This window comes from Stegodyphus dumicola, chromosome 9 (assembly GCF_044657685.1).
Source record: "Stegodyphus dumicola isolate Sdum_Otavi_A_Nest chromosome 9, ASM4465768v1".
NCBI lineage: Eukaryota > Metazoa > Arthropoda > Arachnida > Araneae > Eresidae > Stegodyphus > Stegodyphus dumicola.
In genome coordinates this window covers 129,664,720-129,908,512 of record NC_140776.1, presented here as the reverse complement: position 1 = coordinate 129,908,512, position 243,793 = coordinate 129,664,720, and the positions used below count along the sequence as shown (strand labels likewise).

Here is a 243,793-nt window from a genome sequence, read left to right as displayed (position 1 = left end):
CACTTGTCACTGACTATAAAACCTCTCTTAAGATTGATTCCCTAGATGCAGTGCAGACAATTAAATATGATTTAATGGCTTCTAAAGAAACCTCATGTGAAAAATATGGCTAAAAAAATCCAATGACTGATCCAATTCACAAAGATCTCTTACTGAATATGAACAGACGTTGGAAAACACATCAAGAGGACTTAAAAACATGTATTTCAGATGAGTCATCTATAAAAGTCTCTGAAAAACCTTCTACATTAGCAGAAAAGCAAACTGCTTCTACCTCTGCATGTGCAGTTCTCGAGGAAATTTCTTCAACTGTAAATGAGGAAAATAAAAGTCAACCTTCCTGCAATTATGAAGTTCACCACAAAAGAAAGACAAGCCCACAAACATCAGAAAATAAAAAGCAGCAGAAATTAGATAATTTTTTTTTAAAGAATTAATCCAGGTAATTAAAAATATTTACATAAAATGTAGTAGTTTATATGTTTGAAAATTTATGGTTATTAATTTTGCAAAAAAAGTAATTCATTGAACTTTTATAATTAGGTCATTCAATACTTCATAATTGTAATTTTTCATTTCTCTCCCCCCTTCTCGAAACTCCAAAATGTCGGCAGTAAGTCCGTAAAAGTTTCAGGGGATTTTTTGGGGTCCCACAAACACCCCTGTGTATATAAATTTAAAAATCTTAACCTGAAATAAATGATACTTTATATATATGTCATATTTTTAACGTAGAAGAAAAGACTGATATTAAATAAATTGAATGTTAATAAACTAATCCATTAGCCCCAAGCTTTTGCACAGCTACAAATCAATTAGCAATCAAAGTATTTTTACATTTAAACAAATAATAAATATACAAGCATTCAAATGATTTATTTAATGTTTTATCAAATGATTAAATGCACAAATTAATAATTATTACACACTGATTTCTTTTACATGTAATTACACAATGATGATAGTATCATAAAAGACACTTAAAAATCGAATCCTCAGAGGTGTAGCAGAAGTCTAAAAACTAATCATCTGCATCTTCGATTTTTGGAGCCAAATAGTACCTTATGTAGCCAATTTCTTCAATTTTATATTCCACAACTGAAATTTAAAAAAATGCTTCAATAAATACAATTGCTTATCTTGTTAAGGGTCAGTAATAAACGTTAGAAAACAGTGCAACATAAAAATGTATGAATTATATGTAAATGAAATATTTACACCAACTAATAACAGAATTATTTATGCATTATGCATATGGTTAAATACAACGTGTCTTCATTATGCTTAGCTTTTTTCTATGTGGCAATGGTATAAAAATATTTTCTAATATTTAATTTTTCAGTAGAAAATTATTATTATTATTTAGTTTGATGATTAAAAAATACCGTAGCTTATTACTATTATATTTTCATGTATATAAACTGTGATTTTTTTTAAGATTGTAAGCTTAGCTTTCTGTTTGCAAATGCAAATAACTCATAAAAGTACATTCAATTTAAAAGAACTCCAAAGGAGAGGGAAAAAAATTCTCACACTAAATGGCTGTTTCAAAATAAAATTTCAGAATATTTGCACAGCATTTTGATAAGGGAAAAACAAAACCTAGAATGGATTAATTAATACTGAATTATAATCATGCCTAAATACTAGCACTAATTACCAACAATACTTTACAAAGTATGCAAATTTAAGACACAGTCCAGTCATAAAACCTATTACTTTCAGACACTAGGCATATAAAAATTTAAGATTTATCAAAAGGGGGAAGTCAAAAATAGTGATTTTTAAAATTTAAATTGGCTTACTAAGCTTAAATAATTTTATCACACAAATTTGTAACTTAAGTCAGTACTAACTAATGCAGCAGCTTTGGTTACATTAATATTTTATCACACCATAAATTAACAACAATCTGAACACACACTTAGCTTCCCTGATGCATAAAAATAAAATAATAATCTGTAAAGAAATATAGATCAAAAATCCAATTCACAACCTATGTAAACATTTAAATTATCAAATGCTTATCTAATTACCTGAATGAATGCAGTATCTCCATCTCTGACACACAAAGTTTTAAATCTTAACTTTCCCCCAATATTTGCTATACATTAAATTTTGAAAACATCTCCAATATCAGTATGTTTGTTACCTTAGTAGTGAAGCAATATGTGTCGACAGAAGTATATATTAAGAAGTGTACCCGTTGAAGCTTAATGGTCAGATTATGCTGTAAAGATATATAAAATATATTTTAACATACAAAATTTTGATGATCACCTATTTTTAGTCAGATAATTGAAATTATTGACCCTGTTATAGATATTCATTTAGAGCAGTAATTTTCAAGCCATGCTCTACAGAATCTTGGGGTCCCAAACAACTCCCTTGGAGGCTTCAGAAGTCAGAATTGAAATGCAAAAGAATTTTTGCACACCACATTGAGCCACAAAATTAATCATCTAAAATATACTTTTTATTCCTATTGTCAGTGTTACCTAAATAATATGAAGTAAATCTGCTTTTATATGTGAACTCACACAGAAATTTTAAAATTTCTCTCCATTCATATAAAGTGCAGAACACTGATATATTTTCAGTGCTTTTTTAACACTTAATTTTTCAAAGATGACAGTGGTTCCAAAAAAAGACTAATTTCAGGAATTCTCCAAGTTGACAAATTTTGAAGATCAGTGTTTTAATACAATGCAAATGGAAGGAGTGCTATTATTTTTTGTCATTATATTCGATTTCAACAAAGATTACACATGGGAAAACAAACTATTCTCAAGTATTGGGGGGGGGGGAGAGGAAGAAGATTGAAAAGAGAACAATAAACATCAAACTGTCAATAAAAATAATTGATGATTTACCTATTGTGAGATAATTCACTTAAGGAGTGAAAGGGATCCGATATAAAAACTTCTTAAGGGAAAAGGTATTTCACATAATACCATTGCATCATTTTATTTTATTTCATTAAAGAAAAGAAGCTCTTTTTTTGGTTAAGCAGTGCTACAAAGAGTTAAGTAAAAAATATTAGGCCTCATACACTATGTATACAACATGTATATGTTTTTCCAATAATGATTACAGACATCATATTTGCCAACTCTGTAAACAAAAATGCTGATGCCATAAACATTTGTTTAAATTAATTTAATATTATCTAAAAAAATATGTATAATACCATTTTACCGTTTAATGACATTTATCAGGTTGTTCAATAAGTTCGCGGAACGGAAATGAAGAAACCAATTTTTATTTGTAAAAATGACTTTATTTTTCAACGTAGTTTCCCTTAACTTCAATACACTTATTCCATCGGTCTTCTAATTTATGGATCCCTTGACTGTAGTGGTTTTTCGGCAGCTCTGCAAAATATCGCTCCATGGCAGCTATTACCTCTTCGTTTGAAGAAAATAGTTTTCCACGGAGATATTGTTTGAGGTGTGGGAAGAACCAGAAGTCGGATGGAGTTAAATCTGGCGAATAGGCTAGATGTTCCAACAATTCGTACTTCAATTCAGTTATTTCAGCAATGGTTTTTTGAGCTGTGTGCGCAGGTGCGTTATCATGGTGGAAGATGATTTTCTTCTTCTGTAATCCGGGTCTTCTTTCACGATTTTTTTCGTCTAATTGATTCAAAAGGTTACAATAAAAATTCAAATTAATTGTTTTGCCAGTTTGAAGGTAATTATATATAAAAAAAAAAAAAAAAAATTCCTTTCACATCCCAAAAAAACTGATGCTAACACCTTGGCTGATTTTTGCACACGAACTCGCTTCGGCGCCAAAGAGCCGGGTTCACACCCCTCCTTAGCCTCCTGTTTTGATTCATGATCATGATGGTAGACCCAAGTCTCATCCATTGTGATAAATTGACGGATAAAGTCACTTTTATTCTTCTTAAAACGCTCCAAATCTTGCTGGCAAAGTCGCATCCAAATGTGTTTTTGCTCCATTGTTAGAGAATGCGGCACCCATTTTGCACAGAGTTTTTTGAAACCCAAATTAACATTCAAAATATTGCTCACTGTGGTCAATGAAATGCCTAAAGCCTCTGTTAAATCTCTTTCAGTCAATTGACGGTCTTCCAATACCATATCTTGTATTTTTTCGATGATTTCCAGTATTGATGCAGTTTTTGGACGTCCCTCTCGCGGATCGTCTTCAAGGCTGGTATGACCACTTTTGAATAAACTAGCCCACTTGCAAACCATTGTTTTTGAAGGAGCAGATTCACCCAACACATTCACCACTTCGGTATGAATTTCCATTGCCTTTAAACCTTTCTTTACAAAGAATTTGATAACTGTACGTTGCTCAATTTTATCCATACTTGAAAAAAGGCACCACATGTTACATATAAAGGGCGGTTAAACAATGAATAAATTAACAGATCGAAATGAAACTTTTGACGTGTTCCTAAGAAAGGACAAATATGAAAATGGCGTTGAAGTTTTAGGTATAATATTGACGAATAGATGGCGCTCCGTGAACTTATTGAACAACTTGAAATGAAATTTTTATAAATACGATCGATGAATGAAAAATTTATAAATACAATTTTATTTGGTATATAAAGAGTAACAAGTAATTACAATAACTGGAGTATTACTGTACAAAAAACTACGATGTTTGCATCCTAAACCATGCCATTTACTCTTAACTTTTACATATATAAATGTCAATGCATTTTCAACACTTGTGCTCATACTGCAAGTCTTCCCAATATAAAAATTAATGCCAATATTCTTACCAAGGGGAACATCTGGTGACAAAGAAAGCTGAACTTGTGCAGCAAGTGGCGTAGCCTTTGTGAAAGAATTTAAATAACGGAGAGCAAAATTCAATGAAACTGGTTCCTGCATCTCAATGATGACAGCTTCTTCCTCTTTATCAATATTAGCAGTTTGAGAAAGCTTGATATTTCCTATAAAAATAACATAAAATTATAAATATTTAAATCACAGACTAAACTTAAAGCTTGTAAATATTAAAATCAACTTGTGTTAAAATTTTGCACATTACTTTTAAGTATTTTCTATACAAGATATTAAATGTAAATGTTTTCTAAGTTTGGTTTTCAACAGATAACTTTTATGAATAAATGATTGACCAAAATTATCTGAGAATGCCTCAGACGTACTGACTTAGTTAAATGGATTAGCTTACAAAAATCACACAAGGAACTTCTGAGGAAACTAGGATGCAACTACCAATGTTACATAATTTTATCTGTAGAGCCTCTATGTGGTAACGTTTTAAATATTATCTCTATCACCTTATAATTTTGTCATATTATTATGCAAGATGAATATTTTAACTAAATTTCATTTGCAGGAACTTTTTAATTTTGATGATATAATGGTATATTACTTCATTGTTATACAGGGTGAATCTGAACAAGTGGGCAAAACTTAAAGGGGTGACAAAAGGCAATACGAGCAATATCCACCATAGAATATACTGTCGGAACGCAAGCAGTGAGAAATTAATGCGAAGTGTTCCACTGTCACATTAAAAAAAAAAAAAAAAACCCACACAAGAATGAGAGGAGATTGCCAAAATTTTGATAAGTCACCAAATTTAGAATGGTTTAATTAAGGAATTCACATCCCCAAAAGCAAAAAGTTGTTTAAGAGCTCTTTATTAGAAAATATGAAATAATTTCAAAATGCTTATGTTTCACTTCCTGCTTAGAAACTCGAGTATCCCACCATTTATATTAGAAATAGAAGCAAATTATAATACATTCAAAAGATAACCATATTTGTCAGCAAATCGCCAAAAATATTACTCCAAAATGCTAATTCACACTCAAAATGACCTTCTGTTGATTTTGGCCAGAATTAAGGACTTTTAAGGACCAAAAATCAATTCCAAAAAATCTAAGGACTTTACTGAGATAACCTCGAGAAGGGCTGTGTTCTGTCAAACAGACCATCTTTATGCAAGTCAATATGCCAGGAATCCTGAACATATATTTAAATGACAAATGCAGCTGTTAAGTACAATTATTTTTATTATATCATATTCAAATTATATGATTAAATTAGTGAAAAATATAAATGTAATTGTTTACTTATATAAAATGAATATTTTTTTTGAAAAATCAATTAAATTTAAAAATGAGAATAAAATTAACTAAAAAAAGTAAATAAAATAAGGGTTAGGAAGACCAATTATCAGTACTTATATAAAGTTTACCTGTTCCTAAGTCTCCACTAGCAGAGAAACGAACGCCATCTTTGGTACATGCAATACTGACAGAATCTCCAATTTGACTTAAATCTCGACAAATTCTTTGAAATTCGGAGGCTGGCATTTTAACAACTACACTATAGTCAGTTTCCTATAAGAATACAAATTTATTACATATATTATAAAGCTGTTATCTAACATAAAATTAGAATTACATGAAATAAATAACTTACAGGAATGCCTAAGTGTTCAGTATCCAAGTTCATAAGTTTCATTTCATAATCAGCAACCTTCTCTTGGTCTGTTAAAGAAAGGATCATTCCAATGAAGTTTTAAAACATGTAGTACTTTTTTAATTTAGATTTTATAGTATTTAAAAAAAGGGGGAACCAACTTGTTTGAGTTGAAAGAACAAACAGCAGAAATTAACAATAGCTTTCTCTATTGTTAATATACAATAGATAAGCACGGGTTCAAATTCGCATTCTGTCATTTTCTCACATTAACACTTAATAATGAACAGAAATATAACCTTAAGTTTGATGCTGAATTCTAGCAAAAAAATCTTCATACAGTCAAAAGTCGGTAATCCAGACACCCATAATCCGGAATGATCTATAATCCAGACCTCAAAGCTACAAACTTTCTGTGCATGTGTCAAGCAAATACGCGTGTGCGCAAAATACGTTTACGAATTCTCGTTTAATGTATAACGGACGGTATAAGCTAAGCTAAAATTATCTAATTCAGTTAATGTTGCAGATTGTGTTGTTCCTTAATTTTCGAATTGGATTCGGCTTATTATTTTTTGCAGACTGTTAGAGCAATTTATAAAAGTAAGCTTGAACTTTCGATTATGTCAAATAGAATTTCTGATATATATTTACTAATATGTAAAGGATCTACAAAGCGAAAGTATGTTTCGAAGTCCATTAAACAAAAAGTGGAATTGCTGCAAAAAATGGATAAAGGCATATCCTTTGTTTATCTTTGACGCTGCGGCGCGCGATGAATTGGAAGTTGATCTGTCAGCACTATCCTTATCTTCAGGGCAGATGTTTTTATTTTATTTGGCTTATAATTCCTTACTAAATGTAGTATTTCATCTCGATGTACTCCGTCTTTGATATAATTTAAATCAAATTCCTCGTCGTTATAATTCGCTTCCGATAGCGAAGAAAGTGACAGAGATTATTGAAAACGAAAAAACTGATTGACAAATTATTCTCGACACAGCAATTATAGGACTTGAACAGCGGAACTTTGTAACTGAACAAGAAATTATGTCTGTTTATAGAATTAAAGAGAATGTATCATCACATAAAAAACGAAGCAACTTAAACAACTTACATTGAAAGAAATGTTTAATAAAGTAAACAAATAAATATAAAGCCTTTTCTTTTTGTAAATTTTGATACCCTTTAGATCATAATTGTTCTTTATTTCATAAATTACGGTTTCATATTTTTAATTTTATAATTTCTGCATGCCATCTTACCAGATTTAAACTGATGATCTATAATCCGGAATCGGCGAAGTCCTTACGAGTCTGAATTAACGACTTTCGACTGTATATTTTGACAGAATGCCAATCTCTTATTTGGGAACAGGTACCTGTTTTAAAATGAAATCTAAACTTATTTTGATGCAGATTTCAACTGGCACAATTCTATGCATTTCGAGATAACCTGATGCCAGTTTCTTAGCAAATATTTTGCTCTAAAGTTTGATTTTTTTAGAGAGCATTAACTAGCATCAAATTCCAAACAGACAGTACATGAATTACTGCAGTGAGTGAAATGAACTAAAAAAAAAAAAAAAAAAGTTTTAACAATTCTTTTATTTAAATCAGAACTTGAACATAAAATGCACATCTCATGCTCATATAATCAACAACCACTTTTCAAAATTTTAAATGCAAGCTAGAAGTCAAGACTACAATATTTAATTCTAACAGTAAGTTGGCTCAGAACTTCAACCAGCATAACAATTTAAATGATGGCAACTACCCCCCTTTCCTAAAGGGATTACATAGTGAGAGGTGGACTGGGCCTCGTCCTCTCCCAAAATTTAGGAAAGCAGAAAATTTTAGATTTAAAAAAAGAAATTTCAAAAGAAATAATTGAAAAATATTTACGATCTCAGATCTTTTCATGATAGCTAATACTGTAGTTAAAAGAGGACAGAGAGATGTTCAAACTCTGTGATGTCAATGAACTAAAAGATTAAATTTCCTAAAGTAAAAATAATATTCTATCAAAATTCTGCATAAAGGTGAGTTATAATAAAATCGTTCAGAATAAATATTTGTTCCGAAACAAAAGACGTATTAAAAGAAAATGCATCTCGAATATCATCGCAGCTTCTGACAGTTCCAAAAGAAGTAAATTCATCTAGCTTCTTTTTTAACAGAAAATGTACTTTGTGAGTCACTTGCAATTCCAACTCTAAACACTGTTTACAATTAAATTAAATTTATTCCTATGGTCGCAATACTAAAAAATTTGAAAACACTGGTTCAATAATTGTAACTGAATTCAGTTAGTCATCTTTTTTAAGGCAACTGTCAAGTGACTTTGGTTTATTGTGAAGGTGGATATTTTAAAAAATTCATTAAGATGTGAAAATAACAGCTAATATTGTAACAGAATTACAAATAGAATGAAACTATTTCAGACACATCCGAATGCTCTTAGACTCTTGACCCTAGCAAGATCGTCACATAATGAGACAATACTGTTACGAATTTGGTATTTAAAAAGCTAATGTTAGTTTAATTATAAATTAAATGGTTTTATTTCTCGCGCAGTGCAGCGCGTGACGAATATTAAAAGAAAGCTAAGCCGGAAAAATTAAAAATACAAGAGCGCGTGCGTTAAATAAATATCTCTTTTTGATTTCGAGAAAGTACTGGAAAATTCTAGCGCGTGATTTTAAAATCTTATAAAAGGAGGAAAACATCTCAGTTTGTAGTAGTTGCTTAGTTTGTTGTTGTTTAGAAAACTGCCGTTGTTGATTATAGCGAATTCGCGGATTAGCGTTCTTTAGCTGTTTTGAATTACGTTCTATTGTACATTTAAGTAGTTAAAAGATAACTACTGTGAGATATTGTGATACTGCATGATAATTTGAGAAAATTTAAGCATTTCTGTTGTGATAATAATAAATTTTTGTTCATTTTTCATCGGACTTGTGCATTCATTTCGTAACGAACCCGTACGCACGCAACAATTTTTGGTGTCAGGAGTGGGGTTTGAATGCCAATAACAAGAGCGATGGAAGAGCAATTAAGGCATTTAATATCAGCCTTTGCCTCATTTAAAGAAGAAATGAAATTGGGCCAGGAATCCCTCAAGGAAGAAATGAAAGCGGCGCAGGAACAAATGAAGTTGGGCCAGGAATCCGTTAAAGGAGAAATGAAATTGGGCCAGGAATCCGTTAAGGAAGAGATGAAATCTCTTAAAAATGAGATAAAAGCAGGTCAGGACGAAATGAAAAGAGAAATTACCTGCGTAATAGAAAATAAATTTGAGGCTATGGAAGGCAGAATAGACGCGGTTGAAACTAAAGTTGGACAAATAGAAGAAAAGAGTTTCTTCGGTAAAAGAACAAGTAGAAGAAAGAATTTCTTCTGTAAAAGAACATATAGAAGAGAGAGTTTCTGCCGTCGAACAACAAATTGATGATAGGGTTTCTGCTGCCGTCGCCAAAGAAGTTGACAGCCTAAAGAAGTGCATAGCGACGGTAGGAAACAATTCTGAAGGTTTCAAATTTTTATCGATGCCTGCTCGTTCCGTTCTGAAACTATCTACATATGCTGGGAAGACCTCCTGGCAGGTGTATAGGACACAATTTTCTATCGTTGCGGATGCGAATGGATGGGATTCCCAAGCTAAGGCCTGTCATCTCGCCGCTTCTCTGAGAGCAGACGCAGCGGATATCCTCAAGACACTTCCCGAAAACCAGAGACTAGACTTTGAAGCTCTATCCGGCGCATTGGAACTGCGCTTTGGTGAAAAGTGTTTGAAAGACTACAGCAGGCTTCAACTAAAATCCCGTCAGCAGAGGCCCACCGAAACACTTCAGGAGCTCGCCACGGATGTTGAAAGGCTGTCACATCACGCCTTTTCGGAGTGCCCGACAGAAACAAGAGAAATCCTGTCGCTGCAATATTTTATCGACGGCATCCGGGATCCTGAAATACAAAAAGCTCTTCGAATGGCAAATGTAAAGGATATAAAAAGCGCTCTGTTGTACGCCATGAAATTGGAGGCAGCCCAGCAAGCAACTCTTAGAGATTGCTACCCAGTCAGAGCTGTGCGAGTCCACGACCCAGGGGACCAATTGATGGCTCGTTTAGATGATTTATCCAGACAAGTCGAAGCTTTGATACGAAGTAGGAGCGAGAAGAAAGTGGCTCCAAGGTGTTGGAGATGTGGTAGTGAAGGTCACCTAAGACGGAATTGCAGAACGCCCCAGGGTACGGAATATAAAGCAGATGATTTTACCAGACAAGTCAGTGGCTTGAGACGGAACAGAAGAGAAAAGAAACTGGTTCTAAAGTGCTGGAACTGCAGAGTTGAAGGCCACATACGAAGAAACTGCAAAACACCCCGAGGTACGGAAAATAAGACCATTTCTCAGCAACGACGCAGTAAACAAATTAGTGACCATATCAAGGAACGGAGGTTGCCAGATAATGAAAAACCTTGTTTTAAAGCGCTTAAAATTTATACAGTGAGTGGCAACAGTAACGGACTGTCCATTAATGGGAATATCGACGGAGTTCCTTGCAATATGATCATTGACACAGGAGCTAATGTTACCATCATTAGGAAAGATTTAGCTGAACAGTTTAAAGATAAACTTATTTGGACGCCATCCTGTGTTACCCTTCAGACTGCGTCTGGTGATAAGATCGACATAACTGGGAAGTTAAACGTAAACATCACGTTTGGAAGTGCCGCCTACCATCACACGACTTATGTGGCGGATATCACAGATCCATGCATACTCGGATTGGACTTTTTAAGGAAATACAATTTTTCCTTGGACTTTAAAAATAACGAATTGCATTCTACATCTGAGGACATAGCGTTATTTGGAGTCAATGATGAAGTTAAATCTGTCCATAAAATCAGAGCTACTAGACATAGATCCAACAAAGGAGACAAGGTGTGGTTGTGGAACCAGATTCAACGAAAAGGACTGAGTCCTAAATTACAGTCACCTTCGGATGGTCCATATACAGTGCTGAACACGAATGACGTCGTGGTTCGGATCCGTGAGTCTTCGATCTCTTACGACAGGTTAGTTTATTACTATGGCCATAGTACATAATGTAAATAATTGTAAATAGTATAAGACCATAGTCCATTTTGTTTTTAAATGTGTATTTGATTTGATTTGTATTTAGTATTTGATTTGCATTTAGTATTTGATTTGTATTTAGTATTTGTTTTGTATTTAGTATTTGATAGCATTTGATTTGTTTAAGTTAGTTATTGCATTTATTGTTCATGTTGTTTGATATTGTAATGTAATGTTTATGCCTCAGTTGCATTTATGCCACAGTTGTAAGTTTAGCTTCCTATCCAGGGATTGTACTGCCCGGGACGTGCAGTCCTTGGGAAGGGGGCAGTGTTACGAATTTGGTATTTAAAAAGCTAATGTTAGTTTAATTATAAATTAAATGGTTTTATTTCTCGCGCAGTGCAGTGCGTGACGAATATTAAAAGAAAGCTAAGCCGCAAAATTAAAAATACAAGAGCGCGTGCGTTAAATAAATAAATATCTCTTTTTGATTTCGAGAAAGTACTGGAAAATTCTAGCGCGTGATTTTAAAATCTTATAAAAGGAGGAAAACATCTCAGTTTGTAGTAGTTGCTTAGTTTGTTGTTGTTTAGAAAACTGCCGTTGTTGATTATAGCGAATTCGCGGATTAGCGTTCTTTAGCTGTTTTGAATTACGTTCTATTGTACATTTAAGTAGTTAAAAGATAACTACTGTGAGATATTGTGATACTGCATGATAATTTGAGAAAATTTAAGCATTTCTGTTGTGATAATAATAAATTTTTGTTCATTTTTCATCGGACTTGTGCATTCATTTCGTAACGAACCCGTACGCACGCAACAATACTTATCTTACCTATACATTCAATATTAATTAACAATTGTCATTATTGTATTGTTAACAGAGCTTTTCGTAGATGTATAACTAATGCATTTTGGTTCTACATACAGACGGTGATTTGAAACCAACACCAGTTACCATATGCAGTCACCCCAAGTACATGTTTAGTCTTTAAATTTGCAAACATTATACATAGATGACTCCTGTTTTGAGAACATTACATATATAAACACTTAAAAGAGTTTCGTGCACAGAATTTCAGTAGTGCTGCATGCAAAGAAAGAAATGTCACCAGCAGCAGCACATTCAAAATCTTTGTTGAATACTTAATTTCAAAACACAATGAAGCTTAATTCTAAATATTTTTGCTCCATGACTTAAAAATTGCTAATCTGACTGTCTTGTACATTTAAATGGTACTTTTGAGGAATATCTTCCTCAAGGCCAAGGTGATTTAACAAATTCAGGAGAGATGTTCGATGCTGGTATAGTGTGTGAACCACCTAGTTTTCTTAACTTTCTTTCTAAATGCTTATAAGCAGATATTTTATTAAAGCTTTCTGATAATTATGTTAATATTTTTATTAGGTATCTCAGAATATTTACCGTAATTTCTGGAAGAAACACCGTGGCAATTATATGTTTAAAACTTAAATTTTCAGCGGGTGCGGCGTTTAGGTGCACTAAAAATAAAATATTTCCTATGATGGTCAAAACATAGTTTGGATGGCCTTGTCATTGTGCATAGACTGGTGCTGTTCCCACACAAAAGACCACTCAGTTGCTTTTTGCGAATGTTATTTTATTTACATTCTTTTCCTTGAACGGACCTACATGCCTTATTCACCCTAAACGAGATCTCAGAACAATAACATTCTCATCAGTCTCTCTCCTCTGCCATTCGATGAATCTTCCAGGACCCATCCTCTCCCCACCCCTGCCTTTTCTGCAATTTTTTTCAAAGGCGGACACGACTCCACCTGCCTCACAATAAGGAACTCTGACATATTTCCCCTTCAGCATGAACGGATTTTTCTTGGCATTCTGCCAGATACAGATCCCATCAGTTTGGGTACAAGTACTTGTTGGATAGTTTTTAAGTAAGAAGGAAGCGGAAAATTTTTGAAAATGTCCCTAAACGGCACAGAAGTTATACTGCTAGTTTTAAGCTTAATGTAATTTCACGTGCTAAACAAATTGGAAATCGAGCAGCAGCTCGAGAGTTTGAAGTGGACGACAGATGTATTCGACGTTGGAGAACTGAAAAAGAACTTCTTAAAAATATGCCACAACAGAAACGAGCCAAAGAAGTGGTACTGTAAGGTGGCCAAATCTAGAGAACGACCTTGCAAACTGGATAAAGGAGCAACGAGGAAAGGGAATGGCAATTTTGACTGTAAAAATTCGCTTACAAGCAAAATTTATAGCAAAACGAATGAACATAAATGATTTCAAAGGAGGTATAGCAGATTTATGAAAAGAAAAAATATTTCTATGCGTACTAGAACAACAATCGGGCAACAATTACCAATGGACTGGCAGGATAAAAAGTCATCTTTTCTAAAATATGTGACAGTTATTACTGACCAAAAAAAAAAAAAAAAAAAAAAATCTTCGGTCACAGATAATAAATATGGATGAAACGCCATTAGCTTTCGACTCTCCTGCAAACAGAACTGTTGGTGAAACTGGTGCAAAAACTGTATCTGTGTTTATGACGGGGCATGAAAGAACGTCATTTACATGTGTGTTAGCTTGAGCCGCAAACGGTGACAAGCTAACGCCGATGATCATTTTTAAACGAAAGACTGTTCCGAAGGGGGATTTTCCTAATGACGTAATTATTTGTGCAAACGAGAATGGCTAGATGTGCGAAACAATTATGCATGAGTGGCTACAAAAAGTGGCAGTGTCGTATGGGATCTTTTTTCCAACCAAAGGGTTTATTGATAATGGATTCTATGCGTGCTCATTTCTTTGAGTCAGTGAAAACCAGATGTCAAAAATTGTCTACGATCGAAGCAATAATTCCTGGTGGTTTGACAAAATCTTACAACCGTTAGATTTGTCAGGTAATAAATCCTTCAAAGCTGAAGTCCGAAAGCGGTGGGAGTGTTGGATGAGTGAAGGATTGCATACGTAAACCAAAAGCGGTAAAATGCGTAGAGCATCTTATGAAGAAATTGCAAAGTGGCAGGAAGTGCATGGAAATCGGTAGAAACATCGTCAATAAATAGCAGGATTCAAAGAAGCTGAAATTATATCCTTAGATAAAGAGACTGTAAACCAAGAGGATGAATGCGACGATCTGGAAGACTTAGATCAGGATTTACTAAATCTTTTTAATTCAGATAGTGAAGAATCAGATTTTGATGGCTTCATATGATGTATAGTTTGCTGTAATTCGTAAGGAAAATTTAAAATTTCCTTTTGTCATCCAAATTTAATATTTCGTTGTTGCAACCATTTTTTTTATAATATAGTCTGAGTATTACAAATATGGACTTCTTTAGTGGGTAAATATAAATATATACGTGAAGGAAAATATATTTTCCACATTTCTTACCTTTAATTTATTTTTGAGTTATGGTTTCATTTTATGCATTTTTCTTAACTGGTATGTCATAATGTCAGGACTTAGGTTGAGTTTTTGCATCTATACGGCCCACGACGATGTCAAGCGCAATTTAATCTATTGCGGCGTTTCTGTGTAATTTAAATTTTTTTCCCGCCATTTTTCTCAAGTACGGTATTTACGCTGATGCGGACTTTCTTCCGGAAATTACGGTACAAAAGGGATGAAACACACAGAAGTGCTCGCTTTTCTCATTTTTAAATTACACTAAACTGTATTAAAAACAGACCAGTGGACTGCACATGGCATTACACTTTTTTCCTAAGATGTTCAGTCAGACAAAGCAGCTTCTGCTATAATTAGGAGAACGGACATTGCTGTGGGGATGTTAAAGAGTACCTCTATGTAATTTATGCTTAAATTCAAGACACTCTACATATTGAATCAGTAGTTGATAGAAATATTCTGCATGAAAAATTAGGTGTGAAGCTTTGCAGTCATTGAATTTCTCATTATTTAGTTTAATTTAAGCAGGTTCAAGCAAACTTCTGCCTCCTTCTGGTTGAAAAATGATGCAAGATGTTCAAAATGATTTTTAACGTCATACCATTTTTCCTGGTAAAGGTCCTTCCATTAACGTCAACAGAGAGTGAAATGTTAGGAAGAATATGGCATACGCTTTCTTCTCTATACACAGCCATATTAAAATTATGATGTTAAAAGACCAAAGAGCAGTGACTGTCAAGTATATACCACAAAAAGCTTACTTTATATATTAGAAAAAATAAGACTTAGATGACGAGAAATTACACGTAAAGAATCTCCCAGAATGAATAGACATTTTAAGGGATTCAGGTTTTGGCTTCCCATTACATTTAACTCTACATTGATTCTCATTCTGCTGATAAAATATTTATGGAGAAAAATCAATATCATCTGAAAGTGCTGTTTTTGCTGAAAGTTTGTGAACTATATCCCAAAGGAAGAATGGCAAAAAGATTCAACAAGTGATTTAGAAATTTGAGAAACCACATAAGGGAAAGTATTTTAAGAAAACACAAGAGAAATTACTTTGATATAGCTACTAGTCCCAAAATGTAAAAAAACTGGGAGTTTCCGAAAGATTTAGGGGGAAAAAAACAACAACTTTAAAATGACATTCTTTTATGTTATAGTGCAGTAATGACAAACCTATGACATGCCAATCTATTTAGGTAAAATGCATTATGCATTTCCAGATATGTAGATGGACACAAAAAAATATTTATCTCTTGCAATGGTCCTGTCATTGTCAACTTATGCTGTGTTTACCCTTGGTGCGTTGAAGTGCATTCTTGGCAGACAGATGATTCTGTGACATGGCACCAAAATTTAACCAGAACTAGGATTTTTCCAAATTTTGACTATTATGATTTTGACATAGATCACACGTTAAAATTAATTACAGTCAAAAGTCGTTAATCCGGACTCGCCGGGACTTCGGCGATTCCGGATTATCGATTTTTCCGGATTATAGATCATCAGTTTAAATCTCGTAAGATAGCATGCAGAAATTCTAAAATTAAAAATATGAAACCGCAATTTATGAAATAAAGAACAATTATGTCTAAAGGGTATCAAAATTTGCAAAAAGAAAAAGCTTAATATTTATTTGTTTACTTAAATAAACATTTCTTTCAATGTAAGTTGTTTAAGTTTTGCTTCGTTTCATGTGATAATACTTTCTCTTTAATTCTATTAAACAGACATAATTTCTTGTTCAGTTACAAAGTTCCGCTGTTCAAGTCCTATAATTGCTGTGTCAAGAACACCGACTAATTTGTCAATCGAAATTTTTTCGTTTTCAATAACCTCTGTTACTTTTCTTCGCTATCGGAAGCGAATTATAATGACGAGGAACTTGTTTTAAATCATATCAAAGACGGAGCATATCGAGATGAAATACTACATTTGGTAAGGAATTATAAGCCAAATAAAATAAAAACATCTGATCTTCAATTATAAGCCAAATAAAATAAAAACATCTGCCCTGAAGATAAGGATAGTGCTGACAGATAACTTCCAGTTCATTATGCGCCCGCCGCGCGGCGTTCCCCCCGCCGAGCAGCGTGAAATTGATAAACAGACTTCGGATTTCAAAACATACTTTCGCTTTAGATCCTTTACATATTAACAAATATATATCGGAAATTCTATTTGATATAATCGAAAGTTTAAGCTTACTTTTATAAAATTGCTCTTACAGTCTGCAAAAAGTAATAAGCCGGATCCAATTCGAAAATTAAGGAACAACGCAATCATCAACATTAACTGAAATAGATAATTAGGTAATTTTAGCTTATACGTCCATTATACATAAAACGTGCACGCGAAAACGTATTCTGCACTTGCGCACACTCATAAAAGGTCTTACGCGCACACGTAAACGCCTATGCGCATGTGTCAAAGCGGCGCATGCGCAGAAAGTTTTTAGTTTTGAGGTCCTGATTATAGATCATTCCGAATTATGGGTGTCCGAATTAATAACTTTTGACTGTATATATTCTAAATTTTAAATTATTTCACTAATTTAATTTTGCAATTTCCTTATAATTTTATATTGAAAATATCTTGAGTAGGGAAGGAAAGGTTTTATTATCAACACACTTTTAAATATCATAAAAATAAAATTAATAATTACTGTACACACTAGTACATGGGAAAACTAAGTAATGTACCACATATCAAAGTAAACTAAAATTAAATACAGTCAAAAGTCGTTAATCCGGACCTTAAAGCTACAAACTTTATGCGCATGCGTCAATATCAGTTAATGTTGCAGATTTCGTTGTTCTAATCTTCTAATTGGATCCAGTTTTTTATTTTTTGCAGACTGTTAGAGCAATTTTATAAAAGTAAGTTGGAACTTTCGATTATGTCAAATAGAATTTCCGATGCTGGAGCTGCAAAAGGATCTACAAAGGCAAAGCATGTTTCGATGTCCATCAAACAAAAAAGTGGAATTGCTGCAAAAAATGGATAAAGGCTCCTTTGTTTCTCTAACCATTCCGAAATCTGCTTATCAATTTCACGTTGCTCTGCGCGTGCGGGGAGGGGGGGGGACGTCGTGGCGCGCAATGAACTGGAAGTTTATCTGTCAGCACTATCCTTATCTTCAGGGCAGATGTTTTTATTTTATTCGGTTTATAATTCCTTACTAAATGTAGTATTTCATCTCGATGTACTACATCTTTGATATGATTTAAATCAAATTCCTCGACATTATAAATATCACGAATACACATCAAATAGTTTTCTGGTTGCAATTTTCTAATTTCGACTTTGCATAATGTATGCGCGCGTTGAAAAAAATGTTTAATACAGCAAACAAATAAATATTAAGCTTTTTTTTGTAAATTTTGATACCCTTTAGATCATAATTGCTTTTTATTTCCTAAATTACAGTTTCATATTTTTAATTTTATAATTTCTACATGCCATCTTACCAGATCTAAACTGATGATCTATAATCTGGAAAAATCAATAATCCGGAATCGCCGAAGTCCTGACGAGTCCAGATTAAAGACTTTTGAATGGACAGCACTGTTTATCAATATTATGTGCACATCATACATCAACTGAATTTCCATATTAAAGTTCTATAAATGGTTACATTACATAACAGATCAAAACAAATCTAAATTATGCTGAAAATTACTAGGGATGGAAATTCATCCAATTTCGATTTTACTGCTCCATACGACTGGCAGCAATGCTTTGATATTCATCAAATCCTTACCGCTCATGCTACAGGTAGATTTTTGTAGGTAAGCTATAATATTAATTCTTGAAGAATGGCCATTACATACAATAATTGCATATTGCATACACTGCAACAAATTATTAAAACATTTCTGATTTTATGGAAAATATCTATTTCTACTTTATCAGTTTTCAAAATCAGAAAGAAATAATCAGATCATTTAGTTTTACACATTACTAGAAACTTACTGGGTGATTCAAAAACGAGTGTGACAGTATCAGCATCATCTTGGGCCTTGATGGTAATTATATCATCATTAGAAGCACATTTTAAAATCTTCGCCATGCTGTATAAAAGAAAAAGAAAATTACAACCAAATTTCTTATTCTTAATGAAAATTCTTTACAAAATTGAGTAGGAATATAAATCTACAGAAAATTTTACACCTAACTTCACAGGCATAAAGAACCAAATTTAAAATACAGTGGCTCTCAAAAGTGTACTTTTATGATTTCCATTGAAATAGGGCTCTATCCATTAATTAAAAGTGAACTTTCTGAATGAGATTTTAATAATAAGATCTATAACCTATTCGTAACAAAATTACATAAAATATTTTTAAAATATAGCGGAACTTTATTTTAAAGAAATTAATAATAAAAAAATGACAAACATTTTATCTCACAAAAGTCTTTGTACACTTCAAAAAAAAATCTTGACATATTAGTAAATATTTTCATTTTTCATTAAATTAATATTTAGTAGGATATCCTTTAGCATCCACAACAGCTTTTAAACATCTGGGAATAGATTTTACTAGTTTTTTGTAATTTCTGTATCAATGTTCATCCATTTTGGGCTGATAATTTTAAATTGGCTCTTAAAATATTTAAATAAAGAGATCGATTCATTATGCCATCAATAAATACCAAATTACCTAGTCCTGATGCTGCCATGCACCCCCACACTAGAACACCTCCACCACCATGCTTAACTGTTCTAAGTTCTTAAAACAAAGTTCCTCATTTTTCCTTCTTCATACAGTTATTCGACCATCGGAACCAAAAATATTAAAAATTTGCTTTCGTCTGCAAATAGGACATTATTCCAGCACGTTTCGGGTGTATTTATCATTGATTTTGCGAATAAAAGCCTAAGCTTTCTGTTTTTCTCAATAACAAAAAAAAAAAAAAAAAAAAATTACGGGCAGAACGCCCATGTAATCCAGCTTCTCTGAGAACTCGTCGAACAATTTCAAGTGAAATTGAAGTAGTAAACTTTGCATTAAATTCTGCAAAAACTTTTACAGCACTCAAACGTGGGTTTTTCACAAATTTTCTAATAATAAATCTCTCATCACGTTTAGTTAACTTTCTCGGTTGACCTTTTCTTACTTTGTTTTCAATCTGATTTTCTTCTTTAAAGCGTTTTATCATATACTGCACTGTAGAATGGAATAAATTAACTATTTTAGTGATATTTCGAATTGATTTACTACTATGGTGAAAAATTATCAATTTTTGAATCTGTTTGTAATTTCTTTACGACTGCGAGACATTTTTCAATAATAAATACAATATTATGAAGTAAACAATAAGAAATTAAAGCAAACAATTTTTTAAATGGCCCACCACAATGCAAAAATTAAAAAAAGCGGCAAACGATAATTCTAATTTTGATTTTATTCAAAAATATTTCAGTGTATGAAGTCTTTTGTGAGATAAAATGTTTGTCATTTTTTTATTATTAATTTCTTAAAAATAAAATTTCGCTACATTTAAAAAATATTTTATGTAATTTTGTTACAAATAGATTATAGATCTTATTATTAAAATCTCATTCAGAAAGTTTACTTTTAATTAATTGATAGAGCCCTATTTCGATGAAAATCATAAGCGTACAAACACTTTTGGAAGCCACTGTAGAAAGAAAAACTTCTGGATAGATCTTTTAAAGAATTATAATTTTTTCCTATTAGCTAATGATATCAAAAATTATTTTATAAATTTTCTCTTCTTATGCAAATGGTAAAACAAATACTGTGTAATGACAAGATTTTTACAAAATCTTTTTTAAAAAAATAGGAAAAATCATGAAACTATTAATTCTTCCAGCAACTGAGGGTTTGGCTTCAAAAAGCCATGGCTAGACAATATATTTTCTTGATTAGAATTCCAAAATGAAGCTTCCACTTTGTACCTTAAGTTTCCTTTCTTCCAATATATATATTTTAATTGTCTAGACAAATTTCAAGATGCAGCTTTGTATATTTATAAAACAAATATGTTTTAACTATTTTAACTTATACACATTATAGCTTTTGAACATATATCTTTGGCCATTTGGAAGGCTGAAACAATGTGTTTGTTCTAAATTCCAATCCCAACCGGCACACATTTATTTGTTCAAATAAACAAATTAAAGTAATTATTTTAAAAAATGGCATCACACAGTTATTTTGCCCATTTATATATATTTAATATTTATTTAACTGCACAAAGTTTGATAGGTTAACCTCATAAAAAAGTAAAGGTATTTTCAGTAGACATTTTTGCTTCTTTATGAAAATACAGAGTTTAACGATGTAATTACAAAAGTAAACACAAAATTATCAAAAGAGGGAAAAATTAAATCTGAAAGTATCCAGATTTTAATGTTCACCGAAAAGTAATATTGTTTGTTAGCAGATATTATCAACAGAGATCGCCGAAGTAGAATAGCAAAATATTTTATTAGATGTGTTTAACATTGGAATGTTATTAATCTTCTGTATATATACATAAAGAGTGAAAAAATATATAACGTAATTGTATAAAAATATTTAATATTTTTAATTAGATTTATCATTAATTAAATGGATTTTTATTTAAATCAATCAGATTAAGAAGTAAAAAACAAAAATTATCTTAAGAACTGCATCTATTGCTTTTAAAGAGTTTAGATTATTATCAGTAGCAGACAGATTAAATATGAAAGAATTATATCTTATGCTTTTCCAAATAGCAATAAACTCAAATGAAAAGTGAAACTACAGTAGACCTTGCAAAATCGCATTTCAAGACTAAGTCTATTTGAACTAATAATTTTTAAATTAGACAAAAAAAAAAAAACTTTGGATTTTTAAACTGGAACAAAATTATAAAATGTGAAGTATTTGTAAAAAGAGAAAAACACTATTGCTTAAAAGGACAGCACTGTTACTTAACCTTTTAAACAACAGAACCAGAATAGATTTTGATTTAACAAAATTAAGTCAAAAGTAGTCTTTTTTTATTATTATTAATTAGAAAATCACCTTTATTAATGTTCAGATAAGAGGGAAAGGATTGGAAAAATATTTTTCCCCCTTTTCAGTTACCCCTTCCTTACAATACGGAAATATGCATTCGTATTTTGTAACCAAGGTAATTTTTGAATGTTTGAAACACAGTCAAAAGTCGTTAATCCGGACTCGTCGAGACTTTGGTGATTCCGGATTATAGATCATCAGTTTAAATCTCGTAAGATGGCATGCAGAAATTCTAAAATTAAAAATATGAAACCATAATTTATGAAATAAAGAACAATTATGATCTAAAGAGTATCAAAATTAAAAAAAAAAAAAAAGGCTTAATATTTATTTGTTTACTTTATTAAACATTTCTTTCAATGTGAGTTGTTTAAGTTGCTTCGTTGAAATTTTTTCGTTTTCACTAACCTCTCTGTCACCTTCTTCATGTCTTTATCCATTTTTTGCAGCAATTCCACTTTTTGTTTGATGGACATCGAAACATACTTTCGTTTTGTAGATCCTTTGGGAGCTCCAGCATCGGAAATTCTCTATTTGATATAATCGAAAGTTCAAGTTTACTTTTATAAAATTGTTCTTACAGTGTGCAAAAAATAATAAGCCGGATCCAATTCGAAGATTAAGGAACAACGCTATCATCAACATTAACTGAAATAGATTAGATAATTTTAGCTTATACCGTATGTTATACATAAAACGGGCACGTGAAAACGTATTCTGCGCTTGCGCATACGCACAGTCGTAAAGGTCTTACGCGCACGTGTAAACACCTTTGCGCATGTATCAAAGCGGCACATGCACAGGAAGTTTTTAGCTTTGAGGTCCGGATTATAGATCATTCCGGATTATGGGTGTCCGAATTGACGACTTTTGACTGTATTAACTTTTTATAAGATCACTTACAATTTAAAAAGGCCTTCATAGCTAACATTTCCTAGATACAAAAAGAGAATCAAAAGATACTCTGATCAGTTTTGTTTTGTTTTACAAGCTGAATATAGTTAATAATTACACATACTGATTGTCAATTATTACTTATATATGAAAATAATTGTTTGCCATGCATTTCTTGCACAAATAAGAAATTTTCATTCATTTTTATGAAACATGACGAAAACTTTACATACATGCATGAACTAAACTTTCCAGCATTACTGCAATATTATTTTTCCCCTCTTTTTTTCATTTAGGTACTTTTTTAATATTCTCATTAGTTTTCTTTTAAGCTTTTTATTGATTACTTTCCCATTTTATTGTATTAAATTTTGCATTATTCTTTGTCTACTCTTATATTTTTGTGGTATTAGCTTTGTCCCCCCTTTTTTTTCATTTGCATATTCTTTTAGCATTCTCATTTAGTTTTGTTTTTTTTTTTTTTTAACTTTTAATTGATTTTCAGAATTTGCATATAATATTTTTAGATCAATTTGTTTTTGTTTTTTTTTTCCCCCAGATGTCATTTTACAATATGTAACGTTTTGGTTTTTTTTGTAGTCAATTTGAAACAATGTTATGGTTTTTTTATTTTTATTTTTTTTTTAAGTGTTTCGAAGGCGTGGAGGGGAAATAATGGTACATTTGGAGATTCACTTTTTGTTGGGGAGGTTTTATATGAGTTTTTTTGTAATATATATTTGTTTCTATTTTTGGTTTTTGATCTCAAATTTACCGGGAGAACAAAACACATTTTTGAAGCATATTAACACATTGACTGCCAGTCACTAGAGTTAGATTGATAGTTATTGCTACCCATATGGAAGTAAATTGTATCCAGATGCCAACATATTTATTATAAAAAATATGGGCTGATCTTTAGAATATGGTAACTGGTAGTTTGGCGACATTTTGGAGGCGATAAAGGTTACTACCTGGGATTTTGGTAATAATGTGAGCATAATAGATTCAGTTCCGATTACGCATTATTTTGTGTGAGGGAAATGAGAGATCATGGGATATGTCATGTGATATTAATGGACGAATTACGGTTTTTTAATCGGAAAATCGAGAAAAAATCTGGAAATTTTGTATTTGGCTTTATTCTGTGTTGTGTGAAACAGTGTTCGTTAATTTTTGGATCCCATGGCCCTAACTAAAGTGAATTCGAAATGGGTATTTAGTGGGATTGAAAGGGGTAGTAATAAGTGTTTCTTTAAGGTTGTGTGAGATAGAAGTAAAGATGTTTTATTAAGTTATTTATTTTACCTGGTACCTTGCTGTGAACTATAAGTATGATTTTAAAGATCCTGAAACAGAAATAAGAAAAGTTTATCGGACATGTAATCAAGATTCTGAAGAAGATTAGGTAAGTTAGTATTTTTAATTATTTGAGGATATTATTTTTATGCATTGTTCTAAATGCAAGGTGGAAGTAAAGTAATTTGCGTAAACGTGCATGGAAATAATTTAAATATTTGACACTAAGTATTTGTAACCATTTGTAATGTTTGTGGTATGAATTAGTTAGTGACATTTGTAATATAATAGATAATGTAGAGGTAAAAGTTTTTGGGTATTTTATTTTATACGGGGAAATGTTCGTATTTGGAAAGGGTATATACTTTTTCGCGATCAGGTAATTTCATATATGTCCTTTTTACCGGGTTTAAAGATTCAGAAAACTGTTATGCATTTTCGTGAAATTTTTCTAATTTATGAGAAAAAAGCAGTGTACATGGATATAGTGAAGAGTGTGCCCAATGCCATTTTTGTGCAATTCTGGGATGTTTTTTTAAGTAAAAATAAGTCGACGTGTACATGGTTTAGTGATATTTTAATTAAATGATAGTTATTTTGTGAATTTTATGTTTGTAGGAATTTGGTATACGTTTAAGTTGAAGTAAACGTGCATGGAAATAATTTAAATATTTGACACTAAGTATTTGTAATATATTAACTATATTACAAGATTTAATGATGAAATTTCAGTTCAAAATAGAGAAAATAAATAATAATAAGGAATATTTATTGTATTCACTTGGAACCAAATAATAAATACAATTCATTTTTCTACTCGTATTGATATTTAAATAATTTAAATCTAAATTCTGAACATTTCCTAAATTTTCATTGTATATCAGGTTTTCCTTAACAGATATTGCAAGCGAAGTAATTTAAGCAAAAAAGAGGAACATTTCTGAAATCAGAAGACAGAAATTTGCTTCATGCAGTCATCCTTTAACAGTAAAAGCTTAACTAACCCGCATACTTGGAAATTAGCGAATATTCGGACAGTTGAAAAAGAGGAGCAGAAGGGGGTAGACTGTAGCTGCTCTTTAGATTTCTCCGCTAAATAAATGCTTTTGACATTTTGATACATGCATCATATAAAAATAAACCAATGGAACTGAAAAATATTCTGCTTAGCAAGCACAGTAAAACTCTTTTAAGTGTTCATAAACAAATCTCGGACAGAACATCAAAATTAATTATCTCTGCAAGATATCGCAAATGTTATTGCGCAATACGTGCGCCGTAATTCTTCCCTACGTGATATTACACAATCGGAATCAACAGCTGCCAGTATTGGGAGAATAGAACTAAATAACTGGGGTGTTTTTCATTGTAATTTTCAACAGACAGCGTTAAATTTCCGGAATAGAATCATTCTTCGCTTGGGTTGGTAGACTGCAGAACTTTTAGTCCTATTCAATCCAGATTGGAAAGTGATAAAAAAAAAAAAAAAAAAAAAAAAAAAGTCCGTGGCTTGTTTTGCAACGAACTGTAACAGTTTCAATATTCGAGATTTTGTGGAGAAAGGGGAGAACCTCCCAATCTTCGTACTGTATAATGTATTGGCCAAAAAAATGAAATTATTTTGACTATTCGATGACTTTCCCTTTATTTAAGCCATTCCGAATATTATTCCTTAGAAAGCTAATCTGTGTTAAAACACAACCATTTTTGGAAGTTTATTTTGGAAGTTTACTTCAGCAGTTACTGCAACTATGTTATTATAAACATTTATACATATGCTCATAATATAAGCATAATGATCATAATAAACACGAATATGAACTGACCAAGCGGAACGAGAATGCAAATTATTAAGATCTTGATAGAAATTCAAACGTGTGTAGTATTTGGGTGGGAGGAAAAGAATGCCGAATGTACTGAAATTTTCTACTGCATTCGCAATTCTTTGACCAACAGACGGGCACCTGTCTGTACTCTTCGTGCACACTAACGGTTATGTTAATGCAGAGATAGGGGGAAAAGCTATTTCCGGGAGTATGATTCACTATCTGACATTCCATATTAGGAATAAAAGTTGTGGATTTAGTTTCGGCTTTGGTACCGGGACAAATAGCGCGTTCATTAAAAAAAAAAAAAAAAAAATAAAAATAAAAGCAAAAAATAAGCACTAAAAACAAAAAAATAAGGGCTTTAAAGAAAAAGTAAGCACCTATAAGGGCCTTTATATTTTATTTTTAAATATAAGGACTTATAAGCACTTATAAGAACCGCTACAAACCCTGAGACTGATCACACACAGGAGCACGAAGAACAGATGGCTGTTTCAGTAAACTTCGTATCACGGATTGGAATACTTATTATAGATAAAGTGGGAATTGTTCATCCTTATTTGCAAACTATGCACAAATATTTTCTAGGGCAACCTAATTGTTTTTCTCTCACAAGGATAATAAGCAAGCATCTAATCTTACTTATCAATACCGGCCATAAATTTATTATATTGAATTATAGGTAGAGGTTTCAATTTAATTTCACCTCTTTTGTTTGTTATTTCCGCCATATCATTTTTATATTCATTGGAAATGTAAGTGACGTCTCTTATCCTGTCACTTTACAATCATCACACCATTAGCATACTTTGCTACAGTTTGCCCTTTCTTCAGTTTTTTTTTTCGTTTACCTCTTTCGGAAATGTCTTTCTGATTGTCCTAGTGCGACGAGTTTTCCTTATCAGCAAGACATTTTGCCAGCTCATAGTTGTTACAATAATTGTCCATAAATATGCTATGTCCTACATCCAGCATTCCCTCGAGTAAATTCATAACGACTTTTTTTACATGTTCTTTTCCACCAGAATCATCCAACATGCCTGTATATACCATATTTCAGAACCATACCATCAGGGGTTGTGATCACGTACAACTTGACAACATATCTGAGACGCTTATTTGGTATATATTGAATTATTTGGTATATGTCTGAATATAAGCTGTCCATGCCACAATAACCATCGATTCATCTAAACTAATCTCATGCCCTGGGTAATATATGTCAGATACTCGCGTGTTGAATAAATTCACGATCTCTTACTTTATACAGTCGATCCTTTGGAAGCTCTGCATTCTGATCTAGGACTAAGTGCAATGTAACCACAAAAACTGATTCCTGCTCATATTTTCTGAAAATGCACTTACACCAAACAATGAAACTGTTTTCTAGTAATCTTGTCTATGGTTCATTCGTATAGTTCCCATATGTATGATCAATCCCACAAATACCAAGAGTTCCTCTTTTGTGGTGTCCTTTCAAGCACTGATGCAAAATTTTTTTTTTTTTTTTTTTCTCATGGCGAAAAAGTACTTTATGAGTATAATCATTAGTTTCAGCAACTATTTCTTCCAAGACACCATCAGTGAAAAAATGATGAAAGAAATTTATAGGATTGTTACCCGAAACAGGTTGGAGCAAACACTTGAATTATATGAAAGGAAATTTTTTCATTGATGTTGAATCGTTTTCCGCCAGTTGAATCATCCTGCTGACGTGCAGCCTCTTGCACGATTCGTTCTTCATGATCATCAGAATCCGAAATATCATGGGTACCAGACGGAGGAACGAATTCTTCGTCACTGTCATAACTAAAATCGCTCGGGTACTCATCCGATAGCTCAGCCAACAAATTTGCTATTTCATCATCCGTAAGAGCTTTTTTATATTGAACTTTTCTTTTTTTTTTTTTTTGGGCATTAATACTGCTATGATAATTTTTTTTTTAAATGCTTTGATTTTATGTTTAACCCCATTACAAGGATGCAACAATTATTAATATTATTGAGGAATTGCCTTGCTCCGACTCCAATTTACTTTTAACTTTAGATGCTTTAAGTTTGTGTATATAGTATATATATATATATATATATATATATATATATCAGATGTCGTGGTGAAAAGGAATTCAGCTTCACAGTCAATGAAATTAGATTAATTAAATAGGTAGGGTGGTATGACTATGTGAAAATAATCTATAAAAATTTGCCTATATGGATAGATTAAGCATTTTCTATGTGAAACTGGCTCATTTCATTGCATGTGGCAAGAAACACGGAAACTTCACCCACATACAGCTAATTTATTTGACAGTGTGGGAAAAAGCCCGAGGAAGAATCAGTATTTTGCAGCTTTAGCAATCTGCCAGTAAGTAATATTGAATAGATCCAAGATATTAGCAGACTGTTATCGATACAGATACAATTTTTTTATAAAAGTTGGCACTCTTGACAGGAACTAAAGGACTGCATATGCTTTTTATCATATTCCACCATTCAAACATGTGTGGTTATGCTTCATCAATTTGTGAGATCTGGAGTGGTAAATAACGAGCCAAAAACTCTGCTGGACTATGGGGCTGCTATAAAAGAAAAGTTCCAAAGAAATTTGACTTTTTTTCATGGAAGGGGTGGATTTTTCCTCAAATATTTAAATCTTTAATTGAATTACATATTGACCATCTTGATCAATATATAATTGCCACATACCTTTTGTCATCTTTCTCATATTAGAAGGATTCCACACTCGTATAACTTCCGATTTTTGCTTCCAAAAAAAACTGAAGAAAGTGATTTTTGGCATCCTTATTTGATGTAAATGTTTTACTGATTATTAAAAGCAAAATGAGCAATAATCCAAGAGTGCGAGATCTGACAAATATGGTACACGTAATAAAGCTCTCCATTCAAGCTGTAACAGCTTATTACAAATTACCAAACTTGCGTGAGGTTTGGACATTTGGCATTATGGTGAATCACTACACTTTTTCTGTTCTGGCTATTTCTGTTTGATGGTATCATTCAATTTGCCTACTCCATGGCAGTAAGTACTTTCAAATCAATCATGGAACTGCCTGGTAGAAGCATAAAAATAAAATCTTGCCAAAGAGCATACCTCTCTCTCTTTTTTTCTTTGATACATATTACCTTTTGAAGTACTTTGAACTGTCTTATCTCTTATACTACATGATTGCTTGTGTTTGATATTGGGCACTTCCTTATTATTGCGGCCCCTTATATGGCAACCTTATGTTTATGGCAAGATTGCAGCCATGATTTCATCAAGCTTGTGAAGCATGAATATAAAAATAAACAATACAGTCTATAATAATATTTGCATGTTGCTTCCTAAGAATATTTTAAACAATCGGTATGACAAGGCCACATTTTCAAAACTGTTTTCAACATTTCATCAATAACATAATTTTTTTTTTTTTTTTTGTGTACTTTCTCCACATAAATTTTGAAAGATATGATTCAAGGTAATGAGAGCCGTGTTTCATTATTTTTTATTTTGCCACTTGGCTAAACCCCACATTTTGGATATAAACACTCCATGTTATGTCTACAGAATTGTACTTATGGCTCATAGTAAAATGATTATAACCAGCCTCTTTAAGTTGCTGTTTCATATCCTTTTCAGCAGCCTGAATAGATCGTTGATAATCTTGCACAGGTTGAATAATTTTCTGAAGAAATGTACCAATATCTCTAATCAACATTTGACAAAGAGAATGACAAAGCCAAGAATATGCATATTCTTCCAAAAAACCCCTGTTCTACGAATACTCTGCTGCTGTTGTTCTTACGTTGGAGAAACAAACTCTAATCGATTTCAACTAACTTATTAGCCCATTGAAACTTTCAAACATTGAATCTCTGCATCAGGAGCAAAGATATATTTTACTGGTAGAAGAGACTGTGTTACTAATTACCACCACAGATTTCCTCAGGCAGCTTGTCAGCATGTGTTTTCCCACTTGTCTTATGTTTACCTTTTAACATTGTTTGTGGAATGATTTGGTAGTAGGAACAGTATTGTGGAAGAGAGTTCTTCCAACATCCATAAACAATATTTTGTAGACTTTTTTAATGCATCTAAAAAAATCTGGGGTTAGAGTAGACTGAAGGGTACCCCTTGTATTATTGCGAAGTTGTTCGTTTATTGCCAAATAGTTCCGTTTATCTGTTGTTTCATTTATGGTAACCTGAATAGTTGAATGTTCCGTAAATATACTTTTACCTAGAATTGGGCGCTCCTTCAACTTTTTACGTGAAAATATATCGATGGATAATGTCAAGGGGGGTGAAGTGCAGAATCGTCTACTTAGTTGGAGAGTTATGTTTGGCCCTTTTTACAAGAGTAAGAAGAATTGGCTTTTTGTTCCTTTGAAGTTTTAAGTGAAAATACATTGATGTGTAGACGGACAAAGTTAAGGGAATGCGCAATGCCGAATTTGTGCAATTCTTAAAAATGTGCCCAGCAGTGGGTGATTCTGCACTTCCCCTGTCCACGGAATGTGCAATGCTAAGTCTGTGCAATTTTCCGATTTTTGTTAAGTGAAAATAGGTTGACGTGTACATGGATAAAGTCCAGGGAGTGCGCAATGGCCAGTCAAAGAGTTGCACAAACTCGGTATCCATGTACCACCAAGGGATACCCGTAAATATACTTTTACCAAATCCGGGTATAAAATGGTTAAATATATATACATCTATATGCATTTACACATATTAATGTCTTTGTGTGTGCAATTTTGAGTGATAAAAACATATGAATCTTCTTTTAAATTTTAGAATCGCTTTTCTTACCAGTACAGCACAGCCAAGTATTTGTGAAGAATACTAGATATCAAACGAATCATGTGAAACAAAACAAGCAATCATTCTAATAAATGCTGCTGTTGAGGAAAAACAAAAAGAAGTTTACGAACTCCCATGGTTGTGACTAACACTTGCCAGACAAGAATGCTATTGAACAATGTGTCCAACAAAATATCCCCTTAAGGCTGTAGCAGAGTGGGGACAAAATTTCTCTGGTCTATAAATCGATCAAATCACAGTCTTTTCAAGATATTGCTACTCTAAACTCTTTTTTGGCCACTGTCTTTCAGAAGTTAACTTGCTATATACTTTTCACCATACAATATTTAGTGGCTCAAATTTAGATTTCCTAAGCAGCTCAAAGGAATCATCAAGGTGTTGGTTTTCATTCTTTTTCACCATACAATATTTAGTGGCTCAAATTTAGATTTCCTAAGTAGCTCAAAGGAATCATCAAGGTGTTGGTTTTCATTCTGCATATTTCTTATTTTAACAATACTTTAAAAAACTGAATGTTACATGCTTTCCAGTGAAGTAACTATACAGTTCTGGCTTGAATAAATGATTTCATGAACATATGGTATATATCTTTTAGGTACTTTTCTGTTATCAGGACCAGATTCAGAAATGTGTGTATCTACGGGTGGAGCTGTGTTCATGCATGTTCATATATACATGTACATATATTCTCGAATCCAGTCCTGATAACAAAAGAGGATCTTTACTTTACCATCCTCATTAGTTCATCTTAAATGTAAGCATGTAAGTTCTATGTCTTTAACTTCTGAAGCACTGATGCTTAAACAAATAAGCTTGCTTAGCTTAATTGTTTCAGGTGTGTAGCAGCATATTAAAATCAGATGACAATTTTAATTAAAACCTCCCTCCTCTTATTATTTATGACCATCTTCTGACTCTTATTATTTACAACTTTTCTAAAATTTAATGGTAGACTGTAATCTGAAATTTCAGATCACAACATCTTCTACTTTTGGTTTTAAGTTCCATTATGGATTGATACATCTATATTTTATATATCCCCATTCGGAAGCACTTCTGCAAAGGATCATATTTCTATTAATTCCCTTCCATTCTATTAATAACTTATAACTTTTATTTTGCAAACATCATATATTAAAAGCTTGTAAATTTATCAGTATTACATAAAAAATTTCGACAGATCCATAAAAATAATTGTCATACAATTATAACATAAAATAGCAAACATTTTACATAAACAAACACACACAAATAATAATAATAATAAAACCTGACTTTATCCAGATTTTGTTTTCTTTAGTTCAAGTGATTTTAACGTATCTAGCAAATAACAGTAGAAAAAATTACAAATGTTACGAAGATAATTCTAAAAAAAAATTACATTATCTTTGATTACATTAAATAAACTTTAATAAAAATTAAATAATGATTCTTCAAATTCAGGAACTTATTAATGAAAAAATAAATCTCCGTCTCTTACCAAATATGCATACATATCCAATAACTATGAAACTGTAAAAATACAAAAATAAGAAAGGAAAGTAAGAAAAGAATTCAATTACAAACCTGCCAAGATTCATGCCCATTGACAGATTCCGATCGCATCGAAATTTATCAAAGCCATCACTTCTCAAATTTAAGGAAACTAAACTAACATGGGAATTGTCCATTGCTTGCAAACTGATTCCTGTAGCAGAACAGTCCCATGTCGCTTCATTGATTAAATCTTTAATTGCTTCCAAAACTTTCTTCAAAAGAGCTCCTTGTACTAACCGTGCCTCAAACATTTCCAAAATTAAATTAAATATACCTTAATGAAACAAAGAAATCAAATGCCAAAGGCTGACGCAGACAATATCCACCTTCCTCACGACGAAAAGCGCGGAAAAGAGATTCCCGCCGAATAGAGCGGAAAAAACGCCGTTACAGTTGCAGCAGATGATTTCTCTTCATAGCTCCCGGTAGCAAATTGTATTCTTTTATCATAAAGTAATACATTTTACTGTTTTTATGTAAATGACTTTTGAAAATAAGTTACTATCTAGTAATACAATAAAATTCATAATGTGTATACCTATGTTTGTTAAATATTCCTCAGAACATAATTAAATGCTACATTCATATCAGGCATTTACTTTTCTCGTTTGAATAAAAAAGAAGCTAAATAAAAAATTTCTGTTTGATCACTTTAAATTATATCAATTGAAATGAAGCTCCTCTAATTTGCCTAAATTAAATTACATGTTCTTGAATATTAAACCGGCAAAATTGATGTATCATGTTTGAACATCTGGTTTTGCTCATTTCGTATCATCTGGCATAAGTCTCTTTTAATCTTTCTTTCCAAACTGTTCTACGGCTGTTAAACGCCTTCGGTATACGGTAAGTTTTATTGAATTATATTTTTGTATGACTAACATTCGTATATTGCTCTCTTGTTAATTATAGTTAATTTCCGTAGTTTCGTTAATGAATGGTAGCTGTTCTTATATCCTTAATTTGTCGTATGCCGTGTTTGGGAATTTATTTACATCAGACACAGGTGCTTGTTACGCATGTATTTTGATGTGTAAACAGTTAAAAGCATTGTGAGAAATTTATGAACGCTGTGCTTTATTTAATATAAAATTTCCCGTTTTTTCAGTTGCTAGTCGTTTGATGCAGAAGTGTACTTGCACTGTTAAAAATGTTAATCTTTTATCGTAATTGCTTTTGAGTAGATTTATTTAAAGATAAAATGATTACTTTTATGTTTTTATTCAAAGAGAAAACTTAATTTGCGGAAAATAAACAATACATAATTTTTTTTTTTTTGAAATGGCGTTATATTGGTGCTTTGTGTAGTTAAACTATTAATTTTGAATAAATCATTGAAATTCATGATATTTTTAAATGTTAAATTTTTAGGGTCATTTATGTCTAATTTTCAAAAATTGTTTGTGTATTTGTTTTAGTAGAAAATTTTATACTTTTATTTTTATTTATTTATTTATTTATTTATTTTTACAGGCACTCAAAAATATACAATGTTTATCTTTGATTGGTTTGCAGGGGTATTAAGCTTTTTAGGTAAGTAGTGTTATTTATCACACACACAAAAAGGATTAAAATTATATATTTAATAGTCTTTTAAAAGAATTTTCTTGTAACTATTAATGTATTAAATCAGTTTCTTCATACTTATGAGCATTTTTGTGATTCTGTATAAATGTTTCTTACATACATGTTTAAATGCCAAATAATCAACAAAGATAATGCATTTATACTTAAATCTGGTGTGAGATTTAAATTATTGTTAGAGCAGAATAAAAACATTTTCTTGTGATTTCTTAATTCCATTCTGCTTGTAATGTTCTACAGTAATTTGTTTCATAATATTTAAAGCATATTCTACACAGTTGCGTCCTTAAACTTGGATTTTAATGAGCATAGAAATAATGAATTTATTACTGTAATGAATGAAAAAGTCTTAATTTTAGCTAAGAAATATGCATATTAAACTGTTTGTGTATATATTACTCCAGCATTCATACATATGATTAGCGGACTGTGACGTCATTTTCTCTTAGAACTGTTCTAATAAAAAGAAGCTTTAATAATTCCTTGTTTGGGGAAAGTGGAGAATCACCCACTGTTTGGCGCATTTTTAAGAAATGCACATACAGTGCACTCCTGATTATCCGCGGAATCGGGTGGCACGGCCACCGTGGATAACAAAAATCGCTGATAATCTGAAAAAAGCTAAAAACGAGTATAGCAAAAGAGAAAACAGTCATTCCAACTTTGAAAAATCGTTTTATGTACAATAAAACATAAAATAAACAGCAGGAAATGTTTAACTAACGCTTAATATTTTAGTATATCACTCAAAACTAACCTAAAATACATTTTGTTAATGAAAACAAAAAAGTGCTTTGTATACTTACGAGAGGCGTCAAAGATACACAGAAAAATTAATACATATGTGCTGTTTTAATACTGTAATCTTTGAAAGCATTTTCTCTTGACCTGAGATTGCATTTTTTGTAGCATAAGTTTCTCGGCCAACTCCACGTCATCTTGTTCTTCCAAATACCTCAGCAGTCCGTCGACTTGTTGCAAAGCTGCTTCGTGAGTCTTCAGCATCTTCACAGTGGGCTCTTCTTTGCCTTCACTTCGCTGTCCTTTATTCTCGATCTCCCCTTGCTTTCTTCACAGTTTCGTCATCTGTAAAGCGTTCGAAGCCAGGTTCGTTGACGTCACACTCCAACCACTCGTTAATGTTTTCAGCATCGACATTCTCACCACCCGGAATTGTTTTCACTATATCAGCAAGAGTTGCCGTGGGTGTGTCTACATCTTCATTCTCTTCTTCACAATTCAAAGGGGTTTGGTTGTTGTTGGCTTCAACATTAGGCATGAGTTTTCTCCATGATTTTATGAGGGTTGACGGTTTCACAGAGGCCAATGCAGATGCAATATCGTAGATGCTGTCCACGATTATGTAGTGTTTCCAAAACTCTTTCAGATCATAACCTTCTTCAATTTTGGTCATTAGCAGCTTGGTTTGGTATGTTCTCTTCATTGTTGCAATGACTCCTTGGTCCATGGGTTGGATTAGCGCAGTAACGTTTGGGGGGAGAAACTTTGCAAACATTTGTCCATCAGAAGACTTTAGCACGCTTGTTGCTGGGTAAGAAGGTGCGTTATCGATCAATAGCACAGGTTTTTCGATTTAAGATGTTTACTCACTTGAAGAACAAAGATTTTTTTCGAACCTTTCTTGGAAAATGTTTCGGTTTATCCATCCTTTTTTTTTTTTTTTTTTTTTTTTTTCTGGTTAAAGTAATCAACGAGCAAATTTTCTATCCTTGTGCCTTTGAAAGATCTCATTTATTTTTACTTTCTAATGATAACAAGTTTATGTCCACTGGTAGCGCTACTGCAAGACATGATAGTGATCCTTTCCTTGCTGCTTTTATGACCCACCGTTTCACTTTCAAATGCTAAAGTTAGAGTGGGAAGACATTTCCACAAAAGTCCCGATTCGTCAGCATTGTAAATTTGTTCAAAAGATAGCTCGGTTGATCTTTACATTATGGTAACTTGGCGTTTTTTTGGCGAAAATTTGGCGACCAACTCTCCTACAGCAACCCTCTATTTTTTTTTCCCTGCCGCCATTTTGTCTTCACGAAGTAAAGACATGTTTCTTTTCTTTTTATCTACTGAACACTTCTTCCAACAATCTACTAGCCGAATTACACTTATGCTAGAAATTTTATCTAACAAAACTGCTTAATCATGACAAATATTCACTGCAAAATTGGGAAAAAGTGCACAATACCATATTCCTTACGCGTTTTTCAAAATAACACATACACATAAACCATGTACACACCGACTTATTTTTACTTAAAAAAACATCCCAGAATTGCACAAAAATGGCATTGCGCACACTCTTCACTATATCCATGTACACTGCTTTTTTCTCATAAATTAGAAAAATTTCACGAAAATACATGACAATTTTCTCAATCTTTAAACCCGGTAAAAAGAACATATATGAAATTACGTGATCGCGAAAAAGTATTTACCCTTTCCAAATATGAACATTTCCACATATAAAATAAATAAAATATCCAAAAACTTTTACCTCTAAATCATCTATTACATTATACACGTCACCAACGAATTCATACCGCAAGTATTACAAATACTTAGTGTCAGATATTTAAATTATTTCCATGCACGTTTACTTCAACTAAAACGTATACCAAATTCCTACAAACGTAAAATTCACAAAATAATTATCATTTAATTAAAATATAATTAAATTCAAAAACACTACTTAAAATATAAATGAGCACATACATTAAATTAATAAAAATTACCTTACAATCCTAATTACTTTAAACTAAATCATTGCTAATAACAATTTTCCCAATAATACCAAATTCCTTTACTTCCACCTTACATTTAGAACAATGCATAAAAATAATATCCTCAAATAATTAAAAATACTAACTTACCTAATCTTCTTCTGAATCTTGATTACGTGTCCGATAAACTTTTCTTCTTTCTGTTTCAGGATCTTTAAAATCATACTTATATTTCACAGCAAGGTACCAGGTAAAATAAATAACTTAATAAAACATCTTTATTTCTATCTCGCACAACCTTAAAGAAACATTTATTACTACCCTTTTAAATACCACTAAATACCCATTTCGAATTCACTTTAGTTACGGCCATGGGATCCAAAAATTCACGAACACTGTTTCACACAACACAGAATAAAGCCAAATACAAAATTTCCAGATTTTTTCCCGATTTCCCCCCTTTTCCGATTAAAGAACCGTAATTCGTCCATTAATATCACATGACATATCCCGTGATCTCTCATTTCCCTCACACAAAATAATGTGTAATCAGAACTGAGTACTGCTCACATTATTACCAAAGTCCCAGGTAGTAACCTTTATCGCCTCCAAAATGTCGCCAAACTACCAGTTACCATATTGTAAAAATCAACCGATAGCTCTTCTTTTAAAACAAATTCTTCAAATTCATGGTGGAAATCGTCGGCTGCATGTTGGTCACCATTACGTTTCTTCCCATAAAGTCCAATTTCTTGAATTCCATGTCGCTGCTTAAAATGAATTGTAAGTTGATCTGTCAACACTATCCTTATCTTCAGGGCAGATGTTTTTATTTTATTCGGCTTATAATTCCTTACTAAATGTAGTATTTCATCTCGATGTACTCCGTCTTTGATATAATTTAAATCAAATTTCTCGTCATTATAAATATCATGAATATACATCAAATAGTTTTCTGGTTGCAATTTTCTAATTTCGACTATGCGTAATGTATGCTTTACGCATGCACGCATTCAAAGAAATGTTTAATAATGTAAACAAATAAATATTAAGCTCTTTTTTTTTTTTTTTTTTTTTTTTTTTTGTAAATTTCGATACCCTTTAGATCATAATAGCTCTTTGTTTCATATTTTTAATTTTATAATTTCTGCATGCTATCATACCAGATTTAAAGTGATGATCTATAATCCGGAATCGCCGAAGTCCCGACGAGTGTGGATTAAAGACTTTTGACTGTATTATAATGATTTTCTCAGATATTTAAAAATAGCAGTAGGTTAAAAAGCAGTATGCTGCTATTTAAAGTTTTAACAGTCTGAAGAGGCAGTCAGTCAATGATATGTTTGATTTTCACAGAAAAACAAAGCATGGTATATGGTAAGAGTATATACAGTTTGTAAGGTAGAATTTTGTAATAAAAAGTAGAATTAAGATGTCTAAAATTAATTTATATATATATGTGTGTGTGTGTGTTTTTAAATAAGGTCTAGATTTTAATAACTAAAAAAATTCAGTGAAGATCTTAAAAATGGCCAAAAATGCCTTAAAAATGAAAAAGTCCCCCCCCCCAATAAGAAATAGTAACATAGAAAAGGATGCAGTTGACAAATATTCACAAATGGATTAAATCCCAAACAGATGCACGTACCTGTGTCTTAAATTTTATTTTTTTTCTACCAAATTTTCAACCTTGCACAAATGTATTACAATTTTGCTTAATTATTCAAGGGCTTTGTGATATTTTTGAAAGGGAAAGATCTGTTTTCAGTATATAAGTTTTTATATCGTGAGAAGCTTCTTTTTCTTTCAACATCTGTTGCAGTGTTGGAATATACGTGAAAAAAAAAACTGCTTCACTTTTAGTTAATTTTTCTTTCTTCTGCTGTCAAAATGCTCCTTATATTTTCTGTATAGTTTGAGAGCCACAGTTTTTAGTCAAAATAGTGTTGAGTATCGTAAAAAACTGTTCATATGTATGGGTATATAAAGCTTTGTGAGAAACCTTAGGAAGCTTTGTTTTAAAAGTAGGAAATTCTGTTTTAAGTTACCTGCACGAAATTTTGTGGGGTGATTCTTAGTCGCTGGCTTAATTCCTTTGTTTTACAATATTTATGCTGGACATTTTATCTGTCATAATGTAGCTATCCGTAAACTATTGTTAACATTAGCCAGTATAGCTCTTGGATCATGAACCATCTCTGTCTTTGCATTATCAGTCGTATCAAATGCAAGGAAAGATAAAAACCATTTCTGCATAGCCATGCCAAGTTGTAAGTTAAGATGAATATTCATTTCTGCCGTATAGAAGTATTGCATCATGAAAAGGAGATGAAGTTGTTTTGCCCAGATAATTCGAGGTCCACTAATTGGTCTTAAGTCTAGAATCTTATTTGAGGTGCAATTGCCATGAACTGGCTGGATACAAGATTTCTGGTTTTTCTTGTATATAATTTGAATATAATTTTGCTTTAGATGCTCACTGCTGGGGTATTAGTAATGATGTATTATGCAATTTACCACTTTTAGTTAGGTGTTTAACATAGTATCCCACCAACCGTGAAAGTTGGCAGAAATCTCGCCAAAATTGCACCCATTTTATTTGAAAATTTTTGAAGAAATTGGCTTCCTTTTATTTAATAAACAATCGGTATTTGACCTACTTTTTTTTTTTTCTGTTTTGTAAAAAAGGCTTTTGTTGATTTCTGCTATTTTGTTAGGCCCTGCAATTTTACCAGGAGTTCTGTTTAGAACGATTTGAGTAAAAAGTATCTGCAAGTAACTGTTCCAATCTATTATTGTTTTGTTACCCATATTTAGCTCAATGGTAGAATCACATAGTTTGAAAATAATCACATAGTTTTGAAAATAATCACTGCTTCTGTTCATTATGGAATATAGGTGCCAAATTTTAATCATTGCTTTCAGAATATAAGAAAAAATACAATAGTAACAGTTACTTTATATTTATATTTATGTTTGTAAAAACAAAAGGTAGTTTGTTGAGAATTAGCCAAGGTTGCATCAAACAAAAGTGCGGATGTTATAAATGTGCTGTTGTATTACACTTATTCATAATTGGCATTAAATTATGCTGTCTGGTGATGTTTCACAATTGATGGCATAATACACAAATACTGGTAATTAGGTATTTCTTAGGTGATGCAACTAAAATGCTTATGAAAACAAATACAAGTAATTAAAATTAATTAATGTAGTAACCTATTAAATTTTTAATTCCAATGAATAGAAATTCATTCAATTTCTACCACACAAAAGCATTTTTACCAGTGTCTTAACAACAGACATTATGAAATACTAAAATAAATATAAACAATTAAGAATACATAAATGAAAATGATTCCATTAATTAAATTACCCATAACATTTTGGTTTCATTTAATTTCAATATCAGTAGCTTCATAAAGTAAAACATTCAGTAGCTTTCATATTCTAACAAGTAATAAAATGTCAAGGAAAAAAAAAATTAAATTACAAGCAATTTAGTGTTGCCATCTATAAAATAAATGGATAACTCATATTACATCATTACCAGAACAATTCTTTTTAAAGCAGCTAGCTACTTTTACATTCTCTGCCATTGTCAGTTAACCAATAACAAATAGTGAGACATCCATAAGAGTGTGAAAACCCATTTCATGGAGAAAATTGCATCTCATAATATGATTTCTAAAAGTTCTTAAATACGTGCTGGCTAATTATTTACATTTATTAATGCCATTCTTCCCAGATTGTTTGAGCATGATAATGCTACAGGCTGTCATCATATAGGCATAACTGAAAAGCATTTACAGAAATGGCTCGCATAATCTGGGTAATTGGGTTCGCCAATACTCCACATTGTTTGAGATCAAGCTAAATGTGTATAAAAAATTATAATTGGCTTCCAAAATTTCTGTCTTATTTTTCAGTAAATGAAAACCCAATTAATAAATTTGTACATTATTGGAAATAATTTTTTTAATGTTTGTTTTTCATAAATCATTTTTGTTTTATTAAAGTTGCAATATCAATGTCTGCGCATGCTTCTTATGTGACTTTTCTCTTCATATATTTCTTTGTAGCAATGAATTACAGTGTTTGGTCAATTGTAAGGCTACATTCAATATTAGGTTCTATAATATGCTCTTCGAGATTTCAACTATTCCAATAAGTTTTATAGTTTGTCCCTTATTCTTGTGCAGGTTATGTTTCCATACTGTTGTCATTGCTCACAAAGCATGCTTTGTCTGTATTTTCAATTATGTTTTTGATGTTGTAATTCTTGCTTAAATCCATCAAAGTATGTAAATTTTCTCCTTCAGTGATAGCTATCGTAGTTACGAGCGAATGACTCCAGCACGAGTACATACATGCATAGTATGAGGAATCCTAGAAAAAAAAAGTAATTAATTTTAAATTAAATTATTAAGTAATTAATGTAATTATTAATTACATTAGTTTAATTTTAAAATTGAATTAAAATGAATTGCCCCAAAAAGAGGCTTTACTATATAAAGAAGAGAAATCATTTATATATTAAATATGTTTTGTACCAAACTTTTTTAATTTATATTTATTTTGTTTAATTAAAATTTTGTTTGTTTATTTTAAAATTTTCAAGTCGGATTATAGTGAGTCTGGACTAATCTAAACCAGACTGTATGAGCTATTGTTGTACTTGAGCTTCAGATCATTTATTGGCCTGTATGGTTTCCATTCTTAATACAGTCTTAGTATGTTAACTCTGTCTAATTAAAAAGTAAAATCCTTAAATTCAAGAATTCTGAAATTATTTTTAGAAGGCATTGCAGAAAGTTCTTATGCAAGCGTTAATAGTTACTGGTGTCATTATCTCAGTGTGTATATAAGCCCATTAGGGAAAAGTGTATTTCAGGATAATCCTTGGCGAAAATATTTTTGTAGCCATTCCTGTTTACGTGCAATGCCATCCCAAGTAAAATGTCATCTAAAACATAATGCAATACATTATAATCTCAATAAACTGCATTTTAAATCAAAGTAAAACAAGGAAATACAAAAAAAAAAAAAAAAAAAAGGAAATGCATGTTATTTAAGCTGCACAGTACAAAAAGGAAATTTCGACTTACCTTATTTAGAAATTACAGTGTATGGCACACAGAATTCCTTAACAGCTTCCAAAAACTGTTTAAATTCATCTGAACTAGAATCTGTGTGCTACCATCATCATATATATTCACAAAAGTAAGAAAAATATCCTCCATGGTGCCAGACTGTCAGTGGCTTTTCTTTCAAAAATCACTTTTTATTACATTCCACATATTTCTTTAGTGTTGATGTGAGCTTCTGTTTCCAAATCCTTAAATGTCACTGCTTGATTTACTGAGAGTTCAATAAAGCCATTTAAATCTTCATTTACACACCAGTCAATCAATGCTTTCTTTTCCATTCATTCCAAATCTTAGAGAAACTTCAGGTTAATCTTACAACCGAGAGCCATTTTATGTTGTAAAGCACAAAATGAGCAACATACTTCCTACCGACATCCAACACAGAAATAAGCCCTGAGAAATATTCTCCAACAATCAAAATCAGCATGATCATGCACAGCAGCCAATTACGTCCTGATAGGGTTTCCGAAACACACACCGTACTCAGGTTACCATAAATGAAACAACTTGCCGGTAATCCAAGGGGTACCCCAAAATATATACTACTTGCCCATTAAAATAGCTTCAAGTTGACAAATAATCATTAGAGAATTTAGAATGTTTCAGTTAGATATGCGTTAAAATTTAAATCGGTTAGAGTAGATTGAAGGGTGCCCCTTGTATTATTGCGAAGTTTTCATTTATGGTAACCTTAGTAGATGAATGTTCCGTAAATATACTTTTACCTAGAATTGGGTGCTCCGTTGACTTTTAAGTGAAAATATATTAATGTGTACATGGACAAAGTCAAGGGAGTACGCAATGCCAAGTTTGTGCAATTCTCTGTTGTTTTTTTAAGTGAAAATAGGTCGATATGTACATGGATCAAGTCCATTGGAGTGTGCAATGCTTAGTCAAAGAATTGCACAAACTCTGTATCCATGTACTGCTAAAAATTGACAAATTTTGCTAAGAGATACCCATAAATATACTTTTAAAATTGTTATTACACAAAGGCAAGATAACAAGTCAAAGAATTGCGCAAACTTGGTATCCATGTTCTGCCAAAAATCGCAAATTTCCACCAAGGGACAACCGTAAATATATTTTTACCTTTAAATCCAAGATTATTATTAATAAATGTGTTTATATTTTTAAATAAAAAAGGATACAGTTATATAAAAGAAAGGAAAATTTATAAATTTTTTCTTCTAGGGTTGTATCGCAAAAGTGCCAAGTTGATTTTTTTAGGTCTAGATAATGCAGGTAAAACTACATTATTAGGTATGTTAAAAGAAGATCGTATGACTCAGCCAATTCCAACTCTTCACCCCAGTAAGTTGAGAAGAATTCTGTGCATGCAGAAATGTGATCTTTTGGGGGATTTGTTTTGTATCAATCTGTGCATGCATGAACCTCCTTTCCCGAAGCGGTGGCCAAGTTGTTAAGACTGCTGAATGGTAATAGTTCAACTTTGGTTTGAACCCAGGTGAATAGACTGGCTGTATGGTTGGTTTTTCCAGCTGTGTAAGATGAATATGAGCCAGTTTTACCTAGAAATTGTTCCGAAGCCATTCTTTCCCTGAGGCAGATAGCCCTTGTGTGCTTTCCTGTAACCAAATAACCTAACCTAATCTGTGCATGCTTTAACCTTTGGAATCTTCAAGTCTTGGAGCAGTGCGATAAGTGATTGCTAATTAATTTTGCAACATGAAGTGTTCCACTGGGATCCTATTTACATGTTTATGTTCAAGAAGTCATTGATTAATCAGTCAGGTTGAATGATAATCAATATTTAATGAAATGAGCAGTAATTAATAAACTTTAGCTTTGCTGATTGATTAATCAATAGAGCTAAATTTTTAATAATTTTTCAACTGCTTGGTAATAAATTTACTTTATTTGGAAAACATAATTCAAAGAAATGTCACGTGCATCTCTTGAACAATGTTGTTATTAGAAGTAAATGCATCTGCTCTATTAAGGATTATTATTACCTTGAGATGTTTGACAAAACAATTATTCATGTCCAAAATCCAAATGATAAATTTTAAAATTGTACTTTAGAGGATTAAAAAAAATCGTATGTCTTCAAGATCAAAAGGTTCTTTCAATGCTGTTCTCATTTTCATTAAAGACTAAAAAATAAACCTGCTTTGACCATAGCAGTGTTGTGTATCATTCTGGATTTTCTCGATACATTATATTAGAATTTTTCTCCCTGCACATACATACCTAAAATAACTTGACAAATAATGTAATGACTTGTACTGGGAATAGAATTCAGTATTTCTTAATCCCTTTTTCAATTTTTATTTTAAATAGTAATTTACAAAGTCCTACAAGAGATGAATTAAAAATACAAGACACTTAAAAAAAAGTTTAAAAACATGTTTTTTTGCGACAGTTGCCACTTTCTGTTCATTTGTAGGAATGCAGTTGAAAGGTTAATCTTCAGTCAAATTTTTGAATGCACAGAAGATAGCATAGATCATAATTGTCAGCTGTGCCAAGCCTATGGGCCCTGACATCATGAGCATGAAAATAGTGCACTGGAACCGCAAGCAATTTCGTGAAGGTCATTAAGACATCCACCGTGAGAAAAATGGTTGGCTATCCATCATCAGTGACAGTTTAGTGCAGTAGAAGCACATTTTGGAGAATTGTTGCTTCACAATTTACAGAACTCGGGTGCTATTTCCTTTAGATGATTCCTATTCTTTGTTATATGAAAACATGCTTGTTACACAGAGCACCTCATGTTCCAGAAATTTTCGCAAGTGCAATTGTTGAAATGGCTTATACTTAATTATTGAAATCCCATATGGATGCAAAAAGAGCCTGACACTAAATAAAAAGAGACATATGGGATCAGTATTGACCTTTTTGCAACGATACTGTAATGTTAGTAAGGAATTTCTTGACAGAATTATCACAGGCAGTAAAACATTGGTTGCCCTCCCTTTTTTCCTGGAAACCAAACAGAAATCAAAGCATTGATATCACAGTAGATCTTCTTGCATAACAAAATTCAAGCAGACTCTGTCTGGGCGAAAAGTGATGTTCATGGTGTTCTAGGACAAAAGGAGCATTCTGCTTCTTGACCTCCTGGCTAGAGTTGAAACAGTAAAGGTTAATCTTTGGAATATGGTAACAGGTAGTTTGGCGACATTTTGGTAAGGCGATAAAGGTTACTAGCTAGGACTGTAGCAGTGTACATGGATAAAGTCAAGAGTGTGCGCAATGCCATTTTTGTGCAATTCTGGGATGTTTTTTTAAGTGAAAATGGGTCAACGTGTACATGGATGATACTGTGTATATGCAATTCTTAAAAACGCGGCTGATACCGTGTATATGCTTAAAAACGCGGCAAGCAGTTTGCGATTCTGCACTTTCTCCCAATTTCGCATCTAATCTAAGTCATGATTAAGCACTTTTGTTCCATAAAAGTTCTAGCATAAGCGTAATTCGGCTAGCAGATTGTTGGAAAAAAATGTTGAGTAAAAGAAAAAAAAAAAAAAACTTTATTTTGTGAAAATAAAATGGCATCCAAACATAAACTAGCAGGTTGCTGTAGCAGAGTTGGTCGCCAAATTTTTGCAAAAAAATCGCCAAGTTACCATAATCCAAAGATTAACAACAGTAAATACTGATACTGCGCTAAATATTATGTAAATAAGGTAAGATCAGCATCACAGTGTGTAGATTAAAATGTCAAAAAGACTGTGTGCTTTCAAAAAGGGATTTCCCTTGATTTTGTGGTGCAAGATAAATTTTTACTTTGCTTCAATTTCTATGAGTCACATTAATTTAAAAATCGAAATTGCATAAAAATAAACGATAACTACCGAAACATTCCTTCAAGAATTTATGCATTCAATGACTTGGTGTATTATTTTATAATGTATTGTAATAACATACATTAATAAGAAAGTTGAGATATTTTTATGCTAATTTTATATGCTTGTATTACTTAAACTTTTTTATAGAGCATTTTGCCTGTTTGAAATGTAGTGCTATTTATTGCATGACTTTTTGCATGATTGTTAGGATTATGGAAAAAGAGTGGCAAACTGTTATTTTTGGGCTTGGATAATGCAGGAAAAACTACACTTTTACACATGTTAAAAGATGACAGAATGGCACAGCATGTTCCTACTTTACACCCAAGTGAGTATTTTGTTTGGCTATTTGAAATTACCTATTATAAATATTTATATACTAAATTACCTACTATAATTACTACTATAAAGTGTTTTGCTGCATTTGTTTAATTAAAGTTCACAATTTTAAACTCATATCAGGTGTATGAGTGATATGGATGGGAAAAAAGAAAAAAAAAGAAAAGAAAGAAAGAAAAAGGTCTTATGTGCAGTTTCAGAAATTTGTTCAATTAACTAAAGATTTTTAGATTATGACAAAACTTGATATGAGCAGTAACAATACAAAAATGAACTTACGAAAACTAGATAGCAGGTAATTGATTTATCAAGCAAATAAGGTTAAAAATATGAGATACTAGTATGATAGCTATGCCTGAGGATATATTGACTGGCATGGCCTCATAAAGACATGAAATACTTTCCTGGAGAATATTGCAAGGTGTTCTGTATATTCACATGTACTATGAGATGTGTGTAATAAGCATCCTAATATGTTCCATGTGTGTGTGTGTGACTAGGGAGGTGTATAGCAATCTGACATATCAAGAGAATGTTGTCATGCTGTGCAGACATTCCTTTGAGATGTTACTGTGTGCAGGAGACATTGAAAGATGGCTTAAAGCAAATGTGATAACATTGGCAATATAGTAGTTTGCAGGATGATATTGAAGTATTATCAGCTATTAAATTGATAGTAAAAATGATTGAGTAAGCGAGTATCAAAATGGCTAGCTTATCAAGTGTTAACATCTGGGGTGATGGACATACATCACTCTGCAATGACATGGAATGTGTGTTGTTGGTTAGGATTCTCCTTGTATTAAATTTCTGGTCATCTGAGCCAAGTGAAAATTGTTTCATCACTGTTCATGATGATGAGGATTAAGATTATCAAAAATCTAATATATTCTAGGCATTATTATAGTTATTACACTGGGGTAAGAATTCATGTCAATGTGCAAAACGAGTTTGTGGTAAACATTGCAGTGAAAACTAACAATAAAACCCAACCTCTGCATTCAACATTCTTGCAACGATGCTTCACAGGGGCGTAGTTAGAGGGGGGCAAGGGGGGCATCTGTCCTCGGGCGCAGAATCCAAGGGGCGCCAAACTGATGTTACGACATTTTAGAATTAAATGTTTTCCATCCTTGGCAAGCAGTAGGGGGTGCGAATCTTCAGTTGTCCCTGGGCGCTGAAAACCCTAGCTACGACTCTGATGCTTCATGAGACTATTCAACCAGGATGTATGGTAAGTGGCACTGGATGAGTGAATGGGGAGCTTTTAGTCTAGTTATAGCAGCTTCCATTAATGTTCAGCCTCTCTGAGAAGTTTTCATCCCAAATCTGTCTTTGACTTCATGACAGTTATGGATGTTGTGAGATAGGATCATTGATATGCGGTTCTAATGACCATACCAATGAATGCAGAGCAGTTTAACGGTACAATCAGCCCACATTCCTTAGGTAGGGATGTAACTTCTATCAAACTAATTAAGTTTTATTTTTAGTCAGTGGGTCTTTGGGCATTATCATTTGTTAATGCAAGTAGTATTATATGAACAATCTGGTTTGATACAGCAACCTCTCTTATGTTTTAGGGTATGTGTTTTTGTGCTTAAGTACAACATTTTATGCATTCTCATATACTGTGGTATTATTCACATTCAGTAATGCAAAATTGAGAAGTTTCTGTCTGTTAGAGGCTATTGGATTACTTTTCTAGATTTTTTTTTTTTTTTCACAATATAATCATCTCTATAAATTAGGTATGCAAGAAAACTATTCATTTATGAAAATAACTTTTTTAATCTTGTTAATACAAAGCATTCTACATGTTTGTATTTCTCTGAATTTATTTAATTAAAAAATTGTGTGTTCAAAGGCTGATATTAAAAAGTATACTTTATAAATTATCCTAAGAATTTCTTTAACAATTTAACACATATTTTAATAAGAAGAAACTATATTACCTATATTAACATTGAATGGATTGTTTATCGAATCATATAACATTAAGTGAAAAATTAGACTGTTATGTCTATGTTATGAGAAAGATTGCTAATGAGAAATTCACTTATAAAGATAGCAAGGAAATTAGTGGTTTTAAAAAATTGCTAGACAATAAGATCTAAAACTACTTTTTGTTAATTATATATGAACTAAATTTTAATTACGAAAATGTGTACATTTTCTTTATAGTAACTTTTATTTTTTCTTAACAAGCCTCCAAAAATAGTTTAGTGTTTAAAGCTGCTAACAAATGCTAGTTTTGCCAAGAGTTTGATTTTGGTTAAATTAATGTGTTAGGAGTATTTGGGATTTTTTTACTTCCTTGTATGAAGTAAAAAGGAAGTATTGTAATCGCGAAAAGCTTCAGGCAGCATATTTCAACGAAAATATCCATTTTGACCACTTTTGAATGCAATTTAACGATGTTTTTGCGTGATATCTGTACGTAAGGACAGAATAAAAGACCCTTTTCCTCCAAAAAATTAAAAAAACTGCTTTAAAATGAATTCTGATGATAATTTTTCGTAGCGTCTGTACAAACGTATGTACGTACGTATCTCGCATAACTCAAAAACGAGTAGCCTCAGAACGTCGAAATTTTGTATATAGGACTACTATAACATGTAGATGTGCACCTCGTATTTTGGTTTCAATCGGCCACGTCAAACGTATATAAATATATCCACTCTGTTACCCGGCTCACTGATCTCAGTTTCTTTACTCTTATATGTTTGTAAATTGTACATTTTTTGCTTTAAAAATGATTGAATTATGTTGTTTTTATCTTCTGGTTAAGGTTTTTATGCCTTTAGTAAATCTGTATGCAATATTTTTAGAATTATTGTCAGTTTAAAAGTTGTTTAAAAGCCGCTAAGCCTAATAATTTTTTTGATGGCGGCCATTGCTTGTGTACATTTGAAACAGCAGAATAGTGAATTTGTTGCCAATCTAGAGAAGCGTAGCTTCGCAACAACAAAGATAAATGCCTTCATTTATTATTGCAATTTAAATCATGCTTAATCCTTTCTGGAATTTTTTTGAGGAAATAAGTGTTTAAGATTTACTTAATTTTTAATTATTTAATTTTTAATAATTAGTAATTTTTAATAGAGATATTGGTTGATCTTTGGATTATGGTAACTTGGCGATTTTTTGGCGAAAATTTGGCGACCAACTCTGCTACAGCAACCCTCTTTTTTTTTCTTTCCCGCCGCCATTTTGTCTTCACGAAGTAAAGACATGTTTCTTTTCTTTTTATTTACTCAACACTTTTTCCAACAATCTACTAGCCAAATTACACTTATGCTTGAAATTTTATGGAACAAAACTGCTTAATCATGACAAATATTAACTGCAAAATTGGGAAAAAGTGCAGAATCGCAAGCTCCTTGCCGCGTTTTTCAAAATCGCACATACACAGTAAACATGTACACGCCGACTTCTTTTTACTTAAAAAAACATCCCAGAATTGCACAAAAATGGCATTGCGCACACTCTTGACTTTATCCATCTAAACTGCTATTTTCTCATAAATTACAAAAATTTGCACGAAAATGCAGGAAAATTTTGTGAATCTTTAAACTTGGTAAAAAGCACATATATGAAATTACCTGATCGCGAAAAATTATATACCCTATCCAAGGATGAACATTTCCACGTATAATATAAATAAAATATCCAAAAACTTTTACTTCTAAATTATCTATTATAAACGTCACCAACGAATCTATAACAAAACATTAAAAATAGTTGCAAATACTTAGTCTCAAATATTTAAATTATTTCCATGCACGTTTACTTCCACTCAAACGTATATCAAATTGCTACAAACATATAATTCACAAATAACTATCATTTAATTAAAATATAATTAAACCATGTACACATCAAATTATTTTTACTTAAAAAAACATCCCAGAATTGCACAAAAATGGCATTGCACACACTCTTCACTATATCCATGTACACTGCTTTTTTCTCATAAATTAGAAAAATTTCACGAAAATGCATGAAAATTTTGTGAATCTTTGAATTCGGTATAAAGGACATATGAAATTACCTGATCGCGAAAAAGTATATACCCTTTCCAAGGATGAACATTTGCACGTATAAAATAAATAAAATATCCAAAAACTTTTCCCTCTAAATTATCTATTATAAACCTCACCTACCAATTTCTAACGCAAACATTAAAAATGGTTCCAAATACTTAAATTCTTTCCATGCACATTTACTTCTACTCAAACGTATTCCAAAATACTACAAACATATAACTCTCAAAACCACGATCATTAAATTAAAATATAATTAAATTGAAAAACACTACTTAAAATATAAATAAGCACATACATTAAATTAATAAAAATTAGCTTACAATCCTAATTACTTTAAACTAAATCATTGCTAATAACAATTTTCCAATAATACCATATTAATTTATTTACTCCTTACATTTAGAACAATGCATAAAAATAATATCCTCAAATAATTAAAAATACTAACTTACCTAATCTTCTACAGAATCTTGAGTGCATGACAGATCACAAAATGTCCGTTTTCACCAGATTTCTTGCACCGCCATTCAAACTTATCTGTAATATCCTTCCTTTCACACAATCTCATTTCATAACCCACATGTTGGACATTCATACTTATCCGCAATTAAGCAATTCTTTTCAATTACACATAAACGCAATAAAAATTTCGGATTTACTTTATCTAGGGCCATGGGATCCACATATTAAACAACACTGTTTTACAGAACATAGAATGAAACTAATGCTGTACAGCAGATATTTTTACAAATTTACCCCCTTTTCCGATTAAAGAACAGTGATTCGTCCATTAATGTCACATGACATATCTCATGATCTCTCATTTCCCTCACACAAAATAATGCGTAATCGGAACTGAGTACTTCTCACATTATTCCAAAAGTCCTAGGTAGTAACCTTTATCACCTCCAAAATGTCGCCAAACTACCTGTTACCATATTCCAAAGATCAGCCGAGATATTTTGAGTTTTTATGTATTTTTGCCTTGTCGCGAAGTGAGAACTGAATTAATTGAGTGAGAAATACTCAATCGTCTGTGAAAAACTGTTTCTTTTTTGTTTTGTTTGCTTAATTTCTTTTATGCATTGTTCTAGCTTTATTATAGTATTTGAATAGAACATTTGGCAATGATTAGATAATTCTTTAAATGATACATATTTTGTGCATTCTGAGTTATAATATGAACAAAATATAATACTGTTAAGTGAACCTAGCACCAGAGTGTCTCTATGGTAAACAAATAGAGTGAATTTTAAAAAATGCATTTATTCTATTGTGGTTTATGCGCTGTTGGCGAAGTAGATTTAATTAAATCCAATAAGTTTAAACGAAATGCAAGAAAAAATGTGTATAATTTAATATTCCGTACAAGGAAGTCATGTGGTGTACACATCAGATTTTTTAACTATGAGGTATGTTAGTTGGTTTTGCCAAGGCCTGCCAGAATGAGAACTTTTCCAGCTTTAATTTTCCTGTATTTTATGGTAATCAACTGCGTAATCTTTCCAGTTTGATATAAAATAATGGATAGTGTAAAAATCAGTATAAGTCAGAGATTATAATTCTAAAATTGTATCATATGATCGGGAAAACTGCTTTTGTCACTCCATCCTCAGTCATTATTTTATGAAACTCTTTATTACATAATATTGTAGCTATATCTAACTGCACAACTATGTATAAGTATATAATGTAATTATTGTTTATGCTCTCAATTTATGTTTAGTTTAATGATTATGTGTGATTTTAGGTACTTTTCTGTTAAAGCCATAAGAACTTGGCATTTTTTTAAAAAAGAAGTTTTGTGTATGTGTGTATTTTTTCAGTGCCAGACAATAATTGTTTGGTTTGGCTTTTTTCCTGATAATACTTGTCTATGTAACCCATACAACTTCATTTTTCATCTAATCACATTTGCCTCCCCCCTTAATTCACTACTTGGGATTTGCCAAGAAATGAACAAGCATCTATTTTATTTCATAAAGTGTTTTCTTCTTAAAGAAAATTTCATAATTCAGATGACAGCATCATAAAATTAAAATGTGGCATGGAACCAAAATAGCTGTGTGGCCTTTCCTTATATTGGGAAGGAAAAGATGTTCAAATACAAACATGATTTGTTGAATCATCATTCCTTTTGTTGCTGTCATATGTTCATGTATACCTTCTGTTTCATGTTACATAATTTTCTTTTAGTGTAGTTTTTATTAAGTACTCCCATATCAGCAAGTAATTTGTTCCGGAACATATCACGGATGTGTGAAACTGTGGGCAACAGTAAATGCTATGTACACCAGGTTATCCATGTAATATATATGAATTTGGTGAAGCTTAATTGGTAAATTTAGCTTTTGGCACAGTAAGACATTGTTAATATTATCTCTACATATAATAAAACAAAGAGTCTGTGTGTGTCTTTCTTTAGCGCTGCGCATAAGCTAATAGACCCAAGGCTACGAAATTTGGTACATAGGTGCATCTAGACAAGAGCCAGTGTACCTTGAAACGATTTTTTTCGAAATTCGAATTATAACTTTTTTTATTTTATGTTTTGTGACGAAATCGCGTCATTTTGAGACATAATGGGCTATAGGAAAGCGAAATTTTACTCTACGCACTCCATTTTCACATCGTCATGAAACATAGGCATTTAGCTATTTTACGAACTTAAAATAAATTCCGTGTTTCAATAAATCGATTAAATACGAATTTATTTAACTAAGTGAGCTTAGCACCTTTTCAATGGGATTTTTTCTAAAAAAGTATATGTTTAAAAATGTACAGTTTATTTTTCTTTGATTTTTAGACACATTAAACTTTCATCCTTGCAACTGCTTATACAAAAAGAATTTTGGAAAAATGATAATATTTTGCAATTTAAAAAAATTTTTTAAATGAAGCTTCCGAGTACACATCTCACATCTTTACAAATGTGATTTTGGCAACAATTTTCCTTTCTTATTACTGTTGATAGATTTTTGATGAAATTGCATCATTTTGAATAGTTTCATTCTTTTAGAAATATGGGTTTGGCAACAATTTTTCATCGTATGTCACCGTTTTTAAGAGATTGGCATATTTCATTGCCATTTTTTTATATATATATATAATACATTTTTATAGATGTTTTTTATAAAGTTGTTCTGCAGAGTAAAATTCTTCATGGAATTTTTTGTTTTTTGAGTTTCTTTCATGTTATTTTTTGCTTATTTCACTGTTTGTAAGATATTGAAAAGTTTTGCATGATTTTTTTTCTTCAAAGGAAAGTTTTTTTTTTTTATTGGGATAATTAATATTTGTATTAAGGGATATAGCTTATTTCATTGTAATTTTTGGTGCTAGTTTGATAGATGGTTGCACAGATTTTGGTAATTTTTTTTTTCGAGTAATACGACTTATGGTAAACCCATTACTGGATAAGTTATTAATGGTAACCGATACTTTGTTGTCATTTTATTTTTAAAAAAATGCATTTTTTATGCATAAATTCCGTGTTTTAAATATTATTTATGGCTTCTAAATATTAAAAATCAATTTAATTTTGCATTTTTATTTGAAATAAAAATTTTGTTGTTTATAGTATTTTATATAATTTTATGTTGTGGATGATGTAATCAATGACGTCACCTTACTTAAAACGTAGCTGGTTTTATTAATATCTATAAATTTAATCTAATGTTTTAAACATTATTTATGGCTGTTAAATATTAAAATACAATTTAATTTTGCATTTGTTTTAAAAAATTTTATTTTTATTATGAATGATTATTTAAATAATTTTAATTCTATGTGTAGTGTAACCAGCTCCCTTATTGGTTACTGAATATTTGTGCATTACCGCGCCATTTTAAAATTTTATTATTCATCTCTTCGAATTCCTCAGATTTCAAATGGAATGAATATGTCCGTTTCGAAGATGAATGTTGTTATTGGTAATTACCAAGAATTATTGGTATCGGAATAAAAAAATTGCCCTTTGAGACCTTATTTTGGCCAACCTGGCTTTCCTAATCAAAGATTTATTTATAAATTGTTAATAGCGTCAGAGGAAATTTATTTTAAATTTTTGGAGAAAACCTCGCTAATTGCTTCTCCAATGAAGTGCGAGAGATGTGGATCGCAGATGAAGATCGTTTTTTTTTTTTTTTCTGGTACTTATCAATATACGACTAAAATACTTTAAAAAAAATGTAAGTACATAATTTTCTTTTACTTTATAATTGTATACTTCAACTTTCATTAAAAAATTAATAGTACAATATTTTCAAAAATTCCCGAGATATTTATTGTTACATATGTTTTAATGTTAAATAATTAAATCCTATAAAACTTATTTTAAAGTATTTAAGTAATATTTTAATTCTTTTAAACGCTGGTATGATGTTTTTAATTCAATATTCAATTTAAGCAATATTTTAATCCAATTAAATGTTGGCGCAATGTTTTTATAGCGGTGTTTTTATTCTATCATATGAAAGTAATAATTTAATCTTACTTTAGCATTTTATACTCTTAGTAAATATATTTCTTTACTTTTGCCAGCCATCTTAAAAAACAACGTTTTCAACAAAAAATTAATTCATTATTTTTAACGATATTTATTTTTTTAAAGTTTCTAATACTTTACTATATGCGTAAAATACACAAAAACAGCATTTTTCAAGATGGATGATGACTATAAAAACCGCGCCAACAATTGCGTCAATGTAAATCGCCAAAAATCCATGCAACTGTCTACCAAAGTAGAACCTAATTTTTTTCTCTTGAAAATATAAGATAAAATATCATTAATTATACTTTTTTTCAGAATTTTTTTTTTTTTTTTTTTTTTTTTTTTTGTATTCTTTTATGTTATTTATTGCTCATTTCACTGTTTTTAAGATATGGAAAAGTTTTGAGTCATTTTTTTAGGAAACAAAGTTTTTAACCTCCTTTATACCATTTGAGTTCTTAAGATTTTGCAAAGGGAAGTTGGTTAATTTATTTATTATGATAATTAATATTTGTATTAAGGGATATTGCTTATTTCATTGTAATTTTGTTATACGTAATAACTTTTTTTTATGGAGTTGTTCTGCAGAGTAAAATTCTATGCAGTTTTTAAATTTAACGTTTGGTGTTCTCTTCAGCCATTTTTCCGGTATATTTAAAAGCCAGACGGCTGCCAGTATATAATATTAATAAAATATACTGGGCATTATATTGCATCATAATTGTAATAATAACAACAGTGCAAAATTTTTACTTTTCCCTTCATGGCCTCTCAAGTTTAGATGCACTATTCTTATGCTTGAAAGTCATTGTAACATAAATTATAGTTTAAGTGCAAGAGCAGTAATAGAATATCTCAGGTGAAAACAGGCTATTAGTTAAAAGCAGAGCTGAGAGAAATTTAACAGGCAAATTGATATGTAAGGGTGGAAGAAGAAGCAGAACTGTTGTAATCTGCTGAAATTTGTATAGCTGTCATGGTGTGATATATTTATTAAGAAAAGCTCAATTTTGAGGAGCAGCCTGTAACTTAAGAACATACAGGAGATTTTAAAATTTGAGCATTTTATCCCTCATCCCATTTAGTTGCATCCATTAGGAAACTGTATGCATGAGCATATTTTGTTCATTGCTATAGCATAGACTCCAACTACTACGGATTCTCCGTAGTTTCTACAAAAATTCATGAAAAACTACGAGCTACGAAAAGTATGGAAAAAACTACGGATTTTACAGAAACGAGCAGGAGAACCAGTACGCAAAACGGAACCAACTAATTCATCCGATGATTGGCTGAATACTCGTGTTATCATATATCACGTGTTGAGTGCGTTCCTAGTTTTGAAGAATTAGCCAATCGTAGATCAGTAACTCCAACCATTAACGACTTATCAATAGTTCCACCCAATTGTCTGTCTCCCAGGTTCCTCGCTGATGCGTGTTTAGGCTGCATTCGGCTGCATTGTGTAGTTTACGGCGAGAGCTTAGCGTGTGTCTTGTGAACTGTGAATCAGGTGAAAGATTTTTAATCATAATGCTGCCTCGAACGAAGAAGCCAAAATTATCAAAGCAGAAGTTTAAAGATTCATATTCTTCAGAATTTCCATGCATTAAAGCGTCCGAAATTTCTGTGAATCATGCACACTGCAGTGTATGCAACAAAGACTTCTCAGTTGCTCATGGCGGAAAAGATGACTGTAAACGGCATGTGTTTTCTCAAAAGCATATAGAACTTGGCACCGTAAAATCTAAAGAAATAACAAATTTCTTAATAAAAGATGATGAAACAGATCCTATAAAAGCCGAATGCTATTTTGTTCGTTTTTTAATTGAACATAATCTACCGCTTTCTCGTTACAAAGAGCTTTTCAAAGCAATGTTTCCGGATTCTGCCATAGCAAAAAAATTTAGCTGCGGTCATACCAAAACTGCTGCTATTGTGAAAACGCTTGCAGAAAATACTGTTGCTGATATTATAAAATCAGTGTGCAGTACATTATTTTCTCTAAGTACTGATGGAAGTAATGATAACAATGATAACAAACTGTACCCATTGGTTATAACATACTACAGTAAAGAAAAGGGAGTGATAATTACTTCATTGATTTCTATTTTAGAATGCACGGATAATACAGGAGAAGGTATTTTTAATTGTATAAATGAAAACTTTAAAAACAAAGGTTTAGAATGGAAAAATTGCTTATCATTTTCTTCAGATAATGCTAGTAATATGATTGGAAAGTTTAAAGGTGTAGCATCATTTATCAAAATGCATCAACCAAGTATAATCACCCGAGGTTGTCCGTGCCACCTCTTGCATATAGCTGCAAGAAAAGCTACTGAAAAATTAATTGGCTCAGAAATTGAAATGTTGATAATAGATATATATTTTTACTTGGAGAAAAGTTCGAAACGGAAGCATAGCTTCAAAGTTGCTCAACAAATTTTGGGACAGAATGCAAAATCTCATAAAATTTTGAAATATTGCAGTACGAGATGGTTGTCTCTTTTAGAATCTATAACAAGGATTTTGGAACAGTGGGATGCTGTGATAAATTTTTTTGGAGATAAACCAGATAACAGTGAGAATGAAGGAAAGAGATTGCAAAACATTAAAAAAATTTTACAGTCACCGACCACCAAATTGTACTTGTTATTTTTGAAAAATACTTTGCCTTTGTTTATAACAGTAAATATTAATTTGCAACAACAAGCTCCTCATATACATAAATTGAGAAGAGAACTTTTTGAACTTTTAATGAATTTATTTGTTAGATTCGTAAAACCATCAGTAATTTCTAAAGAAAATGAAGATGTTACTCTAACATCTATTCCATTTCAGAAGTATAGTAAACAAAAAGAAAATGAAAATTTAGTGATTGGTGCGGAAACAAGACTATATTTAAAAAATGCCAAGTTGAATGAAAGTGAAGTGAAATCATTTTTCAATTCTGTGCGAGCTTTTTTTTGTAACTGCATGTTCATATATAATTGATAAATTTCCACTGAGTGATCCATTTCTAAAACATGCTGAAGTTGCTGACATCAACTTGAGAACTGAAGTCTCATTTTCATCTGTTCTTTACTTGATGAATACTTTTCCATCCATTATTGATGAAAAATGTCTTAATCAAGTAGAAATTGAATTTTCCATGTATCAAGTAGATGATTTGAAAGAAATTGTAGATTTGCGTATTGATATAGCATGGGGAGAAATTGCCAAATTAAAAAATATGAATGGGTGTATTAAATATAAAGTATTGCCTTCTGTAATGCTTGCTATCTTAATAATACCTCATTCAAATGCAGCTTGCGAAAGAATTTTTTCTATTGTTAAAAAAAATCAGACGGAATTTCGACCAAATTTAGGTCTTAAAACTCTTGAAGCAGTTTTGATTGAAAAAATAAATATGCAGGCAAATGAAGAACTGTGTTATAAAAAAACATTCTCAAAATCAGAACTTAAGCTTGCTAAGCATGCTACATATAAATCTTTGCATTCATAAATTATGCATATTTTGTTTAATACTTATATGTATCATTCTTGGTTATTTAAATTTTATTTCCCTGTAGAAATCATATCCAGAATAAAGATATGATTTATAGCTTCTGATTTTTTCTATGATTAGTAGTGATTTGAAGTACTTTTTATTAGTGAATGCTTGAGGAGTTAAAAGAAAATTTCTAATTAAATGTGCATATAATTTACAAGGTATATTTTTAATTATTCAGTTTTATATGTATATGGATTTTAAATGTAATAAAATTAATTACAATTAATTATTAATTTAAAGTTAATGAATGGTTAATTACAACATACGCTACGTGCACATTTTCAAAGTTGTAAAAATGTCGTTCGCGCGTTGACTACTGACAAGGTTTGCTGAAGGTTGGAGTCTATGCTATAGGAATGTGTTGCTTAGCTTGTTTCAGTGGCAGTGTTTCATATTTGGCAATAGATTGCTTATCACCTAGCATACATTTTAAAAAGTTCAAAGGGGTTTCTTCCTCTGTTGTGAACCACAGGTAACTAAATCCGTAACAGTTACAGTGCATTCTAGTAGCTGCCTGTCTTGTATTTGCTTCTGTTTCATGTTTATCCTCTTTTTGAAAGGAAGGGTCAGATATGAAATCAACAAAAACAAAAGAAAAAAACAATTCATAACAGAAATTTGCTAAAAAGTTAAAATTTTGAAAAATATAATAAAAAGGCGTTAGGGATTCCATTTAGCATCAAGTCAAATGTATGAGGAAACAAATAGATCAATATGCACCAGTTTAGTACCAAAAATGCATGGTATATCTGTAACTGGAAAGAACCACCAACTGTTACTTTTTATGTAGCAACACTCTTTAAACTATGCCTTATTCCAAAATAAAATATAAGGCTGTCTCAAATAAAGTAAATATTTTTGATAATTAATAAATGAAAATAATAATTTTAACATTTTAATATTTATAGCTTCAGAAGAATTAGCTATAGGCAATATGCGATTTACAACATTTGATCTTGGAGGTCATCATCAAGGTAATATTGTTGATCAGTTTTTATGCTAACATTTTTCTATACATTATTGCATATGAAAGCTATGATTGCTAAAATTATTATTAATCCTGATTTTATTTTGCTATATCCTTTAATCATGGTTTTCATAGAATATTAGCTTAATATTTGGAATAAATAAAATCTTTACTTGTAATTCTTTCATATGCTAGTGTGAAAGTGCTCTAAGTGTATTAAACATTTTTAATATAAAACTTATTTTTACATCATTTTAATTTCTCTTTTTTATACTAATTACTCTTACTATTTTCAAGAACATATTTCTAATTTCAATTCACTTAGTGAACATTTTAAGTAATTGCTATTGAGTAATTTAATAGTTAATTATTATTTTTTAAATTTTTGCTGAATTAGTAGTTAATATGTAATAATAAAACTACAATTAAAAAAGAAAATATTGATGGAAACTATAATGGGTTGTAATTCACGTGCATTTCAATAATATCATTCTTAGCATTAGAAATGAAGCACTTATAAGCCTGTAAAAAAAAAAAAAAAAAAAAAAAAAAATGCTCTTGTGAACTTCTGTGTATGCAAAGCGTATTTCTAGCAAATAGTTAAATTCTTTACCACTTTCATTTTTTGAAATAATGCACATAAAATTTTAAGATTATTTAAAATTTAAGGTGTTTAATTCAAGGGTTATTTTCAAGGGATATAATGCTATATTTGAAAAACACGAACAGAATTTTGGGGTAGTTATGTTTCCATTCTTCAATAATTATGCATCAAATTGTTGTATGTTTTAAAATGAAAAATGAGTGCTGAATAGGGAGACCAACAGATGCTTATAATTGATGCTAGGTTTAATGTTCTTAGTGGCCAACTAAGCGGGATGTGTGAGGTTTTTCTAGCTTTGTAATAACTTTTCTCTTTTCTTATTGCATGCTTTAGCAGTGTTACTTTAATATAGGCACTTCAAGGTTATAATGACCCATGCCTCATTTATAATAACATATGCCATCATCACTACACAGGGGGAATTAGAGGATTCGACCTTTTTTTGACAGCAGTTTTTACCATCATTAGAGGAAGGATACCGAGCTTAAAGCAGCTGTTCTAAAGTAAGAGACTAGCAATTAAGTGGTCCAGAGTTTAGTTCCAGTGAAGGCATTGCTGATTTTTGATGTTTTCTTATGAATAAACCTAATGATTCTCTCAAATAGTGTCCAAACTTAAACATTTTGGGCAATAATCCATCACCACTTAGATTTCATGACAGTAGCACCTTCTGTGTATGTGTGTGGAGAATATAAGGAATTTTCTTCTTCTTTACCATGTGCCTTTTTGGTAATAATTGGAAGTACTGGATTTTCATAATTTTTGCTCAGAAATTAACTTGCTTTATGTTTGTATAACATGGATATTAGTCTAAAGCCGTTGTAGTTGGCTTCTAAAGTAACCCATAATAAATTATCCGTTTAATAAAGTAATGAAAATTAGGTTAGGTTACCTTTATGTGAGTTTTTTTAAGTTTTACCGTAAGTTTTTTTCCAAGCAGAAAAAGGGAGTTGCTGCATTTTTGTCAATGAATTTGCCTACAACATAGCTAAACTGCAGATTTGAAATGTGTTTTAAAAATTACTATTTAACTTGAATATATTCACTAGGAACCTTTTTCATATGTGAAAAAAGATAGCACTCTGGTTTTTCTAAATGTTGTATTGGGGGGGGGATCATGATTTATTTTTAATCGCTCTTCAATCGGTGGAAAAGTATATATTGTATATTGATCATGATGAAGCTATTAAATTGGTAGCAATTTCAATTTGTATTGTACTAAATAATGCTAGGATTCACTGTCCCATTTCATGTTGTGGGTTTTTATTGTTTTAGAATTGTGAATTGCAGTGATTAATTTCTTAGTAATTTGCATTTATAATATTTCTATAGCTATCCACAGACAGACAAAAAAAAAAAAAAAAAAAAAAAACTTTCCAAAGCATTAAATTTGTTGTACAGACCATATACATTTTTCAGAGTGTCGTAAATGGGAAACCGTGTAAGTTTTAGCCATTACAGGAATTAAAAATTTTTAATTTACACATGAAAAAAAAATAGTTGTTAATGTGATTAATTATAAAAGAATTTTTATCCAAAGTTGATATCTTTTTACTGATAATTTTTAGGATGTGCATCTCTATTATTAAATAATGAACAATCTGTTATGTACAAGGTCTGTCCAGAAAGTAATGTCATACATTTCATTGTGAAGTAAATGTAAATTGGAGCACACTCTATCCGCCAGGATGAACAGTGGAGTGAGTCAACTATTGAGCGAGTGCTTGTTGAGATGTGTCCAAGCTCTCAGAGATGAAAAACAAGTGATTTCATAAATTTTTGTTTTGTGTCTTGTACTAGTCACACTACAACACTTATTGGATCAAAGGTACATGATAAAGTGTATGAAACTGAGCAAGTCTGCAGTAGAAATTTTTTCAGTGGTTAAAGAAGCGTGTGGGGATGAGTTTATCAGAAGGTATTTTTGGAGGGCCATAAAACCCACACTGGATGCCCGTCAGTTTCCTCAAATGAAGAAAATACGATTCATGTGAAAGAATTTTCAATCCAGACATTTCAGTGAGTGTTTATTTAATAGTTGACATGTTAAATGTTCTATATTAGGTATAGAACACTAAGACATAAGTCATTTACAATAGATACTACTAAACATTATTACTGTGTAATTGGAAAAATTCATGTTTATGCCAATATGTATTTGGGAAATGTGCATAAATGCTCCACATCAGTAACATTTCTCAACAGTGTATAACACATTCAATAAGAATTCGTGTAATCAAGTAACAATTTGTGCATTGTGTTAACAAATATAAACCCAGTAAATAGAGTATATTGGTTCAGTGTCAAAATTTAAATAAAATTAAAAACAATACAAATAAGTTAGAAAAGCAAACTAACGTTTAATTTGGGTGACTTAATAGTATAAAGTTACAATTGGTAAGGTGGTGGCTGGTTATCATCATTAGCTGAAAAACAAATGAGAAAATAAAACATACTTGTAATATTACTAACATAACCATGAGTGGAGGGCTGTGCTCCTTTAATGTTGCAATAAACACAATGTGAAATTTTAAGCACTGTAAATGGCAAAAATAAGAAATAATTAAAATCACATCAAACTTATCTTTGTATACTGAAGGGAGATATTACTGGAGGTAAACAATCAACACCGGTTTACACCGGGAAGGAGAAATTTTTATAACACTTCAAATTATACACTGAACATTTTTAGTGAAAATTAGTCAAACACAACATAAACGTTACTGCTGCCAGTAGAACCTAAACACTGGGGTTTAATCTTAGTATCCGGTGCACACGGGATTTGGCTACTTTTGGCGACTTTATGATGAACAGTAAAAATGAGACATATATGATGAGTAGTAAATGGGTCATTCAAAGAATATATATAGTTATAGTATATACTATGCATATAGTGATAGTATATAGTTTATAGTATATACATAGACGTTTTTTGGGTCATTTTTGGTGTTGGCGATAATTTTCAAAATCTCGCCAAGGCTGCACCGTATACTAGGATTTTACCAACACTAATAAGGTTTCTTTTCTGGCCTAGGGAAAAAAAAAAAAGGTTACATGGGACTTTAGTGGTTTTGAAACACGGCAGTTACCACTGGATGGCTAGACTGTCAAAAACTGCTGAAAGGTGCATATTCTTTCTCTCTCTGTCAGCTGCTCTGTCCTCCACGATGTACAGTAGATGTGACTTCTTTTTTTTTCGCAGCTCTCTGTGTAAACAACGTCTATCCAAATATCCTTTTCCCCATTCCTTGTCCCAACTACGCAGCAACTTTTGTATCTGGCGAGATCTTGAAATAATTGGCGAAGTATGATGATCAGAAGAATGCCAAGCATGGCAACCCCAAACGACGAAACATAGAAATCTTCACAGGAAGGGGTTTCCTGACTACCAGAATTTGATGAACAATGCAGCTCAACAGTGCAGCCTCCAAGGCCACTCTGCTGGGTCAACCTCCTCTCTGCTGATGGAAGGGGGGAAGGCACTAGCCTCGCCTCGCCTCGCCTCGGGTTGTCACTCCACTATGGCGAGCACCCTAACCAACGGAAATTCACCCTACGTAAACAATCTCCCAGTAGAACATTTCTATGCTAGAGACGCAGAGCAAACAGGGTCCCATTTATGAAAAATATCCAGATGGTGAAGTCAACAGCATAATGTGGTAAAAAGCTTGGCAAAAGAATTAGAGGTGCAGCAATCATTACAGAACCAGTGAATAGTTTTTCACTACAATAAACGAATTCAGTACAATAAAAATTAAACTATTATTTAACAACTAAGTTCATTAAAATGTCAGCACAATATAAATTGTTTCTTTAGAAGAAATTAAGTATACACACTCATTATCCAGATTGGGTTTCAATTATAATTGATTGACCTTACCACCAGTCAGAAAATCTGAATTCGATAAACTTTAATAGAAAGAGGGGTAAAAATTTAAGTTACCTCAAATAAAATTAAAATTAACACACCAAAAGTGCAGCAACAAAACTTTCAAATATTAAAGTTAAAAGTTAAACCTTAAGGGTCAAAACAAACAAGTATAGAAATCAAATAAAGCTTAAGTTCCTAAATTCAAATTCAAATTAAATAACTTCAATTTAAGAAAACTTTTAAAGCAACCAAACCTAAATTTAAAGTTTGCAAAAATTACAGTTTAAACTTACAACCAACTTTAAACAAACTAAAATAAAAATTAATAACTTCAGTTACTGTTCAAACTGAATTAAGTAAGCAAATAACTTAATGCTTGAAAATAATAACAATTAATACATAACATAAGTATTCCAAAAACGATCGTCCATTAGATTATGACCAAGGATTTGAACATTGGAAAAGTGTGCGTGAAGCTTGCTCCAAGAATTTTGACCAAAAACCTTGCTGAAGAAATTTGTCAAGATGTTGTAAAAATGTATGAAAATGATTCTCATTTTTTGAACAATGTTATTACAGGGGATGAAACATGGACATTTCAGTTTGACTCCAAAATGAAGAGGAAATGTGCCGAGTGGCACATGCCCACCCAACTTGTAACCAGCTACCTGTCCAAATATAATGTGATAACAGTGTCCCACCCACCCTCAGTCCCAAACAGGCTCCTGCAGACTTCTTTACCCATTTGAAATCCCTTCTGAAAGGGCATTATTATAGAACAATTGACAACATGAAAGTAAATTGTGAAATGGTTCATGAAACACATTTCCTGAACATGCCTTCTAGGATACCTTCACAGTTTAAAAATCTCACTGTCAAAACTGTATTGATGCAGGAGGACAATATGTTGAAGAATTTTAAGGTATTTTTAGTCTTATTATTTACATAAATTTTATCTAATACTTGTAGACTTGGTGACATTGCTTTGTAGAGAGACCTCAGGTGCCTTTAAACTCAGTTATTTAAAAGAAATGTGTTGCATTACCCAAAATAAAATCATTTTTATCTTTTATCCACCAGTGTCTTGCCATTTGTGAAACCACAAAGTATTTTCTTCCAAATTTAATCTGTTTTTGATGAGCAAATTAAGTGATTTAAGAACAATAAATTGGTACATAAAATTTTCAGCTAGAAGAGTATGGAAAGATTACTTTCCTGCTGTTGACGCAATAGTATTTCTGGTGGATGCTTTTGATCGAGAAAGATTTCCTGAGGCGAAAGTGGAGCTTGATGTAAGTAAATTTTTTTCCTTTGTATAATGTATGTTTCATATTTCTTTGGATGAAGTGCAGTTGTGAAAGCTCGTTTATGAGGTGGTGATAGTTTAAACTATCGAATATTCCGAATAAATGGTTTTCTTGTTGTATCAGCTTCAGAAATAAGTAATATTGTATTTATTTTCTTTTGGAGTTCATGTAATATGAGAAAATAATTGTTTTATTATCATCGTTTGAAATTTATAATGATACGAAATGAAACTTCAATTTTCTTGTTGTGTTCAGACTGGAAATAAAAAGATTGCATAGAATTTGAATATTTTTGCAGGGTAGGGTATTTTAAACAAAAATTTCATAGAATCATTGCATTCTCAAGTATGTTTTCTAAAGCAGTGGTTCATAACTCTTTCCCCGATTACTAGAAGATCATCTCCCCCTTTTCAAAACTTAAATACATAAATGCATTTATTTAAATTTAGATTATTTTTATGTGTTTTTAAATTAAACAACAAATAGCAAGGAAATTATTGATTAATACTAGAACTTGAATAAAAGTAGATTTTTATATTCATAAATTAAAACATATTGTTTTAACAACTAACTTGAGTGCTGACTGCGTTTTCCCCCTGATTGAGAATCCTTCTTCTAAAAAATTGAGTTTTGTTTAGTAAAACTCAATCATGCCCAATCTTTTTTGAAGTTCCCATGCTTACTTTTCATTATTTTCAATGTGTAGATAAATTCCTGTAATAAAAATTTTAATAGAGATTATGTCTACTGTGAAATTACAAACATGTAACTAAAGGTACATGATATGAAATGCATGCTATCATCTCTTCTGCCCATAGTCAGAATGGTTTTACCCATGAAAACGAATTAAACTGTGTTAATTGGTATACTGCGGTGTGTCAAAATAAATATTATATTTTCCATGGCAACAAGCCTGCACTTCAATCATCAATGCATAGAGTTTCTCACCAGAAATGCCACTAAGATACTTCCATGTCCCATCTGTTTACGTAACTTATTCCCTGCCTTTTTACCTCTTTCCATCTGTGAAACGAAATCTTGAGAGAGATCCTCATTCCAGTCATCAGATAAGGTGAAAGAAAAGAATCCAGCACTAAAGAAGGTATTGTTTGCTATAAATGACTTACAAATGTGTGCATGAAGCTTGCCCCAAGAATTTTGACCAACAACTGAAAACCTTGCTGAGGAAATTTGTCAAGATGTTTTGGATATGTATAAAAATGATTCTCAATTTTTGAACAATATTATTACAGGGGATGAAACATGGACAGTGTTGAAAGCTTATCAGCACTGGCAAAAGGGTTATTTCAAAGGTAGCTATTCCTTTTTTGAATTTTTAACTATTCATAGTGAGGAATTATATAACTTGTTGACAAATTATTGGATTTTACAGTCATTCAGAAAAAAATATGTTGATTTCTAAAACTATGTATGATATCAAGTTACCAAAAAATTTAGGGACTTCAGCCACTGAAAACTCAGCCTTTTGAATTCTTTATAAAAGGTCCTTGTATTGGATAGAATTTGGTTCAAATCTCTATCATGTGATTGATAACCTTGTTCAAAATGAGTTCCTTACGAGTAAGGATATGTAATTTTTGCATTTAAAAAGAAATTTTGCATTTATTCACAAATAAATAAATAATAAGATTACATGTCATTGTTAATCAAGTAACTGCAGTAATATGGAAAAAAAAAAAAAAAAAAGAATTACATGTTTCATTGTCTGCTACAGCTATTCATTCATATTCTGGTTGTTCTCTTATTGTTTCTTTCTTGGATCTTTACAAAGTGGTACATGCTTATGTCTCAAAGTATCTTCAAAAGGATAATTATCCAGGCAGGTATATTATTAAATCATCATGCATGGCTGGGTGATCTAATTTATGTAGTGTGGAATTGGCATTTAAACACATTTTTACTGTGTTCTCAATTATTTTTCTATTTGGGCATATTTTTGCATTTGAAAACTGACAGTTGTAATCTTATTACCTAATTCCATGTAGGTCTGCAGTGAGTTAACCTTTTTCTCTTTAAATGGTTAGATACGTTTTATTAAAATGTCCTTTTTTTTTTTTTTTCTTTTCCCATTCAACACACACATTACAAGTTTACATCTAGCAGTATGTGTGCCATGTAAGTACAGACTGACTTATGCAAACTCTTTCTTTTTTGTAGTCAACAAAGTGCATGCACTGAGAAGACACTGAAAATTATTCATAATCAGATTATGACAATCTGTGAGCTTATTTAGAACAATCACTGACTAACAAATACCTTACAATTACCTAACTGAAACTGATAAAAAGCAGGTATTCAAAAATAATTCATTTAATTTGCTGACAGCAAGTCTTCAGCTATTAAAAGTTTATGATTGCTAGGTTAAAAGTTTATGATTGCTAGGTTTAACTATGTATTTAGAAAGCAAAGATTTAGAAAGCAAAAGAAACATGCTTATTCTACAATTTGTGACATATTTAGAAGTAATTGAGTGAGATAACTGGTGTAGGATGAGTGAGTAGACATGTATGAAAGTGGAAGATAAGATTTCTGAACAACATACAAACTTACGGTGAATTGCTGAACTCGCAGAATAAGTTCACAGATTGTCATAATCTGATTATGAATAATTTTCAATGTCTTCTCAGTGTTTCTTTGTTGAAAATCTATTCTTTCTTCATGAAAGTGCTGATGCTACTTTTTAGTTATCTTGTGCATTATTCCTCTTTCTGAACAACATTCAGTTTTTCTGCATTCTGACAAATTGTTTATCTTCAGCCAACAAGAACTTTATTACAGGTATCAGTTCCTTTCTAATTTTAAATGTCATTTATCAGGTCTTCATAAAATGCTTCACTTTAATTCTGCAACAACAGTTCTGAATATTCACATTATTAAATGCAATAACTGTGTGATTTTTCATTTTGTTTGAATAACCATTATTCAGAGAATTTTGTCTGATTAATTTTTGAGAGAGTAATTTATTGTTTAGCCCAGTGGCTCTTAATCATAATTTTATGTCACCACATTGCAGTGTATCATTCCCCTCATAAAGCCCACCCCCTCACAAATGCTGCATTCCAAATAACTTATAAATATGTAAAATATAGAACTGGATTTTTATTTAGTAATTATGTATACATTTATGTTAGTAATATTAGTTATATTTAATAAATGTAAATAAATGTTTCTTTTGATTTCATTATGTACACTTTGCAACCCTTTTGTGTTGAGCAATTTCACCCATGCCTTAGTTATGAGCATTTTAAAGTCTAACAATTTGATATCAAATAATTATATTTCCTCTTCCCCTCTCCCACTTAAAAATTCTCCCTTTAAGGGTTAATGAACCACCAAACAATTGAAAAATTGTTGTCTGTTACTATCAAATATAATCATTTTTAAATTTTCATACCTAGTTATAACTGTCAGCTCTACTGATTTTTCATCACATCTATTGGTCGATCACTAAATTTCCTGGTTTTCAATTTCTAGCTTTTACTTACATAAATCTTTCCTAGGAATAAATTTAATTTATTGAATTAAGAAGATTTAAATTGTGTAAACTTCATTCTCTCACCCCCAGTGATTATCAGCATAATTTTTCTTGTTTGACCTAAATTGTATTAATCTACTGTAGGACATTTGTAAAACCTTTTATTAAGATTCGACCAATGTTTAATCAATCAATAGGCATGTATTTAATTTTGTTGTACATCAATATATGGTACAGTCAAAAGTCTTTAATCCGGAATGATCTATAATCCGGACCACAAAACTACAAACTTCTGCGCATGCACTGCATACGTCGCGGCGCGCAATGAACTGGATGTTGATCTGTCAGCTCTATCCTCATCTTCAGGGCAGATGTTTTTATTTTATTCGGCTTATAATTCCTCACTAAATGTAGTGTTTCATCTCGATGTACTCCGATATAATTTAAATCAATTTCCTCGTCATTATAAATATCACGAATACACATCAAATAGTTTTCTGATTGCAATTTTCTAATTTTGACTATGTGTAATGTATGCTTTACGCATGTGCGCTTTGAAAAATGTTTAATAAAGCAAACAAATAAATATTAATATTTTTTTATAAATTTTGATACCCTTTAGATCATAATTGCTCTTTATTTCGTAAATTACGGTTTCATATTTTTAATTTTATAATTTCTGCATGCCATCTTACCAGATTTAAACTGATGGTCTATAATCTGGAAAAACCGATAATCCGGAATCGCCAAAGTCCCGACGAGTCCGGATTAAAGACTTTTGACTGTATATTACTAAATATATGTACATAGTAGTAAATTGAAATCTAATTTTATTTTACATCTTATTTAGAAATATTTTGATAAATTATAAAGCTTTCCTGCTGTTTTTAGAATTTTCTCAATATAAAACTATAAGAAATTTATAAAATGAAAGTAGCCAACAAACATACAATTCAGAATATTTAATTAAATATTAATATATATTACTCCAGAATCATGTAAATACATCAGGAACTGGTTTATCCATTAAGTCATGCGACTGAAATCAATTTGGAATTCTTTTGAAATGGCATTGCTGTGCAGAGGGTAGCAGCTATACCTTATTGAGCAAATAATATTTCAAGTTTGATGAAATAATGTAAAAAATCTACTTACGATTGCTCACGTGAGAGTGTATGTGTGTCAGTGTCATTTATGAAGAATCATTAGTCAAATGTCTTTTTTTTTTTTATGAAGAAATCTTTCATGGAAGGAAGTTATATTTGAGAAAAACACCTTCCAGGGTTCGTAGCGGTCCTTATAAGTCCTTATATTTGAAAATAAAATATAAAGGCCCTTATAGGTGCTTACTTTTTCTTTAAAGCGCTTATTTTTTTGTTTTTAGTGCTTATTTTTTGCGTTTAGTGCTTTTTTTTTTTTTTAATGAAAGCACAATTTTCCCCCGTAGCAAAGCCAAAACTAAATAAACAACTTTTCTTCCTAATATGGAATGTCAGATGGTGAATCATACTCCCGGAAATAGCTTTTCCCCATTTTTCTGCATTAACATAACCTTTGGTGTACACGGAGAGTACAGACAGGTGCCCGTCGTTCTGTTGGTCAAAGAATTGCAAAAGCAGTTGAAAATTCCGGTACATTCGGCATTCTTTTCCTCCCATCCAAATACTACCACACGTTTGAATTTCTATCAAGATCTTAATAATATGCATTCTTGTTCCGCTTGGTCAGTTCATATTCGTGTTTATTATGATCGTTATGCTTATATTATAAGCATATGTATAGATGTTTATAATAACATAGTTGCAGTAACTGTTGAAGTATAGTAAACTTCCAAAAATGGTTGTGTTTTAACACAGATTAGCTTTCTAAGGAATAATATTCGGAATAGCTTAAATAAAGAAAAAATAATTGAATAGTGAAAATAATTTCATTTTTTTGGCCAATACATTATACAGTACGAAGGTTGGGAGGTTCTCCCATTTTTCCGCAAAATCTCGAATATTGAAACTGTTATAGTTCGCTGCAAAACAAGCAACGAACTTTTTTTTTTTTTTTTTTTTTTTTTTTTTTTTGTCACTTTCCAATCTGGATTGAATAGGACTAAAAGTTCTGCGGTCTACCAACCCAAGCGAAGAATGATTCTATTCCAGAAATTTAGCGCAGTCTGTTAAAAATCAGAATGAAAAACACCCCAGATTGGTAAGTCTCTTTCTTTTCCTTTCTTTAGTTCTTTATTCTCCCAATACCAGCAGCTGTTGAATCCGATTGCGTAATATCATGTAGGGAAGAATTACGGGGCACATATTGCGCAATAACGTTTGCCATATTTTTGCAGAGAATTTTGATGTTCGGTCCCAGATTTTCTATCACCCCCTCCGCTCCTCATTTTCAAGTTACGCTCCACTGTTCAAATATTCGCCAACTTTCAAGTATGCTGGTAGTTAAGCTTTTACTGTTAAAGGATGACTGCATGAAGTAAATTTCTGTCTTTTGATTTCAGAAATGTTCCTCTTTTTTACTTAAATTACTTTGCTTGCAATATCTGTTAAGGGAAAACTGATATACGATGAAAATTTAGAAAATGTTCAGAATTTAGATTTAAATTAGTTAAATATCAATATGAGTGGGAAAATAAATTGTATTTATTATTAAGTTCCAAGCGAATAGAATAAATATCCCTTATTGTTATTTATTTCCTCTATTTTGAACTGAAATTTCATTATTAAATCTTGTAATATAGTTTAGTTCTGCATAGTTTTTTTTTTCTCTCTCATTGTAAACTAGTTCTGTAAATTGAACTGTTATTTAAAATTTAAAAAAAAGTAATTATTTTCCATGGTTGAGGTAATGTTTATTCTCTATTAATAAATACTGTATTTCTCATATTTTAAATTACGAGTCTAATTTTTAAGGTTATGCAGTTGCGTATAATGTAATTAAAAAGGTGCTTATTTTTTTTCTTAAAATGTGCTTGAAAAGTGCTTATAGGTGCTTACTTTTTTAACCAAAATGTGGCTATGAACCCTGCCTTCACTGTCCTGTCTGTCTGTTGTGATAATCTTTAATGGTGATTATGTATATGTTGGGTATTTTTTAATATGAAAAGAAAGCTAGATTAAATGTACTTTAATGTTGTTTAAAAGAAAAGGTAAATAGTTTTCCAGCATTTCTAAAATTATATTTCTTGTTTAAATTTAAATATTTTTAAATAAGGTTTTCTTATGTCTGATTAAAAATTTGCAGAGCCTCTTGTCTGATGAGCAACTCTCCAGTTGTCCTGTCTTGATTTTGGGAAATAAAATAGACAGAGCAGGTGCTGCCAGCGAAGATGAACTTCGTGCCTATTTTTGCTTGCATGGGCAAACAACTGGAAAGGCAAGCAACTTAAATTAGTCTTAGCATGCCTTGATTTTTATGTGTTTCTGTGTTTCTTTATTTTGCTGTTCTCATTATTTTTGTTATATGTTGTATTCATTTGATGAAATATGAAACAAAAACTTTGGGTTGTAAATTATGCGAGTACAAGATTTAGTTTATGGAAAATGATTCAAAAAACAAGTTGAAACTTGTTCTGCTCTATACAGTTCTTTAAAAGCTTATGCAGGAATTCAAACCAGTGGCAAATTCCGTTGTCACTTTAACTAATTTTTAAAGATTTTTCATTTGTATGTACTGTTTTGTGAATATTTTTAATACTTACCCAAAATTATGGAATTGCATTTTTTATTGAGGGAATATTGCATCTAATATCTTAAATCAGTCTAATTAGAATTTTTGCATTGGTATTGGTGTCGAAGATCTTAATGCTTTTATACATCTAAACTTTTTTTTATTGTACTGAGTTCATATTGTTTAATATAATGTGAAATAAAATATTTTAAAAGCTTTGGGATAGCTTTTACTTTTGCATATTAATATTGTAATAACTACTTGACTCATTTCAAGGATTCTGTGGTTGATTAGAACTGAAAATATCTATATTTTATAGTTAGTGTAATCATTCTTTGTAAAGATTGCCTCTTAAACTAATCCTAATTATTATTTTCATGTTAATTAAAATTTTAAAAAATACTGCCTACTCTTTCAGTTTTTCATTACATCTTCCAGTAGATTCCTGAATCTCTCTATTTATAATTTTCAATCAGTACTAAAGAAAATTAGCAATAAGTGAAAATTTTCAAATTATTGAAACTTAAATTTACAAATTCCATTTCCTACCCCTAGTAATTTTCAGGATAATTTTTTTTTACTTAAATTTGATTTTATTAATCTATTGTAGACATCTGCAGAACTTTCTATGAAATACAAGCAATTTAAATATTTGCATTTGATTTTGCTTTACATCAGTATATATAGTACATTACTAAGTTTATCCACATATTAGTGTATGCATTAAAATTTTGCTTTTATCATATTTAATATGTTAATGCTTAATCAATTAAATCTTGAGTAGGGATTTTTTTTAGTGTAAAAATGTAAGATATTTACGAAATTAGGCAAGATGTATAAAATGTAGAATATTTAATTATTATTAACATATTTTACATCAGATTCATACGGGAAATAGTTTAATAACTTGAATTATGGATTATGAAGTGAATTTTAAATGCTTTCACCACACAAACCTGTCAAATTCCTGGTTTTTTGTATTTCAAGGTTGGCAGCTGTGGCGTTTTATCTAATGAAATTATTAATTTTTATGCTAATGAAGGCCCCATTATCACTATAAAAGGCTTTGTGCTGACTACTTGCTCTAATGTATGATGGATTATAAAAATTTTAAAGGATTCTAAATGTATTATTTAGAAGTATTAAAGAGCACATTACAAGCAGATTAGCCACCAACGGCCGAGCGGTAAAGTCGCTGAACACTGGTAGTTCGATCCGAGGTTCGAATCCCGCGAACGGGCTGGCTGCATGGGCGTTTTCGTGGTTTTCCCCATGTGTAACGTGTATACGAGCCAGTTTCCTTAGAAAGTCCTCCACGAAGGCATCCCTCCACTTAGGCAGATAGCCCTAGTGTGCTTTGCCATAATTAAATACACCAATAAGCAGATTATATTCCATGTGTTTTTATTATAATTTTCTAGTGGTTTTACTCTCCTGATGCATATGTTCTTTGAAATGTATATTATGGGAAATTTTCAAAAGTTTTAAATCATTAGAAGCTAACACAGATTGTTAGAAAATGAGAATCATTTGAAAAAGCAGGTTTAAAAGTCATGTTCCTTTTGACAGTAGGATTTGTTTTTTAAAAATTGAATTGAAAAATTCATTGCATTGCTAGAAATTCCCCCCCTCCCTTTTTTAAATTAATGAGAAAGGAAAAATTTATGTAGAATCGTTAACGTTCAATATAGCAACTACTGTTGACTTTAGTTGAAACTGTATTGGACTTTGTCAAAGGGAATTCAAATACATTGATGAAAATAGCACTTTGATGAAAAATATGCAGTGAAATTCACTGAATATTTAAATATTTTCAGAAACAAATTACTGATTTTTTTAAAGAAATAAACACATACAGTACACATGGAAATTGAGACTTTTGATTTTTCGTGTTTTTCAGGTATTTGTAAATCTGCTTCCCCACCATTTGGCCAGATAATCAGAAGTACACTGAATTATTTTCGTAAACCTCTTTTTATCAATAACAGTTCCGTCTGAACTCTAAATATCAATTAAATTCTTCCGTGAATTTTTTTATTCACCATTTTTATACATCTTGTACATATTTAATATCTTTAAAGAATTTTGAGTTTATCTGGAAATCATACATTTTAGCCAAATACCATCAATAATTCTGAATGGAAGTAAATAGCTTGGATGAATTCTAATTTAAATCATGAAATTCTGAAAAATGCTGTCAATAAACTTTGCTGTTCCCCCTCCTTCCATCTGTCCAAATTTCCAAAATCTCATTCGTAATGTTTACCAGTACCAAAATTAAATAAGGATTTGTTCTTTAATAAATTACATAATGGATATTTTAATAAAAATACTTATGTCTGTTTACACAAACGTATTTTTTTATCAGTATACGTAAATAAATAGTTTGGATATGCATTTAATGTATTGAAATATTTCATCTTAGTGAACAATAAAGTTTAAATGATTAAGTTATTAATAAAAGGTACGAAAATCTGAAATAATAATTTTTGTTGTATAGTTAAATGTTACATATTACATGCATGACTTTGACTGAGAAATAAACTGTATATTCTTATCATATGAAGAATTAATGTTTTTATTTTTTAGGGTAAGATTCCAAGATCAGAAATTCCTGGACGTCCTATAGAATTGTTTATGTGTAGTGTCTTAAAAAGACAAGGATATGGTGAAGGTTTTCGTTGGCTGGCTCAATATATCTAGGTCAATAATAATTAATAATCATTTCAATTTCCCAATCAACTCCCTCATCTATTCATCCATCAATGGACTTCAAATGAACAAGTTAAAAATTTGTTAAACTTATTGTTAGTTGTTTCTAAACACACACAAACACACAAAAAGGCCATCAGTTTATAAAACTTTTTTATAATATGTTTTATTCTTGTATCACTGCCTTGAAAAGACCTATGAATTGCAATTTGATAAACACCATAGATAATATATGTATTAATATTGGATGCTAGCTACTGAAAGATGTGTGGGGTTGTATTTATGTACTGAAACATATTTAAATGTCTGACAATGAATACATTTTACATGTTATTTTGTCTTTCCTGTGTTTGAAAAGATTATTTTACACATATTTGTAAAGTACATGTTGATCTATGTGTAAGAGTCTTCCTTTTCGTAAACTGATCAAATCCATAGACATATATTCAAAATATGAATATTCATAAATGTCTACAAAGAGTTCATGTTAATTTAATGAAATGATAAATGACCCTTTTTGAAATAAAATATAATGGAGGAAAGTTGATGGGAATTTTATGTTCTAATTCAGTTCATTATTTCAACATGTATTTCTACCACTATTTTATGCAGCTGTATTGTGTATATCTATAATGACTACTTGTTAAATACTGAAGTATTAAATTTATTTATTAGGTTTCTATCAAAAGCATACACTTATATTTTCAATGGAACAGAAATTATCTTATTTTTTTAATTCCATATCATGTGATAGGTAGATAATCAGTGCTTTATTTATTAGTTTAAAAAATTGAAATATATAATTTCATATGTATTTTTTCATTAAGGAAATATTTTTTTCTTGTCCAAACCTTTATTTTTCATATTTATCCTATTCATTGCATTAAATATTGTACTTAAATTACCTGAAACACTAATTATTAAATGTGTAAACATTTTATGAACTAACACTTTAATGTAAATTTGAGAATTAATAATTTGAAATGAAATTATCTGTTTGCAATTTATGTATCAAAATTTCTTCTCTAAAAGAATTTTCTTTCTTTTTTTTACTTAAATCTTTGTGTAAAATTGTAAGGAATTTTGATTTATTTTTTGCTATGGTACTTTTCACAAAATGGTTTGTTCTTCTGATTGTATATATAAGTTTAAAAAGTGAGATTCTGCAATAATAATAATTTTATAATGTTATAAATGTTGTATTGTTATGCATTTTGACTAAGGAGAGTTTGACTTAGTTCTTTCATATAGGAAAATGTTGAAGATTTGACTTTTAATAAGGAATTTAATTTTTGCATCTGCATAATTGTGCGTTTGAATTGCATGTTATAGTATTCTGTAGCATGAAATATTAAATATGCAGTTATTTGAGCTATCTTAAATTAAAAACGAAGAAAATATTTATCTTTTATACATGTTTATATAGCCTTCAAAATATATCTGTTTTTATTTACCCCATTTCAAGAGGCATTTCTTTCATATGAAGCTAATTTAAATGTTAAAAATTATAATGCACATGTTAGCAGCTTTATCTATCTATTTATTCACTTTACTTTAAAACTTTACGTATTTTAAAATTAAAAGTACCCAGAACATTCATACATCAGTTTAGTTAAAGAAATGTGGACATTCTCAAAGCATTGTTTTATTTAATGTTTCACATGCATTGCTATACAATAGAAAAAGATTGTTTTTTAAATAAGCTTATTTATGCTTGTAATTTTATATCTGGTCTTTGACAGTTCAGTGTAAATTAACTCTATGCAAACTTTTTCTGTGAAACTGGAATTTTTTTATTTCTCAGCAAATGTAATTATTGCATTGCAGTACAGAAACTTGCAATAAAAATATTTATACAAAATGATTTGTGCTGTCTTACGCAAGTAATTCAGTGGCGATTTTATGGAAGAATTTTTCTTAAATCAAAATTTAATTTTCTGAAATATTTGTTTTTTTATCCTGCTTGATACCTAATCAATAAAATGACTTTTATTTTCTATTTTCACACTTTTAGTTAAATATACATGTTCTGGACATTACTTATGATAACAGTTGAATTTATCTGTAACTGCCCATGAAAAATTATGAAGATCACCTTAGACATTGTAACTTATCCATATCTTATACATTATGCAAACTGAATTGAAATTCTTTTTCATGAAAATGATGATTTAACATGTAAATGATTGATGAAGAGTTACTTAAAACACTAGGTACAGTATCACAATTTTTCACCGGACAAATCGGTGATGTTGTAATAGGAGTGATCAGGAAATCGCTCTAATTCAATATAAGTATGTTCACTGACAAGAAGCCTGTCCAGGAGAGACACCAGCTCTCCAAATGATGGCCGCTGCTTTGGATCTTTGTCCCAGCAGTAGAACATAATATTGTACATTTCTCTGCGGCAGTGGTCGGGTTTCTCAAGACGGTAACCATCACGCACTTTTCGAATGACCTCATTTGCACTGAGTCCGGGATAAGGAGTTGAGCCTGAAATAAATGATAAATAGCCATATGCAATTTAAATTGAAAGTTACTAAATACTAAGTAAAACATAAGGAAACTTATCCACTATTTCATGAATATGGAGTATATTTCAACTTATAACTGTTTAATAGAAATGAGAATGCTAAACTAAATGCTTCTTAGTGTTCATTATCTGCATAAGAGAAAAATATTGTTTGTAAAAGATCTTGTGTTACCTGGCAGTTCGATCTAATTGTTAAGTAGTATTTCAGATTCTAGGAAATTAAATGATCTGATAAAACTGTTCACAGCTATGCAAGTAAAATTCTGTGTATGTAGCTAATTATGCTGATCCATAGAAGCAGGCAGTAGGTAACAGTTATTATGTACAACTTGAAAATAAAGTATTAAAACTTGAAAACAAGTCAACTGCCTCTAGTAGTAATGTGAAGGATCACATCATATAAGGATTTCATATCATAAAAGTGCCTCAGTATACCACAAAAAGAGAGTTATCGTTTACTCAAAAATGAGTGCTTTTGAATAAATTGATAATAACTTTATTTTTGAAAATATTCAAAAATAAAGTTACAAAAACACTTTTTTATAATAAGTTAAAATAGTTGCCTAGGCATTTTAAATATGCAGTTTTATCAGTACTTCTAATGAACTGAAAAACTTCTACTGAATGGTTTTATCAGAGCTCATTAAAAATTTGAAAGAACGAGTTAAAAAATGTAAAATTAACCACTCTTTGAATATGTGAAACTTGTCTATAGATTTGTACTTCGTACAAGAAAAATCACAAAACTAATTAATTCTGGTTAAAATGAGTTCTTGCAGTTGTTTAGATACTGGATTGAGGTGGAATGCCATTAATTGTCGCAAGGTTAGCCATTCTTAAGCAGAGGTTACGGGATTTCAAATAGTGGTATTCTGATCATGGCATTAAACTGAAAACATCATCCCTAAGGAGCCTGCCCATGACCCATAAAAATTGCATAGGATCGATACAGGGTTACATAAATCACTAAATCTCTCTGTGGTGTTGTTCATTGATGATGGCTACAGAACTGTATTAGAAATGTGCTACTGCTTCTGGAATAACAGTTTCCAGCAAAATGTGTACCTATCATAGCAGGCTCTTTATGCCCAGCATTCTGTGGTATATGTCTCCAACATACCACAGAAGACAGCCTTCATATATGGAGCCAGGCAACCATTCGTAGACATTACAAAATTGGAGCTATGTCCCCTTCAGTGATGAGTTAAGATTCAGAACTTAGAGTGATTCTCGACAAATATTCAGCTGAAGAGAGCTTAGGGCCATTTATTGTTCCTCCAAAGTAAAGGAAATCTATCTCTTTGGTGAAAATGGAATCCTTATTTGAGGAGGCATCATTTTGAATGGTAATTGATATGAGCTTTATTTAAAAAAGTATAGTACAAATCCTATTAATTAATTTATTGGCATTGTGAATTGTTGCTATTAAATTTGTTTCTGCTGAAGTATATGACATATTTAGCTCAAATTATTCACAACAAATGTATCAATTTAACTTTGATGATTTATTGTAGATGTCTAACATCTAACAAAACTTAACTGTTTAGTCATGCAATGGTGGCCTACATTTGTTTACGAGTTGTTTAGATTTCATTTGCTTTTTATAAATAATCACTCTTAGTTTCAAGCAATTTTAAGATGGTTGCCTTAGAGATCATGACTATGATATGCAATACCAGTGCTTACTTACATTGTTTAGAAGTATTAGTCGTTTTGAGAGCAGTCACTGTGAAATATTTCTCTATATTTTATTAAATGACTTTTTCTGATTTTATTTTTGTCTTTGGAATAGTAAGATGGCAAAGAATACAATTCTCACAGTTGCTGTAAATTTTTGTGGTAGAAACCATGAAATGTGTCAGAATGGTTCTTGACATTAATGTAAAATTCTGCTGTTAAAAAAACAAGATCAGGTTTAGGAAGTTCTATTTACCTAGAGTTACAATTTCCCAGAGGAGAACTCCAAAGGACCAGACATCTGTTTTGGTTGTGTAAATATTATCAAAAAGTGATTCTGGAGCCATCCAACGAATTGGTAGTCGTCCCTATAAAAATCAAACAATAAGACTTCTATTTGCTGTGAAAATTTAGTAAACATAATATAAAAAGTAAACTTATTCCAGTAATGACACTGATTATGTATGGGAAGTATACTGAGTGGAGATCTTTATAAGAAGAACTGCATTATTTCTTTGATAGGTAAGAAAAACCACAAAAATCTGTATACAATTGTTTATTTATTTCACAACTTAATTTCACAAATAAATTTAAATAAAAGAAATCTAGATCCCATATATTATGATAGGAACATATTAATTTAATTTTGTGCTTGTTGCATTAGTTTTTTTACAAAGATAAAAAATTATTTCATAATTAAAAAAATGAATAAATGAAGCTTTATTCAAATATAAAAATAATTGCAGAATGCCTTTTGCTGCTGTAAAAAATTCTCAAGATATATTTTGTCTGCATGACAACTGACAGTTTTGATTTTTATTGATTAGAAGCAAGTTCATAATATATTAAAGGAAAAACTTCAAGTTGTTTTCAAAACTATAATGTTCTGTACAAATGCTTTTCTATATTGCAAGAGTGCTGCAGAGAAAAAATGCCTTTTACTGTTATTTAACCCAAAGGGTATTAGCCCAGAAGCACTATTAATTTTGTTTTTGTTGAAAACTTTAAATGTCAGTTTCACTTTTCAAGTTTTTGCCACCAAATATCATCGATCTGTGTTGTATTTAAAGAATTAAATAATGAAGAATCTGCATAAATGTATGTATGTTTCTTGCATTGTGATAAAATATTGGTACCTAGAAGCCATCAAATTTTGAATAACATAATCATCCACCGAATATGGACATTTGAAAGCCCTAATTTGGAATTTGTCTTATTATCGATATTTTCTAATACTTTAATGGATTTTTTATTAATAAACTCGATGACTTCAAAGCGAACAATGGCAACACTGTATGGGGGGGATTATCTCTAGTGTGCAAGACTGACTGTATGTCAAAAATTCTAGAGATATGCTAATTTTAAAACTATTTCGCCTGCTTATTATTATATTCTCCACAAGGCATCCCTTCCCTTAGACAGATAGTCCTCGTGTGTTTTCCAGTGTTCGAATGATGATGTATGTTTCTTGGAGAAAGAGGTAATTCAGTTTTTAGAATATTTTACCCTTAGCGCATTTTCAATCTTGTGTTACGAACTTTGCCGTCAAATGAAAGGAAGTACGTCATTGGTTCGAATATAAGACAACTTTACTGATCCCGCATAATTTTAAAGTGTTTTAACATTTTTTCTCTGGCTCTCAAGGAGAGCCAGAGACCTGTACGGTATATTAAAATTACATGAGAATTACATATTAAAATCACATGAGTAATTTAATTTTAATATACCTGTACGGTATATTAAAATTAAAATTCAGCCTGTACGGTATATTAAAATTACATGAGAACAAAAAAATTCCATTTTGCTTACTTTAAAATAATGACCGTATCTTAAATTTATACAGGTAAACGCAATATCAAATTGCAATTAAAAAATATGCAAGACTTATTAATAGGTCTTGCATAAGGGATTCTTCTTTCACTCATGACGAATTAATCGAACTTGAGAAAAAAGCACGTTCTTTAGGGTTCTAATTTTTAAATTTATATCAAACAGGTCTATTGACATTACATAACATTTAAATTTAGGAGTCTTCATGGAGTTCATTCACCTCATACTACAGGATGGAGACACAGATCCTAGGTAGAAGACATAAAGATCGAATTTTCTCTGGCAGGCAGATGTCGCTAAAAATAGGTGTTCTTGAGTTTTCTTCGGGAAATATATGGTAGCGAAAGTGACAGTTTCAAGGTTGGATTATTTTAAAGATGTTTTAGAAAAGAAAACTCTTCAGTGTGGTCTACGATATGGTTCACTTCTGATGGATGTACAAAAATGAGGCCATTTACACTTTATTAGTCTCAAGGAGCTTTGTCCCCGAGGGGCTATTGTTTTTGTTTTGTGATTTTGCGTCGAATCATTCTGAATGTCCGTTTCACTTTTCAAACTGTTGCCACCAAATATTATTGTTCTGTATTATATTTGAAGAAATTAAATAATGAAGAATCTGCATAAATGTATGTATGCTTCTCGCATTGTGATAAAACAACGGTACCTAGAGACATCAAATTTTGAATGGCATAATACTGTGAATATGGGCATCTGGAAGCCCAAATTTGGAATTTGTTTTATTATTGATTTCATATTTTGGACAACATTGACGAATTTTTGATTAACAAACTGAACGACTTCAAAGCAAGCAACGACAACATTGTAGAGAAAAACATTTTTATCTCCAGCACGTGAGACTGTGTATCGGAAATTCTAAAGATGCTCAATTTAAAATTATTTTGCGATATTGCTGTTGAATTGAATTTTATGGTTTAAGTGCGAAGAACGTGATATTTAATAAATAAAGGTAATGCAAAACGTTAAAAAAAAAAAAAAAAGGCCCCTTTGGGTGTAATGTAAAATCTGAAAGCATTCAGATTTTATTACTATTTAAATCATGTAAATTCAAAAGTAAGAAATGAATTTTCTTAAGAACTGCCTTTGTTGCATTCATATGGCTTAGTTTTTTTCTGTCATCAACCCTTTTGGCCGTACGGGTGGCATTTGCCACCTGCATATGTAGAAGTCTATTTTAGCAGTAGCAGTTTTACTTTTCACTGCTAAAGGTCTCATTTGATGGTTAGTCATCACATGTTTTTTTTTCACTAGACTGTTTTCTTTGACACATGATTGTGCCATTTGCCATAACATCCTAGTTTCTACAACACCTGTAGGAGCTTCTTAATATGTTGCAAGGAAGTTCCAACACTTGTAAACAATGTTTTAGACCTTTTTTCCTGCATCTAATAAAAAAAGGGGATTCTTAAATAGTGAATGATCATATTTAAAAACTGATGGATATACACTGTGTCCACAAAATCACCTACCTTTTTATTTTCACAACCATTTGGTCATAGACATATACTTACAGAAGTGTTTTAAAGATTCATGTTTTGGCATTTTAAAATTTAAATAAATCAATTTTATGAAATTTACATTTTTACATGTCTTGCAGTACCTATACTTATGTTTAGGAAAATGTTTTTGTTAAAACGCAAAAAAAATTTACTCCTGTGCAGCAAATATTGACCAAGATATTCAATATAAAATTAAAGGATCATATTCAGCAACCATACAGAAATTCAACAGCAAAATATTTGCATTTGTATGAAATAAAAAATGTAATATTGTTTAGAAAAGAGTTTGTGTTGCTAAGAGATTAAGGATAAACAGTTTTTTGCAGACCATTGTGAAAAATATTGATCAATGTAACCCCCCAAAAAAGATCTTATTAATGAGATGATAAAATTCATGTTCTAGGAAACACTAGCAGGCTTCAGTATCAGCATGTAGACAACTTGTAATATAAAAATGAAAAGTATTTGTTCTTTTCTGATTTTTTTATGATTACCAAATTATGATCCTAAAGTAATAAAACTTCACAAGAATATAAATAATGTATATTTAGATTTTGGAAACACAAATTTCTGCGAAAATTCTTTTATACCAAATGAGACAAAATTATAAATTAAAGATTCTGGTGAATCACAAAAGAATATCATTGAATGTTATTTAAGGGGGAAAACATCAACCTCAAATTATTCATTATTATAGGAATTGACCAAAAATTAAAGAATCGGCTTAACAATAAATCAAAGAAATATATAGTTTGATTATAGTTATTAGGAATGCTTTCTTAGAGTTGGCAACAAGAATTAAAATTCAAAGCTAGATTTACAATATCAGCAGTTTTCTATTAGTATTTGTATTTTGTGCGTCGTATGTGTATTTGCTGTATGTTCTGTTCCATTAAAATGTCCTTGTAATCAAGAAGCCCCATAGATTTAACTTATGCCACCCACATGGACTCTACATTTGTATAAATAATTTTTAAACATTATTATTATTGCTATTATTATTCCTCTAAATCTTCATTCATCAGGATCTACTAAATTTCACAAACACATTCAACTTAAATATTCTGAAGAATGTATCTCATTCATTAACTACAGTGTTCATGTCCCCCCTCTACCCTTTTTTTATTGATTCAGTATAAGAAATGGATTTATGTTTACTTTTTAAAATTGAAATATGTTTTAGAATATCATTAGATTTATTTTAACCATATTAAATAACTATTTATTTGCATACATGATATGAGATTTTTTAATATAATTTTAAGTATTTATTTACATAAAAGGTTCTTACTTCTGACTTTCTTTCATAAACATGGCTTGCTATGACATCTCTTGCAAAGCCAAAGTCTGCAACTTTGCAAACTTTATTTTCATCCACCAAGATGTTACGTGCTGCTAAATCACGATGGATTATCTGAGGATTAAAAAAAAATCAGATAATCATGTAAACAATATTAACACATAATAGTTACAATTTGCGCTGAAGGAATTAATTTTCTGATTTTTCATCCAATATATAAGTTTTCTTATTAATCTTTCAGAAGTAAATTTCTTGAAGAAAGCAAGCAAAATGCATTTAACATGTACTAAATTCACTGGTTAATAAAATCAGCCACTTATTACATCCAAATTTCCAGGAAACAAGACAAGTATGTACTAATTCATTGAAAAAACACTGTTTACTAAACTTATGTTTGCTGCTTGTATTAAAACTTTGATTGGCAAAAGACTGATTTTTCAGTGCCTAAATCTATATCTAATAACTATCATAGCTGTTTGTAGTTCATCCATTTAACTTATTTTGGATCATGGCTCATTTATCCTTGAGTTATGTAGTACTTCAATAAAAACAGGGTTGACCAAAATAATTTCTACCTTTCTCCTATTTTCTTATCTTACAGAGGTCAGTATTTAAAACCGAGTTAAAAACTGTTTTAGGAAATGTGGCTTTTATGTAGAAGAAGCTTTACAGGAATTGCAAGCTATAGCTAATATTTCAGACATCAGTCAGCAAGGGAATTTATGAAGATTCATTATTAGACTATGCATCAACTGATGACAATACTGAAACAATAAGTGTAAGAACAGACCATGATACTGAAACTGACACTGAAGGTGATACAGAAGAGAGTAAATGATGTATCAATATCATCTAGAGAAACACTAAATTTTAATAAAAACTCTTGAACTGAAATGGGCAGACCAAAAAAGATACCAGCAGTTTTACAAAATTGAGAATACAATTGAAAACCTGCTGACAAATAATACGAAACAGACATGGATTTATTCATCAAATACATAATTATAAAAATATTTGTAACAATTTTTTAAATAAATTGCATAAATACTTTAATTTTAACAAAAAAATTTAATTATTATTTTAGGAATAATTTGTGGATTAGTTAAGAATTATTATTTTACAGATAAGTTTAAAACTGATATCACTAGTAGCTATTTACTCAGTAAACTTGAATATGCCTGGAACTAAAGTGATTTTATAATAAGCGGGAGGTACTGTAATACTGAAGCAATATGTAGCATTAATATCTTTATAAAACAGTGAAAAGTAATATGAAAATTTTCTCATATATGTTTCAATATTCTCTAATGTGCTATGCAACTTTTTCCACCACCTGAATTTAAGAGTATTTTGAAGCCATATTTCAACAGGTTTGTTCTGTAAGTATTAAATATTTGGTTTTATTCCAAAAATTCAGTTTTTCTTGTTCCCCATTTAATTAAAGTGTTAAATTTTATAGCATTCTTACTTTTTCATCAAAGGGTATTATAGTTGCTTTTATTTCATCAGGCATATTCATTAGAGACAGGTACAGTATAGGACTATTAATTTTTGAAATAAAATGGTGAATATTCAGTTTTCATAGAACCCAAGAGATAGTTAAGATTAATGCATAATTTTTTTGGATTTAATCTAGTAATATCTATTTTATCTACATCACTGTTGTTAATATATTAGATCACTGGGTAGCAGTGTAATGCTCATGAGCATCAAGTTGCTCACAAAAAGAAGTGCCCACTATTCAAATTTCTAAATTTTAGATATTTGGACAATAAGTACTCGTAATTGTAATGAATAACTTTAGTAAACATTCTTATGTTGTCTTCGCCATTTTGACAACTGTACGCTTTATATCTGTAACCACTGCTGGTATATAAATTTGTCATTTTGTGAATTTGCATTTCAAATTTTGGGCAAAATATGCATTCGTCTCTTCAGATTAAAAGCTACAGACAAACATTGCTTTTCCAATGGTTGGTACTAAGGACATAATTTCATTTCAGTTGATTGTTGTGTATCACAATTTCTTTCAGTTGCACAATAGTAATGATTTGTAATTTTCTTGCTTGACTACCAACATTTATGAACAGCATGCCACAGCAATATTTTTTCATTAATGTTTTTACAATTATAAAAATTGATTAGAATATTACACTTTTTTAAAACATAAATTAACTTTATTTTGATGTAGTTATATATTTATTATTATTTTATTATATTATCATTATTGTATATTTATTATTGTAGCCACCCCATGGTGCCTGAAGAACTGCATTTCTGAAATATATCCTCATAGTAAAAAAGGAAGGTTGCTGGCACCTGTATCAGATGGTATCTTAGATAATGATGATGATATAAATGAATATATTCTGAGTATAAAAATCACTCACATTTGGAATGCATGAATGAGATGCTGTCCTAGAATCATGATTAATGAAGGTATCATAAATAGAGACATCTTATAATTCTGAAACTGCTAATCTATACCATTTTGAAAAGATAACTTATATGCTAAAATTGCAGTATGTAACATTAGCCTTTCTTCTGACATTATAAAAATTGTTGATACACAGAATGTTTAAAAAAAAAAAAAAAAAAAAAAAAAAGGATATGAGTTTTGTTTTCTAAATATTAAATCTAGTCATGTATACCCAGTTATGGAGTTTCTCAAAATTGTACACAGAACTTTACAACAACAGTTTAAATAGAAGATTTCACACAGCTCAAAGGGCTTGAATAATTCATAATTTTTTTATCTAAAATATTTTTTCCAAACAGTAAAATAATCATTATATATAAGTTAAATACAAAAGCTTCATATCGATAAGTGCAAATTTCTTAGAGCTATTTCAGCACGAATTCACAGACTTAGATCATTTTATTCAGATTTACACACGAGTAAATCGGTGAACACAGTTTTCGATGACTGCAATAACTCTGGCCTAATGTATTGAATGCAATGTTCAGTGTTTATTCTTAATTCTTCAAAGGTTCACAATTTCCTTGTATAGACCATTGATTTCAAAAACCTCACAAAAATAATCTAAAGGAGTTATATCACAATTTCAAGGAGGCTTACTAACAGTTGCATTTTGTGAAACTATCCCTTCAGCTAACTTTTTTTTTGCAATATTGATAGTAGCCTTAGCATTGTGACATGTGGCACTATTTTCTTGGAACCACGAGTTCTCCAAATTTGGCCATAAAAAATTTCTAATCATGAATCGGTATCCTCCACTAGTCACTATAACTGCATCTCCTCCCTCCTTCTGGAAAAAGAATGGTCTGATGATACCTCTGTGCCATAAACCACAGCATAAAGTGACGTTTTGCAAATGCAATGATGTCTCATGCAATTTTTGTGGTTTGTCTAGATACCAAGAATGACAGTTTTAGTTGTGAACAAATCCATTCAAACAGAAATAAGCTTCATCTCGGAAAATGAATTTTTTGTCCAAAATTATAATCCCATTCATCTTATTGTAGAGCCGAAAGTGCAAAATCACTGTACTCACGATGGTCCAGTGGCTTCAGTTGTTGGGTTGGCACAATCTTATGTTCAGTAATTGCTAGGTGTTCAAACTGACCCTCTTTCCAATAGTATGCATCATATAACTCGTCTCCTATAACTATTTCCAATAGTTAGTTATTTAGAGTATTCACAAGAGAATGTTTACTTCCATAAAATTTTTGGATAGTAACCAAATACTTCTCAAACATGTATTTAACCATGAAGAATTGTCTGAGAAAATGTTTTTAAAACTTACTCCTTTGTTAGCTAAATAATCCATTCCTTTTGCAACTTGATAAGAAAATGCTGTGAGGTCTCTGGATGTGAGATGCTTGCTGCTACCATGAAGATTTCCATATAGCCTCTCAGCACGACTCTCACGAAGGTAAGTCTGCAGTTTGCCACGACTGACAAATTCCATAATCACCAGGATTGGGTCTACAACAGAAGAAAACTTAGTTTCGAAACAAAGTGTAGGAATATGATAGAAAGCATTTAATGTGTTAATCAAGATTTTTATTAATACTTTCAGTTGGTCCCTATTTAAAAAATATCCATGAATTATTGCTCAACATTATTTTTAATACTGAAAATTCAGTATCAATAAGCAATAGTACAGAAAACAAAACACAAAGAATGATCTCATTGCTAGGTGATACACAAATGATTATTCTGTTGCTGAATGCATACTGCAATTGAATCTCGATTTATTAAATATAGATTAAGGATTTTTTTAAGAAATTTTGAATATCAAAAAAAAAAAAAAAACCTGATCTCGAAAGTTTAATTTTGAGATTAGGATAAAGTTTTTATTTGTATGTTATATGTTACTGTGCTACATAGAGACTTGTATTAAAAAAGTGAATATTTTTGTATTTAAGATATGTGTTTATTGATAATATATGCTTTCTGTCTCCTACAGTGCAGTTAAAGAATTGTTAACTGTTTTATGTAAAATCAAACCTTGGGTTAATTATTTGTTGTATTTGTATTTGATAGTGTCAAAATGTTCAGATGGAATAAAATAAAAATACTGTATATAAAATTTTTCTAATTTTCTGATAAATTCAGTTCTTATTTTTCCATAACACGACATTCTGAGCCTTGTTTCATGTGCAAATGGGCAAGATCAGAATTAATATGAACAAGCCTGCTATAAAATGTTTGGTTGACTTAAGGGAAGAAACATGTTCATTCTTGCATTCCATATATGTCGAATAGCTCATATTAATTTATAATAGATTATTACATACTAGTTAGAGACATTTCATTCATATTATAGTAATAAAAAGTAACTAGTATATGCACTTGCCCCATTTGTGAACTTACCTCACGCTATTTTATACAATAATTTGTCTAATTTGCGTGATGCTCATCAGTAATTAACTGGATTATTCCCATGTTGTTCAGAGTCTCTGTCCTCCGTCCTTTGTCACATTAAAAATTTATCCGCTTTGATTGGTTCCTATCTATATTTTAAAATTATCTTAAAACAAACCATGGCATTGTCAAATTATTTTAAATATTTATGCTATGACTTATTATTGCTTTATCATGGTAATTGTTCTTTGAACCTTTGCATTTTTATCGTATTTTGCACAAATTTCGTGAATCGAATAACTAAGAACATCTTCTTTTCCGTCATTTTGTTTTGAAGACATTTACTCCAGTGCGTTAACTACATTGTGGAATATCATTTGTTGCCAGCTTACTGTTCTCACCTTGAGACATCGCTCATCATCCAAGACTTTTTCATGTTGAAAATTTGTCTGTGAACCAATTTGTTTGTGATCGAATGTTTATTTTGTTTTTCAGAATGAAGTTTATTAAGAATTAAATTTTTGCCAGGCAGCGTGGATGATTAACTGGGGTATCATATTCAAATTTGACACACACAAAAACAAAAAAAACAAAAAAAAAAAAAAAAAAAAAAGGAAAGCTTAGACTAATGGTTTTTATTTCTTTTTGCTTCATGAAACTTTTTGAAACTTCTTTTGCCCCCTTTTTTGCCTGTCTACCACTTTCACCATTGGTAGACGATCATTCAAAACACACATATATTTCTTGAAATTTAGATTTTTTTTTTAAAAGTATTTTGTAAATTAAACAAGAAAAAGTATAGAAAATGTTGATATACTGAACTTGAATATAGTAGTTTTTTAAATTCATGAATTAAAACTAAATCCCCTACAGTTAAATAAAAGGCTGACTGCTTCCTCCCGCCTGAAACTATGAAACCCCGCAGGGGGGATTCTCCCTTGGTTGAGAACCTCTGACTTAGACTAAAGATATTCCTATCAAAAGGTAACCAGAATTTTAAAAAAATCTAAAAATATTCCTTTGATGAAGGACTGTAGCATCAAGATGTTTGCAAGGAAAAGAAAATGATGCAAACCTTTATCTGAGCAGCATCCCAGAAGAGTAACGACATTGGGATGTGGTTCCAGGAGCTTCATTACTTCAAGTTCCGAGAGCAGATCTTTCTTTTCCTTTTCTGTAGCACTTTCTGCAAATCAAATGTCGCATCATCTGTGAATTCTTATTTCAAATTCAATTAAACACTTAAAATGTAAAAAAATTGACCCACATGATGTATACTACCACATGATACATAAAGATATAACCTTATTTTAATTTTTACTGTACTAAAATTAAATACAGCAATTATATTTTATTTGCGTAAAACAAAGCACATAACCAATTTCCCACTCAAGTAAAATTAAAGTAAAGCATTATTTACATAACTAGTTTGATTTTACTTTTAATATATATATATTTGCATTTATGTTTATATCTTTAAGGTAATATCTGGCAAACATCGTAAGCAATCTAAATATTGTACACATTCATCTATATTTAATAGCTACTTAAAAAATATATTTATTGTACGATATTTCCCTATATTTTTTAAATCAGTGAGCAGAATAAAAATGCACGAATAAGTTTATGATAATCCCCCAGACAAGAAAATGGTTAGTGTCTCTAACTGCCATACCGAAGGGCTCGGGTTCGAATCCCGATGAAGGTATGGATGTAAATTGTCTGTCCTTTTATAGGAGACAAAGGTGTTCCACCTATTAGGTGCCTCCATAATAAAGTGACCACCGTTTCTGGCCTTAGCAGTGGCCACTGCCTATAAAGGCTAGTGCCCACCATTAAAAAACAGTTTATGATAAGCTTGACTCGCAATAGAAAATAAGATTCCAGATAATCGAGTTCCATTTTTGCTTGTTCAATAAAAATTTATTGCGAAATAATTATCATTCTTAATTTTCCGAAAAAACGTATTATCTGATATGGCTGTACTCTCCATCAATTCAGATGAATTTGGATTCTAAGATATTTGTTTCGCACAGTGATAAGTGCGCAAGACATGCTAGGTTGATCCTGCTAGGTTAATCTGCCTTAGCTCACCATTCCCCCCCCCAACTTTGTTTTTCAACAGATAGTGCTGAAAGTTCCGATTAATGCGCCTACGCAAAATAATTATTTTTTCAAAGTGAACCCTCGCTGTCCTCTAAAACATATCGAAAGAAATTTTATCTTATTTAATCAAAATATAAATATGGGATAGAAAGACTGATTTGTATGAGTATTCTGTCTTTTTTTTTTTTTTTTTTTCCTCGAAATCGTTACTCCACAAAACGATTTTAGATTTATCCCAAACTAATGAGGAAAGTTGGTGTTGGTGTATTTAATTATGGCAAAGCACACGAGGGTTATCTGCCTAAGGGGAGGGATGCCTTTCGTGGAGGACTTTCTAAGGGAAACTGGCTCGTATACACGTTACACATGGGGAAAACCACGAAACGCCCATGCAGCCAGCCCGTTCGCGGGATTCGAACCTCGGACCGAACTACCAGTGTTCAGCGACTTTACCGCTCGGCCGCTGGTGGGCCCTAATGAGGAAAGGAATTTTGTTCAGAGGTGGGTGGAAGTGATCTGACTAGCATGGCCGACTTGCACAAAGGTACTAGCACTTTTATGAAAGCTGACCATTCTCCGCCAATGGTCAGCTTGCTCTGATACTAAGACACAGAGGTGCTCGGTGCCCGTATGAACAGCGTATACCATGAAGAATGCAGCCTTCGTCAATATTCCGGGGCGTTCCCGTGCAGACCTAAGTAAATGGTTGCCGACTTGATTAAAACTGCTGGCTCCTTTTTGCAAATTAACTACTGTTCTTCAAGGCATAAGGAGTGTCTCGCAACCCTATGAGGTTCAGTTTATACCATGAAGAATGGAACTTTCATCAAGATGCTGGGACACCCATATGATCATCTAAGTGAATTGTTGAAGACTTCACAACAAAGGTGTCGGTTTATACTAGGCATTTTCAGTTTACACCACGAAAAATGTAGCTTTCATCAAGATTCTAGTACGTTCCTCTGAAGATCTAAGTTAATAGTCGCCGACCTGAATGAATGTACCAGCAATTTTTACGAGTTAACCAATGTTCTTTAAGACGTAAGGGGTGCCAGGCAGCCTTGGGAAGTTTATTTTACACCACGAAGAATGCGACTTTCAAGATGCCGGACGCCCATGTAAAGGTCTTTATTTTAGGGAATAATAAGTGACGTGCATAAAGGAGCCCACATTCTTATGAAGTTCATTTTATAACCTGTAGAATGCAATTTTGATATTTTAGGTAATAGTCACTGACATGCATAAAGGTGACCGCATCATTATGAAATTCAGTTTATAACTTGGAGAACGCAATTTCGATCAAAGTGCCGTCCGTACATTTATGATGGTTTGTTTCTTATCGAAATCTTCATAAAGATGTCCATTAATACAACTGGGCGCTATCTGCCAGCGATGCTCTGGCATAAAATTCCCTCACCCTCTTTACAATCGCTATCATTAATAAGTTCATTTTCTAACTTTAAAGCATTTATCTTTTGCCAAGCTGCTGGTACCTTTATATCAAAGCATCTTTATTATGAATCTTGGCGTCATCCCCTCATAAAGGTACACGCACCATTATGGAGTTCAAATTATTAGTTGAATAAAACACTTTTCGCTGAGGTTCCGGAACATTTATGTTATCCGTCGTCACATTTATGGTAGCTTCTCTCTGGATGACCAATCGCCGAATTATATAAAGGTGCTAGAATCTTCAGTGACAAAACTGACCCGTAGCTAACCAGCGCCTTGGAAAATTTTCCAAATTCCAGATAGCCCTATTCTGCCTGAATTTGTCAATAGTTTTTAGTGAGCAACAAAGAAAATGTATCATTAATTAATCGCGATTTAATATAATGACATCAAAGTTTCTTAAATTATTCGGATTTTATAGAATCTAATTTAGAAAATAAAAAATATGAGTTATTAACTGGGCTTGTCATTTGCAGTCCCGGACAGAAGCTAGAATCAGTACAACATGTGTGACAAAATTAGGAGCAGCAAAATTTCTGAAGGCACTAAACAGCAAAAAATGTAGCAGTGGACTCAGCTGCAGTTAATTTTACTTGCATCATAAATGGGCACTAATAAATACTTATCTAACATTACTTTACAAAAGTTGATTTTCAACAAAGGGTTAGCAGTTACCCTTTGTTGAAAATTTCACCTTAATGAAATATTCTTATTACTTGAATTCCTAAATAACAAACGTTTGAGAGTCTTGACAGCAACCGTAATTGTCTCCTGTCTTGGTCCAATGTCTTGAGCTAGGCATTTCCACACTTGCCCGAAACAGCCCTCGCCCACTATTCCAACAAATTGCAATCGATGTCTTGGAAACTCCCACTTGTCTAATTCTCCACCCACCTACACAGAAAAGAAATAAATCAGATATTTTCAATTTTGCTTGATGTAGTGGCATTCAATTTATATAAAATAATTATGCTTAAAAGATACATCAACATATTGAGGAAAGGAAGCAATTATCTTGCGCTGAATCTTCTACAGGCGTGGTGCCTTAAACGTTTTTCTTGATTATGGCTATTCATATCCATGACACATACAATCGAACCCCGCTATAATGAACTTCAAGGGACCGGAAGTTTGGCTCGCTATATCCGAGTCGAATAGAAATGCAGATTATCTCAAGAAGTATATACAGTGTTTTCATATTTGTATTAGAACGAATAACAAAAGCTATTGACGAATTTACCTTTAACTTTTACTTAAGATATGTATGGTCGCAAAAGAAAAATTCAATAATTTTTATAAAAAAATAGTCTGTCTCTGAAAAGACCTAAAGGATGCAAAACCCTAATTCGGAGGATAAAACTTGCATAGCATTGAGACTTAAACAAACAAAATAAAACAAAAGATTAAAAAAAAAAAAGTTTCAATCCCTAAAAGACGATTCAGCAATATAACCCAATTTCATAAAATTCACTACTTTCAAAATTTCCATTACGGTTTTAGCCTTTTGGATGAAATGTGAGCGGAATAAAAGCAAAGAACTCACTCGCATTCTGTGCTTTAAATGTCTCATACACTATATACAACTTTACTACGTTCTTTGCTATAAGAGTCTCATACACTATATACAAAGAACACCACATGTTGTCTTAATATTTGCTTCTTGTGTTCCTGTTCTTCTAGAATGGATGTTGTACGTGTCGCTTGGTCGTTGTTTAGAATCGGTCATTGCTTAGAACGCAGTGAAAAGTGAGGTTGAACATAAAAGAAGAACAATGTAAAGGTGTTTTCCTTTACAGGTTGGAATATACATCTTGCATATTAAGTGCAGATGAATTTCAGGGTTAGTAATTTTTCTTTAAAACTCGCATTAATTCTGTAAAATACAGAAACGCTTTGAATGAAGATATCCATACAGTTCATTACATCCGATTTTAATACTTTTGGAGATTCGCTATAGCAGTATAAAATAACATTAACAGTATAGAAAACTCGACAGGACCAAAAGGTTCGTTCGTTATATCCTGTAGATCGATATAAGCTGGGTACGTTATAGCGAGGTTCGAATGTATTTCCATATTATTCTTTCATGAGAGCGAAGTTCGTTGCACCAATTGTGTATTAAGTTGCGTTTATACAATTTCCGTTTTCCATATTAAGAGTCACAATACGTACATCACAATAATTTCATGTAAAACTGATTTTCAACTAACCAACACGAATCAAATTGACAAACTTAAAAGTTTTTCGTTTAAAATCTACTTCATCCTTTAGTTTCATACAGGAGTAAATAGAATACCATAAACGGTTATATAGTTAAGCTCTCTCATCATTTCAGGAAAAGCAGAAACATGCAATAGCTGAGAAAATTAAAGGAACAACTATAAGAACTCGTGTAACTTGATAATGATTTTGTAACTAAGAACATGAACTTGGCCAAGATCTTTATTTTTTTGCATGACTAATGTATCTTCCAAATGCAGAAATGCATGTTTCACCAGAACAATTAATTTAAATAATAACTTGTGAAATGTAATATGAAATGGGGTAAGAAAAAGTTGGTGTTAAAAGTTTTTAGAGACTCAAAAATTAATAACATTTGTAATCACCCCTGAGCAAATGCAAGCTTTACTACTAATTCCATGCTGTGCATTAGATTATCCAGCAGTTTCTGCGGTAACAATGTGTATTTATGATGAATTAATTCTCTTGGAGGTTGCTAGGTAGGACCTGCAGTGATGAAAGTCAGCGCTGTGGTGTGTCACACACATGTTCTGCCGAATTTAAATCCGGAAAATATGCGGGCCACTCCATCCTCCAAATTCTTTCACCCTCAGCGGCCGAGCTGTAAATTCGCTGAACACTAGTAGTTCGGTCCGAGGTTCGAATCCCGCGAACGGACTGGCTGCATGGGTGTTCTCGTGGTTTTCCCCATGTGTAACGTGTATACGAGCCAGTTTCCCTTAGAAAGTCCTCCTCCTCTACGAAGGCATCCCTCCCCTTAGGCAGATAGCCCTCGAGGCTTTGCCGTAATTAAATAACCTAACCTAACCTTCACCCTCAAGATAACTGGCCACTAGTGTTGCTCGATGGAAACAAGCATTATCGTCTATTAGGAGGAATACTACCGACTGCACACTTAAATTACCTGGCATGAGGATCAAGAAATTAGTCTCTGTATGTTTTAGCATTCATAGTTGCACTGGTAAAAACGTGCAGTCAGTGAGGCTATTTATTCCGCCACCTTTGTACCGACCCCTTTTACGTATATTTTGAGGCTTATTGTACATATGTTGTTACTCCCTCCGGATTTTAAGACGAATAGAATCACTCTCCAAAGAGACTCATCACTAAAGAGAATTCGACTCAAGTCAGTGGTACTCCAATTATTTTGATTTCTGCACCATCAAACCGGGGCACATTTCGCAACCTGAGTTACTGGGACAAAAAAAATCGTGAGTTTCATTGCATGCAGCCTCTCACTTACGGTATATCTGGATACTCGTGTTCCTGTTGCTGCAGCGGTCTTCCTTGTATTCTGGTCAGTTTCTATTTTATTTAGAAATATTTGCCAAATATCGATTCTGAGAGCCTGATGTGGCACGTTTTCGACCTTGACCTGCCTGTCTGCATGCATCATTAGATTTTTAACATCACGTTTTGGCCACTTTCAGGTATTTACAAACCTGTGTCAGTGTCTATCTTGCATCCATACTCTCAATCACAAGCAATTTCTCACTATCCATCAGATGCCTTCTCATCAACACATTGCATCTTCCACATGCAAAGATTTCATTCAACTACTCAGTTCTTGAAAGCAGAATCTGAAGCACTTTCTAGCTCTCATTTCCAAGAGTTGAAAGAACGGGAACAAAAATGTGCATATTTCTGTGTAGCGAAGGTAAAACTTCTTGACTATGTGATAATGAGCTTGAGCTAGCAGCCGGCTACCTTTTATTAGAAATCAGTCAATACTATTAACAATCAGTCAATACATAAAGCACTGTCGCCCAGACGTTATAGTGGTTAGGGAAGCCTACTACAGTACCGAAGGGCCCGGGTTCGAATCTCGGGTAAGACATGGATATTTGTAAATGTATAGTGTCGGTGCGGTATGGCGGCACTCTAAATATGCGGCGAGCCGAAAGTTCTCTTGTGTGGATTGGTGGGTGAGGAGAGCGGTGGGAGACCCCTAGGATCCCCTCCCCGAGGTGCTCTCCGTCAAAAGTGGGGCGGAAAATAGAAGTCCAACCTCTCTTCGGAGGTTGTAATATGGACAAGACGACAACAACAACAACATAAAGCACATTTTATGGTTGTTCCTTTACTTTTTCTTGCTAGTGTATTTAGCTTTTAACATCGGAGTATTGGTCATATTGCAGCACTTTTTAACACATTCCGGATTAATGTTAAATAATATAAGAGAAGCTGTAATAAATCAGAATATTAATATAAATTCTAACATTAGAGGGTACTGCTGGAGCCGCAGTGGATGGGATCGCACCACATGTAAGAATTTGGGAGAGGCAAAATGTTAAAAATTTAGAAGACGCCACACAGCAGTGCAATGGGATTTAAAAAAAAAAAAAAAAAAAAAAAAATCAGCAATCTTGTGTAAACATTTATTTTGAGCATCTGAATTTATTTGAAAGGCAATGTTAATATTCGAATATAATACATAATATATCATTCTGAAGACTATTTCTTAAAGAATGTAAAACATTACATATTTAAAATAACGGCGTTACTTTAACTATTATTATGAAAAAAAAAAAAAGACACATCTACAAATGTTTCAGAACTATTATTAAATAGCATGTAGATTTCGATAAAAATCGAAAACGTAGCGATGAAATTAAATAAACAGCGGTTATAAAAATAATTTTTTAAACAATCTATTATAATTTTTCTAGGGATAACAAAGTGGAATAAAAATTTCTTTATTCTGATTTTAGAGTTGTTCTAGATACGTTTTCTTGAATAAAGTTGATTTTATTTAACTTCATTCAAGAAATAGAATTAAAGATATTTCTGTATTTTGTCTAGAAATGAAACTGAGAAAATATCGAAGTTCAAAATTCTGGCTTCCCAGGTGCACATATTCAGATGGAGAACTATGTGTATTCAACTAGGTGGTCGCTAATTTTTTTCATAATGAGAGGAACCTTCAGAATCTTAGTTATTTAATAACAGATGTGTTAATTACTTTTAATGTTCTGAACAATATCTGATAAATAATGTAATGCTTTTGCTATGTCTTCCTTCCGGGAATGAAGTCTACACTCAGAAACTTCAGATTTGCATGCGATGAAATCGCAAGTCTGAATTCTTACTGACATCCGGCTTTGTTAGAAAGACTGAATGAAATGAATGAAGAAATATTAGAATCCTATGGCTAGAAAAACAAACAGCTATGTCGCATCAGATAATGATTGATTTTTGGCTGAATATAAGGTCGTCTTGTATTGGCTTTGCAATCAGTGAAGAGATACTAGATGTGTACATGTTTAAGCCATGATAGTGTTCTATGCAAAACATCGTACATTTTTATCTTCCGTTAAATTTTGTTTTACTGCAGTTGAATACAAAAGATAATTCGCTCTTTGTGGAAACGATTTTCTTTTAAAATTTTCTCGCTAGCATTTTGAGATAAACACTTTGTACTCTCATCTGTTACTCTTTGTGTGGAAAGGAATGCAGAATAAGAGGTTTATTTTGGGAATGGCTCCTAAAACTGAGAGATGGTTCGAAGGTTATGTAAAAGCACTTTCCAAAGAAAAGTTTTTCTGAGTAATCAAATGTAAATAATTTATTAATCCTAATAATCTTCATTAAGATTAATCCTACAATTTCATTTTATTGTGACAATATGATAAATATAAAACTTGTACATGAAACACATTATTTGGGCACTTTTCCACTTTTCGCATGAACTTTTATTATTCGCCCTGTATATATCTCTCTCTTTATGTATATATATATATGAGAAATATATTATTTCCAAAGAAGAGAAAGAAAAGTGTAATCTTAAATGTTAGCGAAGTAAAATTTTTTTAATATTTGCTAAACTCATTAATAAAGAGAAAAAACATGTGAAAATATATATAAAACTAAAGACAAAAAGAGTAAGAAATTTCGAACCGATCCATTTAAAGACTTGAAAGAAAATACATTTAAAATTAGTCCCCTTTTGAAATTTATAATTTAAACAATTTTTATAATTAAATAAGTCTTAGAATGGGTTCAAAATTATTTATTTTATTTTATTTAATTAATTGATTTTTCTGCAGCATTTTGTGCAGAAATAATTTAAAGAGTTTCTTGTATTAAAAAATTTACTTCTACAATATTGTACACACACACATATATATATATATATATATATATATATATGCGTATAATGATTTCTTACTTTATGAAAAAACAGCGGCACACGGAGCCACTAAATTTCTAACACACATTATCCTCACCCGAATATTTCACACCTCGAAGCCCAAATTTTCAATTTCGAATTTGTTTTTTAATAATTTCATAATAATTTTAGAATTTTTTTTTAATGTGAACTTGGTGAAAACAGTAATCTCAATTATTTTAAAGAAATGTGTGACCATTTAGAAAAACGTAGGATATTTGTCTTTCAGATTTATCAAATACCTCAGAGATTAAAAGGAAAAGTTTTTCCAATGCTAGAAAAACATATTTTCATCTTCTACCGTTCAGTATGTTGCCATTCTGCAAAGCATAGGATATTCAATTTCTCTTTCAAATTTAATCTTCCTGTTATTGATTTAATAAACTCAGTGACTTAAATGCAATAAACGCATATTTTTACCAAGATTATTAATATTAATTAACAGCTATACCTGTAAAATTAAATTAAATACATTCATTATTAATATCACCGCATGTATAACATATACCTTATAGGCAAAATATAACAGCTGTTTTAGGCGGCTGACTATGCAAGCGGCTAATATTTTTTTAAAAAGTAAGTGGGTATTTTGTGATTTAATGATGCATAAATTTTGAATTGGGAGGACCTGGGAAAACTCTATACTTTTCAGTATATTTAAAGGTCATAATTATTATTATTATTATTATTATTAGGGCATTAGGTTTCTTCATCGATAGCTTAATTTATATTATTTAAATTTCGAACTAATTATTTGTAACATCAGTTATACATTTAAGAAATGGAGATGAGACATTGTAAACACGGAGACTTTCTTCCAAAGATCGGAGCGAAAATCATGAACCTTATCGAAGAAAGAAATTTAACAAATAAAAATAAATAAATAAATGAACCTGTTTTAACAATAATAAAAGGAGATGTGGCAGGGAATTTTAAAAAGGAAGAGGATTTTCACTTCATGCATGGGTACCTAGAACCACCCGAGTTAAAATAAAAACTAAAGAAACGCTTGTAGAGGAAAACAAAAGCAATCAAAGGCTTAGAATGAATTGAATACTGTATTATTAATCAATCACGACATTTTCTGCGAAATTGCGCATGTCTTCCACGATGAAAGGCGCTTTCATGATGAAGTTCATAAATGGTATCCTTAGAATTATATAATTAAGCACCAGCCGTTTGTAATTAAGCAACAGCCTAATATGACTCAGCAATTAAGGAGCTAAAAATGCAAATTTATTTTAGGCTTTATTAATTTTAAATCATTTGTTACACTTGCAACAGAACACGCAATCCCCCCACAAAAAAATAATAGCGGTTTAATAATCTTAAATCTGGGGTGTTTATTTTAATAGCCGTTTAAAAGCAGCTAAAATTTTTATTTAATACACTTTTCTTTCATCAAATACATTGTGAGACTGTAACTGTATCTAGGTGAGATTATGTAAAAGCGCCATCCACATGAGGGCGCGGTGAGACGAGAGCTGAACGATAGCAGAGACAAGACATGTCCAAAATGTTTTGACAATTATTCCTTTTACTTTTCTTTTCATTTTAATATAAATAAACAAACTATTCTACGCGTGAACTATTCTCTAAAATTCTCTACATACATTAAGAATTATTTTTATTTTACGACACAAAACTAAACAATTTTTCACTGCAAATACAAGGTAACCAAAAGGTTGTTGCCGTTTATGATCGTCAGAACCAGCATTAGGTACCGAAGTAATCTCCATCAGCAACCAGCATTCTTTGTTAGGGTTCCTGCAGCTACAAAATGCTCTGGAGATAAAGCTCAGTGGTCGTGGATGCAAAGAAGGCTGTGAGTAAGTGCTGCAAATCTGCCTCATTCTGGAATTATTTTCCACAGAAATTGTTGTCTAGGGAATAAAACAAATTGTAATTTGTGTGCACTAGGTCCAACAGCATAATACCTTCTAATGAAGTCGTTGAATGGTATCCCTGACCGTCCTGAACACATGTTATTTTGCATCAGAGTTGGATTAGCCATTAATCAAAATAAGCATGTGCTTAGGGCATCAAAGGAAAGGTGGCACTGAAGCCATTTCTGGTGGTTATACAGTAAATGTACTGCATGAAGCTGAAACATTTAGAGGCGACAAAATCGGTTGGTAAGGTGGAAATTACCTGTGAAAGGGCAAATACACTAACCAATGATTTTTTTTTTTTTTTTTTTTTTTTTTTTTTTTTTGTCCCAAAGGTTGTAAAAAAGCTCTTTTTTTTTTTTGCCCAAAGGCCAAAAAAATTATTAAATTATATATTTAAAATCCAAAACCTGTGGTTTCTCACTGCGGGATTCATTGTATAGACTCAGATCACCTGACCTGAATTTCTAAAACTAATACTAGCGGTGCTTTCATTGATGGCATCTGTCTCAAATGCCTGACATATTTGAGGAGTTGATGCAGCTGCTGACAAGCCACCTTAAATTCGTACACCAAACAACCGTGAACGAGCTGCTTCGATATCTCCATTTCTCTTCGATACTGGATGAGCTGTGATTGCTAAATGTATGCAACGTACCTGTACTAATGCAGGTCAATTGTTACACAAAATCTCTGTCTCCTTTTTCGGCGCCACTTTGTTTCCTCTCTGTAAGCTCTTCGGCAAGTTTGGTTCGTTTTGTTTGATTATGGCTAAGCACGCGAGAGCTACCTGCTAAGCGGATGGATGCCTTCGTGGAGGACGTTAAAAGGAAACTGTCTCATATACACGTTACACATGGAGAAATCTACAAAAATGCCCATTCAGCCAGTCCGTTTGCAGTGATTTGAAACCGACTCGAACTACCAGTGTTTAGAAACTTTACCGCTCGGTCGTTGATGAGCAGTGACTGCTTCATGAGGCAGGGATCGAAACGACTAGAACGTTTTTGGTTACTTTAAAATAATATTACATTATTTGCACCGAAGGACGTTATATTTTAGCGTTATACTATCTTTCATCAGTTAGAAGAATTTTTAAATGTTCATAAAAACTATCAGTGTGATACATTATAAATTATATCAATTACTAAATTTATTGCAAATTCTAAAAATTAAACATGTTATTAAAATAAGGTTATAAATTATCGTGAAACTTTATCACTTTAAAATCGCTGTTTCTTAAGCAACTCGGTTATAATTTGAAATATAGATTAATGATCCTGCAGAACGACGAATACCAGCACTCTGACAGCTGGTTATCTGTAGGCTGTATAGCCATGAAATCAAATTCTAAGTTTTTATGATTCATTCATGCATCTTTTTCAACTCAGCTATCCCGTTGTACCCCCACGTATCAAGTTCTAGTTATTTTCAGCCATGGACTCTTTGTATAATTCTTTGAATTCCACGTTTGAAGGTTTATTAGGCAAAATTTATAAACTTAATTTTTAACCGTTGACACTATGGAAATTATTTCTAAACTCTAAACGCGCGATTTACATTCATAGAATAAAGTAACTGTGAAAGGAACAATGTCAATCCTCAAGACATTTTTGGCATTCTCTCTCACTTCATTTATGCGCATTGAAAATTTCAAATAAAACATTCTACTTCAACATATGATACGGTGAGCCGCCAGTGACACTTCTTTCCCGTATCACATTTGATACGGAACTTAACTGATTTGATATGAAACCATGGAGAGAAACTGATGCATATTACACATGATATGCTGGGGCTGAAGACAAGCATATGATAAAGGAAAATTGCCCAGTCTAATGAAATACTTTGCGTCATTTTCGACTTCTGTGAAGCGGCATGATTTAGAAGCTATGTCAGGTTAAGAAAACGCTACATTTTCAAAGAAACTTCTCTTGTTTTATATTTATTACTTTAAAATGTAGATCTGCCTAACTATAAATAATATCTTTTCTGTGGTAATAGTGCATTTTTAATTGTCAATGAAAATTTTAAAAAAAGTGAAATTTAAAATTTACAGAAAATGTTTGCATCTCATTGCGGATGGGTAAACCTTTATCCAGACTGGTTGTGATTTAGACTATAAATCTATAGACTTATGGTTTATGGACTTAAAGTAATCTCGACTTATGGTTGAAGTTCAGAATTTCCTAATGTTGGAATTTTAAAGGGTTCAATAATCATCAAAAGGTCGATAAACAAATATGCATAGGCATAATCAAGATTCCATTGATTAGAAGAAACTTCCCAAATAAAATTGACCTTTTATACTTACTGATTTAAAGCTCAAATATAAGAAACAAATATAAGAAGAAAACATTGCAATAACGGCAATATAAAATATAAAAATCAAAACGCAAAAGCACAAGAAAACACACACACACACACACACACACAAAAAAAAAAAAAAAAAAAAAAAGCGCAAAACTCAAAACTAGAATGGAAAAAGAGAAACAGGTTGAATATTTTTGAACGAGGTTATTTAAGAATTAAGTAGTTTTGTGTCAAATGTTAAAAAAATTGCATCAAAGGCAGCCATCACCTTAATTTAAATCGAACTTTTGGGCAATTAGAATCTGTGATTTAACTATTAAATTTTTTCTGAAAATTTGTTTATATTTGTAAAAATAAGAATAATACAAAAAATAAATATAAATCTAAGCAATTTCTTTCAAAATTTTTGTTCGTTTTTTATTCTAATTGTTAATTTTAAGTTACTTATAAGCAATTATTTGCATTATGTTGTGTATCGTATATTCCAGACTGTATGGGGGTTGATAAAAAAAATGGTGCTTATATGAGATCAATGCAAGAGAAAGGTTCGGATCTCTGTTTAGACGCAGTGGACTGCACGGGATCCACTGCAAACGGTAATACGATTCTTAAAATTTTAACTATGATATTAGTGACAGTTAAACCACAGTGTGAACGTGGCCGAAAGGACTGGATTTCAAATGTTCGTTTCCTTCCCACGCTCCAAAGTTCGTTATCACACATCCATCTGGAGGAACAAATGGCTTCAAACAATTTTTCTGCTGTCTTTATCACTGCCAGAAAGACGGGCTATTTTCTTTCCTTCTGTCCTAAAAAAAACGGTAGATTGTACATTTTCACCCATTCAGCATTGAACTGAAGAATTTGAATGGGAAATTTTGGTAGGTAATCTCTGTGTTTGTAATGGAGAACCAATATCTCCTGTATACGTGGTAACTCAAAGTGATAGATGAGAACTCTTTGTTTTATATCACAAGATAAAGCAGAAAAATTGCAGTAAATTATTGATTTTCAGAAATGTTTTCAATGCAGAATACGGCTCTTGGTCACTGATCATTCCAGTTAGCATGCATAAGTCAAGAGTAAGTCAAAAATTTCGAGGCTAATGGGAAAGAATAATTTACCCTTTGTGACGAGCTTCCCAAGGAAGGCTGTGAACTGAGGAAAGGTGGTGTGGCCGGACGCAACAGGGCCGCCGGAGAGTAGCTGAAAGCCACTGTTTCTGAAAGGCTGCCTTCTCTCCGTGCCACTCCAGAAGAGGCTTTCTTTAGCTGAAAAATAATCGCAAAAAATTACATTATTGTTAAATTCTAATTTCGGAAATGAATTCTGTCGGAAATGCTGGAAAGTGTAATGCGTCACAAGAGTTTTAAGGTGGACTGCCCATTTTTATTAATTTCGGATTTCTCAAATAATCACTAAATTAATAAATTATATTATAAATTTATTGGATAAGTATTGCTACTCGCGAACGCATTTTCGAGAGTTTGGACAGAGGCCACGTGAATATAGTTTGTGTCAACGTATTGTTAATGGCCCCCATACATGAATGTTACAGTGCTTTTTAGAATCTATTTAACCTATTAATATTGCGATTAAATACTGAAAGCTTACAGGGTATTTCTTGCCACATAAATTGGCATCAAACCCTATTATTATTTTTTGTGTAATAGGTATTGTACCCTAAACATAGGGATGATAAAGAAAGTAAGTTCTTTGCCAAGGTGGTCCCCCATCCAGTATCAGGAAAAGTAGTTTAGTTTTTTCAGATATGAATCAGGAACTTAATGCCTTTCTAGCAACTTCAAATTAGGTAGCAAAAGAACTTAATGAATTAATAACATTACAAGATGCATACAAGAAGAGAGGTCAAATTTGGTCTTCTCCAAAATGATGTAAACTCATTTTTATTTCGAATGGTAATCGAATGAAATGAAATATTTTTCAGATATGTTCTTGTCATATACAATTCTGGTTTATTTTCAGGAGGAAAACTAGTATCAACTATTGATTGATAGTATATTAAAGCAAAACGATTGTTGCTGAACGATAGACGCCATTGCCAAGTGTTCTTATTTCTTCATTGTAAACAGCTATCTTTCGTTTTGCTGTTTTCAACTGTTTCTTAGTCTGAAATTTCTGTCTTCTTGTCCAGTACAACATGGCGCCAACCTTGTAAAAGGTAGCTAGATGATTTTCTTTTCCTAACCAAGTGAAGCAGATTTGTATTGATGATATAAAGTTTATGCTTCATTAGCTTTGTTTGTAATCCTACGCCGGACTTGAGCTTTTCAGACATCAATTTCTATAGAACTTCCCAGAAAGGTCCCCAAAAATAAGCAAAAAATTAATATCCTCTGCAGAATTACTGTCTGCAGCATCAGATCAGGCAAATGTAGTGGTGGTCATCAATCCAGCCAGGCCCCATAACAGGTATATAGTGGATCCGCCAAATCCACGAGATGGAGAATTTTTGCAAATAACCATAACCTGACTAAAATTCAATACGTTCATAGTTTTAGCAGGTTTTAGGGAACAGGAATCCTCAGCAGGAGATGGCAGCAGTTTTCCCTGTCATATTCTCTAAAGGGGCTCCTTCGATATACATTGTTGCCGCATTTAGTAAATCTGTTAACAGTAGGTAAATCAACAACAGATTGTGGCTAAAGTAATTCAGAACCAGCCTTGTCCAGGCCCTCCGCTAGATCATTTCCTTTAATGCCACAGTGGATGAGCATTCATTGTAAAATAATGTGTTGTCCTCTTTCCAAAAGGGTTAAGAGCAATTTGAGAGTCATAAATAAAATTTTCACTATAAAGAGACGCAGAAGAAAACGCTCTAATGGTAGCATAGTAGCCAATTAAGATGGCACTTGGATACGTTCTCTTGCAAATTTCCTAAAAAGCTAAAAAACAACAGTAGTTTCACCATCAAAGTTATCGCAAAATTTACCAGTCGCTCCGCTGAGATTAAAGTACTAAGATTGTACCCTGCCGCCATTATTATTGCATCTGTAGAGAAACCGTATGTGTACACGTACACAGAGATTATAATCCTCTGTTTTACACGCTTTTGGTACTTCTCCGGATGTAGATGTCTTTGGGAGGTGGTGTCCATTCTCATTGTTTAGAAATACTGATTAGTTTCAGAAACTATCATTCTGACTGAGAAAAGGCTCACTGCGTATTGATAATCAACTTGACTGAATACATTTATTTTAACCCACATTCTATATCATTCATTAGCAATTTTAAATGAATGCGTGAACAATATTCTAAAGTTAACTTTTAACCGCTTTTTCTTATTAATTTTTAATATAAAAAACATATAAAGCTAAAATGTTTCAGTTCGTTTTTTGTGATTATGTTAACTTTGGCAGTGAGTAATGTGAAAAAGGAAAATCTGAATAATGAATCAACTCAGCTAACGCTCCTGACATCTAATAATATAGATAATAGAAACATAAGAGTAAAATTAAATAAAAATGATAACATACACATGGCATCTACAGAGTTTTAAGACTGAAATTTTTGAATGAATCCAAGAGAAATTGCCATATCATAGTTTGTGGTAGTAATCACTAACTTATCTCAACCTATTTTCCTTGAAATATCATTTGTTTGCCAAGAGAAGTTGTGAATTAATCCAAGAGAAATTGCCATATCATACTTTGTGGTAGTAATAACTAACTTATCTCAACTTATTTTCCTTGAAATATCATTTGTTTGCCAAGAGAAGTTGAAACTATTTAATCAATTGCAATGATATCAGCTGAATTCAAAGACTGAACGACCAGAAATATTTACATACTGTTTGCAAAATGCGATTATCATCCAGCACTTAATTACAAAGAATGGTAATTGTTCTAACTCATCCATTTGACTCAGGAGATAGGATTACTTTCTGCTTTTCAAGTAAAATCATACAGTTAACATTTGGAGAGCATTTCAGAAATTCTAAAAATATAATGGAAGAATGAAAGAATTAAATGAATCGTCTTAAGATTATAATAGTCGGTTTTACATGCTTTTGGTACTTCTCCGGATGTAAATGTCTTTGGGAGGTGGTTCCCATTGTTTAGAAATACTGATTAGTTTCAGAAACTATCGTTCTGACTGAGATAAGGCTCACTGCGTATTGATAATCAACTTAAATGAAAACATTTAAGAAAGCCCTTCGAACTTGCCAAGAAGTGGCCAGCATTAGAAATAACTCGCGTAGAGGGTTAAACAGTGACATTTTTTTTTTTTTTTTTTTTCATTCTCGACTTTTTAATAATTCAATCTTGAACCTCTGTATAGACATTATGTATGCTGTATGCATGAAAAAAAAAAAAAAAAAAACACTGAACTTACTGCGACTAGTTTCTCGTTGTGCTTGCAGCGACGATGCAGGAACCAGAGGACGAGCATCAAGAGGGGCGCAAGGCCCGTCACTGCGAGGATGGGCAGAACTGTTGAGGTTATGATTGTCCCCCCCTGGCCCCCCGCCTGTTCGCCCTCTCTCGGAGGAACCTCGCGAACTGGGGGCTGATTGCCAGAGGAGGGGATGACGGAGGGGGGAGAGGGGGTGGGGGCCGGGGCGTTCCCTTTCGCAGGGGGGTGGCGAAAAGGTCGGGCAGCGGAGGAGGAGGGGTGGGCGGGGTAAGGGGCGCTGGGTACAAAGGGAGGAAAGGGCCGCAGACGGGGACGAGATGTGCTGAAGGGGACATCCAGAGGAGGATCCGAAGGGGGCGATCCGCTGTTCGATTCCAGAACCCGGATGTAAACTTCAATCTTTGCCTACAAGGAAAAAATACATTACAATATTAGATCAAAATACAATCATAAAAATCGTTTACTGAAGAAGTTATAATATTAAGAAAGTAATGATTTCTTCGAATTATGCGATATGTAACAATTGTTTTTTAATAAAATCAGATTACAATAAAATGTGTCATATAATTTACTATCTATAACAGATGTTCTCATCTCCTCCCGCTTGCTTACATGTTCTATAGTTAACCATCTTCTTAAATAACTGTTACAATTTTCCATCTCTTTAAGATATTAACAAAATTTTTGTAATCATCGTATAAGGTATTTCTCCCGCCTTCTTAGCATGTCTTCGTGGTATAATGGGCAACACAATAGGCGCGAATTGCTTCAAAAATAACCTAATGTCTCTACAATGACGCTTGAACTAAAAAAAAAAGGTGGTGGATGATGATTCTCCATCACTAGGATTTGGAGATTAAGTCCCCTAATCCCCAGTCGCCCTTTAAAAGCGGGAGTATATAAGGTATTTCTCCCGCCTTCTTAGCATGCCTTCGTGGTCAGCGTATTCGGGGTGTATTCGAGATGTCCGAGGTTCGAGTCACGCCAGGGCATTGCACATTTTTCACATCTCTTGCTTCAAAAATAACCTAATGTCTCTATAATTGAAGTTATTTTTATTTGAAATTTTTATGCTGTAATTAGATTAGTAGCCTAGTTATGGAAATAAATGGAGTTATACGATGTACCGCCGGTGCGTATACATCTTATCCGCAAGAGTCTGTATCCGGCCTTTATTTTCGCAACCGTTCGTCGCAGTTCGTATTTTTAATTTTAAAGAAAAAATAATGTAAATTTTTATAAAAAATACGAAACGTAACTTTTTATATCCTTAGTTCCTGTATTTAAATTTGGGAAAAGATTGTACTTAAAAAATATATATATATACAAATTAAAAAAAAAAAAACTTAAAATTTCAGATTTTATATTACGCCCAAAGGGGCGTTTTTTTAACGTTTTGTGTGCTACCTTTATTTATTAAATATAATTTTTTCGCACTTAAACTATAAAATTAAATTCAACAGAAATATAGCAAATTAATTTTAAAAGACCACGTCTTTAGAATTTCCGATACACAGTCTCACAAGCTGGAAATAATTTTTTACCCCCCCCCCGTACAGTGTTGCCATTGCTCGCTTTGGAACCGTTGAGTTTCTTAATCAAAAACTCATAAATGCTTTACAAAATATGAAATAGATAATAAAACAAATTCCAAATTTGGGCTTTCAGATGTCCATATTCGGGTGGAGATATATGTTATTCAAAATTTAATGGCTCTAGGTACCTTTGTTTTATTACAATGCGAGAAACATGCATACATTTATGGAGGTTCTTCATTATTTAATTTCTTTGAATATAATACAAGGCGATAATATTTGGTGGCAACAATTTGAAAAGTTTCCGAAACAAAATTCCAAAACGAAATTAATAGCCTTTCCGGGCTAAAGCCGTTTAGGTTAAAAAATGGTTCCTGCACGACAAAAACTAGCACAGATAGTTAATTTCAAAATTTTTGATTTTTTACGTCTTTTTAACACGTTTTGAGGCACTGGTCAATAAACAAATGAGAATAATTCAAGGTTGAATTTTTTCCCCCCTTAACTACCAATCAATGAAATTCTTTTGCGCTTTATTAACTATAGTTTATGATTTTGTTACACATGATATTCTGAAAGAAATTTCATAAGTAATTTACAAGTTTTTAAATGATAAAAATATGCTTTTAAATGATAAAAATAAAATGAAAATATGTTACGTATTGAGTATGTGACAATACTGAAGCCCATCATTGTTTCCTAAAACACAAATTCTAATAGTCTATAAATAAGATCTTTTGAAAAGAATTCTATTAATCAATAAGCTTCACGATCATCTGCACAGAAATTCCCGTCACTTACTAATTTATTAACATCAGAAACGTCTTTCAAAACTGTCATTTTATATTTACTAACGCACAAATGCAAACATTCCACTCTTCAATTTGCATACGGCCTTGGTTATGATTTTCATACTTAAAACTGATATTTTTTATAATAAGTATAAATGTAAGTATAAAGACCAGACGAAGGTATAAAAATTAAGATTTCGTAATTTTTAGCCCAAAGGAGCATTAGCTCAGAAGGGCTATTAGTCTCAAAACAGGATTTTGAGTTGAAACATTATAAAAGTCTGAACCACTTTTCAAATTGTTGTCGCCAAATACTATCGCCCTGCATTAAATTTAAAGAAATTAAATAATGAAGAATTTGCATGAATGTAGTCATGTTTTTTGCATTGGGAAAACAACGGTACCTAGAGTCATCAAATTCTGAATAACGTAGTCCTCCACCCGAATATTGTTACCTGAAAGACCGAATTTTAAATTTCGAATTTTGCTATTGCGTATTTCATATGTTGTAAAACTTTAACGAATTTTCGATTAACAAACTCAATAATTTCAAAGCGAGCAATGGCAACACTATACGTGAAAAAACATTTCTACCTCCAGCGCACGAGGCTGCCTATCGGAAGTTCTAACGATATGCTGTTTTTTAAATATTTTACTAGAAGGCTACAAAGCAATATTTATAAGTTATTTGTACTGGGAAAAAAAAAAAAAAAAAAAAAAAAAAAAAAAGATTTATTTAACATACTATATACAGGTACAATGTTGCTAACTGCGTTACATAAAAAGATGCACCAGAAATCGTCATAACATTTAATTTAATAAAATCATCATTAGCCTTATGTAACTGATGCAGTGATATTTTCCAGAGTTTTCAAATTTTTAGTTTTTAATTTAAAAAAAAATTTTTTTTTTCATATTTTAAATTTTAACTCTAGATATCTTACTTCGGTACTTAGGTGTTAGGGCCGCAACCATCTTAGCGATAGTTTGGCGATTTTTTAAAGAAGAAGAAAAAATGATGGCTCATAAAAAAATAATAATAAAGACAATAATAATAATAGCAATAACAACAATAATAACGACAATAATAATAGCAATAATAACGACAATAATAATAATAGCAATAACAACAATAATAACGACAATAATAATAGTAATAAATTATATATCTACATATATATACATATCTTAAATTTTAACTTGGAATCTATCTCGAAAAATCAATCAATAAACCTACTTACAAGCAGTATTTTTACTTCTTTGTACAAAATAAAAAAAGTAATCGCGAAAATTTTTCGGGTATCATAATTCAACGAAAATTATCAATTTTGAAACTCTTGAATCCATTTGAACTAAATTTTTGAGTGATATCTGTACGGAAGGACAAAATAAAGGACTCTTTTTTCCAAAACAGATTGTAAAATGGATTTAAAATCGATTCAGAAACGATTTTTTTTTTTCATGACGTCTGTACGTAAGTACGTATGTATGTATCTCGCATAACTCAAAACAAATAGCCGTAGAACGTCGAACTTATGTAAAGTAACATACTATAACATGTAGTTGTGCATCTCCCTTTTTGGCTGCAATCGGTTGCACCAGACGTATATATATACCCACTCTGTAACCCAGCTAGGTGAGCTCAGTTTTTTTTTATTCTTTTGTGTTGTGTTGGTTCTGCTTTTATTCTTTTGTGTTTTTTATTCTTTTGCGTATTTTTTGCTTTAAAAGTATTGAATTATTTTGTTCTTATGTTCCAATTAATGTTTCTTATGCTTTTATTTAATCTGTGTACAACAGTTGTATAATTATCAACAACTTAAAAGTTTAAGTGAAGCTAAATTTAACGGGGCCGCCATTTGTTTACAACTGAAACTCTTAACAGAATATTGAATTAAGTCAGTTGGTGCACCAACTTCAGTGCCTTTTTGCGCAGTGTGACCAAAAGTTAACAACTAGTTTTGTGCACAGAAAATTTTGTCTTCCTGCTCGCTGGCCGAATTGCTTGATTTTGTGTAGAAACTCTAAATTTAGTTAAATTTTTTTTTTCTTCCTTTTTTTAACTGTACGTGGTGTTTTAAAGGTTTCTGCATTTTAGAACTTTTTATGAAGATATATACAGATATATAGAGAGAAAGAGACAGAGAGAGACGAACATACAGAGACAAACAGAACGACAAAGAGAGAAAAACAGACAGAGATTGAGGCAGACATAGATATATGCATACACAGATAAACAAACACGCACGCATACTCTATCCATATATTTATATATTACTGAAAAGTAACTGTTTAACTCACCGTTTGATGACCATCATTGGCTGTTATGTATAAATAAAAATCGTTGCCACCCTGCAAATTTAAAAATATTTCAGAATTTTATTTAAAATAATTATTTAAACACAGTGTTAACAATTCTGAAAAAATTAGTTTTTATTTTAATTGCATTTTTTCATACCATAATAAAACAGGCAAAGGCAATAAAAAATATGCAAAACACAGCATTAAAAATAATTATAGCAACAACTACTGACATAGCATTACGATAACTTTCTGCTTAATTTAAGCAAACACTTTCCAAATAAACACGCTTTATACACTCGTGTGTGCAAAATTAAGAGAATTTGTACGTTATGTCGAACTTCCGAAAAGATAATGAACAGATTTAAATGAAATTTGAAACGGATATACATTTATAACAAAGAAAGAAAAAGTCATTTATAAAAAAAAAAAAAAAGACATTTTAAAGTCATTTTATGTACGTATGATTATTAGTAAAGCTCATAGGGCAGGAATGTCCAAAATCCATACGAAACTGAAAATGAGTCTAATATGGGGTAAGGTCCCCTTTTTCAGTCAGACAGGTCACGCAGCTTGACAGTATACTAGACAGAAGGCGAATGAGGAGTCCCTCTGGCAGTCGATCCCATTCCCGCAGCAAGACAGTTTTAAACTCCGGAATGATTTTGGTTCTCGGAGGGGAATGGCGAGATGAATTGCCCTCCCCAAGTCGTCCCAGACGTGCTGTGCAAAGTTAAGATCCGGAGATATGGGTAACCAATCCATGTGACGAATATTCTCACTTTCCAGGTAATCGTCGACCAGCTGATCCCTATGTGGACGAAGATTGTTGTCCGTTAACAGGAACCCAAGAGCAAATGCACCCCTGAAAAGTCGAACATAGGTCCAGGAACGTTGTCCAGATCTTCTCGATATGTATCCAGTGTCCTGAAACTGTTTCTATAAATTGCAGAGGACATTGGGCGTTACACAAAGCTCTATAGCCATTTACGCTTGTGAGTGGCCTGCCTCCAATTTACCGACAACTCTCCATCTCCATCCATACGTTCGTGGCTACTCATTTTACTTGATACCTAATATTTGCAGGGACATTTATGCACAACTCCGATGTTCGACTGTCAAGGTTGCTAAATTTTCATCTTGCGTGCTTCCAAAAAATACCAAATGTCTCCACAGTGGCGCCGGAACTAAAAAGAGTGTTGAATGAGAATTCTCCACACCCAGGATTTGGCGATTGGCTGCCCTAAAAACCCCAGTCGCCCTTTAAAAAGGGGAGTATATAAGGTATTTCTCCCACCTTCCTAGTAAGAGTATATAAGTATTGTGCATCTTATATGTATTATCAGTATTTCTGTAAAATGCATTATCAGTTATAAGATATTTCTCCCACTTTCCTAGTGTGCCTTCGTGGTGTAGTGGTTCTGCAGGCTGGGCCGGTATTCAAAAGGTCTGTGGTTCGATTCCTGGCGAAGGCGTTGCTAAATGTTCATCTTGCGTCTTTTTGGAATTCTCATATGCACATAACATTAGGTGCAACATATATTTGTATTTGCATTCAGAAGACTATCTGTATGTGTGCATTAAGTGTATTATCAGTAAGAGTATCTCTAAGTACTGTGAATCATCAGTTTATTATCAGTATTTCTGTAAGCGTACTATCAGTGTCTTTCCGGAACTCTCGTTATTAGTAACTCTCATCTTACATGCAGTAACATTAGGTGTAACTTATATCTGTATTTGTATTTGCCATAAGCGTATTATCTGTATGTGTGCATTAAGCATATTAACTGTAATTGTACCATCTGTATTTGCCAGTGTATGTTATTATTTGCAAGTGTGTATGTGAGTGCATTATCTGCATTCAGTGTGTGCAATTTAAATACTGTGCTTGCATAGCAGTATAATTCACTGTAGTATATCACCTGCCCTGACATGGCAATAATCTGGATTCTATGTAACTAGCAAAAACCTATGTACCTATCTTTATGCCCTTGTATAGCCTTGTAATTTTAATTATTAGAAATCAATAAAAACTGAGCCCTGGGCAGTTAGATGGCAGTGAATTTCCGGGGGGTGCTTTGGTCAGCTGGACTGCCCTCCGGATGCATCGGGCGCTGGGTCTGGGCGTCCCTTGCGAGACGCTTGTGTGGCCCTTCCATCTGGCCTAAATTAGATAATGGTGGACGTGATGCTGTACTGATTAACCGTTATGGTAAAGGGACAGTGCCCACGTGTCCCGTCAGTTGTCGCTTGTCAACATGGAGGTAGGAAAGGGCTTCTACCTCCTTACTTCTTACCTCCATGCTTGTCAAGGTGGGGTAAAAGAGGTTTTTCGGAATATACTTTAGGCGTATACAAGTCAGTGATTGTTTGAAATGGAGAGATTAATTGTGAGAACATGAGCCCAATCAGAACAAAAGTATATAAACCTTTTTAAAATGTTCTGTGTTTGGATGCAATGAAATCTGAATTATAGTTATGCAATGCATTTCGTCTATTGCTTGTTGTCGTTCGTAGCCGTTGATGAGATCTCAGTATATTAGTTGCACATACCAGTCTGCTCGCCATTCTCATAGAAATGCCTTCAATACAATGCTTGCAATAAAATCTTTATATCTAACGTTTTGCGGGAGAGTTTCGGAATGATCTCCGACATTACATGATTTCATTTCTTTGGCATCGGCTTTAGGTTACATTCAAAGGGACAAAACTCATGACACTGTCGTGCTGATATGATGTTAGATTATTTTGTTTTCGATCTTCCATTAAATTTTCTTAAAATTAGAATGAATGTTACTTTTAGACAAAAATACCTGTGAAACTCTACGCATAGAAATTTCTGATGCGGCCTATAGATTCATCATAAAACTTCGCAGATAAGCCTCGTCATTATTGTTTAAATTCCTTTGAAAGTGTTTGCTACAGCAATTTCTTTTAAGCAATAGCAACTGAAGAGTAAAATTATTTCGCTAAAGATTGAGAATCGAAAGCAAATGAAAAAACTTAAAAAATTTGTTCTGATAATGCACTTATGGGGACCTTTTGCAAAAAGAATCTCTCCATTGAAATTTTACGGAAAAGACTTATCAAAGTGAATTTTTCTGACAATATTTTCTCAGTTTAATTTTGATCTCGAGCCATTTTATTTCTTCCACGAAATTCCAGTGAGACAAAAGCGAAAATCGACCATCATCAACGTTACACGAAAAAAGAATCCCTGTGCTTCACACAGCTCGTCAACTACGACTTAACAGCTACTGGCCTTGAGCGGTTGTTTCTAGTAGCCACCTAAATGCTGAAAGATGAGCGCGACTCAAAAATTAATGACTTGTCAAACTTATGACTAGCAATGTACAGTGAAAAGAATTAAAAGAAAAGGCGACTCTAAATACTCCTAGAGGCAACAATCTCAGTCATGACCTTCACCGGCCATTTCAATCAAGGACAGCCGACGCGTCCTCATGACATTTATCATCCGTTTGGCAAGACATGTTTCTTTCTTTTCTGTCTTAATTCCCCTCATCACAACGCTCGAAAAATTCCGGCTTCGCAAATAAAACTCAAACAAGCCTTCGCTTTTTACTCAAATTCCATTGCAAAAACCAGTCCAGAAATTATTTACACAGTATTCCTGACACCAGGTGGCAGATATGTAACAACGTTTAACTAGTTTTCAAGCAAAATTTATAGTTTGAATTTCGCAAGAAAAGCATAAATAAAGAGGAAATGAAATAAGTTTCACATAAGTGAATGAAAAACTAAAGTGGATGATTCTATTTCATGATTTTACACAATGCTATGAACCCTGAATATTCTAACTTTCGAGAAAGTTTTAAAAAATGTCAAGGTTTCAAAAAGTTACGAGTTATCTACCTTTAACTCACAGGTATATAATAGCAATTACTTTCAGGCGAATTTAGCCTTCCCATAGCCAGAGGAGGCTGTTGGTGGAATCACATCTACCTACATTGGTCTGTTTACAGTTTCCTTAACATTTTTGCTGGTGACAGAGCTTAAATTGCGCTAGCGGAACGCACCGGAGCTCTAAAGAAAGGACTCTAGCACTTCAATAGTGAAATGTAGTTTCAACAGAGAAATTTTGTTTTAGTAATAAATATGCTTTAAAAATTGATTATAACTTCGGATGTATGCCTGTTTTCTCTCGGGAACATGCACTTTGACGAAGGTACAGGAGTTTAAGCTTCCACCCACATGTCAAAGGTTTATCCTCCAGGTAGTGCAGTGAAATTATGAGAGCGGGTAAAATTTCTTGTTCCCGAAGGTACTAAAAGTGATTCCTTTAATCGTGCAGATCCACCCCTAGCGACCTCCCACTGCAGAGCTCCTGCAGACTTTTGAACGACGTAACGAAAAAATACGGGGCAGGAAAACTGTGACTTGTGCAAACTTTATATTTATTCTCATGCTGTTATAGGATCGAATTCGGGAGAAGCTTTTTTTCCCGATCGCATTCTGCTTGTCAACTAAAATTGCATCGGCTGGGCATCGCGGTCAGAAAGGATTGAACTCTTCTCTCTTTGTTTCTGAAGCTATGGTTCTCCCTTAAAATTTCTTTCCATACGCTCATATTGTTTCTAGCATCCTCTCTACTCTCATTAATGACTCTTTAATCTTTTACCCCTTTTAACTGGTAAAGGATGATTTTTGTTTCTCTCATATCCTGAAATAGTAAATGATTCAGGGCTTAAATTCAGTCGGAGGTCCGGCTGAGCTATTTCTTAGTTTTTGAATAAAATTTTAAGTTCGGCCAAAGCCCCAAATAAGATAAGGTCTGATATTTTTTATTACTTTTATTTAACTGTTTATCATGAATTTAATAGTTTATTAAATTTTTATTTATATCTTAATATTTTATTGAATTTTAATTTAAATGTTTTAATTATTAACTATTTCATTTATTTATTTTTTCCCTTATTCGAGACATCTTCCGGCACTTCTGACGTTAGAAATCAACCTGCTTTAAGCGCGTGGTTAACCTCGCACCTAACTGCTCACATCCACGTTTAATCTAGGTTTAAGCTCTGGCTGACGATAGTATAATTTAAAAAGAATTAACTCTTCAAAACCTCACTATAGAAGAATTAAACCTTTTACGTAAGTTTATTATTATTAAACAAGTTATTAGATTTACTTATATGTTTCAAAAATTATGTAAAGAGGAAAAATTTTAAGAAAAATAATTTAGCAGTTGCGTTTTCCTCCACAAAAAGCATTTTAGATTAGCAAAGGCATAGATTAGTTGATTAGGAATTTTTGTTTTAAAGTGAAAAAGAGCTATTTAATCCACACTTCATTACAGTCTAGTACTAAGGAAGCTGATACAGTTACATTTTGCACCGCTTAAATCCAACAATCTTAGGACTTAATCATTACTTTAAAATAAGCTTTCTTTTTCTTTACTGCATGCTTTTTCTTATTGCTTTCTTACTTCTTAGTGGCGTCATTGGAAGCACGTCCGGCAAACAATCGAAAGGTCCATGATTGAATCCCAGAAACTGCATCGTTGATTTTTCCTGTTAGCTGGCTTTGAAATAAATTCTGAAAAATTCTGTATAGTTGCCCTCGACTAAAGTACTTGGATTTTATATTATTCCCATTTCCCTTGAAAACGAATATGAATAACGCACCGGAAAATTTATAAATGAAACTTATTAATTTACGATATATTTTAAATCTAATTCAAAGATTTGAAGATACAGATTTTTAAAACGTTTATACAAGGTCACTTACAAATTTTTGCACTAATAATCGCTTTGTTTTGAAATATGACTAGCTTTTTATCACAAATGAATAGTATTTTATTGCTGGCCAGACGGTATAATGGTTAAGGGCGCCGACTGCGATACCGAATCCCGGAGAAGGCATGAATGTAAATTGTCTGTGCTCTTAAAAGGAGGTAACGGTGGCCGCCTCCATAATAAAATGAACACCACTTCTGGCCTTAATGGTGGCATAAGCCTAAAAATGGCTAGTGCCAGCCATAAAAAAATAGTTCTTTATTTTCATTTGAATTAATAGTATTTATCTAATATCCTTGCTCCTGCTTCTCGTATTGCTTCCGTAATATCTCAAATTATTATAATTCCGTTACAGTTTATAACAGGCTTTAAGCCCAGACTTTAAGTTCTGGATGCATCGAAAGAAAGGAAAAAAAAAAAAAAAAAAAAAGAATGTCCCATAATAAATACTGAACGCATCAGCAGTCATTAATGATAATATCCTGAAAGTGAGCCAAGAATTTCGGAAACCAAGAATACTTAGTAGATACCGGATAGCATCTTTTAAAACTTGCAGTAACGCTCAGTAATCTCCCTATACCAATGTCTTCAGGTAAACCTATAAACGAAAATCGCAGCATTTCAGATCTCAAGCTCCTTTCTTCTTAAGATATTACTTGAGTCTCCATTCATGCTGAAAATGATGGTTTATCTCTTGATTATTTCAAAGAAAAGAGTTAAGTATTGTTTACAGAATAAGAAGCGTGTAAGTTATTTACAGGATGGAATGATATTATGTCATGCATAACCGGCAGAAAATCCAATACTTTCCTCATCCCCCCCCCCAATATAAAAAAAAAAGGACGTTTAGCAATAGATAAGCTTAATGCCGAATGGTAACAGTACTAATTGAAAAGCAGAGCAATATATTCATTTTCAAATTACAATGCGTCATTCAATGGATTTTAAGTGCAACCGAAACATTTAAATAAAAAATTATTTTGTCAAATTTTCGATAGTTTTATGCTTGCTGCAAATGGTTATAGCAAACGTTGCACACGGTTTTATCCACTCTGCCGCAAACGTTTATAGCAAATAATGCAAATGGCACGTATTTGCCTGTGATATATCAAATTGAAATTTGAACGGCCAAGATTCTTGTTATCTATTACATATGTTCTGCGTGAGATCCATCCGTCACGGGACATGAAACTGTCTTCCGAAGTTGCACAGCACAACTGCACAACTTGGAAGCCATTCTCTTTGTTGCTTTGCTAGGACTTCCTGTCAAAACCACGCCAACTGCTTTGATGATTTCAGATGTGCGGACACTTGACAGGCACCGCCGATTCCTCTCCAATACTGAAGCTAGTGACTTCAGGTTACTGAAACAGTCTGTGAATGGTATATTTGCAAGAAGCCCCTTTTGTGCCAATGCATGCACGGAAACATCTTTGCGAGGCCACCACAATATTTCAATTTTCACCTACTGTTCTATACTCAACTAACTGCTGTCTGTCATCTTATAAATTGCTGTTTTGCAGCAAGCTAGAATCCGTTACTAACAGCTATTAAATTTTCCTTCAACAGAAGCACCGAAATGAGCGTTTTTAACACTCCATATGTAATATTAAAATTTATATGAGATGGCTGAATGGCGAGACACTTCGTGTACCACCCTGTTGGATCGACGAAGCTAAAGGCCAGGTGAGTTTTGCCACTTGCAGAAAACGCACTGCTGTTTTTGGATTGTAAATTAGATGCGTATCCTAGATCTCACTTAGAACATCTGTAATATGTGACATGAAACTTGCATAGTTTTAAAATTTAATGTGTTATATCATCGACAAATGTGCACCAGTTACATTGCTCTATAAACATTTGCACCAAGATGATTCTTTTGGGTTTGCCCAGCATAAGAATAGAATCGCATAATACATGACGATGAGAACAGAGAACTTTTGTTACCTGTCCAGTCAAAGGTTTGTCAAGGAAAACTTCTCCAGTGTCTTTGAGGATGCGGAAGTATTCCGAACCATCGACGTACTTCGCAGGCTCAATTCCGTACTCGATGGGGTCATTGTCCTCGTCACGCGTGCGAACTGTGATTATACGGCTACCTAAAATAGCAAAGGAAATGTCCATTAATTCTATTGTTATTCTATTATATCTCATCATTTAAAACAATTTTTTACAAACTGATATATTGACTATAGTTCGTGTTCCAGAGAAGTCTTTTATTATTATTATTATTATTATTATTATTATTATTATTATTATTTTCGTAACTGTCGCGTTTGTTCACTAGAACTTTACTTCCACGAACGCCCTCTGGCGAAAGAGACTAAAAACAGTCAGTTGAACGGCTGACGCGTCTAACAGATGTATAACGATAGACCGTCTCCGTATAAATTATGCTTGTAATCATTATAACTTGTAAATATTTTGTGGATATCTTTCATACGAATTAAATTTTCTTAAAAAGTTTATAGCTGTGTTGCGCAGTGAATCGAACTTCATCATAGAGACGGATACCTACAAGAAGGAAAAGCAGGCAGTTCAGGGCAGCCCTATTTAGAAGGTAAGTGAACTTTCACTTATCTATTTAATGATAAAAAAATTTTAATAGTACAAAGTTGATAAAATTTTTTAACATGGCGCCCGAACAGGGACTGCCAGTAACTGCTATTTTCCTAACTATTGAAACTGTCTAAATTGATATCAGTTATATAGAGGATACATAAGCATAAATAATTAGTGATTGCTGATAGTTGTTGAATTGTTGAATATTAAACAATGACGGAATTCATCGATACATTGAAAAGGAAACGCGGCCACATAAGGGCTGCCGTTACAAAATTAATTGGCCGAATCGAAACTGAATTACCAAAAACAGAAGTGAATGCAGAGGAACTAGAAATTTCCTTAGAACTCTTAAATGAAAAATCGAACGAGTTAAAACAAATAGATGCCGATATAGAAAAATTAATAAACATAAAGGATCTAGACCAGGAATTAAACGGTGTTGACGAATATCGTGAAAGAATAACTACATTTAAATACAAAGCTAACAAAAAATTGAAAGAAATTAATATAGAACAACAAAAATTTAATGTGTTACGAAGCACTGAACAGTTAAGTGAAAGTATTATAGAAAACGTTAAAATCGAAAGTCATAATGTGAAGCTTCCTAAACTTACGATTCCGAAGTTTTATGGCGAGAGCTGCGAATGGCTGACATTTTGGAACACTTTTTCATCAGCCTTACATCAAAATAAAACGCTTGACGCTATAAGCAAATTTAATTATTTGAAATCCTTTTTGGGAGGTACTGCTTATAACACCATTGACGGTTTCGATTTAACCGAAGAAAATTACGAAACTTCAGTTAAACTCCTCACAGAAAGATTTGGAAATAAAGATGTACTGATAAACGCTCATATAGATAAATTACTGAAAATAAGACCTCTAAAGGATTCTAATGACATTCAAAATTTCCGTAAGTTATTCAATTATATACAGAAACATATTCGATGTCTTGAATCATTAAATATGACCTCAGAAACATATGGAGCTTTATTAACACCTATTTTGCTTAAAACATTGCCCCCAGATTTGGTTTTGGAGTATAATAAAACAGTTCGGAAATCAAATTACGATTTGAGTCACCTAGTGGAATTTCTTTCTGAGCAATTAGTTGCGCGGGAACGTACATTCCAGACGGTCCAGCCAAAGGCGGCGCCGCAAAAGCATAACAAACTGAGTGAACCCAGACCTATTGCGAAACACACAGCTTCGGAGTTAACGAACGCAAGTTTGCGGGGGGGACAAACACCATGTGTTTTCTGCGACTCTTCTGATCACGAGTCTATAACGTGTAAACAAGCATCTTTATGGTCTACTGAGAAAAAAAGGGAGAAATGCAAAGCGAAAGGGATCTGTTATCGCTGTTTACGCCCACGGCATCTTAGTTTTATTTGCACTTCTAGAATAAGGTGTGAATTATGTAAACAACGACATGCCACTATAATGTGTTTTAAAAACGAAAACGGAGAAATTAAGGAAGAACAAATTGAAAATAAGGCCTTAACGAATAATTCATCCTATGAAAGTGTAATCTTGCAAACTTTAATTGCCAATGTTTACGGAGATGGTGAAAGCAATTTTACACGAATAATTCTGGATACCGGAAGTAGCAGATCATATATCAGCACATTTCTTGCGGAGAAATTAAAACTAAAATCTTTAGGTCAGGAAAGTGTGACTCATGGGCTTTTTGGAGGGATAGAAAAAAGGGAAAATCACAACAAGTATCTGATTAAGTTAAATAATCCAGAAACAGGATTCACATGCGAAATGGAAGTTTTGAGCCAAAAAACCATATGCTCACATATTCCAAAATTGGAGGATAGGGAATGCTTAAAGAAACTAAGAGGTTACAAACTTTTTCCCAGTGATGTAACTAATGAGAATTCTTGTTTATTTGAAAAACACCCTAACGAAATACACGTGCTTGTAGGAGCAGATTATGCCGGAAAACTCTTTACAGGGGAAATAATACACGTAACGGAGAGTTTAGTAGCGATGAATACACACCTTGGTTGGACAATATTAGGGAGAACGAAGGTAAAGGGAAAAAATTTTAATGAAGTTCTTTTATCACTACACATTAGTGACAGAAAAATTTGTGACTTGTGGTCTCTTGATTCTATCGGAATAACTGAACCAGCTCTTTCGCAAACAAAACAAGAAATACAAAAGGCTACAGAAAATTATTTCATCCGTACTTTAGAAAGAGATGACGCTGGAAGGTATCAGGTATCACTTCCCTGGCTTCAAATTCATCCTGAGTTGCCGGATAATAGAATCCTTGCAGAAAAGCGTCTGAAGTCTTGCGTGAAAACCCTTCAGACAAAGAATTCCTTAGAAGCCTACGAAACTGTTTTAAAGGATTGGGTAGAAGAGGGAATAATTGAACCTGTCTATATTTCGGAGGCAGAAAAGATCAAAGGGCATTATCTGCCACATAGACCCGTGTTTCGGGAAAATTCGACTACCAAAATTCGACCAGTGTTCGACGCATCTGCAAAGGAGAAAAATTCGGTTTCTCTGAACGACTGCCTGGAAAAGGGTCCTAATTATCTTGAATTGATCCCCAAAATTTTGATAAAATTTCGAGAGGGGAAATATGGAGTAATTTCGGATATAAAAAGAGCATTTCTTCAGATAGGTGTGAACCCAGCGGATCGAGATTTTCTCCGGTTCCTATGGTGGGAGAAAGGACAGCCTGAAAAACTGACTATATATCGGCACCGAAGGGTTGTATTCGGCGTAAACGCCAGCCCCTTTTTACTCGCTGCCACGATTAACTACCATTTGGAAAATGTACCAAAACATCATCAGGAAATAGCTTCAAAGCTAAAGAAAGCCATGTATGTGGATAACTGCGTAGCGAGCGTGGAATCAATTGAAGAATTAAACTCATTTATCAAAGGATCTAAGGAAATAATGGCTACTGCAAAATTTGACCTAAGAGGATGGAAACATAATAGACTTAAAAATGAAACTTCAATTCTAAACCTTTCTGATAAAGATTATGAAGATGTTGTGTCAGTATTGGGATTGAAATGGGACTTGTTTGACGATACTTTGTCTTGTCACGTAAAATATGAAGAAAACCCTGTATTGAGCAAAAGATCTGTTCTTTCCGAATTGAGTAAAATCTTTGACCCAATTGGGTTTACTAGTCCAGTTACTCTCATGCCTAAACTGATTCTGCAAGAGTGCTGGAAACATAAAATTAACTGGGATACTAATCTGCGAAATGATCTAGCAAGGAAATTTTTCACATGGTCATCTCAGTTAAAATATTTGAAAGACATCAAAATTCCTAGATTGCTTCCCAAAATAGACGAAAGTACTACTCTGCATGTATTTTCGGACGCAAGCAAGGACGCGTATGCGACCTGCATTTTTCTTAGACACAGCGGTGAGAGTGGATTCACTTGTCAATTGATACAATCTAAAGCGAGAGTTGCTCCCCTAAAAGCCCTCACCATACCTCGACTAGAGATACTCGCTTGCACTATTGGAGCCAGGCTCTCTCATACAATAAGAGAAGACTTGAAATTAAAAGAGGTTCCAGTTTTTTACTGGACGGATTCCACAAATGCTCTCTTTTGGATAAAACAGAAAGAAAATTGGTCCACTTTTGTAGCCAATCGAGTAAATGAGATTCGAAAATTGAGTAACTCAGATCACTGGCATCACATTCCCGGAAAGTTTAATCCTTCGGATTTGCCATCACGCGGTTGCTCTGCAAAAGAATTGAGGAAATCCGAATGGTGGAAAGGACCAGATTGGATTTATCGACCTCCAGAAGAGTGGCCTATTGCAGATGGAGAACATCCTGACTTCGATATAGTAAATGGAGAGAGAAAACGAACTGTAGTTTCAGCCAACAATCACACGAATGCAGATAAATTTAACCTTTTTGACAATATTTCAAAATTCGAAAAGATCATAAAGGTCGTATCTTGGATCTTTAGATTCATTAAAAATGCTACAACACCACCATCTGAAAGAACTCATGGGAGAATTTCAGTCGAAGAACTAAAGGGAGCTGAAACAGTGGTTTTCCGACTGATCCAACGAGAATCTTTCGAAGGATTGAAAGATAAAAGAATACGTGCTCTAGAACCTATCATGGACTCCAATGGCCTTATAAAAGTGAAAACACGTATCTTTCAGAGAGACGACGATGCTGACTTTCGTTACCCAGTTTTACTTCCCTCAGAACATCCATTAGTCTTAAAACTGATCAAATCTGAACATGAAAGGCTAAGTCACGCTGGAGTACAATTCGTTATGTGCGCTTTGCGTGAAAAATATTGGATCATAAAGAGTAGGAAGACCGTACGCAAGGTTATCCAAAACTGTGTACGATGTCGAAGGTTCGACTCTGATTCATATAAGATTCCTCAAGCGCCACTACCTGAAGACAGAATAAGAGATGCTTTAATTTTTGAGATTATTGGTGTTGATCTGACGGGTCCCTTAATTTTAAAAGGAGGCCAAAAAACATGGATCGTCATTTTTACTTGCGCAATATATAGAGCAGTTCACTTAGAGCTAGTCTCATCTCTATCAACCGAAAGTTTTCTGCACGCATTCAGGCGATTCATCGCTCGAAGGGGTAGACCTGTCACTGTATACTCCGACAATGGAACCAATTTTGTTGGATCAAATAATTTGTTTAAGACCATAGATTGGTATTCTATCTTAGAAAATGCAACAGTTAAGAAAATTGAATGGAAATTTATTCCCCCTTCCTCGCCATGGTGGGGAGGGTGGTGGGAAAGATTAATTGGAGTACTAAAGAGAATTCTTCGAAAGGTACTAGGAAAATCTTCTCTGAACTACGAAGAATTGTTGACAATCATTTGTGATTGCGAGAGCATTATGAACAACCGTCCTCTCACGTATTTGTCAGAAGACGTAAAGGATTTAAGAGCTCTCACCCCAGCAATGTTTCTAACAGAAATTCCAGAGACTGGAGTTCCTGAATTAGATCTTTTGGATTCTAAATCCATCAATAAAAGATACCTTTACAGAGCCAAATTGAGAAAAGATTTACGAAAAAGATTTCGATCAGAATATTTAGGGCAACTAAAACAAAGCTCAAAATTCATCCGCGAACCATCTTCTGTGAAAGTTGGTGATCTTGTAATTGTGTCCAACAACGAAAAAGGGATAAACTGGCCCTTAGCTAGAATCGTGGAAATATTTCCATCCCACGACGGACACATTAGATTAGTGAAACTGAAAACTGCACAAGGGGAGATTATAAGACCTACTAAGAACCTCATACCTCTTGAACTCAACTTTACACCTGAGTCGGATATGCTAGTGAGGTACAGAACTCGACGTATGACGAAAACTCAAAAGACTTGAACTACAGGTCAGTTGAGGTCCATCCTCTGCTGATACTGGACCTCAAGGTGGGAGTGTCGCGTTTGTTTACTAGAACTTTACTTCCACGAACGCCCTCTGGCGAAAGAGACTAAAAACAGTCAGTTGAACGGCTGACGCGTCTAACAGATGTATAACGATAGACCGTCTCCGTATAAATTATGCTTGTAATCATTATAACTTGTAAATATTTTGTGGATATCTTTCATACGAATTAAATTTTCTTAAAAAGTTTATAGCTGTGTTGCGCAGTGAATCGAAGTTCATCATAGAGACGGATACCTACAAGAAGGAAAAGCAGGCAGTTCAGGGCAGCCCTATTTAGAAGGTAAGTGAACTTTCACTTATCTATTTAATGATAAAAAAATTTTAATAGTACAAAGTTGATAAAATTTTTTAACAGTAACCGTTGATAGTAGCTATTTGCTCGCAAATATAAAAAAATATTTTAAGTAACACAAATATTCATGTTTTGGCACTTTTATATATATGTAATAAAAGAATCTTAACAATACTGATAATGTAGAATGTTGAATCCGGAAAGAACAGCAAACTTGGTAGCCGAGGTGAATTAAGTATTTATCTTTATTTCAACTGACGTTTACGGCCAAACTTCACTTGGCACTCTAATTGTGCTATTCATGAACATTTACATTTTTGATACTGTTGCGATATAGGAACAGAGCAGCGAAGTAGCGTCTTAGCGAGAAGAGAGGTAAAAGCAAAGTGTTCAGTTATCCAGTATGGAAGCTCACCAAGAGAAAGGTTTCAGTTCTCGAAATTTGGAGTTCATGTTTCGAATTAGCTACGTCATCAGCATTATGCAAGTCATATGATATGGATTAATCTAGAAATAGTTATTATTATTTTCAGAATAGAGAGTTGAAATGGAATTTGGCTATGGAAGTTAAAATTAAATACCTATAAATACAGAATTGTTTTATATAGAAGAATGAAAAGATACATGCGTGTTGATACAGATATTTTTAATAAGAGATAATGAAGTTATCCCTGTTTCGGATTCTTACAAGTATCTTGGGGTTACTATTGAGAACAGACTGATGTTTAAAGATCACATAACTGATAAACTTAACAGAGCATTTATGGCTTTATATAATCTTATCGGAAGAAAATCAAAACTCAGCTTTAAAGTGAAAAGAACTTTATATCTCACGTTTATTCCACCAATTCTTCTTTATGCAACTCGGCGTAGGCCACAGTCATAAAAACAGAACAAAAGAAAATTGAAATTCTGCAGAACAAGATTCTACATGCCATGGTAAATGCGCCTTGGTACGTTGGCAACACTATTATTCATGCAGACTTAATGATTCATCTAATTCCGGAGCAAATACTTATGGGTTCACACAATTTTTTTGAAAAAATGAAGAATTCCTCATATCCTCACTTATGTAAAATAACTAATTACTATCCTACTGTTGAAAGTGTAGTGAAGCGACCAGGTTTATTCATCATAATATTAATTGGTGATTGTATATATGTATTATAATTTTACCATTATTTCATTCATTAATTACTTACTGACAAATCTTATAGACATTGTGGCTTGCTAGAGTCAATTATGGACTCTGTTTAAATTTTATTCGTAAAAACTTTTAAAAACGTGTTATATTATATATAGTGCGTTCGTAAAGTCATGGTGCATTTTGATCGGTCACAGGAAATAAACAAAACTAGATAGAAATGTGAGCAGCGCTTTCACGCTGCGAGTTTCAGTGTGTCTTTGTTGCTCCTTGGGTGTGGACGTACGTAGTCTGACCTCACGCGTATTTTGTAACACGAGTGCATTCTAAAATAACTAACTGCGTCGCGGTTTTCGAGACAAATGAACGCAATGCTTTAGCGCCGCGTAGCAATCAAACGGTTAAAGCTTCATACCTATTCAGTACAGTTTGATGTGGGGCTCCACCCATACCATCACAGTCTACTCCGCAAAGAAAAATGGTCCTATCACTTTATCATGCATCAGGTCACACCACACGTTCCCTTTAGGGCTGTTACGTTCGTACTCTACGTGCGAATGAGGATTTTCAGCAGCTCATATTCGGATGTTATGGCGATGAACATGTCCACTAACAGGGAATGTCGCCTCATCGTTAAACATAATCTTCTGCAGAAATCGGATTTCATTGTCGACCTCATGAAGCATATCTGTAGCAAACGCAAATAGTTTGGGTCTATCCGTTGGTTTGATAGCGTTCAACAGCTGCAATTTGTAAGAGCTTCTTAGGTAACTCTTCTATATAGCCTTTACAGACTCGTCACTGACCGATGGCCTGCCAAAATGGGGTTTATCCAACAAACTGCCGGTGTCCTTCAACTGCTTATCCCACCGATTAATGCTATTTCTATGTGGTAGCGGTTCGTTGTACACGCGATGATATTCGAGTTGCACTTTGGTCACGGATTCGAATTTGGCAAGCCACAGAACACTCTGAACTTTCCTCTATACGACGGTCCACATCTCGATTGGCGTGGGCGTGGATGGGCTGATCTTCTCCTTCGTATTTTGCGGTGTTGCGTCAGCACCTGAGTGCGCTCATGCTTGCACATAATACTACGGGAACTTGGAGAGTTTTCCTTTTGTTTGGTGAAGATTTCACATTTCTATCTTGTTTTTTTTGCTTTCCTGTGACCGAACAAAAGTGCACCATGACTTTACGGACGCACTGCATATGAATACTTGCAAAGATATTGACTTTGTATGGACTCTCCTAATAATTTTTATATTATTCTTATCAAGCTTATTTTCATTATTATATCATAAATATTTGCGTGTTAACTGCCTCTCACAGTAGGAATTCTCCAATTAAACTCACATGTGCTCAAGACTCGACCTGAAATTCTCTCAGTTACAAATTTAATCAGTCAATGTTTTACGTCATTCACATTATTACTGCTCAACGTACTATATTGCATTCTATGTTCAACTCATATTATTTAATTGCGTATTTCAACTAGTAAGATATTATGCATACTCGTTCTCCTCATGCAACTTAATTGTTTTCACGAAAGCTTGACTCCCCTTTCCACGGCCGCAGTATATCTTTGCCATCGGGTGGGTGCGTTCGCACCTTGATTTATTTACATACTCAATTGGCCTATGGCATATACAAAACGAAATGATTAAAATCCTAATGTGATTGTGTACCAGTATACCAGAGACTATTAGGATTAGTTATAAAATGAATTAAATGTAAAGCTGTTAGGTGAACCTAGCGCCAGAGGGTGGCTATGGTAAACAAATATAGTGAACTTTAAAGAGTGCATTTATACTATTGTGGTTTATGCACTATCGACGAAGTAGATTTAATTCATTCCAATAAGTTTAAATGAAATGAAAAAAAAAATGCGTATAATTTAATATTCGATACAAGGAAGTCATGTGGTGTACACATCAGATTTTTCTTTTAAATTTAATCTGTCTCCTTTTAACAAACCAAGGGACATAAAAAGAATAAACTCAGTTTTTTATCTTTATTAATTATTAATCACTGTTTGCAGCCATAAAATATCACTAGCCGGCTTCATTAAAATCGTTAGATATATTTTCTTTTTTAAAGTAGCTATTATACATGGCTAGCCCGAGCAAGCGGTTAGTTATTAAAAAAGAAAAAGATGCATAATGATTTCAAGAAGTCCAGCTAGTGTAATTATAGAGAAAATATTTAATATTTTAATCAGACATCTCATGATATAAACGAATTTTTACTTAAATCATTTACATTAAAAATGGAAAAAATATTATTATGAAGACCTTTATTGCTTTTAGATCGCTTATTTTGTTAATCAATAACAGATTAATTTAATTTCAAAGGAAATACCTCGCGCTTCGCCGAAAGGCACATGGAAGGTAAAGAAAGATATTAGGTCTTTCCTCAAATAATACAGTTTTCTTAATTCAACTAAAAGTCAGGAAACGAAGAAGGTATATTTTACTTTGTTTTTATTCTATGTGCAAGTTTCGAAGAGTGCAGCTCAGTTTTAACAGTAATTTTGACAGATCTAAGTGGAAGTTACGAATGATTAAGCATATTTTGCTTTTATGAGTTCACTTTAATAGTTCTTAATAGGGATATTATTGCAGTGTATGGGGATTAGACAATAAACCGTGAGGCAGTTTCAGTGGGGGTTACCGAAGTTCTGAGCCGGAAACTAAGAAAACAGCCTCTTTCTCGAAGATCTCTAGAGCTCGACGAGGACTTCCTGCAAACAGTCGTGGAAACAAAGTCCGACTGTAACTATTAAAAACTGATAGAGGATGAAGGACAGCGTATTTTAGATTAAAAAAGAACTTTGTTTATCTTTATAAATAAACCGCATTATTTACCAGACTAATCGCTTGTACGGCAAGCCGCGGAAAATAGTTATTATGAAAAAGAAAAAAAAAAAAAATACATAATGATTTTAAATATTTCTAATTAGACATCTCATCATTTAAATACATTTTTACTTTCTTGTACAAAATAAAGAAAGTGTTGCAATCGCGAAAATTTCCCGTTATCACATTTCAATGGTAATATTCATTCTGATCTTTCCCATGAACAATTTGACTTTTTTTTTTTCGTGACCTCTGTACGTACGTATATAGCTCGCATAACTCAAAAAGGAGTAGCCTCAGAACGTTGAAATTTTGTATATGGAACTGTTATAGCATGCAGTTGTGCACCTTCCTTTTTGGCTGCAACTGGCGGAACAACAAACGTGTATATATATATATATATATATATATACACGTTTGTTGACGCTTACGTAATTCTGGTGATGTAAATGGAACTTAAACTCAACCAGCCAATAGTAATTTTAGAGCAATATTTACTATCCAATCAAAATGCTTTGAGAACCAAAACTAACTCAGTCTGACTTAAGATTTCATCTTGAACATTACGCACTTGCTTTCCACGCTTTGGCCTAGGTACAGTGCTGCCTCTCTGCTAATTCTTTTTTATTGAAAATTTATCTAAAATGTAAAATCTCTTGGAATAGGCAGAATTAATGTGCCAACTTGATTGTCGCTGCAACATGTTTGCAGAAATGAAGATTTAAATATGCCTTCGCCTCCAATTTTTTAGTCACTGTGGATTATCAAAATTTCTGCTCCCTGAATTTATTACATATATATGTATATCGCTCAATTACTCGGCTCCGTGAGCTCAGTTTTTTTTATTCTTGTATGCTGGTAAATTATGAATTTTTTGCTTTAAAAATGATTGGATTATGTTGTTCTTATCTTCCGATAAGGTTTTTATACCGTTAGTTATTCTGTAGCCAATAGTTGCAGAATTATCAACAAAATGAAGCTAAGTTTAACATTAAGGCCGCCACTTGTTTAGATTTGAAACTCTTAGTAGAACAGTGAATTAAATCAGTTGGTGTTGCCGAAAGTTAACTTTTAATTTTGTGCACCGAAAATTTAGTCTTCCTGCCGGCTCGCCGAATTGCTTGTTTTTGCTTAGAAGCTCTAATTTTAATTGTAAAAATAATTTTTAAACTATTTTTAACTATACTTGGTGTTTTAAATTTTTCTGTCTTTTACAATTTTTAATGAAGATTGAGTTTTTATATATTTTTGTCTTGCCGCGAATTGAGAACTGAATTGATTGGATTAGAAATACATCTCTAATACGATTTGAAGAAATAAGTTTAAATGCAGTAAAAAAAAATGTGTATAATTTAATATGCTACGCAAGAAGTCATGTGATGTTCAGATCAGGTATTTCTTCGTAATATCTGTACCTATGTACGTACGTATATCTCTCTCATAACTCAAAAACGATTAGCCATAGAATGTTGACATTTTGTATATGTGATGCTATAACATTTAGCTGTGCACCTCTCTTTTTTATTGCAGTCGGCAATATCAAAATCATATATATATGTGTGTGTGTGTGTGTGTGATGATAATATTGTTCTCTGCAAATAATTTGATATTAGATGACATCTTGATTAGGGAAAGTACCGATTCTCTTTTTGGTCATAGCCGTGAAAACTGTTGCGCAGTTGGCGGCAAAGAGCGATGTAATGGATGACCGGATGGAATTTTGGAAGAAACACGACCAGTTTGGCAGTTAAATATCGTTTATTCCTGGATGACTAACCTCTTAGCACACATTTTCTTAATCTGTAGACAGTAGGGGTTGCTAAACGAGCTCCACAATTTTAGATGCATAATTAGATCTTGCATAACGGAAAACAGCTTGCAGAGTCTAGGCGACACACTGCCATCAGTAAGGCAAAATGGCAGAAGAGGATACATAGTTGGTTGCAGCATTTTTATATGGTTGGCAAGTCTTTGTTTTAGTTGTGGACAGAGATTGAGCGAACGTTTACAGCAATGCGGATACTGCAGGGAAGGGGCAGACGCCATGAAGGGGTTGAGCTTTAATCTAAAACTATTAATTTAAAGGCTTATTGTCAATTTGCTGCAATCAAATAAATTTTCCTTCATACTTTTATATCTTATATATATATATATACTAATGGATTATTGTTTAATAAGAATAAATTGAATTTAATTAAATTTAATTTAAATACAAATTTTATTTAAATACAAATTCAATTAAATAAAATTGTTTAATAAGAATAAATTGAATTTAATTAAATTAAATTTAAATACAAATTCAATTAAATAAAGAAATTTAAATTTAAATTTTAACAAACACGTATAAAAGTAAAAAAGCAAATTTAAAGCCAAAAAAAAATTGTTTTTAAATGTGTAAACATATAAAAGATTTAATTCTCGAACTAATCTACGATATCATTTAAATTCAGAAGCATAAGCAAATCAAGTGCAAAACCAATCCATGAAAATAAATTCACTAATTTAGCAAATTAAAATTAATCCAAACAATTTTTTAAAAATGCATAAGTGAATGACTGTTGAGCAGGCAGGAGACAGACTTATCAAGGGGAAGTTGCCTCCAAACCTAACTCTCCAATCATTTAATTCGTGTTTCGTCATTCATGCAGGCAAGGGTAAAAGTCAAAACCAAAAGTAAAAAGTGAAGAATGTCCAAAAAGAAATACCAATAAAGTGGTATTCTTAGAAATTAGCATTTAAGAATTAAAGTTCTAAAAGGAAAATACTAATGAAGTCTTTTGAGAAACAAGCAAGTAAAGTCAAGTATTAAATTAAACTTTTTTTTATAAAATTAAATTTTAAAAAAATTAATTTTTTATAAAAAATAATCTAGAAACCAATGAATTTTAGAAACCCTTGTCTACAGAACCTCCCCGACACGAATATGCATATCAATAAAAAGACACTAAAAAAGAACTATACATAATCCATATAAACCAATAAGAAACAAAAAGAACTAATTCACAATTTTTAAAAAACAAATATATACTTAAAAATATAATTTCATATCTAGAAAATACTTAAATACTACATAAAAAAATAAAAAAATTAAAAAAAATACTTAAAGCAAGTAAATAGTAAGTTTTAGTTCTAACTTACCTACTATATGAGCGTTGGGGAAAGCAAAGGTGTTTTTATAGAGAAGTAAGTGTGTTCTTCAAATTAATTAAATAGATGGCGCTTATGTAGGTAAAGTTGAGTGCCAAGCTGCTATCTTTGTTATATTAAAAATTTTTTGCAAACATTAATTAAAATATAAAAAAATAAATCTAGAAAAAATTAAATTAAATTAAAAATTAAAAATTAAAAATCCTAAAGGTATGTAATTCAAGTTTTAATTTTAACGATCAATTATTTAGGGAGTTAAGCCAATCAAGTATGCTGGAAGTAAAATAGAGTAAAGTGGTATTGTGAATTAAAAAATGTAAACTGTTTGTAATGTGAAATGTGTGTTCTGTTGAAATATTGTGTAAATATGGTAATGCAAATAATTAAAGTAATGAAGTAAAAATGAAATGTTTTAAAATTTAAGTTTTAAAGCAAAAGTTAAAATGTCTAAAAATTCCCCCCCCCCCCCATTTTTTTTTTTTTTTTTTTTTTTTTTTTTTTTGAAACGAAGTCCTTAAAAAAAACCTCTAAAGAAATACCCAGAAAATTCTCAAAAATTCCTTAAAGAAGTTAAATTTAATGAAAGAAAATATTGTAAGTTTAATGAACTTGATTTCAACTGGTATATCAAAACTTAACTAAATACTGGCTAAAGTATGGAAAATTAGAAGAAGATTAAAATCTTCACTCAATTCGGGCTATAATTGAGACTTTTGAAAAGAGTTGGCCCTTTGTTAGTAAAAGGAAAGAATCCAGTATTGATTAATATACATATTTACAAATTTATTTACAATAAAAATTTACAAATAATTTCTTTACTCTTTTATATCCTTCATTACCCTCCAGCTAAGGTTTAAGGTAATGTTATCATATCAAAAGGAGCCAAAAAATTATAAAGTAAAGTTAATGCCTGCCTTTTTAATATATAAATTAATAAATTTCGGTGGTACTTGGTTATCAACTTGAACATTAATCAGCTTTATTATTTCTTCCTTTAAATCATCTATTTCAGTACATATATTTTTTAATCTGATTATTTGGCTATGAAACGTGTTTTCTATTACTTTTCTAGAGATATTAGAGTTCCAATTATTAGTTTAATAGTATGAAAGTGGAAATTCTTTCTTTTATCATATAATTTAATTTTGTTGTGTTTAATAATTTGCAAGTCTAGGTATTCAATAGAATCTTGATTCGTATTCGTTTTATTAAGTATTAAACTATTTGAGTAAATTTTGAATTGCTCAAAGGTAGAATTATTATTGAAAGTTATAATATCATCTATGTATGTAAAAGTATGAGCATATTATATCCTTAGATAAGGTTAGTAGAATGAAATAACTTCAAGCATTAAAATAGGAATTTTGAAAAATTTTTTTAAAGGAACTTACTTCAATTTGAATCATGAAAAAATTGAAATGGAAACTTTTGAAAATGAAAAATTAATCAATAAATCAAGTAATTATCGTCATTTATTGGAAATTGGTTGACTTTTCAAGGGGGAACAAACCAACTCCTCATCAGTCAACAATAATTAATAAATGCGAAGGTGTTTCGTCTTTTACTCAAGAATTATGATGCCAAACTGGTAAGGTGAGTTTTAGCCAATTAGTTAGCTTTAAGGTGAGATGAATTAAAGTGGAGGACTTTATAGAATTCATTAGGAAAGTGGCAGTTCCATTTAGCTTATGAACTTTTTTTTTATTGTGAGATTATTGCCTTGGATAAATAGCAAAATTTAACTTTTAATGCGGTCGCCTGGTTCCTATACTTACATATTTGGGAAGTTTTGTACTCGTTATAAAAAACTAAAATCGTGAGAAGTTTGACTTCCATGCTACAAAAATTGAGCGGGATATTTATTTTTAAAATTTGCAGTTTTGATGTCATATTTAACTTGCATTGAAGGACCGGTTTAACTAAGTTAAAATAATTCGAGGAAATAAGTTTAAATGAAGTGCAGAAAAAACAGAAATGGGTACAATTTAATAAGCCGTACAAGGAAGTCGTGTGATGTCCACAAGAGATTTTCATTTAAATAAATCAGATCAAAAAGGAGAAAGAATATTCATCAGCGCTGCGTTTTTTGCTGTTAGATCCCTTAATTTGTTAATCTACAACAAAGAGATCACATTTGAAAATCTTATGCTTTACTGAATGGCAGCACGCTGACGCATAGAAGATAAGAGTATTTTATTTAGGGCAGTGGCAACAGATTGTTTTTAAATAGTCGAGTTTATTTATTAAAAGTGAATGATAAGTATCTTATATTTGGTCGAATGGCTACAGTCTGGCATGCTGGAGAAAGGTAAAAATGTTTTATTTCGAGAAGTGTTACTGCTCGCTTTTCAGTCGTCGAGTTTGTTAACCAAAATGATAGAATTCGCATAATATATGAAATGAGTAAAACATAAATTCGAAATCCAGGTGGAGGATTACATCTGGTCAACATCTTATAGCTCTAGGTGCCGCTGTTTTTCCATAATGCATGGAACATACTACATACACACAGATTCTTCATTATGTAACAGTAAAGCTGAGACAATATTTTATTTCTAGCAGGGCAATACATTGCTTTTAAATAAGCGATCTCATTGATTAAATTTCAAAGATAAATAGCTTACATTTTGCCGAATGACAACACATTGGATAAGAAGATGAAAATTTTTTATTTCGAGCAGAGTAACGCATCGCCTTTAAATGACTGAATTTGTTGATCCAAAATCCATTAAACTTGTAAAAAATACAAAAATACAAAAAAAAAAAAAAAAAAAGAAAGAAAGAAAGAAAGAAGTAAGGAAAGAAAGAAATTCGAAATTTAAAATTCGAGTTTTCAGGTGCCCATATGCGGGTGGAGAACTATATGTGCTCAAAATTCGATGGCTGTATGTGCCACTGGTTTTTAACAACACCAGAAACAAACACACACACATTGCGAACGGATTCTTCGGTTTTTAATAGCAAAGATAGTTAATAAAATCACAGAATCATGGATATATACTGCTTACATATTTTCGAAGTCTATTGTTTTTGAGAGTGATGAATTTGGTTTTGCTCTAGTTTCTACGTATTTGGCTTCTGACTGAGTTCTGCATAACTCGTTTTCACGATTGCACGGAGAGGGGGAAAAACGATCTTTAAAAACTATCCTATTACTTTTTGTTTGACCTCGTTTACGTAATCAGCTCTTATTAATGGCGTCAAGGAATTGATCCGGGTCGTGAGTGAGCTTTGTACTGGGAACGAATAGCATCAAATAACCTTTTTTTGTTGTACTTTTTATTGTTCGGAATATCTTTCAAGCTCAGGTATTAGGTAGTTTTATTTTCCAAAGACGCAGGAAAGAAGTTTATTTTATGGAAAATCCAAATCGAGCCAATCAGATGATTCACTGACGCAGCAGTTTGACACAGTAGGATATTTCTTCAAAATGGCAATTATTTTTGCTCAGAAAGATTAATTAAAAAAAGAAGGGATGGTTTGAAGTGCATTTCCAAGCACGTAATTACAGATATTCCACTCTTCTTAATCAGCGGGTGGGAAAATTTTGAAGGGAGGGGGAATCGTGAAAAAATCTTGATGGAAAATAAATAGCTGAAATGGGAAAATAGACTGCCAGGTTGGATGTGCATGGAAATAATGATCTAGGATATAAAACAACGATACATAAATTAAATTAATAATTAATATTCAATAATGTTAGATTGCATAAATTCAGAAATAAGATTAAAGTATATAAGCTATTTTCTCCCTCCTTCCAGTATGCCTTCATGGTGTAACGGTAGCACACTCAGTGCGTATTCGAGAGGTCCAGGTTCGAATCCTGGCTAGGACATTGAACATTTTTTACATCTACTTCAAGAAAACCTAAAAACTCTACTGTAGTACCCGAACTAAAAGTTGGTGGATAAAAATTCATCAACATTTGGCGATTGGGTACCCTAATCCCTAGTCGTTCTTTAAAGGGAAAGTATATAAAGTATTTTCTCCCTCCTTCCATCGTGCCTTCGTAGTAGCAATGGTAGCACACTCGGCGCGTATTCCACAGGTCAGGTTCGAGTCCCGGCGAGGATATTGCACATTTTTCATGTCTTCTGTTTCAAAGTAACTTAATGTATGATAATCTATGATAAATATGTAAGTATAATCTGTAATAATAGTAATGTAAGTATAATCTATGATAAATATTTAGCAGATGACGATCTTCCCCACTTAAAGATCAAATAAAATGTAGCAAACTCATTGCTAATAGTAAATAATTATTTTGTAACTGATTACATAATATATCAAATTAAAAACATAATATTTTATTAGTTACATTATTGACGAAGAAGATTGTAAAATTTATGAAATGCTGGATGTCGGCAAAAACAACCTCCTTTCTTACAATACACAGCAAGCGCCGTTTAATGTGACCACGTTTGTACACTACTATTTTAATAAAATTAAACAATGAATGATAACACTAAATGAGAGAAAATAATGCACTTCAACATACGAATAGAATTTAAATAATTTAATATAGGTATAAACAAAAACATATAAATAAGCATGTTGACAGCATTTCAATTAGGAAAGGGCAAAAATTTGTTTATGAACGCTTTATGTTTTTGGAAATTATTTGGGCAATATTAAACCCCTATTCTTAATACCTGGAGGACATCTTTCATTGAAAGAACACATGCCACTGTAAATTTGAAAATTAGTCGAAAAAGAAAAAGAATCTATCGTATATGTCAGGGATGGCCAAACTTTATGGCAGTAAGAGCTGTATGTTGGAATCCAGATAAATTCGAGAGCCGAAATAAGATTCTCCAAAAGTCACAAATCCATATTTACATCATTTTAAATTAGCGAAACAGGTTTCAAATGGAAAGAAATGTTTGATTCTAAAAAATCACTCAATGACAATTTCTCTTTATCTGATGAATTTTTTATGGACATTTAAGTAGTTTTAGTTTACCATGATCGCCCTCAAAATAGAATTGTTCAAAACTGAAGTTGCTTTCTTCTATATTTTCTCAATTTTCAAAGGTGGCTAAAATCGAAACCGGGATTTTATCCCTTACTTTTGAGACATTTCTTTATCATTTGGTAATTTCTGTAATTTTTTCAATCTTATTTGACGACTTTATTTCACCCTAAAAATTAATTCCATAATATTTTGATCATATTAACCGAATTGTTGATCATAATCCATGTTTTCGTGTACAAATGGGCGGGTCTTTGGCAGTTTAATAAAATTATCCGAGTCACATAAGATGGACAACATTTTGAACATTTCACTTAAAATGCTACATTACTTAATTGCTTGCTTATCATATTCCATAAAAAGTTAAAACTTATGCTCTGCAATAAATTTTTGGTGTAGATTTCATGTGTATTTTCCTAGGTAAAAATGTATTCGTCGTGAATTGATTTAAAAGTTATACCAAAGCGGTATACTTTTAAAAACAAAATAGAATTATTAAGAGGTACTCAAATGACAAAAGGAATGGGGTCGTAATATAATAATTTTCATGTTTCACTTGCGTTGTCTAAAGCTTGTAAAATACAAAGAGCGTTCTAGATTGTCAATTGGAATCTCGTGAAACTTTTGAAGTTACTTCCAACATGAATATGACTAGCAGATGTGAAATGCTAGGTCTTCAAAGCAGAATTATAACTGAACTCGATGAACATTCCGTTTCTGAAGTTATTCGCGCAAACTTCCTCGATTCATGATGCCAGACGTATGACGAAAATACTTCATGGAAGTAATGGCCTAAAAAAGCGGAAGAGCCATCAGACTACCTTTCTTAACTTTTAAAAATAAGGAAAAGCATCTCACATAGCACCTCACTTAAAAATGTTTATTAAATTCCAAACGATTTGACTTTACTGAGGGCTTACTTTTCTTATCCTGAAGGAATGAAAAGGTATTTTAGTTCAATGGGCGACGGTACAACAGTTGCTGCAACACGATCCGGATATGGCACTGACTCTGTGGCCCATGGACCGTCAGAAATGTAGTTTTGCAAGCTACTGATGGGTCTGTAATTAAAGTGAAAAGTGCTTTAGTGGCATGATTTGGGCTCTTTGATCCTGGTAAAGAGATGGGAATGCCTATGTATGGAAATGTTTATATCTATTTACTTGGTGAATTTTTAAAATCTTTCTTAGACTTCAAACATCTCAAGAACGATGGAATATTCCAGAACAAGAATATGCCATATTATCCGCCCGGGATTTTTCAAAAATGGTTTTCGCGAAAAATTCCAGTCATTCGCGAAAAATGGCTTTCCAAGTAATTCCAATGAATGACTTATCACCACGTTCGTTATGCGCAAACTTAAAGGAATACTATGGAAGATGATGGAAATTTTTGGTCCGTGAGTGAGCAAAATCGAGCGTTCCTGCAACAATGAAACAATTATGAACAATTAAATTACGGCTCAACACCTTTTCGCGAAACTTCCATCAACATGCACAAGCCAACCCGGGCGAACTGTTACAATTCGTGGATCGATACTAAGATTTTAGTGTATATTGTTTTTAACTCTTTGTTTACTATGCTAGTATATATATATATAAATTATAGCTTTGAAAGATGAATTAAGGAGTGTTAGCAGTAGCTTCAATCCGTGTGGTTATTCATTTTATGTACCCGAAAAACAGGAAAATAAATTATGTGCGTACTATCTATCAAATGAAATAAGCTATACTTTCAGCCTTCGAAAATTTCGATCATACTACAACCAGTTTTCTTCTTCCTCATAGAATGCCTTCATAATATATTAAAGCACGTCCAGGTAGCAATAGGCCCACCAGTGGCCGTGCTGAACGTTGCTGAACACTGATAGTTCAACCTGGGTTCGAATCCAGACTAACGGGATTGGCTGCATGAGCATTTTCGTGGATTTCTCGATGCGTAACGTGGATACTAGACAGTTTTCCTTAGAAAGTCCTCCAGGAAGACACTCCTTCCTTTAGATATATACCCCTCGCGTGCTTTGTCATTATCAAATAAACCAAGTCCAGCTAGCAATCGGAAGATCCGGAGTTCGAGTCTCTTCGAGGGTCTCACTTATTCTTCATGTCCCAGGCTTAAAAAAAATTTGCAAAACCTCTACAGTAACGCCCGACTAACCGAATAAAATGCGATGAGCGTATCGCTAGTCTGACTCCTCACTACCTGGCTTTGGCGACTGATTTTCTCCCCCCCCCCATACCCAGTTGCCTTGTCAGTAAGGGAGAAAGAAATTTTCGCCTCTCTCACTGTGTGTTTTAATAGTGCAGATGATAGCACGTCTGGCTATCAGATATAGGTAGTTCTATCAGGTGTAGATGGTTCACAGTAGAGTGGGACGATTTGCACTGGAACTGGTTCTAAGAACAGATTCACTTTACTGAGTGGATAATTTACCCCGATTCTTAAAAATGTAGTGGTAGTTCTTTTACAGTTCACAAAGAGCTCTTGTTGGAAGCATGCCAGGAATGGAGATGTGCTATTCGTTCACGAATTGATTCACTTTACTGAGTGAGTGAATGTTCTGATTCGTGAAAAAAGGAGCGGAGCTCTTTCGGAGTTCATCTCTTTTGTTGAAAGCAAGCCAAGAAGATTTGATTTCCATTTTAGGGGAAAAAAAGGATGTTTATCCTCCTATGTTAATAGTGAGTTTAATTTTTATTATTTCCAAGTTTTTGAAAAACTGTTATTCTAAACTTTTATTGTTAATTCTTCTTAGAAAGGAGGTTTTCTGGAATCTCAAAAGTACAGTTGAGAAAAAAATCAATTCAGGGAGTTAACATTTGATTGAGTCGATCTTTGATCTTTTCCGTTCTTTGCTCCATCCTCGCTAACCGCTCTTGAATCACCCGATCAGTTTTCATCAAGATTAATGTTAATGAGCGGTGAGTCATAAAAAAGAACTGATTCATTTTAGTGAGCAAACAATTCTAATTCGATCCCATAAAAGAGCGACTTTACTCATCTTAACTAGAACGAAGCACTTGCGATTAATTTTTCAAAAGAAATCTGGCACTGCAGTCAACACTCCATGGAACACAAGATAAGAAGCAGTAAAACTAACACAGTAAATTTCTAATTTGTTTTCTGCAATGAAAATAAGGATTCATAAACAATTTATAGATAGAAATTATACCTATATTCTGGTTTGCCTGGAAACCCAAATGCTTTTAAGACGGCACTAGCTACAACACAGGAATTACTTAACAAGCTGAGAAGTTTATAAGCAGTGTACGCATTTCTTATTAATTTCTATTTTATTTTTAATAAGATTTGTAATTGATGTAATTTTAATTGCATGGGATTTATAATACATCTCATTGATGATTTTTATAAATATTTGTACTATTATTGTCAGTAATAAAAAATATTTATAGTACCATACCTTACGTTCCTCGGTAGAAAATAATGATTTCGCTCTACCTAAGAAGTTGTTTTTTTATTTATTTATCAACATGTTAAAATAACTTTTGTTATAACAGCATAATTTTCCTCTCATAACATAGTTTGGCCTAATTCATCACGTTCTTTGACAAGTTGCTTCTCACTACTATGACTCCGAGCGTTATATTCATGGTCTCCTTTGCAGATATGAATTTGTTTAACATTTTACTACAATTTTTGTTATATTTCTAAGTTTTAATACGAAAATATTCACAACTCTGTTTCTTATGTTTTACTTAAAACAGAAAATAATCTATTTCTAACGATTTTTATTTCCGTCTCCCGTGTTAATCCTACGAGAAAAAATGCGAAAAAACGTTTTAAACCTTATATCACAAGACCGAAAAGAATGCTTGAGTCAAAACCTCCCAGATATTTTTCAAGGTTATCAAAGAAAAAGATATAAACAATTTTTGGAAATCCGTCCTTCGATTGCTGAGATACTGCTTAATAATCTTTTTTTTTCTATTAAATTTATATGGAGCAAATAATTGTTCTTGAATAAAATATGAAAGGTCAACGATTAATAGGTAGGACAATCTTGTTTCGATAAATAGCAGTGAATTTTCAGAACTGGACAGAACTTCTATTCAATCTGCCTTATTACTCTTAAAATAAATTCCAGAATTATTTCTGTACTATTTTTGCTTCAGTATCTCAATAAGAAAATAGTAAATCCGTAATAAATAAATAATAATCTCAATAAGAAAATAGTTATTCCGAAAAATATTCTCTTCTGGACGAAGAAAGACCAGAGCTAAGAACTTCCGAAATGCATAAAACTTTTTTTAAAAACAAAAATCAGCGTAAGGTTGAATTTTGCTTTGTTATGTAATTCAAACTAGTATGCAACGATTCCATCTAATGACTTCTTAAAATATCACGATAGTTTATATTTTAGCAAAGTTCCGTTAACAAAATGCTCAATCTTTACAATTATTATTTAGTTAGTGTGTCATGCATGTGCATTTTATTTCATCCATTGCTAATTAATTTAGGCATCATAGTGTTTATCATCAGTTTTGATTATTTAAGCATAATTAGTAGTCCTGTTTAAATTCAGGTACTTGTTTTGTATTAAATATTTGTACCTGCGTTTTGTTAGTTGGGTATTTATATGTAATAATTGTTAATCAACTTAAGTATCAATAGACTCATAATGTGTTTAATTTTAACATCAGAATTGTTTAATTTAATGTTCAATAAAAATATTGTTTATATTGTTTGATATGCAACTCTTACCTCTTTTATATGCAAGTTATTTTAAATGTGCTTGAGGTACCTGAGATCTTCGCATGACCGCTCGTCTTGAACCCTAACTTTTAGTTGAAAGGGAACATCCATTAGACTAGTACTATCTACACAAAAGGGTCCTGTTGGGCATATACTGTAGAACTCTGAATTAATAACAGTTCTAACAACAGAATCTTTTAATTGATTAGCTAGACTTCCCAGAGAAACATATGCTATGGAGGTAAAGTTTGGCTAATTTTTTAATAAAGTTGCACATTTCAAAGTGGAAGGTTATCTTTTTAGGATACCTTTGAGATGAAATGTGAATAGACAGAGATTACAAGTTTTTTATCTATTTATTTAAAGTTTATCTAATGCACTGTCTCCATTAAACTAACTGAAGGAAATTAATATTAGAGTACCTGGCGAAAATCCGCAAACTCTTTTAAATTAACAGAATGTTTGAATTGAAAAATGCAATCTTAATGTGGATTAAAAAGATTTTCCATTTCATATCACACCAATAAACATCTTTTCCATACGTACACACTTCCCGGGTTCTTTTTTTCTGTCCTATCTACTTCCGTTACTCCTGCACCGCGGCCAGCCAAAGGCATCCTTGAGAGTACGGTGTGCCTTATTACCAAAGCTTATTACCCTTTCTCTTGAGGATGTCGCACACTGACCCACCTTCTGTTGCGGCCTTCATGCGCAACGAGAGGTTTACAAATGCCGCTATTGTTTACCTCTGGCCTTAATCGCTTCATTCTTTTGCAGTCTTGGAACGCGCATTGAACAAAATTTCTCTGCCAGTAAACTCAAGGACCTCTTTCATTGTTAACGAGAAATGATGCTTCAGTTGTAGACTGCTCATTGTGGAATACCAATCATTTAACGACATAAGTAAACGTCTACAAGCCCACCTTTACGAAAGAAAGGTTGAATAACTGGAAGATTCCATATCGATGGTCATCGATACCTAGTACCTCAAAGTGGGCTATATGAGCTGCCGCCTAGGGCATTAGAGTCAACAGGGGGCTAAATGCGTAAATGTGTCAAAAAACAATTTAAATAAGCTGTTTGCTTGGCCCAAAACCTATATTAAAAACATCAGAAATGATTTCTACTTGGGAAGCGAAAATATCTTCGTCTGGTATATCCCTACTTAATTATCATGAGATATTACAGTATTTATTCGATTCTACGGCACATCTTTTCCTATATAACCATCTTTATGACGAAAAATTTCCGTTCAAAAAATATTTAACGACCACTTGATAAAAGAATATAGATCCTGGCTATAAAGTAACAAACTTCTGCAGACATCTTCTCGCAAAATAAAAATGCGGCAGCATGAACAAATACGAAGGTGAACAAACGGATAAAAAAGAATGAATAGATAACAAGTTAATACTCGAAAGAATAATACGGCCGTCATATTGCATTGCCAACGCTCTCGAAAGCTCAGAAGATTTTATACACCATGTCCACAAAATCCTTACCCGGACTTGATTTTCGCAACCATTGGTCATAGACATATACTTCCAATTACAAAAGCGTTTTGAGTGCAGAATATTTTTGTCCTGCATGTTTTATTCATCTTATTAGCTTGCTTCTTTTTCACCTGAAAGGATATGATACCATTTATAGTATGTATTAGCTAATTGCTTTTGGTGTGTTCTGTTTGTTATTAATTTTATCTCAATAGAGCTCGATTTATAGTTTGAATGTGTCAAGGAAAACATAAATAAATAGGAAAAGAAATAATTTCCATGTAAAGAATAAATGAAATTCTACTGCCAAAGTAAATTTTAGTTTCAGGTCTTTACGAACATTCTGCATATATTACGAACATCCTCAAAAATATTCTGCATAGGCACGCCATTGCCTATGTACAATGAAGTGTAGAAATATACATTGTTATGCTGTAGATCTCTAAAAGTTGAAAGATCTAAGAGTTTTTTTTTTTTTTTTTTTTTTTTTTTTTTTTTTTTTTTTTTTTTAATTCGAAATGCTTGAAACTGGACTATTTAATTTAGGGAGCGCATTTCCTTTGAAATCTGATAACAGAAATTTTTCGCTATTACAGTACTTTCTTTACTTCCTATGAGGAAGTAAAAATATTTAAGCTGACATATTTCAGGTTTCAGTTAATAGTGTTTTGACCTGGTACCTATGGAATAAAATCATGCAAACACATCAAAAAGTCTGAACAGAATGTTTTTATATACATGGAAAAATTTACGGTGGGGGCGGGAAGACACAAAAATTTTTAATCGCAGCCGATGGTTGTAGATGGTGCTGGCATACGGAATGCGTAACTGCATAGAACGATGGAATCAAGAGACAAACGTAACTATATATTCAACACATTTTATTTATGGATAAAACAACTCTTGACACGCATCTTCTGATTCACATATCGTTATGGGCGCAATTTGCATCTTCTGATTCACATATTATTATGCGCGCAATCTGCTTATTCTGATTCATATATCATTATGGGCGCAGTCTGCATATTCTGATTCCCATATCATTATCAGCGCAGTCAATGCCTCACAGTTCTGGAAGTTTAATACATTTAAAACAGTAGGTAATGTAGAAAAGTGAGCTGGTGTGAGTTGGAAGCAAGCAAACTGGCATTCAGAAGAAATCCTGGAAGAGTGTTAAAAAGTTTTGATTCTCAAAAAACTTTGATTTCAACTGAAATCTTAATCGCTAAAACATATTTGCACTGCAGCGTTATGTAAAATCATATGATAGGGATTAATTTGAAATGACACACTTTAAATTGATATATTATAAAGCGTTACTATTTTTAAGACAGAAAGGGAAATACCCAAATTAAAATGAAAAGTTACGGGCTATTGAAAATTTATGTTACATTATATATATATATATATAATATACGAAAAAATGGAATTTCATTTTTTTTTGTAATAAAAAATATACATTTGCATGTCTGGTGAAATAAAATTTTTATGACATATGTAGTTCTCGTAAATAGTCTCTCTTTATTTTCAAATATTTTGTCTCTCTTTCAAGCAGAAATGATCTGTAATAATCTTTAATATTAAATATTGAAGAATCTGCATGTTCCTCGCATTCTGGCAGTGGTATTTAAAACCGCGAATGTTTGAACACACATAGAACATGTTGCACCTCGGCTCCCAGATTTTGATTTTTTTAAAATATATTTTACATGAGGACTTAATGAAAATTTAATTAACGAACGCAGCATTGCCGTTGGGCAAATGTAATATATTTAACTTTACTTTCAGATTTAATCTGTCTGTTACTGGTTAACAAAGCAGGAGATTTAAAAGCAATAAACTCAGTTTTTCCCCTCTATTATTGTTATTTATTAGCTAGGATCATTAAAATCCTTATATATATGGTTTCTTTTTTATAACAACTATTTCAGGCGGCTGAAATTGCAAGCGGCTAATTCATCAAATGTAATAATTTAAGGATGCGGAATGTGAGAATAATAGTATACAAGTAGGAAACTTAAAGCACAGCACAAGGACTATCTGCCACAGAAAAAAGGGATGCCTTCCTGGAAGACTTTCTCAGTCAGTCTATTTAACAGGAATCTAAACCTGGAAATATCTGTTTTAAAAAACACTCATTCATAAATAATTCCCTCCCTCCTTTCCCAGCCACTTGCTTAGAAGTAATTCGTTGGGAATGGCTGAACCTAGTTGGCTTTTAGTGACAGAGAACATTACCCGCGACGCACCACTTGGGTTAAACCGATATTACACTCCCCAAAAGGAAGGAAAATGACTCACACAATCAGCAAAATCTCACGCTAGTGTAGAACTCACACATATGGTTTCGGGTCTTCACTAACCGCTATGTCGTTTAGAGCGGCATATTAATGCTATAAAACTTGTTGCCACTTAAAAATCTCGTATAACTAACAGTACATCTTGTTTATAAATGACTATTGAATTGTTGAATAATATACTGTTTTAATTTTAAAAATAAGCATAAAATCTTATGTCTCTTGGAACGACAGCATCAGCTTCTTATATCGATCAGAACATGATTTCCTTCGCGAAATGAAACAATGCCTTTTTCTTGTGTTAATCGAAATTTGCTATAAAATGGAATAAAAATTTTCAGAAAATAAAGCATCTGCAAGCAACGAAAGAAAGCAGCGCAAGCTTTAAAGCACAGGTAAGGAGAGGAACAAAACAAAACAAAAAAACAACAACAACAAAAAAAAAAGTTCTAATTCACGCACTTCTTAAATCTAGCGAGCGGGGTATTCCAAAACAAAGTGCAGCGGGGGACGCCAAGCGTGGGCGTTAAGCCATTCTTGGACACGATATAGGTCACTTCCTTAATGTTCGCCCAACAAATAAAGTAAGCAACGGGTGTTTCAGAAATTTCCTGGACTTGTTTTTAGCTTGGGAACAATGACTTTCGCAGGAGAGGGTAAAACCCGAATTTACTACAGCGGATAACGTTTTATATTCGGATACTTCAACAGAACTCTCTTAAGAATTTCTCAACAGCCAGATTGGGAACTCCTTAAATTAGAAGTCTTATCAACAAGGAATATTTGTTAAAAGTAACGAGAATCTAAGGAACAACTTTAAAATTTCCAAGAGAATTCAAAGTGACAATAAATTTTTACAATGATCTGTCATAAATTTATTTAGGAAGTCTTACGTTTCCCTTTTGCTACATCTAATCCATTGCAGAAAAAGTCTCTTTAACGTAGCGCAGTTCCAGCAAGTGAATTGTCTCTTTAGAACACCTTGCAATTGTCGCGAACAACTCAAAGGCTGTGCAAACGTATTATTCCTTAAAGTTATTTTTCATGCTTTGGCCACTATATTTTTAATTTAAATTTGAACAATTTGAAAAGAAAGGCAGTGATACGAGATGTTTTTGTATTTTAATTACTTATTACGGAAGAACCGATTGAATGAATGAAATTCAGGTAGAGTTTCGTAACAGCAATAGTCTCTTTAACACAGTTCTAACTTGCCGCAGTTCTAGCAAGTTTTTTTGAGGTGGACCGATGCAGTACGTAGCAGATGGATGCAGACTTTAGTATACACAATCCACTTGAGAGGCCATTCGCTTAAAATAGTTATTATAAAAAATATTATATAGATATACATATATTATGATTTCTATGAATATAACCAGTATAATTTAACGAGTCTAAAAAATAATAAATGCTAATAGAGATAGATGAAGGGCTGTATTTAATGATTTAGTGTTTTAATCAATTACAAACACATTTAATTTGAATCATATATTAAATATCTTATACTTTACCTACCGGTAACACTCTGTCGTGTGGAAGATAAAAAATTTTATATTTCGGGCGGTGGCAAAACACTACTTTTAAATAGCAGCGTCAGATAATCAAACTTTTATTAAGTTCGCAAAGTAAATAAATAAATAAAATTCATAATTTGGTATTGAAGGTGCACGTACTTGGGTGGAGGATTAGGTGCATTCAAACATTCGTGGCTCTAGGTGACGCTGTCTTTTTACAATGCGAAAAACAAAAAGTGTATACCTTCATACATACATACACATTCCTCATTATTTAATAACAGAGCTTAATATGTATGTGTTGACTAATTTTTATAGGATAATCAACTGAAGAAACCAGAGTATCAAAGCACAGACTATATCAAAAAAACAAATACTACATCACAACAAAATTTTAAACATTTTTTGGAAGAGCAATTAAATATTTAAATTAAGCGAGATACTTTCTTATAAACTTATCTTCGAGCTAAATAAAACTGGAAATCTTAAAATTAATATAAGTTGTAATTTCAGCCCCCGCTTCTATATTCATTTCTGCTGCAAATTCTTAATTTATTAATTCTGTTTTGCACATGATCCCAAATATGCTGAAATCTGGACTCAGCGCAAGAATTTTGCTTACACGTGGACAATTGTATATTGTATATAGTTTGCAAATAAGATCATTACCCTTAGGATCATTGCGCTGATGAAGACAGTAATAAATGCCCCAATATTTCCATTTTTTAGAGCTCATTTTCAGGTTTTCTTTTAAAATACATAAATGCATAAACTTATTTATTTTGTCATCAATAAAATGTAAATTTCTAACTCCGCAAGAACTCATGCATCCCAAGACCGTTATCTCCACTATATTTTACTGTAGCAATAAGGTTCCCCATTTGAAGTTCAGTATAAGGTTGTCGCCTTACCATTCGCTTCCCATCATTCCCTAAAATATTAAATTTAATTTCATCTATGAATATAACCGAATTCTTAGCATCTTGAGACATTTTAATGTGAAACGAATATTAATGAATTGTAGTAGATTTCTTCGACTCACTTTATTGAGATTTTCTGCTAGCTTCGCAGAATTTTTTCAACGTTACAACATTGCAAACTCGAAAGGGTTGCAGTCATACATACCGTTCGCTAAAGAATTAAACACTGATGCGGATTTGCAATAGCTGTAAATACTTGTAAGAAAATAAGTGTGGCATATCAATAGTCAAAAGTTACGTTAAGAGCTAAAGGAACAAGGCAGTTGAACTGAGTCAGGGTATTATGAAAATTAGTTGTTAAACTGTCTGTGAGTATAGATTTTAATGGATAAGTCTTCTTATTCGATGTGGTTGTTTTTATTTTACATGCTACACAATAACTAAGTGCTGATTCAGCTGAAAAAAAGAAGGTTTTGAATTTTAAATCTTTATTGAGAAGCCTTGCATGATTACAGAAAACTAGATTTTACTATGGCCTCTCACGGATGGAGGTAATTCGCGACTAAAATAATATAAAAAGTATCGTCATCTCAAAATTGATTGAAATGTTCTGGCTTAGACTCGTTTCTGTTGCATATTAATGTGAGTTAGATATAATTCTCATACAAACATTGGGAATCCTGACCTTTCTTGGTCATACAATATGTAAATGGACAAAAATACATACATATCTCAGAATACAGCTGACGTTTACATCTTTTGACTTCAAAACTCTTGTCGCTGAAAATTTAAAAATGTTATTCTTCAAAAATAAAATATATTGCCATTTACTGGCAGACGATTTGCTGTAAGTTTTATAATTCCTACATTAATTATATCACATTTGTGTTTATATTACACAACTATTTACAGAAAATATGATTCGGAGATCTTAGGAAAAAAGTGGTGTAATGCTATTTTTTCCTCCAAAACGTAATGGATCGAGTGATTTATCCTCCTTGGGATAATAACTTGCACTATTTAGAAGACAAAACATTTTATTCTTTATCTATAATCGAAATCTTGATATCATGTGAAGCAGATCAAAGAAATCAGTCACTCAAATAGATAGAAATCACATAGCCTTTCTTATACCTTGGCAACGAAGTGCAGAATTCTCGGATCTTATCGAAAGGACATCTTTTCCTGTGAGGAAAATATTTGTTTTAGTTATAGCCAAAACAAGTGCTGCTTTATTGGAGAGGATAACGAACAACGTTATGCGTTTCTATGAAGCATAATCCTTGAAAATATACATAAACCGACGAAGAATGACTATTTCGGTTTTAGTAAGCTTTAGATTTCTATACTGTTTTATCAGAAAAGAAAGATAATTTCCTTTGACACTTTATATGTAATAATAGTAAGGTTCCAATTACTATGATGCTTTTTAACATTTTACAGATTTTACAGCATCATCAGATTGCATATTATTGCTACATTAGATTGTAATGTAATACTATATAGTACTCATTAAACTTTCACCAAGTGTATAAATTGCTTTTGTAATCTCTTAATTCACTACTTAAAACACTTTTTCATACATTTTTCTAACATTAACATTTGGTTGCACAAAATTATAATTAATTTAGGAAAAGAATCTTGAACTGAACTTATTTCGGGAAGTTTGATCGGAAATCCCAGAACCTAATCGCAATATTTACAGCACAGCTTTCCTCGCCGAATTCAAAAATTGACTGCTTTTCTGAAACAAGAAATTTAGCGCTTAAACAATGACATTTTAGATGCAAATTTCTTTTGAATCGTATTAAAATTAATTATTTTCTTTTTAATAAAATAATTAGATCACTCAAAATGATAAAATTTTTTATTTCAATCCAGTTTTCCACTATAATTCTCATATGCAGGTGTATTTTTTAAATTATTCTTTAATGAAATTTTCATATTCAGTGTACAGAAATTAGAAGAGACTCGATGTATCATTTATTAACAAAAACGGATGTCCATTTGTATTTAAGACAATGTAACTGCGAATTTGCGTATAAGCTAATAATAAAAATAAAAACTTGTTGCAATGTGTTTTGAAATCAATTTTTTCAGACCTTTCCTTGAAATGCATACAGTATTTCTTAAAAACAAATTCTAAATAAAGATTGAATTTTATTAAATTTTGTGTACTATGATGAAACGTTTACTCTTATGCGGAGCTTGATTTAAGCAAGTTCAGTTTGTCCCGGTACTCTACTTTCGTGAAAGTAAAGTGCCCCTACAAGGGACCTCAAGATCCTCTGACAGTAATATTATAAGGTACGCAAAAATATTTCTATATATTTTTGCATACCTTATAAAATTAGAAATTTTTAAGAACCTTTCATTTTTGTTTTTTAATTCTCCTCCTCCACCCCCCGAAAAAAAAAAAAGGTGAACGGCTTTGTGTTTATTAATATAACTTAACTTTCAAGAGGGGAAAAAAATGGCGTCGGTATATTATATGCAACAAATGACTAATGGAAACCGTGTAAACAAAACATTTAAAAATATGATTTTTAGTCCAAAGGGGCTTTGTGCCTGAAGGACTATTGTTTTCGTTTTGCGATTTTCCGTTGAATCACTATAAATGTACATTTCACTTTTCAAACTGTTGCCACCAAATGTTAGAGTCCTGCATTATATTTGAAGAAATTAAATAATGAAAAATCTGCATAAATGTCTGCATATATTTTGCATTGTAATAAAACAACTGTACATAGAGTCATCGAATTTTGAATGACATAAACCTCCAACGAATATGGGCATGTGGAAGACCAAATTTGAAATTTGGAATTTGTTTTATTATCGATTTCATAGTTTGTAAAACTTTAACGAATTTTTGATTAACAAACTCAAGGATTTCAAAGCGAGCAATGGCATCACTCTACGGGGGGGAGACCTTTTTATCTCTAGCGCGCGGAACTGTATATCGGAAATCCTAAAGATAGGCTCATTTTAAATTATTTTGCGACATTGCTGTTGAACTGAATTTTATGGTTTAAGTGCAAAGAACATGATATTTAATAAATAAAGGTAACACACAAAACGTTAAAAAAATTGCCCCTTTGGACGTAATTTAAAATCTGAAACTTTTCAGATTTTTTGTTTGTTTGTTTTCTAAATTAAAAAAAATATTAAATTGCAAGATATCCTTTACTGTATTTACGTATTAACGCAAACAATTGCTGAATTACGTATTAACGCAAACAATCGCTGAATTTTCGGAATGTGCCAAACTCTGGCAACCATGCATATAACTATTCTTCCGAAAAGCATGCTCATAGCAGTTTTTCAGTAAAACAATGTCGCCCCCCGCCTTTTTATTATTTATTTATTTATTTATTTTTTTGAGTATTCCAAGTTCCAACAATTTTTTTAAACAAATCATGATATTTTTTTTCTGAAACTTAATTCTAAAATATAAGCTTGTGAAAAGCCGCTTGTGAAGCCGAGTCTCCCTAACTCTCTGATGTTTTTAAGCGAAAACAGATCGCTGTGTACTTCGGGGGAAGAGTAGCGAAAAAAAATTACGAAAGCTTTGAATAAGAATGTGTTTTATATTATAATGTATTATGTTATTTAATAATTAAAATTTGAATTTTAAATTGCTAAACTATATTGTTTTCTTTTCATATGTTGATAATGTTTACCGTCTTACTATAAATATCAATAGTTTGAAAATCTTTCTAAAAAACGGGTGCAGAAATCGCCAAGTTGCACCCGAAAAGTAACTATTACCTTTTCATCTGTAAAAATATCGCCAAATTCTGCCAAGGTGGTTGCGTTAAAATGCACGTACCTTTTTCACTCGTAATTTGCATCTGTGATATTAATCTATGTTAAAAAAAATTTAGCTATGGAGCCTGTTTGGTTCCTTCAGCCTCTAACATCGAAAACTGGACCCTGCTCATATGACTATATACTGCACTAATTCTGTTTAAATTTACTAAACATTTGCTGCTACCTAAGATTTCAGTTTAAACTTTTATGCAATATTATTTTGTATTCAATTTATTTACGTAATAATTTATTTTTATGAAATGTTTTAGCCCTGAAGTAAAATTAAATAAACTTTAAAAAGATCTCCGGATATTTCTGAAAAAATTATTTCAACAATGCTCGTAAAATCTCATGATTGAAAAGTGTGACCGAATTATAAAGCGAACATTTAGTTCCAGATTCTTTTATCAATATTACAACTAGGGTTCGGAAAATGTCAAGCCAACTGAACAACCTGCGTCGCGCTTTCGTATCCATTCACGCAAATAAAATGAAGGATCAAAGCTAAAAATGTATATTACGCGCACTGGATGGTTAACGGTGCATCACTAGACTGCACACGACAAGCTATCCACAGCGTTTCACCTAAAAATGCATTCCACGAAACTAACAACATTCTTCTGTCATTTGTCAGCTATTCATAAATAAATAAGAATTTTTTAAAATTCGCAGCTGTGACAGATATCACGCGGCCAAATAAATACGGTTATTCGGTAATGTCTACAATCAAATAATGAAGAATGTGTATGCTATGCTTCTCGTTTTGAAAAAAACCGTTGTAAACGTATAAATTCGTGTATATATGAAGCACCAGTGACTCACAGGGTATCAAACACTACAAAACCTGTGAATCACATTCGATGCACACGGATTCAAAAAGTAAGGCCGCTGTCAATCATAGGTGATGCACATGGCAGTCAAGGTGTTAAAAACAATGTATTTACACAGCTTGAAATAAAATACTTTTATATTCCACTTGCCAGCCTTTTGCCATTCAGTAAAGCATAAGATATTTAACTTCCAGATGTACTCTGTGTATTACTGAGTCATGCGAATCAAGAGATTGAAAATTAATAAGAGCAGTTCTTAAGAATACTTTTTCTACTTTTTAATCTGATTTATTTTAAATAAAAATTCAGTTAAATCATAAGTATCTAATTAGAAATGTTGTTACGAATTTTCCACACTGTAATATGAAGAATCAGAAGAGAGTGTGAAACTCTGCCGAAAAATAAAATACAGAAGTAATTCTATTTAAGATTGAAATAAATGGCTATCCCTCTAAATTGGCGAAATATCGCCAAGTTGGCAATGCCGAATTTGAGGAGAAATCGCCAAAAGTCGCCAAGCCTGGCGAGCATTTGGCGCATTTTGGTCCGATCTATGTATAGCTGTAATTGTACTGTAACTGTAATTGATCTTTGTATGTAACTGTAACCGTATCCGGCCTTTATAAGTAACTTTAACCCTATATGCCCTCCAGTAATTTCGAGAAGTGGAAAGTACTAGAAATTTCTCGGTAGCGGGCGTTAAACCTATATAAGACCGGACAGAGCATTATTTCTCAGTTTTTCAGTTTAGAGTTGAAGTACCGAGAAATCCGCGCGAGTCTCGCTCTTTAGATGCGCTTTATATTGAGCTGTTTAACATTCTTAGCATTTGTAATGGTAACTACCCACTGTGCTCTGTCATACTGAGAAGAGCTTACCAGTATATTTGCGGAAAGTTTCAGAACTGTAAAATATTTCTTTTGGCAAGATGAATTTTATCAAGCTATTCAATTCTGTGTGCATTCAGTCCATTACGTACCTGTGCGCAGGCAACAGTATTAAAAATATTTATGGCATTACACTAACTGGACTCTTTGAATCATTCTCTCTCTCTCTATATATATATATATTATCATAACTGTTTCAGGCGGCTGATCGCACAAACGGCTAGTAATTGAAAGGACGCTTTATGTTGTATAAACTTAATGAAGTTTTGAATAATAAACTGGGCTATTTAAAAACAATGTGTTGCGGCTGCTTGAAATAAAATACTTTTACCCTCCACGCTCCACTTGCTATTCAATAATGCTAACACATTTAACTTTCAGATTTTATCTCTCTGTAATGGATTAATAATCTAATTAATTTAAAAGAATAAACGCAGTCCTTAAAAATATATTTTCTCAAATTATAGAAAAAAATCATATTTCTCTATATTCAAACCACTGTCCTACATTCCTTCTTCCTACACCACCAGCAATTTGGATTTTAGGAACACATTAATCCTTTGGTAGTAATGTTAATGAATTTCTTCGCGTCATCAATATTATTACCAAAGGATTCGATATTTTTCTTGACGTTGCAAAGCGTTTGACCGCGGCTGGTATTGTGGCTTTCTTTATAAATTAATTTATATATTATTATAAATTAACTAAATTTTCCAGATAATCTAATTCGAACTATCGCTTATTTTCTCCATACTGGAAATGTATACTCATCGCAAAGGCCGACTGAAGTAGGTACACCCTCAAGAGTCAGTTCTAAATCCTTTACTATATAATAAATACATTTATGACATCCCATAACACTTTACCATTCAATTAGCACTCTTGTGCTGGTGCAGCTTATCTGACACAGGAGAAAACCTTTGGAAATATTTACTGTCGACTTCAGGATTATCTTGATTCGTTAGAGAAATGGCTTACAGATTAGAGAAGTTCAATTAGTATTAACAAATCAAATGAGATCCAATTTCGCAAAAGCCATTCGCTCAATTTACCACCTATTTCCATTTTATTTGAAGAAGAAATATATTGGAAAGAAGAAATTACATACTTAGGCATCATACTTGAAAGCAAAGTCACTTTTTTATTTATTTATTTATTTTTTTACTTATTACGTGCTCCGCCCATAGGCACTACACGGAAAGGGAGGGATGCCCCGTGGAGGTCTTTTTAAGGGAAACTGGCTCGTATCCACGTTACACATAGGGAAAACCACGAAAACGCCCATGCAGCCAGCCCGTTCGCCGGAACTCGAACCTCGGACCGAACTACCAGTGTTTAGCGGCTTTTACCTCTCGGTCGCTGGTGGGCCTGACAAACTCACTTTAAGTCACATTTAATCAAACTCAAAAATAAATTTAGTCTTTCCACAGTTAACTTAAGGCTTCTTTTCGAAAAACGTAGCAGTCTTTCTCTTCATAATAAAATCATATTGTATGAAACAATAATCCATCCAACCTTACTTTACGACTCCTCCGTATGGAGACATGCTGCAAAATCAAATCTCTATAAAATTCATATTCTGCAAAATAGAAGGCTTGCAGAAATAGCCAATGCGCCTCGGTTTATTAGGAATAGCACATTACATTCCGATTTAAAATCAAAAGCCTTAAAATATACTGCAACAACATCATGAGACCTCTATAATTTTAATCCAAAATCACGAGCAATGACTCCAAGAAAAGCACGTGACTTAGCATCATTTTTAAGGCGGCATTTAGCCGTCTTCCACTCAAAGAAACATTTTAATGTTTTTAGTGGACATCACACTGCCATTTATTACGCCTTTTATTACCTTTTATTTTTACCCTCGCTATCTGGAACTCAGTAGAGACGAGGGCTACTTCTTGGAACTTCAAAATATTATATGTTCTTATAAGAATATTTTTTCTGCTTTTCAATCTGATTGATTTAAATAAAAATGCCTTTAAATCATGAGATGTCTAATTATAAATATTAAATATCGAGTTTTAAGGAAAGTTTCCTGCCATCGTAATACCGTTTGCGCAAACTGTTCGCGTTCGCGTGTTTAATCATATTTTTTCAAACTATTTTTGGCATTTGAAAGTTGCTTTAGAACACTGTGTTGTCAAATTTATATATATATATATATATATATATATATATATATATATATATATATAAAGTCTTTATCATTAAGTACAAGGTGTCTGAAATGGACCTATCATGTACCAGATTAGAACCATCATTTAGTTCTAGTTCTATTGCAAAACGTGAGCTACAGAATGTCACCATATGTACAACTTTAGGTACTAATGTCGTATTACATGACACCGTGAAGATTTAGTACCGAAAGCTCAAAAACAAGGACTATGACATTCAAAAAGCAGATAATACTAATGTTGATGGGGTGTACCTGCGGGAACTTGTGAAAGATTAGTATGCAATCACTCGAGAGCTTGCTAAGAAGTTAGACGTTAGTGCCATGTTCAGTAGTCCCACTATGCATTACATAAACTTGATGTATAAGTTCAGTCACTGGGTGCCGCATGAGCTGAGTCATGCAGATAAGGACAGAAGTGTTAGGGCCTGCACTAATCTGCTTGAATATCAACTCAGGGACAAAATTCTGGACTGGATCGTCACTTGCGATGAAAAGTGGATCCACTTCAAAAACGCAGGCCGAAAAGGGGGTTGGTCTGCGCCCGGTAAGATTGTCGGCAGCGTTGCAAAGTGCAGTTTGACTAACAAAAAGATCACACTTTCTATCTGGTGAGGTTGCCGTGGTTTTATCCATAAAAAGTATCTGGAAAAAGGTAAAACCCCCGAATATAAGGTGTACAGCGAGATGCTAGTTCGTGTTGACGCTGTTTTCAAGTAAATACGTAGAACTGAGTTCCGGCGCAAAAACGTAATGTTCTATCAAGATAATGCAAGACCATAGCAGAGACATTAGGTTAATTGGAAAAGCCGGAGAAATGAAAAATGAGCAATCTCCTTCGCCTGGAATCGAACCACAGACCTCTGGAATACCAGCCCAGAGTGCAGGACCACTACACCACGAAGGCACGCTAGGAAGGCGGGAGAAATACCTTACACCATATATGCATTCACCAGCTGAACTTTGTAAGGACTCGAATGAAATCTTTTGCCACACCCACCATTTAGCTCCGCCAACGCTTCTTCGGACTTCTAGCTTTATTTCACAACTGCAGTTATATCTTGCTGATGCTGTCTTCTATTGTGCAAAGGACGTCCAAAATGAGGTTGATCAGTTTTTGGACTTGTGACCATTAAATTTCTGAGCAATATTGAAATTCCTTGGTACTGTGTCGGTTACCGAATACCTCTTTACAGAGGATCTGCAAGATTCAGTTTCCAATGCAAAGTAAGAAAAAGAAACTTCTCACTTTTCCTGAACGGAGCGAAAAAAAAAGTAGTCCCTCAGAAAGCCCCTTTGGACTAAAAATCTAAAAGGTTTCAGATTTTAAATTACGTCTAAAGGGGCGTTTTTAAACATTTTGTGTGCTACCTTGTGTTACCTTTTTATATTATGTTCTTCGCACTTAAACCATAAAATTCAGTTCAAGAGCAATATCGCAAAATAATTTTAAATTGAGCATATCTTTAGAATTTCCGACACACAGTCTCACGCGATAAAAATGATTTTTATCTACAGCGTTGCCATTGCTCGCTTTGAAATCCTTGGGTTTGTTAATCAAAAATTCGCCAATGTTTCCCAAAATATGAAATCGATACTAGGATCTACCTAGGATCTGTGTCTCCATCCTGTAGTATGAGGTGAATGAACTCCATAAAGACTCCTAAATTTAAACGGTATGTAATGTCCATAGACCTGTTTGATATAAATTTAAAAATTAGAACAAATTCCAAATTTCAAATTTGGGCTTTCAGATGCCCATATTCGCAGTATTACGCCATTCAAAATTTGATGGCTCTATGTACCGTTGTTTTATCACAATGCAAGATATATACATACATTTATGCAGATTTTTCATTATTTAATTTCTTCAAATATAATACAGAACAATAATATTTGGTGGCAACAGTTTGAAAAGTGAAACGGACATTCAGAATGATTCGACGCAAAATCGCAAAACGAAAACAATAGCCCCTCGGGGACAAAGCTCCTTTGGACTAATAAAGTGTAAATGGCTTCATTTTTGTACATCCATCAGAAGTGAACCATATCGTAGACCACACTGAAGCGTTTTCTTTTCTAAAACATCTTTAAAATAATCCAACCTTGGAAGTATCCCTTTTGCTATCATATATTTTCCAAAGAAAACTCAAGAGCACCTATTTATAGCGACATCTATCTGGCAGAGAAAATTCGATCTTTATGGTCTTCTACCTAGGATCTGTGTCTCCATCCTGTAGTATGAGGTGAATGAACTCCATAAAGACTCCTAAATTTAAACGGTATGTAATGTCCATAGACCTGTTTGATATAAATTTAAAAATTAGAACCCTAAGGAACGTGCTTTTTCCCCAAGTTCGATTAATTCTTCATGAGTGAAAGAAGAATCCATTATGCAAGACTTATTAATTTTTTAATTGTAATTTGATTTGATATTGCGTTTACCTGCAATTAATTTTAAGATATGGTCTTTATTTTAAAGAAATCAAAATGGAATTTTTTTTGTTCACATGTAATTTTAATATACTGCAAAGGCTGAAATACAAGGTTTTCCCTTACATTGCTGTTCTTGTAAAAAACCTAATACGTGGATACACAAGGTTCTGACATTCTCCCACTAATGAGAACCTCAATCGATATCAAAATACAAATATAAAACAAAACGAAATAAGAACAAAATAAAATATATGCATGACGGAGAAAAGGTTGATTTTGGTTTGATTTGCCTTATATGATCAAGGCAAAGCCTCGAGGGCTATCTGCCTGCTTTTTCTCTTGCTTGCTGCCTTCGTGGAGGGCCTTTCTAAGGGAAACTGGCTCGTATACACGTTACACATGGTGAAATCCATGAAAACATCCATGCAGCCAGCCTGGTCGCGGGATTTGAGCCTCAGACCGAACTACAAGTGTTCATTGACTTTACCGCTCGGCTGCTGGTGGGCAGCGGAGAAAAGGATTATCAGCACTAGCTCTCAAGGAAAGCCAGAGAAAAAATGTAAAAACACTTTAAAATTATGCAGGATCGGTAAAGTTGTCTTATATTCGAACCAATGACGTACTTCCTTTCATTTGACGACGAAGTTCGTAAGACAAGATAGAAAATGCGCTAAGGGTAAAGTATTCTAAAAACTGAATTACCTCTTTCTCCAAGAAACATACATCATCATTCAAACACTGGAAAACACACGAGGACTATCTGTCTAAGGGAAGGGATGCCTTGTGGAAGACTAGTTAAAGAAAACTCTCTCGTATCCTTGTTAGGACACAAGACAGTTTAGAACATAGGAAAACTACGGAAAACACACATGCAGCCAATCCGTTCGCCTGGTTTCGAAATCGGATCGAACTACCAGTATTTAACAATTTTAAATGCTTGCGCACTAGTGAAACTCAAGGAAAATTTGTAAATGAATGAAAAAAGGAATTGTACTCACCAACAGGTTCGTTTTCTTGAATTAGCCATTCTCTTTTAAAGTCAAACACAGGTGGAGTGTTGTGGCCGGTGAAGCAGTTCACTGAAAAGAGAATAATGACGTTATACTCAATAAAATCTTAATTTTTTGAATTATTAAAAAAATATTAAACATTTTTATGCAATTTCGCCGTGTTTACCTTCTAAAACTTTTGGGAAATGGAAAACAAATTCTTTTCAAAGAAAATTATGTTTCATTGTTTGCGTGTTCGTTACGTAAATAATAACCATAATAATGAAAAACAATATAAAAATTAAAAAACATGTTTGAACGATCCGTGTTGATTACCAAACCTTGTTAATCACTAAAAAAAATTTTTTTAATATACGTAAATCGGGAATTTTATTGTATGTTAAGTAATTTTGAGTTGATAAATGCTTTTAAATGTTAACTTTTGCACAACAACACAATTAAAAATTTGCTATGTAACAGACCTATTTAAGTGTAATTGAACTATTTTATTCACGCCATGAACTCATGAACTGTAACCGAACTATTTTATTTAAACGCCATCTCGTGGCGATATGAAATAACGTCAGTCGACCTCCAGCCGCCATGATGATAGCTTACTATGTTATGTTATTCTCAATGTTTGATGTTCCATTTGGTATATGTTTCATTTTTTATGTATATTTCTTTTGTTTGTAACCGTTCCTGTGTGCTCTGTTAATAAATCCTTTTAAAGCTAGCCGGCATTTGTGTCTATTGAGGAACGGCTACATCACATTAAATGTGATGTAGCCGTTCCTCAATAGACACTAATGCCGGCTAGCTTTAAACGGATTTATTAACAGAGCACACAGGAACGGTTACAAACAAAAGAAATATACATAAAAAATGAAACATATACCAAATGGAACATCAAACATTGAGAATAACATAACATAGTAAGCTATCATCATGGCGGCTGGAGGTCGACTGACGTTATTTCATATCGCCACGAGATGGCGTTTAAATAAAATAGTTCGGTTACAGTTCATGACATGAATAAAATAGTTCAATTACACTTAAATAGGTCTGTTACATCCAAATCCTTTTAAAGCTAGCCGGCATTTGTGTCTATTGAGGAACGGCTACATCACAGCTAATAATTACAGTATGAAGGCGAACAGTTACAGTATGAAGTTACGCTATGAATATAATATGAATTGACTGTAACTGTTGGTTGCATGCACTCAAAACTAATAAGCATGCTAAACTACGATGATACTAAAGCGCTACTCTCCCCCCCCAAAATGAAAGATATGAACAAGATTTATTCATATCGTAACCAGAGTTTTCCGCCTTCGCATAGTGCAAGGATTCCTACATCATTATTCCTTTGATTAACTGACCCACCAGCGGCCGAGCGTCAAAGTCTCTGAACACTAGCAATTCGTTCTGGGATTCGAATGCTGGTGAACTGGCTGCCTACATAACGCGGTTTTCTCCGTCGTTCGTGGTTTTCTCCGTGTATAAGGTATATACGAGCCAGTTTCCCTTAGAAAGCCCTCCACGAGGCATTTCTCCATAATCAAATAAACCCAACTAAACCTCTAACTAATTGTGATGCGATGCAGAAGTCGCATTTAGAGGTACTTCCCTGATACAGTGGTTAATGCCCATGGCTGCTGTACAGTTTCCTGATCACGGGTTCCAATCCCGAGAAGATGTTATAGATGTTTATGAGTGTCTGTGCGGTATGGGGTCACTCAAAATATACGGTGAGCCAAAACTCCTCTTTAGTGCTTTGGTGGTAGGGGAAGAGAGTGGGAGACCCTTGGATTCGTATCACGGAGCACACTGCGTCAAAATTGTAACGGAGCTTAGTAAAGCTGTACTGTCTTCTATGTGGTGCTTAAGCCCCATACCAACGACAGACACAAACTTACGTTGCTTGACACGATAAAATTCGTGAATTTGTTCTGATTAGGTCATTCACAATAACGGCAAAAATATTTAGAGGTTTCTACTGATTCAATATTTCGTTTCCAAACAAGCTGTTAAATTTGTTTGGGGACTTTTATCTTCAGCATTTGGCATTTTAGGTCCTGTACCATCAGTATCATGTCCGTCACTTCCATCTAGTTTGGATCGGCAAAATACCTTAATACTTTTCAGAGACCATATCGAAAATTAAAATGTATCCTCATGGCTCTGGTTGACAATATTCTCATAACTCCAAAGATTACACCAATGGCAAATAATTAAGACCGCTGAATACTGGAAATTGGACGTAGTTTCGACCATAGGCAAATGAGCTAGCTACATGGTTGGTTTTCGCGGTTTTTCACATGCGTAACTTGAATACGAGCCAGTTTTACTTTACGATGGTATTCCTCACTATGGCGACTTGCCTACTACAACTCAACGCTGCCAGTCTGGTAACCCATAGCAACAAAAGACAAAATAATATTTATTCTGTTCTATTGTTATGATTTATTAATGATCTGTCTGTTCTATTGTTATGCTTTATTGACGATCTGTCTCAATTATTGTACTACCATAATAAAAATTGTACCACCACACTCCTCTCGAATGCCATACTCGAATAACATTACCTTAACTTGATAACTTCGACAGAATTATTGAATTTTTTTTATACGTTTAAACAGTGAGCTATGGATGCTCTTTCGATCACAGTAACTGACTTTAGCATACCAAGAAGCTTCATCAGATGCTGGGAGCAATGTTAGCCAATTTGTGACTATGGGATAAAGGCGTAAGTTAATATTTCAAGCACTTAGTCACAAGCAGTAAAATAACTCCATTGAAATTTCATAGTTATATAGGTACAACTGGGGTTGGCTAATAGCTTCCAATGACCCATTTCTTAAAAATATCGACCAACAGAGAGTTTTGTGTTCAAAAAGCATCCAGAGCTAAGTCGTTATATCTAATTCCTTCCAATTTGGTGTATTCCATGTTGTTTCCTACCTAAACAAAATCAGTTTTCTCCTACTCTTAGGGTATTCAGTCAGGGTTAGTCACCTGCTCATCTTCAAACTACTCAAAAATCCTTTAGTATCTAAAAACATATTCATAGAAAGCGTGTTTTCAAGAAGCCTAATATTGATACGATGCCTCAGTGTCGTTGTCATAACATGAGCCAAACTCGTGGAGTCTCGGAATAATGTACCATTTTGAAATGTTGGCTTTCAACAAGCTGAGGAAGTCAGGTGAATTTGATAAGTTTGGTTTCCAAAATAAAAGGATTTCGTGACGTAAGCAGCCACTATGAAGCGTGTTTGCGGCAGGACGTGAATCACGAAAGCAACCGAAAATTGTATCGTGATTCCATTCCATGCGGCGTTAACGGTCAGTTAAGGAATTGATTATCACGAATAAGTAATGGTTGGTAACTAACCGATGACCACTTTGAGCTAGACTGAGAACTACTGTCAGCAGAGCTAAATAAAACCTGTTAAAAATAGGCTAGCTGGACCTTTAAAAACGAAAATCTGAATTACGAGACACTGTCTTAATATTACAATTTTTGTTTTCATTCAGCTTTGGTACTAATCCATGGTTTTGAGATCGCAGGAGTTTTTGAGACTAATCCATGAAAGACAAATTTAAAAATAAACCATGTAGCCCAGAAATATTGAAAAAAAAGATTAGAATTATATACGTCATGAATGTGAAAGAGATACGTAGTTATTTGCTTATTCATTTTATATCACACGTAGGTAACTCTGATATTTTTAAGACAGGGGCAAACAATATACGCTATAATAAAATTATTTGTTAGATGTCTAAATTTGAACTCTTTTATGTTCTCAGACGATAATTTGCGGCAACAATTGCAATTTATCTATCGCAGAATAAATTTTGAAAAAAGGAAAATGAAACTGACGCGAAAGCATTATTGCATTATAATTTTCTAGTATTTTAAAGTGAACCTAAATCAAGAAGAAGGCTTTTAATGTTTATAGTTGGCACATGAAAATGAAGCGTGGCACTGTATTCAAATGATTTACAGAATTTCGTATACATTTAAATATTCTTCTGGATGAAGGGACTTACAAGAAATCCTTTGCCGACTATAGTTTCCGAAAATATGTCCACAATTTGAAAACTGTTAATGATTGATAACCGCTGTAACTACCAAATGATACAGAAGGAACTTTGTATCATTTAACAACTGTATCATCTGTTCTTTTATGTCTGCAGACAATAATTTGTGGGAATAATTACAATTTATCCATCGTAGAATAAGTTTTAAATCAAAGGAAAATGGAGCTTGAGCGAAAGCGTAATCGCGCTATTATTTTCTATAATTTTAAAGCGAAGATATATCAAGAAGAATGCCGTAAACATCTAAAATTAACATATGTAAATAAGAATCTGTGCTACTGTATTCGAGTGGTTTATAAAATTTCATACTAGTCGAAATTCTCTCCACAGGAAACACAGGAAAATCTTTGTCAGTTGTAGTCATAAAAATGTTAGCCATAGAAAAATTTTAACCAATCATAATCTTTGCACCTAGCAAATGATACGGAAAGAACTTAACATTGGATCCGTAGCTACAGATAAAATTATTCATAAAGAACTGCATATAAAAATTAGTTTACAGTTGAGTTCTCCAAAAATTAACAGAAAATCAGAACGCGGGGCGTGCCAGAATCAGTAAAGCAACCATAAAATTACTTAATGATAGAAGACACAGCATTATTTCTAAAATCGTAACTCGCCATGAAAGGTACGTACTGTTTCTTAACGTTCTAAGACGTCAAGAAAGTAAAGTATAAGTATTGAAAACTATGAACGAAAGTAATCGATCTTGAAAAGTGCATATCAAGAAAGCAAAGTATGGTAGCTAACTGATTCATAACTGTCTTCCAGAAATTCCCTAAGAAGTGAAAATTAAGGAACTCGTGCTTCACCATAATAATATATCTTCTTATTCAGCCAGATTGCTAGTTTAATTTCTTGAATAAAAACACATTAAAGTGATAGAATATCCTCTCTGATCTCTCTATGTATGACTTCGAGCTACTTATTTAACTTGAAAAAAAATTTACTTGCTCATCATTTTCATTCCGAAGATGAGATGATAATGTTATATTTAAAAGTTTTCGAATTTAAAAGTATTTAAAATCTTGAAATTAAAGTAATCGAAACACTACTGCATATGTATTTTCTTCTCCCAACAATTTCCTTAACGGTATTTTCTTTTCTCGAGCCCCGTTTATTGTACGGTGTCCACGGAACCACTCAGCGCTCACAAATTTGAAAGAGTTGGAATTCTTGACTTTAGCGCGAAATATTTTTCTGCCTTAGCGGTAGAGAATGTCGTTCCCATATTCACACCTTTAAGCTCCGTCCCCGAAGCCAACGCGGCCTCTCGCACCGCACTTCTAATTCGACCCATAGGCCACGAGCAAGCCTCCGCTTAAAACGCTGAAAGCACTAAGCCGAGCCATAAATCACCAATGGCCTCCCGGCCACTACAGTTGTAATACATAATATGCAATATACAAAACGCCCATTAATCAACTATTTAAGAACTATTTATACTACATAAATTTGTAGTATGTACAGGGTGGTCATAAAAAAAATTTCAACGAAATATGAAACCTTAACGAACTATCCACTCAACCAATCGAAATGAAATTTCTAATATTGTTATTTGAAGGAATGCACTCGAAATTATGATAATTTAAAACTATGAAAATGAAAATATTTAGAACTAATGAAAATATTTAGAAATTTTCGAATGGCAACACGAATTTTTTTCCTGTGCAAATTATTCAGCGTATTTGAAAATCTTAAATGGCATTGGAAAGATATATGTATGACAAATATTGTCGGCGTAAAACATTGTAAAAGACCAATGGAAACACAAAAGAGAGGAGATCGGGAGAATTACAAGTTCTCAATGTGCCCAACTTCGCAGACGATAATTCATTCATGCGGGAGACTGTAGATAACAATGATGAACGTAACATCGCAAGAGGAATCTGTATAATTTCATATTTTATGCCATCTTTCAATTCTGACAAATTTCGCAAATTTGATTTGTACACCTTAGATTTTAGACAAAATCAAAACCAGAAATCCATCGGAGTGAAGTCGGAGGATGGCAGCACTTACGAAACTTCAAAGTTACGGGAGATGAATTTATCTCCAAACTGCTGTTGCTGCACTTTCCAAACACATATGTAATTCCAATAAAAGTTTTACTGGTATTGCAACCCAACTGTGAGAGCTCTAATGTTTTACATCATCACAAATCTCGAAAGCATACCTCCAAAAATAATATATGAAATTTTTTTCGAAAGATTGAGCGGATAGTCATTAGGGGTTCATATATCGGGGAAGTTTTTTTATGACCACCCGGTATGTAAAAATCTGGACTATTGGTTAAACCTATATGGAAAAAAAAGAGGCAAACTTTATTGACAGTACAGCATTGATTTAAACAACTTAAACCGCTCTAATAACTTGTGTACTCGAAACGACGATTAGAAATTTGCCAGTCGATGCACATTGCAAATAACTGCCATATAACCTTCTTGGATAAAGTCAGAATAGTAAATGATAGCTATCCTCAGGAAGGAAAATGAAAACCGTATCCTTGCGCTGGTTAGTTTTCGCTCTATCGCATTCTACCGCAAACAGGAAACAAAACACAATTTATAGGATGTATTTTTATCTTTTAAAACTAAATCTTTAAGTTTAGGATTGAAGGCTATTTCACGTTAATTGTTAGTGATTAAATTTTACATAGAAGGGACGGTGCATTTTTAAGGGCTGCATTTTCTGCATGAAATATTGCTTTATAGGAATGAGTCAGGCGCATCGTCGAAGCAGGTGAAGAATTAAGTTCTAAATTGCTATACAGAATTAAATTTAGAAGAAAGGACTTTATCTAAAGTATTCAAAGAACAGCTGCATACATTTTACCTTTATTTATTTTCTTCTAAAAATCACTGTGTGAATATTTGGAATTTGAGTTCAAGTTTTAGTGCTGAAAACTGTAACTGACCTCTTTCTGAAGATCAAATGTTGTTTGCAGTTGAAAAAAGAAATTTTGTAATAGAGCTGATGCCATTTAGTGGAGAAACTGACTAACTAGACTTACAATGTGTCATTTAAGAATCCCCGACCAAACCACGAATGCAATAATCCATCCTGGACAATACGGAACCTTTCCCATAAGTAACGTAAATATAAGCCATCATAAAGTTCTCTACGAAAGCATTCCTTACATTAGACAAACAGTCTGCAAGTTATCTTTCGCAAATAAATAAATGGTTTGTGTTATTTGATTACGGCAAAGCACGTGAAGGCTATCTGCCTAAAAGCAAGGATGCCTTCGTGGAAGATCTTCTAAGAGAAGAAACTGGATCGTATTCATATTATACAGGAGAAAAACCTTGAAAAAGCCCTTGCATCAGCCGTTCATTGGAATTTTAAACCGGGATGAACTATTTATTTTCAGCGAGTTTACTCCGACGCTCTTGAATTAAATAAATATTCACCTAGTCAAAAAATATTTCTTTGAATTTACGTGTATGAAACAAGAGCCTACCAGAAGTGAAATCAGCTTTTCTGCAAAACTTTCAAACTAGACTTCAACCCCCATTTTTTTTTTCACTGTAAAATGTAATTTTATCGTGTTTTAATATGTTATTTTGCACTCATTTTCAGTTATTTGGTATAGCAATAACGGCTTACATTATTTCGAATAATCGGAATTCTAAACGGTAAACAATAAATAAATAATCCAAAACAATGAAAAAGTTATTAATACGTTTGTCGAATTGCACAATCTTAAAGTGAAACTTTCCAACGTCAGAAGACCAAATCACATTTAATACTCGGCTCAAATATTAAAATGCTGAAAATCAAGATTAATTATTCCAAAACAAACAATTCTTCAACGCATACGCGGTTTCTGGTTTAACACGTTCTTCGTAAAAGCATTGCAGGGAAACCTCAGTTACCCCAGGCTGATGTGATGTAGTAACTGAACCGGGTAACTGAAAATTCTTTAATACGGAGAGCGCAGGCTTGTAGAGATCTCCAAAATCTGGTCATTTCATATGGCAAAGCATTGCTTTTAAACCTCTTTTATATGTCAGTGAATTTAATTTCCTATAAAAGCAAAAAACATTTATTCCCACCCATTATTTCTTACGCATAAGGTAATCAAATTTCAGTAATTGAATCACTACAGTATATTGATTTTAAGGAAAGAGTTCTGTATTTATTTGATTATTTAATTTATTTATTTGGTCTTTCTTCGAAATCCGCCGTTTTTAGAAGCTTTTATTTAGTTTATTCATGGTATTTGTCGCTATGGTCGGACGTTTGAAGTTGACTTTTAACCTACTTCCTGATAAGCTATCGAGTTCAAATTTTGTGCACATACTGTTTGTGGATGACAATACAATAACATGGAGCGATTTTTTTAGAATAAGATTATTTTTATTTATTTAACGTTTTAAACAATTTTTCGCGCATATTTTCTATTAACGAACAAGCTGAACTTCTCAAAAATTTATTATTTGCACTATCGGGCAGATTGAAAAAAATTTTCAAGTGAAATTAATATCAAATTTTTAATAGCATTTCTGATTTTTCAGTAAATTTAAAAAAAAAAAAAAAAAAAAAAAAACACCGCTTGATTTTTTTGACTATTTGACCATTTATGATTTTAAAATGTCACAACCTAAAAATGTTCGGGTTACAAAATTGTGAACTCTTTGGAGTCCTCTGAAACAAGAATAACAATTGAACGATTTTTTAAGTTTTAAAAACAAATATCCTACAATTAAGACATAATAACATGCCGAATAAATACTAATTCAGAAATCAAGCAACAAAAATCAGCATAATATTTTCAAAATTTTTACAGTTTTATTTTACATTTTTATTATTCCTACAATGTGACACAAAATCGCTTCTTCCTTCGCTACTGCTGGGAAACACAGTTCCAAATTTATGATGTTATTGTCTCCTAGTAAAATCTACCACGTTATTTTTTTTATTCTTCCCCCATCGCATAAAATTATATTTATTTTATTATTTATACATACTTTTTTTACTTCATTTTAAGAGCTAATTTTACTAGGCTACTTAATATTATATTCTTTTATGGGACTTCAAAACTTTAACATCCAAAAATGTGTTTATAAAGATTTGAAATTTTCAAAGGTGTTAAAAGAAACGTTTTCGAAGGGTCGAAAATTGTTGACCTTCAGAATCTGATAGAGAATAATTGTTTTCAAACCTGATCTTGAAAAATATAATACACACAATTGTTTATGGATGTGGAGATTATTACAATGATTTATTACAATACGATGAACGGATTTTTTAAAATTTAACGCTGAAATGAATTTTTGTACACATCTTCATTTAACGAACAAGCTAAAAATCTCAGAGTTACAGTGTTTCCACTATCAGTTTCTTTTAAATGAAGTTTATTATCCCAAAGGGGCGTTAGTCCAGAAGGGCTATTAGTCTCAAAACTGGATTTTGCGTTGAATCACTTTTCAAATTGTTGTCACCAAATTTTATTGCCCTGTATTATATTTGAAGAAATTAAATAATGAAGAAATTTGCATGAATGTATGCATGTTTTTCGCACTGTGAAAAAACAACGTTACCTAAACAGCCATCAAATTTTGAATAGCGTAATCCGCTATCCGAATATGGATACCTGGAAGCCTGAATTTTGAATTTCGAATTTGTTTTATTGTGTATTTCATATTTTGTAAACTTTTAATGAATTTTTGATTAACAAACTTTTGATTTCAAAGCCAACACTGTACGGGGAAAAAAAAACATTTTTATCTTCAGCGCACAAGACTCTCTATCGGAAATTCTAAAGATAGGCTGTTTTTAAATATTTTTAGCCTAAAAGAACATTAGCCTAAATGCTCTCGAAACGTGTATGTGTATGTAAATTAAAAAAGCCCCTTTGGGCGTAATATAAAATTTGAAAGCTTTCAGATTTTTTAAGAGATTTTAACGTAATTTCTAACTTTTTTTTTTTTTTTTTAATCGCTAGATGTTTCCTTTCGAACATTTGACGTGAACAGTTGTTGGGAGTAAAAGACTGATTATCTATTGCTGAAATATGAATTTTCAATTTAGTAATTTAATTGATAACGTGCCTTTCAGATTAAAAAATCAAAATTAAAACAAGAATATTTTACAAAATGAACTTTTATTTAAAATTCATAAAATAATTAATGAACTAAAAGACAGATAAATAATTTTTCCTACACTTTAATAAGAGCAACAGACTTAACAATTCTCTTTCAAACATTTCAAAATTTCAAACAAAACTTATCTACAGTTTTATATCATAAATAACAAAAGCGTGGGCGCCTAAATAATATCGAAACCTGATAATCTAGACTTTTATTATTTGTGATATAAAATTGCAGATGAATTTTGTAAAGAGAATTATTTAATCTCCTGCTTCCAGTATGATAAATTACTTTTAGCTCATTAATTCTTTTATGATTTTTACATAAAAGCTTATCTTATGACATATGTAGTTCTCCACATAAGCATGTGCACCTCGAAGCCCGAATTTGAGTTTCAAATTTTTTTCTTTACTTAATTTTATGTTTTGAGTGAATTTAATGAATTTTCTAGTTATAAAACTCGCCGATTTAAAAGCAATGTATTGCCACTACTATGTATAAAAGCGTCAACGTATTGCCATTTGGCAAAGTGTAAGTTATTTATCTTTCAAATTTAATCAAGAAACTCGGTTATTTAAAAGCAATGCATTGCCACAAACTACTGAATTTGAAAATTTATTATATTAATTCTAACTGTCGAATGACTTAATGGCCCGGGAAGTGCATTTACGAACAAGAAAATAATTACAGTCAACTACTGCTGAATGTCACTGCTGAAAAAATTCTCTCCAGCAGAAAAACCTGTTGACTGAATCTTACCAGAAGTTGACTTGTACCAGAAATTGACTTAATTTATATTGGCATATAAAATTAAGCAAAAAAGAAAGAAACATAGATTTAATTTTTAAGTGGATTTTACACTTAATGATTAATATCTTTTATAAGGACTTCAACTGCAGTTTCGTGTGCATTGACAGATACTTTCTGCCCGTTGAAGAAGAGATATCTCAAACCTTGGCATTCGCTTAATCGGGAATAGCAAGTGGAGCGCAGAAGGAATTACCACACTGGGAAGGCTTAATCGGAGTAGGGATTGATCGTCTGCCCGACATTCGAGGAAGAGCGGAAATCAGGTCATGTCGATGACCCTCTCAGTATGGTTTCAGGCATCGAATCAATGGACAGATTTCCGAGTATTTGCGAATTCGGTTTATCAAAAGATAAATTCTTTACAACGCAAGTCTGGAATGAAAATAATCATGCATGTTAATTGCTAAACTCGTGGATGTTTGCTGTATTCGTAATTCCAGTCTGGGGTCAACTGTAGCATAGACGTAGATGGTAATAAATAAAATTCCCAGAATTCCACAGAGTTTTGATACTTTTATTTATTTGATTAGTTATTTATTTTTGGCATCACTATAAAGTTTTTAATACCATTGTTATCCTTCTACCTCACGTCGATGCCCAAGACCTTTTTTCTTTGCCTTTAACATCCAACTCTTAAGGTATAATTCTTCTTTCGTGATTTGTCTACAGACATAACTACATATTCTGTATTTAAGTTCTTTTACTGAAGTCTGTATTTGTGTTTTTTGATAAAATTTTGCGCTGTAATAGAGTATATTTAAAGCGTCTTGAGAAATATATGAAGACTTGTTGGGAAGCGTTCGAGTTTTTTTCCCCCTTTTTCCCTCATGAATTTCTTTGGATTTAACACATTTTCCCTCCTTTCTAACAAAACAGATTTTACAGCTATATTGAAAAATATTAACCTCTACTATTAATAGTGACAGTAGCAGAAAGGAGTTATCCGAACCTCAACTCTTACCCGAAGTTTTGAGAGTAAACGCTATAATTCGCGCATTTCCCCCCGCCCCAACATGTTAGTGTTCGGTTCACAAAGTTTTAGAAATATTCATCTCCCCTGCGTTCAGAGGACAAGTTCCCCTAAATTTTAAAATAGATTCGTTCAAGTGGTGATTGTTTTCGTCTTATTTCCAAAGACAAACCGTTGCAAACTACTTGCAAAAGTCATGCCGAACCTTTCTAACTATTGAACTGTATCCCACTCTAATACAATAACCTACCCATCACAGGGGAGCAAATGTTAACTGGCTTTTAGTCTGCGATTTCGCCGAGTCAGCTGCACATTCAGTTTCTCTAATTATTTATAGATGATTTGAGCCTTAATTAGTAGCACAGACAACAATTAGAACTGGCGAGATTCGAGCTACATGAAATTAGAAATGAAGATATCTTATTACATATTGTAATGTTAATATTACTGTTTTCCATACTATTTACTATAGTTTCTTTTAAAGAAATAATATTGTGATAGTTACCCGTAGTTTATCGATAACAAATTTCATTTATTATGTTCTTACTACAACTGCGTCTTTCGGAATCTAAATTATTTGCATAATTTTTCCCCCTCATTTTCCGAACGACAAAATTAGTTTAAGTAGAGGGGAATTACAATATTCAGCCGCTTTTTGTCACAAGAACAAAAATTAGTAAAAATTAACACCATTGGGCTGTTGTTTTAATCCACTGTACAATCTGTAGAATTTTATACTGTAGATATCCGTAAAACTTAACGAACTTTTAATCTATAAATGTTCGTATTTTATTTATTTATTTATTTTACATTCATACCTAGTATATTAATACGTTTATCCATGCAGTTATTGTATATATTAAATATATTTTATTTTCACCACATTTAAAAGTACTTTGATAAATCAAAGCTTTCCTTCCTCACTCGGCATTTTCTCGGTAAAAAAATGTAAGAAAATTACTAAATGATATTAAACAAAGAATATTTAAATAAATATTATTATATCTTACATCAAAATCATATTCTGTATAGTAAAGTAACTTGAATATATATGGCGCCATGGAGCCATATAAAATGCAAAATATCCTGGGAATTCTTGGCCTTGAACGAGATAACTCTCGGTTCTTCATATTTCAAAGTTTATGGTTTGTGCAGTTGGATTTCAAGAAGTAACATAACGTCTTCGTTGTCTTTAAAGGAGAATTTAGCTCTTAAATTCTCAGTCCTATGCAGACCAGTCCATATTACAGTAAAACTTTGCTTCACGAACGCCTTGAATCACGACAAAAGTTTCTAAACAAAAAATGCTTTGGATGAGGAAAGGTGTCTCAATATACAAACAAGTATATCGGTTTGAAAATGCAATTAATACAGTGAAGGAAATATCGTCAGAAGAAGGCGGAAAGGAAGATGTTCCTTCGCAAAATTTGTACAAAATGGAGTAAGGTGCAAAGATTCACAGAAACATTACCACGCTGATAAAGCAATAGTGAACCGTTGCATAAATACTATTTGCAATGACTTATTTTAGTAACGTTTTAAAACAGAAACAGAAACATATGATAGTGGAAAACTTTTTAACGGAACAATGGCCCATCGAATCTCAAGTAAAGGTCGAGCGGAATTCTGAGAGAGAAAGAGAAAAAAGAGAAAAAAAAAAAAAAAAAAAACCAGAAAGGCAAAAGCCATGTGATGTTTCTACAGAATAAGATTTCTCTTTCAAACAATAATATTTTGCATTTTTAGCTTCTTCACCATTATCTACTTACACCGTCAAATTTCTTTAGCAGAGATATATTAAAAGTTCAGTTCAATTTTTAGTATTTTTTTAATTTTAAGGTTAGTATTGTGTTAACTATTGTGTCTAAATTAATACTGTGTACGTGTTTAAATTTAATGAATTATATCGGTTTTGCATTACGAACTTCAATACAAAGTACTGTTTTCAAAGCAATCTTTGGGGATCCGAGAAAGGATTAATTCATTTTGCAATAATGCCTATGGGGAAAATAGTTTCGGTTTACGAATATTCGGATAACGAACTACTTTCAGGAAGAAATTAAGCTCGTGGAACCAAGGTTTCAGTGCACATACTTTCGACTAAGTAAGAGCTAATTTAGTTGCAGCTTTACTCACTTATGTATTAAAATAGTGTTGCGTGCGTACGGGTTCTTAATAGACTGAGTGCACAAGTCCGATAAAAGGTTAATAAAATATATTCTTATTATAAGGAATGTAAAAGAACGCTGTAATTTTCCTCAGAGATATTCGTACAAGGGTTCACAATATCCTGCGACATAATCAATAGCTCTACTTCAAACTACTAAAAATGGTAAAATACAACGTAATGCAAAGCATTATCGAAAGAGAAAGCTAATTCAGATATCTCAGTTCTCGCGGGGCTAAATAAATCGCAATAACAATAACTAAGCAATTAACTAAACTGAGCTGAGATATTCTCTTCGTCTTGCCTTTTATAGCTTTCAAGCGGTTGCGAGAAATTTCTAGTAATTTCTGCTTCTCGAGATTTCTGGAAAGAAAAAAAAAAGGATGTGATTACGGTTACAACTAACACAGCAGTCAATGACATTTATTCAATTTCAATACAAAATACCGAGATATCCATTTATTCAATGTTAAATGCAGGTGCTCCTGTATTTTTATTTTTCCTACGAAGCTTTCTCTTAAAATTTGTCTCGATCAACATGGCACGGGGAAATACACCAATTTTAATTATAATTCTACTTAAATTAGCTATCTAAATACAAAATTCGTAACACTAGTCACAAATAGAAATTACCTCTTCCAGGTTTTGTGTTCAGGTAATGAATAAATTTAAAAGCTGCAAAAGGAACTGAAAAAAATGCCATAATTTTCCGTGCTTAGAACTGCTAACATATATGAATCAGAACATTTTAAAATTACCCGAATCTTATTCTAACGACTGCCATAAATTACCTATCAACGTTCTCTCTTTTGTTTGCTTTCGGTATGGGTGGAGCAAAATTCTCACGTTTTTGTAAATAAAAGCTCAACCCAGACAGTTTCACAAAACTCAATATGCACACGTGTTCCATTAACTTCTCGAAATCCGTCGTTTCTTCAGAAATAGAAAGAAAGAGAAGGGAGGGAGGGAGGGAATCGAGAAACCGGCTTCTTTCCGCAAAGGAACACGCGGCAAACCCACCATTTGCGAACCAGCCGCTGCAACAGAAGCCAGAGAGACTAGTTTATTATTCCCCTTCGTGCAGATAAAAAAAAAAATAATAATAATAAATAATAAATTAAAAGAAAAAAAATAAATAAAAATACGAACGAGTATTTTAACCGTAACCACCTTTTTGGCGTCCGTTTCTTCAGGATGACCCTCAAATAGGGTGTGCGAAAAATTTTACTTCAGATTTTAGTTCCTTCAAATATTAATTTTAGATACACAGTTTTAGTTACAAGCTTTCTTATAGTAAGATCCCGAGTGTAAAGAAGACGCGACGAAGTATATTGGAAAAAAAAAAAAAAAAAAAAAGGAGTATCTAATTTTCTGTTTTCATAAAGCACATAGATTTCAATGTTTCTGAATAAAAATTACAAAACTGTCGTATAAAAAATAAACGCAGTGAATATTGTAATATGTCATTTATTATACTCAACAGAAGTATTATCATATTTCTAAGAAGCAATAAAATTGTTAATAAATGTATATATTATAACTATTTGCTTGCCTTCATGAAGAAACAATGGAAATAACTGAAATCATAATTATGATAATTAAAAAGCCTCTACCGCATATAAAAAGGCGAAGCTTTCTATACACTGCGTTTCAACGTGACTGTAAAATCAGCAAAAATGGAAAAATATAACTTTGGTTAACACTAAATTGCACATGATGGTACCAAATGTGTGCATGAAAAAAAAACAAGCATCATGTATGAAAATGAAAACAATACTTAATTTTCGTAAATTATACGATGACGCCACATATGGGTCATTAACAAAATCCTCTTTAAAGCAAATAACAAATAAACAAAACTTATATTAATACGGCATGTGACCATCCCAGACCTTTACAGCAATTGCCCATATTTTCAATGATATCAGCTATCGCAGTTGCAGCAGTGGCTCCTCCATTAGGGCAGTTTCCAATTGTCTGAGACTGCTCGAAGAAAGTAAATATGTAGAGGGCATTCCGAGGATTTTCCTTGGGATTAAAAGTAGGAAGAATATAGCAGGTACTCCATACGAGAAATGTCCTCACTCTCCAAGTGCTCGTTATTGATATTGGTTCGATAATAATTGGCATTATCATCCATAAGGAGAAAATAAAGACCAAATGTTGCAACGTAGAGTCTCACAATGGTGTGTAGAACTTCATCTACATACCGCGCAGATGTCATAATATCGCCTTTAAAGATGTGCAGCTGGATGCACAATTCCATTGAAATTCCAACTCATACTATGAGGCTTGATGCTCGTCTGAATGCATGATGTTCTGTGTCTGATTCACTACGCCTCGTTCTTTCTAGACCCTTACATGCTGATCTTCTGATTTCAGAGCAAAATCTACACTCATTCATTAATAGTACGTTTGACTAATCTGAGAAAGTCCAATTGAAAGGTTGACGACACCGCTTTTAATCTTGCCCCTCTGTACTGAGTGGTTAGTGGAACACAAATACTTGATACTATGGTGTACAATCTCTTCAAGTGAAGCCTCTGGCGTATAGTACTGGCATATTTTGTCTTAAGTGGCATTTCAACCATGGATATAAAATATGTGGAAATTACTCTTCGATTCCGCTTGTCTACTATAACAATATACGAATCTTCAGAAGAAGGGGTGGAACCCTTGGTCGACGGGCACAGGCCTTTGGACAACTATTTGACTTGCTTGGAAGTGTTTTTACATTCGAGAAATTACCGAAAAATCAAAGCCAAAAGAAAGGAATGACATCTTTGATTGACTGTTTTACTTCAATGTGTCCGACAGTACACCAGAGCTCACTATCTGGAATTCCTCTTTCTTCAACTCTAGAAACGCAAATATCATCAACAATTTTACTAAGAAAATTATAAACACTTCATATCTCCATTAAAGAAACCTCCTCAATTTCTTCAGAATGCTGACATCTTCAACGACTGCCTAACTAGCATACGTTCGAATAATGAATCGTAATTTGTTGTAATGCACTATATTTGCATACTACCATGTGCTTCTGCAATGATTTTCAACTGCACTTTTAGAAATTGCTAATTTACAAAGTCAATGTAATATGTAGTACACTAGGGAGAAGGGACTTCCAGATCTGGGCTATTTAAGACCCTTAACACAGTGACTAATGCCCTAACCCCTAGAGACGATCCAAGAAGACATAACTTCCCCGGTCAACCCAGGAGTACAAAATCCTACACAGTCACAGTTTAGAGTACATAAGTCCGTGGCGACCGGCAAATAGTAAACTACAAAGAGAATGAAGTCAGGTCATAGACTGTCGTCCAGTGTTGACCAAGAGAAACCAAAACCACACTGTTAACCTTCGGTATCTAGCCTTGTAACGTCCCCATAACCAAGGAGCAGACAAAACAGTACCAGTACGGTACCTGCCACGCCTGTTCCTACCACCGAATAAACGATGGCTCTAGTCACTGTGAAGACTGATTATGTACCCCAGGAGCCGAGTCTGTCTAGGTACAAGTCCTAGTAAAAGGCCGGGAGATTATAGGGTATATCAATTAAATTCGGTGAATGTGTTCATAAACAAGAGATACTTAACTAAACCAGACAAAAAAAAGTTTTTAAATCCGTCAGCTGTGATGTAATTTTTACAATGACTGCACAATTTCTGAAAACTGCGAATAAAGTTTTTTTTCAATATCGCTTGCAGAACCTTTGTCACATGGCCTTGAACGTTCTGCAATATGCAAAAATCTTTCTCCTTTTAGGGTTCCTTCTGGTGCGGGAAATGAAAGAAGTCTGCTGGAGCAAGATCAGATGAGCATAGACTTAGAGCAAGATTACAACTTCCACTGAAGCTGTAAATGGTTTCGCAACGTGAACAGAATGTAGCCAGGCTTTATCATAGAGAAGAAGCCAAGAGCTCATTTCGGCGTATTCTGGACGTATAAGATGGATCGTTTTATTATTAACTTGGGAGGGCATCTTTGTGTTAATATTTATTGCTGCTCTTTCTGGCTAATATTTTCTTCACTTTTTCAATGTTTTTCTCACGACAAGAAGTCTTAGGCGAACGCAAGCATCATCTCAAGCATCGTCTTAAATGGAATCCCATCCATACCGAAAACGTTTAAACCACTAATAAATGCATTGCGCTGAAATAAGTTACAGAGAATAAGTAAGTTTGCTGAAATAAATTTATGGAGATGAAGCCATATAAACTTATTTCAGCATGATGTTTACCAAGATGGAACAGAATACTGAATTTAATACACAATTTAATGCTTAATCTTCTACAGGAATCAGCATGAGTCTTAAGAAATGTCCCGTTTGCAATATGGGTCTTAACCTCTTGAATGCAGTTTTGACACCCAACTTCATGAATGCACCACACCAAGCTATGCAGTTCTTCTGGCAATTGGCAATTCGGACACTAGGCACCTAATGTTTGCCAATGCGTAAACTTGTCTGAACAGTCAATTTTTCTGTCGTTTCGGATAAGTGAAAGCTCTGTGAGTGAAAAAAATAGTAAGAATTCATGGATCCCACAAGACAGTGTTCGGACTGTAGTCGTTCTATAACGGTATAGGTTTGTTTAGCTGGCATTCATTAAGAGCCCAATGCGTCTACAAAACTGTTTGACAGCTAGCCGCTGTATGCGCATCCTTTTATATCGCAAAATTACTATTCTACAAGATTTGCTCTTGTGTGACGTCACTGAAGCCTAGTCTGTTCAGAGTCAACTACTTACCTTATGACTTCTTTCTACAATTTCTGTAAGTGAGTGATGTCAGCATTCGGAAAAGCTTAAACATATTTGTCTACTGACTTTATTATTGAGTTCCACCCGTTCTTCCCGTGCGTCCATTCTATTGGATTTTGTCTGATTCAAACAGAACAATGCTACGCAACCACACAACTGTAAAAAAATTAAGTTATAGTCATCTAGTGTTATAGACATGCTTATCTGAGTTTGGAGCCACTAAATCTGATGAAAAATGGACACAGTTGAAATGTACCGACTTACAGCTCTGAAAACAACAAAATTATGGACCACCTGTACAAAAAAAAAAGCTACTCATTATTTACAGCATCATACTATATAAGCGCCTACTATCGTCCATTTCATGACATGCAATTCATTTTTCTGCAGGTCCACATTTCCTAAAAGAACGACAAATTATTAGGCATACTGCAGAAATACTGTTTTTTTTTTTTTTTTTTTTTTAATTATTTTAGCGTGTGAGTGCATTAATATAATGCGTTCACAAAAGCCCTTACTAGGCCTTTATTTTCGTAAGCGTTGGTCTTAGACATATACTACCAATACCAATCACAAAAATGCCCAAATGCTTTGAATTATGCAAATATTCATGCTATGAGAATTTCAAAAAAATAATCATTGTTTTTAAATAACGAAATCTAAGTTTGTATACGTTCCCGCTGTAATATCTACAAAACTTTTATTGGGAAAAATAATAATAATAATAATAAAAGGAATTTCCCAAAATTGACCGAGATATTTAGTTTCAGAGTTTTGGATATCTGACGTCATATCTAGCTCGCCTTGAAGGAATAGTAAATAAATTAGAATAATTCAAGATTAATTTTCCCCTTTAAATGCCATTCAGTGATATCTTTCGTGATTTATTAGCGTGTAACTTTCTTTAATTTTTAATTTTGTTACAACTGGTATGCCGAAAGAATTTTCACGCAAATAATTTTTTTAAAGTTTTCAAATATAAATATATTATTAATATTCTTATGAAGTTTTGTTACTTTAGAATCATAATCTAATAATCATAAAAAACATTCATTAAACTAAAATATTTCTAATTTTTAATTGATGCGACTATTACTAGCTAGCTACGAATAATAAAGTTTGCCAACGTTTTCTACGGTACTAATTCTATAACAGTCTCTGAATAAGAACTCATTTTTTAAAAATAATTATATTGTTCAATTCTTTTCCCGTCACTATGCAAAGAAAGGCTCGTCTGGTCACTATGGAAGCTTAGCATATCTTAATACAATAGACAGAAATGCCAACGCAATCAGAAGTGTGAGAAAGTGTAAAAAAGTTTCGGTTCTCAATAGAAATCTTATTCAGTGATTGAGTAAAAGGTATCTGCATTGCAGCGTTACATAAGATCTTATGATGCTGATTAATTTTTAAATGCCGTAGTTTAGATATGTTATAAATAGTTACTATTTTTAAGACAGAAAGTGGAAAACCCAAATTCAAATGAATAATAAGAGAAACTATTGCCAATTAAAATTAAGTTTGCTCTAAATATAATTTTTATTTTTTGGTTTAAGTTTATTTTGATTATGGCAAAGCTTTCGAGGGTTATCTATCTAAGGCGAGAGATGCTTTGTTGGAGGACTTTCTAAAGGCCTTGTACTCACATCACACGTGAGGAAAACCACGAGAACGCCTATGCACCCAGCCCTTTCTTCGGAATTTGAGCCCTGGACCTAACTACCAGTGACCAACGACTTGACCGCTCGGCCGCTCTGTAAATAATTTATCTAGCAGCTCTGTAAATAATCTATCTATTTATTATTAGGTATAAACAAGAGAAACTTCAAAGTTAAGATTATTAATAACTAACGTCGCGCAGATTGCTGTGAGAAGAATCAAATAATCAAAAGATAATATTTAAATCAGAAATAGTGCTAACTAGCACACAGGAAACGCACAAATCAAAACTGAAATCAAAGCAAAACAATTTTCCACTGTTAATTATATTATTACATTTTATGATAATAAAATATCACAAAAAAATAATATAACTAAAGTTGTAAATTCTTTGCTCTTTTCAAGGTAGTAAAAAAATTTTTAACAGAGCCATGTTCTGAATTTTATGTGGATTATTATTAAAAAAAAATAAATATTTCAAAAGTAAATGCAAAAATAAATAAATTTATTATAGCTGGATGATTATTAAAAATTAATAAATAATTCAAAAATAAACGCAAATATAAAAAAAATAATTTAGATAAAAATGAAAAATGCAAAGTCAGTAATTTTTTTATAATATTAGTATAGAATACGACTAAAATTAAATGTAATTTTTTTTAATTGATCATCAAGACGTAACTGCTTCGACGTGATCCTCAACAAATAATACTGTACAAAAATTTTTGTTTTTGTTTCAGTTTTTGTTTGTTTTCTTCCTGTTATAGTTAGCCACCATTTCTAATTTAATTTTTATTCCTTGATATATACAGCGTGCGTGCGTGAGTTAAAGATTTATAACATAAAAACTACAATTACAAATCAAATAATTATGTATCAAGATATATAAAACATGACATTAAAATCATCTTTTATTCGTTTCAATAATTGTTGATCAATTGTTGATCAATTTCAATAATTGTTGTTCAATAATTGTTTCAATAATTGTTAAATGCTTTTTAAATTATATCAATTAAAACATGTTATAAAACAATAAAATAAAAATTTAAAATAAAAAGCGCATTTATCGCTTTTAAATTGTTCAAACTTATATATTGTTTAACAACTTAACTTATATATTGTTTTAAATTGTTCAGTTAGTTAAGCACTTATATATTGTTGAATTTGTAAAATAAATAGATTAATTAAAGGTCTTACATGAAAGCAAACCCTCTGAGAATTAATTACTTGCAAGGCTGCGTGGAACATAAATTAAAGATTATACGTTTACCGCGATGGTAAAAATTACATAAAATTTGAAAGATCTCGATGAATAAGGAAAAGCTTTCAAGGAAATCCAATTAATCAACAGAAGTTTTAGATAATTTATACGGAAATAAAATTAGGGACATAATAAAGTAGCCATCAATAGATTAGTTTTAGAATATTAGTTTCTGAAATCGGTATCGTATTCTAATCTAATGCTTGTAAAAAGGAAAGTACTTTTTTAATATAACTGAAGATCAAAACTCGTTAATCCGTCAAGAATGGAGGTCGAATTTTTTTCATTATTAAATTACTTCCCCATACATGTGTATGATTCGTATAAAGAGTATCACGATAATAAAAAATGAGAAATATTGCAAATATTTTTCGTCGTTTCGACAATTGTTTCGTGATCAGTAGCGAGTGAAAACATAAGACAGAAACATTCCAGTCTCTGCATCTTTCACAGTCGAATGCTCCTAACCTACTAACTTTACATCCTTACCTTCAGGGCAAAAGCTGAATAAAAGGATAAAACGCAAAACAAGAATGACAACACTTCCGACCTCTTTAGACAGTGTTTCTTAAGAGCTAATCTGGGAATAACGGAAGATTTCCGTTTCGTGAATTCTATTGAAAAATACAAAATAATTTTTTTAACCTTCTTACAAGTATCCGTACTAGATTCCGGGTTAATGAAGGCAGACCCTTTAATGTGTTGAAATTTATTTTCTTATCATTTTATCATTAGAAAATATAAGTGACAAACGTTGTAAAATAGTTATCTCTGTTACTAAAATAATGAAGAATTTGTGTGTATATGTTACCGTGTAAGACCGAAATTGGAGAATGTCGACTTTCACCGGAGAATGTTAACATTCACCAAATACGTAGGTGAAAGATCGAATATTGCACTACATTCTTGTATATTCGGACCCTCACCGGTCTATGTCGACAATCACAGATATGCTCTGGTGTAAGTCGAAAAGAGAGGTCATAAAGTGCCGTAATAGTTTAAGTTGTTGCAATAAATAAGATTTGAATCACATAATTTAGTAAGTTTTTTATTACTGTTATTTTATTTTCTCATTTAGAACGTACTGTATAATTAAGTAAGTTTTTAACTTCTATTATTTTCCTTTCTCATTTTGAATGTATTGTGTGTTTTAGGTTCTCATGTTCCTAAGTTCTTATTTCAAGTCTCAAGTGCGTTTATTCGTGACTGAATTACGGAATATATATTAAATAATATAATATAATATTGCTATATGTTCAACATTCACCATTAGTACATGGTGAATGTCGACATTGACCGGTGTAAGTCAGAAATAAGAGTATTTGGAAAATATTTCGGACATACACCAAGAGACTATGTGAATGTTGACATTCACCGGTGGAAGTCGACATTCTCCAGATTTCGGTGTTTCACCGTAACATGTATATGAATGCATGTATGTTCTTCGCAGTTTGAAAAACGGCGGCAACTAGAGCCACCCAGTTTTGAATACACATATTCCTTTCCCATGTACATTTCGAACCAGAGTTTTGAATTTCAAATTTTCTTTTTATTTATTTAATACTAGCCGAAGTACTCGATGCGAGTACTTCCGCTAGTATTAAAAATAGTTAAGTTAGATTGTTAGATTGAGATTAGTTAGATTAAGTTAGATTGAGATTAATGTATTATTTTACTCATGACATCGTTTGAAATTCTTACGTCATAAGGTCATAAGGTTGCGTCATTGTAATGCATAAAAATTGCCAAAGAAACATGCCAAGTAATATTCAATACATGTACCACAACTGAATATGTAATCATAGAATCATATGATATATCTACCCATATGACATATTGCCATTTGGGCAGCAAAAATAAAAACTAATACATCATTATTTTGAGCAAAATGAATTATTTTGAGCGATATGGAACCTATATAAAAATTTCGATAGAAAAATAAACTAATTCTGTCTCATTATATCAGCAACAATGGCACGAAGCCATTGCTGCTGATATATCGCTGTTGCCATTGTTGCTGATATCAGCACTGTTGGCATTCGGAAAAATTAGGGCGAAAATTAGCATTTTAAGAATTTTTAATTAATATCTCTGATTTTAGCTTTTGGGGGGGGGCTAGACGTCGACTTTTTCCAGGACCCAGAAAAGAACTGTAGAAAGTTATAGTAGTGACTGAGTTATTAGCGAACAAACACACAGACTTTCTTCCTTACAGTATATACATTTAGATTTTGTATGAATTTAATGAATTTTTACTAAAAAGTCAGCAACTTAAAAGCGAGCTGTAGCAACACTGTTCGAAATAAAGATTTTTATCTCTAGCGCCCCGGACTACTGCTATTCGATAAAACGTAAAATATTTATTTTTCAGTTTTAATCAAGAAACTCAACTATTTGAATGCAATGTGTTGACACTGCCTGAAATAAAATATTTTTATCTTCGACGGGCCAACGTGTTGCCATTCAGTAAAGCTTTCGATTAATCTGTATGTTACTGAGCCAAGACATTTAAAAACAATAAACGCAGTTCAGCATAAACGAATGTTTATCTACTTTCTAACCAGATTGATTTAAAAAAATTGCATCATGAAATATCTAACTAGTAATAATAAAATATTTTTATGACATGATACTGCCTGGACTCATTAAATTCATTATACATTTTTCCTTTCTATCACAACAAAGCAGCCCGGCGGTGCAATACGGCTAGTTTCTACAGTGAATGCATCTATGCTGTAATCCCTTACATTTATTAACAGTGACTATTTCAATGCTGCAATCTCTCATATTCACAGGTACTTTTTTTGCATAGTATGTAACTTCTTGTTTAGTTTGTTCCACTTAACTTCTACACTTTCAAAGTAGACTCAACTAATGAGTATGGCTAAAATAATTCAAATTTTATGTAAAAACAGTTCACATAACATTAAGCTAGCACAACAACACGTGCATCACCACAACGGAATAGCATAGCATGAACGCCGTTACAGTTAGTCATTTTAAATATACATCACATAGTGTACTTCAGTGCTGCAATTCCTCAAACTTCAGTTCCTTCTTCATACAGCTTTATGTACTGAACAATTCCATGCTGCAACTGCTCACATTTAGAAGCTACGTCTGATTCAGGATTACTTCGAAAACCACGGCTTTTAATTTTTTTTCTTTTTTTCCAAGTAGATCCATAAGTTCTTTAACAAAATTCAAAACTGTAAGGAATCGATTCATTCTTTCGAGTGTACTCTCGTGATACAAGTAGTTATCATAACCAGCTAGCAATTGGAAAACTCGTGATTCAAATTCCTGCGAGAACACAATTAATTTTTCACGTTTCCTGGCCTCAAAAACCCTATAGACCTGTAGAGTCAGGTTATTTTGAAGCAGGAGTATTGAAAAATGAGCAATGCCCTCGTCGGGAGTCAAACCTCGGGACTCTCGAATACGCCTTAAGTGTGCTGACCATTACACCACGAAGGCATGCTAAGAAGACAGCAGAAATGCCTTATATACTCCTCTTTTTAAAGGCCGACTGAGGATTAGTGGACCCAGTTGGCAAATGCTGGTGGCGGAGAATCATCATCCACCAATGTTTTTAGTTCGTGCGCCCCTTTAAAGACGTTAGGCTATCTTGATGCTGGAGATGGGAATAAGGAGCAATACCCTCGCCGGGATTCGAACCTCGGACTTCTCGAATACGCGCCGAGTGTGCTGACCATTACACCACGAAGGCATGCTAAGAAGGCGGGAGAAACACCTTATAGACTTACTTTATAAAGTTTCTCTTTCAATACATGCCATTTTCAATAGTTACCGAAAGCATCTTGGCTAAATAAAATAACACACTAAGACCACTACTGTGAAAAAAATTTCTCTCAACTCTTTGCTAGATTTTTGGTTATATTGCAATTAAAATGCAGATCTCATTCTAAAGAAAAATCTCATGAATAAACAATACAGTTTTAAGCTTATAGCTATGAGACGAAAAAGCACAAGTTATTTTCACAATCTTGCAGAAAACCGCCAAATGTCTCATGCAGCCATCCATTCGTCGGTATCCTAACTCAGGTCGAAGTACTAATGTTTAGTTACTTTATCGCTTGGCCATTGTTGGGCGAGTGCCTTAGGTCCCAATCACATTATGTTTCGGCTATGCGGGACTTGACGTCGAAAGGGACAATTCTCAGAACCCGCACATTTCCAGGAGACCCACGTAACTAGGTTACCATTTTCACTTACTACAAAGAATTGAACGCCAAACTGTAATCGATTATTGCTCAGATTGGGATCACGTGATCCTTCAGAAGCAGAACTTTCGTCTCATTGGGCAATTTCTACCCGGTAGAGCTCCAGCCGAAACATTTTCAGTGAGGTTTGAAAAAAATCCCGCGTAGCCGCTACATCGTTTCCGTCGTTAGGCAAGACTTCGCTTCCAGCGCGGTTCTTTTTTCTAGGAATCCTCCCGTTTAAACCAGTGCTACCAGAATGTCGTTTCTCAGAAAAGTCCCGTCTCACAGGAACTGTCGCCATATGTGATAGCCTCTTTAGGTTTATTCAGACGATGGTTTTTTTCGTTCATAAGAGCTATAAGCCGAGCTTCATTGCTAGACTACTAGACCTTGCTTCGTCATAAAAACTGGTTCAAGATTTTGTCTAAATGTTCTAATTTTTCGACTAAGAACCGACTAATTAAAGCGAAGCAAATATAAACTAATATCCAGTCGACGGTTTTGCTGAGTCAGCTGTACATTTACGCATGCGCTACTTTACCTTTTCTGAATGGCTACGAAAACTTGTTACACAGATATGTGAAAGAACTTACTACCTTTTACACCACAAAACCTTTGCCTGAACGAAGCCTTATTGGTAAAGTGCGTAGTCAGCACCTTTGCTCACACCTATCACTTAAAACAGAAACAAGCTTCTTCTTCAATTAGATTATTAGCTAATTAGCTGGTTCAGGGATTGGAATTTCTTGGATTATAGTACATCTAACTATGGTTGCCTTCGTGAAGGACTAATGTTCTTCCCTGAGGCCTTAGAAACCATAAAATAACTCATGTTCACTTTCAAGGTTTTGTTCATATTATACGTATATCATACGTGTGAGTAAATACAACGTTATATACATTAACGTTGCGCATATAGGAAACCCCGGACAGCTCATCGTGATCCACTTGGTCACTGATGAGATAAAGAATCATGGGATTCTGAATTGTCATATAAAACCGAATTGAGGAAGAATTGTTTTTACACTGGATATAGAAATCACAACGAGATTTCAACTGTTTCGTGTTCTTGCGGACCGGCACCAGAGTCAGTGCAAACGGTGCCGTTGCACCGGGGGGGGGTTAAAATTTTAGATTTTAAAGAAATAACGCGTAACAAAATGTAAAGATGGCAAAAAATTTAGAATTTAGAGGAGGCACCGAACAGCCAAATTTAGGAGCGGCAAAATTTTAAAATTTATGGAGGTGGAGGGGAACAGATATGATCCTGTGTTCTTGCTATGCTTTCCTTATTCCAACGAATTTTTGTATGCGAAGTACGGTTGTCAATTAAATTATGATCATAAGTGTATTAATAAGAACTAGCTCCTCGCTGACAGAGGAACAATTCAAAGTTGTATTTCTGTTAAGTGCTTGGGAAGATGAAACAGAGATATGGAAGCAAGTTGATTTGAACTTTTGGAGTTTATTTTAAAATACATCCTCCAGAAAGCATACTGTGCGAGTCTTCCTCATTAAAATGCTGTAAGTGTTATAGAGCGTAGAAGATATTTTTATAAATGCATATCGATTAAGAACAGCGAGTAACATTGCGTTTAAGAAGTCGTTCATAGAACAGCAGTTGGAATAATAAAACAAAACTTCTAGAATATCGTCGACGATTTTGTAAACAGGAAGGCAAGTTGCCAACAGATTATTGGAATTCAAGTTTTACTTCAAAAATTAACAAAGAGCCTTTTTCTTATTTCCCTGTATGTTCTTTCGATATTTTATAGATTTCTTATGCGTCCAAGCCGGCTTTTACAAAAATTCCCATTTTTAATTGGACCTCAGCGTCACAAAGTGAAAATCGGACACCGATCTTAAGCTTTCCTAATCTGTCCATCCCTTCCCCCGAACGCTGTGACGTCAGCAGATTGAACTTCACGCCTCAAATATCCTATTTTACATGGCTTGAAAGTGTAATGTCCCGATTCTCTTCTCGACTCGGCTAATGGCTTATTTACGAGCCATACGCCAACTGAAAGAAGAGCAAAGAAAAGGTGGTAGTTGTTTTTAATGTCGATCGGTCACCGGTGTCCTGAAAAAACGAAAAAAGAAGTAAATGCTTCCTAATATACTTTTAATAAGCTGCATACCTCAATTAAGGTTGTTTTTATATAAAAGAAAGACAGATGTTTTGTTCATAGACTGCAAATCGACTTCCATTTTGTATGCCTGTTAGTTAGAGCTGTTCAGGATATTATGCGTTTCGCTTTGTAAAGAATATCCTATTTTGGTCTAGCTGAATTGAAACTGCTGCTGGCCTATGCAGTGTAAGATCTTCCTTGTGCACATATCGCAGATAAGACAGTTATGTTCTTAATGGAATCCGATTTTTTTCGATGGCCAGAAAGTTTCATTACTATTTATGTCACTGTTATTTTAGTCAAACACCAACAATTCATAAAAAATCGCATATAGGAAGGGAGGCAAACCTTTCGTAGCAACAGATGGGAACATGGCACATAGATGCGAGCAAATGTCTGGTATAGGCGGTGTTGACAATACTCAATGAAGCCATATTAAAATTGTAGGCCCTGTTTGCCTTCCCCCACCTCAGAGATCTTCCTTGGTAGCCACTTTTCTTGGTCTTATAAGTCGAGAATATTATGAAGCATTCTAAGAAATTTGGGATTCTTTAAAATCTTAACGGATAACGGGCTTACTGCATGGTTGGTTTTTGTGATTTTCCCCACGTGTAACATAAATAAAACCAGTTTCCCTCAGACAGTCTTTTATGAAGGCATCCCTCTCTTTAGGTATACAACTCTAGTGTGTTTTTCATATTAAAAGAACCTAATTTAACCTAAGCTATAAGAACACAGAGGATAATACGTTTATACATAAAAGAAAGCGAAATATTTTGATGCGAAGCGAAATGTTTTACTGTTTTGTATATTATCTCAAAAGCCGCTTCAGGGATTTCGAAATTAACTTTTAAGTCCCGTTTAGAGTAGGTATCAGACATGTGTACAAACAGTTTGTTTCTTCTCATAGTAAAAAAACTGGATTTCGGGTCTATATGACTTCTTTTCCTAATTAAATACATTTACAACATTGAGACTGACTTAAAACAGACTGAAAGTATAGTAGAGAGTTGAAACAGATTACCGAATTTGAAAGCACGACAGAACTTCAAATACCCGAAATTTATGGAACGACACATCATCCAAGTAACTGAACAGACTTTTTCTACACAGGCTAAACGCATATTTAGTATAATGCAGGTACAAGAATATTTCCCCCGTTTGTCATATTTTTTCTCATTGAAGATTAAACAGTTAACAATATAAACTGTGTACTAAATAATAGCACTTATCCTTTATAATAATCAGTAACACAACGCAAGAAACAACAAATTCTGTGCAGAGGAACTTGGCTTAACAGTGCCATGTTTATTCAGTCTATTATTAGAAAAAGAATATTGGCATCAATTGAAAGCTTAAGCAAAAGACAGTAGTAGTATTTATTTAATCTTTCATCGCGAAGTATAATTGCCTTCGTGGAAGTCTTTCTAAAAGAAAGTGTCTGATATATATGTTACAAACAGAATTTGAAATCGGGCCGTTTACCAGTATTGTCCATTCCGCCAATGGTGGACACGCCTAATGGAGTACATATTCAGTTTTCTGTTAATGATTATAAGCTGCCTATTTATCGAATAACTCGACACCAATTTAATGGCCATACAGTAATATAATACATATTTATCTAGTTTGATAATTCTTTGAAAAAATAAAAAATACATATACTAAATCTTCTCAAAGATGCCCACGTTGGTTTCCCAAAGATTCTAGTCTTTTGCGGAGGGGGTCGTTACACAAAGGTGATATTCAATTCCGATGTTCATTTATAGTTACGAAAAAATAATAATAAAAAAAAACATAATTAAAAAGGCCAATAAATCACTCGATGAAGAAACTAAGCCAGGCAATTCAGATAACTGAAATTACTTGTACTTTCTACTGATCGCAATATGTGCATGCATGAGACACACAGTGGCCAATATTATTTTATAATCAAACCACGTCGTAGATGCTGTAAATATCCTTTGCAACATTTTGACAAGGAAAGTACTCTTTTTTATCTTTTTAAGGCGTGGAAGATCGTCGCTAATGAGATTTTTTTACCGCAGTAAGTATCTGCGACTCGGTGAAGTCCCAAGTATCTATAGCAGCTGCAGCACCAGTCCTGTCGGGCGAGGCGCACTTGGAAGCCTCGGCTTATTGGCTGAATTAGGAAGCTCATCCTATTATGCAAGAATTTAGCCAAAGGCGTTGCTCGTAAAATTCACTAGCGTAGGCGTAGCTGGACTTAAAAAAGAAATTAATTTCAGAGTCTTCTATAAGTTTACTAGAGGCGACATTTTCCACTACTTAATAAAGAAAGTGGGTGAAGCCTAAAAATAGGGTGTCTCAATAATATGTCAAGTTAGTATATCGTTTTATTGATTTATAATTACAGATGGAACGAATCCTCAATTTTCTAGAATCCGAATCGGAATCCTAAATGGTTTTCGAATCTTGCATAATAAGGGGAAAAAAAGAAAACAAAAAGAATCAATTAAAAAAAAAAAAAAAAAAATAGCAAAATTTTTTTCAGAAAAGAAAAATTTGAAATCTACTCTTAATGAATAAGAAATTTAAAAATACAATTTTAAAAACACACCATTATTCAGTAAGAATATGCAAATGAAATTTAATAAATTATCAAAAAGCAAAAAGGGAAAAAAATCTAATACGGACATTATATGGATTTTCTTGTATATTAATTTATACATATTTTTTGCTGCACTTAATTTAAATTTCTTATTTCCACGAAATATTCGAACTTTATTAACCGATCTCTCAAGACAAGTTGATAATGACATCAAAAGTACAAATTTTTAAATTAAATATCCCGGTCAATTTTTGACGTCGGGAGTCAAACACTATTTTTATTTTTTCATAACGAATATTAAAACTTTTCCAAATGTTAAGTATAGGAATCGGAAGACAGCATTAAAAGCTATATTTCATTATTTGTCCAAAAATAATCATTTCTTTAATTTAACATTCCGAAAATATGAATATCTTCGTCATCTAAAACATTTCTTCATTTTTAAACGTGTGACTACGACCATCGTTTACGAAAACAAAGGCCGAGTAAGAACATTTAAGCCGAGTCAGGGGGTGGGTACACACACACATATATATATATTTGGCACTGCCGATTGCAATAAAAAAGGGAAGTGCACGATTATATGTTATAGCAGCTCCATATACAAAATAGAGCAAAGCAAAATTTGAAATCTTAGGCTGATTACAAAAAAAAAAAAAAAAAAAAAAAAAAAAAAAAAAAAAAAACTTAACTATACAATTCTGAAAAATACGCAGTTATTTGGAATTAGGGTCCTAAAAGAGCCTTAAAATTTCGCGTTAAAGAAAAAGAGGCATATGTTATGAAAAATGAAACACAGAAATTCCCTGTTGCCTAGCACTGTTGGTCAAAAAATCACACTTTTCATTTTTCTGCGGCCAAAATTATTCAAAAAACATCCTCCATTGGTGAATTAGATTTTCTATAAGTGTTTCACATAATTATTTATTAAAAAGATACAAATAAAATTAAAAAATTTTAAATTTTGAGGTTTGTAAAGTATTTTATTTTACTTAACCAATTATTATAATTTAAAACTTTACTGCAACTTCTCCTCTCTCGTAGTCCTTGAAAGAATTCAAGTTAGTTGGTGAAAGTTTTGAATGTTAATATAAGAGTTAAAGCTTTTGGCAGGGTCCCCTGCAGTTACGTTATAGGCCCAGCTTTGCCAGTGAATATTCCGGCTTTAAACATTTCGCTAGCCTACGTTAAAACATGCCATTAAACTATTGAGCCGGCTTAAGGAAACCACTTCATACAATACCTTAATTTTTTTCAGATTTTGTTATTTTAAATACTCGTAAGTGGCGGGTTTTATTATAAGCGGTGACTTTTGTTTAATTTAAAAGTTTAAACATAATGGTTATTTACGACCTTCTTAGGACCTTGTCATAATATTTCAAACGGAGCAAAAACTCACTTGCCACTTTAATGGGTCTAAAGAACTTAAATTCAACTTTAACACAATTAGGATCTTATATGAGGGAGGAAGAAAGAGAGCGAAAAACAGAAATTATAAGAAACATTCCTTTTCTTTTCTATTCGTTTTTTAATATTATTTTCAGAAATGTTTCAACTGAAAGCAAGTGTGCGAAATAAAAGATTAAGAAGAAACAGAGTTAAATATAGAAAATTACACGGATCAGCACTCAACATGGAATTACCCCCAGAAAATTAAGAGAAACCGAAAAGTTGATTAAGTTTTCATAAAAATACCAAACATTGAACACTTTGAAGACTTGAGATGATACTGTTCATTCATGAACCACTGAAATTGCATGAATCACGTTCTTCTCTTAACAAACGCTTGTATTGATCTTCAATAAAATTAATCTTTCCAAACTTCTGAGTTAAAAAAACGTTAACGATTTTTAAGTGAGTATTCGGAACATTCGAAAGACTAAAAAATTGTGAAGATTTGAATTTCCGAATCTAGAATTCTTTGTAAAATTCATAAGATTTTATAAGAATATCATAGATTCATAAGATTTTAAAATTCCAATGTGCTGTGCAGGACAGTGTTAAGACCTGTAAAAGGCTCTAAGCACATAATAGATTTTTGGTGCGCTTACGTACATTTTAAGTCTGTTTTTATCCCATTCCTTATCTCACGGTCTTAGTTCATCTGCATCATACATTCCATAGTACGTAAAATCGGCAATAGTAATTTTTTATAGTGCCCTCTTTCCTTCAGCCCCTAAGGGTCTTTTTGTGGTGCTTCCTTTCGTTGATTCCTAAGCACGTGCTTATTTTGCTTTATGGTTAATCCAGCCCAAGTCTCATTTCCACTTTTAACATAGGAAATATGTGTTTTATTATAACAGTTTATATAAATGCAGCAGTCAACAAATTATGCGCACTCTGATTGTATGGACCAGTGTGTCATTATAAAGGGTTTACCCACTCTGCAGTAAATACGGAAATGCAGCTTGACTTTTTGATTGACAGATGTGTGTTCCAAGCTTATCTATCCATAACAAGGTAATGGAGCAAAGACACCTCAGGCGACGACACGTTTGATGAAATGTTTCAAACGCTTAGCTCTTCTTTGGTAACGTGGTCGAAAGATTAAGGTCAACGATCTGGTTACAAAATTGGCATTTTCCGTCTTCTGACATACAGTAGCTAATCCACCACGGTTTCTTCTGACGTATAGTCGTTAATTCTCCATGGTTTCATCTAAAAAATGCGTCAAAATTTCGTAAAAGCAAGTGAAGGAAGTGAAGTGGTGAAAATCGAATTTTTTAACTATTTACTATTTCATTTTGAAAGGAAGAAAACTAAGAGCATATTTTTCTAAACTAATATTAAACTGAATACATAATAAATAAATTTTCTAACTATATATCATATTTTTTTGATTATATTCTGAGATATAGAAGAAAAACTATATTCCAAGAAAATCGAATAAATGAAATAAAATAAAACACTAAAATGTACCAGGCAAATAGGGTTACCACAGGGTAGTCAGAAAGACGCGCACATCAAACTTTAAAAAATGTTTTAAATTCTAAATTTCCTAATGGAAAACTACCTAAATGGATGACCCTCTATACAAGTAGTACATCACACGAAATTTCAGTCGTAATTTATGCCGTTTTGTTTGAAAACCGTCTGCTTGTTACAAGATGGAGATGAGTTTTTTTCAAGCAGAATAGATTTTGATGACTGAGCATTACTTCACAACGGGAGGGGTATTTAAATAAATAAAAATTAAAGTATCATGAGAAAAGTCTGTAAAGCTATTTGTGAAATTTCCAAAAGTCAGTTCAGCGTCGCTGGTAACCTGAAAGCAAATTTGAAATTTAAGATTCGGACTTCAAGAACACATGTTCCGGTAGAGAACTATGTGTGTTGAAAATCTGGTTGTTTCTAAGTGCCGCCATTTTTTCACAATGCCAAGAATAAACATACATACATGTCGGCTGATATCAATACATGTAGCCATTGGAATTACTCACAACTGATAAGCCATTTGTCACAAGACCTTCTTACTTCTGAAGAATAATCTCAAGGCTTCGATGTTTAAAGTGCAATAACTTGATTGTGTCGCTCTCGCTTGTCATGCACATGGCGCTGCCTGAGAACAAAACTGTGCATCACTGTGAATAATCTATAGCCAGAAATGACGAAAATTGCTGCCTCTGTTGCCTGTTTTCAGTTCGTCAATTGTTACAGGGTTCTTCTTAAGCACTCTGTCTTTCAAGTAATTCCAAAGGCAACCGTCATATGGAGTCATATCCAGTGACATTGGTCAATCGGGAATAACAGTTAGACAATACACTTTAAAGATATCATGAAGATGACCAGGACTATTCTTGCCGTGTGAGGTCTTGGACCGTTTTGATGAAATCAGCATTTGGAAAGACCATCAAGCATGCGAAATAAATACGGAATCCGGATGAATCCTGGGACATCAGTTATAGTGTTTCCACCGCTGGCAAATGAACTTCACTTCAGTAAAATCTGCATGGAAAACGCCAACAGAAGATTTTACACACCACGCGGTAACCGAACTTTGCGATTCCGAACTTAAAGAATTAATGCTGTTAAAAAATAGCAGCTTGTAGATTTTTAAATGTCCAGAATCTTGAAAATTGTTTCTAACATATCCATTTAAATGAGTTTCATCTGAAAATGCTCACATTTCATTACTTTCCCCAACACTCTTCTTCCTAAAAATACCCATACAAAATATTTATATTGCATATTCTTATTTTTATGTATAAAAAAAATGGTTTCATGTAATAAAAATCACCTGGTAGAAATTCTCATTATTTAATAATAACAGCCATAAGTAACTAAATAAATTTTGCACTCCGCCCCGTTCATTGAAAAGCACCGCGGGGATACTAATAGATTTACGGAAGTTTAGCAATGTGACGTAAAAAAAATATTTTTATATTTTACAAAAGCTTTACAGGAGAAACGTGCTTAGGTACTGTAAGTGGCATTATCTTATTTCTATGACCCTGAGTACTGGGTCAGTTATTTGCAGGAGGTAACATAAAATAAAAGACTAGGAAGTTTCAGGATTCCTAAGTGAAAGAATTATATCTTTAGTTAACGTAAAGCATTCTCTTCCCCCTCTTCCAATATTTTTTCACATGTGAGTCATTATCGAAATAAATTTACTCATTGAAGCGTATGTGTTGATTATGTCAGCCTTTAAAAGCTTCATGGGAAATCAGATTTCTAGTGAGTTAAAAGCTATTTCGTGGAATTACTTTGGAATGTGTCACTGAAACAAATGTAAGCATGGGAAAACTTTGGGTTATTTTTCCGCTCTTATTTCCATTTGACAGTTGTCAATTCATTCGCTTTTTCAACCATAAAGATAACAAATCATTTCATAAATCTGTTATATAGAAAGTGTAGGGTGTTTATACATAGATGAACATAAAACTAAAGGAAATTTTTTTTTTTTGTTTTTGTTTGTTTGTTTGTTTGTTAACTCTAATTTTAACTCCTCGTGTTCAACAAAGTATACCACGAGGCTTATACAACTAAGTTATAGCACTAAAATTAATAAGCAAATGTGTAATAGCACTGCAAGTGGGGGTGAGGGGAATTATTAACAAATAATAATAAGTAAAAGAAAAATAAAATAAAATAAGAAATAAAATAAAGAGAACTCAATAATCTAAATTGAGAAAGAAATCTCGAAAAAGTAGAAAACTGTCTCTTTGGTCCGAAAACGTTCAGAAAAAACTGGTGGCCAAGATACAGACAAGTGCATCAAAGTTCCTTGAAACATCTTCCCCTTTGGACATGATGAATGTACTCAAGAAGAATTTGTTTTATATCTTCAACACCACTGCCGAAGCTGCACAAAGCACTTAAAGCAAGTCCAAATCACTTTAATTAGCTCTTGAACTAAAGGAATGGTTGCTTAAAAAATAATAACAAAGCATTCGAAATTTCTCTACCTTCTAACGAGAGATACTTGGAAGTTTCTTATGAGAAACAGCTTGTATCCAGGTTGCACTGGAAAAATTCACGTAATCACCTGCAGGCAGCCCGTTCACCAGAAAAAGAAACCGGAACGAACGACGAATATTTAATATTCTTATCCACTCAATTGGTTCGTAGATCGCATAAATTCAGAAAATAAAAACCTGAGTATTAAATGCAGTGAGAAAACCCTTTTAATATTTGTACCACATGACAGAGCTCATTAAATAATTTCTGCAGAATGTAATATATGAAATTAAGATTTTAAAAAATGTAAATCAAAATATAATTTTAATTTGCAATAATGTGAAAATAGTAACTGCTTATAATAAATCTCTCTAAAATGCGTCGTGATCTTACACAAACGATTTAGCTCACAATAATTTTAATCTCTTAAAATTAAACAATCAAATTGCTATCTAAAATGAAATTAACCCGTTCTAAATCGAGATTTCACCTTGAGCACGTCACATTTCCTCTCTGCTTCTCCTGCTAGCTAATCGCTCTTTTGCTTCGCCTTTAGAAATGCAAAAGAACAGGCGTTTATTGCGCCATTTTATCTGCGTTGGTTTAAAGAAAAATTTTTGTCAACAATAAATATTTAAATCGAGAGCTACGACTATTAACGTCTTTAATGCAGCAATTCCGTCACTCCGTAAATCATGTTCTGCCCTGTGTCATCAATTTCTAAATCATATTTATCAGATAAAAGGAAGAATATTAGATAAAATTTTCCTTGGATCAAGTCCTTTAAATAAGAAGAAATCTCTTAAAATCCATTAAATTAGAAAATAAAATCTTGCAAATCAGAAATCAATTTAGTTTAAATTAGTTTAAATTTTTAATTTCTTTAAAAGAAAAATTATAATTTAAATTATAAGTGAAAAATAGCTAGCTGCACGATTTATTCAATTTTAGTATCCCATAAAATAAATTTCAGAATAAAACCAGGGAAAACTCAGAATGCCAAAACCTTTGGCAGCTACCATTGATGAATTATACCTTCCTCTTACTGAAATGATTTATCGACTTTAGCTTCATTTGCTTCGTGAATATTTACTTCCAGATCAAAGCTTATTTAGGCACCTGTTATTCTTCATACATTTCCCGTAAACAGCGACTTTTAAGTTTCTGTTATTATGGAGTTAGTTTGTTTAACCGTCATCTGACGGATTAATACATAATTTATTTCAAACTTATTACATCTGTGTTCGTGTTAAACTGTATCTGGAAGGTAACATGGAAAGATAAGTTTACTGTCTGTATGGTTCTGGGTTGGCAGTTGAAGTAGCGTTAAACCTCACAAATTCAATCGTCTTTATGCTCCTGAACTGTTAGGGAAAGAAAAGGTACATTTTACTGTTAATTAAAGCATCGGATTTTACAATCAAGTGTCCAAATCTATGACGAATTAAAATGTCAGAAATTTAAAACTCAAAATTTGGGTTATAATGCTGAATTTATTTATAGAGCGGATGGTTAAAATGCACAGAACTAGGGTAGAAGGAAAGAGAGAGATGAAAAAACACATTAAATATATTTAAAGTAATTTTTCCTGGAACTTCTTTCGAAATTGTTGTCTTTTCGATACAATAATTTGGATGGAAACAAAAACTTCGTTATTACCTGTAAATGCATTCCTCCTTTGTTTTACATCTCACTGATCCCACCACGAGCAAATCGTCTCTAGCAGCGAGATTTGAAGTCTTCATATAAAATATCGTACTCAGAAATGAATTCTTCGAACAGTACTTACATCAAGCGCCGATTTACGAAAAAATATGCGGTTGACGTGTTGTTGCCAGTAACTGTGTCCTGTCGGATAAGGTCTAAACTAATACACCCGTTTCTTGTTATTTCACCTCTAACTCTGCTTTTAAATAATGAAGAATATGCATTGTTGCGTGTGTTCGGGTTCGTAATAGATTGAATGCACAAGTCCGATAAAAAGTCAATAAAATTTATTCTTATCACAAGAAATAAAACAAAATGCTGAAATTTTTCCTCACAGATATTCATGCAATATCACCATATCACACAGTAGTTATATTCTAAACTACTAAAACGTTAAATAGAACTCAATCCAAAGCTCAGAGAAAGCTAATTCGATCTCACCGCGAAGTCTCTATTATTAATAACAGTACTAAGTAAACAACTGAATTGAGATGTTTCGCTCCGACTTTTTAAAGCATTTTAATCATGCACGAGAAAATTCTGGTAATTTTTATTTTCTCGAAGTTTCCGGAAAGAAAAAGAGTAGAATTACAGTTACAGCTAACATCCAATTGCATTTATTAAATTTAACTATAAATTACGAGATATCTATTTATTAAATGCTCATGCTCCTGTATTTTTACTTTTTCTGCGTAGCTGTAAGACTCGTCACGCGCTGCACTGCACGGGAAAATAAAACAATTTTAATTACAATTCTACTAAAAATAGCTAAATAAACACAAAATCCGTAATAGTATGCATGTATGCATTTTACCCGCACTGTGGAAAAGGGCAAAACCTAAAGCCGCCAAATTTTGAACACACGTAGTCCTCCACCCGAACATGTGCGCTTCTAAACTCGAATTTCGAATTTTTTTATTCATTTATTTTATATTTTGTGCGAACTTTTGAAATTTTGATTCATAAACTCGGCAGTTTATAAGCACTGTGCAGATACACGATAAAGTGTAAGATATGAGTCTTTCAAATTTAACGAGAAAACTCTGCGACTTAAAGAAATGTGTTCCCACAGCCCGAAATAAAATATTTTGACCTTCCATGGGTTAGCTTTTGGCCATTCTGTAAAGCGTAAGATATTTAGTTTTTTATTCAAATTTCATCTGTCTTTTATTCATTAACAAATTATGAGATTTAAAAGCCATGAAGGCAGTTCTTCATTTCTTATTATTAATTAATTACTAGCCGGACCTGCGAAATGGCAATAGCTGGACGCAATAAAATCATTGTATATATATGTATACAAACAAGAACTAAGAAATTTCAGAATTAAGACTATTAATTATTATTAAAGTCTCGCTTTACGCTGCGAAATTAATTAAATAATCAAGAGATGATTATTAAATCAAACATGGTGGCAAACTTGTTTACAGGTAGAATATAAATCAAAACTGGAACAAAAGCAAAACGTTTTAAATTTTCGTTATAAAAAAATAACATAAAAATATTGTAATATAATATAATAAATAGTTGAAAATTTTTGGTTCTTTTTCAAAGCGGAAAGTTTTCAGCAGAATCACAAAGATTTTCCAATTATTTGCTACATTATATTATTATATTTTTTATGCAACTTTATGTTTTTTTTTTTTTTTTTTTTTTTTGGTTGTTGTTGTTTTAGTTTTGATTTATATTCTTCCTCTTAGCAAGTTTCCCATCATTTTTTTATTTAATTATTAACTCTTTATTGTATTTGTAATACACGAGTGCCAAATTTCAGGTCAATTAAACCGCATACTTGATTTCAGGAAAGTTTTCAGAGTCGCAACGAGATTTTCCAAAAGCCATAAGTCTATATTTACATCATTTTGAAAGTAATGAAAAAGGTTTGAAATGGAAAGAAACATCTGATGATCTTGTAAAAAGAAATAAAATAAATAAATTACTTTCTTTAGGTCATCGACTAGTTTTAATTTACCATATTTTATGCATACATTTTATTCGCATAAGAGCCCACCGGTCACTTCCCACAGCCGCGCTAGTTATGACCATCCCTGATTACAGTAACTATTTTAGGCTGCTGGCCGCGAAAACGTCGTGTATACTAAAATGTAGTCGATCTAATTGTACATCGATTACAGTTGTAAAGCTAGTAAAGAGATAAATGATCATTGATCATGAGAGATAAACGATAATGAGTATATAAGGTATTTCTCCCACATCTCTAGCGTGCCTTCGTGGTGTAACGGTAGCACGCTGGGCTGGTATTCCAGAGGTCCGTGGTTCGATTCCCAACGAAGGCGGTTGCATATTTTTCATATTTTCTGCTTCCAATAAACCTAATGACTCTACAAGCATTGCTTAATGCGGTAGTCTGCAAAATTAAACATCAACAATAATATTTCAGCATGATTCTAAAGGACCATTGCTTCGGAATTCATCAAAAATTTCTGCCACATTTGTGTCTATCAATCGGTGTTTGCCAAACCAGCAACCTTCATAGATATGTTCTAGACATAGAAGTGCCGGCAACTTCGTAAAGGTCAGATTTTGGCTTTATAAAAACTACCTTTGTAAATGTTCTAGCAGCCTTATGCAAGCAGATTTTAACCAAAGTTGTAAACTGAAGTAGAAAACTAAACTCTTACATTAAAGTAAAGGTGTTGTCATCTAAACGAAAGCTGCTAACCCCCGCCCGGATTAAAACCTTATGTTTATAAAAGTGCAAATGGGGACCGCTGGGGACCATTGTGAAGGTTTCTGAATTGGAGAACATTCAGCACTCCATATACATGACATTATCCTTACATACAGTGGATGGACAAAAATATGGAAACACCTTGTGAAGTGCATGTTTGAAACGAAAAATTGATTTTAATGAAATATGTAGGTGGCGCTGGCGTTTTTGACTACTGACGCCACCTATACAACTTCGTAAATGTGCTAAACAGTTCAGTTGTTGTCGGAGTACTGTTATGTGAGGTTGTCATTGCATTATGTCAGAGTTAACAAACTTCGAACGTGGGCAAATTGTTGGAGCACGTATGGTAAGTGCTTCCGTAAGCAAGGTAGCCGAGGTGTTTAGTGTATCAAGAGGTACTGTATCGAAGAATTATTCCGCATATTTGAAAAGCGAAAAAACATCATCTGCTAAATCACAGTGCGGACGAAAGTGTGTCCTGAGTGATCGTGACAGACGATCATTAAGGGCAATTGTGACGAAAAATAAGAAGACCACAGCTGCAAAAGTTACTGCTGAAATGAATGTTGTGTTACCGAACCCTGTGAGTACTAAAACAATTAGAAGGGAGCTTCATAAACAGGGAATTGCTGGCCGTGCTGCAATTGAGAAGCCACTTATCAGTGATGCTAATGCCCGTAACAGGAAAAGGTGGTGTTTAAGTCATAAAGCCTGGACTATAGAGCAGTGGAAGCGAGTAATATGGTCTGACGAGTCTTCTTTCACATTGTTTCCCACTTCTGGCCGAGTTTACGTCTGGAGAACGCCATCTCAAGCCTATAATACAGACTGCTTGTTGCCAAGAGTGAAACATGGCGGGGGTTCTGTTATGGTTTGGGCAGCCATATCGTGCTTCTCTGCTAGCCCCATGATAACTGTGTCAGGGCACATGACTGCCAAGACTTATGTGAACATTTTGGCCGATCAAGTTCATCCCATGGTACAAGCTTTGTTCCCCGATGGTGATGGTGTCTTCCAAGACGACAAAGATCCTGTTCACACACCTCACATTGTTCAGGACTGGTTTTCTGAGCAGAAGGATGAGTTGTCCCATCTCCTCTGGCCACCACAGTCACCAGACCTGAATATTATCGAACCTTTGTGGTCTACATTGGAACGGAAAGTGCGTTCTCGTTATCCACCGCCAACATCGTTATCTGAACTTGCCACCGTTTTTCACAAAAGAATGGTATAATATTCCCTTGGCAAACATACAGGAACTGTATTTATCCATTCCGAGAAGACTGCAAGCTGTTTTGGATGCCAACGGGTTTCCTACACTATATTAAGCAAAGAAACATGTTTTTCTAAAGGTGTTTCCATATTTTTGTCCAACCCCTGTAGATATCCAATGGTAAGCGTATATACATGTAAGGTGCGTTTTTTCAACTGTAATAAAGCATCCATTTAGAGAAAACAATAAGATAAATTAAATTAGGGAACGAATGTCCAAAATCTTTACACAGTTGAATCCGAAAATATTTATTCGAATATATTCAAAATTTATTGATATTATTCAATTCCTGCACCTCTTAATTTAAGTAAATACGAGCCCGTTTTCCTTAGAAAATTCTCCACGAAGGCATTCCTCTTCTTATACAGAAAGCCCTCGAGTGCTTTGCCATAATAAAAAATATCATACTTGCGTTAAGTAATGATTCTTAACTTTTTATGTTCCAAGAACTTCCTGGAAATAAAATATGATACTGGCGTACTGCTTGCATAGGTAATAAAAGCTGCAGTTATACATAATTAAGTCTGAAATTTTTTAGGCAGAGGCAGTCAACAAACGCCTAAAAAAATTATTTATTATATATGTTAATTTGAGCCCTCTTATGTCGGCAGACGATAATTTGTGCAATAATTGCAATTTATTTATCCTAGAATAAATTTTGAATGAAAGGAAAATGGAGCTGACGCGAGAGAATTATCACGCCATAACTTCCCATCATTTAGAAGTGAGCCTTAATCAAGAAGAAGCCTTTAACGTCTATAGTTAACATATGAAAATGGAACTCCGCCTCGTGCTACTATATTACAGAATACCATGAAGATCGAACTTTGCTCCTGAGTGAAGAACGTAACAGAAAATCCTTTGTAACCTAGGATTTCAAAAAATGTTTCGGCCATGCGACCGCAGCTATACATAAAATTATTCAAGAACTTGCGTATGAAAAAATTAGTTTGTCGTTGAGTTCTCCTTAAATTAACAAAACATAAAAAAATCGAAGCTAGTCAAAATCAGTAAAGAAATCCTAAAGTTATTTAATGATGGAGGACATCGCATTCTAAAATCGTAAGTCGTCTTGAAACATACATACCGTTTTTTAACGTTCCAACACATCAAGAAAGTAAAGTATGGGTCTTTGAAGATGATCTCCTACCAGTATAGAAAAAAAAAAAAAAAAAAAAAAGCAATGAATAAAGTAATGTATAATTGTCATCTTCAAAAGTAGAGGACAGCTCAAAGCCATCCAGGTCCAGGGACAGAAGGTAGTCCTTTCCGATACTCTTCAAGAACTGAATATTCGAGAATTTATGGATCACCATTATAATGCATCTTCTCATTCCCAAAGACCGACAGTGGAATTTCTTGAACAAAAGTACTAGAAAAGTGATAGAATATCCACCCTATGCTCCTGATTTTGCTATGCGTGACAGTCAGCTATTTTTTAATATAAAACTAAGTTTACGTGGCCGTTTGTTTTCATTCCAGAATTGAGACTCGTGAAGATATGAAAACGCATTTTTCATAGATTCCAAGAAACGGATAATTTGAAGCACATATATTTTGTAAATTCTCTTAAAAGTGTTCACTGATGTTGTAGGAAACTACTTTGAACATACCTAAGATATGGTAAGTTTAACATATATCATTTAGCTATATCTAAAAAATTTCAGAATGATCCTAGTAATAAAATGATAGGAATAGGATAAAATAAACATGTAATGTATGCATTGAACGATGTATACCAATTACAACAGAACTTCGAATAAACTAAAAATGAATCTAAATTAGGAGTAATTAAGATACCCTACCACTCTACACACAGAGCTCTTTTAAAGGATCGAACGTTATTTTATTTATTTAGCTAGTTTGTTAGTTAGTTATCTTATGCAGAAAAAAACATGACTATCACGGATCATAAAATAATTTTGACACCCGACTTACCCGGCAACCTGACGCTGGGAATAATAAAAGTAATTAATAACAGTCATTTCCATACAATATAGACTTTTTCCGAATTTTTAGAAAAATTTATTTTTTGAATTTCGTTAGTTAATGTATTACAAAATTTTAATGCTTTATTACAAATATGCATTTAAACAATAATTTATGTAAAAATGATGCTATCATTAAAAGAATCGATGACTGTATTCTAATAAATCAATTGAAGAAGTCACAGTTCTAATTATGTACGTTCAATTAAAAAACATTTAAAGAATACAAAAAGTGATAAGAAATATTACCTTGTAAGAACCAATGCCAAAAAAAGAGAAGATGTAGGTAGCGGCATGTCTTGGAACACATAATTCCTCGGTTACAAACGATTGGAGGTCGATGAGACCCAACCAACTCAAAAAACACTCCACATTCTTATCCACTTTTTTTGTGTTGATGAAACTCAGTCACTTCACGTCATGATTTAATGTTTCACGCTCTATACAAAATGTTGCTTTTAGACGTTATAAAACTTGTGCTGATTATCGTTTGCAAAAATAAATTTAATGTTTACGGTTGCATTCTGAAGCGATTTGTTGCGTCGACGCGGTCGCGGGTTAAGCTCGCGTCTAAAGAAAAGCAGGTATTTGATTTCAATACTGAGAAGTTTTCGCGCAGGTACAGGGTTGCCGTAACTCCAACAGGTTTATAATCGCCAACTTGTTTCAATAATACGAAGCATAAGTATACGCGGATTCTTCTGTGTCCCTCTTTAAATATTTTGGAACATGTAATTACGTAGCAGTGTTATAGGAAGTTTTCAAAGTGTAGCAGATAAAATGAAACTTTCTTACGTTTCAAAAGAATTGCGGAATTTCGGAATTTTTTATCACTTATGGAATTTTTGTATTCTTAATGTGCCCTTTATGCTCCGTTCTCTTTGATTTAAAATAGCACAAAAAAATAACAGAGAGCAATGCATATTTTAAAGCGCTATTAAATTAATTTAAACGAATATATAAGACTGGTAAATTAGCTTGTAATATTTGGAAGATATACAACCTATTAAACTTTAGCAAAGAAATAATCAAGCAGTGTATTGAAAAAATACAGGAGCACATGAAACATTGAGCAATAAAATTTCAGCTATTATTCTAAAACTAAGTATTTTTTATTATTATTAATATTTTTATTTATTTATTTATTTATTTTTGTGTGTGTCTAAATACAATGCTATACTTTGGTGAATAAAATTAGGTAAAACAAATAAATAAACGAGATATTTTGCCTTTAAATACGAAATTAAGATCGAAAACGTATTGGGATATTGTGGTAAAAAAACGATTTAAAACATGGAAAGTATAAAATTTAAATCTGAGGAGCCACTTTCTAAACACGTACCGCATAAATTTTTTTATTTAATTTTGAGGCGAGAAAATTTATGATCATTTATTGGAATCTTAAAAAATTTCTGAGAAAAATAGGTGAACTATGAATGCAATCAATTTATTGTTCATTATATAATTTCGAAATATACGACAAAAAAGTCTATTGGAAACAAACCACTCAGAGAGTGCCCAAGATATTTCGCTAAAAGCAAAGAAAGGTGGATCTTTAGATATATTATTTACAATCCTAAAATTAGTTCATTCAAATTAACTTTAGCCTAACCATTGTTCAGCGAATTTGCTAAAGCGGAAACTGTTAGGAATATTTTAAAATAATATAGCTTTCTTGACTAAATAGCTAGGAAATCAAAGCCATCAGTTACAATTAGCTAAGGTCTATATTAAAAAATTTTAAGATTTGTAAATTCGGTAACAGTTGTAGATAAAATTAAAACTTAATCTAAAATTAACAAAGCATCAACCTTATGTTTGGTTTAGATTTAGTCAAGAACTCTATAGATTTCGAAGGCAAACAGGTACAGATCCCTCTTCATCAGGAGCAAAGAAATCTGTACGTTTTGTTCCCCAGTAATTTTTTTTCATTACTTTCTGATTTTTATGGTTAAGGTGTTTGATTTAATATTCATTTAGAATTTTTTTGGATTAATTTTAAGATTTTTTGAATTTATTTATTTATTTTCGAATTTATTTAGACATAGCTTATAAAAAAAGTACTCAGTTAAATAATTAATTGTCTTTTTTTAAAAAAGACAATTAATTCTGTTCTCGCCCAGTACTTGGCTGACTCATTGTAGGCCTGTTTCCTCCATGGGATATTATTTAGCTAGCTTGTAGAGACATAGGTATTTTTTTGGAAGCAGGCAAGATGAAAAATGAGCAATCGCTTCCGTCAGGAAACGAACCACCGACCTCTGGAATACCGGTTACTTGTACAGAACCACTACACCACGAAGACACACCAGGAAAGCGGGAGAAATACCTTATTAGATCAAGTTAACTTTTTTTTAATTGATAGAACAAATGTGACGTTATGCCATTTCTTCCTGCACGCCAAAAATTCTCATCTTACAATAATGCAGCTTAACTGTTGACTGTTACTTTTTATTTACCTTTTTGCATATCCTTTTGTTTTTCGTGAGGGTATATTCAGTAAAATATATGAATTTCTCAATAGTGAATCTTTGAGTATGGAATCTTTTGTATTTCTTATCTCTGTTATTCTAAAATAAAAAATCCGAGTTCGTCAAATAGCTCAGAAACGAACAAGTATTTAAAACATATTTTGTCCGGATGATAAAGCTTTGTATCTCGAAGCCGTTTTTCTAAAACTACCTTTAAATAAAGATCATCGAAAATGAATGTTGGAATTTCACAGCCTTACTGCATAATGAAACCTTAAATTTATGGAAATAATTCTCTGTTGAAACTGAGTTAATTTAAGTTTTAAGTACGTTCACTAGATCTGTGAGGGCAGCCTTAAATGCGAAGTTCATGGTTTGGACGGTACCGTAAAGTCGCTGAACACTGGTAGCTCCAAAGTTGCCATACGACAAGGTTTGTTTTCGCCCAAGATCAACCAGGGTGGTGATAACGACATCCTGCTCCAAAGCAAGCCTTCTCCCTCTTTAATGAGTAAAGTGATGTCATTGAGCAGATATATGAGATAAGATACCCCCTTGAGCGTCGGAACAAGAAAGATTTGGTCTTGAAAGAGTCTAGCCTTGTCTGTTTACTGACCTTGAAAAAACTTTACTTTAATTGGATAATTCGACGCAGGGTCGAACCTCGGTGAACGGGCTTGCTACATGGGAGTTTTCGTAGTTTTCCCCCTGTGTAAGGTAGATACGAGCCAGTCTTCTTTAAAATATCCTTCACAAAAGCATCTCTTCCGTAAGCAAATAGCCACCCGTAGCTTTCACCTACGCGTAATCAATAAGCCGAACAAATAATTATGGATTAGACTGAGTGACCCATTCCGGAGGCCTTTACGAAGCTCGGATCTTAAACCTTCGGAATTCTTTTTCTAGGTAAACATTAAAAACATTATTTACACATTAGGTTAAGTAAGATACACGTGCAGGGGACACCTATTCTTTATCCTGAGTAAGTAGGCAAAGGACCCCTTGCACTAGTTATTTAGATTAACAAAGCCTTCTTGGAGATCATGATATCGTTTTGCTGCCAAAGTGCAACTGCAAGCGACACAGCAAGCTCTGCCACCCTGGCGGTGTCACTGGCAGTCTGGTCTTATGTCCGGACCTATGATATTATTGAAACATTTATGGTACAGTCTTTACATTCACTGCTTACGTAGCTGTTACGTGGTTCCAATTACAACATTGCAATCTTTGCCAGTATGAATATTTATTGTCTACAGTTGCTGACAGGTCATTGGATATTTTACGATTTTGAGCATAGATTACATAAATAACAAGGTCATACAATTAGTTTACATATGCATAATATGCATTCAATGGATACAATGTGATTACATTAATGTTTAATTCCCATTATCTACACACTATGGTTACCATAGGATTACACTGTTACTTAAATATTGACATTTTTTTAGACAGATGGAGCAGGTAACTTGTGACTTTACGTCTTATTTTTAAACGTTCGTCAGATCTAGACATGGGAGTTCTTGCATTTTGTTCACTTACTCAATGAATACAATATGGACGTACTTTTTATTAATGAGACTCATCTAATAACCTGCGATTGTTTCAAATACACTCATGTCCATAAATTAAGGATAATTCGGAGTCACGCTAAAATCGAACTCTAAAATAAATATATCACCTGTAAAATCACTACACACATCTTCAAGAATCATATGCAAATTTCAGGAAGTAACCAGATGACACCGATGGTACGTCACAATGACGAGAGTGTAAGAGAGTGATATATAAGGAATACAGGTAAAGAAGTAAAATTGTTCGCAGGCGCTTTATAAGTATTTCAGTGCAATAACCGAATAGTTACGACACAAAGGACACATTTGGATGATTTTTTACATGGTAGAATTATCGGCCGTCTGGAATGTGAGCGTACTCAACTGGAAATATCAGATGAACTTGGAATTGCCCAGAATGTCATCTCCAGGCTTTGGCAACGATTCCAAGATGATGGTAATGTGAGTAGACGTTACAGCACAGGTCCCCCCAGCGTTACAACGTCGAATGAGGACCGGTATTTGGCAGTTACTGCCAAAAGAAACAGGCGGAGCACAGCCTCAGACCTTTCTCGTCAGCTCTCTTCAGCCACTGGTACGACAATTTCAAGGCAGACCGTGTACAGACGCTTAGGGCAGATTGTTCTATATGCTCGTAGACCTGTCAGATGCGTTCCACTAACTGCAACTCACTGTCGCCTGCGGTTAGCCTGGAGTAGAGAGCATGCATTGTGGACACCGCAACAGTGTGCTTGTGTGATGTTTTCCGACTATTCCAGGTTTAGCTTGCAGTCTGATTCTCGCCGGACTTTCATATGGAGAGCTCCAGGTACCCGTTACCACCAAGAAAACATCATTGAAGGACACCGTTACGGTGGTGCAGGAGTGCTCGTTTGGGGTGGAATTATTCTGGGTTCCAGAACTGACCTGCATGTTCAAATTGGAACCATGACAAGCCAAATCTATCGGGACGTCATTCTGGAACAACATGTACGTTTGTTTCGGGGCGCCATGGACGCACAATTTGTGTTTCTGGTTGACAACGCCCGTCCTCACCGTGCAAACATCGTAAGCGAATGCCTTCAGTCGGAGGATATCACCCATATGGACTGGCCAGCATTCTCACCGGACTTGAATCCAGTAAATGATGTGTGGGATATGCTTGGCCGACGAGTTGCAGCCCGTCAACCTCCTCTTACATGTCTACCGGAACTTCGGAAAGCATTGCTTTTTGAGTGGTGTAATATCCCCCAAGATCAGATCGGTAATTTGATACTCAGCATGTCTAGGCGTTGTACGAACTGTATTGCATAGTCTGGAAGAAATACAATGTATTAACAATCGTACCAACCATGTAATATTGTTTTTTTTTTAAATAGTTTTTTTTTTTTTTTTTTTTTTTTTTTTTTGTAATTTGCTCCAGGGAGAAAAAATCGCTAATTTATTTAATAATATTAAACATATAGCATCTTTTTTTGCTCTTTACCTTTTGTTTAATAAATAAGCTTTACAAATAAGTCAAATTTGTTTTGCTTCTAACTCTTCCTTTGCCTGATTTTGCATTATCCTTAATTTATGGACATGAGTGTATTTCGCACTGATCGTACCCGTAATAGACGATTTGGTACTGCGTTAGTTACTAAAAGTCATCTTAAGTCTTCCAGGTACATCTTTCCCTACTCCACTGCACATAGAATAAACAGCAGCTCTGATTTACGGGAAAACAAACAAAGCATTCCTATTCAGCTCGGTCTATGACTCATCTAGTCGCATTATGACGAACCAAGATCTTCACAATTTAACCTCGCTGACTTCCCAACTTTAATAGCTGGGGATTTCAAAAAGTCCTGTCTGGAATTCTAGACATTTCAGCATAAATGGTAGAGTTCTGAAGAAATTTGCTACACAGAGTAGCGTAAAAGTTTTAGGATTAAATGCTCCCATCATAATAAATCATAATACTTCGCTAGAAGTCTTAAATATACTTTTATTAAAAGGGTTATAACATACTCCCTACTCCGAAGTAGTAGAAGAAATGAGCGTGGATCATTTTTCAGTGAATTTCTTCTTTCATAGACTATACACACCTGTACTAGAATGCAAGACCGTTACCAACTGGCATAAATTACTAGGTAAACTATAATCATTAGAATTCATTTCGGCCCCAGACTGTCTATGCCACAATTCATTAACCGTATTAGCTGGATCTTTGATATAGAGCTTGCCATCGCTAATTTCAACAGCAGAATTAAAAAAAGCACTTGATGACTCAATAAAAATTGCCCGTCAAGAAAATCTTAATACTCTACCAGTTGATATTCTTGGAAAAATCGGACACAAAATTCAAGTAAGAAAACATAGGAAGTTTACCAGCAGGACCAGTTCCTAACATCAAAAGAAGACTCAATAGCCTAGAGTTAAGGAAGTAAACGATTTAACTACTGAATACAGAACTGAGCGACGGGAATCACTTTCAGATAATATGACGTTTGAGCTGGTAGCAGTACGGAAAATTGCAGGGTCCTTATAATCTGAACGTCCTAACGATATTGACTTACTTATACAGGTTAATATTATCACTCAATCGTGGCAAGAAATCGCGAAAGGTTTAGCCAGATCTCTAAAAGAAACCTTCAATTCTAACATGTCAAATGATGCAACTCATGAAGATGAAATAAACAATGAATTAATCTTCCTAATGCATAACTATTCCACTGAAATTTTACAGCAAACAACGCCCAATCACGTAAATAACATCATTAAAAATTTTAATGTAAAGAAAGGAAAATATAATAAAATCTCGAGTAAAGCCATTAAGGAAACTCCTAGAAAAATTTTCATTTTTGTTACCAACAGTAATCAGTGCGTATCTGAGGCTTTCCTACTTTCCACAACAGCGGAAGCATGCTTCATTAGCACCTTTTGAAAATCTGATAAAAATCCAAATCTTTCCAGAAGTTATAGATCTTAGAGAAGATCTTCTTAAGGATAGTTTATCAAAGATTAAGTAATCACCTCATCAAAAATGACATCATCAACAACAATCGCTTTCGTTTTAGACAAGGCCTAAATACAGTTATGCAAATCCTTAACAATGCGGGAAACATTGCTGAAGCTTTTACCAAAAAACATTGTGTAGCTGCCTGTGTAATAGATACGGAAAAGGCATTTGATAAAATTTGGCATCAGGAACCAATTTATAAACTCGAAATATCAAATTTTCTGTTGAGATGCTCGAATTACTCAAGTCTTAACTGAAATGTAGAACTTTCCAGATGTGAGCAGGAGATACACTTTCAAGCAAAAATTAATTCGTATGACCCACGACATTCGGTTTTAGCGCCGACCTTATTTAACATATATACACTGCTAGCCATTAAAATTGCAACACCATGAAGGAAAGCAAATACAAAAACGATATTTATTGCACGTAAACAGTATGGTATGAAGACAAAATGATTAAATTTGTAAGCATTTTAAAGGCTTACAGAGGTGCGAAATTAGTAGAAACAACTACCACTCCTGGCAGCTAAAACGACCCTTACCCTATAAGGCATAGAGTCAAACTGGACTTGGATGACAGAAATGGGTGACTCATTCCATGCTGCTTCAAGTCTATGCCACACTTCATAAACCGTATTAGCTGGAGAGGGGTAGCTGGCCAGTCTCTCAGCAACTAATGACCAAATGTTTCCAATAGGTGACAGATCTGGCGACCGTGCAGGCCAGGGCAGCATCGGAATACTCTGTGTATCGAAGAAGGTCAGAACACGACGTGAAACATGTGGTCTTGCATTATCTTGTTGGAACAAGGCATTTGGGGGCTTCAAAGATAGGGCAAAATCACTGGATGTAAGAAGTCAGAAAGGTACCCATCTGCGTTTAAATTACCGTCGATCCGAACTAGAGATGTGCGCGTCGTGTACCTGCCCAAACCGTCACACCAGGCGCAGGTCCCCTATGCCAATATCGAATGCCAGCAGGCGAAGTGCGGACTCCTCGGACACTTCAGACACGCATACGGCCATCAGAATACTGCATATAGAACCGAGACTCGGTTGAAAAGGCGACGTTATGCCCCTCTTGCACCTAACTTTGTCGTTTGGCTCACCAGTGTAGCCGTCTCTCTCTATGCTGCATTGTCAAGGGGAGCCGAAATAATGGCACCCTGCTGATAGTCCACGCTGCTGCAAACGTCGACGCACCTTACAAGCTGATACTGGGCGTGCTGCAAACATGCCCATTTCCTAACTAATGGTCCGTGATGTGGTCGTATAGTATGGTAGGGCTGACCTCACAATATATCTGTCCTCTCTAGCGTTAGTCATGGGAGGACGTTGAGATCCTGCATGCCGTTCAGTATGACCCTCAGCAATCCATTGATTCCATATTTGCATGACAGTGGCTGGATGTCAAGCAGCGCGACTGGCGATATCACGGAACGATAATCTACACTTTCAATAGGCAACGATCCTGCCTCTATCGAATTTCGAAACTTGCTGGTAAGCACTTCCTCTTCTTATTCGAGACATAACACAATATTCTGAGCAAACTCCAACCTTACAAAGGACTTTCCAAATGAGAAATCTTCTACGCAACTTTTCTTTTATGTAGTGCTTCAGATGTCGTTTCTCCCTCCTGCGTCGTCTAAATGCGCTGAAATACTAATCATTTGCATATCCCAACTTCTTCCTTTCGTGTGATTTTGACGTTCGTCAGATCGTTTCTTTCTAGTGTTTTAATTTTAATGGCCAGCAGTATATAAACGATATGCCAGAACCACTAAATTACAAGTTAGCCGAGTATGCTGATGGCACGGTCCTGATGACGAAATCAGTTAGGCCGCAACATTCCACTGACGACCTACACCTCAGCCTTAATTACTGTAGCATAAGGGTGCGAAACATAGAAAATCAAACTAAAAATGTAATTTAATTTTACAAAAAAAAAAAAATCCAGTTAACCTAAATATATGAATGGATAATCAGTTACTCCCAATAGTAAATTCATTTAAATGTTTAAGCATCATACAGGGTACACAACTGAATTTTAAAGAACAAATGTGATCTGTGAGCTAAATAAGGTTAATGCAGCCTTTTTGACTATATACAGTCTCATCGAGATAAAATCTGAATTAGATCTTCGACTCAAAAGAACTTCATACCTTACCATAATAAGACCTGTACTTTTCTGCGCCATACCTGTATGAGCTACGGCTTTAAAACTGACAGGAAAAAAACTAATGGTTTTTCAAATTAAGGTTTTAATAGCCATTAGAAATGCACCCTGATTTATCAGAAACCAGAAATAAACGAAGATCTGAAAGTGCAACATGACCAAGATTTTATTCTTTCAAGCTCGCATAACTTTTACAGAAAAATTACGTTTTCAACAAATAACCAGATAGTTAAATTTGAAGACTGTGTCCCTGCGGTAGAACATACCTTCAAAAGACCACGAACAATTGACCACAATGTGACATATTAATAATAATTATGTTTGTATGCATAGTATTTTGTATTCTTGAATAGCATTTCTGTCAGTCAAAACTAAATTATATCCTAGCTCACACAACCAAGAATTTTCGTCGATTTCGGTGGCACTTATTCATTTAATTACCGCTATATGCCAAGAGCATTTTCCGTTTACAGGTAAACGTCGATACGGTTGAAAGACTAAACATCATCCAAGACTAAACATTATCCAAGATACAAGAGTGTATATACACAATGGTTATAACAGAATTACGCTAAGGCTTGAAGTATACATTTTACGCACACACTTGTTACAAAACTGTTACACTGCTGCTTAAATATGGACATGTAACTTTGTTCATTTATGCAGTGTATACATACAGTTGTTACAGTAGAATTACATTGATGTTAGAATTATACATTTTATGTACATAGTGGTTGCATAATGTAACACTAATGCTTAAAAAAGTATTAAATTAATGCCTAAGTGATGCAATTACATACCTGCACAGGCTGGCAATTACACTGCTGCTTGAACTGTACCTTATACATTATATCCATACGATGCCACACAACAGGAATACATTGCACTGTTGCTACAGTAATATATTTATCTACTTAGGCTGGTGAAGTATTTAATTGCCTAGGATGAGATTGCATATTCATCGCATCATTTGTTGGTTAGAGATGCAATCTATACACTTAGTTCCTTCTTAATGCATATTCACGTGCAGGTCCTTTTAGAATTGCATTTATGCTAAAGTTGAGCTTAGAATTAGCCAGTTACGCATTTTAACCAATAAACTTGTTAATGCGTATTTTATGATTTATTCAGATGTGTTGTATCGCATATTTTGATTACTGTTGAGATATATTAGAATAGTTGGTGATTTACCCATATTGTTTCGTTGGCATGATGTTGTACCTTACGTGCTTCCTTTCATTTGGCTGGAGATTGGGACTGATTTGAAGTGCTTTGATTATTTGCTATGACCATTTTCAGCTAAAAATTGGGACTTTCTTTCCACATTGATTTGCATGGAATTACTGTTTTACAGAGCTCTAGACCTTTGATGCCAGAATATCCATTATTCGGGTTATGCACTTCCTAATATAGCTATTACTCATTGCGCATATGAGGTACGGATTCACATTTTATTCTAGTCTTGGTCTTTTAAGGTGCAGACTTGTTGTGATGGTGCATGTGACTAGGTAATACTCTGGATCACCTCCTGTCCCCATAAACGCATAGATCTGAAAGTGCAAGATTCTTCTTGTAGAAATATGGGGGGAAAGGCCAAGATTCAAGATCAGCCATGTTATCTGTCTGTTTATGACTTCTGGAGTGGAGTTTATTCTTGGATATACGCAGGTCAAATGTGCGCCTGCTCTGTTCGGCGGAATCCCACTAATGTTGCCCTGCTTTTTTAATCTTGGTAATGAAAACACACTATAACGTTTGTTCTTCTCAACCAAAGTCGAGCTTAGGATTAAGCGGCGTGGGTAAACGGATTAGACGGTGTGACCCAACCCCATGTCGTTCCCGTGGTTTTCGGATCTTACAAATCTGGATATTTTTTCATGGGAGAACTTTCATGGAGAACATAGGAAACAATGAAACCGTTATCCAATATTACTGCACTGCAAGATTTACTCTTCTTTAGCAAAATCAACCAGCGTAATGATGTCGTATTTTTTAACCTGGCCCCGTTTCTATTAGTGGTATATGAATGAGTTATACATGTGGTTTTTCAATCAGTGAACGAATGGACTTTGATTAACATTTGTGATGTAGTGATGTCACTTACTTACCACCAGTTGAGTTGCTGTACCGCCTGTTACATGGCTATCAGCATTTGTACTCAACTGGTGGATCATTCTATTGTCGCTAGGCCCAGCCAAAAGCCTCTATTGAATATTAAAATTTGTAGCGGAATTTATAAAGTTACTTAGGAGGATGGGTATTTGTGACCTGTGGTTATTAAAGAGACCCTGTCAAGACTTTGATTGCGCTGAATGAGGTGCATATTAAGTTTTGAAATTTCCATAAATTATAAAGAAAACTCTTCGCCAGCTCTGTCAGAACCCCAAACACAGTCAGACGACTTTTTGTTCCGTCTACCTTCTAACTGCAGGAATCACATACTCAGAGTGAAAGTTTTTAATGAAGCCTGTGTATTGTCACGTCAGCCTTACGGTTATACAAATATTTTAAAATATAACGAATTTCGCTACTTGCATGCCATTAGAACATACATTTAAATCAAAATTAATGTGAAATAAAATTTAACGCGTGTTTAAATGCGTATTATCTAGCGTCATACTATACGATCACCAAACGTGATGGCCTGAAAAGGGGCGTTGGACATGATCGGAGATCTCGCCTCGTGGTGGGTGAGGCTATCTGGAATTCGGAAAATTTCTCGAGGCTCCAATACCTATAGAGCCTCCTGTTCACCTGATACGGATGGTTTTAATATGGATGAAAACATTAATCATAATTAAAAGAATCAGAGAGAGAAAGTCAAAAAAATCCTAATGACTCTACAAGCTTATTGTAAATTTGTATCTGTTGCATCTAATTCTTTATTACATAGCTTAAGAACAGATAATATTCATATCCTGCCACCCGATGACTTTATAACGATACTCTGTTATAAAGATGCTAGCACCTTTATACAAATCCGTGACTTTTCGCCAGGATAAGAACCTCAAGTGAGCGTTCCGGCAACTTTATAAGCTAATTCTTCGTGATGTAAGCTAAACTTCATAAGTGTGCTCTGTATATATAGGGTGTCTAAAAAATGTAGCGGCACTTTTTTAGGGAAGGTAGGGCACATCATAAGGATTGAGGATTGCATAACAGCCCATGACTGGAAACGTCATCATACGCCGCTAGATAATGCTCTGCACGAGAGCGCTGTGGGGAAAGTGAGGATTTCTTTATTCGATAAGTAGCCAGCATATGAAAAGCATTCAACGATATTCGAATGGTGAGCTTGCAGACACGCATGCAGTGTATGGAATAGCTGAGGGCAATGGACCTGCCCTGAACTAATTTATCAGGAACGCTTAACAGACAGATATCAGCAGTGTGTTTGCACGTGTGCATCAAAAAATGTGAGAGCACGGACCATTAAGTATAACAAAACTAGTGTGTCAGGCCACGATCGACGCGTTCAGTCATTATGGAAGGAGATGTGTTGGAACCATGAATCCTAATCTCAGTACCAGCATACGAGCCGTTGACTCTACCTTAAGTGTTTCTCCTTGCAGTGTGCAGCGTGCTTTGAACGCCGAGTCCTGATACGCCTTTCATCTCTAGAGGGTTCGGTCCAGTGAGTCAACCAAGTTATAGTATTGAAATATTGAACAATATAGAACAATACAACATAAGATATTACAAATACTTATACTTGTGTAAATTGGAATAATCATGTTAATATCTTTATTATAGTAGGTAAATGTGTGGATAAGTGCAACAGGAGAAGACATTTTTCAAACCAATTCTGTATCAATCACATGAAATAACAATTCGAATAATGATCAGAGTGAAACATACAATAAAACTATTCTAAATTATAGATAAAGTTGCGTTGTGTTCTTTTAAACCCGTTCTTTGACTAAAGTCCAGTGTAAAATTTATTAAAATTAAGTACAATACAAGGTAGGTAAAATCAAACTAACGTTTATTTATGGTGATAAAGAGATTTGGTTACATTGGCTGATAGTGTCAAGATAATCACAATTTTCATTACAATTATTAAGAGGTGGCTGGTTAACAACTTTAGCTGAGAAACACAATAAAATAAAACATACCTTTAAAAACATGGTCAGAGGGGGGGGGGGTGCAACCTTAATGGAGCAAAATGAAACTATTCACACAAAATCTTGAAAATACATTGTAGTTAGTTCTATAGACATCCTTACGCTGGTTTTCAGCATATCTGTTGAAAAGAAAAGAAAGAGGTAAGCGAAATAAATAAAATCAACAAAAGATAACATCAACGACGAGGTCTGTCTCCAATTTTCCGTCCAAGGCAGCCCTTCCGACAGGATGGTTCTGTACGTCTATAACTCTTCAGAGGCCATCTCCAGCGTGGAACAAGGATCCGGACTTCTATTTTTGCTCGACTCCAATTATGTGTCCTTCCGTTCACCCTGAAGCTCTCGGGGTTCCGCCATGCAGAAGATAGACGTAGGTATCATTTTTGTCGCTGCAGCTCCGTCAAAAAAAAATCTATTTGAAAATCTTTTCTCCGTCTCTGGCCGTCGTCAAACCACTGCGCAGTCACTTGCGCAGTCACTGCGCAGTCAGAACCAGTGAATAGTTACGAATTTAGCTGGCGCGCCTTTGAAAACTTTGGTGAAGAAGGTGATCAGAATGATGCCAAGCACAGCAACCCAAGCAGAGAAATCTTCACGGAAAGGGGTTTCCCGACTACTAGAAGAAGCCAACAAGCGCAGTTTAACCAACTTGGTCTCCAAGGCCACTCCTCTGGGTTAACAACTCTCTGCAGATGAAAAAAAAGGGGGGAACTAGCCTCGCTCGAGGTGCAAATCCAACATGTATAGCTTCCTATCCAATGACTTATCCCCCCCCCCATAAATACTTCGCTGTAGAACCTTTCCCTGCAAGAGGTGTCACCGCAATCGGAGTCCTGGTTATGCAAAACTACAGAGGCCCCGTTATCTGAACATGTGGTGGAATCATTACATGTGTTTTCCCGCTTGAGCGAAAGAATTTCGGGGTGCCGTAATCCCCTGATAAGGGATTCTGAGAATGAATTCCAAGCCGACGGTTGGGATGAGAAAATTCTTCAGAACCAGTGAATAGTTACGAATGTAGACATTAAAAATTAAATTATTACATGACAATTAAATTCATTAACAAATGTCAGCACAAAATAAATTGTTTCTTCAGCAGCATTTTTAAGTATACACACTCATTAACCACATTGAGTTTCAATTTCTATTGATTTACTTTACCACCAGTCAGAAAATATGTATTCGATAACTTTAATAAAAAGAGGGGTAAAAATTAAGTTGTCAAGACTTGTGTTTCTCTTGATTTGCTTTGGAAACATGAATGATCCTGAATAGGAACAGGGAGCTTACTCAAGCTATGTTCAAGAAGGTGTGAAGTAAAAAAGAAAGCAGGAAGGGTATACGAAACACTTTATTTTCAATCTTTTACAGGCACTTCCGAACTTCGGAATGCAGAGACCAACCACTTGTGGTCTGAACGTAAGAATATAAAAACTACTAACTAAAACTCTAACTAAAAGCTAATTTTGAATTAGTGTACAAATGCCTAGCACTAAGACTGGCCTTTATTTAAAAAAGGTACGTATGTAGTACGCCGAGCTGCTTAAACTACAATACGTTTGCAAATATCAAAAGGGCTAAACCTCTGGCCTTAAAGGCAACCATCAACCGAGTGAAAACTCGTAAAACTACAGTGGCAAGCGGCTTGCTTCCTAAAACTCCTTCTCTCTCCCGCTTGGCAAAAAGCCACAACTTAAGTACTTGGGTTACATTGTAGCAAGACAATTTGCATAAACAAGTTAAAGCATTTAATTCTGGCTGGAAGTAGAAAATAAGAAGTGATAGTACAGTTTTAAAATAAAATAAACGTTAATAAAACTTAGGATCCTTACAAAGTTACCTTAAAATTAAAAAAATTAACACACCAAAAGTGCAGTAAACAAAACTTTAAAATAATTAAAGTTAAAAGTTAAACAACCTTAAGGGTCAAAAACAAAAAGTACAAAAACCAAGTAAACTTAAGTCCCTAAACTCAAAATCTAAACAACTTCAACTTAAGAAAACTTTTAAAGCAAACAAACCTAAATTTAAAGTTTACAAAAGTTGCAGTTTAAACTTACAACCAACTTTAAACAACTAAACAAAAAATTAATAACTTCAATTACTCATCAAAACTGAATTAAGTAAGCAAAACTTAAGCTTAAAAATAATAACAATTAACACATAACAACCAGTTAGACCGGCAACTCGCTCGTCTCGAAGCCAATACAGATTAACTCAAGTGAAAACAATATGAAAAGTTATGCCTCGGCTACTCATTCAAACTCTGTTTAATGCAATGTCACGACTAGCACAAGTTCTTAATGCAACAAATGGGATCTTCATCGAATTCAGATTTTTTAACCTTTAGTATTATTGTACTGCTCTATAAAACTAATCATTCCTTTTTGCCACTATAGATTTATGTGGAATTTTTAATACAGAGAAGTGTATATTACAGGCAAAGCCTGAATTATTCGCGAAAGGACCAAACCAAATTTTCATATTTTAGCAACGTGAATTGGTCGAAATCCAGAATAGTTTACCAGATAATCGCAAACTTGATAAAGAACTCATACGTATATGGGAATATTTCATTCAAAATACACGTATTTAGTTTTCTAAATGGAAATACAGTGGAACCTCGGTTTTTAAAACGTCTGGCTTCACGATCAGTTCGACTCAATAAATTATCTGAATAACATATTTTTTAAAAAAATTGGATAACCAATAGTGTCTCCAGTTACGAACACCCAAATTAGCAACGAGTGATTTTCAAAGATGTTCTAAGGTAATTTACACCAGGTAATTAACATTCAGAAATTTTTGGAAACATCATTTTAATATTTACCATAGCTTAAATCTCATTAACAAACCTAGCAGCGAGTTACTTACAGGACCATGAATTTGGCTCGAAGTTTTATGGCCAGACTGGGTTTCGAGCAGAGACTTTGAGTGCTTTGACACTTCGGTGTTCTTTGGTATACAATAAATTGGTGTCGAACCTTAACCGACTTGGAGCGAATTATCTCTCCGTCTGAAGAGAATTATAGAGTCTTGAAAAAGGTTATGAGCAATCTTTTTATTAAATCAGAACTTCCTTTTTAACGCACGACTCGTGCTTAACAAACAGCCACCACCTGTGGCGATGAAACTTAAAGTAAAATTAACTCAAATTTAAAACTAAGTCTAGTAGCCAAAGGCTACCCAAAAGATTTAACACGAAGTTGACACAAAATTCTCACCAACATAAAAATTTAAACGTCGGCAACTATAATACACAGTCGAAGTATGCAATCTTATCTGAGCTAGTTAAACCTAGTAACATGCTCTCGAAAAGTAGAAATACGCTGCTCTATCTTACAATCCGAAAATCTCACTTTAAATACTCTAGACGTAATTTGCATTCTGGTAGGGAAACCGAAAGGAGAAGTGTTAGTGAAGATCTAAATCATAATAATTGGTAAAATTAACATAAAGAAACCTTACAAGATTTTTATTTTTATGGTTGCTATCTATGATATTGCGCTTCTAGACTAAAAAATTAGCTAGAATTTACGAGACATGGAGAATTTACGAGACATTACATTTACGAGACATGGAGAATTTACGAGACATTTACGAGACATGGAGAATTACGAGACATGGAGAATTTACGAGACAAAATAACATGGAGAATTTACGAGAGCGCCACAAAAATTAACTCGACGATATATAACTGCAGAAGCAGCAACAAAAGGCAATTATGGAAGAATTTTTTTTCAGAAGATGAAGGAAGAAAAAAAAAATTTATCCTAGTTCTATGATCCGTGAAATTTGTGCAAAATAGGTTAAGATACAAAATTTTCACATAACGATATCACTCTGATTAAGCAGAAGCAGACTACAGCATAAGTCTCTTTTATGGCAATGTGCGTCTCATTTTAAATACATTTCAAGACGTATATAGTATAAGGTACTTCTCCCGCCATCTTAGCATACCTTCTTGGTATAGTGGTCAGCACACTGGGCCCATTCACGCGCCGAGTGATTCGAGAGGTCCGAAGTTCGAGTGCCGGCGAGGGCTTTGCTCATTTCTCATGTCTCTTGGTTCGAAATAACCTAATGTCTCTACAATAGGAACAAATTACATTAAAAACATTCTGAGAGAAGCAGAAGCCCATTGAAAAGATTCTGAGAGAAGGAGTCTCGAGCAGAGTAGAATGGTGCCTAGAGACAAGGAAAAGGTACGATGCCCCCTAAATGCAGTTAACTGATGTCTTAATAGAAGAGAATTTTACATCGAAACAAAATCTTTCTTGTCATTTTCTATTTATACTGTTCACTCTCCTCTTTGTACGGGTACTGTAAAGTTACATTTCCCCTCTCTGTTTAATATTGTATTTATCATTTTTATATTAAGTTTAATGATTTCCACTGGTTATGTGTTATGAACTTGGGCAGAAAGTTCTGTTGTTAAGTTTAAATAAGCAATATTCTGAGGTCCCTAAACGAATTAGTCCATTTTGGTTTAATATCTGCCGGGAAAATTGTTTCGGTTTATGAACATTACGGCTGAAGAACGGTCCTTAGAAACGAATTAAATTCACGAACTGAGGTTTCACTGTATTTTGAATATTTTATACAATTTTTCAAAAGCAAAACGGAAAAGAAATAATTTACCAGTGTCTGCCCCGAATGGTTACTGATCACTAAAAGGTTTGGTTATTCAGAGACGAAAATGATGCATTTCTATTTATTTTTCAAAGATCTGATATTAATAACCAATAATATTTTGAATTTATTACTTAGAATAACCCTCTCCTCCTCACAGAACGAAACAAATACAGCAAAGGAAACATAAAAAGAAATTTAAAAAAAAACTCTTTAATACCTGCAGCAATTAGTAAGTGCTAAAAATAATAAGAATTCTTTATACCAACAACAAATAAAACCCCAATATTAGAAAGCATTTCTAACACTTATTTTGTAATTGTGAAACAGCATTCCATCGTGCAATGAACAAATGCTATACAAGCGTGGAAATTCTTTAATGTAATTCGATATTTCTTCGATGGATTACATAAAATATTTATATTTCGATTAGATTACTAAATATAAATATTTTATAAATTGGATAAAATATTTATGTAAATTCCTTACGAGATTCTCGAAGTTTTGGTAAATTGTTGTATAATATTTCGATATAATTACCAAAATTGTTTAATTTACAAAAATTCCCGGATCTAGCGGGGGGCAAGCCGGGGTTTTTGCTCCGGGCGGCAACTTTTAAGGGCGGCAAATTCAAATATAACGCTGGATCGTTTTGGTATGTTGTTCGCTAAAACAGCTCTCTAATTTTAGTACAATGTTAATATTTTGAGGACAAGTTTAAAAACCTCTTTTAAGAAGATTTATAATTAAATACTAAGAACTCTTTTAAAGGAACATGAGTTAAAATAAAGTTAAGTACAGCCGATTACAACTATAAATACAAGATCAGAAAGAGGCCAATAGAGGGATTCTAGGCGTCATTGATAGAGTTAGACTGACCCTATCAGTAACATCTGGAGTCCTTGTATCATTTGCTGTCTCAGCCGGGTGTATTCAAATAAGAAATAGAACGATAGCTTGTTGAAGAAGTCGCCTGGTTCCCATAGCAACGTCTGCTGGGAAATGGAGAAGCATTGTAACTATATTTAAGAGCTAACCCAAAATATTAACCTTGGCCCATCCTGGACAAATGAAATAATTCAAATTAATATTCGTCGAGTATATACAAGACACAGCCATTATGTCTTCTTAGATTTTTTTGCAGCCAGTCGGAAACTTAGGCTCACCTTTGGTTTGACTTGGGAAAGTGGTGAAGCGCATTTTGGATTTTAAAGCTAGATTTATTATTTTTATGGGTTTTTTTTTTTTTTTTTTTTCCAAATATCTTCTGTACTCTGTTTTTCTTTTAAGATATACTTGCTTTTAATAGCCCGCACTATATTTAGCGTGATGCGACCATGTTCAGTGTAATTACGTCAATTCTTAGTTAATCTTATTAAGGCGATTCATAGTGAATTTCATTTAGATTAAAAGAAACCATCTGCGCGCCAAGGGGGAAAAAAGCGGAATACAGGAAACGAGTCAAAGATAAGGCCAAACAGAGAAAATAAATTTCAGCTAAGATGAAAAAATAGCTTTACTGAAGAAGTAAACCGTCAGACCCTGCCGCAATGCCGATTATGCTGAGATTCTAGAGGGTATTAATATTTCTCGCAATTTGCATGGCCAAACATGACTGCATATATCATCCCCAAACAATCTTCAAGCCAGCACTTGAAAGAACAACCTTCTTCATCGACATCAAACAAATAGCTGGAGGACATGAAACCGTAATATAAAGATCTCTTCATTTAAATGGGGGCGGGCAGCAGAAAGACGAAAAACTAAAAATTTTTTATTTGTTGGACGCATGCAATTGGCTGGTCATAGAAAAAAATGAACGGTCATCAACAATCTTTCTTAAGCAGTCAATCAGTATTATTAGCCGGTAAACATCCGGTAAAACATAAACCTCAATCCCATTAAACTTCATGGCAGTCATTTGATATGTAATGCAGAACATTAGTAAATAATGAAAAGCTTAGATCTTGGTTTACATATTCTAAAAACAAGAATGCAATTTTTTGTACACCCTGTAAGATTTATCAAAAACATGGTACTGTGCCGTTACACTATACAACAGGATTCATTAATTGGAAAAAAGTTGTCTGGAATCCACAGATGTTCATGATTAAGTAGAAAATTCGAGTACAACAAATGAAATCGTGCCAAGGCATGGATCACAACACTGAGCGACTCATTCGTACAGAGAAAGAAAAATGGAGAAAAATTCTATATAGTCATGGATGTGGCACTATGTCTTTCAGCAAACTGTCCTTCTTTTCTTGGGTCTGATGAAATCCCAAGTAGCCTGTTCACAAAGTGTCCTCGACCTAGCGAAGGAAATTTTCTGAATTTAATCTCTTCGCTTGCCAAACATAATTCAACTCTTAAGTACCAGTCAAAACACCTAACAAAAGAATTATATTTACCCCATATGTGTCTCATACAGAAAAAAAAATGAACCAGGTGACTCAATACGTAAAAACTTGTTGTGATTGTGTGAGATAAAGGAAAATTTAATTGATTTCATAGAAGTTGGTGGAAAGATAGGAGAATGCATTTCTGAACGCACTGTAGAAAATTAGTGTCTTAATTGCACTTGATCGTTTAGATATTAGACAATGTCGGTGTCAGTCTAAGACAACGGGTCTAATATGGCTGGCATTTCTAAAACAGTACAAGCTGGAATTACAGAAATGAATAAGCTGGAGGAATTTGTGCCATGTTTAGCTCAACTCCTCGTATTTTGTCAGTATGCATTCTGCTTCTTCATACCCGGAAGTAGTTAATCTGTTTGGAATTATTCAGAAAATACTTCGCTTTTTTGTAGGATGCACTACTTCGACGGTATATTATTAAAAAATGTACAAAATACAACTTAAAAGGAAGCAGCCAGACGAGAAGGTTGGAAAAATATGTGGCTGTGAAAGTCCTTCTAATGAATTTACCGGAAATATTCAAATATTTAAAAGAAATTAAAGATATTTCTCTTGATACGGAATCAAAGCATGAGGTAGGACATCTGTTACATGCTGTGAAAAATTTCAATTTACTCAACCTGAAATTTTTGCAAATATTTTTCCAGAATTCAATCGAGTAAATATAGAAATTCTTAAGGAATTCCTCTTCCGCGTTCTGTGTAGTTAACGAAAGAACTGACCAAAACTGAGGAATTATAAAAAATGAGAGAAAACTCCTATGGAATATTGGATACAAGAGTCTAAAACAGTAGCCAAAAATATTGCAGTTGAGTCTATTCTGACAAATAAAGAATTTAAAAGCACAAAAAGCAATCTGATGAACTGTTTGAGGACGAATCACGAACACTTCAACCTGTTCAGATCGAAGTTTAAGCAAATTAAAACATATTAAAAAATATCTACGATCATCGGTGAGCAAGAGCGGTTATCAAGACTCGCGATTCTGGCAACCGAAAATCAAACCGCAGATCAAATTATGACGATTTCATGCACTTATTTGCAAAACAAAAGGCTTACAGTGTAAAATTTTAATTTTCATTAGTAATTCCGTGATATTTTAATAGCGTTAAGGCAGGTAAGAATTTAAAATTACTTATGAAATAGGAAGTATGAAAAACAAGACAGGAAGCAAGAATACACTCAGTAATAGTCCATATTCTGTATAATCGTTTCAGAATACTTCCTTTCGGCTATAGCCCATATTTTGTATGCAATGGTTCCATTAATGGCTGAGCAATAAAAGCCGCTGAGCACTAGTAGTTCGGTCCGAGGGTCAAGTATAGGTGAATGGGCTGACTGTATGAACATTTCCTTGATTTTCCCCGTGTGTAAGATAAAGCCAGTTTCCCTTACAACGTTTTTTCACGGGATATTCCTCCTTTTCCATGCAGAGCTTAATGGCGAAACACATAGTAAATAATGAGACAAATATCCTTAGCAGTGTCCGAGTGATTAAGACCGCTGAATACTGGTAGCTCGACCTTGCATGGGTTCAAATCCAAAAGAACCGGCTGGCTGTATGGTTTCTTTTGGTGGATTTCCTCACGTGTAATGTGAATACGAGCCAGTTTCCTTTAGAAAGTTCCTCCACGAAAGCATCTCTCCTCTAAGCAGGTAGCCCTCCTGTCTTTGCCATATTCATATAATCTAACCCAAAATAATTTAACCAGTAATGCAATAATACGGAATAGTAAGAAGCTTAGGGGATGCCCGTTGTTCCTAGAACGGAAAACGAATGGTGGCGAGGACTGGAGGGTTAGAAGCACTCAGGATTAGGCTTGAATCTGAAAGTAAGCTCACCAGTAAGACGATTCTCCTAGAAGGGGACGATTTTCTAATTAAAGGGGCACGTAAAGAATGTAGTATAAAATGGAGCTTAGGCTTTTACCTCAAACCCTACCTATTTCTGTATTTATTAAAGAAATTAAAACTTTTTAGAGAAACTTAAAGGATGATGAGTGAGGGCGGCAGTTTTAGCTTTTGCTCACATTAGAAAAATCAAGGATCCGGCGCTGGCAAATGCTAGTTAGCTAGCACTCGCTACCATTTCTAGAATTAGCTAAATTTGGCCCCAATAGATGTATTAAATAGGAAATAAAATTATAGCAATTAAATTAATAAAAATAAATGAAAAACAAACGTCATGTTATCCTTAATAACAAAATTAGGAAAACCTACATTAAGATGATATGTTGCCGAGAAAAGCGCACTTATAAATCGGCAAATGGCAAGACTAATTTCTTTGCAAATAGTTCTTTACGACGAAAGGGAAAATGAAACCCATAAAATAAAATGAATTCTAAATAACAAATCTGTGTTGAAGACAACAGTGCCCGAGAAGATTTAGACTGCTATAAGCAATAGTAATTCATTTCTCATTTCGGGTTCGAATTCTAGCGAAGCTGACTGTTGAGTATTATAACGGTTTAACCTATGTTTTATGCAAATGTTTTCACATGTGTTACGGCACAGTCTCCCACAGAAGGTCTTCCATGTACGCGTTCCTTCCCATAAACAAATAGCCCTTGTAAAGTTCCATGATGTTAATCTAACCAATTATTATGATATGGATCTTTACTATCAATTATGCAAATTACTAAGCTTACAGTATTCACATCGAGGTTGTTGGATTGTAAGACAAATCCTGCTTCTTCCTCTCGAGGCCACATTTCTAGGTTTTGCTACCACAGATAAGACTGTATTATTCGGCTTTACATTATAATCGCCGATATTAAATTGCTATTCCGGTGAGAAGTTTCGAGCCAACTTTGCGTTAAATCAAATGTGTAGCCGTTGGTTGTTAGACGTAGTTTTTAAAATTGAATTTGACTGTGTTTTTAAGTAACATCGCCACAAGTAGTTGGCTGATTCCTGTTAGGCAAGACACGTGTATTTTTATGCTCATGATTCTGATTTATTAAAAAAGTTTGTTACACCTTCTCGAGACTCTGTCAGTCCAGACCATAGCGATAATTCGCTTAACGTCTCTTAGGAGTCTTGATACTAGATTATGACCCCCATGTATTTTGCCGCATTGCAAAAACTAAGGGAAAGAAAATTTTGTTCCGTAAAATAGACATCATATATCTGTATAAACACTTTATTCAATATCTAATAATATTTTGCTATTTTGGACAAAATATTCGCATTGATCAAGCATGTGAAACTCGCAGCCCGTGGGTTGCATGCGATATTCGATCCGTTTTTATTCGACCCTCTTTTCACCCCCATTAAATGACCAAAAAATGTATTGTAATACATTAATAAAATTTGCAGTAATAATTTGGAACTATTGCTCACGACTAAGCCTCTTAATAATAATAAAAATAAATAAATAAATCGTTCCAATTAATTATTATTTACAATATCTTTCTCATGATAACAACTTTTTCTGATTTTCTTTTTCTGAGTAGTTACGAACTCACATCGCCATTAAAGAACTTCCAAAACATTTATTTTTACTGTTGCCAAACACAAATCTAAAGTACTATGTTTTGTTTTTCTTTAAGAAGTATGAAATTGATAAATAATTTCGATTTATCCAGTAAATATAAATAACATTAAAAAAATAATAATGATATGACAACAAATATTACGAAATATACATTTAAAAATAACTATGCAATTCCGCTGTTATAAAACTGGTTCTGGAAATTGCATTATAGAATAAACTTTAGAAGTTCAAAGCGATTGCCTTCCACCTCTCTGTTTCACCTTTCTAAGCAGAAACAGAAATAAAACTGAAATATTTCTCTCTCAGCAAAAATTCTTCCTTATTTATATCACTGCGATTATAATTTAAATGAAATGCGTCTTTTTATTGAAAACTTTCGATGGATAAAAGAAAGTATGTCGAGAACATGAAGATTTTGAAATCTCGTTGGGAATTCTTTGAACACTCCGCGCATTGTAGACACAATTTTTCTTCAATTCACTTTCATATCATAATTCTTAACCTCAGCAAAGACGCATGGGATAAAATGGCTGAATACTGGCAGTTCGACCTGGGATCAAATCCTAACAAACGGGATGGCTGCATAATTATTTTCGTGATTTACTCCATGGGTAACGTAGGACATGGAACATTGCATTCACGCGTGATTAACGTTAAAAAGAGTCAGTGGCCTTTTCTTAACTTGAATTTGAGCCAGTTTCCAGCCTATGTACTCTTCAGAGAAACTATCAATCCTAAACGAAGACATCTGAGTTCAGGGCTGGTGCCGCTACGGGCGACAAAATTTGTGAATGACTGAGCAACAGAATTTAGGAATACAAAAATGTGTAGAATTTAGAGGGAATTCAGAAACATAATTTGGAGCAGTAAAATTTAGGAAGATTTAGGTCAAAATTTTTAGAATTTAGAGGAGCATCAAACAACAAAATTTAGGGACAGCAAAAATTTTAGAATTTAGGAAGGCGCCAGGCAGCAGAATTTAGTACCTGCACAGATTACACCGGGTGGTAAAATGCCTAGTATCAGCCTTTTCTTAGATATAGTTCAATAAATTCTAATCCTTCTTTCTGCTCCGATGATCCACATCACGGATTCCTCTAAAGTTTCGTTTCACATAAAAATGCCTTCCCAAAAAAAGTGTGCGGCCAGAACGGACCGCCCATCTAACTATGCCTTTGAATAAAAGTAATCTTTCCAAAATATTGAGATTACGTTTTTCGACATATGGGTTAGGACTGAAATAATGCGAATGACTGAGATTTGATGATTCGAATGCCCTGCTATCAAATAAAGCTGCCATCTTCTTTCCTCACGTGCTCATGAAACAATAACGGCGATATTGATGCCAATCATGGTAAACCTGAAAACGCGGGAGAGATTGGAAAGCATCTGACGTCACATACAGGTTAGAAAGGGGAAAAAACAAAAAATAAAAAATAAACGATAAATAATTGTTCAAGGGAGGAAAAAAAATCAGTCATGCCTCGAAGACGGTCAATTGCCTCAGGGCAGTAGCACACACTCGTGAACTGGGTGGAGTCGTATTCATCCAGCCGAAGGAAGATGATGTGGGTAAGAAGTGGGAATTTGAAAAAGAATCATCGTTTTCTTAGTAGAATGAGTTTTATTTGTTCCATACATTATGACCACAGGCAGATGGGGCTGAACTGACTGGTGCGGGAAATTGTCTCATGGCATTTAAAGTTTTTAAATTTAAACATGCTTTGAAGAATTGAAAATCTGCTTGTTCAAAAATCAGTCAGTTGAATATTGTCTTTTTTTCGGGAGGGGGCAATAATGTTTCGGTATGAAGAGCAATCCGAACATATATATATAGCGAAAATGTAAACAAAATTAAATAACCAATGAAATAAAGAAATTAATAATTACAAAATATCCTTGTTATTTCGGGAGATGGAACCTTATCCCCCCCCCCCACTCCCCAAAAAAGTCAAAATTTATTTCTGAACAAATGTTAAACATCAAGTAGACAAAACATTTTACTTAAATGATGGCACTAGATGTTAAAATAATATATGTCATTTTCCAATGACCATGAAATATAATATAAATTTGTAACTAAAATTTAAAAAATGTTGATTATTAATACAAATGTATATTTCAATCATTTGTTGCATTTTAAATTCAAGGTATAAAATTTGGTGAATGTGTTCATAAACAAAAGATTAAAAGATTCTACCTAAATCATATAGAGAACCCTTGTTGCATGGCTTTGAATATCTGGAATATATAAAAACAAAAATAACAACAACAACAAATAAATAAATAAATAAATTCCGTTTTTAGGACTTGCTTTACTTACGGAGGGCAGAAAAAAATCTGTTGGAACAAGTTCAGGCGAGTACGGTGGATGATCGAGAGCTACATTTCCTCTACAGGAAATAAACTGTTTCACGATGAGGGCTAAATATGACCGAGTATTATTATGCACAAGGAACCAGAACCAGCCTCAGTATATTCTTCACGTACACAATGGATTCCTTGCAATATATCTTCCAGAACATCCTTGTGTGTGTTAGCATTCATTATTGAGTTTTCTAGCTATCATGTTTCATATTATGTCAGCATATTAATTCAAATAAATTCGTTCTTACTTCAAAAATGATAAATAAAGTCATATTTCAGCAGTGAAATAATTGCTAACATGTGATTTCCATTGATTTTGGAAATATGATTTTTTTAAAAATATAAAATGCATAACTTAATAACTTACTTTATAGATTAGTTTAATTTTTAAATATTTTGCTATAATATTTATAAAAAGTTATTTTAAGTATTAATTATTTTAATAAAATTTTAAACAATAATTTAGCACGTATTTTTAGTATTAATTAAATTTAATAAATCAAAAGTATTTATATTAAATTTATATTTCATTAGATGAATCTACCTTAGATTAATATATTTAGATGAAATAAAGTAATGAAACATTGCAAAATAAATCTTATCCGGACTTCAGATTCTTGAAAGGGCAGATTTAGTTTCTTTTCATTCTGAAAGTAACGCTGATGAACTATTAAAAAAATGCTAAAACGACCACGTCTAAAAGCGGTCATATCATGACGTTTCAGCGACGTCGGCAAATTGCCAAGATGCAACGGTAAATGTTTTGCGTCTTCGCTACGTTGTAAAGACGTCGTAAAAATTACCACGACCACTTTGCAACCTCTCGGACCAGTTTGCAACGTCGTGTGCTATTTGTGATCAGTGGAGTAGCGAGCATAACTGACGCCCGGGGCAAAATACCTTTTTGGAGCCACCCCCCGAAAAAACAGTGATATGATGAAAATCTTGTTTGGAGACCCTCTGCGAGTGGCGCCCGGGGCGCATATTTCACAAGTGCACATCTGTGTAGCCACCGAGGGAGTGGATTCTAGGATGGACCAATGAGCATCCAGTAATATTTCTGTCATATCACCTGACCTTTCCCGTGCTTTAAGATTTAAGCAAGATGGTTGAAAATACTCTGCCACGCAATTTTCTGTAAAAAATGATTAAAGCATCTTCGACTGTTTCTGAAACTTTTCATTGCGAAGTTAGATCAAATATAGGCAATTATGATGATTTCACTACCTGGTTGAAATAAATACAAACACATGTTGCATACTTCGCAAAAATATCGATGTAAATATTGCTTAATAAGTGGTAAATAAGATAAAGATAGAAATATGTGATAAACATCTGAGCGCAAATGCAATCTTGACATAAAACTATGCGTATCAGAAAAATATTTACACCAATTATATATGTAAATAGAAGTCAGCACTTTTTATTGCAGCAGCGCCGGATTGAGCATTTTTCCTAGGCGGGGCAAAAATTTAAAATTGCCGCCCTTACCCATTTTTCTTTAAGTTTCTGTAACAAATTTTAGTTTTTTAAATAAACATAGAAATAGGTAGTTTTCGAGATAAAATGTAAAATCCATTTTATAGTAAGAAATTCTTTATGTGCCATTTTTGTTCTAAAAGAAATATACATAACAAATGATTTATTTTATTTACTTATGACTAAGCATGAGAGAGCTACCTGCCCTAAGAGGGAAGATGTCTTCGCTGAGGTCTTTCTAAGAGTAATTGATTCATATGCAAGTTACGCATGAGCGAGACGGCGAAAACACCCATGAAGCCAGCTAATTCGCTTGATTCTAACCCCCGACCGAACTACCAGTGTTCAGACTTTACATCTCAGTCACTGGTGGCCGAACATACATACCAAAAGTTACATAATTAAAAACCCGTGCCAACCCTCTTAACGCAGTTACTTCTCCGGTGCACTGAAATAATCAAATTTACATTTTCCCTGAAATGGGGATTTTTTTCAATATTTGCAACATTACCTACTCACACTAATAAATGATGCTAATAGAAAACGATTCAGCACTAAATACTAAAATAGTTCAGCACAGCACAAAAATGGGAATCAGACATTACTAAATAATAAAAAATTTCATTTAAACAAATATAAGCAAATTGCAAATCACTAATACAATGAATTGAATAATTTTGTACCAATTTCTCGATACTAACAGTAACCTAGCACGTTAAATATTCATTTCACAATAACGCCTTCATGCAGCCTACTCAAGAACTCTACTATCGTCCTCACAAAGCCCGATTACAAATTCACGCAAAAGGCTATTTTTGTACTGTAATAATCCTTTTCTCTGAAATACGCAATTTTGCAATATTTGCAACAATAACTAACCAGACCATGGAGGTAAGAAAGAAAGGAGAGCCAGCCCCGCACTGCGAGTGAAGCACTGCTCCGAGGGCTTCATTCTCCAGATGGAGTGTTTCTTGTTTACATTTAGAACCTCCCTTGACAGCGCACTGATAGTATTTCGACACACGATACTTCCACATAAAAATCGAAAAACGGGACACTTCCGCATAAAAGAAACATTCATTGTGTGATGGATAATAGTAATTTGTATAGTTATGCTTATGTAAAATGTTATGTTTAAAGAAGATTTTAGCAAAAATGTTACGCTTAAAGAATGAAAAATATCTTATTGTACCTTTAAAATTATATACGTCTTTCGATACCCTTGATTATGCACTCCTAATAAAAATAATCTTTAGTTACAAACAATAGGTTACACAAGTTAGGACAATAGATGAGCTGATTAATTACGTAACTAACTTTCATTAGCTATACATAACAACAATACGGGCTACTGCTGAAAGGAAAAGGTTAGTATTTGTACTTCTTTTCATAATTCTTATTTCAATAATAATTTTAAGTTCTTACCTAACGCTCTTAAAATATTACGGAACTAAAATTTTACTCTGCGAGCCTTTTGTTCTGAAAATAAATCTATGGCATCGTCATAATTAACTTGATGTGCTGTTTGATTTTCTGTTGCGAGACTTGATAAATGCTCCTGGCTCATCGATGATCTCAGATAGTTTTTAATAAGTTTTAATTTGCTAAAACTTCGCTCACAGCTTGCGGATGTAATTGGAAGCATAGAGTAAATCCTCAGGGCAATACAAATGTGTGCATCCTGAAAATCATAGATGTAGATCTATGATTTTGATTGATGAAAATCATAGATGTAGATCTATGATTTTCAAGAGATGAAAAGCTTTAGCCTTTTTTATGTCGACGAGTAACACTGGGGCTTGTTCTTTAAAAACGGCAAGTTCTTGACAGAACTCAAATGTGTTTAGAGATTTCACTCATATTTTCGTGCAAGATCTTCTTTTGCAGTTCTTCAGTTGACATATTCAATGTCTCAAGATCATTGAGAAATGGAAATTTTAATTTAGTGTAATAGGCCTGTTTACCCCGTTTTAATTTCTGGTAAGAATCGATCAAATACAATTTTCATTGCATTAGAAAGTAGCTGAAAACGATGAAATGTTCGTGATTCGTCCTCGCACAATTCATCAAATTCCTTTTTGCGTTTTGTTTTAGAATTGGTTTATTTGTCAGAATAGATTCAACCTCAATTTTTTTCGGCTGCTGCTTTAAATTCTTCTATCCTATATTCCATAGGAATTTCTCTCACTTTTTGCAAAGTTTTAGTCCGACCTTCCATTAAGGCGATGGTACGCGCAAGAATAATATCTTCCATTTGAATTTCAGTATTTATTCGATCGATTTCACGAAGAATATTAGCCCAAATTGTCAGGCTGATAATAAATTCAAAATTTTTTACAACATGTAGCAGATATCCTGCTTCGTACTTTGATAGATAATTAATTTTGAAATAGTAATATAGTACTTTGAAAGATAATTAATTTCTTTCAAGGATTTTACTACTTCTGGTAAATTCGTTAGAAGGGCTTTCACAGCCACATATTTTGACTACCATCTCGTCTGGCTGCTTCCTTTTTGAGTTGGTTTTTGTACCTATTTTCGTAATATCCCACCGAATAGTGAATCCAACAAAAAAGCTAAATATCTTCTGGATAATTCCAAAGAAGTTAACTACTTCGGGGCAAGAAGAGGCAGGAAGCACACAGACAAGATTCAAAGAGTGAGCCAAACATCGCACATATTCGGCCAGCTTATTCATTTATGTAATCCTGGCTTGTACTCCAGGATCTAATATGGCCGGTAAGTACCGGCCATGTTAGATCCGTTATCCTTCAAATTGACTACGACATTGTCAATATCCAAACCATCAAGTGTCAGTTTTTCCACATTGCGTTGAGAAATACATTTTCTTATCTTTCCACGAATTTCTATGGAATCAATAAAGCTCTCCTTTATTTCACACACATCACCACATATTTTTTTACGTATTGAATCACCTGGCTCATTTGTTCTGCATGCGACACATCTGGAATGCAATCGAACAATATTGTATAATATTTGGTTTCTTTAATATAATTTAAAATGCTATTGCGAACTGCTTTCGTCATTACATCAGTAATTTCATTTTGAATTATCTTTGTTAAATATGATACTTATCCCTTCTTTAGGTATTTTAACTGGTACTTAAGAGTTATGTTTGGCTAGTAGAGTCATTAAATTCAAAACATTGCCTTGACTAGGCCGAGGACACTTTGTGAGCAGACTGCCAGGGGTTTCATCAGACCCATGGAAAGAAAGACAGTTTGTTGAAAGATACAATACAACATTCATACTCACCTGTAGGATCTTTCTCCATTTTTCTTTCTCTGTGTGAATTATTCTCTTAATGTCATTATGCCTTGACATATTTCATTTGTTGTAGTGGAATTTTCCACTTAATCATGCACTCGCTGTGGATTTCAGATATTTCGAATTTCGTTAACCTTTCTGAAGCTTTTTTCCAATTAGTGAATCCTGTAGTACACAATGCTGATGTAACGGAGTGGCATGTTTCTGATAAATCTCACAAAGTGTACAAAAATTGCATTTTTAGTTTTAGAATATATAATCCAAGATCGTTTAAGCCTTTCATTATTTGCTAATGTTCTGTGCCACAATGAAGATGTCAAATGTCTTCCACGTTCAGTGTACCTAAGGTCTACGTTGTCTGGATATTTTTTCGGCTAATAATACAGGACTGCTAAGAAAGATCGTTCATTTTTTTTTTTTTTTTTTTTTTTTTTTGTGATTGGCCAACTACCTGGCTCTGAGAAATTAAAAGATTTTAAGTGTTTTTTCTGCTGCCAACACTCACCTAAATGAGAAAATACTTTATATCATAATTTCATGTCCTCTAGGTGTTAGTTTGGAGTCTATGAAGAAAGTTGTTCTTTCAGTTGCTGAAATGAAGTCTGTTTGAGGATGATAGATGAAGAGTCTTCATCTTCAGGCAAATTGCAAGAATTATCAATATTGTTTAGAATCTCTGCACGATCGGAAGTTGCGGCAGGCTCTGACGGTTCGTCTTTTCTGTGAAGCTATTTTTCATTTTAGCTGCAATTTGTTTTCTCTGTTCGGTCCTATCTTTTGCTCTGGTTCTATATTCTGCCCCTGAGAGTTTTTTCCTAGACCCTCTCATGATTTCTTTCATCCTAAATAATATGCAGTATAACTTGCCTTAATAAGGAAAGCTAAAAATTGACGTAATTACATTCAACAGTATTAGGGCCGCGTCGCAGACCCGCGCGCTAAGTGTCTCGCTATTTAGCATCTCGCTAAATATAGTGAGGAATACTTGAAGCAGGCATATTAAAAGAAAATGAGACAACAAAAAAAAAAAAAAACCATCCAAATTAAAAAAAAAAAAAAAATTAAAAACTATTAAAAAATAAATCCATTTTTAAAACCTAGGTTGCTGACTGGCTGCAAAAAAATCAAAATGCCTTACTTCATTTCTGTTGAATATTCTCGACGTACATTAATTTGAATTATTTCATTGGTCCAAGGTTAATTTGTATTTGTGTTAGTAAAGAGTTACAATTTACAATGCTTCTCCATTTATTTCGCAAGAGGCGTTGGTATAAAAACAAGGCGCTTCTATACTATCGTTCTGTTTTTCATTTGAATATTCCCACCAGGAGAGAGGACAACAGACAAAGAAGAACTCTAGGCAAAGAAGTTGAAGGAAAAGATATATAGATTCTTTGCTCTAGGCGGGCGTCACTTACATCACTTGTAATGAAATTACATGTTGGGTTGGCAGAGGGACAGGGTCTTTTGACTTTTTCAGTGACGGAGTCCCTCTATTGTCCTCTCTCTGATCTTATCTTTAGAGTCGTGTTCGGCTGTATTTAGCTTACTTTTAAAACTGTTTGCTCCATTAAAAAGTTTCGAGTAATTAATTATAAATATTCTTAAAAGAGGTTTTAAACCTGGCTTTAACGTAACCTTAAAACTACTAATGTTGCATCAAAATTTGACAACATTCCAAATACAATTCAGCGCCATTCTTGAATTTGCCGCCCGAGGCACAGACCCCGTCTTGCCCCTCCCCCCCAGATCCGGGACTGTATTGCAGTCTGTATGAAAAAGATATTCTATAATAATAACCAATGTAGAATTTTATTCAAAGTGAAATTTATTAATTTGCATTCGTATACATTTAGTGTATTAAATTTCACATTTAATAACTGCTACTAAAGAAACTACTAAAGAAACTGTCTACTAAAGAAATACTCATCAATCAGAGTGAATTTATCTTATTCACAACGAGTACATTCAATTTATTCACACATAACTTTTAATTTTAACAATGAATATAATCAGATCATATGTATTCTGAATCTTACACTTTAAAAATCAAAAGAATGCAAGCACTGAAATAAGAAAACACTAGATTCATTGTAACACTTTCAGTCATACTCATCTCAATTTAAAAAAATATACACTTGAAGTCTCTTAATCCACATAATATGCCTTGAACATCAATCCAAATATTAATGTGTGATAAAAATCTTGAAAGTGAAAAGAGCGATTGATTAAACTCAGAAAATGAAAGCACTACAAGATTTCTACTATTACGCCATATATTTATAACTGCGAAACAAACGCAAATTAAAACGTAAACAACATACGCTGACATGCACGAAGATTTAGCGTCACAAGAGCAATAGCAGCTCATTGGTCCATTTTCGAAACCCCTCCCTCAGTTGCTGCGCTGATGTGCACTTGTGAAATATGCGCCCGGGGCATCATACACTCCCTTGCCCCCCTCGCTACGCCACTGTTTGGGATCGCAGTGGTTAATCACACCGACGGTGCGAATCACACCACCTAGGTTCGCGCATGCGCACGATCGGCTCAGGTACCAGCATTTTACACCGCTTTCCGTAAGACAGGCGGTAGCGAGAGCGAAGGTAGTTAACCCTAACTCAGCAATAGAAAGGATTGTTAATAATTCACCAGCAAGATAATAAGTATCAGTTACAAAGATGAGGTCAATCTATATACATGATAATGTTCACGAAATGATTAGATAAAATAGGGATTTAATAATGGTTCTAATTGCAAGTCATTAGTTAAAAAATCTTTAATGTATTGACAAAAAGGCTACAGTAATTACTTAAATTCTTTCATTTAACTGAGGAATTTTTATGCAAACTTAGACCCTAGTCTTATAGCAAAGGACTGTCAGAATTTATTATTCAATAAGAAAATTTGCTGAACATTATAATACTATATATTCATCACTTTTTCAGTATCCACACATGCTTATAGGTTCAAATGCCATATTTCAAAATCAAAGTTATTTTGAAATAAAACCTTATAAAATCTGATAAATCATTTGTGTGTGCAAATTTTTAAATCTAAATCTCTTACATTAAATTATTTCTGTCTTTTAAATTACATTCCATTATTTATTTCAATTTAATTTATTAATGTGTTTGTAATAATATTTCAAACTTCTTTAAAATACTTTTTGTGTCTTGAAAATGCCGAGTATTTCCATAAAAAAATAAACAGGCATACAAAATTGTTAATAACCAGTATTATATGATTAATTGTTCATTTAATAGTTGATTTAATCGCTTTTAACTTATTTCATGTCTAAATGTTCTACACAGAAATCCTCTATCTAATTTTTATTATCTTTTCTCAGACAATTTTCAAAGTGGAATAAATTAAAGTCTTGATTGTGCAAAACACATCTTTGAAGCTAAATGTATTCTAAGAAGTACAAAAATTGTAAATAAGATTTTGCCCCCCCCCTCCCAAATCAGTCATTTAAACTATTCCAACCGTTCAGGAAAACGATAATCATTGTGAACATAAATATCTGCCCCTTTTTATATATATACTTTGTTCCTTCTTTTAATATATATAAGAAAAGGAATCCATTTTCCTTTCTAAACTTTTGAAAGTCGCCAACACTTAAAAATGATAAACTACGCCAAGGTAGTAACCCGCCTTTAAAAAAAAAGATTCGCTACAACACTTTGGCAGTCCGCGTACGTAGAATCCGTTCTTCTCGATTGTGTTCAAATGACGGATCCGACAACTCAATGCGCATACGTGGTTAATGTTAGTGCGAATAGCTGAAGTGGCTAATCGCGCCGCTGGTGCAAATAGCATCGGCCATTTGGGATGGATTCAATACTTATATTCAAAGTCACAAAGATCCTTCCAACAAATCAATATTCAGCCAATTTAAACTTTACAGCACCAAAACGAAAAGAGGAAGTAAAATAACTAATACAAGAGTTTTACCAACTTTGGATACAATTAAATTGAAGAGGCAATTAAAATACTATATTGATTCTGCAAACTTCCCCAAGAAACTCCTTATCTGGTTACATTCTTGTACTAATAAATTCGTTTTAATACTAGAAAAATTCCATCTTGAAAACTACAACAAAATACAAATTATTAAAAATCTAGTTCTTGATTATTGTAAGTTCAGACTTTCTAACTGTCTGGCTAGACGCAGAATTTATATTAAAGTCAATTTTCTGCATCCGCAGTTTGACAATATTCGCTTCTCTCGTATCTCCAACAAATGTAAACTTTACTTCCCAGCTATAGATCCCAAACCAGTAGTTACATTTAAATATCAAAAGACGTTAAGCAGCTTGCTTACTAACCACCATGAAATAGAAGAGTCGGCTGAATGGCATTGCAAATTGCCAATTTACAGTACTTGCGTAGATGCTCATCACCAGCACATAATTACTGGCAACTTAGATATCATAGAGAACGATCAACTGAAAAAACTAATGAGTTAAATATAGACCTGTCAGGTACGTAAACAAGAATTACTGCTGCAAAAATTTATAAAACAGCATCAACGAATTTATAGTTAAGGCAGGCTATCAACCGAATTTAGCTATAGATACTTTTTTTAAATGGAAAAATGAAAGTCTTAGGAACATTTCTACTGCATCTAAACCCATAAAGTTTCAAAGTACATTAAATTAGTCGCAACTACTGTCTGATATTAAAAATTTAAAACAACTTTTCACTATTACCAAAATAGATAAAGCAAATAATAACTTTAGTATTATATTAAAACAATTTTACACAACAATTATTAATAAAGAACTTTTCAACGCAATTACTTATCAATTAGCAAACAATACAGAAATATCTATAATTAATAGAATTAAAACTTTTCATAAAAAACTAAATATCTCTTTAAATCCAAGGTACAACAGATTTGCTAATCTCTATGCTACACACAAATTCCATAAAACACCATTAAAATTCAGATTCATAGCAAATGGCACTAATAACTACAAGAAAAATGTAAACTATTATTTATCACTTCAGCTTAAAAAAACTTGTAAAATTATTTTCAACGCCTGTAACACTGATCATAAATATTGCTGGATCATCCAAAATCACACACCTGTCATTAATGCCATTCAGTCTATCGACATACAAAACATTAAGTTCTATGACTTTGAGAACTTATATACATCACATCCATTAGAAGAATGTGTTGTAAATGTTTTTAGAAGGTAAATTCTTTGATAAATAAAAAGATATTACAGAAGTACTCGAATGTGCGCCCATTGGGATACCTCTGACTTGTTTAAAAAGTTTATTTTGAAATTTAATGTGGTCATGAAAAATGGTGCATTTTAGGTAAGTTTTCCATTTATTAATGTTCTGATTGTGAGCATAGCAGGGAAGAGTTTAAGCAGATCTAGTAGACTAGCTTAAATGAGCATCCAAGTGAATCGGAAATCCAGGCAGACTATATAGAGCTCTCTTTGAAGACAGCCTTCTGAAGTGATGGACACAGCATGCTAGATCTGAACTGCACAAGGTCCTGGGGTATTTTCTCTTGGCAATGTTTGGGGCCTTTGATACTCGGACCAAGTATTCATCCAAGTTCGTAGATTTGCGGGACGATCACGTATCCCGTCAAGCTTTTCTGCTATCCGAAATACTAGTAGCGAAGTGTATATTCAGGTCAGTGGCTCCTGTCACAGATCCTACTGAAAGGACAACCACGAAGGCCAGACTTTAATTCCATTGAACAAATTTGGGATATTTCAGTATAAAACTGGATTTGTCTCCTTAAACACAAGCTTCGTTTTTCTGTTATTTTTCAATAGTTACTAATTAATATGATTGTCAATACTAATGTTACCAATTAATGATTCTTTTGAATATCCTTGTTTCAAGTTTCAAATCTTCCGAAATGTATGGCATTTCTTATTAGTACGATTTAAAATCGCCAAATTAAGAAAGCTTTAACATTTGCATCAAAAACTACGAGCTTTATTTCAGAAAAGGAGAAACTGATAACTCAACTATGCTTTTAAATTTCATTTCAATAAAATTATCCAAAAAATTCTTCAACTAGCGATAAATATTTCCAGGAGTCATTCACATTTTCAAAACATAACTATTTTCATTAATGATTTTAATGTCAGTCCTTCCCCCCATCCCATTTAAAAGTTATGTCACGTTTTCTTTTAATCTTTTTATTTCGTTCAACAGATAGCATTAGAGCTATTGATTCGTATTTGAAGACTTCGATAGGGTTTTTTACTTTTCACTTTGCTCAATGATTAAGTCATAATAATAATAATAATTTCATACTGTTTTACGTAACAATGATAATTCCATAAATCGAGCTGAATTATGAAATTCGTAACTGATATAAACTTTTCTTGATAAATAAAATTTTTGAACTACTGAAAATATTTTCTTGACTCTTTTAGTTCGACTTGAGTTTTCAGTTGTAATTATCAAACAATTAAAATTTTTTTTTTAGCTTAAAACGCCTAAGAATTACAGAAAACATAGATCTCGAATTCAAGTCATGCCGGATACGAAAGACACATTATTACAGCCATAACCATACTGTCTTTTAATTTCCAGATGGTTAAGTTTCAGTACAATGCGAAAATGATTCAAATTTGATAGACCCGACTTTTTCTTGACAAATAATTTAATACACAATTTAATGGGGCTGATTTTTTTTTCTTCTGTCTGAAATTTTTGGGACAAAAGTACACTGCTGTAATAGTAAATATCTTATTAAAAAAACATTCTCTTTATTATTATTATTATTATTAAGAGCAGTCTGAGAATGGGGATAAAATAGGCTATATAATTAAATTTTAAATATATTTCCTAACTGCTTCTTACATGGGTAGGGAAAAAAAAATAATTTAAAACAAAAATTTTTTTTTTCCTTATAAAAAAAGGTCACATTTCGCGCAAAAACTTTAGCCATATGCGGTCTAAGCCTGTCCTTGCCCTCCTGGATTTTCAAAAATGTCCTGTTATTTGTAAGTGAAATTAATAAGATTTAAAATTATTTCTTACTGATGATATGTATTAAGTACATTGCGGCATATCTTTCAAATGTATTCTCAAACTAAATAAACGGAATCTCTGTCTACAAGAAAATTCTTTGGCTGTTCTCAATGCCCATGAGAAAATATAAAGGCTTGAAAAGTAACTTGATTTGTTGGCTGGTTATTCACATTAGAGGTTTGGTTTATTTGACTGCCGCAAAACACATTACAGCTATCTGCCTGAGTAAAACTTCGAAATTTTTCACCATTTCCAAAATTAGAATCCTTTTTAGTAGAAAATGATATCATTACTGGAAAACAACTATGCAATGACATATGGTTACATCTTGAAATTCTAAAGTCATTATCTGAGACTTACTTTCCAAGTAGGGTTTCCACCTCTCCCGAAATTGAGCCTTGAAAATTAAAATCTCCCGGCTCCCGGAAGGAATTTGAAATAAATATTACTCTCCCGGAATATCAAGTTTCTCGAAAATAACGACACAATACGCACGGACGAAATGGTTGAGAACATCGGAAATGACATGACCGCGCACAGCAGCCAAGAACGCCTATGTCAATACTACATATTCTTTGCAGCAGCGATCTGCGGTGAATAAGCCCCTTATAAGTAATGGTTTCATGCCGCCGTGTCGCGCCCTCCTCTCCCCTCACCCTTTCATTTTCAATCCATTCTTTCATTTAGTCTGCAATCAGCTAGCTATCCACAAACAAGTGCGTATTTTGAAATTATTTAAATGCTTTCATAATAATGTCTAGTGAAAAAAAAAAAAAAAAAAAAAAAAGATTCTGATTCTGCAAGTGAACAAGTGTCACAAAAGAAGACAAACTATTCGATGTCGTTTCAAGACAAGTGGTTAACTCAATTTGATTGGCTTATGAAAAGAGACAAATTTAACAGAGAATGTAAAGTATGTCGAAAAAAGGTAATATTAAGTACGAGGATGTTAGAACTTTAACTGTACATTCTCAAAGCAAGAAACACCAGTCGTTAATATTGAATAGGGATTCTTCGCAATCGGTTTCGAACTTTTTCATGAAGAAATCTTCAGAAGAACAAGACAATATATTAGCAATTAAAATTACTTCAGTCTATCATAGGATTAAGCACCATCACAGTTTTAATAGCCAGAATTGCACAAACAAATTGTTATAGCACTCTATTTCCAGATTCTTCTTTGGGGGGGAGGGAAAAATTCTTGCGGTAGAACAAAATGTACAAGTACAGAGTGCCTCAAAAATGTACTCACACTTCAAATGACGAGAAAACTTTATTTCTGAACATAGAGTGAAATGGAATGGCTTCAAATACAGAAAGCAAATGTAATTGAGGAATCATGTTCGTAAATGTTCAAATTGATGACCATCATTATCCAGACAATGCTGGTAATGTGCCCCAAGGCAGAGCTCCGCAACCGGTGTGCCATGAGTAGGATATAGGTGTGCCGCTATCAAATACATGTAGTATTTGACATTTTGCAATTTTTTATCATGTATTTAATACACAATGACAATTTTTTTTTCCTTAATAATGTCTATTTTAAATGTTTTTATATATTTCACTATTGTGTGTGTGATTGTAAGTGTGTCAGCATTTGAATTTTTTCGGCACTTCCTTGATAACTCGGAACTCAAAAATATATAACTTTTTTTAAACATAAATTTAAACGAAATATATTGGTTTCAGACCATTTTAATTAAAAATAATAGCTCTAAAACTTTTTTTTTTTTAATTTGAAATAAACCAATCAAACTGAAGAAGTTTTGTTTTTTAATTTTTTTTTTTAAATTTCGCAGTCAGTAATAACAAAAATTACTTGATTGCGTTGTCAGATATTGAGCCGAATATAAAACTTTTGTGTTCATTGAAGCAAGCGCAGGTATCACATTGATAATTATTATGATTGCATATAAATAAATATGTTATGGTTTTATAATTGTATATTTTTCAAATGAAAAACAAAAAATTTATTGTAAATTTTGTGTATAAATCAATACATATATACATTAGCTTTTGGTGTGATACGAAATTCCAGAAAGATTTTTTGTGCATCGCAGGTGAGAAAAGGTTGCGGAGCACTGCCCCAAGGGATTCACAAACGTCACGAAACAGGTCATAAGGATTATCGCGATATTGTCGTTCAATTTCCAATTTCAATGC

The 243,793-nt window shown here is 33.0% G+C and overlaps 3 protein-coding genes across 6 annotated transcripts; 1 reads left to right on the top strand and 2 right to left on the bottom strand.

Moving 5' to 3' along the window:
• Positions 1-857: 857 nt before the first annotated feature.
• Positions 858-32,693, bottom strand: PCNA (Proliferating cell nuclear antigen). The gene is made up of 6 exons (XM_035356759.2): positions 32,358-32,693; positions 18,908-19,005; positions 6,441-6,508; positions 6,214-6,358; positions 4,763-4,936; positions 858-1,098 (listed from the first exon to the last, which is right to left on the bottom strand). The coding sequence occupies exons 1-6, from the start codon at positions 32,576-32,578 to the stop codon at positions 1,022-1,024; spliced, it is 783 nt and encodes a 260-aa protein (XP_035212650.1). The 5' UTR covers positions 32,579-32,693; the 3' UTR covers positions 858-1,021.
• A 343-nt stretch (positions 32,694-33,036) lies between these two features.
• On the top strand, positions 33,037-76,543 carry LOC118186649 (small COPII coat GTPase SAR1B-like). Of its 3 annotated transcripts, XM_035356762.2 has the most exons (8): positions 33,055-33,173; positions 33,801-33,860; positions 42,994-43,113; positions 45,829-45,948; positions 58,962-59,027; positions 64,684-64,787; positions 71,542-71,673; positions 74,557-76,543. In XM_035356762.2, the coding sequence occupies exons 2-8, from the start codon at positions 33,818-33,820 to the stop codon at positions 74,668-74,670; spliced, it is 699 nt and encodes a 232-aa protein (XP_035212653.1). In that variant the 5' UTR covers positions 33,055-33,173; positions 33,801-33,817; the 3' UTR covers positions 74,671-76,543. The 3 variants fall into 3 exon arrangements, with proteins under 3 accessions (XP_035212656.1, XP_035212653.1, XP_035212655.1); XM_035356765.2 differs by lacking the exon at positions 45,829-45,948 and having other exon boundaries at positions 33,037-33,173; XM_035356764.2 differs by lacking the exon at positions 42,994-43,113 and having other exon boundaries at positions 33,078-33,173.
• A 105-nt stretch (positions 76,544-76,648) lies between these two features.
• LOC118186648 (tyrosine kinase receptor Cad96Ca-like) lies at positions 76,649-204,178 on the bottom strand. Of its 2 annotated transcripts, none has more exons than XM_085824107.1 (12): positions 203,849-204,178; positions 159,788-159,868; positions 119,247-119,398; positions 111,541-111,591; positions 106,893-107,318; positions 103,661-103,807; positions 92,642-92,819; positions 89,443-89,553; positions 87,304-87,485; positions 83,528-83,650; positions 79,146-79,257; positions 76,649-77,172 (listed from the first exon to the last, which is right to left on the bottom strand). In XM_085824107.1, the coding sequence occupies exons 1-12, from the start codon at positions 203,907-203,909 to the stop codon at positions 76,901-76,903; spliced, it is 1,896 nt and encodes a 631-aa protein (XP_085680233.1). In that variant the 5' UTR covers positions 203,910-204,178; the 3' UTR covers positions 76,649-76,900. The 2 variants fall into 2 exon arrangements, with proteins under 2 accessions (XP_085680233.1, XP_085680234.1); XM_085824108.1 differs by having other exon boundaries at positions 92,663-92,819.
• Between the last annotated feature and the right edge of the window lie 39,615 nt (positions 204,179-243,793).

Bases quoted from the DNA above. Each gene is read 5' to 3' on its own strand.
- PCNA (XM_035356759.2), bottom strand. From the start codon at position 32,578: ATGTTTGAGGCACGGTTAGTACAAGGAGCTCTTTTGAAGAAAGTTTTG. The intron at 6,509-18,907 runs GTAAGTTTCTAG...TTTCTTTAACAG, and splicing joins ACTCGTTTTTGAATCACCCA to ACCAAGAGAAGGTTGCTGAT. The intron at 6,359-6,440 runs GTAAGTTATTTA...GTATTCTTATAG, and splicing joins CTGAACACTTAGGCATTCCT to GAAACTGACTATAGTGTAGT.
- LOC118186649 (XM_035356762.2), top strand. From the start codon at position 33,818: ATGTTTATCTTTGATTGGTTTGCAGGGGTATTAAGCTTTTTAG. The intron at 33,861-42,993 runs GTAAGTAGTGTT...TTTTTCTTCTAG, and splicing joins AGGGGTATTAAGCTTTTTAG to GGTTGTATCGCAAAAGTGCC. The intron at 71,674-74,556 runs GCAAGCAACTTA...TTTATTTTTTAG, and splicing joins ATGGGCAAACAACTGGAAAG to GGTAAGATTCCAAGATCAGA.
- LOC118186648 (XM_085824107.1), bottom strand. From the start codon at position 203,909: ATGTGTTCCAAGACATGCCGCTACCTACATCTTCTCTTTTTTTGGCAT. The intron at 89,554-92,641 runs GTAATAAGAATA...TTTGATTTGCAG, and splicing joins TTTGTTATTTAGGAATTCAA to AAAGTGCTACAGAAAAGGAA. The intron at 87,486-89,442 runs GTTTGCATCATT...CTTCTGTTGTAG, and splicing joins GGGATGCTGCTCAGATAAAG to ACCCAATCCTGGTGATTATG.